Source organism: Oryzias latipes, chromosome 12 (assembly GCF_053564925.1).
Source record: "Oryzias latipes strain Hd-rR chromosome 12, Olatipes_Hd-rR_3.1".
Classification (NCBI taxonomy): Eukaryota; Metazoa; Chordata; class Actinopteri; order Beloniformes; family Adrianichthyidae; genus Oryzias; species Oryzias latipes.
Genome location: NC_136248.1, coordinates 30392872 through 30670731, shown reverse-complemented (window position 1 = coordinate 30670731; position 277860 = coordinate 30392872). Strand labels below are relative to the sequence as shown.

Genomic DNA, 277860 nt, shown 5'->3' with positions numbered 1-277860 from the left:
AAAAATAACACAAATTTAATGTATTTCCCTATTTTGTTCAGTCACTGGACTTTCTTTTACTTTAATTCCTAGATCCAAAACACAATTTTTCATTTTCATTCTCCTCACTGGAGCCAACAGCTGTTGTTTTTTTGTCGTTATTACCTTTTTTTAGGAGGTTTTAGGAGTCATGTAACACATTTTACTTCAGAGCCAGTAAAGTCCGTAAAATAATGTAGCCTGGCTGTAAATGTACTAAAAGTTGATACCTGGATTATCTGCTTTGTTGGAAATGTCTGGAGCAGACTGAATGATAATGATAATCTGGATTAAACTCAGACGTACGGTTGGATTTTGCTGTAATGGGCTGCGTGGTGTGGTGTGCAGGTGAACCTGGCGTACGCCTACGAGACGAAGCACACTCTGTGCATGGTCCTGACCATGATGAGCGGCGGAGACCTGAAGTTTCACATCTACAACATGAAGCAAAAACTGGACAAACACAGAGTGTGCTTCTACGCCGCAGAGGTTTGCTGCGGTCTCACTCACCTCCACGAAAAGTCAATCGCCTACAGGTGAGCGACCCGTCTGAGAGTCTCACCTGCTGCTCTGGGTCCTGCTTCAAATGCAGCTTTTTCATCTTACAGGGATCTGAAACCAGAGAACATTCTCCTGGATGACAAAGGTATGCGGAGCAACATTTTACACTTGCTTGTTTTTTGCAGGTGGGGGCCTTAGGGTTTAAAGCCAATTTGAAAGCTGTTGGGGGAAAAACCTGACCGGCTATTTTTAGCTCTGAAACCAGTTGAAGCAGAGCTGCCAGACAAGCATCTGTGTTCCGTCATCAACAAAGAGGAAGCAGAAGAATCTTGATGCAATTCCATCGTTTAGGGAAACAAAACGCCTCTAAGAAAGCAGGGGGGGGGGGTGTTGCCCGCCGTGTTTTTGCTGGAGTCAAATTACAAGGAACTGGTCTGAAGAATGCAGAATCGCAGCAGAAGCAGAAAGAGAAAGTGTGTGAGAAGCAAAGAGAAACCTCTCATTAAACCTGTTGCCGCATTTGTCTTTTGCCCCCAAGGACACATCCGCATCTCTGATCTGGGCTTGGCCGTGAAGCTATCTGAGGGAAGGCTGGTGCGGGGGACGGTGGGCACAGTGGGCTACATGGGTAAGTGGGCGGAACCGCTTTCAAAGACCTGCACAGCAGCAGGAACCCACATAATGAACCTCCCTCCCTCTGGGAAGCAGTTGTCACTTTAGGGTTAAAACATTTAGGGTGACAGACACAGGTGGTCTCCAGCGGTTGTCCACTGTCCTGCTTGTTCTTCAACGTTCCATACTCTGCCCCCTGCTGATCACCTCAGGGATGACGGACATGTTTGGGAAAAAGAAAATCCGCTTTAAACAGAAGCTTTTGAGGAATGTCCAGAAGCTGATTTAAAGGTCGTTTGGTGGTTTTTCCAGACTTAGCCTTTGGGCCTCGTTTAGATTTCAGTTATAACCTACAATGGATTAACATCTTTACTCTAAATCAGCCTGGATATCAGAGAAACACAAAGCAGTTCTAGAGGATTCTTTTAAATCTCAAACAATTTGCTTTACCTTTCAGTGTAACTGAACAGTTTCCAAAGAATAAATCAAACATAAACTTATTGACATAAAATTTCCTTAAATTTACCAAAAACAAAGGTAATTTTTTTATGTACCCAACAAATAAATTGAGAAAGAAAAAATGTTGTTTAGTTTCACTTGCTGAAAAAACATTCTAGCTTAGATTCCTCCAATCCTGCTTTAGTTTGACGTCCAAATAATTCTCTTATGAATTCAGTTGATCAAATAAGTTGCCAGACTTACCTGTTCTGCTGTAGTCCATCACATCTCCCACATCTAAGCATTTGTCTCTGGTGGTTATCCAAAGTTTTGGTGACAGGTCAAAGTGAGAAGAAATTGTTTAGGGTTCAAATCCAGCTTTGGTTACAGGCAACACTCAAAATTTTAAGTCCCACTCCGATCATCTTTTGATCTATTTTTAAAGCGTCTGCAAGTTTGATTTATGATTATGCTATTTTTGTACCCAAAATGTAAAAAACTTTCATCTCCTATGACGTAGTTTCTGCAGAGCAGCAGGAGTTCATTTGGAAAGCTTTATGCAACTTAAAGAAAATATGTATATAAGTATGTGGTTCTTGTGAAAACGGCCAAATACAATAAATAATGCTAAAAATGCAAGACTGGCTCTTAATTTAATGGGAAAAAAACATTTTTATGCACAAATTACACTTTAGAGAAGAGATATGAACTTTTCCCCTGTCTTTTAAAAAGGACTGTAATAGTTTTGTTGCAGAGTAATTATTCTAAAGAGGAAAAACAAATGTCAAAGTAGGAATGTTTCACATGTCGACAATGTGATTTTATTTTTGGAGAAGCATGAGGAAGCAATTGTAAGTCAAAAAAAAAAAACTTCTTCGGAATTCAGAACAAAACTATGAAAGCAAACATGAATATACAGACAGAAGACACAAACGTATAAAGCTGCTTATAGCTTTGGATAGTCTGGCAGACTTCCCAGTACGGCTCGTAACAACTACACTCTGCTTCGGTTTGCTCTGGAACCAGACGAACCAAACCACAGACAAGTGTGTCACAGTGGATGATGGTTTGGAGGGTGACCAGCATGAAAAAGAAAATCCCCTAACCTTCTAACAATAAGCACCTTCATCTTCACTTCACTGTTTTTATTTCCAAAATGTTTTCTAGCCTTTCCATCAGTCAGTTGATCAATTTGCGGTGTGATCATTTTTTATGTAGCTGAGCTGGACCAGAGTTCACTTAGGGTGTATTCAGACAGCTGTTCAAACTGTATTTAACTCGTACTTTAACTGTACTTCCAGCTCCTGAGGTGATCAGCGGTGATAAATACGGTTTGTGCGTGGACTGGTGGGGCCTCGGCTGCCTGATTTACGAGATGACTGCAGCAAAGCCTCCTTTCAAAGGTCGAAAAGAGAACGTGATGAGGCAAGAGCTGGAGATGAGGATCACGAAAGAACAGGAGACGTACGATGAGAGGTTCAGCGACGAGGTGAAGAACATCTGCACTGCGGTGAGTCCACGAAAACCACATTTTAAAAACACATGAAGGAGTGCTTCACGTGTCTGAGATGCTGTTGTGTCTGCTGTAGCTGTTGAAGAAAAACCCCAAAGAAAGGCTGGGCTGCTCGGGTTCCGGAGGGAGGGACGTCAAGGCTCACCCGTTTTTTCAGGAGATCAACTTCCGGATGCTGGAGGCAGGATTGATCGAGGCGCCCTTTAAACCGGATGTAAGTACCTTCATATTCCAGACGAGTCACACTGAACGCCACAACCAGTTTACACACACAAACACAGCAACTTTTGACCTTTGACTCTGACAGAAGTAAAGACAAAAACCCAACTGGAGGACCATAACTCAGTGTTTGGTATAATAACTGTACACACCGTCATGTACTTTCCTCACAAATCTGGGTGAACACAGAAATCAGTTAGACAGAACCCTGACTGACTGTTAAAGGTGTTCACCATTGACTAGTATGTGAGAACTGGGCAGAGTCGGCGTGACGTCATCCATGGAAAACGGAGAACTTCCAGCTCCAACAAAATTAAATCAACTCAGTCGCTGTTTTTTTTTTTTTTGCATTGGTTGACGATGTCAGTAAGCAGTAACTGGTCAACATTTCTATGGCAACCACTCCCGCCAATCAGGAGTCAGCTGATATTTACTCTGATCTACAGCCAATGCTAGCAACAAGCCACAGTTTAGACGTTTAGACGACTGGATCAGAGAATCTCTTTAACCTCCAGCTTCGGTAGGAATGTTTTGGTCTGCAGTGAACAGATCTATATACAGTTAATCCCTCACAGACTCACAATTTCCTGCAGCTTAAAGGCCTGTTCACACCGGGACGAATTTCGCCGGCGATTTTCGCCGACGTTTAACGCCTCGTGACTAAACAAAGGGCACCAACGAGAGTGTGCACACCGACGCGAAAAAACGCCACGCGTTAAAGCGTCAAAAAAAAAAAAAACGCCTCGGGTTCGTTTTTTTTTTTCGACGCGTCGCGTCGAAATCTACTCGACCAATGAGAATGGCGCTTTTGCTCACGTGTCTGGAGCTTCTGAAGTTACAGTAAAACACAACTTGGGGGCGCTCAAACACAAAACTGCCTTGCTGAGCACACATACCAGCGAAGAAGATAGACGCCAAGTAGCGTCTACACAGCCGCGAAGCAATAATGACGGACATTCTAAAATATCCCCGAACCAAGTACCAGTTGGAGCTACTGGTGCTTGAAATATTCATGTTTTCTTTGTTTGATTCTGACAAGCGTGTAAATACTTGCTCTCTTCTTCTGAGTGAAAAGCGACTTTAAGAAGCGTAAAGTTGCGCAGCGCCACCTTGTGTACAGGAGTATTTCTGTTTTACATTAAGCGCCATCTAATGTCAGGGAATAAAATTGCATGTTCACTCCACTCATCGTCAGCGAAAATCGCCTGGGTGTGAACACAAAAAACGTGGCGAAAAACGCTGGCGAATAACGCCTGGCGAATATTCGTCCCGGTGTGTACGGGCCTTAAACCAATGAAGAAGTTGGTCCTGGTTCTAATGAAACTCTTCCACACTAATCAGGTTTATCAATACAAAAGTCGACAGCAGAAAGCAGAGAGCATCCAAACTTGGTAGACTCTGGAGGAAAGTGAACTCGTTTGACAAATCCTCTATTGGAAGGACGGACAGACGGGAAGAAGAAGTTTGAACTTTCGTATCGAAAACAAGACATTAGCGCCTCTTACCTGAGGAAGATGTTATCGCCTCGTACCAAGAGAAGTAAATCCAGCCATTTATCTGACAGAGAAATTAGTGGCTCTTGCCAGAGAGCATCTTATCCGGGGATGTCACGCATTACCACCTCTCACCTTGTTGGGACATTTTTACTTCTTATCCAGGGAAGATGCGAGGACTTTTATGAGGAAATGCTGAATAAAGGTATGTGAAAACAGTGGTTGACTGAGCGCTTTTGGTTTGTTTGTGCCCCTGCAGCCCAGGCATGTGTACTGCAGCGACGTGCAGGACATCGATGAGTTTTCTACGGTGAGAGGGGGTGTTCACACAGAGAAGGACGACCAGTTTTACCAGAAATTCAACACGGGAAGCGTTTCCTTGTCCTGGCAAAATGAGGTAATGTCATGTCTAACCAGACCAGCAGTGGTCCAACTGGGTCAGGAATGAGGATTTAAGTGATATTTTTCTCTCACACAGATGATAGAGAGCGGATGTTTCAAAGAGCTGAATGTTTTTGGGCCGGGAGGAAAGCGTACCCCAGACCTTGTGTGGTCGGACACCGCAAACAAAGAGCCCAGTTCCAGACGGGGTCAACGGGGTCAACAGGGTCTGTTTCGCAAACTTTTCCACAAACGGGTGAGTTTGGTGCAGAGTCTCTCTCTGGAGGTTTACGGTTGTGATCAGTCCTGAACTTGTGCTGTCCTCCAACAGCATCCCTCAGACTCGGATGTGGAGAGCAGACAGAAGCTACAGCCCAGAGAAGACGCAGCGAACCCAGAGTTCATCAGCGCGACGCTCTGAAGGAAAAAAGCTTGTAGCAACGCTGCAAGAGAACAGTCGTTTTTTTGGCAGGTTGGTTTGGATTTGCACTGCCCCATCCTCCAAACACTCCAGCGCCTGTTCCTCTAATGCCTTAAAGGAGAGTACTGGTATTTTATATAGCTTCTGAAAGCTTTTTTCTATCCTACATGTTAGCGTTTGAGTTGTTTTTAAATCCTATTGTGTCCGTTTGAAGATCTGTGATGATACAAAATGAATAAACTGATTTTTTTCTGGTCATCTTTTTGTTTCAAAAATGATCAAATTTGAGATTTTTTTTTAAATATTTAATACAAGAAAGTTAATTTATTGATTAAAACTTCAGTTATTGATGGAAATGGTTGTTTTACTCAATATTCAGACAAAAAAAGAGATCAATTTAAAGCTAAACGCTACAACAGAACTAATGTACAAAAGCTGAACTGGCTTCTTCACTCCTGACAGTTTGCTAGTTGCGTTTAGCCACTAACTTATCGTGTCAGCTAGCCCTGCACAATAAATTGCACATTTATCGCGATATCAAGCTGTGCAATGTGCATATCGCAAAAGTCAGTAAAAATTGCGATAAATGGTTTTGCCTTAAAATTGCTAAAAACATTTTTTTAGCAGCTTTAGGGAATCAGGGAATCAAATAAATCCCTTTTTTGAATTCGACCGATCGGATGGACGCCGGCACGTTGCTGACCAATCGGATGGAGCCGTTTCATGTTAGATGTTCACCTCCTATGTAGACGAGGGTCCTTTGGAGTATCATTTTTAAACTGTTGCTGTGAAATGGAAATGATGTTTTTGGTCGCAAGTCATTTCGTCATCGCAATATTGATCCCTAATATCGCATATTGTGAGTTTTCCTCGTATCGTGCAGCCTTAATGTTAGCTATATTTAAGCTAACATTAAGTTGTGCTCTGTGAGAGGTAATCAAATATTTTTAAGGTTTGGCATTATTGTACTTCAAATTAAATTTTTTTATACAGTCTTCAGATAATTCCTAGTTTAGTAAATCACTTGTCATCCATCCATCTATCTATTCATCCATATCTGAAGCCGCTGGATAACTTTTGGGGTCACAATGATGCTGGAGCCTATCCCAGCATCATTGTGTGACAGTGTTGCAGGGCCACACAGTCACACAATCGCAACTAAGAATCTTCAATTAACCGATGAAGCGTATTTTTGGACACGAGGAGAATATAGAAACTCCACACAGGATTTGAACCTTCTCGCTGTGATATGAGAGTGTTAACCACTATACCACTGTGCTCCCAAATCAGTTATTTAATCACTGTAATGTCACAGCCTCAAATGAATTACACTTAAAAAAAAACACAATTTCTCCAAGTATTTTTCTAAATTATTATTTTTCCCATCAAAGTCAAAGCAAAAGTTTCCATGTTGCAGTTTTTTTTATTTAATCCAAAGTATAAAACAGTGAAGAACTGGCACACCATGACAACCAAATGAAATTAGAAAAACAGAGAAAGCTACGACAGGCTTTCACCTGCAGAACAGCCACCTAAAGTGATGTTTGTACAACGTCCAGTAAGTTCTCTCTAAATGTTAATATTTACCTCCCGTGAGGACGGACGGTTACAGCCGTCCGCCTGGAGCTTAAACTCAGGTAGATCTGACCTTCTGAGGCTGAATTAATGCCACAGGAAGCTGAAAGGAAGCCGCCTTCACCTGCACTGTCCTGCTGTCTGAAGATCTGCTCTGACTGACTTTATCCCTCCCAGGGCGGGCTGCGGCGCCCGTCCACGTCCGTCTCCACATGGTACAGCATATCTGCCAGCGTGTGCTCGATCACCGCCCCCCAGCCCATGTCGCTGATCTGGCAAGAAAAAACACAACAACAAGGCATTGAAGGGAGGGAGAGAGAGGAGCTGCAGCTGAGAGGTCAGGAGGTCCAGGATCTCACCGGCTGGTACTGGACGTCCTTTGGGGCAAACTTGAAATGTGGACCAAAGTTGACAGAGACCTACGGAAAAAGCAGCGCTAGATAAAAGACGCGAACGAAAACTGAGAGGCTGGAGGTCGGCGTGAGGTCAGACCGTGCAGCTCTTGTAGAGGGAGATCGCCGGGTAGTAGATCCCTTCAAAGAGGTTTTCGAAGGCAACGCCTTGGCTCACTCCATTCTTGTAGAAAATCATCTGAAACGCAGACAGGGACGTGAACAGAAGCAGGTTTTCTATCTGGACCGACGTCGAGGAGCAGCTCTCACTCTGCTGGGGCTCGTGGCTTTGAGCGCTTTCTCTGCTTTGTCCACGTAGTCCTTCTCCTCGAAGTACAAGTAGCTCTTGAACTTGATGAGCGCCTGAAAAACCAGACACACTTTTTAGTCAAAGGACGTGGAAAACAAAGCTGATGTGGTTCTGGTTGTGGAGAAAACGGCAGCTACCTTGTCTTTGTAGGTGTCGGGCAGAGACCTGGCCGTCTCCGTGCCGTCCGGCAGCTCGATGAAGAAGCCGAGCGTGTCGCCCTGGCCGTATCCCGAGGAGTAGTGCTTCCCGATGGACTGATGAAACCGGGTGCCCTTTTTACTGCGCCACGAGTAGCTGAACTTGTCGTAACCCAGAGGTGCCTGGAGATTCCCTGCAAAGAAAACACAAAGCCACGCCCATTTAGTGGGCTTCACTTCCTGCTATTTTACAGGATAACCTTCTAAATAAAAAAAGGCTTTATGTTACATAATAAAATGATAAAAACTAAATTAGCTGATCAAATATTTTTAAACTTGACAAAAAGCTGAAGAATGCATTGCTAGCAGGTAAGATTAGCATGTTTTCAATTACATAAGACTGCTAAAAAGAGACTGAACACTGCTACAAATGCTAATATAAATGCTAAATACAAACTTAGCAAGTTAAATATTGTGCTGAAGGATGCTATACAAGTGTATATGTATTGCATTTAGTTAAAAAAAAAACATGTAATCTTCGGCTTTCCGAAGGAGTATTAGGGCCAACAATAAATATATTTATTACAAAATAAACTATTATATTGTGAGATTTAAGTCAAAGTGAACCTCACGTGCAGCCGCAGACCGACTTTTTGTACACTCAGGTTGGTCACGCTGATACAAACAAATTACAAATGTTTGGAAGCTCCTTTGTGTGATTTATGGTTTACATATATTTTGTTCATTGATGGGGGGTCTGCAGGATCTCTGCAGCCCGTTGATGAAGACATCGGTATCTCTGCAGCTGTCCACTTCCATCCTTTCTTCCTCCACCAAAGACAAAATCTCCTCTAAGTCCGTGTGACGCTTTTGTCTGAAGAGGCCCAGTTTTCAGCATTTGCAGTGTTCTTATGCTAATAATAAAGGTAATAATAAAGTGATTAAGTCACCAAAAGGATCAGACTTTCTTCCTTTTTGAAATCTATACAGCGTCTTTGAGCATGACACCGATAAACAGACAACTTTGGTATTTTTCTCAGGGATTTTTGAAGTCATAAACTTAGTCTATGAAAAGATGCGACTTTATTCTTGGAATTTTACAGTAACGACTTCTATCTTGTAAAATGTAAGACTTTAAAGTCGGGATTTTTTAAAAAAAAATTGTGACTGGCACAATTGGACGTTTTAATTTTTTTAAGTACAAATTTTTTTTTTAATTTTGTTTTTTGCTCATATTTTAGGACTACAGCTGAGGCTTTCTACAGGATTATTTGCTAATTTATAAAATTAGCCAAAAAAAGAAGCTGAGCACTATTACAAATGCTAACTTAACACGCCAAATCAGTGAAAAACTGCTAAAGTACGACTTTTAATCAATGTTTCGAGATACGAACCGAGAGGTTGAGACCAGCCGAGTCGGGCGGCCGTCTCTGCAGGCATCTCGTCTACCGTCACTTCAAAGAACCAGGCGCCTTTCCGGACTCCATGTGAGGCCCGGACCATGGAGTAGCCCTTCTCCCCGGTAACAGTCAGCCGGTCATCTGAAATCTTCAGCTGCGGTGCTGCAGAGCATAAAAACAAAACACAAGATCGTGACTCCTGAAAACAAGCCTGGAGATGGTCAAACTGCCTCTCTGTGCACCTCTGTCGTGTAAGGCCAGCAGCACCTTCTCATACAAACAGGACCTGTACAGATCCCCGGGTATGGGTTTGCCGGCCCAGCAGTCCAGCTCCAGTTTCTCCGGGTCCGGAGCGTGAGGGTCCGGTTCCGCCAGAATGTAACGGTAACCGTCTTTGTTGAAAGGATGCTCGAGTGGGTAACCGTGAGGAGGCAGCCGCTGGGCGGAGAACAGAGGGTCACTGCAACAGAGGATGGAGAAACGCTCCTTCACTGCTCAAGGGGTTTCCTGGAAGAAGACGGCACCACAAAAACCCTGACCGTCCCAGTCAGAGGTCTGCATGCCCTCATATCGTTTCTGTTCATTCTGTAACTGAAGCTTCTGAGCGTTTGAATGATTTTTGAAGGAAACGGGGAGAAAAACACACAAGATCTGAGGAGTTTAAAGCATTCATACCAAAATCACAACCCTTTCCTGCAGAAACACGTGAATTTTTCTATTCAGAATCCTCAACAGCTTTTATTGTGAAGGCTGAAGTAGTGAAGACCTTTGATCAGATCTGTCAGTTACAACTAGAAGGGTGAAAACAACCAAAGAAAGCCTTTAAGTCAAGAATCAAAGTTAAAACCTCACAACGGGGTTTGCAAAACTTTTGCATAAGCCTTAGTTTAACACAAACGATTAATATAAATATTAACCTCCATAGTTTAGGAAGGGATATTTTGCTCTAGCATGGAAAGTCTTCAACACTTTCCTGAAAAGCTGCTGTGTTTGCAGCCGGTCAGAGGATCTGATGTTTGTCCAGGAAAAAACCTTTCCCGGGGACTTAAGGGTGGATTTCTGCGGCGTACCTGCGCGTCCTCTTCGCCGCCCCTGCAGCCGCGCCCTCCTGCTGCTGCTGCTGTTTGCGCTTGGCTCCTCTGCCTTTTCCCGGACCGGGGGCCAGAGCACCTTCAGGAGAACACCACAAAGTGAACGGCGTGAAAACACACAAAGACGCACAAGTGGGCCGTCAGCGGCGGAGACGACATGCAGGCGACGCCGCCAGGCTGCTGCTGCAGCTTAAAGTGCCCAAACAGAATCCATCAGTTCAGTTTGTCAGAGATTAAATATTGATTTGGTTTCCATCAAATATGTTTGAAAATATGGATTTAAACTAAACTGAGGTGATACATTCATTGGAATCTGTTTATGTTGCTTTGAAGGAAACTAATGAATTAACAAAAATATTTCTAAAGTGAAGATAATTCAGTTTGCTTAATCCGTTTTAGAGCCTTTTAAGCTAATAAATACTAATTTATCTAAAGACCCACTCCGATGAAAATGGTGTTCTTGTGGCATAAAGTGGGAAAATTAAGCTTAAAATTGCATTTATGAGTATTTTTTTTCCAATTGTTTTGGATTAGGAGCAGATGAAAAGATCGTATTTGTGATGTAGAACATACGCTGGGCGGGGCAACAAGCTCCCGGCTCCGCCCCATCCTCATGCATTCGTTTACAGACATATTTGTCTGAGCTGGACTGTGGATCTAAACTGTACAGCGTGATGGCTCCAATATAGCTCGCCATTCTCGTGGCACCGCTAACGTTATGTTGGGGTTGTGAGGGGCTGTAAGCTAGCTGGAGTGCAAACATAGAGCTCTCAGTTATGGGTGACGGGAACGGAAAGCCCCCAACTCAGAGGTGAATATCTAATAACCTTCCTCTGCTGCTCTGCAGAAACTTTGTCCTAAAAAAAATGGCACAAGTTAGATTTTGGCTAAAAAAGCATAATCCTGATTAAAAGAACCCAGTGAAAATAGGTCAAAAGATGATCGGAGTGGGACTTTAATGCCTAAAAATAGGTTTAAAAAGTAATAAAATTAAGCTGCTTGATTTTCAATCATTTACCCAAAATGTTAACGATTGAAAATTAACTAAAGAACTTTTGAAAAGTGGATTTTTTGGTTTTGGGAAGAACTGTTTATAAAAAAAAACTCAAGTATTTTCTTAAATGAACTTATATCAAATCTTGGATTCATTGAAAGATTTAAACCAAAAACCAGAGAATCCAACAAAACACAGAAAGCAGTAAAGATCTAAATGTTGTTCATCGCTGTAAAGACACACAAAGAAGCAGCTTTCAGGTTAACACAAGCAGACAAAAGACACAAAAAAGCAGAAACAATCTAGAAAAATCTATTTTGATTGGTTTCTGATCCAGGAGAGTCAGCGTTTAAGTGCCTGGAGCAAGATTTGAGAAAACTTCAAAATTCTAATTTTGTTTTAATCACGAAATTGATTTTTTAATTTCAAGTATTTTACTGTCATTGTTTTAATTAAAGTCACACAAAAACACCCTAATTTTGGCCCAAAACCATAAAATAGTGAACATTTCTGGGGGAGGGGGCAGATGAGGCAACAGTGGATCAAAAACAGCGCTCTAATCCGTCAGCTGTCGTGGAGGACAGAGCGCCGTTCAGCAGCTTTTTGAAGCCCGTTAGCAGCAAGCCAGACACGTGGGAGGAGCTTGGGGCGGGGCAGCGGTAAACAGATGCAGCGGGGAGGGGCTACAAGGATGCAGAGACAAGGAGGCTGCATGTGGATGAAGTTGCCCCCAAGTTGCTCTTTGAGGACCATTTAGGTTCAATATAAAAAGTGGGGGGGGCATGATTGGAGACTCAAGGCCAACTTCTGTCCGGGTGGGAGGAAAGGGGGGTAACAAGACACAGAGACAGTGATCAGCTGCAGATGAAGAAACGTCACATATTCACCTGAGAAAGAAGATCCACCTGGAAAAAACGCACACACGGTCACTTCAGCGGCAAATCCATCAGTTTGAGGCGATTCTGCAGGACTATGGGTACAACCTCACTTTCAAAACAAGCCCCCTGCTGGTTACCTGCTGAACTGACGCAGTTCCATTTGCTTTTATTTTGAAAACAGCCTTCAAAACAGGAAGCCAGGACAGTAATAATCTAAGTCACGTTAATGCCATTTCCTACTGAAGGAAACCTGAAGACTTCCACAGCTATGCCGATGATGCACAGCTCTACGTGACCATGTCTCCTGATGACTTAAGGCCGTGTCCATCAGCCGCTAAGAACATTTTGTTCACATTGCACGGATGCAAATTGGTTATACGTGAAAAAGGTGAGAAAAGTTGTGGCCTTTATGTGACATTTTCACAAACGAACCCCGTGAAAACCACAAAAGTACGAAAGAACCACACAAAGATCACATAAAAAAAGCATTAAAGCCAAGTCTGGCCCAAAATTTGTGCATCAATTACATCATTTTAAGGAGATCTGTGCGCCGTAAAAGTTACACATCAGTGGTACGTGCATGAACGGTCGTGGAAAGCCAAAAATGTGCGTTTGCATCTGACAAAAATAACGCACAACTGTGTAAGATTTAGATAAAAAGTGTGTATAAACTATGAAAAGAAGCCACACTCAAACTTGAAAACTCTGGCATAAATGTAGGTAGGTTTTCTTTTATGTAGATCTGAACTTCAAAAGTCACATCTCAAACACAACTAAGGATCTTTTTTTCCCCATTTAAAAACAGGTTGCCAGTCAGACCGTTCCTCTCCAGAATCAGCACAGAGACTTTAATCCGTGCTTGGATCACGTACAGACTTGACTAATGGATCACTCTTGTCTTAACGTCTCTGCACTGGCTGCCCGTCAGCTTCAGGATTGATTTGAAGATTCTCCTTCTAGTTTTTAAATGCCGTTAATGGACCGGGACCTTCCCGTTTATCAGATATCCTCAGTCCTTAAGAACCTTCCAGAACCCTCAGATCCTCGGGTTTTGCTCTCTTAACCCTAGAGCACCATCGCTCGGGTGATTTTCACCCGAGCAAAACTATTTACGTGAATTTCAATCCGTCGCGTGTTGAGTCTGTGCCTTGACCAGGAAAGTCTCACGAGTCCCAGGAACGGGTGGACCAAAGACCAAATTTTGTAGTGTCATTTTATTATTTTTTAGGAATTTTTGTTCTCAAATTCTTAATTTTTCTGTCATTTTTGAGCGTGTTTTTTAGGAACTTCCTATGTTCTTCTATTTTATTTTGTTACACATATCACAGTTGAAACTCAAAGACAACCACTCTAATTTATAATGTGTTGTCATGTTTTAAACTATTTTTTTATAACAAGTACTTTTTGTCGAGTATATCATAGCGGATTAAAAAACATGACCCATCAAAAGTGAAGGTGTAACTTTTTATAGCAAAAGTGTTGTGGGCACCACGACTCATAGCTAGGCCTCGTTTTTTTTGGTCCTTGTTTGTGAAATATGTTACCTGAGGATCTGAGAGTTTCAGCCTCAGTGGAGATTCTTAAATGTAAATTAAAATTTTATATATTTATTTGTTTGGCTTTTCAGTATTTTCAGTACATTTTTAATCGCTCTCAAACTTTTAGCCACGGCGTTTTGTTCCATTGATGTTTGTTTTTTAATTGTCGTTGTTGTTTTATTGTTGTGTTATTTACTGTTGTGTCTATTCCAGGCGTCTCCAATGTAGGCCCCAAAGACCAAATGCGGCCCACGTCCAAATGGCCAACGGCCCGCAGGCTCCATTAATTGAATCAATCATACGCGGCCCCCAGATCTTTTTAAAAACTGGGTGTAAATAGGGTTGTAAGCCGTTGTAAAGCCGTGGTAAAATCGCCTTGTGACCCTTCTTTGAAACACATTTCCAAAATATCAACAGTAAATAAAAAAAGGAAATGTTGACAGTGAGGGTCACTGTTTCCAGGACGAGTGGAAATCGGTACATGATTTCTGTGAAATACAAAACCACTGTGTCTACCAAATATGCCAAGAGAGCGAGGCTGTTTCCAAGGAGATCAACATCCAAAAGGCACAACCAGGTGGGCTACGTTAACCACGACAAGCTACACGGAAATGAGAATGAACGGAGCAAAAATCAAACAAATCCACAGTAGTTTGGGTAAAAACATATTTTGCTGCATTTGTGTTCCGTGTGAAGAAAGTATGCCACTGAAATGAAATGTTGTCTAGTAATTAAAATAGATCAAAGAATGTCGTCACCTCACCAAATCTGAGCCTCTTTGCAAAAGGTTCAGACATCCCTGGTCTGTTGAGTTTTATGACTCTTTGGTGTTTTAACTTCTGTCTTTGTCAAGAACTTTATGTTGAAAGGAAATAAAATAAAACAGACTTTCTTTTTTCTTTATCTTTTTTAGGGAAGTTAAAAAATTCAATAAATGCCACAAATAATAATAACAATGGGTTCTTTTGGCAAAATCCATCAGCAAAGACTTGTGATGAGCGGATTTTTCTGAAGCTCATCATTTTGAGTCGAGTTCTAAAAAACTTGCACCTAATCAGCTTCATTGATCCGTTTCATTCTGTTTCTTAACCTCTTGGTAAAATGAGTTCATCACGGTCCAAAAACTAACAGCTTTAGCCTTTTGCAGGACGTCACCATGGTAACTGTGGAGTTTATAGTGAGCAGTTCAACACGGCTAAAAACTTTTAATTGCTGGTTTTTCCTCTCCATAAATTCCACTTTTGTAATTGTTAATCTGCTTCTGTTGATGATGGATGATGACTGTTAGTAAAGAATGAGGCTAAAGAGCCAAAGCAGGAGGGGAGGAGACCCCCCCAGAAGCATCCACCTTGATCCCAGCTCCATTCGTGCTGATAGAGTTTTGGGCTTAAATGTTTGCAGGTTTGGATCCTCACCGTTCAGGCCTCCGGCTGTGGGGGTCCCGGTGCTTTGTTTCTGCGTGTCGTACGACGGTCCGATGGTCCCCAGATCCTGCAGGAAACACAGGAACATTAGGTCTCCACCCAAACAGCTCTGTGTGAAACTGAAATGCTCGTTGGAGAAAATAAAAGAGGTCTTATTGTGGGAAAGTGTGCTGAGCAGGAAATACCTGATCCAACAGACCAAACTTGGGGAACTCCTCCTCCAGGTCTTTACTGCCGGGGTCGGGATGCTCCTTCACCAGGAAAACGTCTCTTTCTTTGCTCTGAGAACCCCCAAAAACAGCAAAAAAGCAGCAGCAGCGACGACCTTCAGTTACTTTGATCCTTCTTCAGAAACGCAAACAGAAGCCGAACGTCTGGCAGGAGGAAACGTTTCTTTACCATCGTCTTCACGATGTTGTTGGGCCACGTGAGCTTCCCCGGTCGCTGCCGAGTCGTCATGCACTCCCAGAACTTATCGATGAAGGGAATGATGTCCTGAAGAACGGAGAGAGGATCCACGAGGACCCGGTCTGACTGACACGTTCAACCCTCAAACAAAGTCATTCCTCTTTAAATGCCCTTGAAAGTTCATTGAAAATTAAAAGAATCAAGAAAATTGTGATGTTTCCACCTTAAATATTAAGTTTTTATTATAATTTTATTTATATAAAAGTGAAATTTGTCTAGAGCAAAACAGAAAATATGTTTTAGAAGGAAACTAAAATTAAGTCATGCTTTCTTGATCCCAACTTGTTTGTCTAAATATTGTTTTAAAATCTCATGAAAAAAAACGTAGTTTGGCTAAAGTTTTGTTTAAAAACAGATAAATTCAGTCTAAAAATCCATTAAAACTGAAGAAACAATACAAAAGTATTACAAAATGAGACAATTACAAAATTTCTGGCTGAAAACAACAAGAAGAAATAAAAATGGGATCAAACGTAACAAAAATTACAGAAGAACACAGAAATTATGAAAAAAGGTAAAGATGAAAATTGCATAAATAAACACTACAAATAATAATCATAAAGTTTCGTTTCTGAGCTTCCAGCCGACACCAACTAACGCCGGAAATGTATGAACTCTGAACTTTTGGCTTCACTTCTGTTTCCAGCTTAAATGGAAAAAACTGCAGCGCTGCAAACAGAGAACGTTTGTTCTGTCAGACGCATCAACGATGGCGTCTTCCGTCAGAGGAACCCACCTTGTCTTTGGAGAACATGGTCTTTGGGTGCTCGTCCTGCGTTCTGGACCTCCAGGTGAGGTTTGCCAGAGCCGTGAGACACATTTCCTTCAGGTCTGTCGGAGAAAACAGGTCGGTTTACGAAGGAACTTAGAGGGAGGGGGGCCTGAAGGGAACCTGAGGAATACCCACTTGCTTGTTTCCTGAGGAAGTAGGTGTTGCCGCTGTGATGGCACACGTTGCAGTGGAACACGTAGTTGGTCATGAAGGGGAGACAGGTTCTGAGGAGGAAGAGGAGGAGTTGGTGAAGCCGTCAGTGACGCACAGCTGCTGGAGGCCTAAAAACGTACGCCGTGTCGATGCTGAAGGTGTCGGCGGTGAACCACTTCATGCACAGAGCACACTGCAGCTCCACGTCCCCCAACTGCCGCCCGCTCTCCTCATCCCCCGAACCGATGAGAGCGTCGGCGGCCTCTGAGCCTTCGCCCGCCGTCTCCTGAAACGACACAAATCACCCGTCAGAATCACAACCTCAAGGCCCCAAGAGCTGCCCGCTCCAGTGGATGAAACATCCCAACTTCAGGTCAAAGCTCTCACACTCAAGCTCATCATCTTTCAGAGAGATGAACAAACTGAAAAAGAACAAAGTTTTAATCTTCTTCTACAGACAACTTTTCCGTTCATTAGCTGAAAGTGACACAATTAACGGCACTCAAAGTCACACCTCCACTGACAACAGCTCTCTGTGGATCGACTGCAACAGGAGAGGAAAGACTGAACCAGAAGAAATGTCCTTCTTTCCTCAGGTCTGTTCAATCTTACAGTGGTTTTAGGAAACATATAATGAAATATCAGACTTAAACACACGGTGAATTAACAAAAATAAACCAAACCAGATCCTTCAGAAAAAAGGAAAATGAGAATGTACCGTTCCCTCCTTGCCATTTGAAGACTCTGTGTCCATGCTGACTGGTGGTTCTCCAAAGGAAGCATCCCTGAAGAGACAGAGCTTCACTCATATTTCATAAATAAAAAGCATCTTGTGTGAATGATATAGTGGGCTATCATGCCTCTTATTTGTCATATTCTCAATTAAATAAAGTGCAAACCTATTTTAGGCCTCATTGGCAATAAATGCAGTAAACCGGTTATAAATAACTAACATACAAAGTAATGTAGATCCAGCAGTGCAAGTTTAACTTAAGTTAACTATGAAAACGTGTGTGACTGTGTGTGTCTCTCTGTGTGTATGGTCACGTCGTTTCATCCTTTTAAAATGATTGACTTATGACACCGATAAAACATTGAAAATAAACTGATAAACCCGTTTACAGATCCAAAATAAAAGCTTTATTTAAATAAACTCAATTTTAACGTTTTGTGGGTCTGAGGCATGATGATGCTAACGCTAGTTAGCTAGCCTTTTAGCTTACGGCTTCAATGAAAAAACCTGCCGACCTGATGTTTAGTTTGTTCCATCCACGTTGAAATTGTGTAATTTTAATGTACAATAACTTCAAAACGGCATCGCGTAAAGAGGACTTACCCTTCTCCTACCTCCGGCTCCGGTGGACCAGCGCTCCCCGCCTCCACTTCAGACGCCATGACAGTGGGAATCAATGAAAACAAAACTGAAGTCTCGCGAGACTACTGCTCCGTGACTCAACAGTGACACCTCTGGTGCATTTTTGTCTGAAACACAAGTGAACCTGTGAGAAGGTTTTTTTTTTTAACTTCTTTAAAGAATCCTGTAGTTTCAGTTACTTTCTAGGTAATAATACAATTTTTAAAATTTTTAGAGACTTTGAATTAGAATTAGGTTAAACACTGAAATCCATCTATTGGTTCTGTGATCTGGTATCCCTTTATTTGACCAATTCAGCACCCTTTAATGAACAGAGATTGTACTACAAGAATACTTAGTTTATATACTAAAAGTGATGCAGTATGTTTGAAGTTAACTTTTTATATGCTATCCATATATTGTAAACTCAAAATGTTCCAATGTAATCTGAAAAAGTAGTCGGTTAGTATATTTCGTACACCGCTCATAAGTATATTAGCACTACTTATACTTATACTCGAGTATATTTAACAAAATAAACTTCAAGTGAACCACTTTTGGTTAAAGGAAATGCATTGTAAAACTTAATTGTGAAAAAGACCAATTACAATTGAAAAAGCATGGTAAAAATGATATTAATTGAGAATTGCCAGCTTTGTTATTAAGACACATCGACTCCATTGAGTGTTTTAAAATACGAGATAAAATGTTTTAATTCAGAAGAGCCTTTGACTTTTCATGCATGGGACAATTTTTATAATTTCTTGTTTGTTTTATTCTATTATTTTCCTTTTGTGAAACACTTTTTCTGTGAAAAGTGCTGTAAAATTTAAACATTTCATTTTTAATGTTTATTTATATTTAATAACAAGATTTAGTTTTGTTTTTATCTGCTAGATGGGTAAAAAGAACTGTAGCATTTAGGTCCCATTAAATTAGGTAATTGAAATTTGTCACCATAAACGGGTTAAATTTTTCTAACCTGCATCTGCCACATTTTTTAAATACCAATAATTTTTTCATTTGGAATCTTTTGATATTTCTTTGACATCTTCAACTGTGAAATAAAAAGCTGTGAAATGTTTTAATGATGGAATAAGACAAAGAATCCTAATGCATCGAACCTGTAATAACCTTAAATAAAGACGATTAAAAGGCGTTTGCACCAAGACACACTTCTTTAAGCTCATATGCGTTGTTTGTCCCTGACTTTTACATCCGCTGCCTGATTTTCAGATGTGCAAACGCCCGTTTCCTTTCCTCCTTTAGATTACAGTTGTCAGACGTAAGAAGCAGCAAAACAGAGTCTTTGTGAGGACGGCAGACCACCCCATGTTCACAGAGTTATTAAAACGTTTGCGGCGGCGTTCCAGACCTACTAAAAACACAGCCAACACAAAGGCAAGTGTGCCGTTGGACGTGGCACAAAGCAGAGTGAGGATGCTGAAAGCACCCCTGGGTGCTGCTGTAAAGACATTGTTAGGCAGATCAGAGGCTTCTCCTCCTCCTTCCTCCTCCAGCAGAGACACATCTGTGAAGTCAGGAATGTCAGCAGAGAATCCGTTTGAGTCAGTCTGTATTGTTTAGATGAAATTTCATCTAAAGTAAATGCACTAAAGTTAGTTTAGCTTTGGAAAATACTGCAGGATTAAAGCCACGGCACCATAAAACACTTCCTCAGGCATCAGAGGCTGCTGTGAAAGTCAGAGGTGTTACACAAAGTTTATCTTAATGGACAAAAATATCTGGAAAGTCTCAGTTTGTGTTTCACGACGGTGGTGATGTACGCTAACACTATAATTGTTCTTTGAAACAAATTTTTGCTTCATCGTCTGGACAAAAACAAACACGTGAGAGGTGAAGATGTGTCAAACTCAAGGCCCGCGGGTCAAATGTGGCCCGCCATGTCATTTTATGTGACCCGCGAGAGCATAAAAGCTTTTAATTTCTATCTAGGGGGACTTGAAATATAGGATTGGGCAACTATACATTAGTTCTTAAACACTGTCCATATAACCTAACCTGACAGATTAAAATGTAAAAGGAATTATTTTTCATTACATTTAGTTACATGTTTAAGTTATATCTGGCCCTTTGAGTACAACCACTATACTGATGTGGCCCTCAGTGAAAATGAGTTTGACACCCCTGACTTAAAGGAACTAAACCATACAAAATCCACTTTTGGACCTTTTAAGTGTATTATAATGTCAATTCCTCACAAAAAACAACCCCAAAGCGGCATCTTAATCCATTCACGCATCTCTGAATGTTCCTCTAAAAACCTGCTCTCTGAGCACCAGCCCCTCCCAAATCACGAAAACTAGTGGGTTCTCACACTGTGACGTCACAAAGTGAGGAACCGCCCCTTCCAGGAAGAGTCTGCCTTGTCAGCCCCGCCCCCAAGCTAACTCACACACACACTTTCTCCGTGGAGCTAGCAGTGATCGGCTAAAACACTTCAATTTCACATGAACAATATGCACATCCGTCCGTGTAAAAGTTTGGATGTTGTTTGTTTTCGTGGGCGAAACACAGACACGCTGCCAAGGCCGGCTCTAGGATGACGTCATGAAATGGGCGACACCCACAAGGAGCGAAAGGCGGAGCCTCAGAGACCGAGTCCTCTCACTTGCTGGTAGGAAAATGACAAATATTTCATCAAAAAAAGTGTTCTTTAGTGTGCCAAAGGCAACTGTTGGAAGAACGTATCTAAGTTATCTCATATTTGCTTTTATGCACTACCTATCTACAGTATATAGGTAATATAATCATGCATGCAGAAGCGTCTGTGTCCAAGTTTGTTTCACAGGAAGGTGGAGGTGAAACTCATGGGAGGAGACCGACTATCTTAGCGTCTTCCCAGCATCAGCGTGAAGGCTGTGTGTTATCTGTGTCAAGACCGGAATCGAGGGCTTCTCTGTGTCAGTTATCCGTGAGAAATGACTTTGCAGGTCCAAAGATGATGTGGGAAGACTGTGAATAGACAGACGTGTTGCAATGAATGTTTTCTGATAGCGCTGCAGCTGTGTTTTATCTGTTTCCCCTCCTTAGAGCTCAGCGCATATGTAAATTAGGGAATACCAACAAACTTAATAAAAGAGGAGGTGACAGAATATGCACCAGAGTGGAGAGAGATTGTTGCTGGGTATTATCTCTGTTCGTTTTCCTCGTAAAAAGGTACCTTTGGTCTGTTGTCTTTTTTTCCTTATGTTGTCATTCTGATGTTGCAGGTTGTTTTAACCCAACAGTAACACATGATCATTTTTGTTGATATAGTTTTACTCTGAAATGTTTAAGAAAAGACCAGGACTGACCAACCTTGGTCCTCGAGAGCTTCAACCCTGCATGATTTCCAGCTCTCAATGGACTGCTTGATGCTGACCTAAAGCAGGTGTGTTCAATCAGTCAAGGATGTGGATTTACTTGAGTCAGCTAATCAGCAGAAAGACGGTCAAGGAGAACTAGGAAACAGGCGGGGTTGAGGCTCTTAAAGACCAGGGTTGGCCAGCCCTAGGCGGACATCTTCGCACATTGACGAATGCAAGAAACACTTACGAATGACGTCAATCACGCATGTATCACAAAAGACGGAAATGTCGTATGTGGAAAATGGGCAAAACACAAGTAGTGGCCGTGTGACACGGCCTTAAGATCCTGGGAATTCAGGTTCATGCTGTGGAAGGTTTTTAGCCCTAATGTGCAGAGTTTACATCCTTTACTCCCTTTTGGTCCTCTGGATAGTCCATGGAGCATCGGCACAAAGTGCATAAGTGAACCCCGTCAGGTAAACCGGACGGGGGGTTGTTCACCTAAAATGAAGGTGAATTTGATGAGCGATCCCCACCAAAAAGTATATCTGCTTTAAACATTCCCCTCATACAAGTCAATCAAGTCCTGCTTCATTCACAGCATACAATTCAATTAGTTATCCTTCCGACTACCACATTAACCCTTGTGCTATCCTAGACACTTTAACGTTGGGAGTTGGGTCATCTAGACCCACTGGACAGTGCTCTGAGCCTTTTTTCTTCAATGATTTGTGATCTTCACTGGTGTCTATGGATTACATGAAATCTTTCCACCTGTAATCCACCTTTGTCATGGTAGGGAGAACACGTCAATGTAAGGGGGGGGGGGTCATCTAAGACAGCAAAAGGGTTAAAAGTCTGTGTTTTTTTTAAATCCACCCAAAACTACAATGTCCAGAGCCCCACCCCTTCACATTTGGTGTCATTGAAAAAGCCACAGATGAGGACATCTGTAAATACCAATAGAAACATACAGTAGTTGGAAGATAATCAGGTTTAGAAATGTCCTCTACAGAGGACACATTTGCATTAAACACTTTATGGCATTGTCTGCTGAGATTCTCCTTCATCAAAAGGTTCCATCAAAGGTAACAATCAGTCAACTGGACTTTGTCTTTTAGTTCAGGAGACACTTCACCTCTTCTACAACAGTCTTTTCTCAACTCATCAAAGCTCTAACTTCTCCAGGATAAAAATGTATTGACACCTTTCAGGAGGAACGGTTCAGGAGTTCGTGCCTGAGCAAATACATCAAACCATGACTGCATCCGTCCCTCACTGTCCAAGTGCCGGCCGGCATTCTGATCGGTTAATCATTTCTTCCGCCTCTAAGCTCTTTTTCTGCACCAGCTTCCAACTGAGTCCATCCATGTAGCTCCTTGTTGTGGCAGACAAAGCCCAGGGTCACGCCGGGTCAGGCCGGCTGAAGACATCTGCTAATTGTCCTGATGGGACGGCCTCTCTCGTCCCTTCAATGCCAGCTTCTCTGTGGGTTTTTGTAGCTGGGAGAACAGCGGCAGCTGCCACATTCGGGAAACTTTACATCCCCCCGACTCTTAACCCCCCCAGGACTCTTCATTACCCTGAGAGGAGTGGTTACTGCGGTTATTAGGAAACCATCAGCAGTAATGTGTCTTTAAAGTGTAGTTAATGAAAAACCTAAAGGCAGAGGCTCCAAATGGTTTGGTATTTTTTATAGAAGAACGTTAGAGAAACAAATCATTGAAACCAGCAGCTGAATCTTGTTTGGCTTCATTTTTACATAAATTAAACCTTACATTTTACATAATTTTGATGCTTTACTGTTTATTTTGCCAAAAAAAAGTCATGATTTGTTATGTCTATTTTCTGATGTAGTGACTGATCTGTATGTGGTACATTCATATATAAAATAGAGTTATGTCTATTTTACATAATTATCAAGTAATTCATCATTGTCATGTCATTTGCTGTTACTTCGTAATGACCAGAAACTGTGTTGGTAAGGCATTGATATCTGATAAAAAGTTATGAACTGGATAATGATAAATCATGTGATAAAATGGTTAAGGTAGAATAGGGGTGGGATTATAGAATTTCGCTTCCTTCCACTCCCTTTCAAGCAATCTTTGTTTTAATATCTAATTATCCTAAGTTTGATAAGTTGTTGTATGAATGAAAAACTGCTGATTGTTTTGTTTTATGCATTATTTTTGCCATGATTGCTTGAAAAAAAACATTTACAAAAGTTGATTTTAAAGTGAAACACAGAAAGGTTTTCAAAAAAAGGAAAATGTGTCATTATTTAATAAAATGACAGTGTAAAAAAAACAACAAGTTTGAGTTATTTCACTATTTACTTAATTATTTCATAGTTTGATGTGGCAGAACTTTATGAATTGATTTCATCTGTCAAATTCACCCATCAAAGTCAAGCGGGCGGGGCCTGTGGCACCTGATTGGTTACCCACCGAACGGTTGATTTCCTAGAATTAGCTGGTTTTGAATTAGCCCCGCCCACTGACTTTGACAGGTGAGTTTGACGGATAATAACAAAATGCTGCAACAAAAAACATGAAATAATTAAATGTGTTGCTTACATTAAATTAATTGCTATTCTAATTCATTATTGGCACATTTATATTTTAGTGATTTTTGGCACATTCATTTACTTAATTAATGTTGTATTGATTCATTTTGATTTGTCTTCTTTGTTGGCGCAGAGTAAGCCTTCCATCATTTCCCATCATCCCTTTGTTTGCACTCTCTTCCGCTACCTTACAGCCCCTCACACCCCCAACTTAACATCATAGGTGCAACAATATCAGATCCATCCAGACGTACAGTTCAGATCCAGACTCCAGCCCAGACGAGGAAAACAAAGACGTCCATGGATGTATTTGTCTGCAGGTAAATGCATTAGAATGGGGGCGGAACAGGGAGAAAGTGGCCCCGCCCAGCGTATTTTCTACTTAATAAAACAATCTTTTTTATCTGCTCCTGATTCACAACATGTTAAATAAAGAAATTCTCAGAAATGCAATTTTGAGATTAATTGTCTTTCCTCCATCACCAGAACAATGAAAAAAGGACAAAAACACAATTTTCATCAGAGTGGGTCTTTAAAAGCTCTCTGAATGTTGTTGTTTTTAGCTCCTTTGCTGTCCAGATGTTTTGCAGCAGAGAAGCTAAAGTTCTGAACCTCCAGACCTGCTTCTACTTTCTATTTCCAGGAAATTTGGTTGGTGTTGGATCACAGCAGTGATCAGATGCGCTCCTGTGATCATCAGATGGTCATAAACTCGTCTGGGGGGCTTCATTGACCCCTCCCTGAGAGGCATTTAACGGCCCAAATGCGTCTTTGGAAACATGGAAGGAGAAGAAAAGGCTCCCACTTTCCCTTTGAGAACTCCATCAATTAGCATCACAAGCCGCGTTCACGTGTCCTACCGGCGTAAAATCGCGCATTTGCAAAGAATGACATGCGCGACAACAAAAGACTACACGGCGGGGAAAAAGGAGGCCGCATTTCCACCAGATGCCCGGCGGGACCCGATGACGCGCTGCCCCCTCTTTGGCTGAGGCGAGACGGGTACTTTGTGCAGCGCCCTTGCGGGGGGCCCACGTGTCCTCACCTTTGAGGGGGGGGGGGTGCTATTGTTCCCACGGGGCGAATTGCAGCAGATTTAAATAACATTTAAATTTTATGAGGGGGGGCTTGCTGCCTATAAACGCGGACAGCGCCTGCGCGCACCGACAGCTGACATGCAACCAGGTGAAGCCAAGGAGCCGCGCGCGCGCAGAACCGCGTTTTCCGTGGAGGACATCCTGGATCCAGACAAGTTCAGAGGGAGCCCGAGCTGTGGTGGAGCGGCTGCAGGTAAGGCGCCGAGTCTGCGCAGAACGGAGCTTTTCTAAAGCCCGGCGAGACCTTTATTTTCACGTGGGTTATCTCTCCTGCAGGAGCTCATGCTCATCATGCCCGGGTCGACCCTGGACAGGTGCAGCCTCCCCCGGCAGGTGCAGGTGAGGGGAGGCTGCTGCCAGGGCCCCCCCTGAAGCCTCAGAGCCAGGCGGAGAGAAGCCGGCGGATGCGCACCGCCTTCACGCTGGAGCAGCTGCAGATCCTGGAGCACAGCTTCCAGAGGAGCCACTACCTGTCTGTGCTGGAGCGGCACACTATCGCCTCGGCGCTCCACCTGTCCGAGACCCAGGTGAAGATCTGGTTCCAGAACCGTCGCACCAAGTGGAAGAAGGAGAGTCTGCAGAGGAAGGAGACGGCGGGGCTCTGCGCGCCCCAGTCATGCGCGCCGCTGTACTGCCAGATGCGTTCTCCAGTCCAGCTGTTTGCGCCGCTGACGCCTTACCGCTATTACGCATGAAGGCGCGCGGATGAACTGGCGCGCGGAAAGGACCTGGGTGAGCAGCAGAGACGAAAACCAGTGTGACTTTCAGGAGAAATGCGGCTGCTGAAAGAAGATGGAACTCAGGATGTTATAATTTATTTTTATAAGGTATAAATAAAGTTGTGTTATTGAACTTTTGTGATGGTAAAAATGAGGCAGAAAAATCAAACCTGAAAATGTTTTGTTGTATAAATTCCTATATTTTGTGACCGTTTTGAGTCCAGAACTGCTGTTTTCTTCTCTTTTGTTGATCTTTTCTTTCTTGTTCTCTGTTTTCCTTTTGGTTTTTATGACTCACAGTAAGAGCAGAAGTTTGAACAACACAAAACAAAAAAAAAAACAAAAAAAAAACAGCTCAGTGCCTGACTTGCAGATATGCCAAAAGGCTATGTACAGAATTCCATGGAAGGAGGCTGGTTTACAAGCATTTTACTACACAAACATGCATGAGGATTGTTCAAAGGCCATTTGAAAAATGCAGCCAATATTTAGGATAGAATAAAACTTTCTTGATCCCACAAGGAGGAAATTGTAGCTCTATTAAAAACAACAGCTAGATAATTAATTAAACTAGAAATTCACTTGAACATATGTAAAGAGCCCTATAAATACATTTCCAATAAAAGCCAAACAGAGCATTTGAGGCAGAAATGTGTTTTTTATTTTTTCCAATAGCATCCTCATTTAAGACCAAAGCCTGAAACCTATTGTGACTTCCTGGAGTTCAGCTGAATTTGGTATAGCTGCAGAACTTTTGTGAACACGAATATGAATAGTAATTTAATCAATCACACAATGCAGAAATTGACAAGAACATAATAACACTAAACACAAACAAAATGACAATAATTAAATTAACACAACTTACCTGCTGCAGTTTGTGGTTCTTCCTTGAACTCCATATTCCCTGGAGGGAAGCAGATGTTGCTCCATAAGCATATTTATAACTCCTTATAATAAAAAAAATGAAAAACCTGCAGCTGCTCAAACTGCACACACACACACACACACACGCGCACACACACACCATCACTTTCAGAGATGCTGCTTTAAACTGCTTGCAAAACACACTGGAATGATAATGATAGCAACAACAAGAATCCATTTTATTTGTTTGACGCCTTTCCTGGAACCCAAGATCCCCGGACAAAAAATAGACACTCAAAGTTAGAAACAGCCGCAAAAACTTACAGTTATAAAACGGTTTCAACAGAGGGGAGTGAGTTCAGGTTCAAAGAGAGAATGTAGGATGGGGAAGGAGAGGTCTTAGCTTCCTATCGGTCAGGTAGTAAACGAACGTTTTGGATGTCAGGGGGAAGGAGCGGCCCATGGTGCTCCACTATACGGTTGTGTTGTGACCCTTCTGGGCCACCGTACTCCACACAATACTTGATCTTTGCAAAGATTTCAAGCCTTTTTTTAGACATCTAAGATATTTTAACAGGTTTGACTCCCCTTTGCTCTACACTTGTTGAAATGAGTCCAAATCCAAACTCCACACAGAAAGAACCCAGCCAGGATTCGAAGCAGAGGCTTCTCGCTGAGAGTGCTAACCACTAAAGCACAGCCCTCAGTCTATTTTAGTCCAGACCTTCTTCAGCTTCAGTTGTTGAAGTTTTTAACGCAACGACGTCTTTCTTGAAGAAGCACAAACAAAACCTCTACGGCCGCGTTTCTGTTGGTAAAATAAACTGCATCCACTGCAGTCTGCTGGGGAAATCCTTTGAGAACGAGAACTCGGCAGCATTTCACAGTCAAAATATAGACTTTATTAACATCTTGATCGATCTACTACGTGAAGGCGTTACCGTTTTGTAGCGGTAAGTGACCCTACTGCTGCCACGCCCCCTTGTGGCCTTCCTGCTTCATTGCATCAGAGCATCTCTGGTGCCAAAGCAGAACAAAGAGGCTGACGGTTTTCCTTCAACCATCTTCCAGCATCAGTTTGGGCTCAGCGACAGAAGAATGAGGCATTCTTTTGGTTCCATTTCAGGCTTAATGCATCTCACTTCCTGAGGAAATGGATTTAGGAGATGATTCAGGCGGGAAACAGATGAATGCTGTGAGGGAACCGTCCAAACCGAACTTCTTCCTTCACAGGCCTCTCATAAGAAACAGGTTTTTCAGAGAACTTTTCGGCTTCCATGATGGATGATCTTGTTTTTGTTCACTGATGCTTAAGAGGTTTGCTGGATCAAAGTGTGAACGCATCTGCTTTAAACCCGGATTGGAAACAGATGGAGGGAAAAGGAGCAGAAAGAGAGGAGGTCCGTTCCCGAACAGCCGGGCCGGAAATGAGAGAAAATGTTCTTTGACTCCATTGATCAGGTCTGGGTTTGACACCCGTTGGAGTCTGTCGTCTGAGGCTGTAAAACACCCGAGTCAGAGCTATTTTAGTGAAACCTCACACAGATGTTCCCACAGATGTGATGGTGGTCATCATGTGGAGAGCTGCTGCTCTGACGGAAATCAGACCTTCAAACCAATTCCAGAAAACACAGAGGATCTGCTAGAAATCATCATGAGATGTAGATTTAACACAAACTTCACATACGAATGGAAAAAACTTTGATTATACTTCACTTTGAACGTCCCTGATAAAGTCTGGAAAACATCTGATCCCTGATTTTGTAGGAGAACTTCGCAGGCCAAGACAGAGAAGATGGAGCAGGTAGAGCAGACTGGGATGCTACGGATACACTGGATGTGACGCACGTTCAAGAACGCACATTTAGCCCGTGATGTTCACACCGGAGCAGCAGGGAGGGGCTTCTGTTCTTTTTCAGCTGTTCAGGGTTGGTGAGAAATGTCAAAGCGTTGGAAATCTGGTGATTCTCGCTTCAGGCTTTTTCTTTCACAGCTCGATTCTGATATATTAAAGACGCGGTGTCATAGAATTGTGGCCGGACACAAACCACATATATTAATATATATGATATAAATGATCAATTTACAAACGGTTGGCACTTCCGTGAATTAAAAGGGGCGCCATCCGTACATCACCACCAAATCTGAGTCCCTGATTGGTCAAAGTTCAACTAGTTTAACTTAGATCGCGTGTTCAATAGCCAGTTGTAAAAATGCAATGCGTAAACTCAAAAGATTTGAACACGGAACGCGCTATTTCGTGTGTTTACATAGACTTTTCATCATTTTCCAGGGTGGTGTGAATATAGCTTTAGTCTCAGTTCGTTTAAAAATATAAAGGATATAGACAATTGTGACTTATAGGGTCTGGTCATGCAAATCAACTTTTTGAGCTTTTAAGTGTCTTATAATGTTCTTTCCTCACAAAAAACAACCCAGTGGTATTTGGATCCATTCATTTCTGAGTATTCCTCTAAAATCCTGCTCTCTGAGCACCAGCCCCTCCCAACAAAAGCGAGTGGATTCTCACATTGTGACATCACAAAGTGGGGAACTGCCCCTCCCAGGAAGAGTCCGTGCTGCCAGCTCCGCCCCCAGGCTAACAGACATACCCACTTTCTCCGTGGAACTAGCTTTGTTCTTGGGCGAAACGTAGACACTCTGCCGTGGCAGGCTCTAGGATGACGTCATGAAATGGGCGGCACCACCAAGAGAGAAAGGCGGAGCCTCAGAGATCGAGTTGTCTTACGACCGAGTAGGAAAATGGGATACGAAAATAACTCATATTTCATTTAAAAATGTTTCTTTAGTGTAAAAGTTATTAATTATCAAATATATGGATATAGTTTACTCCGAAAGGCTTCAGAAAAGCAGGATATAGGACCTTTAACCATAACTACAAAAGTGGACTAAAAAAAAGATAATTTCTGAGGTTCAGACAGTTTAGAGATTATCGTGTCTGGATTAAAGTTATTTCCAATTTACATTATAAACATATGTGTTTTTTCTTCCAAAGTGATGCCAAACTAAATGACTTCATGTATGAAATGGTACATAATGGCACACGTGGTGAAGGGGTTTGTTTGTCTCTTAACTGCAGAGAATTCAGATAATCAGCAGAAATCAGATTTTTCCAAATTCTTTTGCCACAACTGGCTGCAGATGTTTGTAGAAATGATGCATAATAGAGAGATCCTCATTTCATGTTCTATAGCACATATATGTTGAAAAGGGTTAGCAGCAAACACTCCAGCGCATTGCAGTTATGAGGATTCTCCTCCTGAAAGCTTCACATCATTTCTGAGGAACTTACATGCTCAGTTTTGAAGTTTTATCTGAAACTGTAAAACTGTAAATCAACTCGGCTGGCTGCTTTAAAAAATGATGCTTACACCTTAAGTCCTTTGATTCTGCAAGGAAAACTTCTGACCCCAGGTTCAAGTTCTTCTGCGTTTATCTTCAAAGAATGAAAATAAAAAGGTCTCCCAAACTTTGCTTCTCTCCTCCTCCTTCCCAGGAATGTCACGAGATAGACGCTCCTCCCCTCTGCAGGGAGACGGGTGAGGGGAGAAAAGGGGGTAAAGGGCCATGAGGGAGAGATGTGGCTGCAGAATCGGTAGGAGGAACCGGGGAGGTTTTGTTCTGCAGCTGCACTTCCAGTCAGATGCCTTTCCTCCTCTGCAGGGCCGCCAGCCAGATCTCCACATTTTCTGCGACTGAGTCGACTAATCAAAGAGGAGGAAGCTCTCCAGACCTCCACCAGTCCGTCCCTCTCATGCCCACCTCTTGGCATCTGCAAGTCAGACACTGAGCTGTTTTCTCAGCTGGGGAGACATATTCTGCTGGAGCTCATCCTGTGTTTTGGTGGAGAGATGAGGGCCGAGGTGCTGCTCGTCTTTGTCGGGGCGACCCTCTGCTGCACCCCGGTCTGCACTCAGCAAGTAGACCCTGAGGAGAAGGAGCTCTCCAGGGACCTGGCTTGGGTCAGGAAGGCCGGGGGGCCGCTTGAAGAGGGCCAAGGAAGGGGCAAGGGGGACGCTGAGCTGTCAGACGAGCCGGCTGGAGCGGTGGAAGACGGGAAGACAAAACCAAAGAAGAAAAAAACTCCAGAGGAAATCGAGGCAGGTATGTGCAGATTCCCAACTCTGGAGAGAAAAAACGCCTTTCAGTGGGAGCTGAACCAGCAGCCAAAAACATAGTTAAGGTCCACAACAGAAGAAAGGTCAGTTTCATCCACATTTCTTTCATACGTACCTTCTTTCAAAAGAAGCGGAGCAGAGTTTTGCTTCAGTAAATCCTCAAAAAAGCTGCAAAGATTCAGTGAAAACTTTCAAATCTTTATTTACAACTAAAATGCTTTCCATGCTTGACTTTAGAACGCCAACATCTGCAGAAAGCAGTGACCCGGTTGAACTGAGTCAGAACCAAAGATGGATGCAGCTTCTTCACGGACTCAGATGTTCCTCAGCTGCTTCTGTCTTTGAAACATTTCTGTAAAATGCTCAGTTTTATGTATTTATTTGCATTTTCTTCAGATTTCTGTTTCCTGTTCGCTGCAGTGCTTTTGCACCTCACTGGAGAATATTCAGCCGCCCCACGATTAAACCCGCCTCGCTGACAGAAACTGAGAATCTGTCATGAGAAGGAGGGAACATCTGGGAAAAGTCTGAGCAACAGCAGAAAACTTTCCACAACCATGTTCCCCATAAATGAGCTTCCAGCCTCCCTGATGCTCTCAGGTTCAAACTTTCCGCTGCACGAAGCAAAACTGCTGATTCCAGTTACACGACGGCCCACAATTAACAAAAACCAGAAAGGTTTTTTTTTCCCTTTAAGCTTTGCGGAGCAAAAATTAATCATCGGCTCTGAGCTGCTGATCATTTCAGGACTTGAAGTTAAAACTTCTGTAACCCAGAACAACGTGTCTCCAGATGTCAAGGAGGATTCAGGATTAAAAACATCAACAAATCAGATGCAGCTGTATATAATCACCAGCCATACTTTAAGAGAAAACCAGATAACTACTAAAGAAATGAAGTCATGGAGAGGACTAATAGAGAGTGAATAAGCTGCAAATCTCTAGAGAAAGTCGTGTTCAAGGACTGAGCTGAAAATCAGAAATTAAGCAGCTTCTTTAAAAAGAAAAAAGGGTCAGGTAGCAGCGCTGGACTTAAAATGAACAACATACAGAATGGAAACAGACAAAGCTGCTTGGATGAGCGGCAAAATGTTTTAAAGAAGAGGATTTTAGGTCCAGTTGCGACGACGCGACTTCTGGGCAAGATCAGCTGGATGAGAGAACCTTCACCGACACACAAAACAAGCACCAATGTTCTGAGACAACGTGTCAAAGAGCTGAAATTCAGGGAAAATGCAGCTTTTATATCGCATACGTCATGTTTAAGGACTGAGCTAAAAGGCTCAGTGAAAAAGCTGCTCATTTAAAAAAAAAGTTAGGCAGCTGAGCTGGGCTGAAAAGAACAATAAAAACAGAAAATATTCTGGGAAATATGTGCAAGAGCTGAAATACAGTTAAAAAAAATGAGTTCATAGACTACAGAGTAAAAAACAGCCAACGTCTAAAGTTGTGTTCAAGGACTGAACGGAAAAAGTAAAATAGTGTATTTTCCAAAAATATCAGGCAAGCGCGCTGGGAAAAAACAAACAGAATACACAACAATTAAAACAGCAATTTTCCCAAAAAACATTTAGAAAAGAGCTGAAATTCAGTTAAAAAATTCTGTTTTCAAACAAAAGAAAACAAGTTTGAAAAAGTTAAAGAAAGTTGAGTTCAAGAACTGGGCTACAAGAAAAAGCAGCAGAAGAAAGTGGCGTTTAAGGAATAGGCAGAAAATTAGTGAAAAAGAAGCTTATTTTGAAAAACATTACAGTTATCTGGGCTTAAAATGAACAAAATACAGAACAAAAAAACTTTTTTTAAGAAATAGTTGTCAAACAGCTGAAATTCAGTAAAATTTTGGATTTTCTTAAATCATAAAAAGTCATGTTTAGGGACTGAGCTGAAAATCGGTGAAAAAGCTGCTCATTTTCAAATAATCAAGTAGCTAGGCAGGAATAAAAATGAATGAAATAGAAAACAGCAAAAACAGAAAATGTTTTAAGAAATTTGAGCAAAAAATCTGTTAAAAAGTAGCAGTTTTGAAATGATGGAAAGTTGAGTTCATGGACTGAACTAAAAAAGCAGCACAGCAGCTAAAATAGGGGCTCAAATTCAAGGAAAATGCCGTTTTCGTGTGATAAAAAGGGAGTTTTTGGACTGGACTGAAAGACGGTGAAAAGCAGCAAAAGTCAGTAAGTTCAGTACAAAGACTGGACCTGAAGGTTGAAACAAAAATGTAGGGGAAAAAACAAAACAAGTTAGCGTGATTAAAACAAAAGTCCCTTAAAATATAAGAAACTATTTGACACAATAAAAAAATTACGTCTTTTTAGAATAACAGGAATATTTTTTTCTGATCAAACATATGATTGTAGCCACAAACACCACTCCCTCCGGTTCTCCAGCAGCTCCTTTGGCTCCCGCATCCATCTCTAAACCCTTCTTCTGACTTTCATAACACCTCCTGGATCTCCTCCCTGTTGCACCCCTTTGCGCTCCTCTCGTCTCCATGGGGAGCAGCTTTCAGCTGTTCTGGAACTCGCGATCAGATCTTCTCCTGATCCGTTCATCTCCCCTGAGTCTCATCTGTTCCAACAGATTTCTGTTTTTTGATGTTTTTGCTGTTTTTAGAGACAGAAAGATGACCTGAGACATAAACCATTCATTATTTTTATAATTATTATAAAAAATGTGTTTTGAAATGGATATTAATGAGATTATAAAACATAAAAGACAGAAATTATTTAAAGAAAAGAAGCATCTACTACTGTGTAATACAGAAACTGTGGGCGACTGACTGAAACCCAGCAGTTCTGTGCGTTCAGGATGAGGAATGGCTGGACTGTGAATGAATGTAGGAGAAGTGGAGGACGACCTTCAGTGTTGGTGTTTGATGGGGGGTTTTCTCGTGAAGCTACAGCCTCTGAAACATCCCAAGAACGTGGGATGAACCTCAATTTAAGCTTTCAGCTTCATGTGAAGTTTGTCATCAGACGCCTGAGGGGGCAGCAGGGAAAAATACAGAGTCCCAGATCGCCTCCATAAATGTGGTATCCATCAGACCTGATGGGGGGGTTAAGTTGTGTTGTTGTTGTTGTTGATCCATATTGAATTTAGACAATCTGGAGATATTTAGGGCACAAAATAAGTAATAGATAACATATGTACTATGGGAAAATGTAAAAAAAATTAAATTAAAATACATTGTGGTTCTTTAAATGGTTCATTTTTAGCCTCAACTAATTAAAAATAATAATAATTTATAATATATATATATATATATATATATATATATATATATATACATATATATATATACATATATATACATATATATAATTCTGGGGCCTATCCCAACTTGACCACACTAGCCTCAACGGCTAGTTTAAATGAAACCAGAAAACTTTTAGACACATTTGTACAGAAAACCTGATCATGTATGGTTGCTTAGCAAAAAGTTATGTTTTGTTTTCACCAAGGTAAGAAAAATGCAAAACTTAACCCAACGTTTGAGTTCTTCATTTTTGGATTCAAACTAACCAGGAAAGAATTAGGAAGAAAACATGTTTTTTATTCATGTTATTTTAACAAGCGTTTTTCAAACCCAGAAGTAAGACGACACGATCACTGAGGCTCCGCCTTTTGCTCCTTGTGGGTGCCGCCCATTTTGTGACGTCTTCCCAGAGTCGGCCACAGCAGCGTGTCTGCGTCTCTCCCACGAAAATAAAAAACATCCAAACTTTTGCAAAGATTGATGTGCATATTTTAGTTTAGCCAATCACCACAACCTCCACGGAGAAAGTGGGCGTGTGTTAGCCTGGGGGGCGGGGCTGGCAGCGCACACTCTTCCTGGAAGGGGCGGTTCCTCACTTTGTGATGTCACAATGTCATAACTTCCTAGTTTTCACAGGTTGGGAGGGGCTGGTGCTCAGAGAGCAGGTATTTAGAGGAAGACTCAGAAATACGTGAATGGATCAAGATACCACTTTGGGGTTGTTGATAGTGACGAATGAACATTCTAATACACTTAAAAGCTCAAAAGGTTGATTTTGACGCCACTATGGAATGGGGTGACAGCTGGGCAGCCACAGGGCAGTGGCAGCCAGATCTCCAGCCGTCTATATCAAATGCCACTGCCCCCCAGCCGCCCAGTAGCCTGGGGGTACATAAAAAGTGGGCCATTCTGTGGGTCACTGGTCTCTCACTGTGTGACCTTGAAATGTGCCTGGGTGGCCACTGATCAACTTCTAGAAAAAAATCATCCAGTTGTTGAAAAATTTGACATTTTTCTTAAAACCTCCGGCGTGTAAAAATGTGACTGCTGCCTACCGATAACAAAATGTTGCCAAATGACCACCTGCTGGATTTACTTGTATTAAGGTGGCTGTGTGGTGGCATTTTGGGGATATGTGATCGTAGCATTACATTAAGAAACCGCTGGTTGGAATCCTTTCTGTGGGTTTATCCGGCTTCCCAAACTCCAACAATGTGAATCAACTAGAGTGCCTCCCAAGACTGCGAACCCAATCCCTGCCTGGGATGGGATTGGCTACAGCAACCCTGAAATAGATTTGAAATATAGATCCTGGTCTCATTCTTTTTGTTCACGAGTTTGCAGCAAGAATCCTCTAAAATATCAATATCATGGTATAATAAAGCAACATTTACATGTTAATCAGCCCTTATTTAAGTATAAAATAGAACAATATTTGACACGTTCTGGAATACGTTTGGTTTTAAAAGTAGAATTTCCTGTTTTTGTGGCTCAGACAGCTGAGGAATTTCACCATTTCGGAGTCTTTTCATTTGCTTTGGAACAAATGAAGACACATGTGTTTCAGATTGATGACTGCTTTAAAAACATCGGCATGGCTATAAAGAAAACTGTGGAAAAACATTCTATAGTTAAACGTCATGTAGAGCCACAATAAAAATGTTTCAAGAAGCTACAAATCTGCTGCTCTTTATGTCTTCATGCACTCCGCATTCTGCTCCTAATTAACCAAATATTTCTGTCTGTCTGCAGCCAGAGCGAAGAAGGCTGCAGAGAAAGAGGCCAAAGCCAAAAAGCAGAAAGGTCCTAAACCCACCAAAAAGCCCAAACTGCCAAAACCAACCAAGAAACCAAAACCAACCAAGAAACCAAAACCCACCAGGAGGCCGAAAACGACGACCACAGCACCTCTAGACGAGGAGGAGAGACTGCTGATCGAGCTGGGCCTGAAAACACGTGAGAATGTTTTAGATTTACCGTACAAGAACACAGGAGGAGAATTTCAGGATCATGTCGGGTTAAATAAGTTGAAAACTTTGCTTGACATTCACAGCGATTGAACCTTCAACTCCTGAGGAGCCTACTGAGCCTGGTCAAGGTAAGACTCTGGATGCCCCCCACCACCACATGGTACATTCCATGTTTTTGTTGAGACACTCAAACTTCCTCTGGAGTATTTCTAAGATGATGTTTGAGGTTCGCATAAAAGGACAAGAGTTCCCGACATCCGTCTTCAGATAAATCCAATCCATTATTATTATTATTTTTCTGACTTTTAACAGACATTCCAGTGATTCGTTAGGTTCCACTCAAGCGTTCTCTTTTTCCTGAGCAAGAGAAAAATGAAGGTCTTGATGAGTTTCTCTTCACAGATGAGCCAACAGTTCGACAGACAGACCAGAAAGAAATCGCAACCACGGAGGTCATCATGTACATACCAGGTAACCTCAGTGAACGGAGTTCTTCTGACCATCAAGCCTATTCATTTGGTACAAAAACGAAGGAAAATATAGGCGATCGGTTTGAAGCAGAAGATGAAATTACCAGTAGAGTTTCTTGAACTGGAGTCCTCTTGCATCGCTCTTCAGATGGTTTTGCTTTGATCTTAGCCCAACTCTTAGACCTTGGTCGATAGTTGAACCTCAGATTTAGGAACAACAGTCCGGTTGGAACAGTGGACCAGCTCTACACTCTCTTTAGGGTGCTGGAGGGTTCGTAGAAGTTCGCTTATCCAGTCCACATCTGTTTGGTGGATTTGGAGGAAGCCTTCGATCCTGTGCCGTCCAGTGGAGGCCGCTCTGGGAGTATGGGGTACGGGAAGCTTAGCTAAGGGTTGTTCAGTCTCTGTTTGACCAGAGTAAACCGGAGCTTGGTTTGCGTAGCCAGCAGTAAGTTGGACCTGTTCCCGGTGCATATTGGACAGGACTGCCCTTTATGACAGATTCTGTTCATAGTCTTTATGGACAGAATTTCTAGACACAGCCAGAGACCACAGGGGGTTTGGGGGACAACAGGATTTTTTCTCTGATCTTTGCAGATGATGTTGTCCTGTTGGCTTCATCTAGCCAGGACTTCCGCCATGCATTGGGGTGATTCCCGGCCGAGTGTGAAGCGGCTGGGATGAGTGTCAGGAAGTCTGAGGCCATGTTTCTTGACCTGAGAAAGGTACTTTACCATCTCTGGGTGGGTGGACTGCTCCTGTCCCAGGTAGAGGAGTTGAAATATCTTGGGGTCTTGTTCAGGAGTGAGGAAAGATTGGAGCATGAGATCAACAGGCGGATTGGAGCGGCATCCGTAGTGATGTGGTCGCTGTACCGGTTTGTTGTGGTGAAGAGAGAGCTGGGACAGAAAGTAAAGCTCTCGGGTGGCCTGGGAACACCTTGGGGTCCCCCCAGAGGATCTGGAGAAAGTGGCCAAGTAGAGGGAAGTCTGGGGATCTATGCTTAGACTACTGTCCCTGTTACCCACTCCCAGATGAGTGGAAGAGGATGGATGGATGGATGGATGCTTAATTCTAACAAACAGTTTGATGTTTTTATTTTTACCCTTTGATATAACACAAAACTGTTGACATGATTTGAGTTTAGACTCAATAAAGAAGTATGACAACATTTTCTTATCTTATCTTCCACTTCAGAGGAAACTACCTCCGTTCCATTCAACGGCTCCTGGTATGAAGAGTACGACTACACCGACTGTGCGTCTGCGTTCGGCAACAATGATAATGGTTTACCATCACCAGGAACGAGTCGGTCTAATCTGTCTCTCATTCTCTCACCACAGTGGCAGTGAAAAAACAAGAAGAGGAAGAAAGAGAGCGAAAGGAAAAGGAAGAAAAAGGTTCTTGCTTCACTTTGTTCCTGTAACCCTTGTGCTTTCCAATGGGGTCAAGAAGAGCATTGACGTGTTCTCCCTACCATGAGAAAGGTGGAAAGATTTCATGACACCAGTGAGGTTCACAAATCATTGAAGAAAAAAGGTTCAACACATTGTCTTGTGGGGTCTAGATGATCCAACTCCCAATGTTAGTGTCTAGGATAGCACAAGGGTTAATGACCGTTTAGATGCGAAGGTTTCTGGTAGATAACCCGCCATTTTTGCGCCACCTTCTCCGTCAATCCGATTCAGCGGTTGATTCAGCGGTCACTTCCATGCTAACTAACCACTGCTGACTCTAACACAAGAACTGCACCAAAACTCTAAACCAAAAGAAGCAGATTGGACCAAGAAGAAATGAAAGTCCGGTTAGATCATTTCCATTTTATACTGTTTAAGAATCCCTTTTAAACGTGGACACGTCCAGAACGATTCTTATGTCTTTCACCCAGACACTTTCAGGGGATTTCCTTTGGCCAAACAGAAAAGTCTGGATGGGGTTTTAAGATTCTAAAGACTGAAACACAACAGATAAGAATACTAAGAGTTCACCTAATTATTTTCTATTTTTTCCCTGAAAGCCAAGCAGCTGAGGAAGAAGTGGGAGGAAGAGGAAGAGGAGAGACTGAGGCAGACTTCAGCGCCAGCAAAACCAAAAGGTTTGAAAGCTCGTCAGATATGACTCCACGAATCAGTGAAGTCTCTGGTGTTTCCTCCATCTGTTTCATCCTTGTTCCTGAGGATTTGTGTCTGTTTTTCCCGTCAGACTGTCCTCCTCTTGGCTTGGAGTCTCATCGAGTGGAAGACGACCAGCTGCTGGCGTCTTCCCAGTCTCACCATGGCTTCTCTGCTCAGAGAGGACGCCTCAACATGCAGGTTCTCCCCAGTACAGAACTATCTTTTCCACCACCACAAAGACTTTTGACATTTTCCAGATGAATCCAAAGCTAAACTTACCGTGGCCTCAGACACCTTAACCCTTTGTTGTGCATCACATGTGGCAACTATGAGCTGCAGCAGACTCACCACAAGGGATTATTTCTCAAAGCTAGTGAGAAACCACAGATAAAGCATGGAAGTTTTGATTTTCTTCAAAAGCATGAGGTCCTGAATATAGTGCCCACTGTTGGGGGTGTGGAGGGGTTCTATAAGAAACACCAGCTGTTTATTTCTCTATAGAAGTCTACGGAACAAGTGGATACTTCCTGTTTGGAATGCTAGGGGGGAGTGGTCACTCAGTCCACTTCTCAGATACAGTCAATGTAAAGGAGCGAGTTTAATTTCAAATTCTTTATACGCATAAACACATAGCTTCACATTTAGCTTGAATATTTCACAAGAATCCTAGAGGTATACAACTGCATCATCGTCATAAAGTTTGTCTTTTATCTGAAGCCAAAAGGAATTTTCTCCTGTAGGTCACATGGTTCCAAATGAATAATGTAGTGGATGTAGTGCAGAAACAAGATTCATCACAGACACTCATGCTAAAAAGGAGTAAACGTGGGAGGAGGAAGCAGAGACTGATTTCTGGGTTCTGTGTACAGAGCACCAACGATGAAGATGACATTTATGGAGGTGCGTGGTGCGCAGAGACGGAGGAGAAGGAGCACTGGTTTGAAGTGGACGCCCGCAGAGAGGTGGAGTTCAGTGGAATCATCACACAGGGGAGGAATTCAGAGAAGCAGTGAGTATGAGGCGTTAAAATGAACACGACAAACTGCTACAGTTTAGTGTTTAAATGACGAGAAAACAGTTTTTACAAAAGCTAATGTGTTGACATGTGAAACAAAACAAAAAAACACAAATGAGTCTTAATTAGTATCAAATGTTTCTGAAAACAAAAACTAATCCTTATCAGACTAAGCGAATAACAGAAATCCGTCTATTTTGGTTTAAGGATTAAAAAGTGCTGCACCTGCTTGGCGTTGTTCTACAGCCACTACTGTGCCTACTGTACAGATGAGAATTGGTCATAAGTGAATATACATGGAAAAAGTGAGAAATGTTGTGAACTTCACGTGAAATTTTCACAGATATATCACAAATGAAGCACATTAAAACCACGCAAAGAACACGTAAACCAACGTAAAACAGAACCGTGCGTGAATATTGTGTAGTTTATATGCAATTTATCAGTGATTCGTGCATTAATTACGTAATTTTAACGTGGCACGTCCGAGATATAAAAGTTATACATCGGTGGTTCATGAGTGAAAAGTCCGTTAGACACTGGTGGAACAACACAAATTCGCTTATGCATCTTGCAACAATTACGTAAGATTTGCACTATAATTGTGCATAAAATATATAAAATTCGCGTAAACTGTTCAATTGTGAACAGCTCAAAACCAAATTCACATAAAGACATGTTGGCTGAAATCCTCAATGGACATCTGCGCGCATCGACGAATGACAAACGCAAGAAACACTTGTGAATTACAGAAATCACACATGGATCACGAAAGACCGAAACTTCATACATCAAAATGTATGAAGTGGCTGTGTGACGCGGCCTTGAGAGAAGACAGCTGGTGTCAAGGAGGGAACCCCATCATGATCCTGGAATCTACCATCCTGCCATTTTTCCAGCTCTCTGCTGCAGATTACCTGGATCAGGTATGATCAGGTAATCAGAATAAGCGCCTTAGTCAGGCGATCAGCACAAAGCAGTTTAGAGAGATCTGGAAAACAGCAGGGTGGTAGATCTCCAGGAACAGGATTGGGCAGTCCTGTGTGTAGCGCTGATGTTCCAGTTGAAGCCTCCAGAGGGGCCGATAGGCTCAGGACACGTGCGTTCAAGAACGTCCTAAACCCTCATTCAAGAATGCGGTGGAATCGACATTTATGTTGTTCACGCTGGACTTTTTCTTTTTCTTTCACAGCTCGATTCTGCTATAGGAAAGAGTCAGAATTGTGGTCGGGCACAAACCCCACTGATTAATATCTTCTTCATGATCATTTTACAAACGGTTCAGTGAATCAAAGGGGACACCATCCCTTCCTCACTACCAAACCTGAGTCTCTGACTGACCAAAGTTCAACTGGTTCAACCGTTAATGTGCGTTCAATGTGCAGAGCATCACGCAAACACGAAGAGTTTGAAACGCAGAGGCCCTGAAACGCACATTTACACCCGTTTACATAGACTTTTTACGTGAATGCAGCTAAATAAATAGGCCACAGTCCGTTTCATTGTTTGCATGTTTGTTTATTTTTTCAAAATAAAGAAGAATACCACCTTCCTTTCTTGGTTTCCTTTTGAACATTTCACTTTTATTTTCTGAAATTACTTCTTTTATTTATATTTTTGTTTTGGAATTTTGTCTCAATGTTTTAATTTTCTTTAGTATTTAATTGCTTTTTTATTGCTGTTGTAATCTTTAATATGTTGTTGCGTGGACTGATTTGCACTTCAGGGCCGCCGTAGGTTTAAGTTTGTTTTTTTTTCCAATTGTGATTGAATTTTTGATAAATCTATTCCATTCTTCTTCTTCTCCTTTTCCCTTCGGGGTCGCCCCAGCAAATCAGTTTCCTCCCTTAAATCCTTTCGTTCATGAGCCTGAAGTGGCGTTTGTTCGTGGATAACAATCACTTGTCGTTTCAGAGAGGATTTCGTGTCGTCCTTTTTCGTGGCCTTCAGTAACGACAGCCGTGATTGGACGGTGCTGCATGATGGCTACGCTGAGTGGGTGAGCAGAACACCAAGTCAATGTGACGCTCAAACATGGTAGCAACCAATCACAGTCGCTTGTCCCCTCCTGCAGCTGTTCTACGGCAATGTGGACAAGGACACGCCTGTGATGAACCAGTTGGCTGCTCCGGTGGTTGCTCGTTACATCCGCATCCTGCCTCAGAGCTGGAACGGCTCGCTGTGTCTGAGAGCGGAGATCCTGGCCTGCCAGCTCCCCAGTCAGTCAACAGAACCCCTCCTGTCCGAATTTGAGCTGCATCCGCATATTTACAGGCCTCGAACTCTGACCCCGCAAAAATCTCTGTTCTGTCTGAGCAAGCAAACACTGAAAAAAGTCCACATGTGGAAAGGGATGGCCTTTAGACCGCTCACACTCAACTAAAAAGCCCGTGTTGACCCGTTTGGGTTCTGCAGGATTTAGGCTGTCCAGGTCCGTGGAGGGTTACAGAGAGGGGCAGCCACATCTTAAGGGGTGCGCAGGGGTCTCTTTCCGCTCCCTTGAGGCTCATACACCCACCTCAATGGAACGTACCATTGTTGTGCCAGTGGTAGACGTATTGTGAAGTATTGGAAGGGCTAATGGAAGTTCCAGGCACCCTCTGACCTACAGGTGTTGCTGTCGTACGGTTGTGATAAAGGCTTTAATCATTTCAGTCTGATTCCAGTCAGGATTCTAACAAGGCCGCTCCAAAGTCTTCATTTAGTTTTTTCTTAAACTTTTAACACCAGAGACGATCTTAATAACACACGCTCTGTGAAATACCTTGAATCTTTGACTGTTTATGCCGTGAAGCAGCAGATTCACAGATGCTTTTCACATCGGCTTTGCACCGACGTGCAGTACATCACTCAAGTGTTGCATGTCGGTTCAAAGCTGCTTTTCTCCGCTTTAGAATCCGCTGGAATAACGTTAATTGCGTAAATGGTTGAAGAGTTACGGTAGTCGAAAGGAAAAGAAAAAAAAAGTTAACCCTTCAGAGGTGGACCAGCTGGTGTGATTTGGATCAGAACCAGAACCTGCTTCCGTTTCAGCTTAAAATCAAAGGGTAGATTCACCAAAATAAGGCCTCCATGTCTTGAAAGAGCAAAACAGCCTCAGACCATCACACTCCCACCACCATGTTCAACTGTTGGTGTGACCTTTTCCTGAAACGCCGCCTTCCAGTTCAGGTTTAGCAGGACGAACATCTTCCAAAAGGAACCACTATGACCTCCCTGATCTACAGAAGAGTTTCCCCAAAGTCCTGAGGGTCACCAAGAGGTTTTCTGTCAAAAAAATGATTCTTTGTAGCTCCAAAATGTTTTGGTCTTGAACTTCTGAACCTGCTCCATCTTCATTCAGAAGACAGGTGAGAAGATGGAGCAGAACAATAAAGTTTTTCTGCTGTCCTTCCAGGCAGCTTCCACAGTGAGAATGAGGTCAACTCCTCTGATGATCTGGACTTCAGACACCACAACTACAAGGAGATGAGGCAGGCGAGTTTGTTCAGGAGAGTTATTGGTTTATGAGGTCAGGATTAGACAAACGGAACAAAATAACCGTTCATTTGACATCTCCTCTGCTAAAGATGATGAAAACTGTGAACGAAGAGTGTCCCAACATCACCCGGATCTACAACATCGGCAAGAGCTCGAACGGCCTGAAGATGTACGCCATGGAGATCTCCGACAACCCCGGCGAACACGAGACGGGTGAGGGTTTCTTCTGCGGGGAATTTTAAGAATGTAAAAAAAAAAAATGCTTACAACCCGCGAATCAAATTTATCACCTCCAGGTGAACCGGAGTTCCGCTACACAGCCGGTCTCCACGGTAACGAGGCGCTGGGTCGGGAGCTTCTCCTGCTGCTGATGCAGTTCTTGTGCAGAGAGTACAAGGACGAAAATCCCAGAGTGCGCCGCCTGGTGGACGGAGTCAGGATTCACTTGGTGCCGTCGTTGAACCCAGACGCTTATGAGCTCGCCTACGAGATGGTAAACCGGCGCCCTCTGACCTCAGAGCAAAGACGGAAATTTGATAAATGTACTTAAAATAATGTGACATTTTTACTAAATCGGGAGGCTACAGTCAGGCTTCTTTCACCTCTTGGCGGTGTGCGCCTCCTCACGCGGTCCTCCCTGATGTCCCACAGGGTTCTGAGATGGGAAACTGGGCTTTGGGCCACTGGACGGAAGAAGGTTACGACATCTTTGAGAACTTCCCGGACCTGAACAGCATCTTATGGGGCGCCGAGGACAGGGACTGGGTTCCCCGGATCGTTCCAAATCATCACATCCCCATCCCAGAAAACTTCTTCAACGGTTCCGTGAGTCGGTTTGTCGACAGCGCCCGAAACCTCGACTTTCACGCAGTTTTCACCTCATGTCCGGTTTTTCCAGCTTGCAGTGGAGACCAAAGCCATCATTTCCTGGATGGAGAGGAACCCGTTTGTGCTGGGGGCTAACCTGCAGGGGGGGGAGAAGCTGGTGGTGTACCCCTTCGACATGCAGCGGCCCCCACAGTCTGTAAGAGAAGACCCAGTATGAACGCGGTAGTTAGCTTTGAGACGCTTATTCTGAGCCACATTGATGTTCAAGCTCACAGACAACCGGCGCTGGAGGGTGAACTCGGAGATGAACGAGGAGTCGTGGGCCCGCATCCAGCGGCAGAACATGGGGGCCCTGAGGGAGACGCCGGACGACGCCATGTTCCGCTGGCTGGCGATGTCGTACGCCCACAGTCACCTGACCATGACGGAGACCTACAGAGGATCGTGTCACGGTGATGACGTCACTGGTGGGCAGGGCATCAGCAACAGGGCGGGCTGGAAGCCGGTGGTGGGCAGTAAGTGGGCAGAGAGTCACTAACTTTTGGACTAGCGATCATGAAAGATTTTGGACAGTAAACTAGCAAGAGAGAGCGTTTACCAACGTCTACGATGTCATGTAGTTTAACGGATGTAAAAACGGCACCGCTTCCCTCACAGACGGGTCAGATGGGGGCATGACCCTTCCTCATTTAGTGTATTTGCCCAAATACAGATCCATTCAGACCAGCATCTCTTTTTCAAGGTCCATCTGTCAAAGAGGTCAGTACAAAAACAGAACCGGAGCTAAAAATACTATAAAAGACGGATGCAGAGATTTAACTGGAACAACCAGGTGTCCATTAAGTAACCACGCCCCTATTTTAGAATTTTTTTAACTAATATTTTAAACAATGAACTTTCATCTATCTATTGTGGATATTAAACCTCCAACAGAAGTGAAGGACCTATCAGAAGGCAGATTTGCATCGAAGTGAATCGGAAAAAGCTCAAACCAGACATAAACATTTGGAGTCATAAGCCAGAAGATGTTCTTAACTGTGTTTGTGCAGCAGCTTTAAATCCTGAAGGTCTCAGTGGCAGACGGACGGTGTGTGTTGACGAAATGCTGCTCTAGTTATTCAGTCTAGAAAGTCTTATTACGAATAAGGGGGTTTGCTTCTTTTGATATCATGGAAAGCGGGTCTAAAGTCAACATGTCACATCTAAATCCATCTTTTAAACCTGTTCCGGTTTCATCTGGACACAGTTTTGTCTCCTGGATGATCAGTTTAACGGACAACAGTCCGCGTTCCTCTGGTCTTTGACGATGATGTCAACCCGCTTCTTCCTCAGGCATGAACGACTTCAGTTACCTGCACACCAACTGCTTTGAGCTCTCCATCTTCCTGGGATGCGACAAGTTTCCCCACGAGAGCGAGCTGCCTCTGGAGTGGGAGAACAACCGCGAGGCTCTGCTGTCCTTCATCGAGCAGGTGAGCGCCGGACAGATTTGAATACGAGGGGGGGGCTTCCAGGTTTTCTGCTCTGTAACTGTTTTTTTTTTTTATGTTCTGACCCTTAAGGGTCAAACTCTCCATTTGTTTACTGAATAACTGAAATAACTTGATAATTTGACATCTTTTCATCTTCTGTGAAACATCATAATAGCTGCGTTTCCGTTGGCTATTGTGCAAAATGGATTTGTGATAAATTCTTCCAACGGAAACACGACCAAAAAAAAAAAAAAACTTGCATGTATCAAAAAAAAAATTGCTCTTGGAGGTCTTTGAGGCGTATCCAAACTGTCATGTTTCCCATAACTGCAATGAAAACAATTTTTTTCGAAATAAATGAGTCATGTGACCAACAACCAGATGGCGATGCGCTTCTTGGTAGGAAATGGCGGCCTTGGGCGTTGCACGGCGGGCGCCACCAGAGCTCCCCCAGCATCACACAGCTCATCAAAAGTTGATGTGGAATTATTGGATCCACAGCTCCTCTGAAAACCTACATTTCCCAAAATGCCTTTTTCCGTAGCCCCTCCCATCCACGTGTAAGGAGCTCGCCGCTCCACAGCCTGAAGAAGACGCCGCCGTCTCCTTTGAGAGATGATGATGAGCACTAGAGTGACAGAAATTTGAATGTATCTGCTGTCAATCAGTTGTTCCCATCCGTTTGCCGTGTTTCTGAATGACTAATCGTGTGAGTTGGTTTGCGTTTAATCTCATAATTAGGATTTAATGGAAACAGTGTTAAAATTGTGTTTTTTTCTGACATTTCTAGAATTTAGATTAAGTTTTGAGCATAATGGAATCACAGCTAATTTGGGACCTGCTGGTTGTTGCTGATGCTGCTCACCTGGATCAGGTTGTGGACTCAGCTCACCTGATCATGTGATCCAGGTGTTCTGCCGCCCTTAGGGATGGCTGGACCACAACCAGGACGGTGGAACCCGAGGGCCGGAGTTTGGCTGCTTGTTTCTGGCAGTTGATTTACAAATGTTTTGGCGGAGAGAAAGTCACCAAAGTTTTTAAGCCTCCATTTGATCATAAACGAGGCGGCACAGTTACTGTCCGTCAACAAAAGGACTTACGAACCGAACGAACTAAAAAAAAAAAAAAAAATCAGGCTTTCTGTTCATGAACGACGTAGTAGAAGTTCTCCTCACTTAATGACCAGAAGAGAACCGTCCAGTTTTCGTCTTTTTTCATGCTTTTAGTTTGAGCTCCATTGAGGTAACAGTGCCCCCCTGTGACTAGGTGTTGTAACTGCGTGATTTTTCTGGATTCATGAAAAAGCAAAACCATCGCCTGTATCAAAGAACTGGACTGAGTGAGAAAATGAGTAACCTCTGGCTCCAACCAAATGAAGTCGATTCAGTCGCCATTTTCCCACGATACGGACACCGACGCGCTGGAGCCAATCAGGAGTGAGCTTGTTGGAAGGCCACACCCATCACTTCAAAGTGGGCTACCTGATATTTGTCAAACATTTTGAACGTTGGGGGCCAGCAGGCTCCACCCACTTTTATTAGGAGATCTGATTGGTCCGTTTATAACTTGAACTACAGAAAAAGAAAATCATGAAAAAAAAATTATTAAGATATAAAAAAAAAAGAGCAAGAATTGTTATTCTGACCAATAGAGGGAATAACAGCTGTTTGTTTCTCTTTAGAAGTCTACGGTATTTTGCCAGTACTTCCTGTTTGGAACGCCAAGGGGGCGGAGTCACTCAGTCCAGGTCTCATATATAGTAATTGGGGGTGGGGGGGTGTTTCTAGGTGATCCATTAATAGAAAGAGAGCAGAGGTATTCTAGTGGAAACCCTAAACTGTTCCAATCCCAACTGTGCAGAAACATCAGCACTGTGGGATTGTGGGAAACCTCAGACAGAAGTCTCTGCCGTTTCTCCTGAAGTCTTTGCTCTGACAGGTGAATCGGGGGATTAAAGGTGTGGTGAAAGACGTGGAGGGAAACCCGCTGCCCAACGCCACCATCTCTGTGGAGGGAATCCAGCACGACGTCAGAACCGGTAAGAAGAGAAGAACCGTTGGTTGTTTTTCACACCGACCCCGCCTGACCCCTGTGCCACCGCAGCTGCAGGCGGGGACTACTGGCGCCTCCTGAACCCCGGAGAGTACAAGGTGACGGCGAAAGCCGACAACTACACCCCCCAGACCAGGCTGTGCCTGGTGGGGTACGAGCCCGGAGCCACGCCCTGCAGCTTCACCTTAGCCAAGTCCAACTGGAGCCGCATCAAACAGATCATGGCGCTGCGCGGCAACAGGCCCATCCGGCTGGTGAAACGCCCACCCAGGACTACGCCGCCCCCCAGCACCACCGCTGCCACCGAAACGCAGGCCACCTCCCACAACGCAGACCGACTGAGGCGCCTGCGACTCATGCGTCTGCGCAGACTGCGTCAGCAGCAGAGGTCACGCGTGTTCAGAACCACAACAGCAACAACAACCACCACCACCACCACAACTGCGGCGCCAAAAACCAAGACGACCACCTCCTGGTACGACTCATTCAACGACAACTGGCTGACGGAGAACCCGCTGGACATCATCAGCTTCGACTCTCAGCCCACGCAGGACTATCCGTTTGAACTGACCATCGACTGAACCGCAGAGGCGTCTCCGAAACCAACAAACATGGAGAGGCACAAACACAGATTCCTGTAAAACGCCTCCTCTCAGAAGACGGAACCGTTATGTTTGGGGCATTTAAAGGAAGTATTTTATGAAAAAAACAGTCTCTGCAGAGCAGAAACTTCAGCAGGAAATGAGAACTTCCACAACATTTTCTGCTTCCCGTCACCTTTTTTAGATTAAGTGTAATAGCAGGCTTCGGTTCAACTGATTTATTCTGTTATGCAGCGCTTTAAATAAAGTTATTTTTGAAGGAAAATGTTTTTTACGTTAAAGGGCCTTTATCATGTAAAATTAACCCTGAGCGTTTCAATGAACTATAATAATCATTCCTCACAAATAAAAAAAACTCTGACATCACAAAGTGGGGAACCGCCCCTTCCAGGAAGTGTGCCAGCCCCGCCCCCAGCCTAACAGACACACCCACTTTGTTTGTGGAGCTAGTGGTGATTGGCTAAAATCTTTAATTTTCTATGAACAAAATGCACATCCATCTGGTTGGATGTTTCTCGTGGGAGAAAGACACGCCGCCGAGGACGACTTTAGGTTGAGTTCAAAAAATGGGCGGCACCCAAAAGACGCAAAAGGCGGAGCCTCAGAGATCGAGTCGTCTGGATTCTGAACTGCAAAAATCATACACTTAATTAAAAAAAAATGGTTCTTTGGTGGGCCGACGGTAATAAATCATAAATATGGATATAGTTTACTCTGAAAGGCTGAGAATAGACTGATATAAACCCTTTAAAGAAAGTGATTAGAGAAAGAAACAGAGTTAAAATGCTGATTTTAGATAAACTTAATAAAGCTTATTTTAAATTAAAATTTAAAGTGTTTTACGCCGCTTTATTTTTATTTATACCATGGTCCGGTTGAATACTCGATTCTGATTGGCTGCTGGGTATGCGTTAAAACCTGATAACCGCACGGTGAAAAAAGAAGTTCCGGTCGGCTAGCTTAAATGATTTGTATCACTGCGCCGGCTTCTGTAAAACAACCTTTTGCTTCATCATCTGGGCAAAAACAAGCGGTAAGCGATTAACTTTCCCTCTGAATTGATGCTTTATTCAACCCATCGGGACGATCAGCATATATATATCGCCGAATCTTAACTGCAGCGGTGGTGCTGCGCGACGCGGACTATATGTTACGTGATGCGGCGCATCGCGCCGCATCACGTAACATATAGTACGCTGTTTATGAGAAAAGTGATACAAATCGAAAAAAAAAAACAAGAATTAAGGACTAAAACCTGGTTAATATGTATTGCTTTTGTAAGTGACCATGGTATAAGCGGGTTAATGGCCTTCGAAGTGTGCGGTTACTACTTTTTAACGCACTTCGCGGAAGCAACCGTCCTCCGCTCAGGCTTCCACGGCGTGCGTTAAAAAGTAGTAACCGCACACTTCGTCGGCCATTAACCCTTACATAACCTTTATTTGTCCAGGCAAGATGATTAAGAAGAAAATTATTAAATAACATTATTTTCTACTGTCATGGCACAGAGCTTCTTAATCTACAATAATTTTCTTATTTAATGTTTTTTAATCAACATTTAGGCTAAATTGAAGTAAAGGTTTATTTCCAAAGAACAGTCAGCAGTAAAATCGCTATTTTTCTGTTTCTATGAATAAAACTCACCCGGTTTGCAGTTCCGGTTTAGAAAAGACCAAACATGAAAATTCTAGTTTTCAAAACAATTTGAAATATACTTTTTATTCATTTTCAATCTAGTTTTTCATTCCCTTTGAGCTGATTTGACCCCATAAAACAGGGAATTCAGACGAAAACTGCTTTGTCATCATCAGATTTCTGAAACAACAAATATAAACAAAAAAACACAACAAACAGTTTCAACGTCTGAATGTTTGGATGAGTTTTCCACCATCAGATCCAAACAGAAAGACGTTTTTGTGAGCTAAATCGGCCGTCGGGTTTTCAGGAACTGATTGAACCTGCAGGAGGATGAAGACTTTCTGTCCACGGAAGGGCGGCTGAAGAAAAGCAGACAAAAGGCTCTCTGTTTGATTTTCCTCAGTTTGGGAGCACATCTCCAACCCTGTGGCGCCCCCTGTTGACCACAGCTCCTCAGTCCACAGGAAGCAGCAGAGCTTTTTAAGAACCCCTTCAGACGACTCCGACACGAAAGAGTCTTCAATGACCACCTGTCTCTGTTGGCCGTCAATATGCAGGAAGAGTCTGTCAGTCGTCACGGTAACGGCTCTTGCTCCAGCCTCGCGCGAACTACGACTTCCCGGCTTTGGCGGCTTTGTTTCTGCCTCTGGTGTAGCGGAAGCTCTTCAGCGGATTCCTGCTCGGGTCGTTCTTCTGGCAGAGACAAAAAGCAGAGAAACTCGGGACATGAGGAGGAAGAGGAGGATGGCAGAAAAACACTCGGAATGAAACACAAAGGCAGCTTTTTTCAGAAGATGTGGGCCTAAAATTGTATGAACTGAGTTAGCGCGGCGAGCTTGCAAAGTGGCGCTTCCCTATGGCGTGTACTTCTTTTTTCTAAACCAGAATATTGTGTGAAATTAATACAGGAGTCGTTTGGCTCAATCTGAACTAAATGACAAAATAAACATATTAGGAATGTGGGCGTGGTTAACAAAAAACGTCCGTTGCTAGGGAAATCCAAAAATTTACTTTTACCGATTCTTCCAAAAATGACATCGACCTGTTTGTCACTCCCCATCGACCATAAAATTAAATGGTTGCTATGGAGATAAACCATCAGAAAAGCCGCCATTTTGAAAAAAGGGTTAATTTCAAATATATTTGTGAAATGCAGTTGCGACCAGGGTGTTAGGGGCAGAAGGGTAGAGTGAGGGCGGCAGGGGCAGGTAGCGCCATACTACCCTGCTCACGGCTTTAAGTGTTTTTTTTAAATAATTTTTTCATTCCGATAAATGTTATTAGACGCTTTCATGTTCAGCAGAGTCCCTAAAACAGTCTTAGCTCCGCCCACCTGAACATCTGAAGCCTCAGACTCACCTTGAAGCTGCTCCTCGCCACTCCTTCCGCCGGGGGTTTGACCCTCCACCGTTTCCTCCTGCCCGACAGCGGGTTGACCACGCCTCTCAGCGTCTGGGGAACTGGAAAGGAGCGCATGATGTTTAAGAGGCGGAAGCCGATCTCCCACTGCGGGAAGCCGTTTCTACAACGACGGGCCTCTTTCTTATAGCAGAGTTTACTGGGAACGTCGCTTTGAGGAAACAAACTTGTACAAAACGGACGGATAGTTCATCTGAAAGATCTGTGGAAGGTTCAGAACGGCTGAAGAACTGATGAAGATGAGGGCGTCTTACTCAGATAGTCGGGGATGTTCTTCATGTGCGGCTTCACCACGGCGGGGTGGAGGTCTTTGTCGTGTCTCAGCAGCTGCAGATCTCTCGGGTTGTCGTCGAAGTACGTCTGTGAAACAGAAGCTTCTGATCAGCTCCTCCTGCATCCTCATCCTCATCCTCATCAGAGTGTCAGACCTTCAGCTTCTCCGAGTTGAGCAGCTCCTGCTTGATCTCCTTCAGCCTGGCCTCCCTCACCGCCTGCTTGGTCACGGCGCGCATGGCGTCCTGCAAACACGGCCGCGTCAGCGCTGGCGGGGAAAAGGGCTGCGAAGCTGCTCGTGTGGCAGAAAGGAGGCGGAGCTCACCCTGCAGCGGTACCGGAAGCCCTCGATCTCCTCCATCCTGAACTGATACGGCTTCAGGACCGACTCTGCGTTATCTGAGAGAACCGGGAGACGTTTGTGGTTCAGAGAAAGACTCGTTTTCACATTCTCTGTGTCCAAACTCAAACTTTCAGATCTGAAGACGTTTGGGTTATGAAGTTTAACCAACAAAAAAAACCTCAAAACCGTTCAGAAGATCAAGCAAACCTTCACTGATAAACTACAGCTGTCCTTCCAGATGTCATTATAAAACTCTAAACACCAGAGAGCGTCCAGACTGACAGACGCTGAGCCACAGCAGCTCACCTGTGCTCAGAGCCTCCTCCACCTCTACTAGCAGGGGGAGCTCTGTGTGTGAAATGAAGGACAGCGCTGTGCCCTGGTTGTCCGCCCTCGCCGTTCTGCAAAAGCCGGGAAAAAAAGCCGTCATGAAAGAAAGAACATGGACAGGGAGATCAAAGAGCCCACTCCGGCGGCAGGTACCTGCCGACTCGATGGATGTACGACTCCACCGTCGTGGGGAAGTCAAAGTTAATGACATTGGCAACGTTCTGGAAGTCCACGCCTCTGGAGACTCCAAACTCCTTATCTTTTGCTCTTAAAAGGAAAAAAAAGGTCATGATTCAAAAGCTCCACAAACCCAGGAGACAATCCTCATCGGAGATCAGAGACTTCCTGGTGTGTTTGACTCCAACAAAAAACAAAAAACCTTAGAGATCCTGCAGTTCCAACAGCAGAGGGGCTTTGAACCAACAGCCTTAAGACGTTTATGAAGCAGTAATCCTGATGGAAAAACTGACAGATTGAACAGACGCAGCTCACTCAAACCACCAGCAGGGGGCAGTCACAGAACACCAGGACGACAGAACCTAATGCTTGAGTTCTTTTATTATTGGGAACTAGTTAAAAGACAAACTATTTTACTAAACTGTAAAGAAGAAAAAACGAACTTTAAAATGTATAAAACACATGGAATCACGGTGGGTTCAGTTGAACACAAAATAGCTTTATATGCAGATGATGTGATTGTGTTTCTCTCTCAATTAAGAAAATCAATACCTTCTTTAATGGAAATAATCAGAAAATATGGTGATGTCTCTGGATACAGGGTTAACCAAACAAAATCCTCTATTTTATTACTTAATGAAGAAGAAAGAAAAAATCCAACTTCTGAAATTATCCAATTTAATGTAGTTGACAATTTCAAATATCTGGGAATTAACATCAGACCAAGACTAGAACAGGTAGTAGAATCAAATTATGATCCTATAATGGAAAAGATAAACAGCTCCATAGAGAAATGGATGACACTACCAATTTCAATAATGGGAAGAATAAATATATTAAAGATGAGTGTACTCCCAAAACTGATTTATCTTTTTCAAAACATACCCCTGCCACCACCTCTAGACTTATTTTCAAAACTAAAGAAACTTTTCGCCAGGTTTATATGGAACAACAAAAAACCAAGACTCCGTCTGACGTTACTATATCTTCCCTTTGACAGAGGAGGACTAAAAAGTCCAAACATTGAATGGTACCACTGGGCTGCACAGATTAGATCTATAATGTTTCATTTTACAGTCAAAAATACACCTCATTGGGTTGAAATGGAATCCCATGATCTAAAGCTGCCCCTCCCATTATTTCTTAACTCAAACACCTCAAAAAAGCTGCGCAAAGAGACAAAGAACCCAATTCTTAAACACATGATACACATATGGTTCAGAGTCTTAAATTACATGAACCAAACTCAACCATTATCACAATACAGCCCAATTTGGGGGAACAAGTTCTTCACCCCAGGTAGAGCGGATGCCACCTTTAAAATATGGGCAGCAAAGGGTCTTTCCGCCATCCGGGACTTATATTCTCCAGATTCTGATATCATGATGTCATTTGAAGAATTAAAAAATAAATATGAGTCAAGCAAAAAACATTTTTATAAATTTCTCCAGGTCAGAAACTTTGTTAGGAAAGCACAGAAGACCCTCAACAAACCACCAAGCTCAATTTTAGAAAAGTTCATGGTGAGAGACAGTTCCAAAAAAGGTGCCATTTCTGAGTTTTATAATCTGTTTTTGTCTAATTCAAATGAAAGTTCACAATACAAAGTAAATGCTTGGAAAGAAGATCTCCAGAAACAAATTACAACTGAGGAATGGGAGGCTGCTTGTGCTGCAGCTCAAAAGGTGTCAATTAACTCGAGACTAAAATTAACACAATACAAATGGTTAATGCGTACATATGTAACACCAGCGGATTTAAATAAATATAACAGAAATATACCAGATGTTTGCTCCAAATGTATGGAAATGAAAGGAACATTCTTCCACTGTACTTGGGAATGCAAATGTATACAAACTTTTTGGGAAGGGGTGAAAGTCACAATAGAGAAAATTACTTTAAAACAGATCCCACTGGAGCCAAAGCTTTTCTTATTAGGTATATTTCCTAAAATACATCACTACAACAAAGATGAGAGGGCATTTATAAATCTCAGCTTGATTCATGCTAAAATGTGTATTGCTAAACGCTGGAAAAACACTCACAGTCCAAGCATAAACCAATGGTTCCAACAAATGCTGTCAGGGGTCCCTTTAGAAAGAATTACATATATTTTGAAAGACAAAGTAGAAGAATTTGAAAATATATGGCAACCTTTCATACACTTTGTAAAGAATATGGATCCTCTGGAATAGAATGTTGATTGTTAATTTGGATGGTACGCAGACCTCTGTTTTTTTATTTTTATTTATTATTTTTTCTTCTCTTAATTTTAAGTGTGTTAAGGTTATATTCTTCATTTTGTCAATATCCAAGGAGAGGCACTCTTGTTATTGGGGGGGGTTAAAAAAAGACTGTGAATAAGAGAAAGCATTACCTAAAAACTGTTGATAAAGTTGTAATTTTTGTAATGGCTGACTCAAGTGAAATTTGTAATTGTAAATTGTGTTTATGTATTTTTTTTATGACTTTGAAAATTCAATAAAAAGAATGTGGCAAAAAAAAAAATGTATAAAACACCTTAAATTTAGAAAAAACATCAAACTAAAAAAGCAGAGTTAATCATGAGTTAAATTCTAATTAAACTTGAGTTAATCCCAAATTAAGTGCGAGTTGACCTCAGGGTGAATCCACTTTGATTTCCAGTTATACCTGAGTTAAACCCAACTTGATCCTAAATCAATCCTGATTTGATCTTAAATTAACTTGAGTTCATTTTAAATTCATGTTGACTTAACAGAGTTAATTCTGAGTTAATCCAGAGTTGATCCTGAATTAATGTTGAAGTAATTCCGATTTAAACCCATTTAATCCTGAATTAATCTGCAGCTAAACCAAAAATAATCCAGTGTTGAATCAAAATAAAACCTGAGTTCATCCATTAATTGCTCTTGAAGTCATTAATCCCAAAGTTAATCTTAAATTAAATTTTGGTTAATCTCAATTCAAACCTGAGTTAATCCTGCAATAGTCCAGATAAAACCCAGTTCAAACCTGAGTTAATCCGTCCTCAGAAATGAAGTCAGACTCACTTCCCTCCTTTGTCTGCGTTCTTCTTCTCCTTTCCTTTGGTCTGTGAGGAACCGGCCGGAGGGCTCAGACTCTGCTCGTCCGTGGCGATGATGATGTCATAGAAGCCCTGGTTGAACTGGGTGATGATGTGACACCTGCGGCAGAGCGGAGAGATGCTTACTCAACGCTCCCTTCCCACCGTGCGAATGGCGGCGGCGCCGCTCTCCTCACCTGGACTGGACGGGCAGCTCAGAATTGAGGACGCAGGCGGGGATGCTGAACTGCTCCAGGAAGAGCTTGAGGCGGTAGCTGCGGTCCACGGCGCCCACGAACAGCAGCGTCTTCCCGCGGACCAGCTGCAGCTTCAGCAGCGTGTAGACGAGCAGGAACTTGTCCTCCTCCTCGCATTTGATGGTGTACTGCTGCAGCTGGCTGCTGTCGGGCAGCTGAGAGCCCTGCAGCTTCAGGACCACCTGAGGGGACACGGGTCCAGGTCAGAACAGAACCGGGGAGGTCCGGTCACGACTGAATCCCAGAAAACGCGTTTCAGAGTAGATGCAGGTGCAGCGCCCCCTTGTGCTTCTGCTCAGACATTTTCTCCTCCGTTCATCAAACCAAAGGTGGATGATTGACACCTCAGTGGAAAAAGTGGGCGGTTCTTTCCTGACCTCCAGCTGCCTGCTATGTTTTTGTCGGAGTGATCATCATTGTACACACAGGATCTGCAGTCTTCTGACCGCCATCAGAAAAAAAGAAAACGTTTTTTTAAAGCGAGACCTCTTTTCCAGACATTTCCTCTGAATGCTCAGCCTTGACATTTGAAGGAGTTGACCGTTCCGATTCGACTACAAGCATTTAGGAAGCTGTTCAGAAAAAGCTCCAGAGAAGAACCTCTGAACGTTATCTGAGAACAACGTTATCTCCTGGACCAGCAGCTTCCAACGGACCAGGAAGTTCAACAGGGCAGCTTACGGGGTTGTGCAGCAGCAGTTCCTTCAGAGCCTGGACGTCCTCCGTGAAGGTGGCCGACATCAGGAAGGACTGGTAGATCTTTGGCAGGTGGCTGGAGAGCAAAAAATTCACGAATTGAAGGTCAAATACGGAGAAATCCTCTCCTGACCAAACAGGAAAAACTATCTGTTCTCTGAAGAACGGAACAATAAAGTTCAGTTCAAACATATTAGTATGAGAGCATTCAGCAGACCATAATAATCACTGACTGGCTGCCATGACAACGTGACCTCAAAGAAACAGCTGGAGCAACAATGACCTCCTCTTTAAAGCTCACACATCTCAGAACCGGTTTTGTTCTTCACACAGGTCAGAACCGGTTCCGTCACGGTGGGTTTGTCCTTCATCTTCTCAGCAAAAGCCTCAGCAGAACGTGACAAACACCAGAACTTCTCACCACAACAAGCTCTTGAGGTCGGCCTCGAAGCCGAACGAGAAGATCAGGTCAGCCTCGTCCACAACCAGGACCTCCAGGGAGGCCTGCAGGTCCAGGTTGTGCGCGTTGATGTGGGCGAGCACGCGGGCCGGCGTCCCCACCACCACGTCGGGCTTCTCCATCAGGATGGGCCTGTCCACAGACAAGATCAGCTGGATTTGGTCTAAGCTGTTCTGCAGAACCGGGTCCGCCTCCCACCCTTGACGGGCAGAAACCGACCTCTGAGAGGAGACGTCCGCCTTGCTGGAGATGTCGGCCACGCGGACGTCTCTGGAGCAGAAGGATGTCAGCTGCCTCATCATGGTCTGAACCTGCTGGCCCAGTTCTTTGGTTGGAACCAGGACCAGCACCCGGACCGCCTGCTCCCGCACGCTCTGAGGGAAGAGGAACGAAAGCGACGGGGTGAGGAAACGCCCGAGGTTTTCCTTCCATCAAACGGCTTGGCGCCACTCTTTGGAAAAAGTGACATTTGCCGATTTTCAGATTCACAGGAACTTAAATTTAATGACCCCGTACCCACATACAAATTGAAAATCTTCCTAGAAATTTTGATCCATCACCTCCGACCTCATTGGGAAGCTACTCTGGGGAAAAAACTGTTGGCATTTCGAACAAAGTTAGCGCGGCGAGCTAGCAAAGGTAGCATTTCACCGCTGCTGGCACAGGGAAATGCTAACTTTAACTGGAATATTGTTAAAATAAAAAGCTGAACAAAACAATATGAACATATTAGGAATGTGGGCGTGGCTAACAAAACCTCCGTCGCCAAGGGAAATCAAAAAATTTACTTTTCCAGATTCTTATAAAAATTATATCAACCAGTTCAGGGCTCCAGACTAACTTTTTTCACTAGGAGCACAGTGGCCCCTAACTGAAAAATTTAGGGGCGCAACCAGAAAATTTAGGGGCGCATACCGTAAATCAACATTATAACCAAATCTACTAATTTCCACTGTATTACTAATAAATACTTTAATAATAGATGCAGAAATTACAATGTGCTGTTTCAAATGCAGTGTCACATTTTAATCTGCACTTTTGAAGATGCAGCAACAAGGTAAACTGACAGCACCATCGCTGTCATGACAGTACAAATAAGTAAAGAAAACGGATGGAAATTTATCTTTGTGACACCAAATAGGTGCAGCCAAGATGCACAATAAGCGTGTTTGAGATCACCCAGGTGGACTCAACGCTGCGCAGATCACCTGGTGTGTGACATATATTTTTGTTTTTGCTCCAACATCAACTGTCAATCATCGCAAAAATATCGCGAGAAAGGGGTGGGAGCAAGGGGCAAACCTACCCGGACACAGCTGGAAACTAGAGACTACAAAACAATGCATTATGGGACATGTGTCCTGATGGTTTTTGTAGTGGAGTGATTAATTAAAATAATTTAAAATACCAATTCATTAAAAAAGGCTACATACATTACAAAACATTAAAATAATCATAAAATATGTAATAACACAGATCATACTAAGGGGGAGAAGAATATTAAAACTAAATTGAATGTTAAGGACAATTCCAATTTCCTGTCCTCCTTCAGTCTTGCTGCAGATTCGCCTTCATCTCACAGCCCCCCCCCCCCCCCCCCGTCTCCCCAACGATCCAGGCGAGGTGCTGGTTCATCTCAAACACGTCTATCGTTGCATTTTCCCCACGTATTTTCAGTGTGTCTAAAACTAATGTTTTTGCGTGTTTAAAGTTCAAGCCCCGTTAGCTGTCACGCATGTACGCGTGGGACATTTATTCTCAGCTGACCCGACTCCCGCGGGAGCGGTGTGCTGCCGTAACGGCCGTGCATAAACCGTTTGATGCGCCGCCATAACCAAAACCTAAACCTTCCTCCGGGTCTGTGAGACCCAGAGAAAAGTTCAGGACGGACTGCATGTATGTAGAAAATCACGAGCGAATAAATACGTTCAAAAGGAAAGTAAGGAACTTCTTAATGTGGTCCGGGGAGGGAGGGGGCTGTCAGGTGTCCTGCTTGCAAAACCCTGTCATTGTCACGCCCCCAAGAGTCATATACCCCACTGTGATTGGTTGGTCAGCTCCGCGCACGACAATGAAAAAGTGTCATTCATACAAACTGGCGGGCTGCAGTAACATTAAACCTTCATATTAAGGCGGGGACCGCAAAATATCATCTTGGGGGCCGCAAATAGCCTGCGGCCGCGAGTTTGAGACCCCTGCTGTACACTCTGGCACTGGTACACTAGCTGCAGGTCGGAAGAACGAATCAATAGTTTGCTTACCCATAGTTCAGACGCACATATCAGGTTGTGATATTTGTCTCAGTTTCCTTCCCACAGATGTTTACGCGCGCTCGATTATCTCTAGGCCCCTCCCCCTCCACGCATTTTAGCCACTTACAGTGGCTTTCCCTATTCTTCTCACACGCAGTGGCCGCCTCACACACAGGCATCACTCGAGAGTATACGTGCTCGCGTTTCATGAGTATGTGCGCGAGTGTGTGTGTCTGCCTGCGTCCGTGTGGCTTGCGTCTCATTGATTATTTCATTGATCATTGACGTGCCCCTTCCACGTTTAATGTATAAAAAAATACGGAGGGTGGGGGAGGCAAATTTACTGGTCGCACATGTGCGACTGGATGTAAAATTCAGTCGCACACTCTCAAATTTTGGTCGCAAAATGCAACCAATTGCTCGCAGTCTGGAGCCCTGAAGTTTATCGCTTCCAGACGACCAAAACGTAAAATGGTTGCTATAGAAATAAACCAAAAGAAAAGCCCCCCAAGGCGAGGAAAGAGGGGGTAATGGGGGCGTAGCGCCTGCAAGCCACAGGATGTCACGAACGGCTTTAATTTATACAACATACATTTCACTCTTTCATATGTTTTCTTGACATTTTCCTTATAATTTTTAAATTTTCCTGTTAACCGTTTGTGGGAAAGTGTTTTAAATATTTTGTGGTTTTCATGTTTTTTGCATTCATGATGTTTTTGTGGACGATGTAGCGAACAGCCGGTGACGGGGACGAGTCGGCAGGTGTTTCCGATTCTGCACCCCATTCTCATTTTCACCTGTTTGGAGGTCAGGATGTGCTGGATGATGGGAACGGCGTAGGCGGCGGTTTTCCCAGATCCGGTCCGAGCTCGAGCCAGAAGGTCCTTCCCCTCCAGAGCCAGAGGAATGGCTTTCTCCTGGATCAGGGTGGGCTGAGACCAGCCCAGGTCTGCAACCGCCTGTGGAGCAGCAGAGGGAGTCATGAGGACAGAAAACCTTCTGATGAAACAAGTCGTCTTTAAAAGTCAAAGTCTGGCGACGAGCAGAAAACTTCAGCTTTCTGACTATTTGATCGTCTCTTTGTCCAAATGAATCGGCGTTTCACTAAAACACAGTTTTTTCAGGAATTTTTCTAATGTACAGTTTGATTTAAAGGTGTTTGTGCAAAAATACGGATCATTTCTTGATATTGAACCAATAAAATAAAATAGAAAACTTTTTACATCTGAGTTAAAATACTTTAATTTTGTTTAAAACTTAAACCTAAAAACATCAAATAACAATATGACAATATTTATGTTAGGACATTACTTAAAGTTAACTGAACATGCATCAGGTTCACCAACACTGACGTCTTCCTGGAGACTAAATTTTTTATTTCAGTATTGTGAAACAATAAAAGATTGTTAAAGATTAAAACATATAACAACTCTGTAAAAATCGTGACTTCAAAGCCTGAATGAACCAACGCTAAAACATTTTTCACAAAAAAAAAAACCTCATATTTTGACCAAAAAGAATATTATAACCCAAATTTATGTCCCAACAAATATGGATTTTATAAAAAATAATCTCCTTAAAACTATTTGAAATTCATGTAAATGTATATCTTAACATAAGGCACACGTGAAATTACAGATCACACAGTAAACATGGAGAACAATCAATAATTTAAAAAAAGAAACCACACGAAGAAATAGAAATATGTAGGAAAATAGTTTTTTTAAAAAGAAATAAATTACAATATACACTAACGCAAAAAATTGCCTTTAATAACGCTGATTGCATATCATTTTGGACTCTTTATTAGGATGTTATCACAACAACAATGTTTCCTTTTACTAGTGAAACAGTCACTGAAGCAGCAAGATAGGATATAAACTACAAACATGGAGGAGCAGCAGCAGAACTCCAGAAAAACTAGTTCCAGTTCCCCAATATCTACTGAATGAGTAAACAAAAGTAAATTAAATCAACCGAGTAACTATTCAAGCATCCAACAAACAGAAACAGTCTAAACAAGTCACACAAGGAACGCAGAAAATACACAAACAGCTTCAGTTTAGTGGAATCTAGGGAGCCGGAAGTTGTCAGACAGAGTAACCGGAAGTAGCTAAATCAGCTGTTTGGTGAAGAGACAACTCTGTTGCGGATCCCATAAACGCATGTTTCTTACAAAAGTGGTCCCTTAAAAAGGATTTGAATTTAATCTATATAAAGGTTTTACCGAATAACAATTCTCAATAAAATAAAATCTAATCGAACACGAGTTCCAAACTTTTTCTGCATTTTCTTTTGAACATTGGAGCGACTTAAAGTCACCGAGTGCCGCTAGTGATGCTTAAAACTAAACTAAAAATATTACTTGCGGAATAAAACGTATTTATAATTATTAATTTCACGAGTTTCTTCGTCATTTTGCCAAACAAACACGAGCCGAGGGGAGCTAGCAGCAGCAGCAGCACAGTCCTCGCCTCCTCGGGTTCTGTGGTTTCAAAACGATTCTACGGAGTTTTTCCGGAACCTGCTGGTTCGAGTTTCCGCTGGGTTCCAACAGAACCTGTTCCGAGTTCTCTGGAGGCACTCTTACCTTCAGCAGACGGTCGTCTAAACCCATTTCATGAAACTGCAGCCGCTCGCACGCCATCTCTGCTGCGTTCACGTGCGAGTCGCAAAATTATGACGTCATGACACCTTCAAACACCATCGGAAATGTTGGCATCGAGCGGAAAACTTGACATCTTTAAACAAGTCAAGTCAAAGCTTGACTTGTTTAAAGATACTTTACTTCAGTTTATTCTGTTTTTCAAGCACAAATTTACAAATTGTCTGGAGGTTTAAAGAAAGAAGAAACAATAGGTCAAGAAAATAAAAACCAACGTACAATGGCAATCATGTCATCATTACACATAATAAGTGTACAAACATATTCTCACTGTAGGTCCTCTCCTATGCTTTCATGTAAAATCTTAACTGTTCTCTCGTTTCACTGTTCTTCGGCTCTTTCAGAAGTTCAAGCTTTTTATACATTGTGTATTTATATTAATTCAGCTAATTTGCTATTTAAACAAAGTAAAATTGGCTCTTATTAAAGTCCTAAAAAAAGCATGTTCGCGTCTTAAATGTCCTCAACTGCTGAATTTAAAAAAATAATCTGCAAATAAATTTAGAAGATTCTGTGGATGTCTCGCTGAGAGATAAAACACCGGCAGAAAAGTTTCAATTATTCTTCATATTCATTTAACTGTTTCATTTATTGGATTATTATTTTGTCCCCAATAATTTTCAGGATTTACAGAGAAGTGATGTGTTCCTTTAATGTCCAGCAGAGGGCGCCAAACACCACGCAAAGGCCACAGCTGTACACAAACCGCTGCTGCTTTACGCGCGCGCGCACCCCAGAAACTGCCCTCGCGCTTTTCCGCCACAGACACGTCCGTTCACGCGTAGCTTTACAAGTGGAGACTTGCGCGCGGAGTCACGCGCGACTCGTGGAGGTCTTGTTGTGAAGATGGAGATGCTGCGCCTGGAGGAGGAGGGAAAGGCGTCCGGGGGCGTGTGAGCGGCAGCAGCAGCCGCATCCTCCTCATCCTCATCCTTCTTCCTCCCAGGGAATCAACATGGCCGTGCAGCGGTTCCCGCACTGACACAATCATCCAGGTGAATATTTGAGAACGCCCCCAGCACTCGGAACTTTCCCCCCAGACAGAAGCCACAGGTCCGATTCTGTCCGCGGGCCCAAAAGAAATGTCCCTGCTGAGGTTCTGACCCAAACCTCGGGCTCTGAGCTGTTGGTTGCTTCTTATCCAGAACAAATGGCGTTCATGTCCCGGTTCTCCCGGTCCCGGAGCAGCTCCAGGTCTCCGAGCCGGAAAGAATCCGAACCGTCTCCGAACCTGAGCGTGTCCGAGCTGGAGAGGCTGCTGTGCACGGGCAAGACGGCCTGCAACCACGCGGACGAAGTGTGGCCGCGGCTCTACATCGGAGACCAGTGAGTTTGGACCGGACAACCCCCCTCCCCCAAGGATCATGGAAACGGAACTTTCCAGAAATCCTGTCAGAATGGATCTAGATGGTTTGAACCCAGGCTGGTGGCCATGGAGATCCATCCTGCTGTGGTTTCAGATCAGACTCACAGGAGCACATTCCAATTGTTTTACTGTAAAACATGCTTTTTTACAGGGTATCCTGGTCCAGAACGGGTCAGAATCTCCGGGATTTATTTGTTTATCCTTTAGCCTAGTAAAAAAAAGTGGGATTTCTGCTACTGTGTGGAATCGTTTTATTAATCACACGTTAAAATTAAGATTATTTGTTTATTTTAAAAGTTAATTTTTGAAAGTTTCAAAAACTGTAAAACGTTGGGTGGATTTAGGGTGGATTCAGACCGGACACGCTAAAGTGAACCATAATTCGTTTCTCCTGATGATCCAGAACAAATTTTCAGTCTGAATACACCCAAGCGGACCCTGGTCCTGGACCAGGAACCGCTCTCTGACCCGTCTTTGGAGGTGGTCTCGGTTCGTTTCTAATCTGACTGAGCTTCGGTTCGTTCTGAGATTCCTCAGACTGAATACAATCTGTCCTCAGAGGGAAACAACTGGACCAAAAGGGCCACCGTAGGCGACGTAAACAGAGTAGGAATGTAGGAGAGGAGCCGCGGATAAATGTAAATCTACGGTTGTCGTGTTATCAGACAGAAAAATTGTCCAACTGTTTATGTGTCAGAACGTTTATTTTAACACAGCTGAAAAAACACATTTTAGGCTTTTCTGTGTCTCACAGCAAGCACTGCTGTGACATCATCTTAAAAGCTTCCTTGTAGTTTCCCCAACCTGATATAAGACCACAACGATGAGACACAGTGAATCCCTGAAATGTGATCTGATAAATTCAGTATCATCAAAACAAATTTTAACGTGATCCACATCCCTTCTCACTGTTTTCCCGACAATCTATACGTCATAAACATTATCAGCGTTCCTTCATGCCCGCCGGCTCCTCATCACTGCAGTTGCTAGCATCCTGAGTTAAAGCACACGCCACGTCTCCTGTCAATAATCGCCTTGCAGCCTGAAGCGCCGCACCAAATTAACAAGTAAAAGGTTTTGTTCCCCACATTCGGTAAAATATAAAACGGTAAAGTATAAAGTTTTAATAAGTTAAATGTACCGATAAGGAATGTAAAGCACGTCCGTCGTTCTCTTGTTGTTTTGACTCGCCCCCGTAGTTCCTGGCCAATGACTGACAAGATCTTTAGTCACATGGTTTTGTTTACAAGCTTTGGTCCGGATCAGAATGGCCCGCTTGATGCCAGTCTGAACACAGACCAAACGCAAGGTTCAGAACTCTGCGTTCAAGACCTAGTATTCCAGTCTCTGGTAGTGTTTCTCTTTATGCTGATGACATTATCCTGTTCACCACAAACATAATCCCAGAACCCGACTTTGAGCCCAAAATTTAAAAAATCTTTGACTAAGGGCAAGCTCATTCACTGATGATCCATTTAAAACACTGATCTGACTAGACACTGATGATCTGGTTAAGCGCAGATGATCTGGTTAAACTCTGATGATCTGGTTAAATACTGATGATCTGTTTAATATTTGATAATCTAGGTAAACGTGGAAGATCCAGTTAAATACTGATAATTCCATGAAACGATAACAATCTGGTTACATTTTTATGATCCGGTTAAACGCAGATGATCTGATTAAACACTGGTGATCTGGTTAAACTTCAATAATCCGGTTAAATGCTGGTGATCCTGTTAAAGGATAATAATCCGATCACATTTTTATGATTCAGATAAATGCTGATGATCTGGTTAAAGTTTAAAACATTTAGTCTAAATATTCATTTATTTATTTTTAATAAACAACCAAATATTTCCTCAAAACAATTAAAGTTTTTAGTTCTAGTGAGGAGGAGAAGTTTTTGTTTTGGCTCTCAGAGCTAAACCAGTTTTTTCCTGAAGGATCCGCTGATGTGATGCGTTCACTGACAGTTTGCAGAAACATCTCCGTTCGTCGTCCGGCGGTTCCTCACGCCCTCCCTCCTCCTCTCCGCAGAAACATCGCGTCAGACCGCCGTGAGCTGGCCAGACTCGGCATCACGCACATCCTGAACTGTGCGCAGAGCAAGTGGAGGGGCGGAGCCGAGTATTACGCGGGGATGAACATCACCTATCACGGCATCGAGGCGCACGACTCGCCCACCTTCGACATGAGCGTCAACTTCTATCCGGCTGCTGAGTTCATCCACAAAGCTATGTGCAGTGGAGGTCTGTGTCCACGAAAACCCGGAACAGAACCGGAGTCAAAGGGTCCGACACGCTCCGGGAACCGGTTCACGGGCGAAAGGAATTTGCTCTCTGTTGACTCTGCTTTTTAAGTAGAGGTTTCAACTTGAGTAACGCCGGCGCTTTGCTTTATTCTCAGGGAAGGTCTTGGTCCACTGCACCGTGGGGGTGAGCCGCTCCGCCACCCTGGTTCTGGCCTACCTGATGATCCGACAGAACCTGACGCTGGTGGAGGCCATCAAGACGGTGAAGGACCACCGAGGCGTCATCCCCAACCGAGGGTTCCTGCGGCAGCTCAGCGGCCTGGACGGCATCCTGAGGGAGAGCAGGAGGACGTCGCTGTAGAGCTGAAACCCAGCAGACACTGCGGTACGGAGGGGGGCGGAGCTCCTCCCAAGGACAGGACAATGATCGTCCAAAACAAGGTGGAGCTCCGCCCAAAAGCCTTAGCCTCTGCGAACAACTCGCATGATCAGGGAAAGCGGAGGCAAAACTGCAGAACCGAACCGCAGACGTCACATTTAAGCGCCGGTGCTTCCTCCAAACAGTATGAATGTAGTTTTACGGGATTCTTTTACCTAAATATTCCAGATTATGGGATGGAACTTTAACCTCTAGACTCAACCCGTCTCTGGATCTGGACTTTTCTGCTCTGGAGCACAGGTTTTTTATCCTCCCGACACCGAAACATTCCTCTGAGCTGGTTCTGGTTCTGTTGGACCAAACTCTTCAGCTTCCCGTCTTTTAGCGTAGAAGCGATTTTGAACGCTGCCGACCTGCCAACAGAGACGGAAGCTTCTGGTTTTTCACAAACTGATGTCAGACTTTACAGAAAGTTTCAGCAGCAAAAAAACAAAACAAAACAAGCATTAGTCTCTGAGCATCAGGGGGGCGGAGTCAGTGTCAGGGAGAAAACGCCAAAGGGAGCAAAACACAACTGGAAACGAAATCCTCGACAAGTCGTGCTGCATTCACTGTACCTCTGAAATCAGACATTTTGGCTTCTGAAATTTAAATCTGCAGTTAAAAATAGCAGATGTTGTTTCTCACCAAAGGTGTCCGTGTGGGCGGGGTCTTATTTCCATCGTCTTGCGTGGTTTTGAGGATAATTTCTGTGACCAATTTGGAAAAAAAACAGAAACACAAAGTTTTCAATCGCCTCGAATCGTCTGAATTGTGAAAATGTAAAAAAGAATTTTAGCAGATTTTGCATCAGCAGAGGAAGTTCTCCAAAATTTCTCTTAGATTCATAAAATTCAGATTTACCGTGATTCCGACAGAAAAATCTGTGCTTTTTCTGTCATTCACATTTTCTGACCTCCAGACCGTCAGTGAACGCACCGCTGCATCAAAACAGTGTTATGCCATCAGCTTCAAACAGGAAGCTCAGAGGGAGGGAGGGGCCACAATCTTTAACATCCAGCATTATTTGAACCCGTCTTTACATTGAGATCCTCTCTGAAATGTAAACAGAACTTCTTTCAAGTCCAGACGTGGCTTCTCCTGTTGCCTCAGTGTTATCCTGCATTACTCAGGCCCCGCCCCCAAACCCAAGTTAGGTCAGGATGTTTGTGGAAACATCTGGGCCGAACATTTATCAGTGTCTGAGGGAGGGTGTCTCTGGGGGGAACCTCGTTTCGCTGCGTTTTTTCTTTCTTTTCTTTTTGTGGAACCGGGAAGATCCAGATGCAAACAGAACTGCGTCAGAGGCCCCCCCCGCCCCGGAGGAGCGTTTGTGGCGGTCACAGCAGCGACTGATTGCTGCGTTTCTCCTCAGTCTGGACCAAACCCAAGAGCTCAAAGCAAAAAGAAAAAAACATTCCTGAACACAAGATGGATGAACTGGGAAGATCCTACTGTGGAAGAAGTGTCATTATATGGGCTTTTCAGCTCCGCTGGTTTAGGGTCCAGACCTTAAGGTCCCCAGGAATAATTTGGAGGTTCTTCTGTTTTTTAGTCAGGTTATGACACATTAGAGCAAGAAAGCCAATGTGAAGGTGTTCCTGTCGCAGCCAGGCTAAAGCAAACGCGTTGAGAAAGGGGCGTGGCCTAAACTGCACTCACCGTTCCTTCCAGCTAAAATCAAAGCTAGTCCCACAAAATGCTAGTGAGTCAGCAGGATCTTAATAGTTCATTAAGAATTTTTAACCCTTTTGTACGCATTCATTTCTGAAACCACTGCCAACTCGACAGAGAAGGTAATCCTTTACTCTGAGAGCTCCTCCCATTAAAGTAACCAGACGAAAACAAAAGAAACAAATTCTACAAAGATATTTGTGTTTTTTACTTTAGGACAGGTGCCATGTCATCATGAAGAACATGTTTTTTTTTGGAAACGGACGGATCGGACCGCTCCGCCAGGACGTGAGGCAGTGTTTTATCACTAGGCCTAATGGCTGCTTGTTACCCGCCTTCAGTGAAGGTTGAGCCCGATGTTAAGACAGCTGTGTTGACTGAACAGTTAAGGAACAGAGACTGCAGCTCCTCGTTTTAGGGCGTGGTCACCCAAAAAGACCCCGATCAATGCGAAAAAACGTCAGTCAAGAGGACGGACCGGGTCCAGCTAGTCTTTACAGTTTTACGCCGTCATCTTCTTTGGTGGTTCCAGTGACGGGTACTCTGGTTCCTAAAGGGATCCAGTTATGGCGGTTCGGCTCTTCTAAACTACCAAGCTCCTTCTCCGTCTTTGGTTCCACTGGCCTTAACAGTGTGATGAACCGCACCAAGGTTCACCTGCAGGTGAGCCTTCACACCTACTCAGATCAACCAACTGGACCAAACAGCCACACGTGTAGCCCACTGGTGATTTTTTCCATGACGCCGTACCGGGCTGTCGTCTGCTGGTGAGAACAAACGTTTCAGGTTTGGAGTTCGTTTCTTCACAGATCGATGAACCCTGTTGACGTGCTCCTAGAGCGGCGGATCTGTCGGGTGTTCAGCGCCTCCGGTGGTTCTCTCAAACGTTGCCGTGACTGTTAGCCGTCCTGTAGCACGAGAGACCGCACGTGCCATTGCAACAGCTCTCAACTGCCGGGTTGACGAAAGGCTTTGTTTACATCAGAGTCACACAAAGGCCGCAAAGAAACACAACAAACGATGAACTTCCTGAAGATTCCTCCGTGTCATTTTTGAAACATTTGTTCTGTTTTGACTCTCCTGATGTGGAGAAGCTGAGGGGCGGAGTTCTTGCTTTAGACGGTGTACCGGTGGACTTTAAGGTTCCCATGAAACGGATAGAAGACATTTCCTGTAGAGCCTGAATGTGGTTGATTATTGATGACAAATCTTTGACCAATTTGATTCTGATTCAGAATTTGATCCCCTTGGTTGAATCTTGATTTATTTTTCTAAATTATACGAAAAACTGAGCTTCTGATGATTAAAACTATTTTAAAAAAAGAACAAATCTGCCTTAGAGGTAAAAGATTTGTAGTTTAGGTCCATTGAAGACTCTTTGACCAACTCTGGACGTTTTTCCCGCCATCCCATAAATATTCGCTGCTGATGATCACCTGGAACAGGTGTTTAGCCAATTAAAACACAGAAAAGTCTGATTCAGGAAAGGAGCAGCTTGAACAGAGAGAAAAGCCCAAAACCAGACAGGATGGTGGATCTTACAGACCAGGATTGAGGAACTGCGATCTCTCTGAAGGCCGTGTCACACAACCACTATATACATTTAGCAAATATTGCACGGATGAAAATTGGTCGTATGTGGAAAAACAGAGAAAAGTTGCATTGCATTGTATCACAAATAAATCACGCAAAGAACACGTAAATCGACGTAGAACATGAACTGCGTGTGAATGTTGTGCTGTTTATATGCAGTTCATTAGTGATTGATGTGTCAAATACGTGATTTTAATGTGACAGGTGCGCCATATACACGATGTTAAAGTTATACATCGATGGTTCATCTGTGAATTCACGTAAAAACCCGTCGGCCGAAACCCTCGATGGACATCTGAGCACATCGACGAACACAAGAAACGCTTGTGAATTAATCACGAAAAAACAAAATTTCATACGTGGAAAATGCGCATAATGTATGTCGTGGCTGTTTGACACGGCCTTAGAGTGTATTCGGTCATCTCAGGCTGTCAGGTAGACTTTCTGCGTCACATGACGCCGTTCTCACCTGTTAACGGAGACGTTATTTCACGGTAGATCCTGAAGGAGACCTAGACCTCCATTTGGTTTCATGGGAACCCTAACTGTTTTTCTGCGGACTGATTTTGCTGCAGAGACCTTCGTGTTGACCTGCGTGACCTTTACGTCGACCTTTGCTCTGCTCGTCAAAGCTGTTTGATTTAGATTGAAAAGTCTGCACAGAAGTAAATGTTTACATTCAGAGGGAAGTCCGTGAATCCTTCTGGGCTGGTGGCGAAGCAGAGTTGAGACAAAGATTTAAAAAAATCATCTCCTCTCTCCGCTGTAAAAAAAGAAAAACCAAGATGTGGAGAAACGGCGCCACCACCTGTTGGTTGGCGGCATTGACGATGGGCGTGGCAGCTAATGTTTCCGTCCTTCACAGGGACCTTTTTTCTTGATGTGTGTAGATTAACCTCTTTGTCATGTGGTTGTGTTTGCGTCGTGACCTTCTGGTGTGCTTCCTCGCCTTTCCAGCGGTTCAGTCGGTGCGGAACGTCGTTGCCTTATAACCGAAAAGACCTGGTTTGGTTCCACATCCAGACGGAGACATGCAGTCCGTTTCAGGAACCAGAACAGCGGAAGACGTGGACGTACAAACACTTTCCTCAGTCCTCAGACAAACAACAGTTTTCAGAAGCGTCTTCTGTACTTTAACATGTGACTTTGTTCAATTGTGTGTTCCCTGTGGCTTTGTTGTGACGTGTTTTCTTGTTGGTCTCCTGTATTTTCGTTCTAACTGTAATCTTTCCACAGGTAACTTGACTTCTTGTGAGATTCTTATTGTGTCGCTCTCCTCGGAGATGTTGATGGCTCGACCGGCCCTTTGAGTCACGTTTTTACTCTTCACCAAACATTGAGACTCATTGTTTGTTTTGATAATTTGTGTACTTGGTTGCAAATAAAAATGATAGAAAAACTGTCTGACTCTGTGGTGAATTTTTGTTTTACTTGGAAATGGAAAGATGAATGTGAAGAAAAGAAGAATTTTTGCATTCAAAATAAGCGACTGTTTATAAATATTTTACATTTTTTGTAATCATCTGATAAACTTTTTAATTTATACCAAAACACCTGAGATTATTAGATATCAGCCAACTGATCATGTTTGTGTGCAGTTTCTTGATAGGGCACCAGAGGGCGACACGGCTGGTTTCCAAATGTCAAAACAATATTGATGTTACTTGTGCCTTTACTCTTTTTTTAATTTTTTAATCAAATCTCTTTTCTTCTTCGTCTTTTTATTTATTTATTTACTATTCTTTGATAATCAAATCTTTATAAATACAATGAACCACAGGAGTAGCCTATTTTACTCTCACTAAACGATCATTTCTGAAATCAGACTGCAGTCTCAAGTCCTGATGGTGTTTTTTACTCTTTTTATCCAAGTTACTTCCGCAGCCGACATATCTAAAATCTGTCAGGAACCAAAATGCAGGAGATTGAAATAATTAATAAATAAACTTCAACATGACAAAACGAAACGGGGACAAACGGACTGCTTAAAGTGAACCACAGTTCGTTTCCCGCGATAATCCGGGACCAATGTTTAGTCTGAATGCACCCAAACTGACCCAGAGATCATCTTTGGAGGTGGTCTCGACTGAGCTTTGGTTCACTCTGAGATTCCTCAGTCTGGATACAATCCGTTACTGGAGCGGAGAAACGAAACCAAAACGGCCACCGTCGCCGGGGATTACGGGACGTAAACAGAGTGTAAACTCATTGAAACGATGAATGCAGGCTCAATAAGACAACTTTCAACGAGATCCACGTTGCTTCTCACTGTTCTCCCGACAGATCTATATGTCATAAACACGTATCAGCGAACCTTCTTAGCCCTCGTCTCCATGGTAACCGCCTCGCAGCATGCCTGCGCCGTACCAAAGTAAAAAGTGTTCAACCTGACGTTTTTTAAAATTCATGAGCCAAATAGAAACTATCCTGACAAGGATTGCAAAATGCAGGACTTCTCTTATTTCTGTCTCTAGTTGATTTGCTTCGTGCTTCCTGGCCAATGAATGAAGATATCTTTAGTCACATGGTTTTGTTTACAAGTCGTTATTAGAAACAATAATCTGTAGATACTTTGTTGGAGGTCTGCTAAAGTGTTGCAGGTTTTCTTTTTTAAGACTTTGTTTTGTAATTAAAACGTAACTCGTAGCAAAAAGTAGTACACTTGAAGATTATTTAATGAAGTATACTAGATTCCAAGTATAAGTATTGCAGGTATACTATACTTATACTTGTAATGTAGGATGTATATCAACTAAATACATTTTTGGTTTACAATATATGGATAGTAAATGAAAGTACACTGCCTCCCTTTTAGTACAGACTAAGTATACTTATAGTACGCTTAAATAAAAACTTTTAGCTACGGAAACCTGGAAAAAGGGGAGCCAGACGTTCTGTATTTACCAAATATTTACCAGATTTTATGAAAGCTTAAGCCCTGCTATCAAAATATATTTAAATGGAAGTCAGTTTTAAGGAATTTTGGTTCTTACCAAACCTTTCAACCATCAGGAGATTTTAGTCTCCTCTGAAGTTTTTATCTTTTTTTACCAGTTGTGGTTAGTTTACTTGGTAACTTTGATTTTCCCGCTCATTAAAGCCACGTTGCCGTTTTCAGATGTTAAAATAAAAAACTAAAATAAAGGGCAGCCCAATCAAACGTGTTCGTCTGTCTACTGTTTGGATGCAGAACGATGTGGACAGAAGGGAAGCTTCTGCACAAAGACACTCAAAGAAACGCAAACGAAAGACCCATTTTACAGACCTTTATGTCATACCAGCAATACAAACAGACTCTGTACAGGAGAAGGGTCAGAACCGAGCGCAGATTTCCATTTGCAACGAACATTTTTAACAAATATAACTTCTACAGGAAAGAATACCAGGTAAAAAATATCATAGAAACACAAACCTAAGCACTTTAGGTCTAAATGTTTATCTGATTGCACTAAACACGACATTTGACGGCTAAGTTCAGATCAGCGGCGGCTCTATTTCAGCTCCCCACAGTCGGCGATGATGACCTTGGCTTTGGGGGTGCCGCTCTTCGAACCGTGTTTCTCCATGGCCTTGACGACGTCGATGCCCTCCAGGACGCTTCCAAACACCACGTGCTTCCCGTTCAGCCTGCCGAGCAGCACACTAGCTTAACCAACGGCACTTGAACGCACCCCTGAACACACCCGAACACACCCCTCACCAGTCGGTCGAGGCCGTGCAGATGAAGAACTGCGATCCGTTGGTGTTGGGGCCGGCGTTGGCCATGGACAGAGTCCCCATTCCCTTGTGCTTCAGCTGGAAGTTCTCATCGGGAAACGTTTCCCCGTAGATGGACTTGCCGCCGGTGCCGTCGTGGTTGGTGAAGTCTCCGCCCTGAAAGCAACCAAAGAAGTCCAGTCCACGCAGCCACTGGAACAAAGACTGGTTTGTCTTGGCTTCGGTGTACCTGGCACATGAATTTGGGGATGATGCGATGAAAAGAAGAGCCTTTGAAGCCAAAACCTTTCTCTCCGGTGCACAAAGCTCGGAAGTTTTCTGTAAAAAAAAAAAAGAAAGAGGGTAAAGCAGTTTTGCGGTGATATGCAACTAGCACAACAGTAACATTTTTATGCAATCAGCGTGTATCAGCCGATTCTAGCGTAAGAATCCACTTTAACTAACGTAAAGTGTGACATATCGTGCACATTTCTCCACGTCAGAATCCGTCAAGTTAACTGCATAAATGGTCCGCGAGTCAAAGTCGTTCAAAGAGCGTGTGTTATCTAGGCGTCATCGGCGACGTGTCCAGTGTTAAAGGGTTAAACGCTTGGCTTCGGGTGTCGAAGAGGAAACTTTTTTTCAAAAGTTTTCGAAACCACTATCCCCAGAAAACGTGACTCTAATGCTGGTCCTCAGTGCTCGCCGTCCAGCATGTTTGCCTCCTGCTTAAGTTATGTACACACCGGACTTTTGACGCCCGTTCTTGAATGGGAACACCCTGTGGTGTTCACACTGGACAAGCAGGGAGGGGCTTCTTCTTTTTCCACTGTTTACTAAAGCATATCCAGCACCTTCAGTTGGAAGAGGCTTGGAGCGAAATGTCGCAATTTGGGCATAAAAATGCAAACGGTTGGGCTCATTGCTAGCGTCCTTGCAATGGTGGATATGAGTGAACCATCACGTCAGGATAGTGGTCTTGGTTTATCTTTATTTAAAAAACGAGCGCAGACGTCATCAGGCTTGTCGTCGTGTCCGGGTTCACCAGAAAAACCAAATCCTACATCACTACCAAATCCCAGTCTCTGATTGGTCGACCTGGTTTAACTGGCGACGAGCGTTCAGGGGCCACAGGTTTTGTACATAGAGCTAGTCGTAAAAACCTGCATTGCTTTGCGTGAATACGTTTTGAAGCCGGAAGCAAAAAAACACGTATTTACTTTGACTTTTCATTGAAGTGGTCGCTTGAAGGCGCGTTGCCGAGGGCGATGTGAACGCAGCTTTAGTGCTAAAAAGCAGATTTAGGAGAGCGTTATCTGACCACCGTCCAGACAAATGCTGGCTATGCAAGCTGCTGACGTTGAATGCATTTTGGCCAAACAACAGCGCCCTCTGCTGGGTAGGAATGAAATGGTTTTAGAAAACATACTCACTGGGTTTTCTAAACTGACACATGACGCATTAGAATTTTTTTTTAATTCATTCAGTATTAAATATTACAAAATGAAACATTTGTGCTTTATTCTACCAGATACACGACATATTTTATTTTAAACACCATAAAACTCTTAAATCAAAGAGCTACACTCAACAGAAGGAATCCTTGTTTTATAATCACTTTTTTTAAAGGTAGTTACTAATTTTTTTATCATTTATTTTGCACTTTGTGTCATTTTTTCCTTATTTTGTTCTATGCTGGAGAACTGCTTTAACTGAATCCTAATTCACTACTTAAGTTGTTCTACCAATCCATCTTTTATCAAATTCCAGCAGGCATGTTTTTGGGGACCTTAATGCTTAATCAAAAATGAAAAAGAAAATGTTCTTTAAATATTTATATTTCATTTTTAAAAGGGTTTCTGTTTATGGTTGATTTGTTTCTTTATTTTCGCTGTTTTTTTCTCAGGTGGTGGACTGTGTGTCACGGCCTCTCGACCCTGGGGTCAAACCATCGTCGCGATGCTCTTTGCGTCCCAGGGACCGTCCTCTCTCCTCCATGAACACCCATCAGCCCTTTTTTCTGGCCTCGCTGAGAAACTAGGTCACATTTCTGACAATGTGTAAGTGGGACAGACGCTCGACTCTCTAATGCATCATGACGGTTCCCTTTTGGAGATGCTGATGGACGTCTCAGGTCGACTGGAGCTCACCCACCTGCAGTCTTTGGGACGGCATCGGCTCGCAGCTGCAGGAGAAACAAACCAGAGTCAGAGCAAGAAGGATCTGTCGGAGCTGGATCCTTCATGAGTGGATTTAGCAACCTTTTAGGCGTTATGTTGAATGTCTGTGTAAACAATAACATGTCTAATAAAATCATGGTTAATATCATGTACTTTCACAACAAAAAGTGTATATAATTAAAGCACAAACCCTTAATTTCTCAAATATAAATGAATAATTTTACATGTAAAAATGCAAGAAATATCTCAAGTGTTTTTTAGAATGAACAGCAGAAAACTTAAAGATGTCGCATTTATGTGAAGGAGAGCTGCTACTTGTAAATAATGGATGCACGGATCGTTTCCGGCTGCAGAAATGTCAGCAGATCAGAGGATGCTGGGCGTTCCCAGCAGCCTTTAGCGCCGAAACGCGGCCCCGTCGTCGCGAAGCTGACACCAGGTGGAACGGCTGCCTCACCTCCATCACGATCCTGCCCGCGTTCGCGCCGTCGATGCTGATGTCAAAGAAAACCTTCGGGTTTGCCATCTTTCGTGCGAAGTTTGTGTGAAGCTTCGCTGTTCGGTAAAATGTCCGTGAACGCCTCACCGCACTCCGCCCGCTTGCTGTGGGGTTTTATACTTTCCTCCTCAAACGTCACAGTCTCTGTCAGACGAACGCCGCCAGAATGGACCAATCACGACGCAGAGAGGCGGGGCCTCTGACAGAGCTTCCTCCGCTGTCTTCATAACGATGGCGGACTTTTGGAGGTTTTTCCCACAATCTGACAATTTAGGAGGCGGGGAAAAATTGAAATAATTTAAGTATGACGTAAAGCGTTCAACTGGACAATTAGTGAAGCACGTTTGCATTTTAAGTGCCTTATGATAGGTGAGACCTCTGCTTTAAATATTAAACTTAGGTTTTGTGACATTTATGTATGGAATTTTTCTTTACACTTCCTGGAAACATAATGAAAGTTTTTAAACTGCTGCAGATTAAAAAAACACATTTTTTTTGCTATCATTATCGTTATTTATATTTATTTATTAATTTCATTTATTTCTTTATTTTAAGACTTTGCTAAATGTGTGTATTTTGTGTATGACTGGATTGATAAAAATAAAAATCTTTCAAAAACAAGTTAAAAACTCATCACCATTAAAAACAAAATCTTTTTCTAAATAAAGTGACTTTTAATTTCAATTCAGGAGAGCGACAAAGTAACTGTGTGTACAATGATGATCATGATTAAAAAATAAATAGAAAAAAATGGCAATTACAATGTGTTACAAAATATGTGGAATAGTTTACATATTTAAAAAAACACCTCTTCAAAACAAATTTTGCAGTTGAATAGTCCGTTATTTTCAAATATGTGTTGCTCAGATTTGTCAAGACAGCTGTTTAGATGGCGTGCAGCAGCGCCGTCACAGAGCCAACCCCCCACCCCACCACACCCCTCGCCGTCATACATGCATCATGTACATACACATGACTGTGACACTTTTGTTTTTTTTACAACTGCGGTATAGTTTCCAACATACAGAATGTTTACAACAATTATCCAACCACAGACAATAAAGTTAATAAATGATCGTTTGATTCGATAAACACACGTTCTCTAATGAAAACAGCTGAGTATACAGTACGTCAACCCGCGGCAGGATGGGCTCTACGTGTCAGACCGCTCAGAAACATACAATGACTTTCCGGTGGCAGAAAACGCCGTGACACACAGTTCATTTACAGAAAAAGTTCAACACCCCCCCCCCCCCCCCCCCCCCCCCCCCCGCGGCAAACCAACAGTGTTTGTGTGTGGGGCGTTCACAGTGCTGCGGGACACAACGAAAACCTCAGCTCTGCCTCAAAGAACCGTTTCGATGTGGGAGAATCCTCTACGCTCTGGTGTTTGTGGGAAGCTTCGTGACGTTTTCTGTCATTTGTTATAGAAAAGACAAAAACAACAAACGAAAAAACAAAAAAAAAACTGCTTGGACACAAATTTTTGCGATCTAATACCCGATTGGACAGATGTAAATTTTAAAGTAGTTCTTGTATCTCTGCTCAAACTATCAGGCTATAAAGTGTGATACCACACCCTAGTGGCCAAGGGTGGTATAGCAATTCAAGAGACGTCCTTGCTAGCGTAACTCTTCTACTGTTTACGAAATTGGAGTAATTTCAACGGATTTCAACGCTGCTTTTCTGAGAGTCAGAATCAGCTGGTTTCCATTAATTGCATAAGTGTTGATTGCGTAAACGGTCAAAGAGTTACGGTAGTTCAAAGAACGTCAACACAGGAGCCAAAGCTTTTTCAAGCTAAAGGTTTTGTTCAGAGAAAACTATAAACTGATCATAAAATGTTGATTTTCTTAAGGCTGTGTCACAGAGCAGCTACATACATTTTGTGCGTTTTCCACGTATGAAATGTCCGTCTTTTGTGATACACGTGTGACTAACGTAATCCATAAGTGTTTCCCGCTTTCGTCATCTGTCGATGTGGGCAGATGTCCGTCGAGGGTTTCATCCGACGGGAATTCGGCTTTGAGATGTTCAAAACTTTTTGGTCGGTTGAGAACTAAGCAGTTTACGTGTATTTTACATAGTTTATCTACAATTATTACGTTAATGTTACGCAATTGGGCGAGGTGTTTGTGAGATGGTTTTCCACGACCGTATGTCTATCAGACTTTTCACACATGTACCACCCATGTACAACTTTTATATCAGCTCACATATCACAAATTAGGTTATCGACGCACGAATCATTAATGAATTTCATATAACAGCGCAAAAATCATGCACGCTTCTTTGCGGGGTTTACTCGTTCTTCATTGGTCTAACGTGGTTCATTTGTGATACATCTGTGAAATTTTTACGTAAAGACCACAACTTTTCACACTTTTTCCACATATGACCAATTTTCATCCATGCAATATGCGCAAAATTTACCTAGTGGTCGTGTGACTCGGCCTTAACATGTTAACACTTGAGATTTGGGGTAAATTCGCACATCTGGTCCCGTGACTTTAGCTTCATACCAAGTCTCTATTAAAGGGGATCGTCTAAAATGAAATATCCAGTTAGAAAACCAGATTAATTTATTCAAAAAAGAGAATAATAGTGTCTGAATTTACCTCAAACAGACAAACATTGTTGGGTTTGGAATTTTTATATTGTTTTTTTTTTATATTGAAATTGCAGAGAAAAACAGATTCATTAGGATGATTTAAAAAAACAACTTGAAACCTTGTACCAAAGTTGACAAATTAAGAATGCTACTTTTGTTTTATGGAGGGTCAATTTTTCTTGTGTTTCTTATTTTCTGGAAGACCCTCAACATCCTACTCAAAGCTTGTTTTAGACACCAAACACCTCAAGGTAAACTGCTGCTTTGGCATTGGCCACGCCTCCTTCAGGCACCAACCAGCTCACATTGACAACAGCTGGAAAAGTCCCATTTTGATTCAAAATGGTGGCTTACTGGAGCCAACGAGTCCATAGCAACCATAGATTCTTTTTCACCTTTTCGGTCGATAAAAACATTGATCATTTTTTAAAATCTCCATGTCAAAGTAATTTTTCCAATTTTCCTTAGTAACCAGCGTTTTTGCACATTCCCTTCACAAACATGAAGCAAACCCCAGAAATACCAAATGTTGTGGTTCCACAAATGACCACTTGAGGCTGGTTTCAGTAGAGAGTCCAGAGGCATGACCTTGCACTAAAAGTTAACATACAGTCTGGTGTCAAAGATGCTGCTGTTGTTTATTGCTTCATTTGCTAATCAACACAGCTGTGTTTGTGTGTGAAAATTTTTTTTTTCTACCTTAAAAAAACTACCACCTTAACAACGGTGCAGTGCGAAAGTCACTGATGTGTTTTCTAACGAGCTGCATTTCTAGATTAGACTGAAGAAACAGGTGTGAAGTTGTGTAATTCAGTGGTCCCCAACCCCCAGAGCACAGACCGGTACCGGTCCGTTGGGCAGCTGGTACCGGGCTGCAGAGATAAAAACCAAAAACACCACCTTTCCGTTTTATTTCTAATCTGACTCTGAAAGACGTTTAATTTTGGGAAAACTACTGGATTCTCTTCACCACTTCCAACTCATTCCTGACGCAGGTCAAGTCGCTCGGTCACGTGTGGAAGATTCATCCCATACTTTCTTAAAGCGACTGCTCCGACTGATAAACGGAAACCTTCAAGCTAGCCATGTTAACAAAAACAAACGTAACGGAAAGATTCTTTTGGCAGAAAAGAGGAAACAGAAGAAGAGCCTTCCACTTCAAAATAAAAGAAATCTGCACTTAACAGACAAAAACCAGGCGTCTTTCCTTCAAATGTGGATTAATAGTGACAGTTTTTCAGGGAAACTGGAAGCTTAAAGGAAGAAAAGATTTTAGGCCAACTTCATCCTTGTACTGGCTGGTCGGTGCAAATATTGTCTGACATGAAGCCGGTCTGTGGCCTGAAAAGGGTTGGACACCACTGCTGTAATCCTCTGGAATGAGTTTAAATACATTTGAAAACAGTTCCAAAAAAATAAAAATCTCATCTGACATGTTGGTATTTTACATCAAGATCTGGGATATCATCGCAGCAGATCTTTTAACCTCGTTTTGTGCAGTTTCTATGGTGACAGTTTGGGGGTGGAGTCACTGAGCTTTGTAGGACGTTATAAATGTGAGTTTCTTATGTTTTCATGTTTAGATGGGAGCGTTGTTAAACCTGTAGGTGAAGCTTAAAAACTGAAAGGCGGCACCTGTGACCAAACTGAAGACGTCTGGAGAGCAGACGGCAGACACGTTCAGCTGTTTTTGCGTGTCTTTTAATCAAAATGTCACCAGAGTTTAGTGTTTTTGTGCTAGAAGGTTGGTTTGGTACGTTTGGACTCAGCGTGACTGTACAATGACTCTCCAGCAGGGGGCGCCCTGCCTCTCGCAGCAGAAATGGTTCAAAAAGCTTCGAGTTCCTCCTGGTCAAACCTTCTGAGTCGACGTGTCGCAGGCGGCGTGGGCGGAGTCCAGCTTAGAGAACGGAATGACACACGACAACACTGCCACTCACGCACACACAGAGCAGGGCGTTCACCCGGCGACGGCGGATGGGAGGCCGGAAGCTTCAGTTGGTCTCGAACAGCGCCAGCAGGTCGTCACTGCTGTTGTTGGGGAGGTCGGGGGGGCCCAGGTACGACAGCAGCTCGTCCGGGTTGGTGAGTTCGGGGAGGAGCTTCAGAAGCAAAACGGAGCAGCAGTTAAAGCCGGACGTCCAGCATCTTTGTGTAGGTCAGCTTCAGGCAGGGGCGGAGCTAAAGGTTTGGGGGCCCTGTGCAAAATCTTAAAGTAGGCCCCTCCCATCAGCTATTTTCCAAGCAGACATCAACAGATTAAAAAAAAATAAAGTGAACACAATTTAAAGTTGGATGTCAGAATCTTTAAAAAAAAAAACCTTTAAAAGCTCTAAATTGAAAAATAAACAAACTGAGCTAATTCAAGTGTTTGGATGACAAAAACATTAAAAAATGTGCTCATGTAATACTTAATACTCAATTTATGGAGGAGAATTTTACATAAATGTGCAAAAAAAGAACCTGAACTTTTTCTGTTTAACCCTTGTGCTATCTCAGATGACCCCACCATTACATTGACGTGTTATTCCTACCATGACAAAGGTGGATAAAGGTGGAAAGATTTCATGTAATCCATGGAAACCAGTGAAGATCACAAATCATTGAAGAAAAAAGGTTCAGCGCACTGTTTAGTGGGTCTAGATGACCCAACTCCCAATGTTAAAGTGCCTAGGATAGCACAAGGGTTAAGATGCCTTCGTAGGTCATTGATTGCATTAAAACAAACTTCTAGAGAGACATGCTGTCATTGTTAAACACTTATTAAAAGAGTTATAAATCCCAGTATGAATCTTTGATTATCTCAAACTGGTGCCGTAGTCTGCTGCGTTTACGACGATAAAATGTCAACATCTGTTCATGATATGCAGATTTCTGGTAGACTATATATCTGTAATAAGCTTAAAATATATAAACTGATCATAATAATGACAATAAAATAAGAATCTGACTCCAATCAAGTCCGAAACTACGTGATCGGACCCGATTTCTCACAAAAAAACCCAACAAGCACATAAAAATCTGGGATTCAGTTAAAGTCCTAATGTCAGTCCAGTCAGTCTGAAGCCTGTCGTACGGTGGCCCTGAAGTCCAAACCACATCAACAAATCACGCGACCCAAAAACATTTTACAGATCACAACGACAATTAAAAAAGCAAAACAAATAATAAAAAAACAGCATTACATTTTAGAGAACAAAAAAATTACAGAAACCAAAAAGGAAAAACAAAAAAATCAGAAAGCAAAAGTAATTTCCAGAAAGAAAGAAAAAATGTTAGAAAAACAAACACGATGAGAAACAAGTGATTGGATGATGATGATGATGATGATGATAACATTTGGTAGAAATTATGTAAAACATCATCATCCAATAAGCGATGTCCATAGTACCTACCTTTTCTGGTTTCCAAATTAAAGAAAATTACTATATTTTGAAAAGCAAAAGTAATTTTTAGAAAACAAAATGAAATGTTAAAAAAGAAAGGACAATAAGAAACCACAAGAGGTGGGCATTATGGGACATCGCTGATTGGACGATGACGTAAGCGATACAGGATATCGTCATCCAATCAGCGATGTCAAGGCCCGTACACACCGGGACGAATATTCGCCAGGCGTTACTCGCCAGCGTTTTTCGCCACGTTTTTTGTGTTCACACCCAGGCGATTTTCGCTGACGATGAGCCGAGCGAACATGCAATTTCATTCCCTGACATTAGATGGCGCTTAATGTAAACAGAAATACTCCTGTACACAAGGTGGCGCTGCGCAACTTTACGCTTCTTAAAGTCGCTTTTCACTCAGAAGAAGAGAGCAAGTATTTACACGCTTGTCAGAATCATACAAAGAAAACATGAATATTTCAAGCTTCGGGGATATTTTAGAATGTCCGTCATTATTTCTTTGCGGCTGTGTAGATGCAACTTGGCGTCTATCTTCTTCGCTGGTATGTGTGCTCAGAAAGGCAGTTTTGTGTTTGAGCGCCCCCAAGTTGTGTTTTACTGTAACTTCAGAGGCTCCAGACACGTGTGCAAAAGCGGTCGAATAGATTGGTCGAATAGATTTCGACGCGACGCGTCAAAAAAAAAAAAAACGAACCCGAGGAGTTTTTTTTTTTTTTGACGCTTTGACGCGTGGCATTTTTTCGCGTCGGTGTGCACACTCACATTGGTGCCCTTTGTTTAGTCACGAGGCGTTAAACGTCGGCGAAAATCGCGCGCGATATTCGTCCCGGTGTGTACGGGCCTTCAGTGTCACCTTCAGTGCCCCCCCCCCGATCACCAGTGAAAACCATCTCCAGGGTTTTAACCACACTACACCTCCCAGTAACCCCTGCACACACTTCCTGGTTGCCGCACACCTGACTCTCATTCCTTCAATCAACCACAGCAGACTTAAGCTCTGCACTGAGCCTCACTCAGTGCGAAGTATTGATTCTGCCTTCATTACTGAGGGTTGTATTTGGATCTTATCTTCCGTCTCCTCACTGTTTGCCTGCCCCGACCCTCGCCTGGATCCTGACTACCCCTGTCTCTCCTCTGATGACCTCACCCTTGTTATTGACCCTGATTTAGCTTTGTGGACTTTTAGCTGAGCTAATAAACCTGCTGCATTTGGATCCAGCCGTCTGTCTGCCTGTTCTTGTGACAGTCCCATAATGCCTACCTTTTCCGGTTTCTTATTTTCTGTCGTTTTTTACCATTTTACACGAATTCCTGGAAATTCCTTTTCCTTTCTTTTTGTTTTTTACGTTTTGGTTTCTGGAATTTCCCACACCTTGGTGTGACCTTTTCAGGTCAAATACATGAAAAATTGTAAGATATTTTTTTTCTTTACATCTGGACACATGAAACCTAGTGTGTCTTTAACAAAACAATATTTTGCTTTGATCTGATTGAAAAAAATATCATCCAGGAGAAACACATGAATGTTTTCATCTTCTGAGCTGGATCACGTGACCTTCAGTCTTTGATCACATGACCAACTGGGTTCCACTCACGTCTAAAGCGTGTTCCGCCCCTTCCCCCCCCGGAGCGCCCAGACCGAAGGAGCCCTCGCCCTGCAGCCGTGGATTCTGGGTGTTGGCGGTCCGCTGGGGCAGCGGGCTGCCGGCGTCGCCGTGGCCCTGGTTGCCATGGACACCCGTGGGGTGCTGCAGCAGAACGGCCTCCATCCGTCCAGAGTGAGGCGTCTGGGCACAAAGAGGCAAACGTTCAGGACAAAGAAATCCACGACGCTCTTCGTGGAACTGAGACTTCTCCTCCTCAGAAATCCTGAGTCCAGAGTCGTGTTTGAAGACGAGCCTCACCTGGTCAGGCTGGTATGGGAGCGGAGGTGGGGGTCCGGAAGAGCTGTACTCTCCGAGAGTCGGCGTTCCAGGAGTGTTAGGGAAGTCTGTGAATCCAGACTGGCTGGAAAACCCCTGACTCCCTACAGGGAAAAAATAAAATTATAGCGTTGGATTTTATTCACATTTTTTACAGTTTTACAATTTTTTATTTAGTTTTTGAATCCAATTCTATAATTTTTTAGCAGTGATGCATATTTTTTAAATTTTTGTACCTTTTTGGCTAATTTTATTATTCATTTGTCTTTTGCATTCCCCAATGCACTTTTACATAAAATGCTGAAGTCAAATTTGCATAGGGTTATTCCATCTATAGATCAGGGGCCTCAAAAGTAGGCGGCACCCTGGCGGAAACTTCTTTTGATGACGAACACACGTTTCATTTGGCGCCAAAATATTGATGTTTATTAGCTCTGGTTTTAGTGAATTCATTTTTTTCCCGTGCTCCTCCTCTACGGTCTGTGCACGAGGTAAACAAGCGCACGCCATACAAGAACACGCCCCTTCCACGGAGACAGCCGCGTTGTGATGCTAGGATCCCAACCTGCTATGCTAACGAACAGTTCCGTGGATCACCAGTTCGCGACCACGTATAAATATCAGGCAGACCGGACTTTAAGACGACAGATCAATACAACAAAATTATAAAAATAGGTATTTTCTAATTAGTTTTAATTTTGTTGTGACTTCCTCTGTTTGCATTCAACATATTATCATTTTAGAAAGTAAAACACCCGAAGTTTTCCTGTTTAAAATAGTGCAATAATTTGGCGGGTAAAAAAATGTTTGTTGGCTCAGCCATTTTGGTTTTGGTGTACGCCAACAGGCCTTTATAAGCGCAACAAGGATTGGTAAAAAAAACAGCTGATCAGGTAAAAGGTCATTTTGATATTCAGTCAAAGGAAATCATTGTTGTCCACAGTGATAGAAAAGTAAATGACTAAATCTTCCTTCTCTAATGCTTTCCAGGCGCCTGGAAAAAGTATATAAAGAGCCCTAATTTAAAAAAATTAGACCTTAGTATTTAGTTTGTAAGAAGATTTTTTGTAATTTTATCAAAAGAATCCATAAAAAATAATTTAAAAATAATACAATAAAAATTAATTTACAAATAAACAGAATTTAAAAACTTTGCATCTGAAAAAAATCTGCCTAAATGTCAACATGTAAAATTTCCGTAAATAAAGTTATATGGTTATTTTAAAGGGGGCGGGGCTTTGTCTGGGGGGGGTCACCTGGCCGGCTGTAGTCGGGGGTGTTTCTGCCCCCTGCTGTCAGACCGTGGTACGGCGATGCCGCCGGCCCGAGTGCCGCAATCATCTCCATTACGTTGGGCAGCACCATGTGGCTCGGACTGACGGTGCGGCAGCGTTTCAGGACCGGACCGTCGGGCTCCTCCTTTATGTGCAGGTCCGGTTTGACCGGAACCGGCCTCCAGCCGCACACGGGATCGATGGTGATCTCCTCGTAGTCGGAGCTGAGGAGGGAAGCAGAAGCTGTCAGGTCCACCTGAGCTCAGCAGTTGGTCTGTGTGGCGTTCAGGGGCGGAGACTCACTTCTGGATGTAGACCAGAATCCCCAGCATGTACTGGTCCACCTCCAGCCCCTCCAGCAGCGCCGTTTTACTACAAAACACAGGAGCGAGCAGCTGGTTCACTTCCACTCTGACAGGGCGAGGCAGAGCAAGCGTCGCCACACTTACTTGCACACAGGACACCTCCAAGTCCCCCTCTCGCAGTTCAGCTGCAGGTACGACTCCAGGTCGAAGCACTGGAAAGGCAAAAGAGGGTCCAGACGTGAGGACGGGCCGGCCCGATGCAGGCGCGCCCGCCTCCGAGCAGCAGCGCAGCTCACCTGTATGTGTCTGCAGTCGTGGCCCCGCGCCGGCAGCTGGATCCGCCTGAAGGTGATCGGACACTTTAGGGACACTTTGATGGCCGTCTGCTCCACGCCGTCCTCCCCGTTCAGGCCCGGCGTCCCGGGAATGGTGCCGCTGCTGAAGTTCCTCTTGACTGAAGCAAAAAGGGGAAGACAGTTCAGAGGCAAGCTCCTCCCACACAGGGGGGTTATCAGACGCATCCATTTTGAATCGTTTTGTGAATTTTACATAACCGAGAATCGAAAAAAATGAATGTGATTTAGCGTAAAAGCAGTAAGCCGAACTTAAACGCGCAGCACGTTTCTTTACTCGTACATTTCCGAAGAGCACGCAAACATGGCTGACCCTACAGACCGCGTGATCCGATTGGCTCAGACTTCGCCTAAAGCTCCTGTTTGGAAGCATTTTGGCTTTTTTCATGCTGACGGTCAAAAGGCTTTGGTCGAAAGTCAATGCCGTGTGTAAGCTGCATCACATCAAAATTCAGCTTTTTTTTTTTTAGCGGTGGCTGAGTGACGCTTCACGAAGCACGGAGATTTTCATGACAGTTGTACTGAAAAAGACTCGGAGCTTTAGGAATTCAATGATGGCGACATCTGGTGGACTTGGGATTACTTGTAGTCCCGCCCACAATTCAGAAGTCAACTTCTAATGAACTCCTGCCGCTCTGCAGAAACTATGTCCTAGAAAACAACACAGATTTATAGGTTTTGCCTGAATAAATAGGTCAGAAGATGATCGGAGTGGGACTTTAAAATATGTAGAATTATTTTTAAAAAATAAATTACTTCGCGGATTCACCTGTCGCTGGTTATATTTTTTAACCCCAACGATAAACGAGGGATCACTGTAAAAAAAACTTAATTTATGCCAGCATGACCTCCATAAACATCAGTTTGTTTTAAGGTGAAAACAAACACCAACTGGTTTTAAAGCATTCTAAATGAAGAAAACGTCATCCACTCGTCAAGAGTGTAAACCTGAGAATCGTTTGGTGGAAAGGACGAAGGAGAGACGGGAAACCAGGAGAAGCTGAAGAGGGTGGAAGGGCATTTCAGGAGGAAGGATTCATTAAAAAAGATGAAAACTTTAACTGGTGCAAGAATCCAAACAGCGTCTGAGTAGTGTGACATGTCAGAACCGTTGGACTTCCTGCTCTGCCCGCCTTTTCCCCCCTGCGCGGGACTCACTCTTGGTGATGCAGTGCTCGGCCGGCAGCAGCCTCTTCTTCATCAGGCCCTGCAGGACGGACCTGACGGACGGTCGGTGCACCAGCTGCAGCACAAACAGGTGAGACTGGAAAAGAGAGGGAGGGGGGTGTTCAGGTGTGAGCGGCACAGAACCTCTGCAGTCGGGGAAGGGGGCGGGGACTCACGCAGCAGCAGGCCGTCACCGTGATCTGCACCGTGTTGCGCCCCGGCTGGCACACCTGCTTCAGGTACAAGGGCTTGTGGGAGGTTTTGTTGTCGCCTCTTTCGATGGACAGAGGCGTGGCGTTGACACTGACCTGCAGAGAGGAGAGCGTCCCGATGAAAGCTTCCTGTGCTTGCGGCGCCATGTTTACGATGAGTCATTGACCCCCGAACCCTCAAACAGAACAGAACAATTCTTCGTCAGAACCCATCAGTACCTGCACCGAGGCCGGCCAGTTAGTGTTCATCTGTCTGTCCTCGTGGTGGTAACACTTGAACTGCAGCTCCAGGTCCGGCCTGTGGGGGGAGACGGCGCACAGCTTTAGGGGGTCTGGGTAGGGTTATCCTGGTTTGTTTCTGGTCCTCTTTGCTTGACCCGAGCATCACAGGTCTCTCTGCACTTCCACACAGCTCACCCGTCAAATCGGACTCTTACAGAAACCCAGAAGGTAAAACCCTACAGCCGTTGGAGGATTAAGATCCTGGCTTCAGTCGAACAAAACTGACGTTTGTCGACCCGAAGGGTCTGACAAAAATCCTAAACAAAGCCAAACCCAAACCCACGGAGGACCGTTTGAGGTCCTCTTCCTCACCTCATCATCAGGGTTTTGTAGACGGGGTCCCGGAGCTGGAAGGCGTGGTTACTGACGGCCAGGTTGTGCTCCAGTCTGAACGGCTCCAGCACAACGCCGTCTCGGACCGGGAATGTCAGCCGCAGGTCGTCGCTGGGATTACCTTTGGAGGAAAACGCGTCGAGTTGAGTCATGGAATTTGGACTTCAGATCTTCTATCTTGAAGCGTCCCGATGCCACGACTCAACTTCAGGACGTCCTGCAGACGGTTCGTCATCTCCAGGCTCCCTGAAACTTTATCTCATTTGTTTTGGATAAGACTTTTTGTTTGCTTAGTTACTGGCTATCTGCTGCAATGGCGGGTCGCGGCCACATTCCTAAAACTTCCCAGCGTGTCATAAGGCGCCTCACCTGTAGGGGGCGGCTGGGCGCTGATGTTGGGTTTGGAGTCAGGTGGTAGGTATGGCGGTTTAGTGTCCTGGCCTGGAGAGAGGTAGGGGGGTATGGAGCTCCCGGGCGTCATGGGAGGGGTGGGGTTGCCTCCCATTGGCGAGCTGGGGTACCCGGGCATCACGCCACCTCGAGCCGGCTGGGGGACAGAGTGGAATATGTTCATGTTTAGAGCAGCCTTGACAGAACCGGGCTTGATTCAGTCCTGGTTCTGATTTTTCTCGTGTCTGATGTTTAATACAAACAAAATGATTTTTTTTTAAAAAGGTTTCTGTAACAACAAAGCGGTTTTACGGCAATGAAAGCATTAAAACAAAAAGGATTAACTTTGTCAACTAAAACTGTGACGTCTCAAAGAACGGCATTTATTACCCCGTTCACCGCTGCTTGGGTGAAGGCGTTGTAGCCCCCCACTCCCCCCGGCGGCAGACCGCCCTGACCGTTGAAAGGCTCCGACTGTAAACCGAAAAAAACAACACCACAATTGGTCAAGGATGTCACAACAACAACAGGAAAAGGCAACAAATAAAAATGATGATAAATGTGAAACGAACTAACAACTGTTCTAAGACCTTTTCCAGGTCGTATCAAAACTGTTCTACGGCTGTCGAGAGGCTTTTTTTCACGCTGTTTTAATGCTACGTGAAGACCGAGCACATGCTGAACGTGGGTTTTTGTACCCGCTTGTAGCGGATGGTGTTTTGCACCTGATACTGGCGCATGTTCTGACAGGTGGAGGAGCGTTGGTGTGAAATGCCAAAGCGCTGAAAATCTGGCAAATCTTTCTTCAGCTTTTTTCGTCACAGCTCCTTTCCATACCTCACTACCAAATCCGAGTCCCTGATCAGTCAAAGTTCAACGTGTTTAACTTAAAATGTGCGCTCAGTCGCCACACTTTTTGTACGTAGTGCCTAAAACTCAAATCCTGCCCTAAAATGAGCAGATTTTGAACTAAGAAGCCAGAAAAGCGCATCTACATGCATTGACAGACTTTTTGGTCGCTCAAACGCGTTTTTCTGAGCCCGGTGTGAATATAGCTTAAGGCTTTTTAAGCTGATCAACAAGGTGTTTTAAGGCTGTCCTGAGGCTGGTTCCACACTGTTTTAAGGTAGCTTTTAGCTTGTTTTCATGCGGGTCGGTCCACTTTAGAGTGCAGCCTAACGCTGAGAGAACCAGAAGTCATTTAAGGTTCTTTTGGAATCGAAATTCTGAGTATTGACTGTATCTGAGAACTGGACCGAGTGACTCCTCCCCCCCCATGAGGTTTCAAACAGGAAGTGGCTCCGAGAAGCCAAAATCCCATTGACTTCTATAGAGAAATAAACAGCTCTTCCTCAGTCATTCTATTGGTCAGAAGAACCATTCTGGATCTGATATGATTTTTTATTAACATCTTCTTGATAATCCTCCTTATTTTCATGATATTTTTGCTGCAGTGCGAGTTATTTAAGTTATAAACTGACCAATCAGAGGCCTCAATAATAGTAGGTGGCCTCGCGGCGAACGTTCGAAGCATCTGATTGACAGATTACTAAGGAGGTCTGGTTCCAACGTGGCCACAGAAATGTCGTGGAAAAATGACGGCTGAATTGACTTCATTTGGTTGGAACCAGAAGTTAGACATTTTCTATAGGCGACGTCCTACTCGCTCAGTCCAGGTCACAGATACAGTCAATGGTTTGGAGTCAACATGACATCATCAGAGCCTCAATCTTCATCCAGAAATCCACTAAAGTCAAAGAGTAGCTGACAGTTTTTAAGTGATAATGACTCATTAATTAATGTGTGAACTTATGGAGAAGTGGTTCTTTTTTTCTTTGTTTATGTGTTAATAGTTTTACTTCTTGCTGTTCTGTTTGTAATATTAAAGTATTTTATTTTTTGGGTCTCGTTTGGACCGTCTTTGTGCTTTGATTGGAACGAATTAAAGTGACGCAGTGTGAGAGCAACCTTGTAATACTGGGGGGGAGGGTTGGGCTGGCCGGCGCTGGGGGGGAACTGCCCCGGATTGTGCGACCCAGAGGAGTACTGCCCCATGTGGGGCATCCGGCTGGAGGGGTAGGAGGGTGAGGGGGCGCATCGCTGCTGTGGAGCGGTGGGGTACTGCAGAGGCTGGCCGGGATACCCGGACATCCCCCCAGAACCGTACTGCGGACCCGGAAAACCCTGAAAAGAGGCTGCAGGTTAACCCAGAGTCCCGGCGTTCGCCGGTCAAAACTGCCGACTGACCTCCGACGGGAAGGGCCGCTTCAGGCCCTGCTGCCCCCCCGTGTAGCCCCCGTACAGAGGCATCCTCTGAGTCTGAGCGGGGTGAGACTGGTACAAGCCCCCAGAGGGGGGCGGCTGTCCATGTCGCGAGGGGACCATCCCGCCAGGGTTCATCCCTGGGGGGCCACGGGGGCCCGAATGAGACAGGAACTGGGTGCTGTAAGAGGAAGCTCCGCCCATCTGTGGAGGGAATGGAGAAACCAGAAAAGATGAAGCTAAAGATAAAAGTTATTTTGAACCGAAACCGGAAAAAACGTCACGGCTTTCACAGCGCCACCTGATGGACTCACCAGGAACTCAACAACTAAATACTTTTTACTTTAATAATAAAACATAAAATTCCAAATATACAGCATCACCCCCCCCCCCACCCCCAATTAACCGAATATTACTGTCGCACATCTCTGAAGGAAGAAAATTCATAAATACTCAAACTGTAACAACTTTTAAAAAACACAGATTCCAGTAACAAAACCAAAATACTTTAGTTATTTATAAGACCACAGTTACATACACGCCCGGCGACCTAAAGGCAAGTTTTTCAGTAAATCCCGGAGGCAGAAGTCGCATTTTTACACGCTGTGCGGCGACCAAGGAGGTTTTAAGAACTGGTTATAATTTGACAGCAACCGAACAAATTTTGATATCTATCAGTAGATGGGGCATATTTGGCAGTCCAGTGACAGACGGGTGACAGTCTGGTAACTGAGCAATAGCAGGGGCTCCAAGGTCCCAAAAATCGTCTGAGGGTTGGCCGATTTCAGACTTGGCGTCCCGCTGCCACCGTCCGGTTTGTTTGAAATCAAACGGTAGCAGCGCGGTAACTCGTAGAGGGCTGTGGACATGGGCCGGGGGCCCCGCGATGACCCCCGGGATGACCAGACGACAATCTGGCCACCGTGGGTCCAAATGGGGTGACGGCATTGATGCTGCACAAAACTCATCCTGCCATCGACAGCACCGCGGCGACCATATCTTTTTGTGACGCTGGTACCTCTGACACCTGCAGATTGACAAACTGGTGGTGAGAAGAATATGAAGAAGACAGAACTTTGCGCTTTCTGCACCGCCAATAGAAGAAGAGCAACCCACACAAGAACAGCGAAGTAGAAGAAGACGAATCTGAGTCAAAAACAAAATGGCCTGATTGTTATATAACCCTGGGCTGCTGGCGGCGGTGGGCACTCAATATGGACAGCCGCCGTCCAGAGACAATTACACATCGTCCAAACCAGAGCTGCCACCACCCTGTGGCCTCCCATTCCGTTATGGCGCTATCCCCGGCTACTGTCATGACCAAGCCAACGATTTTTTTTTAAATCAGGCGGTGGCATGAAACCTTGAAGATTCTGCCGCTGCCTCTCCATCGGTGGTCGCATTAGTGACCCTAGCACAACTTTGTGATCCAAAAAACCCAAAAGCAAAACCAGAACGGCTTCACAGACAGAAGGGACCCGTTTTAAGACTGTACAGTCATATATAGTGGCAATATATGTAAATGTTTCGGATACTTCATAACTAAAACCTGATATTTGACTGAAGCCTCCTGAGGAAACATCCTGAAAAAGCTGCTAAACTTTGACCTCAGGTTTGACCTCTGCTTCAACCATCTCCAAAGTAACAAGGACCTTCAACGCATCACGGCGCCCCAAACCGACTTAAACCTCGGAGACAAGCGGCAAACTTATGTTTGGAAATGTTTTTTCAGCAGCAGAGATTCCAATTTGTTGAAACGGATTCTCCAATAACAGGACAGGAAGCGTTTTGGCTGCGATTCTTACCTGGCCGTAGCTCAGCTCCTGGTTCTGCTTTTCCTGAATCGCTGCCACGGTCGCCGTAGCTGTGGCGGTCGCTGTGGCGGCGGCGGCCGCAACAGCGGCGGCTGCGGCCTGGGTGAAATCCGAGGCCGGCCGGACGCCCAGACCGGCACCTCCGCCGTTTCCGGAGTAACTGTGGGGAGATGGACGACAAGGCCGCGGTGAACCGAGAGAACCGGCGTGAGTCGGTCGTCGTGTCAAATGAGAACATGAGAACATGCTGACATGCTATTAGACTTAGAGACTTTAAAAGTAGTTCCAGAAACACCTGAGATGTCACCGGCGACAGCTGAGTGTCACACTCTTTGACAAACCGTAACTCCTGGACCGTTCACGCGATCAGCTGATTGAAAAGCAGCTGTTCGTTTCGGCTTTGCGGTAATATGCAACAAGTCCTAAAAGTCCCACTCTGACCTTCTTTTGACCTCTTTTTTAAAGTGCACCCATCATCATCATTGCTATTTAACATCATCTGGATTTAACAATTAAAAATATTTATATATTTTTTTAGAAACTCCTGTGATTCTCTAGAATTCAACAACGATCAGGTTTGATTTGTTTTTATCTTTTTTCTTCGGCTTAAACTAATTCAACAAAGTTACGCCAGAAAACAATTGGTTTTTTTTTAACTCCTTTCATAAATAAATTAGTGATTTGATGATTAATTTGCACTTTATGGAAACATTTTTTTCAACTTTTAACATTGTAAAATCCTGCAGCTTAAAAGACGATCAATATTCTACAGGAAAGCAGTTTGGTATCGAAGCTGTCAGGAGCTTTCATTTGGATTGTTAGGTTTAGATGGAGATTTATGATTAAAAAGAACCAAAGATTTAGATAAATCCCATATAAAAAATATTAAAAAGTGATTGTTGCGTTTTATGCACATTACTCCAGAGACTTTCACTGCAAACTTTGTCTTTTATTGGATATGTTTTACTTTTTTCTTGATTTATATCGCATTTTCCAGAGGAGAAGTCGCAGGTTTTGTTTTTCCACTAGTGTGACTTATACTCATAAACTTATATTTGTTTTTTTTTGTCTTTTTATGCATTTTTTTTGGGTCCTGCAACCTACACTTTGGTGCAACTTATACTATGGAAAATACAATAATTTGATTTTTAAGGCCAAACTTGTATGTTTTTTCCACGGTTGTCATGCACTACAGCTGCTGGAAAAAGCGTAAAGACAAATAACACGAGGAATAAACATTACTGCAGCGCAGATCATTTCGGTTATCGGACTGATCTGAACCAAAGGATATGTAAGGAGAGGAAAATATTACTTTAGCCAAAAACATTTACATAAACAACATAGAAACAGAAAATGCAACTGCGATCTAAATAAGCATCAATCCAGTTCTTTAGAGCCAGCGCGTATTTTGTCCCTGCTAGGCTTCCATACAGTTTAAAATCCATTTAAAATGAAAGTGATGTACCTTCCTCCATACGCTGAACCAGGGTTGTACGCCGCGCCGGGACGTCCATACATGACCGGCTGGCCGTAGCCTTTAGACACGGCGTCTCCGTACGACTGCTGCCCCATGAACTGGGAGCCCATGCTGCCGCCGGGCATCATGTGACCACCGGAGCTCTCGCCAGGGCCCATGGGTGCACCAAACACCTAAACACACAGAGAGGCGATCTGTTTGCCGTGCGGTCCTTCAACAAATCCAGGGTGAGGTTAGACTGGTTGTTGAAGTTCACACCAACAGAAACCAGGTTTAAAAAAAACTAAACGTTTTAAAGCTAAAAATTGTGCGGTCCAGGTCAGAAAAGGTCATCATCTTGAAGAGCAACACAACAATGGTAGCTGTCCAAGTGCTGCCCGGTCATCCCGAAGGTCACTGCTGGTCATGTCATGTTCCAGCTCCTCTACCTTTGAAAACCTTAAGGCCATGTCAGACTGTCATTACGTAAAATTAGCGGACAGTTTTGGTCATACGTAAATATACATAAAAAACTGAAACGTTGTGATCTTTAAGTGAAATTTCTACAGATGTATTCCAAAAGAACCACGTTAAAACCAATGAAGTACAAATAGACCATGCAAAAAACATGTAAATCAACGTAGAACATGAACTATGTGTGATTGTTGTGCTGTTTATATGCAATTCATTAGTGATTCGTGCGTCAATTACGTAATTTTTACGTAATACGCGATATAAAAGTTATACATCAGTTGTTCATGCGTGAAAACTCTGTTAGACACACATGGAACGGTTGTGGAAAGATACAAATTTGCGTTTGCATCTCCCAAAAATCACGCACAATTGTGTAAGATTTATATAAAAAATAAACTACGTAAAATACGCGTAAACTGCATAATTGTCAACCGACCAAAAATTTTGAAAAACTTAAAAAAACGAATTCATGTGAAGACCAAAAGGCAGAAACCTTCGACGTAAATCTGAGCACATCGACAAATCACAAAAGCAAAAAAAACACATATGAATTACGTATATCACGCATTTATCATGAAAGACTAGAATTCCTTACATGAAAAATGCGCAAAATGTTCGTCGTGGCTGTGTGACCCAGCCTTTAGTCGCAACCTTGGGTTGGTGCGGGCTGTGTGCAGCTGAAAATTGGTCAGACGTGTACGGGGCATACAGGTGACCCGCAGGAAATATCAAGGTCGTATAGCGCTCCGCTCAGTGAAGAGAGAAAAGCGTAGAGAGAAAAGTTCACGTACATTGTTTTCTACGTTCGTGCTGTGTTCAGGTGAACGTTAAATGAGGAAATTAAGACAATCAGAATCTAGTTTGTGTGGACATGTTCTACTGTAAATACCTCAACTTAGCCTGGTTGTCATGGAAACAATTTGCAATTATGACTAATAAACTCCACATCCTAAATAACTGGACCGTGTTTTCTTTTACTTTCATAGAGGGGAACCTGATAAGAACAAAGTCCGTCGTTACCTGGCTCTGCGTGGGATTGGTCACGCCCCACACTGTGGTTACTACAGAGAGAGATCCTGCGTGCTGATTGGTTCCTGGTTGCCAGGAGACTGGCTCATTTATGAAGGATCCGTCAGCTCTGCAAAGGGACACGATGGGATGGTTGATGTGAGGAGGAGAGCATCCTGATATCAAAAACCTCTAAATGTCACAATATCAGAGTGAAAGCGTCTCATCGCTTTCTCGCCAAAACAGAGTCCTCCGCCTTGTTGGAGCTCAGTTACCGCGGCGCAACACACAGACGGATGAGAAAAGGTCACGAATGAATCACTTGTTTTGGTGAGCTAACAATTCGTCTGAGCCTGGTTTATTTATCTGACAGCTTCCTCCAAAACCAGAGGAAAAAACCACACCAAACCACACCCTCTATAGCCCCTCCCACCTTACTAACAGAACAGATGAACTTTTGGTATTTCAATCTTATCAACCATCTAATGATTACCGTTTCAGTTCAATCATATGTATTTCAGTAGACTGAGTTTTGGTTTTAGCTTTTTCTGTGCACGACGGATGTTCCGGTGATTAAATCCAACGTCTCTATTTTAACTTGAACTGAAGAAATTAATTTTTTTTAAGTACGCTTATCCAGAGTGATGTTTTAAGCATGTATGTCAGCATTTTAGTCTTTCTTCTTAAAAAATGTTCTAACAAAGTAACCTGCTATTTCTAACAACATTGTTATTAATCATTAGTACACGGACAACATCTGAAATTATTTAACAGCAAAAAACAGATTTAAACAATGACTGTGTGACAGGTTGTAATGACTCGACTTGGCCAGCAGATGTCACTGTTTCCTGTTTGTTTGAAGCCTCAAAATTTGATTGTGTTTCAGTAGAGCTACAAACCAGTTACTTTTTCTTCTTCTCGAGTTTTTGTTTTTTGTGAAACGTCGTCACTCAAAGTCTGATTTTATTCTTTCGTTGTTCTTCGCGAGTATTTTCTTCTCCTGTGGTGCTAAATATGACTTTACGATGTCTGATTTGGCACATTTGTATTCAGTGCATCTCTTTCGACGCGTGGCAAATTCGATGCTTGCCGAAAAAAACTGTGTTCATCGCTTACATGGTAGGCCTGGGCAAAAAAAAAAATCGATTGAATGAATTAATTCATTCAATCGTGCAAATAGAAACAGGCCTCACTTATTTTCTTTATGTGAAAAGCGTTTTTTCGGATTGTCATCTGTTTTTAAAAGAAATTCTGCTGAAGATTTTCTGAGCATTTTACAGGAAATTTAAGAACTAGTTTGAAGAGAGAAGTTCTTTTTCTGTACAAAAAACAGAAAGAGTTCTTAAAAACTCATTTAAAAACAAATAGAAAGCTGAGTCAGAAAAATGAAGAATTCCTCCGTCTTTAAGTTCCCAAAGGGGTCAATGGGGCCGGCGTTTTTGGGTGCAGCCTCCCGGCTCACCTGAGGATCTGCAGGTGTGCGAGTGTGCGTGGGTACCTGTGTGGAGTGGGAGGCAGGGAGGGTTTCATGGAGTTGAAGGGGTTCATCTGCTGAACGGGGGGACCATGAAAGAGCCCCCGCTGTCCTGGAGCTGCGGCCCTGACAGACAGAAAGACAAGAAGACGAAGCGCTCACTTGCTGCACAGCAACCATTTGTCATCACTACAGGCTGCACAAAGACAAGCCGCCTCCCACTTTCTGCTGCTCGTGCGCGTGTGTGAGGACTGCGCACATCAAAACGGCCTATCGCTGACTGCTGCAGCCCCAATACCTCTGGAGGGGGGGGCGCTAAATATAGCCTGCTGGTTTCAAAAAGAATTTAAGAGAACATAGATGTGAAGAGGCGCGCTCTTCTGCCGGCGTACGATCCCTGATCATAGGCTCCTCCACCGCCGAGCAGGACTCCTCCCTCGGATATCTCTGCTCCCAGAAGGTCACGGCGCTCCTTCATCTTTCCAGGACCTGACTCTGCTGCAGGCCTCGTGACACAAAAGATTTGAATCCGTCACCATTTCAACCGATGAAAGCTCAGAAGACGGAGAACGCTACAGAACAACACAAACCCACGTTCTGGTTCAATGATCCAACTCTGTTCCCCTCAGGGGAAGACCCATTCAATAAACAAGCTTTGCATCTTTGGTGCTGTATATGAGAACTGGACTGAGTGTTCCAAACAGGAAGTGGCTCCAAGAAGCCAAACTCCCATAGACTTCTATAGAGCCGTTACTCAGCCATTCTATTGGTCAGAATACCAATTCTTACTTTGATACCTTTTTTAACATCTTGAGAATATTCATTTTATTTCTTGAATTGATAGTTTTTCTGTAGTTGAAGTTATTCAAGTTATAAACTGACCAATCAGATGCCTCAATAAAAGTAGGTGGAGCCTGCTGCCCTCCATGTCCAACGCTTAAAACGTTGGACAAGCTCACTCCTGGTTGGCCATAATGGTTGCCATAGAAAGGACGACTCATACTGACTCCGACCAAACACTGCTTACGGACTACGCCTGACTCCAACGTGGGTCATTTCGTCGAAAGTGGAAGTAAATAATTTCTATGGATGATTTGCAATCACTCGGTTCAGTTTTCTTGGCTCCTGTGGTGCAGCGGTGGGGCGGTCAACCTCTGATCGGAATATTGCACGTTTTATTCCCATCTTGTGTCGAAGTGTCTTTGGGCAAGACACTGAACCCCACCTTGCGTCTGGTGGGAGGCAGGCGCCAGAGTTCGCCAGCGGAGCCGCCATCAGTGTGTGACTGTAAAGCACTTTGGCCCTTTGAGGAAGGTAGAAAAGCGCTTTACAAGTATATATTTACCATTTTACCATTTAATGTTACCGTTTTCAATAGGTTTAGACTAGCCACACCCACACCTTAAACATAACACACAAAGATTATATAACCTTGTTGTGTTTTAAGTTTTTTCAGTTTGAGAAAATTCCGTAAATCTGATAGTTTTGTTGTTTATGCTCTGAAATGACCAAAAGACAAATCCTTTGGATTAGGCTCCAAAAAGTTTGAAATCGTCTTTGTCCTGATGTCCCTCTGTGATGGAAGGTGGCGCCATGCCGGTAGCCAGAAAGCACCATCAGCAATCACACCTGTTTGTATTTGATTGATCCACTAGGGAGCAATGAGCCACAATCTGTGCGAACCAAAGTTCAAACCAAAGACAACGTTTGGCGTTAAGTCTCAAATGGAGAAAGAACTTTAGGGGCCGTCATTATGAACAAAAAACGGAATCGGCCCCACAACATCCCAGCTGAGCTACGAAACGCACAAAGACGTCTGAACGACGTACAGACCATAAACACCAGCTTCAACTCAGATCAGATCAAATCAAATCAATTCAAACTTTATTTCTGACAAAAGTAGCTCAAAGAGCTTCACACAAAAACAATTTCCAATTTTTAAAACCAGTTTTATTTAATAAATGTAAAGAACCAGACAAAAAGATATATAAATAAATAATTATAAACAGATTTGAATCGTTAAGAATAAATCAAATAAAAAGATGAAAGGATGGTTTAGAAAGGCCTCTTTAACTTCAGAGAACAGGACGGTCGTTTCTCAACACAAGTCCATTTTAACCGCAAACAGTTGGTCCTTCAAGGCTGATTAATAGGAATACTTTTAACTTCGGATGAGGACGGTGGAGACTGAAACGTCTGAATGTTGGACAATAAATGCTGAAGGTACCAGAGAGAAGAAAGAGAGGTCCATGTCTGCAGAGAAAGAAGACTACAGTGAGAGAGGAGAGGAGGAGCTACAGGCGCCAGCGGATGTCAGGGTCGTTCAACTATTGCAGGAAGTGGTTTTGTTTGTGTTTTTGGGATAAATGTTCTCTTCTGTAAACACGTGGATTCACTGGTACCGTCCAGTCAAGCACCAGGTCAAGTTCTTCACGAATTCCCGCTAGGAGAACCAAAGTCGATGGAACGTTCCACCCCATTTCCAAGTGTGACCCGGCGATGAAGAAGAAAGATCACAGATCTTCAAAAGCACATCTCCATAAACACTCCAGGAGCAGACAGAGCAATGAGGCTGTTCTTGATCTGCTTCCTCTCTCCTCCTCGCTGCTCTCCTCCCACCTCCTCCTAATGATTCTCTTTATTTGGCGGTTACCAGCTGACGTGCTAATTTTCCCTGACATCCCCGAGTGTCAAGCGTCCTCTCCCCCTGTTTCCTCCTCTGCGGCGTTTCCCTTTCACACTTTGCAGATTTGGGTCAAACATCTTGCATAAAAGGAGCCAAAGGGAGGGGTGTCCCTCAGATCACATGACCACCTGACGGCCGTGAATCCCCCTCAATCAAACAGACATCCGGACGGAAACGGCGCACAAGGCGGGGACGGAACGCGGAGATCACAGCGACGACCTGCAGAGCGGTTACCGACACGCTGTTCTCGCCGTCATCTCACCTCGTTTGGCCTCAGCTGCTTGACATTTCCTTTACCCACAACTCCCCTGTCCTCCACTCCTCAGTCTGTTCCTGTCCTCCAACCTCCCTGCTGTCACGGACCATCAGATCAGCGGCGAACGGCCCGTCTCTTTGGATCAGCGGCGTGTGCAGAGGTTGACGAATGAGAGGGTCTTTAAACCGACATCACTGAGGCCTTAATGAGCCCTTTACCATCGATCAGTCTGGTCTATAAACCTGAACAGTTCAAAGACAAGTGCCAAACTCAACATGGATCAATTCCAGGACGTTAAATAAAGGAGCTGAAAGACCAACATCCATTATTTTCTAAGGTTACTCCATCCTTCAGCCTAACAACCATCAGAAACACACTTTCAAATCAGTCGCTTCTGCTGCCAAGTCAGTCAGATTTCACTTTAGAGCAATATCTGACTCTTCTTTTTTTTTAAAGCCCACATGATTAGCCCCACGCCACCATGCCAAATCCAGGCCTTAAGGGCCAGTGTCCATGTTTTCCAACCAACCTGCCATTGAAGCTCCTTATTGGCCAAACACACCTGATCCAGGTAATCAGCAGCAGGTAAGGCGGGATTTCTGGAAAACCAGCAGGAGGCCGGCCCTCAAGGCCTGGAATTGGGCACCCCTGGATTAAGAAGAGTATTTTAGTCAATCCCAGAGCAGTGGTTTAAAGTTCCACTCCGATCATTTTCGGATCTATTTTCAAATCGTTCCCAGTGGTCTTATTATTATCAAAATTTCAGAAATCTTGTTCGTTTTCAAGGACATAGTTTCTGCAGATCGGCAGGAGGTCATTACAAGTTCACCTCTGAGTTGTGGGTGGGACTGCCGATGCACAGCAACCCCGCCTCCCTTTCCCCTCCACATACCTGAGGGCAATGTGTTTACACGCTCCACTGCTTACAGCCCCTCACACCCCCAACCCAACACTGCAGCGGTGCAAAAGAAACGTCCAGCTGGACGGTTCTGATCCAACAAAGACGTTCGTCGATCGGTCTGTCTGCAGGTGGAGGCATGGGAATGGAGCGGAGCAAGAAGGTCGTGGCCCCGCCCAGCGTATTTTCTACGATCGCAGTTTTTCTGCTGCTGCTTCACAATGATTTAAATAAGGAAATACTAACAAATGCACTTTTAAGTTTAATTTGGACCGGTACCTGTTTGCAGCCCAGAGGTTGAGGACCACTGCTTTTTTTAAATGAAAACATTAAACTTTCAAAAATTACCCAGGTTGTAAAAAAAGAAAAAAAAATTACTAATATGCAGCGATGAGTCTGTAAATGACACCACGGCCCTCAGCTGATTCCAGCTCCTGCCCGAACAAACAATGTGATCTGTGTGAACCGACAAAGTTCCAATGAAGGCCTCGGGTCAACAAAGACTGTCCCAAAGGCTGCAGCACTATCAACACCATCCTGTGCAATCCTGTCTCCTTCAGTGTCCATCAGTCAGACGCCTCCATCCCCAAAACATGAACAAACGAGACATGGAGACCTTCAAGATCTGGAAGGAACCAAGACGACGATGTCTGAAGAAATAAACTAAACCAATCTCACCACATGAAGCCCAGAGCCCACCCCCAATGCACCCGCACCCCTTCAGGCCCAGGTTGAGTTGCTCGGTTTGGAGAGTTTATAGACATTTTGTCTGTCAAGCTCTAGAAAGGGAACCTTGTAGAAGAAGCTGTGATCGTGAAAACAAACCGCCTTGTGAAGCAAAATGAACTGAACCCAAACTCTCCCGGCATTAAATGAAGTCAGGGCGTTAACGAAACTGGATTAGAATAGATTTTTTCTTAATTCCGACACTTTTTCAGGATTAGCAAATAGGACATTTATCATTGTATTATTGTTTACCATTTATTCCAATTGAAAAACACCGTTAGTCCAACGGTTAACAAGCATAATGGCTTAAGCGTTTGCCACACGGTGATCCGCTCCGAAGGTGTTCTTTGATCAGGAGCTTATTCAGAGTCTCAGAAGGATCTGAGGGACGCGTCAAAGGCAGGAGAGCAGCAGCAGGCTGGGAGGCACATGAGATGTTTCCTCCCTGATCCAGAGCTCCTCTGACAACAACAAAGACGGCCTCTGCTGTGAAAAGCTCCCCTTCCATGTTACCAGACGGGATACGCCGTACACCGCCTGCTCCGAAGCTGTCAGCATTGCCGCGCTGAGACGTAAACAAAACAGAGCATACATGCAGAAAGTTGTTTGGACAGTTTTTGGCTGAAACTTGTGAGAATTCTGAAACCAGAAAAGATCAGATTTCTGCATCATAATTCACATGCAACGCTTCATTGGCGCCAGCAGTGCCCAAAACAGCTTCACATGTATGTTTCATTGAAAACAGTGAGCAGCTGGCGTCGATGCAGAGCCGAGCTCTGCGGCTCTTCATGAACATAACTACATCCTCTCCTGTCAACACACGTCCAAAAGGCCAGAGCCCGGCTGCACAACAACGTGTTGTTGTGCCCAACAAACATCCAGGAAGTCAGGGCCACAGGGACCAAAAACAGGCCGCCTCACCTCAGAAACCCGCCGCAGCACAACAAGCGGCTGTGCCTCATTAAATGACTGCTGAGAAGCAGCCCACGTCTCACTGAGAGGCTTTCTTCGCAACAAAAAACGTCTGTGGCCGAGGAAAAGTCAGCGACAGATATTAACGTTCCGTCATTTATGCAGAGGCCTGAAGGGGGCGACACTACATCAGCAACACCCCACTGCACGAGGCAGCCAAAGATGCTGCAAGTTTCACTCACTCAGACAGGTTTTTGTTGTTGTTTTTTTACAGTACACTGTGTCCTGATTGGCTATAGACCACTGTCACTCAATGTCCTCTGTGCAGAATGCCTTTAGTTGACTAAATCCGCATAAAACCGTATTTTTCGGAGAACAAGTCGCAGTTTTTTTGCATAGTTTGGCTGGGGGTGCGACTCATACTCAGGTGTGAATGACGTGATTTTTAAAAAAACATAAATAGGCTCACATGTTCACTACATTCCCACTAACAACCACCAGAGGGCGCACCAGGAGTGCATATCACTATTAGCTACTGATAGCAACAGAAGAAGAAGCACCGCTCAGTCGGAATTGTTCCAAAGTGAAAAGAAAACGATTAAATTATATTTGGTGATTTGAAGAGATGCAAAGAGTTTAGTTGACTCGTTAGCGTGTTCTTTATCCAAATAATTGTTCATATGTTCGCTAAAGTACGTTTCTTGAAGCTAAATAAATAATCAATGTGTTACGGTAGTGAAGCATGCAGATATTCATTCTATTATTATCTATTATACTTTTTTTTCTAATGAATTTTTCTTTTGCGTTTGCGACTTATACTCCAGACCGACTTATAGTCCATAAAAATGAATTAAATCTTCGACTGCGAGCGGATCTTTTGTTTTCATTCTATGATCCTGGACCCATTTTTCTACAAATGTTTAAAACTTCAGAGTTTAAACGAGAACGACGCGTGTGAAAATGTCCACGTGTGTTAGCTTTTATTTGTAAATGTAAACATGTGTAGGACGAATCATTTCCTTTGAAGTGCTTCCCATTTGAAATGAATCTGTTCATTTGGTGTTGTAAAGCAAAGGGCAGCAGTTAAATGATTATTCTGTGTCAGGAATGACAATGGATCCGTGTAGAGACGGTTTTTCCCAGACCGGATCCTGGCTGAGCCGCCTCCCCTCCACCCTGACCCCCCAGCCGGATGAAGCAGGTGGAGAACATCAGGGACGGGTCCATTGTTAGGATGCCTTCCTCCTGCAAGTTCCCCTCAGTTCAACCCAATTTCCATGTGTTTGCATCTCAAAGGGAGCCATGCAAAGATGTGAGCGTGCACGCCAGGACGCGCACGCAGTGTGGAAGCCCTCTGGAGCAGGATGTGGACCAGAAACAGGCAGTTTGTGGGCAGTCTGTTGCACAACTGTTGCCACAACACAATGCGTCTTCACGCAGCAGCAGAGAGGTTACATAAACGCACGGATGATGTCCGGCTCACAGTTTCCCTCCAAAAGTCTCCCCCCGCAGCAGAGCATCCACAGCTCACCTGCTTCAGACCCGCATCTTTACTGACGCGCGTCAAACGCGGGGCTTTCTCCGGACCCTCCGGCATGAACCGCATCCACACGTGTCTGCAGGCGCGTGAGCAGCCAGCAACACGCGCGAATGCGAGTGAAAACAAAAACAATGCCGCAGATCAGAACAAAGCATTTTTTCAGCGGCGTGCCGTGCGTGCCGTGGAGGGGTCCAGGCTCCGCGTGCATGCGTGCGTGCGGGAATGCGTTTCCCGGCGTTTACTAATGACAAAAGCAGATGTTTTCTTTCACATCACACCGGCCGGGCTGAGGGTGAGGCTGCCGCCGCGTACGGCGGTCAGAAATGCGGGGACGCAGGGCCGGAGGTGCAGCCGGGGAGCCCCGCGGTGGCGGCGGGAACTTTCAGCGCCGCGTCGCGGTGTGCGGTGGCGGCGGAGCGGCTTAGACGCGCCGCCAGCGGCCGCCGCCAGCAGCTAACCGGAGCAAGCTACCGGACTCGCGGGGTTAAGTTGGTGTAACGGCCGCTGGCGCCGCCGGTAGTTAGCTGCTTTTGTCTGCGCCCGGCGGATTAAAGCTGTCGACCCGCCGACTCTTAGCTAATTAGCCGGTGTCTTACCTGGAGCGCGCGGAAGCTGCCACACGATGAAGCCGATTTATAGGAGACAGTTATGTTAGCTTGGCTAATCGAGCGTTAGCTGGTGCTGCGTTTGAGGAACCTCCAAAACTCGGTATATTTTTAACCATCGGATTTTAGAGTACAAACAAAACACATTTCGCAACATCATGGTTACAAAGGGAAAACCTCAACTTTCAGTTCTGCCCCTTTTAGCCTTAACGTACGACGGAGTGTTAGGGCCAACAAACTTAAAATAAAACATTTAGAACAATGTAATAGTAAAATTCAAGAAAAATTGTATGAAAATACAGTTGGACACTTATGAGAAACAAGTTTTAAGTTCACAAGGATAAAGTTTTAAAAGTTTAAAGGAAAGCGTCAAATTAAAAAAGTAACTTTAAGACAAAAGTTAAGATAAGAAAAAAGTGTACATTTTTACAAGTCATATGATTATGATTACAACGTTGTGATTTTACGACAAAGTTGTAAAAGTATGAGAAAAGAGTCTAAAATGTACTAAAATAAATAAATGGCAATAATGTCATTAAATTAAATGCTAATAAAGTGGTAACTTGAGGTCAATAGTCATATAATTAGCCAAAAATAATAATAATTTTACGACTAAAAATTCATAAAGTTATGGGGAAAAAGTTGATGCGTAATTCTACAACAATACTCGTAAAAGTATAATAAAAAACTCGTCATTGTAAAACAATGAATTCGTAAAAGTATGAGAAAGTCACAAATTTGCAAGAATATATGAGAATTAATGACAATAAAGTCCTAGGATTGTGAGAAAAAAAGTCATAATTTTATGAAAATAGTCATAAAAGTATTAGCAAGATGTTATAAATATACTAGTATAAAGTAATGAGATAAATAATAAGAAAAAAGTCATAATTATACAAGTATGAGAAAATAGTCCAAAATATACAAGAATTAAGTTGTATAATAATAAAAAACAAAGTCATAATTTTATGACAAAGTTGTAAAATATGAAAAGAAAAAGTCAAATTTTACAAAGAAAAAAATCATGCTGTTTCAAAAGTATTGTTTTTTTGTGAAAATATTGTTTTGCCTTTAGAAAGTGGATAAATGCTTGAGGGGGACGTCCATCTGATTTTTTCGGCATCATCTGTTGAAACTATTAAAAAGTCAAATGTAATGTTTTTATTGTCTAAACGACACAACTTCCTTGTAAAATAGAACTTTTTGAACCATAAATATACAAGTTTAATCTCATAAGTTGTTGAATATTTTTATTGCTGTATGACTATCACAATTTTTACTTTATTTTTGTAAAACTTTGACTTTTTCCTCATAGGTTTTTAAATTCATTCAGTTTTTTTCTTTCTTCAAAGGTGGCCTTAACCCTATTTCTCCAATTAAAATATCCAGTCAAAAAACTAATGTATAACGTGTCTTTTATCTTCAGTTTTTCGATATGTTTTCTATAGTTCATGGGCTGCAAGTTTGTCGATATCAAAAAAAATATTTTAAAATAAAATCCAAACATCCAAGGTTTGATTTCCTTTTTTCCGAGTGACAGTGAACGCAGCACCTCCGCCTGGTGTCGCAGTCAGGTTAACAAGACAAGAGGTTGATCAATGCCTTCCCGGGCTGCTGACATTTCTGTATCTTTTCAAACCGAAGTTGACAGTAGATGAAATAGACATAAAAATGACGTCACTGTGCATTAATGTCATTCATAAGGGTGGCTGCCCCCCCCCCCCCCCCCCCCAGGGAGGGAGCTCCTGCATTCTGGCAGCTGAATGACTGCAGATCTGAGAAGCCTCGTTTTAGAGGGAAATAAAAAAAAAGGGGGGGGGGGGGGGGTGATCTTCCAGGATGACGTCACCTGCAGAATGATGATGTTTGTTCCATGCAACCTGCAGCGTGGCGTTTGACGCCGCGCTTGCAGGCACCTCTGGAAGCTGCAGAGGGCCGCGTGTGGCGGCACGGCTTGCCGGAGCGCCATCCCGGTTAGTGTTGTCTGTGGTGGGGTTTGCCTGAGGGCAGTGCAGCATGGAGACTGAAAAAGTCCAACCTGCCTGTGTTTCTCAGACCCCTGTTACCCTGGAAACCGGTTCCTGAGACTCCCCCCCCCCCCCCCCTTCGTTTCTGTGTGTGTCACCCCCTCCACCACCACCTCTACACTCCTCACTCTGCAGCTGCCTTCCTCCCCCACGACCTGCCGCATTGTACAAGAATACACAATCTGCTGCAGTCATTTCACAATGTCGCAGGATGGAGGCTGCGTGACCCTCTGTGACTCCACGGCCCGCCGCTGCCGCCGCCGCCGCCGCGCTGCAGCAGGAACAAAGGCAGATTCTGCTCCATCTGTGGAAACACAGCATGCTCAGGGTTTCTGCACAGATGAGATCAACACCATGTGCTGGACTGTTTGGTAACTCTCGGCGTTGTGAGCAACTTTGGCTCCAGCCGTGCAGCCTCCTCACTTTCAGGCCTTTTTAAGTCATCCTGCAGTGTTGTGTGTGCATTCCTTTGCAGTGACTTCTCTTTGGCAGCAGGCAGAACATTCCAGGGAAGGGGCTGACCTAGAATAACACTCACACAGACTCTGGATGAGCGAGTTCCTCCGCCCTTTCCCCGCCTGTTGGTGTGGAAAAGCAGAAAACGCGGCAGCGTGGATGCACGACTGTGGAACACGCCGGCGCGTCGATCTGATGCCACCAGATCTGTCCAGCATATTTTTAGGACGTTCCTTTTGTTGTCTGCATGTGAAGAAGACAGTGATGAGAAAAGAGGTTGTGGGTGTGACGCCATCATCCATCAGTGTAAATTGAATTAGAAACAAAAATAGCCAACGTGTCCTCACAAATGCTTGGGATTCTCTCCTGACAGAAGGGAAGCTGCAGCTGCAGCATGACAGATCCGACACGCGAGTCGGTTTGATAAATGTTTGAGAAACATTAGATCTAAACTGCATGTGAGCTCCAAGCTCTTCTCCTGAGAGCACGGCAATGGGAATGTTGGTGTGAAAACCTGCTGACCGGTTTCCACACCTTCAGTCCATCAGGAGCATCGGCGGGACTTGAATCCAGCTGCTCCCTTTGAGAGTTGAGTGATTTTCACGACCGGTAGGTGAAAAATGGTCAAACCTGAACGGTCACAACGGTGACAAAACATCGAGGTGGTAGACGGCTCAGTGAACCCGTAGAGAGAAACTACGGGCATGCTTCAGGCGACAGGTCGTAGTGAATAATTATACAACACGTAAGGGGGAAGTAGGCGTGTCATACGGACAAGGATCTCCTTGGTGGTGTTCGCGTGACACGTGCGCACTCGTTGATGCCACCCGACTGTTGGAAATGTGGAAATGAACCAATCGGAGTGTGGCGTGATGACAGTGTGCCTATATCGTGCAGAATCAACTTTTTGAGCTTTCAAGTGTATTATAATGTTCATTTCTCACTATAAACAACCCCATTTTACCCCAAATTCATTTTTATAACCAAGCTTTTGGTCACACATTAGATTTTGATGTTATTTTACATTTTAAGGTTTATTATGTTTTTAGTCACTTATTAAATTCGTTTTTGACAGTTTTCTTATTGTGTGTGGCTTTAATGTACAGTGCTTTGTTCACATTTTTTTTAACTGTGTCACAGCGCTTTTATAAATAAAGACAGCGATGATGATGATGATGATGATGATGATGATTGATGTGAATCAGCTGACTGACACAGAGAAAAGAGGCTTTCATATCGCCTTTGCATCATGTATGCAGCATATTACTCACGTAAAGTGTTGCAGCCGCGGCAACAGAATCAGCTGATTTACGCTGATTACTCTACGGTGCTAAAGAGTTCAAATGCAGCCGCTCCTCTCTACGACCCCCCCACGGGTCGGACAACCCAAACAGCTGCAGGACGCGTTCGTGTCAATGTACAGGTGCATGTGACTGAGTCTCCAGGACACGATTACAGCGGTGTGTTTGTCAGGTGGGAGTTATCCATTGAGTTGAGTTTTCGTCTGATGAGAGTATCCTGATCTATCTAAGGTTCCTTCTCAGTATCTTGAATTTAAAGAATGTTTTAACAAAGTTGAAGTCACCTCTCTACCACCCCACAGACCTTTTGACTGTCACATCGATCTGTTTCCAGGAACCATCCCCCCACAGGGTCGTCTGTATTCCTTGTCTGGTCCAGAACGTGAAGCCACGCGGACCTACATTGAGGATTCTCTGAAAGCAGGTCTAATGTGTTAATATCTTTATCACCTGCAGGAGCCAGGTTCTTTTTTGTCAATGACTACCGACTATCGACTAAATTGGATTACTGTTCTTCTCCTCGTTAATTGTGCTTTTGAATGGTTACAAGGGACCAAATACGTCACCAAACTTACCATCTCATTCGTGTCAAAGAATGGGGTCAAATGGAGAACCGCACTCAACACACACATTGGCCATTATGGATACCTTGTCATGCCCTTTGGATTAACCATGAATCTATGAAGGACCATGTCCGTGGCAGCCTGAGCCCACTACCCCTCCCCTTTCCTTCTCACACACGCGTGTGACAGGAGACAGGAGCAGCTGCAGGGACGGCAGTTCACAGGTTTCTGTTACAAACTCTGTGATAGAACAGATAATAGGAACCAATAGTGACGCACATTTTTTTCCGAGAACTGAGCCGCTGTCACCACCGCGCCCCGTTAAATTTGCGCCCCGGGCAATTGCCCGTATTACCTGTGCCTAAAACCACTACTACTGCGCGGCCCCCCTGGCATCGCGGGAGCAAGATAGTCAGCTTGACAGAGCTGTTGTGGTCTGCTTCTTCTGCAGAAAAGTGCCTCTTGAAGGAGCATCTCAGTGGGAGGGTCTCTCTGGACAAGAAAACGTACAACGTACCTGACCTCTGGGGATCCACAGCAGTTCCTCTGACGGACGTCCTCTGCTATCTCCAGTCTTCTGCAGAAGGTACAGCCATGAACTCCCCCACGAGGCTCTCCCAGATGGCAGTGACCCCCTCAGGGATGAAGCTGCAGACCATGAAGCTGCTAGCTGTGCTCCTGAAGGAGTCTCCAATGGAGACACACCTGAAGAAATACAAAGTTCTAAATATGAGTTGACATTAGTTAGTAGTTGGCCGTCATTCAGACGCAGTTCCTGCAGTCGATGGTGAAGCCCAACGTACTGGGAGCGTCTCTGAAGGATCTCATGATACTGTGGCGTGCTCGCCGGCGCATTTCGTAGGCTCTCCAGAGGGAACTACAATATGTAATGTATCAATGATACCGTTTAGTACAGTAGCTCCTCCCACACATGAATTCATGTCAGGGGAATCAGACCTCTGGATGCACCAGAAGGAGCAAATTCACGGCGTAGCCAAAAAAAGGCGGCAGAGGGGAATGTGCCGCACAAATCAAGTTTGGTGTAAACGCAGCACAAGTCCTTCAGTCATGCCTTCCTTTTCTGCTCCTACTGAAGAACGCGCCCTCATCCACTCCTTCCTCCACCAACCCTAGTCCTAGCTCCAGTCTGTAGGTCAACAGCACCGGCAGCGGTCCTTGTTAAGCGGACCACGACCCTATCAGTTTGAAAGTTCCATTCATGATTGATTTGGTTTGGTTTTTATGTCCGATGCAAATCCGACAACCCTCTGCATTTATCCGGACATGGGACCAGCACATGCAAGCGCTGAGTTGTGTTAGTATATATGTACATATGTTTGAGTTCTAGCTCCTGCACAACTGCTGACAACTTACTTTTATGTATCCCACAGTGGGGAAATTTGTTATTTGCGTATTCTCAAACCTGATTCCATTCTTTTTGGATCTGGGGAAGCCGGAGAGACCCCGTGCTAACTGGATCGATCCTCTTACAGTGAAGCCACTGCGCTAATCAAAAGAGCATTAGTTCATCAAAGTTAATCTAATTAGTGCAGGAAAAATTGCTGTGACTTCCATTCAATAAGAACCTTCAGTGTGCTTCCATGGCATTTTTAGATTAAAAAAGATTAGGTTGAAGGTTCCACTTCAATGGAAGAGGATCCAGTTTAAAGTCCCAATGGATAAAAAATACTTTTACTAATAATGCTTATGGTAATAATAATAAAAAAAAACATTTTTAACTCACAAAAAGGTATTTTTTAATATTATGATAAAAATATCATATTAATACTGCACGGTGGAACAGTGGTTAGCGGTCTTGCCTCACAGCAAGAAGGCCCTTGGTTCAAGTCCCAGCTGGGGGACCTGAAACAGAACACCAATGGGGAGCTTTCTGCGTGGAGTTAGCATGTTCTCCCCGCGCATGCGTGGGTTTACTCCGGGGTCTCCGGCTTCCTACCACTGTCCAAAAACATGCTTCATAGGTCAATTGGCAACTCTAAATTGTCCATAGGTGTGAGTGTGAGTGTGAATGGATGTGTGATTGTGGCCCTGCGACAGACTGGCGACCTGTCCAGGGTGTCCCCTGCCTTCGCCCACGGGTGGCTGGGATAGGCTCCAGCAGCCCTGTGACCCCGAAAGGGACAAAAAAGAAGATGAATGAATGAATGAATGAATGAATGAATGAATGAATGAATGAATGAATGAATACAAATATTTTAGAAATTCATCCTCTTTGGAATTAAGAACAAACTTAACCCAAACCCTAATGCACACATGTTAATGTAGCTTTGCTCTTTGCTAAGCTAACCCTAAAAACAAAGAACAGAAAAAATCTAAAGTCTGTTGAAAGGTTGTCTTTAATAAAAACCCTTAAAGATTTATAAATGTCCCTAGTTTCTTGTTTCCTACTAAAAATCTAAAAATGTCGCTAATTTGTTTCCTACTAAAAATTTAAAACTGTCCCTAATTTGTTTCCTACTAAAACTCTAATAATGTCCCTAATCCTTACTCCTCATCATCCTCACCACATTCTTCCTCATTTTTCACCTGATCTGTCTCAGTCAGTGAAGAGCCAGAATCTTTCATTTCAGTGATGGAGCCTGTTCCTGCTCGGGAATTCACGGACTCTTCATCATCTGAAGTCACCTGGAGCTGCCTCATTTGGTCTCTTGTCTGATTTTGTATTTGCAGGTTTTTCATCTCACAGTCAGGAACTGCATTTTGCTGTTTGAAATGTCCAATTTGATCTTGTAAAACTGCAACTCTCTCTTGAAGCTCCATGGTCTCCCCCTGTGCAGTATCCCTTTCCACGTGTGCAGCCCGAATTCTTCTCTGCACATCCTCAAAGCCATTGACTTCTTCTTGGAGTTGGGTAACTGTCAAGGCGAGATCCATGTTCCTTCTGACAATCGTCTCTGTTTGGGCTCTTATGCCCTGACGTGCAGATTCCAGATCTTTCATGTGATTGATGGACTCTATCAGATCCTCCTTGGTTTTCTGGAGCTCTTGGTTCTTCTGCTGAAGAAGATATGCTTCAGTCTTTTGCTTGTTGTACTCTTCAATCCGTTCCTGAGCTTCAGTTTCTTGAACTTTCAGGTCTGAGATTTCAGTTTCCAAAGCCGCCTGCTGGTTCTGCAAGCAGCCAATTTCCTCCCGTTTATTGGAATACTTCACCCTCATTTGGTCTCTTTTGTGGCGTTGGATTTGCAGCTTTCGATGTTCCTGGTTCAGATCCTCAGTTTGCCGCTGGAACTGTTGGATCTGGAAGCGCAAGTCTTTGATTTTTCCTTGAAGAGTGACAGTTTCCTTCTCCATCCTCTCACTTTCCTCTCTGGCGACAGTGACTCTGTCCTCCAAACCACAATTCTGACTGACTTCGTTTTCCAGTCTTGTGATTTCCGTTGAGAGGTCAGAGTTGGTTTGGACCGCCATCTTGGTTTTTGCTTGGAGTTTCTGACATGCAGATTCCAGCCTTTCCACATCCTGAACAGAGCGTCGGACTCCTTCCCGTCTTCTCTGCAGATGTTTGGTTTCTTTTGTGAGTTCCTTCAGCTCCTGGGTGAGTCTGCGATGCAGGACGTTGAGCTCTTTGGCGTCAGCCGGCTGCTCTCTCAGCCGGGACAGCTCTGTCTGCAGCTCTTTCTTGAGGTCCTCCAAACGGTATCGTTCTTCCACCATAGTGGCAAACGATTCTCTAATTTGGTCTCGCTCCCGGATTTCTGTCTGCAGCTTCTGAAGCTCCGTTTTCAGAGCCGTGGTCTCCTCTTCCAGAGCGTGGACATGGTTGAACTCCAGTTTGTAGTCCATTTCCAGGACTGCTTGGTGGGCGACCTTTCTCTGCAGCTTCTGCAGCTCGGCTTTCAGAACCGCAGATTTCTTTTCCATGGCTTTCCTCTCCTGTTTCACTCTTTTGTGGTCTAATAGCAGCTCTTTGCGGAGCTGAAGTTTGGACTTCAGAGTGGTCATTTTCTCTTTGGTTTCACGGATGTTTTCAGAGAAGTCCGCAACTTTCTGTCTCTCTGCGTCACATCTCTGCTGGATTTTCATCTGCTGTTGAACTTGTGTGTTCAATGTCTGCAGAGATTTGAGCAGTTCACGGTTTTTCTGAGAAGCAGCTTTCCTCTCCCTCTCCAGGTTCTTGCGGGTTCTCTCCAAATCCTTCATGTTGGACAGATTTTTGCCAATGTCTTCAATTTGACTGGACAACATGGAGTTCTGGGTGAAGATGTTCTCCGCACTTTGCCTACTTTCTTTCAGAGACCTGTTCAAACGTTCTTCTAGAATTTCCGTGAACTGTTTTCTCGCTGCTTCAAGTCTTTTGCGCTCACCTTCCAGTATATACTTTCCAAGCCCCTTGATTCCACCTTTCACTCCGTGAGTTCAGGCAGGGATATAAATAGATGTTGGTGATGACGTCAAATAATGTCATCCGACTTTGAATAAGCCAATAACCTGCAAAACAATCGTAGTCATGACGCAATACTCCCCCATCTGTCTGAATGATGACGACGAGTTACGTGCTGCGTCACAAACGGTATGATTTTATGGATTTATGACCCGCTTTACGTTCGCGCATGCGTTCTGACGGCTCCTCCACAGCCGCAGTTCGACCGGCGGGCGTCGCTTCTGCGCAGAAGCGGAAACTGCGCAAACGAGAGGAATCTTTCACCCAAAGTATTGAGTTTCTGGACGCTATTGACCAAATATCTATACTAAAGTGGTATTGATTGATTGGTTGTAAAATGCCCGCGTGGTGCCGTCATGAAGCAGAAATCTTCAAATGAACCGCCGAAGGCCTGCAGACATTTTCCCGGTTCTAAAGTTGCGGACACTGAAGTCGCACCGGAGACAGACGGACGGGGTTCATGCTGAACAAGAAGAAGAAAAAAAAAAGCTTTCAATAATTATGAGAAGAAGAATAAAAGTTTCCGAACATTTTCTGATTCTGCTGTAGAAAGAATTATTGAAAATGATCAAAAATGATCAAATTATCTGTAAAAAGGAGAAGATTTTACACACTGCATTTGAACGATAGGAGCCGGTGGACAGTGGGTTGAGTTGGTCAAAGGCAGCCTGTGCATCAGGAGTCCAGTTTGATGGTGAAAGGACTTTGGTTGGAGGTAGAACTGTCATGGTTTGGCCTGTCTCTGGGCCTCTGTCTCCCTCTGCTGGTCATGTTTGGTTAGTTCAGCCTTCACATTTTGGAGGCCCTGACCACCTCCTGAACCAGTTCCTGGATTTCATTGTCTTCTCCAAATCAGTAAACGGCGTTTCTTTCATCAGGCAGCTTCCTCCTCCTTGCACCATGACAACTACCACACAACTGAAGTTCTAAATAACAATGTACAAAACCCAGGAATCTTAGAAGCTGCTGGCGGGTTTCTGGTTAAGGTCGCTCTGCGTGAACCTTTTCTGGGTCAGTCGTCTGCATTTCAGCTCAGGGCAGCTTTGCATTGAGCTGAACAGGCAACAGGCGATCCTAAACAGGCAGCGTGAAAGTCTTAAAGGAAGAGCGGTTTCAATTTGAAGCGAATTAGTTTGCATTGTGGGTCAATGTACTTGTACTTTTGTTGTCTAATTTTACTTTATTTTAAATTTGTGTCCTTTTTATTTCTACCCTGACATGAGAGATGCCAAAGAAAAATTCCGATGTACTGCATGTGCAAACGACAATAAAAACACCAACACTCCCAGACGTACTGCTGAGCGCCGCCTACAGCGCCACACAACGTTCTGTTTGTCCACAGTGGACCCTGACCCGCTGTCTGTGGTTCTCTGTCCTGCAGTTTGTCTCTGCTGTTGGTCTTCAGCTCACAGTTAGTGTCCATAGAACTTCACAGAATCCCAAACGAAAACCGTGAAGAGAGACCAAATCAGACGATCAATCTGTTACGGAAACCGTGCAGCGATTTTCAGAAAACTAGACTGAACTGAAAAATAAAAAGCTTTAAATTTTTCTGTTATGATTTAATTAAACTGAGCAAAATAGTGTTTTCCATTTTTAGTTGATATGTTTTTTTAATTTGTATTAGCTTATAATCAAATGATTCAGAAACATATATTTCTTGTGTAATGACATAGAAAATAGACTAATGTGAAGGCTCTGGAGGCTGAAATACAATTCAGTTCAAATGTATTTATAAAGCCCAATATTACAACAATAGTCAGCTGAACGGGCTTCAAACTGGTACTTTTGTAAACATGCATCATACATAAAAAAAAACATAATTTTCTTTTCCTTTCAGCTTTTCCCTCACAGCCAATCAGCTTCCTCCATCTAACCCTGTCCTCTGCATCCTCTCCTCCAACAGCAGCTACCTTCATGTCATCCAGAATCCTCCTCCTCCTCGGTCTTCCTCTGGCAGCTCTAGACTCGGCATCCTTCCACCGTCTCTCCTCTGGACATGTCTGAACCATCTCAGTCTGACTTTTATCTCCAAAACCTCCAACATGGGCCGTCCCTCTGATGTCCTCATGCCTGATCCATCCTGGTCCCTCCCGAAGAGAACCTCAGCATCTTCATCTCTGCTACCTGCAGCTCCGCCTCCTGTCTTTTCCTCAGAACCGCTGTCTCTCGGCTGAACAACATGGCTGCTCTTTCCTTTCATTTGAGCGGAAACTTACTTTTCTCCACCCATTCCAACCTGCATGCACTCGCTTCTTCTCCACATTCTCCATTCCTCTGGACTGTTGACCCTATAGATCCTTCAAATCCTCCACCTTCTTCCTCTCTCCTCCCTATGACCTCATTCACACACATGTACTTCATTCCTCTCCTCTCCCGGACAAACCTCCACCTCTCTAGCTTCTCCTCCACCTTTTCCCCGCTCTCGCTACAAATCACAGTATGGTCTGTAAACATCATCATCCACGGCGACTCCTGTTTAACCTCATCTGTCAGCCTGTCCATCACCATTGCAAACATGTCCATGTACTGCTCCAACATACTACAGAGAACACATTCAAAACATACAACTGAAACGTTTGGCAGGAAGTCTTTTAACCTGAACGAATGGGGAAAAAGGAAAGTGTTAAGTTTATGTTTTATTAAGAGTTGAGAAGTAAACGGTACATAGGAAACAGTGACATCTGACTCTGTGAACTGGTTCAAACCACAGATGGTGTCTGAAGCTGGAACATAAAACATTACACTAATAGTTAGACTCATCACGTACAAAGTACACACCCGTCCAATCTGTACAAAGAGTTGTCTTCACGCTGGAATGCAAATCTCCAGACACGTCAGTCTGAACAACAGGCAGGAAGGTGAAGTGTGGCCAATAAAAAGTTCTCTTTCTGCTCCACTGTAAACCCAGAGTAAAGGTTCTGGTCCGTATTCACAAAGCATTGGATCAACACTTTTAAATCACAGAAAAAGATTCAACACCATCCAAAGTTGTGCTTTGTAAATGTAAAAACAAACAAACACGGAATTTTATAGAACAGTTTGACATTTTAGGAATTTCTCTTATTCACCTCAATGTAACGGTTCCTTTGTGCTCTCAGAGTAAAAAAAAAAAAAAAACAGTCATAACTCTTTGCTGCTTTTTCCAGCAGATGTCCTTTTATTTATCAGGGTCTGGATGAATACTGGATTCTGATTGGCTAATAATGGACACCTAAAGAAGAAGTTCCGGTCACAACAGAGACTTGGAACATTGTTAATAAATAATATTGCCATTAATTAATGAAAGAAATGTATATATATATCTATATTTTTTATTGATCCTCATTTATTAATCAGAGTTCATGGTGGATATTTCTTTGATCAAATCAATCACTTGCGAGGACTTTGTTTATTTGAAAACAACCTTTATCTGCATCATCTGGACAAAAACACGCGGTAAGACGTGAACTTTCCCTCAGTTTAGCATTTGAACGACTTTCTACATGGAGCTGCTGTTACCATGACAACGCATCACACTGCATATTCCATAGTCTGCTTCTTGTGAAAAACAATTAAAATGTTGTAAAAATAACAGGATTAAAGTACTATCATATCATTTAGTATTTATTTATCTTTTTTAAGCGTCTCCATCATCAGGAATTAATGGACTTTGTTGAAACGATCCTTTTTTTTTTTTTAAATCTTTGTCCACGTTTGTGTCATCACGTATTTGCTGGACTCTTATCAGAAAATAGCATGACATGAGGTAAGGGGAGGAGTCAATTGGCTGACTCCACCCTCTATAAAAAAACCAAGCTCCTTTGCATTCCAGACATGGTGGAACGGGGCAGTTTTGCAGCTTCTCTATTTTGACCAAAACATTTCCGACATCTATCAAAACAATTCCATTCAAATGCCAACAGCTGATTATATGTAAGGAAATCACATGTATTTTGTTCTCCTAGTATCCGACACCACATCCAAACTTATATTTAAATTCTTTAGCAGCTCCTGACGTCAGACTTCTATCCGAACCGTATTTAACTAAGATAGCTTCGTCAAAGACAAACTTTATCAATGACTTCGTCCATGACATGAATCAATAAACAGTTTTTTAGTATTAAAAATTCAAAGAATTCAGGAGCTGGGTGGGAAAGTTTTGGTGTTTAGCTCTGAGAGTGACATTTAAAAGTGGTTTGGACTGTTTTTTTCCAGGCTTGGAACACCAGTTTATAGGTCAAGAGTTGCATGAAACACGTCTAACGTGAACTTCTTCTATACAGTTCAGATATTCTGAATTAAATTGTCTAAAAAAAATAAAAAAGGTGAAAAGTCATCCATTTATTTATTGACAACGGTTGTTTCGGCCTAAAGCGACGTGCACACCGCGTTCAAGAGCAACCTAAACGGCATTTCTGAACACGCTTCCGCACTGGACTGTGTCCACCCGATAGATTCTTGGAAGAGTCTTGGTGCGAAATATCAAAGTGGTGCAAATCTGGTGAATCTTTTTCATTCACAGCTCTATTCTGATTAATGAAAGACTCTGTGTCGAATAATTCCATCTAGGCACAAACTGCAATTATTCATTTCTCCTCCATAATCAATTTTGGCGCTTTCGTGTTTTGAAAAGGACACTGTCCAGTCGTCCCTAAAAAATACAAGTCCCTGATTGGTCAAAGTTAAACCGGTTTAACTTTTAACAAGCGTTCGTTGATGCAGAGAAAAGCGCATTTTCATGTTAGCTTTGCACTGACGTGTGACATGTTACTAAAGTGTTGCTTATCAGCTCCAGGCAGCTTCTCTCCGCTTCAGAATCCATTGGAATTACGTTAAAGAGTTATGGCGGTCTAAAGAACGTAGACACTGAAGCTAAAGGTCTGATTTAAAATAGCTAAGTCCTGAATAGGCAACTAGTTTAAAATTTTACACGTGTTCAATGGCCGTGCGTTTTGGAGGTAAAGCTAGAAAACTGTCGTAGAAACTTGCATAGCAACGCGTGAATGCGAAAGTTTTGAACGTGAAGCCAAAAAAACGTGATAAAGACCACGTCACCCAGCCAGTACAGACATTTTCAACACATGACACGGATGAATATTGGTCATACATGAATAGGCGTGGAAAAAGTGCAGAAATGTGTGTCAAATGTACACAGATATATCAGGAATGAACCTCGTTAAAACCACATAAGAAGTACGAATAAACCACGCAAGGAACACGTAAGTCAACGTAAAAGCCAAATCTGGGCCAAATTTGACTGAAATGACCGAATCAATTACGGAATTTTTACGCAATATAAAAGTTCGGTGGGACAAGCGTGAAAAGTCCGTTAGACAAACATGAAACGGCCGTGGAAAGACACAAATTTGTCAATGCATCTTACAAAAATCACACACAATTACATTAGATTTGCGTAATAATTGCGTTCAAACTACGTTAAAAAACATAAACAGCGTAATTCTCAACCGACCAAAAATCTTGAACAGCTCAAAACCGAACCGACGGACATCTGAGCACATCGACGAATGACCAACGCAAGAAACGCGTATGAATGACGTAAACCACGCATGGATCACGAAAGAAAAAATGTACAAAAGTGTCTGCAGTGGCCGTTTGACACGGGAAGGAGCCGCTTGGATGTACGTTGCCGATTGTGAACGTAGCTTAGGCTCCATTTCTGCACAAGTACGATCAGTAAAGCTTCCGGATCATCTACGGTCATAAAGGGAGGACGAATGGAACAGAATCAGCGGCACAACCTGCTGTCTGGATCACATCAACAAACTGAACGTGAATGAGAAGACCTTGAAAGTGTCAAACGGTGCAACAGTGGGTCCGTGCAGACGGTTCTGCTCCGTCTTCCTTCAGAGAACCCGTTTGGATTCAGACGTTTCTTCCAAACTCCAAATTCTAGTAGAAAGTGCAAAACCACGTCGGCTGAGGTTCCTACATTGTTACTGGGCTCAGCTGTGCTCTGCATTTGGGTTCAGCTCCAGCTCGTGATGATTGGCTTGTAAATAAAACAACAAAGTTTATCGTTAAACTCTAAGCAGTATCAATCGACACCAAAGGGAAAAAAGCTCAAAGACGCTCGGAAAGAGTCACCGGTAAAAACCCGTCAACTGGATTTTAGAACTGAAATTTGTAAAAACTATTCATAACAGACTTGTGATGCATAGTGTCATTAAAAAAGGTTCAAATAAGGTTTAAAGAAACATCTGAAGCTTTTCTGAGGTCTTCAAAAACAGCTTAAAGAATTTCAAAAATAGATTCTAGTTTTAAAAATGTTTTTTTCTAACTTATTATATGAAATCAACAAAATAATTTGTTTATTTCAAAAATAATCTTTTACCATACAGAAAGTGTGGATTTACTTTACAACTTTTTGTTCCTTCAAACTATTTAACTTTTATTTGAGCTTTTTTTCTTTTCAAGATACTAAAAACCTTTTGGTTAAGTTTTCCAGACACAAACAAGTCCATGTTTTTAAAGATTGATCAACATGTAGCCTAAAATATTAGAACTTTGTGCTCACAACGTCCAAAGGAGCCGTCATCCAAAAGATGACTTCAAAAACGTAAACTTTTGTAAAAACTTACTGTAAAGGTTTGTCATTTTTCCATGCAGGAACAATTACAGCATCCTACATGTGAACTTAAACTTAAAAAATAAAAACATCTTCCAACGTGAAGCATTAGTTTTAGGTTTTTCTTGGCAGTGTTGTGCAGAGAAGTGGTCTCCGGCCTTTTGCCGGCCAGCTTTCATGTCAGACATGACTGTCATGGACCGATCTGTTCAAGGCTAACGCCACTTTTTATTTTTTTAGCTTCTATTTTTCCTTAACTTTTGAGGGTAAAGTTTATCTTCATCCTCAAAAGATATGTGCAGCTGCGTTAAACTTTATTTGTAAACTAGATATCCTGCAGGAACCATTAAAATGTGATCCAGATTTTCCATAAACCCATAACTGTTAGTAGAAAATAAAAAATCCGACGGCAAATTCAGCCTCGTCTGACAGATAGAAAGAAACAGCCAAATAAAATGGTCACTAAAAGTGATATTTTCCAAATATAATAGTCAACGTAACTGTATTAGCTGGTTACTGAATATTCTGCATTATTATAATAGTGACAACTGTCACAATAAAACCATATCTGGAGGAAAGACTCCTGGTTTCTGTCTGTTAAATGCAGCTTTCTTTTATTTTGAAGTCTTCTGTTTCCTCTTTTCTGCCAAAAGAAACTTTCCAAATTTGCTTGTTTTTGTTAACTTGGAGGTTTTATCAGTCAGAGCAGCCGATTTAGGAAAGTATCAGACGTGGATTTTAGTCACATAAAGCCACATGTGGTGGAGAGAAGCCAGTAGTTTTTCAAAATAATACCTCCTTTTTTTGTACCGGTCCACAGCCTTGGGGGTTGGGGGGGGGGGACTAAAAATGACTTAGAATTTTAAAAAATAAAATGACAACTACACACATGATTTTGAAACTAATAGATATTTATGTATAAATATATACAGTATATAAATTTAGGAAGTTGTAAATATTCTGAAAGTTAATTTGGTGGGCGGAGCCAAACTAGGCTATCACTGCTTTTGCATGTTGACTCTTAAGTGACACAATACTGACTTCTAGTGGAATGCTTTCTTCAGGAGGGATGTTATGAAAAACAGCTTCAGATAACTAACCGCTTTTCATTTATACATTTACGAGGGATTTTCATGACCGTTGAGCTATTTTTAGACCTCAGTAGAATCAGTCAGAGAAGAATTGTGAAAAAGTAAACAGTGTTGAGGTGAAGATCCTCACTTTCCCTTCAGTTTTAGTTGTGCTCACTCGGGTTGCATCACTTTGTCGCCAACAACAATAAAAGCGTAAAAAGCAGCAGCTGTGACTTTTGCTCGGCATAGAAACAAAGTTGTCATAAACATCAATATTGCACATGAGCAGCATATTTGGATGAGCTTTCTGCATTTTCATCTGCTTCAGACCCGGACAGCGGCTACTGGCGTTGTGCATAAATATCGTAGAAAAATACATTTTGGACGAATCTGGGTATTAGGGGGATTGTGGGAAATGCCTCAAAAGGTCTGGTCATCGTTGCAGGACTCGGTGGCGTGTCCGAAGGCCTCGCAGATGTCGCAGTAGGGCCTCTCGTTGGCCGGGTTGCCGCGGTATGTGGAGTGGGGGACGGAGTCGGGGCTCTGCGCCTGGGTGGGGCAGTCCTCCGTGTCGTGGAGGTCGAAGCAGTCGCAGATGTCGCAGAAAAGCCGCGGGGTCGCCTTCTTTTCGCGCTTCGGCACGCCTTCGCTGAGCCTGCGACACGAGGAGATCCCGACAGTCACCTGATGCTCTCCATCCGATCTTTAGTGAGTCATTTTAGACAAAACATGACCGCCCTGGGGAAGACTGCAGCCACAGTGTGAAGACTAACCAGGCTTACATTCTTATTTTCTGCTCCCTCATACAAATAAATTATTTAAAAAAAATCCAAATAATGTGATTTTCTGGATTCTGTCTCTCTATGGTAAACATCCCAGATCAGATTTTTTAGTGGCTGTTTCTGTGACCGAAAAATGTTTTTACTCCCCTCCAATAAATAAATAGATCCATCATTAAATAGATCTTTCTTTCTGGGGGTGTATTGTTTTTTAGACATGAGGATTAGAAATGGTCACCCGTCGTTTCCGTCGTTTCCGTTGAACTCGGCCAGGGCGAGCTTCTTCAGCTTGATCTTCAGCTCCTCGTTTTTCCGCTGCAGGTCCACGATGACGCTGTTCAGGAAGTTGATCTGACAGAGACAATCGCACGGGATCAACGCCGAGTTACACGCTCATGACGCAAGAATGCGGACCAGAGTGCGGGCGGACTCACCTGTCCTTCGGCGAACTCCTTCTCCTCCCTCAGCTGCTGCAGCGCTGCATCACCTGCACAAGCACATCAGCAACATGAAATCCAGCTGGACCAGATCCTCCAGGCTGAGAAGAGACGCGTCCTCACCCGAGGCGGAAGCTTCCCACTCCTCTCCCTCGGAGCCCTGAGTTCCCATCAGCCTTTGCTCTAAACTGTGAACGCGGCCCTGCAGCTGAGCTTTGTCCTTCTCCAGCGTCTCCACGGCAGACTGCAGCGTCTTGGTCATGGCGTTCTCTCCTCGCAGCACCTCGATCTGCACAGACGGGGAACACAGATGACGGGTTTCAAACCTGCGGCGGACAGCATGAAGGGCAGGACACTGGGAAACTCCAGGGAAGCGGACACCTCAGTCCGGAGAATTTCCAGCTCTCTGTCTTTCTCCGAGATCAAGCCGGCAGTGGACGTCTGGAAGTCTCTTTCCGCGTCGCGGCTGGAGATGGATCCTCTGCAGAGAAAGGCGCATCGGGTCAAAATAAAACTTTTTTTAACAGAAAAACTCATATCTTTAGGTAAGTTTTTATAAATAAAGAAGATGTTCAAAGTGTTCCTCAGTATTTGGAAAACCCCGTTCAAGACTGTATGAAAGATTTGGGTTCAGTTGATCATTTTTGATGTTAAAAGGCTCAATAACTCAGAAATCCACCGTCTGCTCCAGAAAAATCAAGTACCAATATTTGCAACGTCTTGAGATTTATGATGTAAAATACACAATAATTATCGCTCTAAAATGCAGAATAATGTAACTAAACAAACTGCTGCTGTGTCATCTGTGTCACTGAAAATAAAACCTGACCATCAACATCCAGTCGTTAGACGGATCCCGTCAGGTAAACAAGGTCATCTCTCAGAATCCCAGCCGCCTCCTCCTCCACATCTGTTCCTCCTGCTCTAGTTGTAGCTGCACCAGCTCTTCATCTCCCGGTGGAAGCCACCTGCCGGCCCTCAAACCTCATCTCTGACCTACAACCTTCATCCTGCTTCTGTCGTGACTTTAACAGATGTTTTCTGACACAGAAAGCTGCCGATTTGTCTTTAGCTGAGAAGAGCTTTAAATGAAACAGCAAAAAATAAAATAAATAATTTCTGCTTTTAATGATTTGACTTTCCTGTCATAGAAAAAAAACAGATCTGATCAAACAAATTGTATTTTTTCTGTTCTGATGTTCTTTGTTCTTATTTAAGTTTACTTTACCTCATGGGGTTTTTCCTCAGACACAGGAAACCTGAGCTGGTCGGTTAATACTCCAACACGAGCAAAATGTGACTCTGTTCATCACAAAGTTTAGGTCAGATGCCTTTACAAGTTACCATATACCATATGATTATGGGTTGTAAAAAGCAGAACAACACAGTACTGTAATGTGGTTTGACTACGCTACCCAGAATGCCTGGAGGGGGCAAGAAGCCGGCAATTGGTCGGATGAGTTAATGGGAAGTTTTTTTTTTAGTAAACTGTGTTGTTCTCATTGACATAGGCTGCTTTTGCATAGGTAGGGGTGTGGACTTCCAACAAGCTCCCTCCTGACTGGTGAAAGTGGTTGCCATAGAAACAATGACTCAGACTCATTTGGACTAATCCTGGACTTACTTTGCCATAAGATTCAAGATTCAAGATCAACTTTATTAATCCCTGAAGGGAAATTTGGTTTGAACTTATTGTAAAAATAAAGATGACTACTTCACAGACAGGTTTATCGTTAGAACGCAAATCCTGCAATAAACAGGGGAACGCTGTCATACAGTACGCAGATGACACGCTGCTTTCTATGAACCTGTTCAGAAGGTCTACTGTTCAAACGTGAATCCAGAAAATGTTCTGCTTGTCTGACATGGACTTCAACCTGAAACTGAGTCCTTCCGCTTCTTTCTTTGTGCAAAGGCTTGAAGGTTCGATGAAGACTTAAAGCTCTTAAAAACATGAAAATGTCAGCTTCTGCTGTTTAAACCAAATCATGAACTAACCCAAACATATGTGATAATGATGAAAATGGGAGAAAAATATCCAATCTTCTTAAGTTTGCAGAGCAATTACAGCACAGCAAGGCTGAAGAAATGAAAATGATGAGAAGTTTTTTCTTTTAGCCATTTCAAACATCTGTTGAAGGAGTTAACAGCTAAAAGTGACATGAAACTATCTAATCATCCCATGAAGCAGAAACAAAAACGCAAAGAGAAGATATTTTTCCTACCTGGTCTTCATGTCTGGCTGCTGACAGTTCTGCTCCTCATTGTGCTGCAGAGCAAACACAAAAATAGAAACCTTAAAATAGAAGCTGAAGCTGCATGAGCTCCAACAGAGTCTCAGCAGGAGGTCAGCGCTCTGCACCAAATCCTCCTCATCAGCGGGACACAGATCTGTAACGGAGACGCTTTACGGGACATGGAGCTCAGGGTGGGGGGTACCTCGTGGTGGTGCTTGTGGGAGGCCAGCTTCAGCTCTTCACTGGAGGGAAACACAGAGGAGAGGGGATGCAGTTAAAGTGCTGAGATGAGAGTTTAGACCTGAACTGGTTTATAGTCTGTTCAAAGTAAATACGGGTTAATGAAAAACCTACACTATTCTGAAGCACAAAGACACAAACCAAATAAATAAATCATAGGTGGCATTACATCTGTTCAAGCCTTTAGTGGTATTTCCAAACCGAAGACGCTCATGGCTGAATCAGCAGATTTCAGACGTTTTCATGATTTTCAAGGATTAAATTGAAATAAGATGGAAAAGGTTAAAAAAACGAAAACACCGTCCAGGGATAGCCCAACCTTTAGTGGCTGGGATAGGCTCCAGCAACCCCAAAAAGGCTCAAAGTGGGTTCGGAAAACAGGTGGATGGAGGTTTATAGAATCATTTTAGCGGGAAAAAAACGGTATCTGCATAAAGGAGCTTTTTTTAACTTAGGAAAAATCCTAAAAATTACAAGATTTTTGAAATAGGAAACAGTATCAAGTCAGGGCCCATAGACCAGTTTTACTCTTGTTTCTTTCCAAAAACAGTATTTATTATTAAAAAAAAACTTTTTTTATCCTTAGTTTCTGTGCAACAGCAATCAATGAACTCATATTTGCAGAAGAAAATCAGCTGAGTGATTCGAAGTTTCATTGTTTTTCAGCAACATTTGTTCATAAAAGCCAGGTTTAAAACAAAAAGGTCAAATCAAGAAAGAACTTTTACAATATTTCACAAATCAAATTCTTTTCAAAAACTCTGTTATTTACAAAAAAAATATCACTTTAAGGGTAACAATCATTCCTCCCCACAGCCATCAGACTGTCCAACACCGTGTTAAAGTGACACTTCACGGTCCCAGCGGTGTTTTTTCTTTCTTTCACTTATTTATTAATATACTTTTGTTGCAGTTGTTGTTGTTTTTCATTTGTTTTTGTTCCTGAACGGTTGTTTGTTTTGGTGTGTACTTTATTACTTACTTATTTTTTGTATTTAAAAAAAAAAAAAAAAAATTGTACATGTTTTTTTATAGTTGATCACATGTTTTTGCACTTTCGCAGCATAATATTAATATGTATTCATTTATTTAATACGAATGTCCTTTTTAATAATTATTTTAATATTTGATAATAATTTTAATAATAGTTATAAATAATAATTTTATTAATTCTGATAATATCTTTTAATAATTTGATATGAATGTCCTTTTTGATGTTATAGTACATATATTATTTCTGAATGTCATTGTTGCTGCCGCAGATAAATGAAATTTCCCCATTGTGGGATTAATAAAGTCATCTATCTATCTATCTATGCATCCATCCATCCATCCATCCACAAAAACTGTTAAAATCGTTGTTTTATGTACTAACACTTTTGGTCTAAATTAACTTTCTCTGAAAAAACAAACAGACTTGGTTGTCCTTGAAGGCATCATACTCCTTCAGCTGGAGATGAAGATGAAGATCAGCTGCTTGTTTTATAACACCAGCCAATAAAAAAAGACGAAAACGACTCAATGTGAAGGGAATGTTTGTGAGGACGACTGAAAAAACAGTTGTGTTTGTGTTACCAGACGACTGGTGTTTGACATCAGCGGAGCTGAGGCACAAAGACCCGCTGATTCACACAAAATCACACACAAACACAAGTCCCCATTGACACAAACAGACAAACAAAAGCGTGCATGGACACACAAACGTGAGCAAAGATGAGCAAAGACTCACACGCACACATAGACAAAAGCACCTGGATACTAACACAAACAAACAAAAACACATGTGTAGGGGGACTTACACAAACAAACACGTGCATGGTCTCACACACACAAACACACCCAGATGTGCAAGCAAGGAGTACACACGTGTACAAGGATACACTTAGACAGATACTCAGACTAACAAACACACACACAGACAAAAAAAATGTGTGGATGGACTCACACACACACACACAGGTGTAGGACACACATACATGTGTGCAAAGACCCATACACACACATAGACAAAAGCACCTGGACACCGATACAAACAAACAAAAAAAAAATGTGTACGGAGACTCACACACACACAGACAAACACCAACAAGGTCACACACACGCGCACAAGGACAGACGACAAACACACACTCACCTGCAGACTAACAAGTGCAAGTGCAAGGGACTGACACACACACACGCACCAAGACACACAAAGACCAACCAGGAAGTGCACAAGAACACACACACACACAGAGATAAACGCACATGGACTCACACGCACAGGGACACACACAGATACACAGACTCACATACACATGGACTCACAAACTTGTGCGTTAGAATGCCCACACACACATGTACCCAGTGATGTCACAGACAGCGTTGGAACCAGGCGGCTCCAGGAGCAGAGAGGCGGTTACGTAAGAACAGCAGAGGGAGGAAGGACGGCAGCTGGAAGAGCACAGGATGGAAGGGGGGGGGGGGGTGCAGAAAGAGACGTGGATGAAGGTTTTCTGCTCTTCATTTTATCCAGACGCTTTATGGCTCTGTGAATCAGGAGCTCATCTGAGCTTTTATTTATTTATCATTTGTTGATTGCCTTCAGCCGTCTTCATCCATGTGCAGCTCTGATGGGTGGGGAGGGGGCGTGACACACACTGACACGCACGCACACACAGACACACAACCACACACACACACAGAGGATCTAAAAATAAACCTGACGTCAGCACTGAGATGTTCATAAACGTGACAGAAACAGATTCATGTTTTCCTCCCGGGCCGCTTCCAGAACATCTGTGAATCTGAACAGTACAGAGACGGCTCTTTTAAAGATCGTTAATGATCTAAGATTAAACTACGACTCACAGAAACTTTCTGTTCTGGTGCTGCTGGATCTTAGTGCCGCTTTTGATACAGTAGATCACCAGATTTTATTAGACAGACTTAGTAGTCTAGTGGGCCTCTCTGGAAATGTTCTTAAGTGGTTTTACTCTTACCTGACAGATCGACACTTTTATGTAAGTATGGATACGTGCTCTTCAGGAATCCACGAAATAAGTTGTGGGGTTCCCCAAGGGTCGATTTTAGGGCCAATACTTTTTAATTTGTATATGTTGCCTCTTGGGGAGGTCATCAGGAGACACGGCGTTGACTTTCACAGCTATGCTGATGATACACAGCTTTACATCGCCGTGTCTCCTGATGACCTTGAACCTGTCAACACTCTTTTAAACTGCATTTTAGATATAAAGTTGTGGATGGCAGAAAATTTCTTACAGCTCAACCAGGACAAAACTGAAGTATTAATCATCGGTCCTGAAGACAAGAGAGAGATGATTTTACCACATTTTCATAATTTTAAACCTTCTCAATGTGTGAGAAACCTGGGCGTACTTTTTGACTCTGAGCTAAATTTTATCCCACACATTAAAAATGTCGTTAAGACAGGATTTTACCATCTTAAGAACATTGCCAGAGTCCGCCCGTTCCTCTCTCTTGCCAGCACAGAGGTGCTAATGCATGCTTTTATTTTTAGTCGTTTAGATTACTGTAATGCCCTGCTCTCTGGTTTACCCAAAAAGTCTCTTTCAAACTTACAACTTCTACAGAACTCAGCGGCACGAGTTCTGACGAGAACCAGAGGGCGAGAACACATTACACCGGTTTTAAAATCGCTGCATTGGCTCCCTGTGCGTTTCAGGATTGATTTTAAGATTCTTTTAATGGTTTATAAATGTTTTTATGGTCTTGGGCCTGATTATTTAAATGATATTCTTTTAAAATATGAGCCCTCGCGGACCTTGAGGTCCTCCGGTGCTGGCCTCTTAGTTGTTCCCAAGGTGAGGACCAAAACTTATGGTGAGGCTTCGTTCTGCCATCACGGTCCTCGCCTGTGGAACGGCCTTCCGGAGAACCTCAGGGCCGCAGAGACTGTAGAGGTTTTTAAGAAGAGGCTCAAGACCCACCTTTTTAATTTAGCTTTTAGTTGATTTTAACTGCTAATTTATTCTATTAGTTTTAGTATAGGCTATTTTATGTATTTATTTTAATTTTACGCATCCTATTTTCAATTTTATGTTTTTTTTTTTTTTTTTATGTTTTTAATTTTAGCATCTTATGATTTTAGCCCCAGTGTTTCTTGAGGGGATCTTTTCCTCCAGGGATTGCCGACTTGGTCAGCGGTTGTTGCTGCAGTTGTTGCCCTTGCTGGGGCGGCTGGGGTCTAATTTTACAGCTTTATGGCTGTGAGGGGGACCCCGGTGTTGTCCCGGTCTGGGTGGGCACTGTGGCGATGTTCCGGTGGCCGGGCTGGCTCCTGGTATGAAAGGATTCCCAGATACTGTTTCCTCACAGCAGAGCCAAGCCATACTTGTTTGTTTGTTTATTTATTTATTTATTTATTTATTTATTTATTTATTTATTTATTTATTTATTTATTCTTTTACAGTTACATAGTCATATTTCATTGTACGTGGGAGCCATGGGTCATGTGGTTTAATGGAGGGGAGTGGTAAGGGTGAAGGGTGGGTTGGGGTTTTTATTGTAATGTTGTGTGTTTACTGTTTTTAGTGTTAAAGCGCTTCGAGCTGCACAAAGTGCATGAGAAGCGCTATTTTATAAATAAAGTTTGATTTGATTTGATTTGATTTGATTTGAACCAGAACCAAAATCTAACTGAAAATCTAAAATTCTTTGATAAACCAAAACAAAGGACTTTGCAGAAGCGCAGCAGAGATTAGTAATGTTTTGGAAAAGAAGAGTGAGCACACGATACATAAACGACTTTCTCCTTTGATTGCTTTTAAACGCAGCACAAGGGGGCGGGATCGAGTGCTTTTGGTGTGCTGGTCCCAAGTCCGGCTAAATACGGAGGGTTGTGGGTGGAAGGGTGTCGGCGCCCCCTGGAGGCAGCAGCCAAAAGTAAAAGATTTTATCATAGCAGCAGGTTTAAAAGCAAATTCAGGTTAAAAAGAGGTTACAGTCCTGGCCCCCCCCCCCCCCCTTCAAAAGTAAACGTAAAACTGAAAAAGTGAATTATTTGCATAATTTGCTTATAAAATAGTTAAAATGATGATTATGTTGATGTATGTTGAATGATGAACGGCTTCCTGGAGAGTTTTTGTTTGGCAAACACTCGTTTTCACACAGAGAAGTTGATTTAAAAATGTTCATGAGGAGACATTTCATTCGTGAATATCAAAAATCCGACTGTCAAGTTAAATAAGAAACATTTTTGTAAAACTGTAAAAGTCCCTAAAAATCTTTTAAGTGCTGTTATCTGACTCACATAAAATGAATTTTAAAGGTCATTTTTATGAAAAATCTTCAGAGGCTGTCAAAGAAAAGTCTTGATTTTAAAAACAAACGTCACTTTTGAAGTATCTTTTCTAAAAATGGAGATTGGTTGTTCGTCTCCTCTTACAGAAAAACTATGAGTTTGGGTAAAACTGTCTGAACTAAAACGTTTTAAACACCCACTCGCATGGAAATGAGATTCTTTGGTGTTTTTAGAATCTTCTTGAGGCGTTTTTCTGTTGATGGAGAAAATGTAGAAAAAAATATTTGTATTTGAGACGTAGAAAACACGCTGGGCGGGGCCAAAGCTCACTGCTCCGCCTCCATTCTGATGCTGAATCTTTACAGACAAACAGATCCATGAACGTCTTTGTTTTCCTCGTCTGAGCTGGAATCTGGATCAGAACTGTACGACTGGATAGCAACGATATTGCTGCCATTTTTGTTGCACCAGTAATGTGGGTGTGAGGGGCTGTAAGCTAGCATGTAAACAGAGAACTCTCAGTCATTCTGAGAGGAAAGGGGTTACTCTTGGCTAACGCTCCTGCCAACAACTCAGAGGTGAATTTCTAATGAACTCCTGCCGCTCTGCAGAAATGACGTCCTAGAAAACCACACAGGATTATAGATTTGTAAAGCTGAACGCTACATTGTTTGTCCTAATAAAGCACTTTAGTGTCAGACAAAGCCTTCATTCAACACGCTTCACAATTAAAACGGGTTCTGGATATTTTTCCATTCCTCATCCCTGATAGTTATGGCTTTTATTGTCTTAAGAATGTAGAGGCAGAATCATCTCTGTGGAGAGTTTAACAGCACGTTTAACATTTCCCTCAGACCCGCAAAGTCGTTTTTATGCGTCTGTAGAGGGAAATGAAACGGGTTTCTTCACATTTGCACATTTTTGTGCACAATTTAGGCTGAAAAACCAGCTTTTACGGGTTCAGGGGAAGTTTCACAGCATCAGAGTGACGAACTGGCAGGCTGAGGAGGGAAGGGGGTGTCTCTGCAAGGAACAAACAAAACTAAAAAAGCACTCACATCTCCCTGCAGAGGACCTTGATCCGGTGGTTTTCCGATCTGCCCCGCTCCTTGGACACTCTGAGCTCCTCCTGATATTTGGAGTTCTGCTGGTTCAGAGCCTCCAGCTGCAAAGGAGACGCGCAATTCCCAGTTAGAATATAATAATAACCCGGTTATTTCTCCAGGGATGCAGCTCCTCAGATTTGTCTCATTCTGTTATGGAAGCTCTGAAATTAGAGCAGCTGTCATCATAAGCTCTGTCTTGAAGCACCGTTTCACTCCTTTAATCCGTTAAAATTCCACAAATGTTTTCTGAAAGTGAGGCTTCACGCATACCAAAGAAAAAACCAGAAGCTCCTAAATATCCATGGGAAAAGTCAGTTGTTGGTCAGTTGTTTCTTTGAAATTTGGAATTTCAATCGATAAAACATCCCAGACACATAAACTGCACATCAGACAGACAGAAGGTTCATTGTCTGACAGTATTGATTTAAGTGAAATATATACAAAATAACTGAAATGATCTCAGTTTTATTTTTAAATCTAAAGATTTTAGATTTAAAACTGTACAAAGACAATTCAAAGACATTTACATAAAACATTTAAAGGAACATTTCAATGTAATATTAAAAGTGCGATCATTAAAATAAATTAAAAAATGGTTTTGGATTCTACGTTCTACATTGGTGAACACATGACGGTGAACACATGACGTTAGCATATGACTGGAGACAAATGGATTTTTTCTGTTGCTTTGATCTCCATAGCAACCATTTTGTTTTTTGGTCGCCTGAGGATAACCAACAGATCTCTGTCTTTTTTAGAAGACTTGGTAAAAGTAAACTTTTGGATTTCCTTGGCAACGTAGTTTTTTAGTTAACCATGTCCACATTCCTAATTTGTCCATACTGTATGTTATATTGATACAATTTTTTTTTTTTTTTATATTCTGGGAAAAAGATATGCAAGTAAAAGGGAAAAGCCACTTTTGCGGGCTCGCCACACTAACGTCGATCAAAATCTACTAACTTTCAAAACAACATTTTTTCCCAAGTAGCTTCCCAGTGATGCTCGAGGAGTTAAGTCCCGCTAGATTAGAATCCCTAGGATGGGGAATTCAAGATGGTGGCCTCTTGCTGAGGTCAAAGGTCAACTAGACTTGGGTTGTGGTTGTAGACTTAACTTAGCAGCGTGTGTGTGAAGACTGCACGAAAAAAAGTTTGTTTGATTTTTACCCTTAAAGGGGCAAAATGTCAAAAATTGCCAATTTTCACACTTTGCCACAAAAAGGCTGTCAAATTGTAGGTCCTGTGACCATCCCATAATAATTTCAAATTTCAATATTTCTGACACGTGTTTTGGTTTCGTTAGTGAATTTAAGAGATTCTGTCCCCGTTCCTTTCTTTGATGGTTTTCTCCCGCTGTGATGTCATCTTTTATTTACTGTATTTATTTTCTATTTTAGAGTGGGTGGGGTGGTTGACCAGACCAAAAAGGCAATTTTTGGTAAGTTTTTGCTGAAAGGCGCAGGAAAAAAAGAAGAAATGCCAAACCAATCAGGTCCTCCGGTTCAGGACGGCAAACATGTTAGTTTGATGAGAGTCAAGCTCCACGCTTTGAGCAAAAACACTCCTGAAGTAAGTTGGCTGGAAAAGCAATTTCATCTTGCAAAAACTTTTTATTCAAAATGCAAAGTACTAACAAAAAGAAGCTCAAAAAGAAGCTCAGATCAAGCATTAAAGTCCAAGTTTCCCCCTGTGGGTAAAAGTTCTGCCATTCCTCTGCTGCTGAATCTGTTTAAAACAAAGAACAAAAAAACGTCTGCTTTTCATCTTCAGCCAACAGAAATCCCTTCGGCGTCACGGCTGTGTTTGCTCACGTCACGACCGCTGGACGCCTCCAGCTGGAGGTCCGCTTTTGTCTATCTACGCCTCCAGAAGGTCAGATTACCCCCGGGGTCACACGAGCACTGACAGAGCTGATGAAGAGGAGCAGCAGATCAGCTCACAGTCCTACCTGACAGGGAGGCTAGTGGATGCTGCTGGAGGAGCGCTGCTGCAGAGCAGCTACATCCATCGCTGCTGCTGCTGACGGCGGCGGGCGTGCGGTCGCTGCGCCTCAGACTTTAGCTGTGCATCAGCAAACCATCAGGGGAAAATAGAGAGGCGGTCACCCGAGCAGCATCCTGCCTCCCTCACATCCCCGTTATGTAAGCCTGAGTTAACTCCGCCCCCCTGCTTCAGCGCTCTGCAGCTCACCAGCCTGACAAACAAACTGCACGTTCACGCTCCCCGGAAAGCTTTGGCCCCCCCAGTCCCTCAGAATCTCAGCCTTGTATGACTCAGCCACTGCTTTCTTTAATAAATAATTACCTTTGAAAAAAAAAAAAAATACAGCCAACAAACACTTGAAATCTCTTCCCGCTGGGAAATGTCAAAAACCAGTAAATAGAGAACTTAATATTAAACTTTAGCATGATGATCAAACTTGATCATATCAGGCATTACAGGGCCTATTTCCGGCTAAATTAACCTTTTTTTTTTAGCTTTTAAGTGTATTATCAAGTTAACTCGTCACAAAAAACAACCCCAAAGTGACATTTTGATGTGTTCATGTATTTTTGAGTATTCCTCTAAAAACCTGCTCTCTGAACACCAGCCCCTCACTATCTGAGAAAACGAGTGGGTTTCCACTTTGTGATGTCACAAAGTGAGGAAACGCCCCTTCCAGGAAGAGTCTTAACTGCCAGCTCCGCCCCCAAGCTAAAAAACGTTCCTTTTGGATGTTTGGACGTTATTTGTTTTTGTGGGCAAAACGAGGCCGACTTTAGGATGATGTCATGAAAGGGGCGGCACCCACAAGGAGTGAAAGGCGGAGCCTCAGAGGTCCAGTCGTCTTAGTTCTGGGAAGAAAAACAAACTGCGAAAAATAACTCAAATTTCATTTAATTATGGTTTTTTAATGTGCCAAAGGTAATAAATTATAAAGTAAACTTTCAAAGTAAAATGAAAGATCGCCTATATTAAACTTCATTAAAAGAAAAATTCATTTTCGCAGGCGTTCATGGATCTATTTGTCTGCAGGTGGATGCATCAGAATGGAGTGGAGTAGGGAGCTTGTGGCCCCGCCCAGCGTATTTTCTACACCACCAAACACGATCTTTTCCAACCTAATTTGTTCGTCTGAACCTGGTTCACAACAATTTGAAATAAGATAATACCCAGAAAAGCAACTCCTGCCGCTCTGCAGAAACTATGTCCAAGAAAACGACACCGATTACTTGATTTTGGCCAAAGAAGGGATCATTATAATTAAAAGACCACTGGGAACGCTTTGAAAAGGTCAAGAGATGAATAACATGAGATTTTCACTTCTAATATATTTATCATTCATTTGCAGAAAAGCACATCTCCATGGCAACCATTTCATGTTAGGGTGACAAACAGCTGTATTTTTAGAAAAACAGGGCAAAAGTAAATATTTGTGTTTCCTTGGCAGCTGTGGTTTCTTTTATTTTTATGACGGTCATATCATACGATTTCTCATTTCGTTCAGCAGCAGCCAACGACACGGGTTGAATTTGCAGAACATCTTGGTAAAAAATACGCGAGCAACAGGGGAACGCCATTTCTGCGAGCTCGCCAACCTAACTGCTCTTAAAATCAACAAATATTAAGTCCAACTATTTTTTCTAAGTAGCTTGACAATTACATTCAAGGAGTTGGAGACGATGGATCCAAATCTGTGAGAGATTTCTTCCCTGAAACTTCGGTTGCGGTTATGAAGCTGGCGGCATGTGTGTAAAATTTAATAAGTATCGCACCGTGGCCATCCCATAATATTTTCAAAGCTTCATTTAGATGGGTTTTGGTTCCGTTGGTGGACTTAAAACATTTTCCTTGAGCTCCATAAGAGATTTCCTGTTTTTTTTTACAGTGTCTCCTGCTGTGATGTCATCATTGTTTTGTTTTTGTTTGTTTGTTTGTTTGGTTTTTTTTGGGGGGGTCGATCACCATGTCCAAAATTTATTTTGCCCGCGTTCTGGGTGCTTACGAATTCTTTGCGTGCTTTTGAGCTTGGGGGTTAGAAAGATGAAGGAGAATTGCAGGAAAAGTATATTTTAAAATATGTCCGTAAAAATAATAGATCAAAGTTTTCAATGAGGTTTGACAAGCGACATTGTTTCCAGCCTTGCATCTTCATCCACTTCCTCATCACAGAGCGCGTCTCGCTCTGACATGTGCAAGATTACATCACAGCCTCGGGGAGGGGGCAGATGTGAAAGCACCCCCCCGAATAATCTCTCGACGGCGTGTTCGTTTTCCTCCCAACACTCAGAGGTTCTGCTCCTTCAATGTTTCATGTAATGACACAGAGTGTTTGAACATGTGCAGGTTTTTCCTGTAGGGGGGGTTCACTTCATCTGCCAGGATCACGCCTGCATGAAGGCTCTGCACTTCGAATGAGGGGTTCTTTGATGTGGAAACTGGAGACATAAAGCCAGACGTTTGTTACGTTTTTTATCATAAAAGCACTTGGAGAAAAAAGGATGTAACATTAAAAATGACTAAAAGTGTCACAAACGAATGTCTCAAAGTCTCCAATATTTTCATTTTTATTGGATGGATGGATGGATGGATGGATGGATGGATGGATGGATGGATGGATGGACAGAGGGATGGATGGATGGATGGATGGATGGATGGATGGATGGATGGATGGATGGATGGATGGATGGATGGATGGATGGATGGACAGAGGGATGGATGGATGGATGGATGGATGGATGGATGGACGGACGGACGGACGGACGGACGGATGGATGGATGGATGTTTAGATGGATGGATGGATGGATGGATGGATGGATGGACGGACGGATGGATGGAAAGATGGATGGATGGATGGACAGATGGATGGATGGATGGATGGATGGATAAATAGATCGTGATTTAACCAAAGTTAACGAAAGTTAAATCACGTGAAAGTGGCAGCAACCTGAAAATTAGCTTTTGGACTAGCGGCCTGATACTAACTAACTGGGTTCATCTGCCTCATGTATTCACTATGTGCCTGCTGAGACAATCAGTGTTGCTGCTGTACCGGCTCTGTGAAGTGGATGGGTCCAGGGCGGCGGTCTAATGGTAGAGCCCTGAAAGTGGGAGGTGGCAGTCAGGTGACAACAACAGACTCTAGAAACTTCACCCTGCTTGACACTCAGTAAGAGAGGTTGGACATGGGGTTAAAACCCAATGACTGTATCCAAGAACTGGACTGAGCGACTGTGACGTTTACTTCCAGCTCCAACCAAGTGAAGTCAATTCAGACATTGTCTGTAAGCACTGAGTGGTCCGAGCCGGTCAGCGTTTCCATGGCAACCACTGTTACCAATCAGGAGGGAGGTTGTTGAAAGGTCACTTGAATGCGAGATACTTGAACTCTGTCAATCAAATGTTTTGAAGGTTGGACTTTAGGGCCAGCAGCCTGTGGGGGGGGGGGGGGGGACTGTAATCTGTTTCCTTAAAGGACAAAGACTTATGCATATAGCATGAAAAAAATTCTTAAATCTAAGCCTCGTTTAGACCTGCTCAATTTCTCATCAAGTAGAAGAAGGTTTTTATCAGATTAAGAAACAAGCAATGATGATAATTGCTATCACTGTTCCTAAGAATGAGAACAATAGAACTCATTCAATTTCCACTACAATGTCTAGATGAGTGTCAGCTATGTCTGATAACTTGGCCAATTAGCTGGACCGGGATCTTGCAAAGTGCAGAGGGTTTACGTCCAGTGTGATGAGTCTGTGGACGGCAACAGTACAGCATAGCCTTTGGTTTCCACAAGAGAAGAACTCCTGACACATCTGCCCTAACAGACAACTACAAAAGGAGTTGAAATGTATAACACGGTGAAGGAGTTTTTGTGCAGAAAAAGGTACCATTAGAAAAGCCAGTAGCAGTGACTGCAGACAGGTTTCATCACTCACTGTAAGCTGTAAAGCTGACCCAGACTTTCCAAAATGTCTGCATTACTGCTGCGTCATTCACCAGTAGGCCTTATGTGCAGAAGTGATTGGCTCTGGACACATAATGACTCCTATTGTGAAAATCATAAAAAAAACCTCAGCTGCAAAGCAAAACAGAACAGGATTTTTAAGGTGCTATTGGTGGAGATATCTGCTGAATATGGTGAATATGAATATGGTGAATCTGAACTTGTATTCTTGACTGACATTACTGGAAAACTAAACCACTTGATCTGCGAGCTGCAAGACATTGGCAAAACTATATTTTTTTATTGACCAGCCTGCCTGAGCCAGTGTTTTTCTTGTGGGGATCTTTTCTGCCAGGGCTTGCCGGCTTGGTCAGTGGATGTTGCTGCAGTTGTCTCCCTTGCTGGGACAGCTGGAGTTAAACATAGCAGCCTCACGGCTGTGAAGTGGACCCCGTTGCTGTCCCAGTCTGGATGGGCACTGTGGTGATGTTCCAATGTTCAGGCTGGCTCCTGGTATGAAGAGATTCCCAATTACCATTTCCTAACCGCAGAGCCAAGGATGTGTTTACATGTTTAGGTCAAAAATGTGATGAACAGCTTCATGTTGTCTATTGATGTAAGTTTAAACCTAAACATGTTTCCTTGTTACTAATCCAGTTGATGTCGTTCTCCACATGTGTCTAGGTGATAGAAAAGCATTTTTTTATATTTAGAGCTCTAAGCAAACAAACAGTTGTCTATATAAAAGAGCTTTTACAATTGTGCACTTTTAGAAGGTCTCTGAATACATGTGACCAATGTATAATGGATTTTCACAGACTTTGTTTAAAACTGAAGGTGACAGAGACTTTGGAGAAGTGGCTACATTGCTCTGGACTTCTTTGTTTCATCCACAGAAGAGTAAAATATGTGATTGATTTTGAAAAGCTGCTGAAAAATGTATCTTTTTAAAATTGCAATTTCTAATTTGGGTTTTACATTTTGTGTTCCATTTTTTGTGATTGTATTAGAAAGATTTGTTATTTATTTGGTGTTTAAAGGTGGTACATAATGTATATACACAATCTTCTTAGAGACATTTGCTATATGTTGTGTTTGTTGTCCTTGTAGTTTAATTTCTTTGGATGTATTGAAAGGAAATGAAAAGAAGTTGCAGCATTGATTAAAAAAGCATAAAAGAGACATTTACTGTCTGATGTTACATCTGTAGGAGTGTACTGAGACTGGGTTTTGTTTTGGAGCACATTCATATATTTTGTTTGTAAAAAAAAAAAAAAGATAAAATATAAAGTTAATTGTATTTTGGATGAATAAAAAAGCAATGATTAGTGCTAAGGATGTATAAAAGACAAACAAAACAAAGGAAATTGCTGTATTTTAGTGTTGAACTAGGCTTTCTAACTGTTTTACTTTCTGTCTGCCACTCGTGGCTAATTTACATGTGAGCACACAGCCGGGGGGGGGGCTAACTCCACTCCTGCAGCAGGGGAGACTGATGAAAAGCTTGAGGATGTAAGATTGAATAAATAAAATCCTAGAGTTGACCAGTTCATTTTATAAATGTAAATATTTTTTATTTTGGTGGTGATAAACTAAACAGATGTTATGATAAAAATATTTGCTTGAGTCAAAATGTCCAAAAATTTGCTTTCAGCACAATAGGGTGATTAAGGTGGTTAAATGTTTCTCGTACGTATAGTGCTGCTTTTCAAACGTGGAGCTTTGTAAGACGCATCTAATTCTGAAATCTCAGCTTCCTGAGACAAACGGCTGATTTCCTATGAAGCTTGATTATATGATCATGCTTCATGATCATTTATGAACATATATAGCTCGTCCAAAATTGTCATATCCATGGGTTCAGAATGGAAGTTTCATCAAATCTATTTAATTTCAGTGAGATCAGACAAAGAATGTGAACGTGAGAGCAACATTTGTGCACGGCGAGATACCCAACTTCGCCGCTCTGTCACGACCACACCCCCGCGTTGAAAGATTTGTTTTTCATCAGAGTAAACTTCAATGGTTTTTCAACAGGTGGACGTCATTTTGAGGTGTGTTTGCTCATCCTACTTGGAGCAGTGATGCTCCAAGTAAAACATGTCATTTCCTGTTGCCAACAGGTGGCGCTACACCTGTTTCGGATTTTTCCACTGCAGATGTGTTCAAAGTCAGACTACAATCATGCACAACAAATTTGGATCAGATTAGATTATTTATGGCTGAGTAATGGCCATTTTTCTTTTCATGGCGTGATTTCGAAACGACCTCAAATTTTGACGCGCCGCCACGGTCACAAACAACCGTAAAAACTTAAAAGCTTCGCAATTTAAGATCGGACATGTGTTTAGTTTACAAAACCAAAGTTTGGAGTCATTGTTCAAAAATCTCTAGGAGGAGTTCGTTCTAGAACGAGGCCTGCAAAGGACCAAAATAGAGCAAAACTGACATATTGACATCAATATAGCAGACTTCCTGTGCGACTGACAGCTTGGTCCCAAGAGACTTTTTTGTAGGTTTCCATCTGATGAACATGTCCTGTAAATATCAAGCTTGTATGTTAAAGAACATGGCGGGGCTCTCAAAAACAAACATGGTAGGTGGCGCTATTGAGCCGTTTTTTGTTCACCCATGCAAGTGCTGTGTATCTAAGTTGGAGATATGTAAGAGGCCTCTCATTCTGAAATCTCAGCCTCGTGATACAAACGGCTGATTTTTTATGAATTTTTAATTATCTGACTGCAACGCAATCAACCACTTCCTGTTTGGTGGTGGCTTGCGCAGGCACCGTCAGGTGTACACCCATGAAACTTTAGACGATGAGAGAAGACCCTTATGAGTATCTCCTGTTGTAATTTTATGAATGTCGGACAAAGCACAGAGAAAAGATAGGTCAGAATGTGACATAAAATGTATTTGTCAATATCTAGGTGGCGCTATGGAGCTCGTCCAAGATTGTCATATCCATGGGTTCAGAATGGAAGCCTCATCACCTCTATTGAATTTCAGTGAGATTGGACAAGGAATGTGCACGTGAGAGCAACTTTTGTGTGCATGGCGAGACGCCCAACTTCGCCGCTCTGTCACGACCACACCCCCGCATTGAAAGTTATGGCTTTTTATCAGAGTAAACATCAATGGCTTTTCAACAGGTGGACATCATTTTGAGGTGTGTCGGCTCATCCTACTTGGAGCAGTGATGCTCCAAGTAAAACATGTCATTTCCTTTTACCAGCAGGTGGCGCTACACCTATTCCAGATTCTTCCACTGCAGATGTGTTCAAAGTCAGACTACAATCATGCATATCAACTTTGGATAATATTGGATTTTGCATGGCTGAGTAATGGCCATTTTTCTTTTCATGGCGTGTTTTCAAAATGACCTCCATTTTCGACGCGCCGCCACGGTCACAAACAACCTTAAAAACGTAAAAGCTTCGCAATTTAACATCGGACATGTGTTTAGTTTACAAAACCAAAGTTTGGAGTCATTATTCACAAATCTCTAGGAGGAGTTCGCTCTAGAGTGAGGCCTGCAAATGTCCAAAATGAAGCAAAAATGACATATTGACCTCAATATATCAGACTTCCTGTGCGAGTGACAGGTGGGTCCTTTCAGACTTTTTTGTAGGTCTCCATCTGAAGAACATGCCCTGTAAAAATCAAGCTTGTACGTTAAAGCGTATGCGGGGCGTCGGGACAAAAGTCACTGTAGGTGGCGCTATCAAGCCGTTTTTCTGCGCCCATGCCAATCTCCTATAAAATACGAAATTTTTCGCGACTCCTGATGTGTGTGCCAAATTTGGTGAGTTTTGGGGTATGTTAAAGGCCTCAAAAAGGCGACTCTTCCGGTAGAATAATAATAATAATAATAATAATAATAAACATTCGAATTACAATAGGGTCCTTGCACTCCGTGCTCGGGCCCTAAAAAAAGAGGTTATCAAGAATATTTTAAAAAGGCTTCAGATCAAGAATGGTTATTCGGACCAATAGAACAGCTGAGTAACAGCTGTTTATTTCTCTATAAAAGTCAGAGGGATTTTGGCCTCTTGGAGCCACCAGGTACTTCCTGTCTGTAATGCAGGGGGCAGGAGTCACTCTGTCCAGTTCTCATATACAGTCAAATGTAAAACCACACAGTTACTTTAACTTCCATATTTCCCAGTGTGAGGTCTGCTGATCTCACTGGTTCTAAAGGTCCACCAGAATCCTCCAGTGTCAATCAAAACAAGCAGGTCTTCAGTCATAAAATGTAGATTTGAATATAGGTTATCTGCGGAGACTGTAACGAGCATTGCATTGCTTTAACTATCTGTTGAAAATGAAGTGATCTGTGGCATCGGTGTACAACACAATCACAATTGGGTTGAATGTTATTCAGCAGCTGAATAGTGAAGATAAACGCACAGGAATACAGCTAGAGGGCAGCAGAGAGCCACAGAATGACCGACCCTAGCATATTTCTGTGGGAGGAGACTTCAGGCTGGAGGGGGCGGAGTTTCACGTGCGGCTAAAGGCGCTGACTTAGTGACTGACCGCAGTGATACTCAGGAAACCATGAGGGCTGCAGATTCTGAGCTTGAACAAATCCACAGAGCACAGCCAGGTGCGCGCTGATGCTAACCGCTCCGTTAAAGATGCACGGGCTTTCTCTTCAACTCAGAAAAAAGCAGTTTTTCTATCATGAGGGAAACAATGAGTGAGCGACTGCAACAGGAATATCTTAGTGCATGAAAACACCCGAGAACCCAGTGAGAAAACACAGCAAGCGTTTTTGTTTAAAAATGCAGAAATTTGGATTTAATGTTTGAGAGTTTCAGTTCTGGGTGCCGTCAGTTAAAACCTGAAGTTGCTTACCTCCATCTCCAGAATCTTCTTCTCGTCAGTCAGCTGCGCGAGTGACTGAATGCTCCTCTCGGACTTTTCCTGAGCCTAGAAAACAAAATCAGGAATTGTTAGTTTTTCCTGGTTTGTTGAGCCTGTGATTCAAAAATTTAGTGCATCGTGAAGCCGGTGTGGAATTTAGAGGTCACTGAGCAAAGTCATTTATAAGAATAAAAAAAAAGAAGCTGACCATTGTTTCAAACTTTACAGTTTTTTTTTGCCTTTGTTTTTATGAAATCTGGGTTTTCTTGTATAACATTTTTCTGTGCTGTTGATGCATCGTTATCAGCCAAATGCATCATTTCAGTGTGTTTGTTTGTGCTGCTCTATTTGTGTTTAAAATGAAAACAAGCTGAAAATCAGAATTTGTGGGAATTTTCAAAAAATCTAAGTCTAATGGCTGAAACATGACCAGGTTCTAAATTTGAAAGAAATTTTGAATTTGAAAAAAAAAAAAAAAAAAAGAATCCGATCAGGACAAAAACAAACTCATGTACAATTGTTTCCTTACATTTTAGCCAAATCAGTCAAGTGCAGGATAGTCCAGCTACACCTAGATTATTCCAACAAGGTGTGGAAGGTGGAGGGGGCCACTTACTCAATTGGTTCCACCTGTACACCCCCGCTGCTCACCTGCAGAGGGCTTATAAAGGTGGCTTTCCTCTGGCAGGGTGAAAATCAGCGTCAACATGTTGCTTCAAGGTTGGACCGGCTGAGTGCAGCGAGTGTGGCTGATCAGCGCAGCGATAATTCTGCAGAGCGCGGCGAGTATCCTGCCGAGCGCTAAGTATCCTGCAGAGCACGGTGAGTATCCTGCCGAGCGCGGCGAGTATCCTGCCGAGCGCGGCGAGTATCCTGCAGAGCGCGGCGAGTATCCTGCAGAGCGCGGCGAGTTTCCTGCAGAGCGCGGCGAATATCCTGCAGAGCGCGGCAAGTATCCTGCAGAGCGCGGCAAGTATCCTGCAGAGCGCGGCGAGTATCCTGCGAGTATCAGCAAGTATTCCGCAGAGCGCTGCGAGTATCAGCGAGTATCCTGCAGAGCGCGGTGAGTATCCTGCAGAGCGCGGCAAGTATCCTGCGAGTATTCTGCAGAGCGCGGCGAGTATCCTGCAGAGCGCGGCGAGTATCCTGCAGAGCGCAGCGAGTATCAGCGAGTATCAGCAAGTATTCCGCAGAGCGCTGCGAGTATCAGCGAGTATCCTGCAGAGCGCGGTGAGTATCCTGCAGAGCGCGGCAAGTATCCTGCGAGTATTCTGCAGAGCGCGGCGAGTATCCTGCAGAGCGCGGCGAGTATTCCGCAGAGTGCGGCGAGTATTTTGCAGAGCGCGGCGAGTATCCTGCGAGTATCAGCGAGTATTCCGCAGAGCGCGGCGAGTATCAGCGAGTATCCTGCCTAGCGCGGTGAGTATCCTGCAGAGCGCGGCGAGTATCCTGCAGAGCGCGGCGAGTTTCCTGCAGAGCGCGGCGAATATCCTGCAGAGCGCGGCAAGTATCCTGCAGAGCGCGGCAAGTATCCTGCGAGTATTCTGCAGAGCGCGGCGAGTATCCTGCAGAGCGCGGCGAGTATTCCGCAGAGTGCGGCGAGTATTTTGCAGAGCGCGGCGAGTATCCTGCGAGTATCAGCGAGTATTCCGCAGAGCGCTGCGAGTATCAGCGAGTATCCTGCCGAGCGCGGTGAGTATCCTGCAGAGCGCGGCGAGTATCCTGCGAGTAATCTGCAGAGCGCGGCGAGTATCCTGCAGAGCGCGGCGAGTATCCTGCAGAGCGCGGCGAGTATTCCGCAGAGCGCGGCGAGTAGTCCGCAGAGCGCGGCGAGTATTCAGCAGAGCGCGGCGAGTATTTTGCAGAGCGCGGCGAGTATTACGCAGAGTGCTGCGAGTATCAGCGAGTATCCTGCCGAGCGCGGTGAGTATCCTGCAGAGCGCGGCGAGTATCCTGCGAGTAATCTGCAGAGCGCAGCGAGTATCCTGCAGAGTGCGGCGAGTATCCTGCAGAGCGCGGCGAGTATCCTGCAGAGCGCGGCGAGTATCCTGCGAGTATTCCGCAGAGCGCTGCGAGTATCAGCGAGTATCCTGCCGAGCGCGGTGAGTATCCTGCGAGTAATCTGCAGAGCTCGGCGAGTATCCTGCAGAGCGCGGCGAGTATTCCGCAGAGCGCGGCGAGTATTCCGCAGAGTGCGGCGAGTATTCCGCAGAGCGCGGCGAGTATTCCGCAGAGCGCTGCGAGTATCAGTGAGTATTCTGCAGAGCGCGGCGAGTATCCTGCAGAGCGCGGCGAGTATCCTGCAGAGCGCGGCGAGTATCCTGCCGAGCGCGGTGAGTATCCTGCGAGTAATCTGCAGAGCGCGGCGAGTATCCTGCAGAGCGCGGCGAGTATTCCGCAGAGCGCGGCGAGTATTCCGCAGAGCGCGGCGAGTATTCCGCAGAGCGCGGCAAGTATTCCGCAGAGCGCTGCGAGTATCAGTGAGTATTCTGCAGAGCGCGGCGAGTATCCTGCAGAGAGCGGCGAGTATCCTGCAGAGCGCGGCGAGTATCCTGCAGAGCGCGGCGAGTATTCCGCACACAGTCTGAACGACACAGACCCGATCTTTTCAAATGTGACCCAGGCCACTTGGGTATGTGGTCCTGAATCTGATACGTATCCGATCTTTACAAATGCGACCTCCGTCTGACCAGCCAGGCCACATGAATCCGACCCGTACGTCATTGATACGCTTCCCTAAATCTCTACCTCGCTGCACGCGCTCTCTCCTCTCTCTTACACACACACACGCGCGCGCGCGGCCCCAGCACATACACATCCCCATTCCACAACAGTGGGTACAGACGATCCTGGCTCCAATGCCTTCTTAAAATGAGTAGATTGTAATTGTGCTGGCTCCTTTGTGAAAATAAATGTAATAATGCAAAAAGAGCTCCGCTGTTGACAACACTGTTGTTGACATCCATTGTTAACGTTAGCTACTTCCACAAACAACGAGTTACGTTGTTCACCGTTGAGTACTCTTCTGCTCATGCGGGTCACTTCTGGGTCATTTCACGGTCACAAAGGAGATCACAAAAGTTCACGTTTAATTGGAAATGTGAACGGCCTTGTAAAAAAATCTGATTTTTTTCAAAAAATCGGAATTGAGCATTAAGCCCTGCAGTGTGAACGTAGCCTTTGTTTTCTGTCTATAGCCTTCACTTTGGTGCTTTTTTTAGAGTCCTACTCTTTTCCTTGATCCAATATGAACCTGTTATGTTTATAAAAATACTGATGTATGATATTAAGCAGTTTTTAGATGACTTTTGGGCTGGAAAACCATGACTCTATCTGCCAACCCTGAATGTGAGTTTGAGGTGAGAGAAAGGCGTCCTGCAGACAGAGTTGACATCAGACGCATCAAACTAATATTTTTTTAAGTATATTTTAAAACCAGAAGGGCTTCACTTCCACGTTGGGTTTTCAGCAGTCGGCCTCAGGACAGGTGTGTGGAGTTACCTGTGTCAGCTGCGCTCTCAGATCCGTCTCTCTGCTCCGACTCTCCTCTTTCTGGGTTTCCCGCTCCTTCTTTGATCGCTCCAAACTCTGCTCCAACTCTGCCGTTAAAAACAGAGCAGAGGCGGTTGATCGTCAGTCAAAGGCAGCAGAAGCATCTGCCGAGCGTTTACCTTCAGCCGCCTTCGCCGTCCGCCTGCTCTCCTCCTCGGAGACCTGGAGCTTCTGACTCTGAAACAGAAAAAACGCCGGCGAGTTCACGCTCATGCTGCAGCATTCCTTCATCTTGAGCTAATAAAGGAACAATGACAGAATCCAGCAGACATGTAAACGTTGTGGATGAAATCACGCCAATGTACCGGAGCAAAACACCTGATGGAGAAAACAAAGTCCATCGAGGAAAAGTCTTCGTTTCTCTAAAAAAAACAACAACACATTCTGCGTTTTCCTTTAGATTTTCTTTTGGATATCTTTTAACAGACAGTTTATTGCCTTAATCTTTATTTTGAAAGTTCGACTTTTACTTCCTGTCTGTGTTGCCCTGGGATTTGTTTCTCCTCGTTACTTCTAGTCTGCCTTTCTTTAAATATTTAAATAGTTCAGTTCCGCTGAAGGTTTAGGAAACTAACAAATTTTCCCCCAAACTATTTTAGGATTGATATACCCAAATATGAGGGTTTATAGCTAACATCAAGATTTGAAAGTGTCTTTGAAGGGCAAGAATTTGTACTAGTTCTGTTGTTTTTTTTTTACTGCATTGAATTTTATATTTTGAATTTGATTTGAGAAGAACACTTATCTCAGTTTGCCTCTGGAAACAGAAAACTAATTTGGACAAAACAGAACTAAACAAACTAATGAATTCCTCCTGCTTTCAATTTGCATTATGGCTGTGCAGAATGAAAACCGACTGTCGCTGCTTCAGGTTATCTGGGTTTTTTACAGGTTTGAGTCGGTTCTCCTCACCAGACTGGACAGCAGATCCTCCAGAGAGCTCTTCTCTTTCTGCACAGACTGAAGCTCTTTCTGTTTGCTCTCCAGGTCCACACTCAGCTCACTGATCTGTCGTGGAGGACAGTAATACAGCCGAGTATGAAGATCAGAACAAGTCCAAACCAGCCACACATCTGTGGAGCAGCGGCGAGCTGAAACCGCGCTAACGCCGGCACTTTCAGCTCCAGCAGGTGAACGGAGACCGACCTTTTTCTCCTGCGCCTGGACCTGCGAGGTCAGGCTGCCGATCTGCTTCTGCGACAGAGACGCGGCGTCCTCCTTCTGCTGGGACGCCCGCAGACGGAGCTGCAGGTCGGCCACCTCCCGCTCCAGCTCCATGATCCTGGAGCGCTCCGACACGGTCGCCACCTACGGCGGAGACGCAGGAGGGGGCATGAAGGAGGTTCACGGGGTTATACTCGCACACTGCAGTCAAATTCCTTTTATTTATTCCACCAGAAAAGAGCCTTTATGTTTTGCTGTCACCTTAACCTCTTTCAATGTCTTTCAACTTTTTTCTTATGCTATAAAATACAAATAAAGTTATTTTTGACCAGAAAAAGCTCATAAAAATCTTGTAGTTGCAAATATTTCACGTTTCTTTTGCTGTCGAATATGAGGCCCTCCAAGACTTTTATTTTGAAAATCCCATGAGAATTTACATCTTTCCTCACTCTTCTCTTTAGTTGCTTTAGACATGATTGAATAAAATAGTTTATATTTTAAATTCTTAGCGATAATTTAACAAGCAGATCCTTTTGTTTTTTAAACCTTTTTTTTTTTTTACTGTTTTCATCAACGGAAACAAAAACAAAGACTTTTTTTTCCCCCTTAATTATAATTAAGCAGGAATTGTTTACTTGAGAGTTTCTGTGCGTGAGAGGAACAGGACATTTGTCCACAGCGCTTTCGTCTACAGGTCCTTCAGCAAATACATTTAATAAGCCTTTTGGGGGAAAGCGGGTCCTGCTGTCCTGCTTCTGTGGGAGCGGGGACATTACCCTAGCGTCCTCTAAATCCCTCTGGAGTTTCTCAGCTTTGGTCTTTTCATAGAGCAGACTCTGCTCAAGCTCCTTTATGTGGGCATGCTCCAGCCGGGTCTGCGTCTGTTAGTAAGAGAAAGCAGGAGGAGGAGAAGGAGGAGAACACACCAATGCAACACTCGCATGCCGGCTTTGACGGGAGAAGGAGGACAGAAAAAGCAGCAGCTCCCTGCTGGACGTTAGATTTCTCTACAGAAATAAAGCCTTCTTCTGCCGGGTGAGGATAAGGCACAAGCAGAGAAAAATGAAGAACAGGAACAGCTTTTAGAAACAGGCAGGATGAAAAATGTGGGAATGAAATATAATTAGAGCTTAAAGAAAAGCTCAAAATGAAGAAAAAGTTCTGTTTCAGAAAAAATAATCAACTTTTACATTAAAAAAAGGATGGAAAGTATAGATTTAGGATGTTTGATCATTCAATGAAAATAAAGTGATGCTTCAGGTTACCTCCAGGTCTCCTTTGGTGATGCACGCCTCCTCCACACGAAACTGCAGGTCCTCCACCTTCCTGTCAGACGTCGCAGTAGAGACCATCGTCATTCAGAGGCGGCAGCAGCTGCAACAGCTGCAGCAGGCCTCTAGAAAGCTAGAAAGGCCCACTCCGATAAAAAAAAAGAGGTGTTTTTGGTGTTTTTTTGGTGTTTTGTGACATTTCCAAGTTTTTCTTTACTCAAATCACTGTGAATCAGGAGCAGACGACACAGTCTCCCTGCTCCAGGCTCTCAGTAATGGGAAGGGGAAAGGGGGCGGGGTTGCTCTGTGCCAACATTCCCGCCCACAACTCAACTTCTAATGAACTCCTGCCTTTCTGTAGACATAATGTCCTAAAAAAAAAACTCAAGTTTTTCTGATTTTGGCTAAAAACGTCATAATCCTCCTTGAAGGACCACTGGCTTTGAAAATAGACCAGAAGATGATCGAAGTGGGACTTTAATGTGGGGCCAAGGAGGACATGGGACCACCCACCTCTTCTCCTCCTCCAGCTGGTTGAGCAGCTCCACTTTGTCTCGATCTGCTGCCTCCACCAGCGAGCGCAGCTGGTCCAGCTTGGCCTCCATCTCCACGGCGTACTAAATCCACAGGAAGAAGATGTCGGCTCCTTTTCATGTTGAGTCTGAGCTCAGATCAATGACTTTCACAGTTTCTTTCTGCCCACAGGTGACGTTTCCCTTCAGAGCTTCTGTGAGGTTTCCACCCTTATTTAGCCCATGTCATCTTTCCCTCCTCCAGTTTGAGTCGCCGTCTTTTCTTAAGAGGAACTGGACATAGCTGCAGTTACAGTTTTTTCTGGTCTGTATGGAACTCAGTGAGGGCCAAAATTAGAAGGTTTTTTTTTTTTTTCCAGACCAATTTATGTAAAAATGTTGTTTTTTCCTGAGATAATGACACAACTGACCCTAATTTGTCTCATTTTTCCTAATCTTTCCCTGTTATGTGTGTTTGTTATAGCTAACGTGCCAAAATCACACAAACTCATGATGTCACAGACTATAAAATGGCGTCAGAACCAGAAAGTGAAATCCCACAGAAACGGTCTTAACTCAGCGCAGATGTAGTGCGAGTTAAAAATCTGCAGCAAGGATGAAGAGATTCGACAAAACCTCTGGGCTTTACAAAGACACGTTTTCATATGGGGTCAAATCAGGATAAGCTTAAAGTGAAGGAAAAAATATATAAATGAGAAAAATACCGTTTTAAGCTCGGAAGTACATTTAGCAGAAAAATTGAAAATAAAGTCATTTTGAAAAATTATATTTCTTCAATTTGAAAAAAAAACTTGAAATCAGAACAACTAGCCTACCAAATTAAATAAAATAACGGTTATTCTGCTGTTTTAAATTTTCAATTTTTGTTTTTTCATTTCTCCCATACTTTCCTTTCACTCCTCAATTTTCAGTTTAAATTTATTTTTAAAGTTACACGGGGGTGTGGCTATGATCCCATTGGCTTCTGGGACTTGAGTGACATCGGGTGACAGCTTATGCTGATGTCATTTCCATTACGGTAGCTATAATGCTCTCATATTCACTGCATTTGCTGAAATGACCTTTCTGACTGAAAATAGAACTTCAGCAATATTTGAAAAACTATTACTACTAACAAAGAAAAAAAATATTTTTAAGACTAGTTATTTTAAATCAACTCTGGCAGTTTTTTTTCCTTTCTTTTTTTTGTGTATATCTATATTGTCAGTTTCTAATATATATATATTATTTACTTAAGTTTGTATTTTCAACAGCAGTTAGAAATAATTGTGCCTAATACATATTTTGTAGTTGTGTTATGTTCTTACACTTTACTTTTATAATGTTATATTTTTTTGATGTATTTTTCAGGCGTTCAATTAAAAACTAATTTAAAAAAAAGTAATGCTCTTCCAAATTTTGTACAGCAGATGAGGGATGTCACAGGCCACAGACGCTGTTCTGGAACAGAAGTGATATAACTTCTGTCACAAGAAATCGTTCCAAAAAACAACAACATATTTTTGGGGGTAAAAGTTTTAGGTTTATAGTTTTTCCAATTCTTTTGTATTTCTTCAATTGTACTTTTTTCGTTCAAATTAAAATTAATTTACAGCTATTTCTTATTTACCCTATTTTTCTAATTTACTTTTTTTTTCAAGTTCAAATTTATTTTTCTAATTTACAGCTTAGTTTTAAATTCACATATTTTTTTTCTTCAAAATTTACTTTTTTTTTAACAAATCAACTTTTTTTTCTCGAATTAACAACTTTTTTTTCTCAAATTAACAACTTTTTTTTCTCAAATTAACAAATTTTTTTCTCACATTAACAACTTTTTTTCAACTTGACTTTTTTCTTTTCAAATTTACAGCTTGTTTTTCAAAAATTATATATATTTTTTTCAAATTAACAACTTTTTTCTCAAATTTACAGTTCTTTTAAAAATATTTCTTTCAAGTTGACAATGTTTCTATATAGTTCAGACCTATGTTGAAAATCTTTTTTGTCTTTTCAAATGTACAAAATCAAATTTTCAGATGAACTTTCTGTTTTTTCCTCACTTTAATCTGAACCTGATCTGACCTCCGTATTTTCAGCTGATGAGATTTCAGGATTTTCTTTCAGACTCCACCTGTTCCCGGCCTTTCCTCAGCAGAACCAGCTCCTGCTGCACCTCCCCGGCGTGGCTGGTGGCCTTGGCGACCTCACACCTCTCCAGGTCCCTCTCCACCAGCAGCTGCTCGATGTGCTGCTGCTTCTCCTTCAGCGCTTCCTGCAGCGCCGTGGTGCCGGAGATCTTACGGGCGTACCGGGCCGACGTCTCTGTGAGCTGGAGAGCGGCACAAGCGGCGTTGGCTGATGTCACCACACTCTGACGCCCTCAGCACACACCCTTAGGCAAATCGAGCTACGCCGCAAAATTACTTTTAACTATTTTTTTAAAAGGTAAAAATTAAAAAAAATTAAAATGTGTGTTTCTTTTATTTAAAGTCAAACTCCAAAGGCTGCAGTGCTTCTGCTCTGAGTCTGGGCCTCACCAGTCCCGCCCGGCTGGGTTTGCCGCTGATGGAGGAGGTGGCGGAGCTGAGCGAGCTGATGGAGGAGGCGCTGGGACTCCTCCTGAGCATGGATCTCCTCCCTGACCTCATGGCCTTTGTGGGGGTGGTGCAGGGGAACCCGATCCGCGTCACCTTATGGACCGGTGCGAACAGGCCGAACCGGGGCAAACACTGGAAGTACCTGGAAGGAAAGAGTTTAACCAAATATTAGTGCATCCTTTTTTTTAGCTGAATTTGTTTTTTGTTTTGTTTTTTCAAAGAAAAGTCTTGATTTCCGTTGACTTTTTTTTCCTGTGTTTTTAAAATTGTACCTTTGTATTTGTAATTGTGCCTATTCTTTTGTTTTAATTTGGCATCTCTTGAGCATTTTGTGTGATTGTTGTGACACAAAAAAGTTGTGAATAAATTCAATAATCATTTTAAACTGAAGGCTGCAAGACGAAACAACATTTTGAGGCTAAAGTAGATTTTTTTATTCAGTTACTGAAGAGCAATCAGTCGCATAAGAAAAGCACAGCTTTGACTAAATTCCTTTTCAAACTCTATTTTTCATGTTTGTGAAAGACCAACGGTCAAACTTAAACAATCACACAATAGCAGCACAATTTGTAAGTTTTACTGTACTTTTTTCAAAATAAAATGTTTTCTTTATTTTCAGAAAGAAACACGTTTTTCAGTCTAGTGTGGGTTTTATTTAAACGTGTCTGCTGGTCGCCAAGCTTTGAATTGAGTTTCTTTTAATTTTTTTTTTTACTAATACTTAATTAGAAGTTCCATTTTTTCTTCTTACCTTCCTTTTATTCTGGAATTAAATTTTAACATTCAATACACATGAATGCTCTAATTTCCATAAGTGGCCAAATTATGTACAAATATAGTTTTTTCTACACTAATTGGGTAAAAAAACTGTCTTGACTGCATGTACTGTGTGAACCAAATGGAAAAATGGGTTAAAAATCTGCAACAAGGATGAAGAGATTCAACCAAACTTCCTGATTCACGTTTTCATATGGAGTCAAATCACAATAAGTGAATGAAATATATTTAAATTTGAAATATTCTATTTTAAACTCAAAAGTGCACGTTGTACACTTGACAAAAATATTGAAAATATATTTATTTTTTCATTACAAAATATTACCAAATTAAAAATAAACTTATTGGTAACAGCTTCAGATTCAGTTTTTGCATTAACAAAATGAAAAAAACTGAATTAAATCTAAGTGACCAACAGACAAATCGATAGGGCCTATTTTATGTAAAATTGACTTTTAGAGCTTTTCAGAGTATTATAATGTTCATTCTCTACAAAAAAACAACCCCAAATCGGTATTTTGATCTGTTCACGTATTTCTGAGTATTCCTCTAATAACCGGCTCTCTCCCAATCCATAAAAACAAGCGGGATCTCACATTGTGACATCACAATGTGAGGAACCGCCCCTTCCAGGAAGAGTCTGCGCTGTCAGCTCCGCCCCCAAGCAAACACACACACTCCCACTTTCTCCATGGAGCTAGCGGTGATCGGCTACACGCTTTCGTAAGGCTCCACAATATTCTCATCCATCTTTGCTAAAGTTCAGATGTGGTTTGTTTTCGTGGGAGAAACGCTGACCTGCTGCCGAGGCCGCCTCTAGGATGATGTCATGAAATGGGCGGCACCCACAAGGAAAGAAAGGCGGAGCCTCAGAGATCGAGTCGTCTTACTTCCGGGTTGGAAAAGAACTCATATTTAATAAAAAAACATGTTCTTTAGTGTTTCAAGGGTAGTATATTCTCATATATATGGATATAGTTTGCTCTGAAAGGCTAAAGCATAGCAGGATACAGACCCTTCAACTATTTCACCTGATGAACCTGAACACTACATTTCTTTAAACACACATGGTATATTCCCAAACAGTAAATTTACACAAAAAGTACATTCACACAGGTCCACAGACTTTTAGTCATTTTACAAGGAGAACAAACCAGCTTACCCCCACTTTTATATAGAATATGTGAAATGATCTTTAGCTGTGATTTTTATTTGAACTTGAGACACTTTATCGGTCATAAAGTTCAAGAGTTAAAGCCCCATCATCTGGGAAATTTTACACACCTAGGTGTGTCGGGAACCATGTGGTGGTTTAATGCTGAGTGTCCAGCAGGGAAGCATCGGGTCCCATTTTTAGAGTCTTTGGTATAGCCTGGATTTGAACTCACAACCTTCCAGGTCACAGGACGGACACTCTACCTCAAGGCCACTGAGCATGTCAGTATCCCTGTCACAATGGAGTGTAGATAAGAAAACCTTAATGTCGCAGCCTTTGGGTTGGTTGGCTGGAAAAATTGGAGCTTTTTGGCCGAAGTTGTGGTGATTCATTGGACAAAGTTGCCGTGTCGGCAAAAATGTGTGGGAATTGAAATGATCACAATGCGGCAAAATTCTGGAGGGACTTAAAGATCTGTGATTTCCTGTTTTTGAAAATTACAGGATTTGTTTCACTTTAAATGCAGGAAATGTCCCTCATGAAGAAAAGGCGAGGTAACCTTAAAATTGTAAACTTTTGGTTGTGAGATTCAGTTATAGCAAAATCCTCCACAGTGATGTCGAGTGAATCTGAAGGGGATGGCCCCCATCTGACCCGCGGGTCATGCGTGACCTCACCTGGCCCCGGCTACGGCGCCGTCATTCTTGCCCAGAGGTTCGTCCAGCTCCACTCCACACCAGTCTCCTTTGGCGAAGTCCGTCTCCCCCAGGAAGCGCACCACTCCCGCCTTGCTGCCGCTGACCTGCAGCACAAAGATCCAGAGCAACAACTAAACCAAACGTTCTCGCGTCAAGGCTTCCCACCTTCGACGGCTGGTGCTTACCAGCACGCGGTCTCCCAGCCGCAGCTCCCGCCTGCTCTTTTTGAGGGAGTCTGGGTCTGACAGGTTGGACGCAGACTCGCTGGAGGCCGCCATCCGGGTGAGGGCGCTCATCTTTATGCCGGTGCCCTGAGCTGAACAAACACAGAAACGTCTTCTTGGTGACGAGAAAAGAAAATGAAAAGGATTTTCAAAAATGTGGCAGACGGTCTTCAGGAGGCAAATCATCACTTTTTAGGGTAAGACTTTGCCTCAAACCTTACAGCCGTGTCAGGCAGCCACAAACGTATATTTGTGAAAATTGGTCATACGTGAATCTAAGTGGAAAAAGTGAGAAAGGTTAATCCGTTTTCTGACGTTACCCGCCGAGCTGGAGCCGGCTGGCGCCGACTCGTTGGTAGCCCCGCCCCCTTGAGCTGGACTGGCCTGCCTCCTGCTCTCCTCTTTCTCCGGCAGAGCTGTTCTCGACAGCTTTGAGGGTCTGGTGAAGATGCCCCGCCCATCCTCACACTGGAAGTACCTGACGCCGGCCACCGACCCGTCATTCTTGCCGATCGGCTCGTCCAGCACGATGCCTGCCCACTGGCCGGGCGCAAACTGTGTGCCTCCGACAAAGTGCACGTAGCCGGGCTTGTTGCCGTTGACCCAGACCCTGTCTCCGGTCTGGAAGTCTGTGCTCGCATCTTGAGATGGGGAGGTCACGGTGGTGGGGGGTTTCTCAGGAGGAGGAGCCTTTGGAGCGTCTGAAATTAGAACCGTCTTAAACTTCACTGACGGGTTAAAAAAAACAACAGCGGAAGAGTTCTGCCTTTTTAAGAAAGCCTTTGGAATTTCAGCAGGAACATCGTCTCAGGAAAACACGTTATAACCCCCCAAAAAACAACAACAACAACGTTTTAACTTCCAGGTTGAAACGCAGTTGAAAACAAAAGTAACAGGAGCCAAGTCAGATCACCAGGTAAACATTAAAATAGAGGGGTCATTCACTCTAATGCAAAGTAAGTTAAATACTTACAGTCTGGTGTCTCCGTTTTAGCTTTTGAGACTCGGGTTTTGTCCGAATTCCTTCACGACTTTCTACTTAGTGCCCTTTATAGGGCGACCCCCAGATTAAAGTGCTGCCCACATCTACAATTCCAAAATCCGGTGCCCTGGAAATTGCCCAGAAGTCTCTGCGTAAAACCAGTGTGCATAGAACGCTCGCCAGATTGGCTAATATAGACCACAATGCATTGCGTTTGAAACATTTTTGTCTCCGGCAGCCCCGTGACCCCGAAAGGGACGAACCAGGTTTAGCAGATGAATGAATGAATGATGATTTTTCATGGGAGGAAAAAGTATTTTATTGTATTTTTATAATCCCTCCAGGTTTTCATCATCAGGACACGTGGATTCATAAATAGTCCTCGTAAAATGTTCATATTTACAAATTTTACTTCAGGATATCTGTGATGTCATACTCGCTATACATAAAGTTTTAAAAAGTAGCGAGCATGGTGTCCAAACTGCTTCAAAAATCCAGGGCAATCGATAAAACTCTTTTGTTTCTTGTAGTTCAGACACAGTTTACTATCATCCCATTTGTAAAATATGGCATTAAAAAGGGGTGTGGCCTTCCATTGTCAGGTCGAAATGCATCCCATAATTACATCATGACAATGTATGAAAAAACCATAATGAGAAGTTCTTACTGGATGACGGCGATGTTCTTTGTGGCACCCCAGACGGTCGGACTATTTTACTGGGAGGTTTCAGCCCGCTGGCTTTACTGGGGGCTCCCTGTTTGTCCATGGGTGGGGGGTCCGAGGCCTTCCCCACCGCACAGTCCCAATGTGATGACGCTAGAAACCAGAGGAGCATTTAAGAACCAAACAGCACATCTGAGAGGGCTGAAGTGTAAAAAAACTCAACACTCATTTCATATTTTACACCAAATTTACAAGTAAGAGTTTTAGAAATGACTGATGCCATCCATCCATCCATCCATCTAAACATCCATCCATCCATCTTCAAATCCACCGTGAGACTGAACACTTCAATTGATAAATGTAAATGATGCTTTCAGAAACGTAGGTGTTTTCAGAACAGCACCATCTATTCTCCTTTCTTATAAAACTTAGTGACCCCCCGTGGTTTAACCCACAGAGTGATGGAAATGTGTTGAAAACTCATCCAAACAGCCAGGTTAGCCTTCACCAATCCAAGCCCCGCCCAGGCCAGCCGGGGCGGCCCGATCAAAACAACAAGCACACCTGGAGCTGTCAAACCGACGCTCCAGTCCCCGGCACCATCACGGATCGCTGTGACGCTCATAAACATGGAAATATGTGTTTTGCGTCCATAAACGCATCGTCGAGTGACGAGCCGAGGCGGGAGCGTTTTGTTTGTGTCTGGGTTCAAGAACAGGATAACTCACTGACACCCGAACGCCCCACCATCACCCACCCAGAAAATAAACCCCTCGGAGCGTCAGCTCGGCGGGATTAAACCCACAACCGAAAACCCCTTTTAGTGGCGCAGAAAAAAACTACAGTCCCCGATGGACTTCACAGCTAGCTAGCTTTAGCAAGTCAACACAGGCGGGGGTGACAAAAGACAACAACCGGACCCCGAGGTGATGTTAACGCCCACCGAGGCAGACGCTCACCGGGACCGCTTACTAGGTTTCCCCGCGTGGACCGGGAGTCAGCGGGGGTCGACGTGGGAGGGCGCGGAGTGCCTCATACCGCTACACGGGTTTCCAGACTCCAGTTTCCCTGCCCAGCCCGACCGATGCAGCCTGACGTCACCATGGGAACTGACGCTGCCTTCAGGGACACCAACACCGGCTTGTACATGACACGATCGGTCCACAGGGAAAGAAAAGTTTGTTTGTTTTTAAGCAAACTTTATTAACAGAACTTGATATCCATACTTAGCATCAGAGAAGCACAGAATGAACAGGAATGCCAAAAGAGAGAGAAAAATACACAAATTAGATTTAATTATGATTACAGAGCACATTTGAATACATCACAGCATCATAATGTTATTTCTGTTATTTCTGTATTTTGAAAAACATTTGTAATGTTTTCCTTTTTACAGTTTACATGTTTCGCAGACCGCATGTTTTTTACACTTTTGCAGCTGTATTTATTTAATATTTAATATTTATATTTATGAAAAATTATCTCATTTTTGATAATTTTTCATAATAATTTTAGTAATATTTTTAATTATTTTATATAAATGTCATTTGTGATGTCCTTTATTGATGTTATATTATTTAGATTATTTCTGAATGTCGTTTGCTGCCACAGATAAATGAAATTTCCCCATTGTGGGATTAATAAAGTCATCCATCTATTTATGTATCACCAGATATTATTCATTCCTTTTACATTTTTAACTTCGAGTAAATTGACCTAATTACTTTCAATTTCATTTAAAGAAAAATCAAAAACAATTTGCTTATAAGAAAAAGAAACACGAACAATCTGTTTTTTTATTTTGTTTTTTATTTTATTTTATTTTTTAGGGTTTAAATACATCTGCCCAAATTTACATTTGACAAAAATAAAGGTAATGGTTTCTGGATGATTATTGCAAAAAGAACAGCTGGTGTTGATATCCTTTTGAAATCTATGGGAGAAGAAGATGATCCCGCTCAATATTTTTTTAATAAAAAAAGCAAAGAAAAGTTTGCTGGTGGAAAGAAAAGAAAACAATTTCTTGTTTTAAGAAAAACAAACTGTTCACTAAAGGGAATCAAAAGAGTTTTAATGTTTAGAATTTTCCAACACTTTTTTAAACTTTCTAATCTGTAGTAAAAAAATTTTTTTAAATGTATCACATCAATCCAATTAAAAAAAGTAAAAAGCAACTCAAAAAATAGGATCAATAGAGCTAAAAAAAAATGTAGATTTACTAAAAATTTGCAAATTTTCAGAACGGAATTTTATGTTTTGTTTACTAAAGACGTCTTTTTATATCCCAAAAAATTCTGAAGACAAAAATCTCGTTTTTGTTTCATTCATGGTGACAACATGGCATGAATGAGCGTAAATGCAATTTCATTATTTTGCAGACACATTTCCATCCATCCATTTTTCCTGCCCTTTGAGGTCTTGGGGCTGCTGGAGCCTATACCAGCTGCTGTTGGGCAAAGGTGCGGTAAGTTCTGGACACATTATTAGTAAACCAAATATATATACAAGCTAATATTCATTAATGAGCGATGCATACCAGGAAGTAAATATAGGTTGAAACTTTGTACAAAATCATTGAGTAAAGCTGCGAGCGGCGTTGTTTGCCCCACAGCAATACCCACCTGTGCCATTGCCACCCCATTTTATTTCCCCACCCTGTGCGGGGGAAAAATTCATTAAAAAATGGTGGCTTTGGCTGGTTTTATCTCTGTAATGGCAGCATATACTGCCACACGCACAACAAAACAGCGCTAATCAGGCAGTGACGGTCCTTGCAGTCCAGGACTGCTGCAAGATACAATTAAAGGACGAAATTCAGGATGAAACCCTGAACAGATCAGTTAAATTAATATTTACTGTGGAGAAAAAGCATTTTAAAAAAAGAGTAACAGTGAAGTTTTCTTTAGATGTCATTTTCTTTGTGAATCTGAGAAGGATTTCATCAAAGAAACTCCCAGATCCGTGTCACGTTTGCTTTATTTCCGGCTGTTTATGCAGCACTGGTGATCTACTGAGACTACAGAGACTAATTTAGCAGCAGAGGAACAAACTGCGTCCCAACAGGAGAGTAAAAAGCAGCGGTTCAGTGAGTCGGCCTCTTTTTGGGTTCATAAAAGTCTTCACCAAAAAAATAACTGGTCTGCAATATGTTTTTGATTTAAATGCTTGGTATGAAAAAGTAAAAATTCTGAAATCATAAAGTTTCCCTAATCATATGTCTTAAATAAAAATGTGTCAGCATCAATACCACTGTGTTTGATAAACCATTTTTTAAATCTTTTGGTTTTTACTAATTCAGTGTATTTATTTCTCCTGGTGACTCGGCTTTTCATCATTTTTACGTCATGAACAGTTTCATAAATTAACTGTTTCCTTCTAAAAATCACTTCTTTTCCTGCGTCTCAAACTCACATCGGCCTCATTTTTTCGATTTTTAGATCCTCCTGCCTTCAACAGTGGAAATGTTCTCGAGAGCTTCCGGCCTGTCGGAGCGTCGCAGCACCTTGTTCAGAACCTTCCGGAAGGTTCCGCTGAAAACCGGACTGGAGAAGTAGTACACGATGGGGTTGAGGACGCTGTTGAAGTAGGTGAAGCACACAGACGTGTAGAACGCCAGGTTGGCCTCCTCGAAGTGCCGGCACTGGTCGTACCACAGCTTGAGGACCCACACGGCGACGCGAGACACGGTGCTGGGGAAAAAGCAGGTGATGAAGATGAGGGCGACGGCCAGGACGAACTGCACGGCCCGCTTGACCTTCCCCTGCCTGTCCAGGGTCTTGTTGTTCAGCTGCAGGGTGATCCTGGCGGTGCAGAAGGCCACGATGGCGGAGGGCAGGAAAAACTGGAGGACATAGAAGGCGTTGTGCCAGGTGGAGAGCGGCGTGTAGCCCATGCAGATGTTGAAGCTCTCGCACTGCGTCCGGTTGCCGCTGTGGAAGAAGTGCTGGTCTGCCAGGAGGTAACCCGTCGCGAGGAAAATCAAGAACCAGAGGCCCAGCGACACCCACAGAGCATACCCCAGACCCAGACGGTTGACCCGGTTCAGAGGGTGGACGATCTTCAAGTAGCGGTCGGCGGCGACGGCTGTGAGGAAGAAGATCCCAGCCGCGCGGTTGGCCGCCAGCAGGAAGAGGAGGATGCGGCACGCGGCGTCGCCGTAGATCCAGTTCTTCCCTCGCAGGTAGTAGTCCGCCCTGAAGGGCAAGCAGAAGAGGACGATGGAGTCTGCGACGGCCAGGTGAGTCAGGTAGACGGTGTTGGGCTTCCACTCGTCCATGTGGAAGACGAACATCCACAGCGCCACGAAGTTCCCCAGCAGCCCCAGCACGAACTCCAGGATCAGGACGGGAGGCAGGACCCGGTCCAGGACGGGGGCCTCGAAGGCGCAGCAGACGTCAGGGCGCGACTGGTTCATGCCGGGAGCGGCTGCCTCGAAACGGGTCGGTAAAGAGGCGGTGTAGCCGCCGCACCGCAACAAACCCGTGTTTGCTCTTCATGCAAACAAAAGCATCTGCTGCTCCTCATCTGTGGGGAAGGGCTGTTGACCCAAAGGAGCGGAAACAGCCGTAAACCTTATCCGACGTGGCGAGCACCTTCATTAAAACTCTATTACACAGGGAAATGGCTGCACTCCCGGGAGGGCAGGAAAAACAAGCGGCCAGAAGAAGAGGAACCCTCGTCTGAGGGGAAGGAACACCGGAGAGAAGTCATGAGGCGAAAGACGGAAATTTATTAGCCTACAGTTTTGCTTGAGTGAAGAACATTTGTGAAGGACTCTGGTCAAACCACACCTTTGGCAAACAAGAGAAAGCAGCTAGGAACTAAAAAAAAAAAAAAAATGCCAAGTGAGAGTCCAAGTCCGCAGCTTTGTATGTACAGTAAATAAAATAGGTATAAAATGACTGAACGTGTACGTTTGGCCGGGCCGCTGCTGTCGACAGGTCACATCCGCTGCTGTAAAAGTGCATATTTGGTCTTCACTTCTTCACTTCACCCAGATCATCGATGCTGTCGTCGTCCACCTGAAACCGAGAGAAAAAATAAATCAGATGTCTGAGCTTCTGCCGGCCCGGCAGGGGCTCGATACGTCCACGTTTCAAGAAAGACTCTGGGTTTTGTCTGTAAAAAGCAGATTTATTTTTCTTGGAAGTTGAAGACTCTCCTCCTTTTTCTCAATAATAATAATAATAATAATAATAATGCATTTTATTTGAATCGCCTTTCTTGCCACTCAAGGAAACTGTACATTACAGAAAATACAATAAATACATAAAATCAAGACAATAAAATCAGCCAACGGATGGATGGGCAATCATAGCAGAAAGGCAGATTTAAAGAGGTGAGTTTGGAGTCTGGGTTTACAGACGGGCAGTGAGTCAACGATACGGAGGTCCAGGGGGGAGAGAGCTCCATAGTAGGGGGGGCCGAGCGGCTGAAGGCTCCGCTCCCCATGGTGGCCAGACGGATGGGGGGGGGTACAGAGAGCTGCAGGGACGAGGACGACTGTAGAGAGCGGGAGGAAGTGTAGATATGGAGAAGATCAGATAAATAAGATGGAGCCAGGTTATGGACAGCTTTGAAGTCAAAAGAAGAAGTTTAAATTATATTGTGAGTTTGATTAGGAGCCAGTGGAGTTGCTGAAGGGGGGGGGGGGGTACGGTGGATGAGAGCGACTGAATTTTGGACCAGTTGGAGTAAACCAAGGAGAAGAGCATTACAGTAATCAAGGCGTGAAGTGACCAGACTATGAACGAAAAAGGAAGTTGAGTGGATAGTGAGGGGGGGGGGGGGGGGCAAAGACGATTTAGTCAGTGGAAAATAGGCGGACCGAGTAATTCTGTTAATGTAGCGTGTAAAGGAGACTGAACTATTAAGAATGACAGCCAGACTCTTTACCTGAGGGGAGGGGGAACTAAAGCAGAGTCAGTGGAGAGCGTGTAATGTGGAACTTTTGAAACGGTGGATTTAGAGGCAACAAGTAATAGTTCTGTTTTATCACTATTAAGTTTAACAAAGTATTGAGTGAACTAGTTTTTAATTTCAAGTAAGCAGGAGGTTAAGGGGAGGAGGGTGGGATAGAGAGGAATTGGGTTTGCTGGAGAGGTAGAGCTGGGTGTCATCCGCATAGAATGAAAGTTGATATTGAATTTACAGGAGATGTTACCAAGTGGAAGGAGGCAAGTGATAAATAAGAGAGAACCGAGAACAGAGCCTTGGGGAACACCGGAAGAGAGAGATGAGGAATTTTAGCTGAATGAACTGAGTGGCTCCCTTTGGGTTTTTATTAACGTAGTTAGCTTTGGATTTAGCCATCAGAGATGTTTTACCACAGGTGACTGAGGGGAATGGACTTGGAACTGGACTGGAGTCAAGTAATAGATGGGTGTGTGGGACAGAATCCAGAAGTTTTTCAAAATAAAAGTTCCTTTAGAATGAAAAATTAAATAAAAAACCAAAGGTACCTCTTTTTGTCTGCAGCCCCACACCAAGTGACTCATGGACCGCTGCTCATGCAGGCGGAAAATGACTCAACTTCAAGACTCCACACGCGGAATTTGTTGTAAAAAAAAGTATAAAACGTTGGACTGACAGCTTGATTTACGACAGCGGTCTCACCTCAGGCCACTTCTCCTGGATGACGTCGATGATATCGTCTGTAAAATCTCCCTGAATGATGATTTCATCCTCCGCTGTGACTGAGGCACCACAGGAGAACTTCTGCGCGAAGAACCGCTGAGCCTCCTTAAGATCGATGTCTGCAAACCCGGAAAGTTCAGCATTGAGCTCGGAGCTGCAAAAAAACAAAATCAAAACGAAAAAAAAAAAAACTGCAAAACTCACCGAACGTCGCCAGGCCGCAAACCCGCGTCACGTATTTCTTCTTGGCTCTGGGGATTTTTGCTATTGTGACTTTCTGAGGCACCGCCTTCTTTTTCTGTTTGATCTGGCCCCTCCCACCTAAGAGGTGAAAGAAGAGTCAGAGTCACCTGAACATTTGAAGATGGACACACACGAAAGTGTATCCAAAAGGATTTATTTTTTAGAACTGGAGGAGCAGATTCTTACGGAGCCCCTAAAGGGACATTGAGAACGGGGGAAAGAAAACAATTGAAGTAAAATAAATAAATAAATAAAAAAACTAACTGGTGCTCACCAGTGAGTAATGGGGGCACACAAGATACCAGTTAGTAATTACCAGGCTGTTTTTTTTAAACTTAAACTTTTTTCTCCCTTCAATGTCCCTTTAGGGGCTCCATAGTTTCTTCATATTTGGCGACGTGCCTCTTTTTTGCTTCTTCTTCTCCTCTTCTTCACCAGCAGGGGGAGCTTCTCCAGTGCCGGACTCCTGCTTGGGGGCTTTTGCTGCTGGACCAGTGGAGCACAAGAGGAAGAGGACGACATTAAAACCCACGGTGACCCTATTCCGATAGGAGCCAGATTTACTGTTAACAGACTTTCTCCAGGTGTGGCAGGACTGATCCTGACATCCCAGATGGAGTACAACTTCACATTTTGTTTTATTTTGTGATAAAACACAGTTTATGGATACCACAGGGATCCCCTCAACCGTTTTAAACGTATCTGTGGCTCAGAGATTCGGAATTTGCAACTAGTAAAGAAAAAGTGAAGGACTTGGTCTTTAATGTACAAATTGTAATAGCCATTTAAAAACAAGAAATTAATTACAATTTAAAGCTACGAAAAGGTGCGTCAGTCAATAAAATCAAGAGATGACAATGACAAAGGAGTGTTAAACTGATCATCAATGCCTAAGTGGCGTTAATTACCCCACCCCATCCCCTTTTGACCAGTCCTCACTCGACTTCCCCCCCTCTGACAAGGTAATTTATTTTTAAAAACAACACTTTTTTTCAAAATGGTGGCTTTTCTGTTAGTTTTATCTCCATAGCAACCATTTATTTTCTGGTTGTCTGGTTTGGCAAACAGGTTTATGTCATTTTTTTTAGAGGAATCTGTTAAAAGAATTTTTTGGATTTCTTTGGCATCCGAGTTTTTTTTTTTTTTTTTGTTTGCTTGTTTTCTTTAATCACGCTCAAATTTCTGATGTGTTTATATGGTAAGTTATGCTGTTTTGTTCAGCTTATTCCAGGAATTCAAAGAGAAAGTATTCCGGTAAAAAATACGAGAGAAAAACTGGAACGCCACTTTTGGCGTTTAAAAATCCACAACTTTTAAATCAAACATTTTTTCCCCAAGTAGCTTCCCAATGATGCTTCAGGAGTCAGGAGGCGATGAATTGGAATTACCCAAGAGGAGTTTAAATTGATAGGCGGGTCTAAAGGTGATTTCTCTTTTTACATTCAAGATGGTGGCCTTTTCCTGAGGTCAGAGGTCAACGCAACTTTGGTCGTGGTGCTTTCAGCTGAGTTTCAGGCTTGCTGTCCAGACCAACACCTGGATCAAGTGGGTTCCAGAGTGGTATGGAACGGAAGCAGGAGAGCGGCCACTCTAGCAGTAGAAACTCTGCCGTTTGCAGATGACACGATCGTCTTTTCCTCATCAGCCCTCAACCTCCAGCTCAGTGTGGGAAGGGTGAGAACCAGCACCTCCGAGTCTGAGGCCTCTTCCCTGTTAGGATGGAGTCGGGACACGTCTGCTCTGACGGACGGATGCATCCGCATCGCTGGAGTATGAAGACAGCCTGAGGACAGCCATGAGCTGTGGAACAAAGCTGCATCTGTCCTCCACACTGAGGACAGGAAAACTACTCCATCAGCTTCTAACGAAAGCACAATGGCGTTTTGACCAGAAGAGTCCTCCAGAAGGGGAAGAGGAGGAGAGCGGAGGTCCAGGTTTCCTTACAGCCTCCACAACTCAGACCCGAATAAGCAGTAAACGGACGAAGTTCCACTTTGTCATTATATCAACATTATGGGAGAAATGGAGATCTTGGGAGAAACTTACCAACAGTCATCCTGGCAAAAACGTCGGGAAAATTCTTCTCTAGCCACTGCCTGCACTTGGCCGGCTCGGGCATGTACTCGCAGTACTGTGCAGAAGAACACAGATGGTTTGACGCCACGTCTGTCAGGGAAAAACACGAGCGCCGCATAAACGGAAACTCACCTCTGTTGGTAAGGAACAAACTGCAGGAAGAAAGGGGAAGCGGGATCAAAACCTCCAAGTAAACTCTGAGAAAAGCTGCGATAAATAAAAGCTCTTTGGACCGTACCTCCACAGTAAAGAACTTTCAGGGGGTACTTTGAATCCGGGTCAGCTGTTCCATGTTCTGACCCAGGTTCCATTTCAGTAGTAGCCATGACTAATTATCTGCAGAGAAAACAAATGCTAAAATTAGTCTGGAAAGCTATTGACTCAAAGAAAAATACTTTGTAAGTCTTCAAATCCTGACTTTGTGTGTTCAAATGTCAGTTCACCTTCAAAGAATCTCAATCAATAACCCAAATTAAAAGGAAAACAGTGTTCATACGCTTTTAAGATGAGTTGAAGACCCACTTTTAGGAAAATTCGGTTTTTAAAAAGTTCTTGTGGAATTTCTCTGATGACGACGGACTTAAAGAAAATAATTTCATTTCTGACTATTTAATAATGAAATTATGAATCAGATGAAAAAAAAGACGTTTTTATATTTTGTTTACGGATCACAAGCTCTGCTCCATTCTGATGAATCCACCTGCAGACAAATAGATCCGTGAACGTCTTTGTTTTCCTCGTCTAAAATGGAAACTGGATCTAATGTACGGCTGGATAGCTCTGATGTTGGTCGCCATTTTTGTTGCACCAGTAATGCTAGCTTGGGTTTGTGAGGGGCTGTAAGCTAGCGGGAGAGTGTCAACAATGGGATGATGGGATATCAGTGGAGGCTTCCTTCTAGGACCAACAGTCCCCGCCCACAACTCAAAGGGGAATTTCTAATGAACTCCTGCCGCTCTGCGAAATTTTTTTCAATTCAATTTTATTTGCATAGCCCAAATTCACAACAACAGTCGTCTCAATGGGCTTCGTGCCGGTAATTGTAAAGTGAACATACAATCAAAAGGATCATAAAAGCATAGAATTCAATTGGAGAATACTAAACTAGTACTAATACTAGATGAAAATATAGTTGGAGTAGGATTTTAAGGCAAAGAGATTCCCAACCAAGTATTGAAGATGGACATATTATTTGGAAAATACTTTATTTCGATTTGATTAGAATCTTGATTTTTGCTTAACTGGAAGTAAGTGGTGATTTCTCCAGAGTATGCTAAATTTCTGAAATCCTGTTTTTGAGGGTTTTATGAGCTGGAACCATAAATGAGGTAAAAATAAACACTTAGAGGGCCCTGACGCTATATTCTATGAAAGTAGATTTTTTTTTTGGTAATAGAATAATGAAGATAAATATACTTTGCCACGATATTCTCATTTTGTGGTGAGAAGGGACAGTATGTCTCACTACAGCTAACATTTATTATACAGGTGCTTAAAGTTTGATTATTTAACCTTTAAGAATATTGTTAGATATGAAGTCAGAATGTACTAACCTGTACATTCTGGAAGGATTATTTTCAAAATCATCTAACAGGAAAACAATATTCTTTCCTGTAATTATGGAGAAACCTCTTCACAATTAATGCTATTGCTAGCAGCCTCTTAGGACTCCTACCTTTGGAATTAAAGATTAAACACGGGGAATCCAAACAATTCAAAAACCATCTGCCACGTGAAATGGGTCTTTTTCCTTTACTGGGAGTTTTGTAATTTAACTTAAGGCCGAAGTAGACCAACCTTATGCAAAAAAAAGCTAGCCTGAGCGCGCAAAAACGTCGTCGTGATGGTGTTTTTGTCTGTGTTTTCAAAGAAATCTGACAAGAAAAGAAGTAAAACGAACACAAACTCATCTTGTGTACTTTTCCTGACTCAACTGCGTCGACTACAACGCAAACCCTAGTGAAATGAGAGCCCTTAGAGACCGCTTCCAGAGGCTCCCATTCACCACTTGATTACCCAGCTGTCACCGTTAGCCTAGCTTAGCGCGACGATCTTACCCAGAAGTCTGCGCGCATAAAACACATTTTACACTGAAAAGAAACACCCATCAACCTACCTCACACAGTTTTATCTAGATTTCCCGTATTTTCCCGAATAGGCCTCGTTGCATTATTAACTGTAGTTTGATTATTTAGTACAACATTCTCAATGTAAAAGGTTTGGCTCGCGTACTGTCAGCACGCCTCGCGGAGCTTCGTGGTTGAGTTATTACAGCGCTGGAAGTGCTGCAGCGCCACCTGGTGCTTCGGAGGTTAACTCATTTGCCTATAAACTAAAAAAATGCTAACTTGCAGGTGTCATTATTTATTAATGTTTTGTTACAAACTTTTTATTTCAGAAAATTAAAACAGATTGACAGATTTTATGTCATTTTTTGTTTATTGTTGGAGAACCTCACCTTGCTCAGAGTTGAAAATGATCTTTTGCAGATAACAGTGAACAGAAATGTTAATTATGGGTATTGTCCCTGTTCAAATCATTGTTTATAAAAAATCCAGTGCTGCTCAGCAGGTGAGGCCGGGTCAAATCCGGTCGGTGTAATTTTGAAGTATTTTTGTAGTAATGGTTTTAAGAAACACGGGGTTACCATTGGTGTAAAGATCACTTTTCTATTTTCATCATTCATTTTTTTACTTCATTTTGGAAGAAGTGTTCTCTTATTTCGAAAATAAATGTTTTGTTTCCGCTGATGACGTCAAACGTTCTTTTTTTTTTTAAATCTCCATGAAATTGTCTTTTCTTCTTTTCCCTTTTTTTCGTGACTCTTTTAGAAAATCAAGTGAAGATGAGCAGCTGGAGCCGGTGAAGGACAAATAACTTCATTCTTTGCTGTGGGAAGTTTTTTAACATAGTTGGACTATTTAGAAAAGTATTTTAAATAGTTGAAACAAGAGCGGGAAGGAAGGCTGGATGTGAGGTCGCACGCGGACGCTGAATTCGGTGAAAAAGAGGGAAAACGGACGGAAGTGATGGCTGACAGAGGAAAACCTTCAGAAGGAAAGGCAGTCCGCTCCCTCTGGTCAAAGGGTAAAACAGTTTCTATCGGGTTAGTTATGAATGTTGACTGTATATCACAGAGGTCTGCAATCTCTAACACTAAGAGACATTTGGTCCAGTTTTTAACCCAGTTCAACCTCAGTGTTTGGAAAAATACACTTCATTTATGTCTTTGTGGCATTAAAGCCCTCATTTATAACGTGTAGCTTTGAAACATTCACAACAACTTATTTATCACGGTCATTTGTTTTTCCTCTAACTTTAACTTGACAGCAGTAACGTTCAAGTTCCTTTCAAATTAAAGCACATCCGGTGTCAAATGTCCTGGTGCAAAAATATGAGAAGATCAAACATGGTGACTTTGGGGTTTCTTCATCCTTTTTTCCTTATATTGGCAAAATTAAACTGGACAACCTCTGTGTAGAACCCCTTTTAAAAAGATCTAAACATGTAAATGTAATTATACAGTTTAGAACAGCAACTACACACTGTTGTGCAGCAGATGATAACAATTTGAGCTTTTAGCTCATTCTAAGAATAAATCAGTTGATTAAACACTTTACTATCATTCCTGAACCACAAACCCATCACTTATTTCAAATTGTTTGCAGTTTTCATCAAAATCAAAAGGCCACGATGCAGGAATAATAGAGTTACTAGTGGCTCCAGAGCCTCAGGTTGCAGACCTGTGGTATATGAGAACTGGACTGAGTGACCCCGCCCCTCGCGTTCCAAACAGGAAGTAGCCGCTGGCTCCAAGAAGCCCAAATCCCCTAGACTTCTATAGAGAATTAATCAACTGTTACCGTTCTCAGTCATTCTATTGGTCAGACTGAACATTCTTGTTTTTTCACTTTTAAGTGGACTCCCAACAAGCTCACGCCTGATTGGCGAGAGTGGTTGCCATAGGAACGTTGACTCAGACCCACTCAAACCAATCACTGCTTTACTGATAATTTCCGGCTCCGACACGGTGGCGCCACTATTGTAAAATCGCTGCTGAAATGGACGCAGGTTGCTGAAGGTGGAAGTAACAATTTTCTATGGATGACATCACATTTAGTCACTCAGGGGTCAGAGCCAGCATTTCTATGGCAACCAGTCAGAAGTGAGCTTGTTGGAGGGCACACCCCTACCACTCTTAAGCAGCTACACATAATCTGTCAATCAAATGTTTTGGCCGTGGGGGGCCAGCAGGCTCCGCCTACTTTTAGTTCTCAATAGAAGTCTAAAAGATTTTGGCTTCTGGGAGCCAGCTGGAACTTGTTATTTGGAACGGCAAAGGGGAGGGGCCACTCAGTTCACTTCCTAAGATAAACAGTCCAAGGTTTTGAAGAACAGCTCTGATGGGGGAGGAGCTTCAGAAACTGACCATCCAGTCATGACTGTTTCAGACGTCGCCGCTCAGCTTTGGCACAGCACTCCTGTCAAACAGGTCAGTGACTCTCTCCTCAAACTGGAAGAGGTCTGAAGTTTCAAACATTTCTCCAGGGGCCTTAAAAACATTTGAATTCAATATCTTAATTTGCACAAACATACTTTTTCAGAGGAGCGTTGGGTCCGGTCAGCCGTCAGGGCCGATGGACAGAAGTACAAACCCTGGGTTCAGAGGCTCTTCTTTGGATCCACCGGACTCTCACAGTCTTTATAGTTTGCAAGAAACAAAGGTAAGATCAGACCTGACTGCATATCAGTCAAACATTTCAGGCTGATTCAGATCTGCTGACTTTATCTGACCTGGTTTGCTAAGAATTTGAGTTGAGATGACTAAAAGACAAAACCAATTCCTTGATTTTACTCTGAAACTGTCCTGTTTCTTTTGGGTCCCAAAGCTCCCCGTGAACGATCTGAGCGGCTCCACCATCCAGAGGCAGAGGAGGGAGATCCAGCTGCTGATGGAGGAGCTGAAGGACAGAGAGGTGGAGCTGAACGCCATGGCAACCTCCCATCACAAACAGCATCAGGTCTGGGAACAAGACCGGCAGACGGTGCGGATGTTAGAGCAGAGGTGTGCACGACTACATGGTGAGGGTTCCAATTCCACCCCAACGTCATCGTGTTTGTACTGTCTTTTAGGCCGTAGTGCCAACCGTCGTTAGGGGTGGATACGGGTTGTCTGGGGGTGGATAAACGGTCACGCAGGTGTCCCGCACATAATATATCAAGGTCGTAGTGCTCTTGATGAACCCATAGAGAGAAAAAGGTTCTTGCACATTTTGTTCTAAGGACATGCAGCAGGCAACAGGTTGTAGTGAGCACTTATACAGCACATAAGGGTGAGACACAGGCATGTTGTATGTGTTTTGTAACTTATGGGCACTTGCATATCATGTGCACACCTTGTGCAAGCGCATTTTCCCCTTGGTCAGTAAAGAGCCAGTATTCGCACCTTACTTAACAACTAGAGTGTGGCGTAAGTACACTGCACAAAAGCATCATAAGTGTGTGCAACTTCCATTAACCTTACAAATACACCTCAATACCTCACACACGACGATGGTACGTTCCATTTTTGTGACGTCGCCTTGAGGTGTACGAGCCAAGGGGACGGCAAGACCTGCGCTCCTCTTGAAGCTTCCCACCGGTGTTGGGAGTGTACGTTCAACCCAATAAAAAGTCTATCTAAACACGTGCAAATGTGCGTTTTGAGCTTCACCTGCGGTTCCGGTGTTGTTAAAAACAAGTTTCTACGACTGTTTTTGGCCTCTGCGCACAAAACGTGAAGCCATTGCCAGTCAAACCAGGTTGAACTTTGATTTGGTGGTGACGTCTGGATGGCGTCCTTTTTAATTCAGGGAAGGTCATCATTCGTCTTGTAAACCCGTTTTGTCCCTTTCTGGGTCACGGGGCTAACAGAGCCTATCCCGGTCACTCGTGGGTAACCAGGTCGCCAGTCTGTCGCAGGGCAACAAATCACACACCCATGCATGAATCTATGTAGCATGCACGGGGAGAACATGCAAACTCCACTGAGAATCCTCTCCTCCCTTGTTGAAGTTCTTTTTGCTCTTCCGTGTTGGCACAGAGGAGGTGCAGAAACGGAACGAGCTGATCGGAGCCGTGACCACGCGCATGCTGGCCGTGGAAAGCCGAGAAGAGGAGGCCCAGAAGGAGCTGAGCGCGGCCAGGCAGCAGCTCTGTGGTCTCCAGCAGGAGCAGAGGGTCATCAGAGACAGATGTCGGGACTGTGAGGTAGCGGCTCCAATCGACCCTCTGAGGTTTTTCTCTCCAACGCATCGGCCGTAGACATTTCTTTTGTCAGATGGGTTGATGTCAACAGCATCAGCAACAGTTCTTCTGCTCATATTCCAGGAGAAGAACCAGAGTCTCAGCTCCACCGTCACGGCGCTGTCCACCCAGGTGGGCTCCCTGCAGGCCAGAGAGGAGGAGCTGAGCTCCATGCTCAGACTGAAGGTGACCGGATGAGACCTTCGGTTGGGATCCGTCTGAAGCTCCCATGTGCGTCTGAGTGGTGTTTTTATCCGCCAGGAGAAAGATGCGACGGAGGCCGCGGCCCAGATCCTGAGCCTCTCTGGACGCCTTCGAGACGTGGAGGCGCTCCTGACAGAGAGCCGCTCGCAGGAGAGCAGACTCCTGAGAGACATGGACGACCACAAACGGCGTTCCAAAGAAGCCAAACACGAAGCCTCATGGCTCAAAGGTACCCGACTCCCGTCTCCGTGGTGTAACAGATAGTGGAGCCGGTTTGGTTGATATTTCAGACAAATTGGGCATTTTTTTGGCACAAGAACCAAATTTGGCATGAATGTACGGACACAACCAGAATGCTCACACAGGGCGCCGGATAATAAGGAGGATTTCCTATTGTTGGAGATTATGGCGGGATATTTATGCCAACACGTTGCAAACAAAACATTCTAAGTAGCAAATGATAGTATTAAATATTTGCTTTCAAATACTTTATCTGTGCTTTAAATTTGTTTTTCTTCTCAAAATTTTTTTTGCTTAAGATATTAGGAAAAATATTTTTGCGTTGTTTTCCTATTTTTGGTCTCGTAAGTTTCAGTTTAGCGTGACAAAGCTGCCATCAAACAGCTGCTGATTGGTCCGGATTCTAACCAATCAGGGGTCTCTGTCTGGCGTTGTGCTCAGAGGCAGACATGGACTTTGTATCGGTTCAGTTCGAACGGGAATCTGCCGTTTTCAACCATTCAGGGGCGTTTCTTTCAGAGTAAAACCCAGAATACATACAAAAAGTACATTTTTGAAAGCAAGAATAAAAATTGAAAGCAAACATAAAAGTATTTGAAAGCCAAAATTTAATATTTTCATTTGCAACGTAGAAAGTTTTGTTTGCAACGTGGTGGCATAAATATTACTCCATAGGAGATTTCAAGGATTTCCAAACTGCAGTAAGGGTCACTTACTCTTCAGTTTCTAGCTGAGGTGCACCAACTACAGTAAAACACACGGGGCATTATTATTTTTCCCCCACTACTACATGTGCTGCTTTGAAATGATCCTACATGGTACTAGGGGGGCTTTTATTTTGAAAGGAACTCATATCAACCTCTTTCAAAAGGTATAAACGTAAAAAAAAGTGTAATTTCTCTATATGTTTATAATTTATTGACACCAAAAACAATACTTTATTTGTATTTATCATAATAGAAAGAATAACATAAATACTAATCAGTTTGATCTTTCTAAAGACTTAAGACCTGAGCTAAACAAACCCTTTATATTCTTAGATTTGAAGTCTGGATTGAGATCAGAGTGATGGTTAGAGTGTTTCTTGCACATGTGAACAGATCAGGTGCAGCAGCAGGCGGTGCAGAGCAGCACGCAGAGAGAGGAGATCATCCGACTGAAGCAGGAGCTGCAGCTTCTTCACAGAGACGTGGCTCTCAGCGGTAAACAAACCCAGTCCTGACTCCTGTGATGCGTCTGTCGTCTAAAGTCAGCTGCAGGTCTGACTCCGGGTTTGCACACAAAGTTTATGGGGACTTTGCTTCTACTGTGTGGTAGAACAATAGTTATGATATTAATGGAACATCTAAACTGGGCATTAACCAATAAATCCTTATCAAATGAATAATAAATACACTACATGGTCGAAAAAAGTAACATGGTGGACATTTTATGCTAAAGCAAACCATTACTTTTTTTTTTTTTTTTTTTTTTTTTTAACTTGTCCTGTCCAACAGCTAGGCAGACACATGAGAGCTGAGGGCCTCTTGGGTTGGACATATTTTACTTTAACAAGAGGGGTTATTAATCTTCAGACAAACCAAAGGTATGTCTGAATAAACCCCTTTTGTAATTGAGGCCAAACTTTATTAATTTCAAACATGTCTGAAAATCTTTGGTGTTGGACCGGACGGAAAAGGAAAGAGGGGAAGAAGAAAGAGGGACGTTAGAGAGAGGGGGGGTAGGGGGTGATAATAGGAGGGGAAGGGGGATAAGACCATGAAGCAGCATAAAGCAACAAGTTTACTGGTTGTTAATCATTATGGTAAGGTTCAAATGTAAAAAAAAAAAAAAAAAAAAAAAGGGCGGAGCCTGTCCACACACACACTCAAATGTTATAAACACACCTGTTAGTTGCAAAAATGTCCACCTGTCGACATGTACACAAAACAGATAGTGTTCACACGCATACTTATGCCTTAAAACCAACTAGTGTGAAATATTTCAGTCATTCAGTCTGTTGAGCCAACACCTGTGCTCAGGTGAGTGTTTATGTTCTTCTAAAATGGATGGTGGAACGTGAAAAGAAGGAGGGAGAGTGCCCAGCCATCCCCACCCCAAGACCCCCACCGCACCAGCAGCGGCAGCCGGATTCCCCCCAACACCACACGGGAACCGGCAGGGAACAACCGCCGCCCGGGCGACCAAGCCCGCCACCCAGGCCAGGGCCAGCAGGGCCGCCGCAAGGCCCCCAGAGCCAGAGAGCAGGGAGGCATGGAGGGAAAGAGGGCGCCGCCCCAGCCCAACCAGGAGAGCAGCCCCCCCGCCGCGCCGGGAGAACCCAACGCAGGGCCCCACCGGAGAAGGACGCCCACAGCCCCAGACGAGCACCCCACCACCACCCAGGAGTTCCGGGCATCCCCCCGCCCCAACCCCAGGTACGGGCCAGGACCCCCCAAGGGAGACCCACTCCGCACTCCAGGCAGCCATCCGCCCGGCCCACGGTTGGTCCAGGGAGGAGCGAGGCAGGGGCCCGCCGCCCCCGCCCAGGAGGGGGGAACCCCGGGGAAAAAAGAGGGCCCACAAGGGGTGTTGTAAATATGGCCCGACCAGGCTCGGCCACAGTTGGAAATTTGGCGGGGCCCAGCACTCAGGAGCAAGGACCAGAACCCACCCCCCCAGGGACACGAACACCCCCGGCTCAGATGTAATGTGAACCCCCCCACCGCGCGGAGAGAGCACCGCCGGGCCCAGGAAGCCAGCACCCGGGGACACAGCCGCCGTTGCAAAGGGGCCCGTACCCCCCACCAGGGAAGAGGCAGGGGACAGATGGTCCTAGGTCCCACCTTCCTTGCAAAATGTGTGTGCGTGTATGTGTGTTTGAGAGAGTGTGTGTGTGCATGTGTGTGTGTTTATGTTGGGATGTATATATTGAGGGGGGAGGGGTGTGTGTACTAAGGGGGGTGCGATTAAAATTGGCGGGTAGGGTGCTAGGAGGACATCCGCTGCTTGCTGGCAGTGATGTCCAAGCACCCCCCCTACCAAGGGCCCTACATGTCTAAGGTGCAAATAAAACCGAAAGAGGGGGGGCCCACTCCATACGGCAACCACAGGAGGGGGGTCACTGCCTACTAAACCCCCCCCCCCAAGGCTCATCGCAGGCTAAGCCCCCCACCCCCTCACCCTATTATGAGGTTATATGAGGAAGGGGGTAAGTTGGGGACAGATGATAGACTGTCCCCCGGTGGTCAAACAGCCGTCCCCCGCCCCCCCCCCCCCCCCCAGCAAGGGGGCCAGGCCCACCCAGCCCCGGGGCCCCACCCCCGGAGGCGCAGACACCCCAGGCCCAGCACCACCACCCCCACACAGAGAGAGGGGAGCCAGAAAGCGCCGGCCCCCCCCGGAGCAAGCCCAGGCCCCCACCCCCAAACGCCGGCCCTAGAAGAGCTCTGGTCAGGCCTCGACGGGACCGAGGCAGCCAACCGGCCGGGGAAACCGCCGATGGCCTCAGCGGAGACCCCGACCCGTCAACCCCCCCTGCCCCGTACCAATAGTAGCCCCCCCCCTCCCCCAGAATGCCCCCCCACAGGACAGGGCCGACAAGACCCCCATCCCACCCCACCCCCAGACCCCGCAGCCGAAGCGGATGACACCCAGAGCGACCGGGGGCCCCAAGAGGGTTGTCCCGTCCCGCCCCAGAGCCAGGGAAGGGCCGATCCCAGCCCCAGGTGTAGACGGGAAGCCCATCCAGCGCCGGTGGGCCCCCCCCCCGAGCAGCGCCCCCCGCCAACCCCCCCCAGCACAGGCAAAGGGACCACCCCCCCAAGCCAAGCCAGACCACCACCCCACCCCCCCCACCACGCACCCCCACACCCAAGCCCAGAGGACCACGCAGCGCCCCAGGCCGCCCCACCCAGGCGCCGGACCCGACCCCCCGACCAACGGAGCCCCCACCACCCCCGGCCAGGCACCGGAGGCCCCGACCCCCACCCCGGCCCACGGCAGAAGGGCAAGGAGCAGCGACGACCATGCCCCCCCCACCCCCTAAGTCACGGAGTTAGCTATGGGAGACCAGAGAGACCGAATTCTTTCAAAGTTACTTGAACTTTGGGCTGACATTTTTTCCAAGCTGATATGATCAAGCAGCAGATTTCTGTGTTGACTTATATTTATATTTTTTTTGCTTTTCCAATTTATTAAAATAGTTTTTTTAGCAATGCAAAGAGTTATGAAAATGATAGAGCCTAATCCTCCTTCTACATCGATGGCACTCATGTCACCAAGCACACAAAGTGACGGTGAAGCTGTGATTGAAACCTTAAGCCAGACTGATAGATCGGCACATACCTGCTGCCAGAGAGCCTGGACAGGCGTGCAGAACCATAGTGCATGCATGTAATTGTCGGGTAGATTACTGTCACAGTGCTGACAAATGTCTGAGTTACTGAGACCCATCTTGAACATCCTCTGTCCAGTGTAGTAAATTCTGTGAAGAGTTTTGAAATGGATTAGCTGCAGATTTGGATTTTTTGTCATTTTAAAGGTGTTTAGACAAAGTTCTGACCAAAAACTTTCATCTGTGCTGATGCTCAAATCCGCATCCCATTTTGTTGTCGGAAGTGAAATATTGTTATCTAAATTACATAAAAGTTTGTATATTTTGGAGAGAGTTTTATTCATTGATAAATTGATCAGAGTGGTAACTACATCTGGTAGCTTTAAATCGTTGTCTCTGTATTTAAACTTTTTAGTAATAATTGATTTAAGTTGCTGATATTCCAAGAAGTTATATATTCCATGTTTGTCTTGAAGTTCCTGGGGAGTTATGAATCTTCTATCAATAATTATGTGCTCTAGTTGTTTTATGCCCCCTGCTTGCCAAGCTGGGAAGTGGATAATTTTTTTGTTTATGAGGATGTCTGGGTTGTTCCAGATGGGTGTCATTTTGCACGGTTGAATTGATGATTTTGATATTTTGAGAAATTCCCACCAGGCTGTTAAAGTGGCATTTATATTAATACTTTTGAAACAATCCTGTTTTTTAACTATTTGACTAATAAATGGAAGATCTGACAGGTTGATCTTTCCACATAACGCCTGTTCCAAGTCTAACCATGAGTTGGTTTCTGGATTATTTTTTAACCATTTTAAGATGTATTGTAATCTATTTGCAAGAAAGTAATTGTGGAAGTTAGGTAATTCTAATCCTCCACAGCTTTTTGCAGATTTTAAAGTTTTTAGACTAATTCTTGCAGGTTTATTGTTCCATAGAAAGCTTGATATGGATGAGTCTAATGTTTTGAACCATTTTAATGGCGGTTGTGTGGGAATCATTGAGAAGAGATAATTAACTTTGGGTAAGATTTTCATTTTAACCGTGGCTACCTTGCCCATAAGGGACAAAGGCAGGTTGGTCCAGCGTGTTAGGTCGTCCTGTATGTTTTTCAGTAATGGGGTGTAGTTTAGCAGCACCAGTTCTGATATTTTGGGGGAAAAATAAATACCTAGATATTTTATATTGCCTGATTTAACTGGTATTGTGAGTCCTTGCTCCGCATTACTGTTCAGTGGTAATAAAACAGATTTATTCCAATTAATGGAATAGTCTGATATAGAAGAGAATTCATTAATGATTGTTGCCGTTTCATTTACAGAATGTATATTACTTAAAAACAGTAATATGTCATCTGCATAGAGACTAATTTTATGATGGCTGTGTTTGGTTTTAATTCCTTTAATACTCTCATTCTGTCTTATTGCTGCAGCTAGAGGCTCGATAAATATTGCAAAAAGAGAGGGGGAGAGTGGGCAACCCTGTCTAGTTCCTCTTCCAAGAAAAAACCTGTTGGAAGTCTGTTTATTAGTTCTAACTGATGCATTGGGGTTGTGATATAATATTTTGATCCAATTGATGAATGATTCTCCAAACCCAAACTTATGGAGGGCAGCAATGAGGAACTTCCAATTTACTCTATCAAAGGCTTTTTCAGCATCCAGTGATAGTATAGTCATTTCCTGGTTTTTGATGGTGGCAAAGTCTATTATGTTAACGAGTCTGCGGACATTGTCATCCGAGTGTCTGCCTTTGATGAATCCAGTTTGATCAAAGTCAATTATGTGAGGAGTGACTTTTTCTATTCTCTGTGCTAGTGCTTTGCAGATAATTTTTACATCTGCATTAATTAAAGAAATAGGGCGATAGCTTGAAGGACTCGTGGGGTCTTTGTCTGGTTTTAGAAGAAGGATAATGTTGGCAGAGTTCATGTTAGGTGGTAGAGATTGGCTTTCATTGATAAATTTTACCGTTTTATAAAACGTTGGTGCCAGTTGTTCCCAGAATTCCTTATAAAACTCTGCAGGAAAGCCGTCGGGTCCTGGTGCTTTGCTGTTAGGCATAAGTAACAGAGCTTCATGAAGCTCAGACAACGAGAGCGGAGAGTCTAAATTTGTGATTTGATCTTCGTTTAACCTGGGCAGGTTTATATTGTTGAGAAATGAGTTGATGCTTTGTTCTGATGGATTGATCTGTGGAGTGTATAAGTTTTGATAAAAGTCTTTAAACGCATTATTAATTTTTACCGGGTCATGGGTGACATTCCCTGTTTGGTCCATAATCGAAGTGATTGTTGATTTTTCTTTATTAATTTTAAGCTGATTAGCTAGAAATTTGCCAGATTTATTTGAGTTTTCATATCTTTCCAGTCGAAGCCTTTGTATCTGGAATTGTGTTTGTTTATTGATGATGTCATTTAACTGCAGCTTTAAATTTTTCAGGTCCCCCAGTATGTGTTCCTGTGCAGAAGCAGCATAAGCAGTCTCCAGAGTTTTTATTTTATTTCCTAATTCTAATAAATCTGCTTTCTCCTTGCGTTTTTTATGCGTTGAATAAGAGATGATTTTCCCTCTCATGACTGCTTTTGCTGCTTCCCAAAGAATACTTGGTGATATTTCAGAAGTATCGTTGAATTCTAAGAAGGTTGCCCACTCTTTTTTAAAGAATTCAATAAATTCCTGGTCTTTTAACAGAGACGTATTAAACCTCCAGGTTGAACCCGAGGGTCTGGGTACTTCCCTTGAAATAGTAACAGAAACTGGTGCATGGTCACTGATAATAATTGGATGAATGTTGGAACTTTTAATTTCTTTCAAAAGGGAGTTACTGACTAATAAATAATCTAAACGAGATTGTGAATGGTGAACTGGAGAAAAAAAGGTGAACCCCTTAGTGCTTGGATGACATGAGCGCCAAGCGTCGCAGAGACCCAGATCATTCATGTACTGCTTTAGAATACTTGCAGACTGCCATGTACGCTGGTTTGCTGCTGTGCTGAGTCTGTCAAGTTCAGGGTCCAAAACAAGGTTGACGTCTCCTCCTATAATGATTGTGGAGTCAGAGTGAACTGAGAGTGAGGTGAAGAATCTGTGAAAGAAGGAAGAGTCGTCAACATTAGGACCATAGATGCTGGCGATGCAAAAGTCTTTATTCTGAATGGATATATTAATGATTACAAATCTGCCTTCTGGGTCAGTAACTGTATCCTTATGAGTAAATGTAACATTTTTATTAATCAAAACTGCAACCCCTCTTTGTTTGGAGTTGAAACTGGCAGAATACATAGCTGGATACTGGGAACAGCACAGGAGATGACCAGCTGATAAAGATAAATGGGTCTCCTGCAGCAGAGCTATATCTGCTTTAAGATCATTCAGGTGATTTAACACTTTCAATCTCTTTGGCCCAGAACCAAGTCCACGCACATTCCAGCTAACGATGTTAAGACTGTTCATAGCTGTTCTAACCGGGAGAGTGCAAGGCTAAATAGTGCGTGTGCCCGTCCGTGTGCGCGTGCCCGCTGTGCGTACCTGCTACACTGACAAGCGCTATGCGTTGTGGGTGAACGTGTCTTGGCTATGAGCTGCATGTTATGTGCGTCCTGTGTGAGCCTAAGTGAGGTTTTTGCAGTTTATCAACGTGTGTGTGCGGGATCGCGTGAGCATGCTCTTATGTGCGCTAGTATGCGCGCGCGCCCGTTCCGTGCATAAATAAATACTCACCGTGGTTGCGTTGACTTTACCTGATTCACATATGAGGAGATGGGAAGGGGGGGGGGACAAGAGAAAAGAGAGAGGGAAAGAGAAAAAACAAAAACAACGAAACAACAACAGAAACATGAATGTGAGAGAAAGAAAAAACACTTTTCCTGAGAGGTGTGGATTATTGATGATCCGATTATTTCCTAGTTAAATAAGTTTGCGGGTTTCTTCTGGGCAGCGCAGATGTCAGTGCGCCTCTGAAAGCCTTCAGCACAGCCAGGGTGTTACCTCTGGGTCCCGGAACAGCTTGCCATTCACAAAAAGTTTATCAACGGCAACCACCGCGCGTGCTCCAGCAGACAGGTGCTTCCTCCTCAGCGGGAAGAGGATTTTCCGCCGGCGGAGGATCTCGCCTGGAAACTGATCATTCACGCTGTATTGTGTGTCTTTCAGCTCTCGCCCTCTGCTTTTTACCAGCACCTTTTGTTTATAATGTTCAAATTTAGCAACAATAGGACGGGGACGCTGATTGTCCGGCCTCTTTCCTCCGAGCCGGTGAACCCTGTGGAAGGAGATCTTCTGGACTTCTTCCTTGGGGAGTTTCAGGTGGACCTCTATAAAGGACTTAACAATGTTCTCCGGGACTTCCCCTGCCTCTTCTGGAATCCCTGCGAACACTAGATTGTCCCTCATGCTCCTCGCCTGAAGATCCAGGAGGGTTTCCTTGATGGATCGGTTTTCCTCAGAGAGACGGGCGGTGTCGTGGCCCAAGATCTTCACGGTCTCTCTGAGGGCCTGGTTCTCCGCTGCGAGCTCCTGCACCTGCTGTTGGCTGAACTCCAGAGACTCTCGCAGACCTTGGAATTCCTTATGGAGGATCTCCAGCAGATTTAAACGGCAATCAAGGCTGGAGAGCCTTTTATCAATTGAATCCAGGATATCACTCATGTTGCTGCCTGGGGAGGAGGCAGCCCCCGGGGAGTCTTCGGGACGGTTGCGTTTGGTGGACGGAGTGGCGGTGTTGGATTTCTTCATGAGGCAGGTATTGAAACACTCGTCGATGTAATTCTCCAGATCCTCCAGGTCCTCCAGGTCATCCAGGCTGGCAAATGCTTGACAAACTTTTTCAGATTTTTATTTTTTAAACTTTCTGGATTATTTAAATATGGCGGTGTAATTAAATAAATCAAAAATGTTTGTTCACAACTTACGCGCCGCCAAGTAAACTCACCACACTCCTCTCGTCGGCTCTCGCGATACTACAGCATCACGTGCTCCCTCCCAAACCATTACTACTAGTGTGGGGAACAACCAGCTAATACAAAGTGACCACCAATGTGCACACATTAACCCTTATTTTATAAAAAACTAAACTATCTTTTTTCCAACTGTAAAAAAGGCAACAGGGTCAGAACGTTATGCTTTATCCCATCAGGAAACGGCTCTAAAACAGAGAAAATCAGAAAAAAACCGTACAGACTGTGTGTCTTAATGAGGCGTTTCCTTCCCAAAACATTGATCCATTCAGAGAAAAGACAGAACTGTTTTTAGAGGGACTTTTGTCAGATTATCAAGGTGGACAGGTGGATATGGGACTCACGGAACAGGTCCTTCTCTGCCTAAATCTGAAGGGAACTGTTGTGCCTGTTTTCACCAGGAGAGGGCGACAGCTGGAAAGATGAGCTGCTGGATCTGTGCCGGTCCAAACAGGAGCGCATCATGGCAGAACTCCACTGCCTCAGGCAGGTAACCCATTAACAGAAGACGCACGAAAACACACTATCAGAAACAATCAGCTTCCTAATTCACTTTAAAACAAAGGAGATGTCCCGCATCAGGCCACAGGGCGGCTTCCTCATTCCTCATTCCCGTGTCTGAGGGGAAATTCTGGTTCAGCAGCATTTTTCCTGCCTGCAGGTCTTCTGCTGCTCCAGTCTGTGTCACGGACAGAGGCGGTTAAAAGTTAGCTCAACTCATTTTGGATGGCTTAGATATTGTTTTGATTTTACTCTAAACTTTCTGAAAAAGAAAGTCAACGTTGTTCAAAAGTTTCAGTTAAAATCATCCATTATTATCCCGTCATGACACATTCATGAAGAAAACATCTGATTTGTTCCTAAAAAAAAACACCTTTGACAGGTTTGAGCACCACAGTCAGGAAATGTTCCCAAAAGATTCTCCTTGCACAAACCAAAAGCAGCCTACGGAGCCCCCAAAGGGACATTCAAGAAGAAAAATTAAAGTAATTAAAAAAAAGGTGTGTTGCTAACTGGTGCCCACCTGTAGCAGGTGGGAACCAGTTCCTTCTGCGCACCTGTTAGTAACTGGTGCCCACCTGTAGCAGGTGGGCACCAGTTCCTACCTGCTACATGTGTACCAGTTACTAACAGGTGCGCAGTAGGAACTGGTTCCCACCAGTTAGTAACTGGTTCCCACCTGCTGGTTCCCACCAGTTACTAACTGGTGCGGACCAGTTCCTACTGCGCACCTGTTAGTAACTGGTGCACACCTGTAGCAGGTGGGAACCAGTTACTAACTGGTGCACACCAGTTAGTAACAGGTGCGTGGGAACCAGTTCCGACCTGCTACATGTGAACCAGTTCCTACTGCATACCTGTTAGTTACTGGTGCACACCTGTAGCAGGTGGGAACCAGTTCCCACCTGCTACATGTGAACCAGTTCCTACTGCATACCTGTTAGTAACTGGTGCACACCTGTAGCAGGTGGGAACCAGTTACTAACTGGTGCGAACCAGTTCCTACTACGCACCTGTTAGTAACTGGTGCACACCTGTAGCAGGTGGGAACCAGTTACTAACTGGTGCGAACCAGTTCCTACTACGCACCTGTTAGTAACTGGTGCACACCTGTAGCAGGTGGGAACCAGTTACTAACTGGTGCGAACCAGTTCCTACTACGCACCTGTTAGTAACTGGTGCACACCTGTAGCAGGTGGGAACCAGTTACTAACTGGTGCGAACCAGTTCCTACTACGCACCTGTTAGTAACTGGTGCACACCTGTTAGTTGTCTGTTTTTTTTGTTGAAATTTTTTTTTTTTTAATTGTCCTGTCCAACAGCTGGGCAGACAGATGAGAGCTGAAGGCCTCTTGTGTTGGACATATTTTACTTTAACTCTATTTGAATTTTTTTTCTCCTTCAATATTTTTTAGGGGCTCCGTAACAACATTTTTTTTTGTTTGCATTGTCCAGGTGTGTGAAAATCAGAGGCAGGAGCTGCAGCTTCTACATCTGAACCAGGGAAGAGCTCCCGAAGCTCTGAGGCAGAAGACCAGTGAGAGGTGAAGCAAAACGGCAGACGGCGTGAGGTTTCACGCTACACAGTAACCCGCAGATGAAGCAAATTCTCTTTTAGGTTGAAATAACCTCAACTAGCATCCAGATGAGAAGACGATTAAGACGCAACTATGTCTGAAGAGTTTTTAGAATAAAATGCATCCAAAGTCAAAACATTCAAATGATTTCTGCTATAAATTTTGGCTTTTGTTTTTTTTAAGTCCACAGCTAAAATCAGAGGAAGCTTTAAATCCTTTGTGTTTTTTTCTGCATCCACCTTATTTAGCTAATAATGCATTTGATCTGCAGGAACGGCTTATTGATTTCCTTTTCATAAAATCCTGTGATCGTTCTTGATTTGCTGCTTTTTTGTGTCAAATGCTTGAGGTAATTTTAGCATCTATAGCGGTTCAGCTTTTTAAAAAAAAAACTGCTTTTAACGAGTTCTTGTGGCATTTCCTGATGATGACGGGCAAATACTATATTTGACGTCATACGTTTATTTTAATTAGTTTAGAACAGACGTTTTTTTAACAGTACGGTAAATTTAACTTTTTATTTATATTTTCAATGCTTTTCTCGATACTCTTTTAGTTTGTTTAGCTGATAAAACCTGTAACGGAGCTACGTTTAGCAGCTTATTGTCATTTATTGTTGGCATTCTGCAGCATTTATAATGTTTTTTAATTGATGTAGCACTTTAATCAACAGTTTCATGATTTAATTTGAGCATTTAAGTACTCTTCAGCGATGTTTTATGTCTTTATTTTTAGCTTCCATTAACAAATTTTGTTTTTAGTTTCCATTTGAAAGTTTTAACTTTGTTCTTTTAGCTCTCTGAACCTTTTTAGCCAAGATAACTTTAGGTTTTTGTGAGCTTTGTTTTCAGCATCTCTTAAATGAAATTAAACTGAAACGGGCACACTTTGACTCGGAAAGTAGAAAAAAAGCCTTTTTATAGATAACCTTTGCCATTCTATGGAGAAAAATCCACAAACAAGGAAAGAAATACGTTTATTGTCTTTACATAAAAACTTACAATTAAAAATTAAAGTAAATCAGTCATTAATGGGTCCTTTAACATTCCATTCTTTCACCTCAAACACAGATTTTGTGAAGAAACTTAAGACATTTCATCGGTTATTTTTACAAATGAGCTCTTCTAAAAATTTTAAAACGAGTAAAAGTTTGAAAGCATGACAATATAATTGACAGAAGTAACATGTTTTTGTGTCCCAGCCTCGGGGAGCCGACGTGTAAATGTGTAAACCATCAGTCGCCTTCATCGCTGGGAGGGAAAACGCCTCCACCTGTGCAGGATCCTCCTTACCTGACACAGGTGAGACACAAAATCCCCGTCACAACTCACTCTAAACGTTTGATAGGAGTTTTAGAAAAACTGAAACATTTAAGTCATTTGTGATCTGATAAAAGGGTCAGAACCATAAACCTAAAGATTTGTATCATTGTCTTTTACTGTGCATGTAGATGTGCTTTTATTGTGGAAAAACCCAAATCCTTCATTAAAGATGATCACTCTGTTGTGTCGTTGACACTTTGAGACGCTGCATGTGGTGAAAGTAGGCTGACACGGAGAGCTAATTTGTTAAAAAGCTTAAAAAATAGAAATCAGAAGATCCTGTTTGGTTTAAATTGAATTATTATTACTTGTATTTTTGTGTATTTATTGTATTTTTGTGTATTTGTTTATATACATTGACTAATATGTGAAAAGTATAGTGATAGGTTTAAATAAACTTTTCAAACATGTATTTTTTTGTGTTCAGTCTGACTTTATTTATTTTGTGTTTTATTTTATTGGACTATGTTTTATTGTTCTACACGTTTGAAATAAATCTCAAAATTGAAGACAGGGTAGACGACAAAGTAAGAATTTAATTTGTTTCGCTGTATAAATACTTTTACTCTTACATCTAATTCAGACGTTTTTTTAACATTAAATCGTTTTTTCTGAGTTTACTCAACTTTTAGCAAAGTAATTATTTTATTTGTGGACCTGTCTCCTTTTTGGAAGATTTAAAAACTCAAAACAGAAAAAGTGAAGAAAAAAATAGGTGGAAAAAGCTGCTTTCTGGAAATTCACTCATTTTCACATCTTTTATGCACATTTTGCTGATTTTCCATGTATGAAATTTCAATGTACGTCATACGTGTTTCTTGCCTGTCGACGTGCTCAGAAGTCCGTTGAGGATTTCAGGCGACGGGTCCTTATGTTCATTCATTTTTGAGCTGTTACGTAGTTTACACGCAATTGTTTCGTAAATCGTCCACAATTGTGCGTGATTTTTTGCAAAATGAATACGTGGATTTGTGTCTTTCCACGACCGTTCCACGCTCGTCTAACGTCTTTTCACGCATGAACCACCGATGTATAACTTTTATAGTGTGTGCACGGCTCAGAGATCATGTTCCAATTATGTAATTAATGCATGAATCACTAATGAATTGCATATAAACAGCACAATAATCGCGCACGAGTCATGTTCTACGTTTGTTTACGTGTTCTTTGCGTGGTTTCTTCTGGTTTTAGCGTGGTTCTTTTGTTATACATCTGTGAACATTTCACGTAAAGACAACACATTTTCCACGTATATTCATGTATGACCAATTTATATTTGTCCAATATGTGCAAAACATACAAAACGACTGTGACACGACCTTTAAATTGAAGTTTTATTTGTGCGTCCCGTCAGGGAGGAGGTCATCTGTCCGGATCTTCTCTGCAGCGGCTGATGGACGAACTCCTGGTTTCTTCGGAGAAAACCGACTCCGCTGGTGATGGCGGAACCGTTCAACCACGTCACCCGGAAGGGTTTCCGTGGCGTCAGCAGCAGCCAAACGCCTCCCGGGTCCAGGTAGAGCGGTTTCATGAGGACTTTCTGTTTTCACAGGGTGTGGCATGGAGGCTGGAAGGTGCTGTGGTTTGGGGTGTCAAAAGATGCAACTGGTTTTTGTTTTCACCCCAACAGGCGAGTCCAACTCCACCCGAAGCCTGCCCTTGTCCCAGTTCGGCGCCGTGGACGGCGTGAACACGGGAACGCCGGACCTTTCCGTGGTGTTTTCCCGAAGTGACATTCAGGGACCCTGTACTGCGGGAAAAAACCTAAACAGATGTAGCTTAATGAAGACATTTTACAAAAAAAGAAATGTTGTTGTAACGTTATAAAGTTTTTATTGATATTTTCTGCATATACATCATTATTTTATTCTGATACCGACTAACATGGACAAAGAGGCCATTTTTAAACCTCTTTGAAAGCTTTATTTTACATTGAAGGTGGCATAAACCAGTCTTACAGGACGGAGGAGTGGCGTGTCGTCTTTCCAGTTTCACTGCCTCCAGATTTACCTGCTGACTCTGAGGAAGTATCTGCTGTTCTCAGAGCTTCTCTCATCTTCTAACCTGGATGTTGTCTCGTTCCTCTTTGGTGTATTTTGAGGGAATTTGAGGCCTGTGAATTTTTTTAACCCAGGCAGTGATAACTTTAACAGTAAATTGTCAACATTGGCCTCTTTTCGGCCCCAAAGAAGCTTTATTTATCTGGATCTGGATTTATTTGTGCTGTTGAAGGAGTGACGCTCTGAACGATTTGAGCTTCAAGATTAGGATCTTTGTTCTTTATTTTTTGGATTTTTTAATCTGACTTCAGGTTAACAATATGAGCAAAGCAAAAACCAAAGAAAAAAATGAAAATAAGACTGAAAAAGCTTTGGCTGCAGAAAAAGAACAGTTTGGTAAACAACAGGTAAGAATTTCTTTAGTCTTTCCTTTCTCAACAACTTTGGTTTTCCTTTCTTACAACGCAGTTTTAACTGTTTTTTTTTCTTTTTACTTCGTCTTAGCCTAAAACCTAAAGTCTTACGGCTTGATTTAAAAAAAAACATGAAATGTTTCAGGTTCTCACATTTTCAGGCTGATTATGTAATATATTTTTTTATCGCATTGGATATTTAAGCCAGTTTGCTGTACTAAAGTATTTAATTAGATTAGATGAGTATAAAGGAACTTTCTTCAGCAAAAAAGTTAGACAAATTCCTCATTTTAACATTACTCAGCGCTAAATTCAGAAAGACTGAACTTGGAGCATCTGTCTCTATAGTTACTGATTACATGATTTGCTTTGAGTTCTTTTGGAAAACATGTTTTTTTTGTTTGTTTTTTAATTGTTTCATTTATTTTTCAGCTCCAAAGCCTCAGTAAAATCGTGGCCACAACTGAAACACCACCTAAGGAGAAGTATGTACGCAGTATCCTTTGAGGCTTTTTGTCACAAAACAAAACGATAACGTACAGTTTTTGGCTAAACCTAAACAAAACTTGTGTCCTTCCCTACACACTACTTGGTGCACTATATCAGGCGTTCACCTTTTTTTTTTTTGGGGTGTCCACAAATCTACAATAAAAAAAAAATTCAGTGGAAATTTCCCAGAATTCTCTGCAATAATCCAGTGAGCATCTATGCTCACTGGATTGGTGAATATAGACAACAATGTGTTGCGTTTGAAATTTTTGTCATTTGAAAAAATGTATTTAAAAAAAGAAATGAGTAAGTTTTCATGTTTAGAACACAACGGATTTATTCATATTTCATATTTAAAAATGGGTGACGCAATGTTTGACAGCTTTATAAATATATATTTTTTTTTAATTGTGTGTCTGAATAGCATTAAAATGAAAGGCCCTGAATTGTAATGCTGTATAGTCTTTAAGGGGTTAGGGTTAGTGAGGGAATTCAGACACAGCCAATATGGTTTTAAACAGATTTGGACTTAATTGACTTGGAAAAATGTTTAAAAAAATCCAAAAATCTTGATAGTGTCATGGTTTAAAGATTATCCAATATTATTGATGTTACAGTCAAAGGTAAATGTACAGCATACATTTATACTAGGCTGTTATTTAAGCCACATAAAAGGATTTTTTTTACCCCCGAGATTATAGCATTTTATTATTATTAAGTAAAATCGTACCTTAAAGTGGCTCCATATGTTACTAATATAATATTTCTGTCATATCAAGTGCCACTTGCCAATTATTGTCATTCTTTTTTCATTTATTGTGACATTTTTGTCTTTATTAGTTATATAGAGAGACAGTATTTCAGACAAAAACAGACTTTTTAATCTATTCTAGATTTAGCTTTTTGTTGTAGGCAGATAAAAAAGCACCTCATTTGCACCACAGGTTTATAGCTTGTAGTTAGGTTTGTTGGGTAAACTGAGCTCTTTGTCATTGATACTGATTATAAATATCAAAGTAAAACTACAAAAATCAGACGTTAACGTTGTCAGAACATACAATAATCACTAGGGAGGTCTCTCTTAGCCTCGGTTGGTATTTGTCATAAGTGTTGAGTGTCCTTAACAGTTTCAAAGGCATTATTTTGGGAACCTACAAAGAAACCGGAGCCACCACCTTCTGGTCCTACGCTGTGAACCTGCCTGTGTCGAGCAACTCGATGGTCAGCTGGAAGTTCTGCTACCTGCTGCACAAAGTCCTCAGGGACGGGCACCGAAATGTCAGTTCAGGATCTGCACCTCCTCGTTGGTTGTCCTGGATCTGCTGGTGATGATGAGATGTAACCGTCATTGTTTCTGGTTGATCCACAGAGTGTGGTAGATTCCCACAGACACAGCCGCACAGTCAGAGACATGGGGGTCTTATGGGTAAGTCTGGTCCCGTTGGAAAACAGATCTGAACGGTCCAAATCTTCATTGGTTTGTGTGTTTGCCTCAGCTGCATTGAACAAAAGTGAGCTGAAAGTCACATTTTTATTAGAATAGTCTGAGAAACCATACTGATGAATATGTTGGGGGATAATATTTGAGGCTTGGCAGAACCAACAATCGAATGCAAATGGACACCTGGAAGGGCATTGTCCTACAGGGGGAAAAAAAGCGTTGTCATGGTAACAGAACCTGCCTCTAACTCCGGTGTATGGGGACTAGCCAGCAGAGGAAGGTGGTTTATATGCCGAACGATGTGTTGAGGCCGTGTCACACAGCCACGACGGACATTTTTCGCATATTGCACGAATGAAAATTGGTCGAAAAACACCAATCAGAATTGAGGATTCACCCGGACCATGGTTTAAGGTTTTATAAAGAACATTAGGATAACAACGGCATGAGTTTTCAATGGTTGCCATGACAGCCTTATGGGTGGGATGCAGTCATTATGTGTCAACCTTGAGAAATGATAAATATGAAGAAAAATGTGAAAACTTTTACAGTCCACGTAATTTTAATTTTCTGTTCACAAATAGACATAAACTCTTATTTAAATATGTTTTTTTTGTCTTTTTTTATGATCTAATTTAGACATTTTTACACAGAACGATCGTGTGGATATAATTCAGGTTGTTATTGGTTTTTTTTTTCAGGGAAACCTGCATGATCGATACGGCCACATCGTTGCCCTGTACGCCAAATACCTTCACCTGAAAATGGAATTTCACGCAAAGGTGAAAACATCCGTTCTATTGGATGTTCTGGTGCTGTGTTTTACCTAATGTCCTTATCTTTAGCCATTCCTTTGTATTTTTGAGCTTTTGTTTGTTAGAGGCAGCTGTAAAACAAAGTATATTTAAAACATTTACAGCATTGTTATGGATTAAATTGTTTTTGATGTACTTTATGTGATGGTTTGGATGAGTTTAAAGTCTAACACTTCAGTGAGGAGTTTTGTTGTAAGCACTGAATAAAATGAATGTAAAGTTGCATTAAATTGGGTAAATTTTGATCAATTTAATACATTTCTTTGTGTCCAGCACAAGGTGATTCCAGGTAATATGGAGGCTACAGACGACACTTTGGAAAAGGAAGCAGGGACTGACATGACTAAAGTGTGAGTCTCCTTAATCAAATCTGAACCGAGTGCTTCTAAGAGGAAAAAAGGATGACATGTGTGTTTGTTTGTTGGTATTGCAGGTTAGATATGACCCAGGAGCTTCTGGATTCCCTGGATGCTGGACTAAAGATGGCTGAGACAGGTCAGATCTGAAACCTGCTCGTGTCCGTGCACACTCGGGTTCACCGGGCAGCAGAGCTGTGTTAGCTTCTAACCCGCTTGGCAACAGTTAGCACAACCGGCAGGCAACATGGCCTTGAGGCCAAAGGGATTTTACCGTCACCCCGTAGAAATGTAAACCGTTTAAAGCAGGGGTCGGGAACCCATGGCCCGCGGCCATGTCTGGCTCTTTTGATGGCCACATCTGGCTCGCAGACAAATCTTTAATTGTTAAAAAAAAAAAAAAGTTTAATTAGACCAGTCCTTCTCGGGCGCGATGCGATGCCAGTTTGTAGCAGCCTGAAACCTGTGAATTGCCGTCCCGGCAGATGGACGCTCCCACCTTTGAGAATGAAAAGGGGGGAGGGGTAGTGGGCACAGGCAGCAAGGTGAAACGGCGCTCTGATGAGAACACGCTGCCCGTCACATACCACACACTGCAGCGTGTGAGCATGGCTGTACTGACGTCTGCATGTGAGCAGTCTGTCTCACATCTAAAGAACATTCAGACCTATGATCACGTTTAACGGATGGAAGTCTCAACGGCTGCATGAACCTGAAACTCACCACGTATCAACCAGACTAGACCATCAGCAAAACTACCACGCAGCACCAGGAGTCACATTAATGGATCATTTAATAGCAACAGCATAATGCAGCGTCCGTTTCCCACACTGAGGCGTGTGGAAATTAGCCTCTTTTAAGGTTCTTTATTCTGGTTACTGCAGGCCGTAACCAACGCCGTACAACTTATTCAGCAACTCTCCCACCAAAAGACACCCCCCCCCCCTTCTTTTTATTCCCTCGCACCAGCCCTCCTATTTCCTTATTCGGCCCATAGCTGAACCCCATTGGTCCAAACTCCCCAGCGACAGGCTGAGTGACAGAACTGAGGGCCAACCAGCATCTCTGCTTGATGCGTTCAATGAACTCCGGAACTTAGAACGTAACCCAATCCAACTCAGTCAGCTACAATAGAATGTTATTAAAACTGAATCCACAGACTTATTGTACTTTAAAAGTGTTGAAATGCACATAAAACGCACGCGTTCACTTGTATTTGGACAACATATTAAACATATTGTGTGGCTCTCACGAAATTACATTTAAAAATATGTGGCGTTTATGTCTCTCTCGGCCAAAAAGGTTCCCGACCCCTGGTTTAAAGCTAAATTTATGATTCTGAGGCAATGAAACCAGCAGCCAATCAGAGTTGGGCTCTTACGCTGGGTTTCCCCCAATATTTTCATTGGAACTTTTGCTTTACTGCTTTCTAGAAATATGTAAATAAACTGTACAGTTTGGATCCAGATACCAGCTCAGATGAGGAAAACAAAGAGCTGCATGGATGTTGCAGCCTGTAGCACCTACGTCGCTGCTACAGGCGTTTTCTCTGCTTCTGATTCACAACGATTTGATAAAAGAAATCCTCATAAATGCAGTTTAAATCTTTATATATATATTCTTCATCATGTGAAAAATGCTACATGTTGGAAACACATTTTTCATTGGAGTGGGTTTTTAAAAAGTATCAATAATAAAATAGTTATTAGGAACCTAATTATGATAAAAGTAAAAATAAAAATAAATAAAAAAGGGAGGTACATAAGTTTGTCTATACATTTTTTAATCCCTATTTGACAAACATATTAAATGAATTCAGTGTGTGTCCTGTATATATAACTGCAAATATTAGGGGTGTGTGTTGGCAAGAGTCTGGCGATACGATACATATCCCGATATCCCGATTTTCGTCGCTAATGTTAGGTTGGGGTATGAGGGGCTGTAAGCTAGACGGGGAGAGTATAAAAGAACAGGATGGTTGTCATTCTTACAAGTAAAATGAAATTCAAAAAGTGCTTTCTTGTCTGTGCATCACTAAAACAAACTTCAAAACATATCACCTTGAAAACAAATATACATAAAAAGTGCATTAATCTGTGGCTAATAACAGGAAAATAAAACTAATTTGTTGCCAGATAAAAGTGCATTTGTCATTAAAAGTGCATATTAATGAATGCACGCTTACAACTCAGAGGTAAATTTCTGATGAACTCCTGCCGCTCTGCAGAAGTTATGTCCTAGAAAACAACACCGGTTTTTAGATTTTGGCAAAGAAAAAAAAAAATTTGATTACAGATCAGAAGATGATCGGCGTAGCCAAGGAAATCCAAAATTTTACTTTAGCCAATTTTCCTTAAAATGACTTAGACCTGTCCGTCAGCCTCAGGTGACCAAAACATTAAGTGGTTGCTATGGAGATGAACCCATAGAATAGCTGCCATTTTTGAAAAAAAAAAAAATTATTTTTTTTTTTGGGGATAAATTGCCACATGCATCCTGGACCATGGAGGCAGGGGGGTGGGTAGCCTTCACGGCCTATACCATGCTGCTTTAATTACATTTGTTTGCTACGTTCATTAATATGTCCCTAAATAAATGTTCGTTAAAGGACAGTTTATGGAACATGAATAGATGTTTTGATTGAGGACAAACATGTCCACGTCTTGAAATGACTTGTCCTCAAACGGGTGCCGTTTTCGTCTCTACGTTTGCAGTCCTGCGTCAGCTGGACGCCAACGGAGCCAAATCCACCACCCCGGCCGGACAGTGCAGACTGACTCCCCTCATCCCCCTCATCCTGGACAGCAGCTTCCTTTATCACTTCTCCGTCCGGTTGATGTTCAAGCTTCACAGTCGTGAGTGGAAACCCTTGCTTTGTTTGATCCCTCCGTGGCAGGTCCAGCTTTAAACCTCCTCCTCATTTCTGGTCCAGGTGTATCTTCAGATGTTCTTCTCGGACACAGAGAGAGGTTTCGAGACCTCTTCATGAGGTAGGTCTTCACTATTGGGCCAAAAGTCGTCTCTTTTTCCTCCTGTTTGGTTTACAGCTGTGTTTGCTCTGCAGCCTCACGCAGTTTTACAAAAGAGCCAGGGAGATGGAGTTCTTCAAAAGTGTGATCCAGATTCCTGATCTTCCAGATGTAGGGATCATGAACTTCCATGCGCATTTGTCCAGGGAGTTTCTTTCGATTACATTTTGTCTTTTACTTTCTCTCGCGTCGCAGGAACCTCCAAACTTCCTGCGAGCTGCAGCTTTGGCGGAGTATAAAAAGCCAGTGGTTGTGATGCCGGGTGAGGACTACCAGGAGGAGGAGGTGGAGACTCATCCTGAGTTCAGGGAGACGCCCCAAATGCCTCAGGTACGCCTGAATATGCCCGAAATGAAAGGATTTACTCCGCAGCCATGCTAACAGTTTGGTCTTTGTGGGAACAGTACTATTTGCTCAGCCAGATGGGAGCTCCTGAAGTTCCACCTGAACCCATAGAAACGGAGACTGATGGGTGGAGGAGGGAGATGGAGCCACTGAAACCAGAGATCCAGATCATCAAGAATGAGGTGAGATGGTTTGATGTCTGAGCTGTAAATATAGACTTATTCAAGGGGATTTTTTCATGAATGCTGTCAGATTTATGTGTTATTTAAACTATAGATTTATAAAAAACAAAAGTTTCGTATTAGAACGTCATAAACCAGGTCATTAGAAGTTCCTACAACAAAACAATAAAACTTTTTCTGTAAAGTATTAATGGCTGTGTTAGACAGAAAAGATCTTCCTAGTCAACATAAGGGAATGCTTTCCCACTCATCCACCAGATATATCAGCCAATCAGGCTAATCTTCCTTCTTTTTCCTCCTCTTCCTCAGGCTCAGAAGTCCGTAATCGAACTAACGACTCAGTTGAGCCACCTGGAAGCCGAGCTGGATGTGCAGCGTACCCACAACCAGGTGGCGCTGATCGAAAACGAACACCTGAGGATGGAGGTGGAGGCTCTCCGAGCGGCTAATGTCGTCGGGGTGGGAGCGCAGATCGGCTACAAGGAGGCAGACGGTAAGTTTTGGTTTCTGAAGCAGAGACGGACGTCTGAACGTCTCAAAGTGAGATGTTTTTCCTGCTTCTGTTTGTCTGCAGGCAGAGCTCAAGCTGCAGAGCTTCGCTTCTCCCAGCTGAAGGACAGACACGCAGAGCTCGTCACCAGCCACGCTGACTTAATGAAGAAGGTCTGTTTGGTTTTTTGCTCACCTTCAGTCTCTAAACTCCAGTGAAAGACCGTCTCTGCTTCCTGACATCTCTGTGAAGAACGCTGAGGCGGTGAGGATGCTGTCCAGTTCAAAGCAGGAGCAGGACGATCTGCTCCGCACCAAGATGAATCTGGAGAAGGAGCTGGAAAACCTCCGATGGGACAGACAGAACAAGGTGAAGCTCTTCATTCCAACGCCAGCCTCGTCCGTGACGCGGCTGAGCGCTCAACGATGGTGCTTCTACTCCATCAGGTGCAGCAGCAGCAGCAGGAGGTGGAGCGCCTCAGTAAGGAGCTGCAGGACCAGAGGGCGGAGGTGGCGCTCCTTCGCAGTTCTCTGGAGAGCAAAGAAACGGTGAGGAGGAGCCCTCAGCTCTATTTATCTAACCCTAACCCTCCAAACAGTTTTGTCTTCTGATTGGCTCTACCTGCGGCTGGTTTGGGCGGGACGATGCCGGAGAGGCAGATGCCGATATACGTCCAAATAATAAATATCGGCGCAGATAATTAGCCTTGCTGATAATCAAGGACTGAGAGGGTTACAGACGAGTTGAAGGTGGAGGTGGGACGGCATCGAGGATCAGCTGATTGCTGTGGTGATCAGGAATCTCTGTGGATCATGACTTTTGCAGATGACACTGTGGTTTTTAGTGAGAGCAGGGAGCAGGTGGAAGACCATCTAGAGAGGTGGAGGTTTGATTTAGAGAAAGAAGGAATGAAGTTCAGCTGTAAGACAGAGCATCTGGGTGTAAATGAGAGGAACTCTAGTGGAGTGATGAGGTTACAGGGAGCAGAGGCGGGTCAACAGTCCAAAACGACAGGCTGCGGGGATAGCTAAAGGATCCCAAATGAAGACATGATCCTCCAAAACTCATTTCACCTTTTTGTGATGTTCCTTGAACCTCTTCAGGAGGGATCTCGTGTGAGCGGCACCTTGGCGGCACTGCAGGCCGAGCGGGACACGCTGCTGCGATCTGCCGCTGAGAGGGACGCAGAACTTTCCTCGCTGAGGCAGCAGGCGCAGCAGCAGCAGAGCTTCCTGGACCTGGAGAAGGACCGGATGAGCCGGGAGCTGGAGGCGCTGAGAGCTCAGCTGCAGCAGCAGGTACCCGCCGACAGGAGGGCCTCACCTCCACCACATCCGGTCAAGTATTTATCTGACTGGAATGGGATTTTCCTCTTAGCTCGCCATCAACGCTGAGCAGAAGCAGGAGATCGACCGGCTGAGAAGAGAGCTGGACTCCACAAGAGCAGAACTGACCCGAGCGAACAGCGCGCTGCAAAGCAGAGAAATGGTGGGAGATTTCCCCTCGTTTTGTGGGGTTTGTTCGGTGGGACGATGGAGCGTCTAACCAACGGGCCTGTTTTCCTCAGAGCGGCACTCAGCTCAGCAGCAGTCTTGCTGGGCTGCAGGCGGAGAAGGAGGCGCTGCTGCGGTCGGTTCGGGAGCAGGAGGCCGAGCTGAACTCCCTCCGGCAGCAGTCCCACTTTCAGCACAGCTCCCTGGAGCAGGAGAGGCAGAGGAGCAGCATGGAGCTGGGAAGCCTGCAGGCTCAGCTGCAGCAGCAGGTGCCCGCCACCGTGCGCCCCCGAGGTCGAGGCGACGCATCTGACGGCTCCGTTAACCGCCGTCTGTCTCCACAGGCCCACCGGGAAACAGAGCTGGCCCAGAAGCTGCAGAACGAGCAGTTCGCTCTGCTGCAGTGTGCGGTGGTGGAGGCCGAGGGCATCATCCTGGACGCCGTGGCCAAACTGGACGACCCCATCCACATACGCTGCGTCAGCTCTCCCGGTAAAGACGCCCCGCACACACATTCACGATCCCATGAAACCGAGTCTTGACCCGCACGGGCCTCTAGGTTGTCGGGTCTGTGGAGGGTCGTAGAGAGGAGCAGCTGCATCTTTAGGGGAGCGCAGGTGCATCTTGCTGTTCCCTTGAGGCTCATATGGCCACCTCAAAACGAAGACGGAACGTACCATTGATGTGGGTGTGTTACGTGTATCATGTGTACCACTTACCCTTACATGCATACGTCTTCGCTACGACCTGTTGCCTGCAGAGAAAAATGAACATTTTTACTCTACGGGTTCACTGAGCAACAGAATGATCATATATTTGGAATTAATATATGTATTGATTTAGCCTCTTTGATTGGTGGTTGAAGATCATTCCATAACCTGATACCCCGTATGGAAGTGCATCTTTCTTCAATTTTAGTTTAAATTAATGATATTTTGTTGTTCTACCATAAACTATTTTTGTTTATGTTTCTTCGTCGTTTCCTCCGTAAACAAAAACAAAAATCATCTTCTGATGAATTTATTTAATTGTGGAGTAAAATGGAATTTGACTGAAAAGTGATCGTTCCGCCGTTTTCTCTCAGATTACCTGGTGAATCGAGCTGAAGTCACTCTGGGATCCATCGACAAACTGCAGCAGAGTCACCTGGTTTACCTGGGGAACAGGAACGGTAGGTCAGAGGTCGTCGGCGTCCCCCGTCTCTGTCTTCGCTGTCCTCATGCTGTTCGTCCTCTGCAGACGCCAGCGGCTTGCTGAGAGCGGTCACGCAGTTTTCCCACCTGGCGGCCGACACCATCGTAAACGGAGCGGCGACCTCCCACTCCGCCCCTGTGGATCACGCCGACAGTAAGACAGTCAGAGTTGCGGCGCCCTGAAGCTGGCGGGCGGAGAGCACACCGGTCACTGTTTGTGTCCCGCAGGTCTGAGCGACGGCTGCCGGGACTGCGCCCATCAGTGCCTGCAGTTCCTGAAGGACCTGAAGTTCCAGGCCACGTTACCACAAGCCAACGCGGCTGCCATTCGCTACAGCGTGCAGCGCATCCTCGCCATGGGTCAGGTGAGACGTGTGACCACCATTACAGACAGAGTCAGACCTCAACCCCGCCTCCCAAAATGACAATGAATGCTATAATAACCTTCAAGGATTACATTTAATATAAAATTGATGACAGTAAACAATTATTCCACTAAAGTTTTTATTATAAAAATATTATATTTGGGTTTTTTCTCAGGTCTTTTCAGTCGTGTTCTGGCAGGATTTTGCTTTTCGGAGCAGCTGGACTTTATAAAAGTTGGTCTAGAATATCTCCTTCACTCTGTTAAAAACAGCAAAATAAAGATCGCAACCATGTCTGTTCATGTTATCTCCATAAGTGCTGGGCTTTGGCCATCCTTAATCCTATGAAACACTGTAACCGTTTCACACCGTTCACACAATTTCCGTCCTTCCAACTGATTCCGACGGTGGGAAAAGCGGCTTTGTGCCGAAGCGCAACACGTCAGATTCCCCAAAGGTCCGTAACCTGTCGAAGAGTTACTTCAGTTCTAAGAGCAGGTGTTATTTTGCCGTCGCGGGCGACCGCTTCGGTGTGAAATGGTTAACAAGAGAAGCCCCCTGGTTGCCATGGCGATGGATTCTCAAGTTCCCCTGTCGCACGGTTCTTGTTCAGGATCTGCGGCCGAAAGGACAAGACGTGCTGAGAGAAGAGCTGGGCACCATGGTGGACAAAGAGATGGTGGCCACGTCCACGGCCATTGAAGAGGCCGTGCTGCGTATGGACGTAAGGGAAAACGCGTCATCATCTCAATAGAAATGTAGCTTTCTGTCGGTCAGAAATACAGTTCTTTAAAGCTGCTTTTAGTATATTGGATTTCCTTCAAGCTACAAATCGTCACCTTCCTTTTCCAGGAGATTCTGACGCAGGCGAAGAAAGACACGACGGGCCTGAAGCTGGAGGTCAACCAGAGGTACGGTGGATCCAGACGTTTTCCTCTCTGTTCATGACCAATGTTTGATTCTCGTCTGTTTTACAGCATTTTGGGATCCTGTTCTGACCTGATGAAGGTAAGAATTCTGTCAAACCAGTCGTGATGTGTGTGGATTCTGGTTTAGTGGACGCCAAAGAAAAAGTCTGGTGGGTTTTTTCTCTCACCAGGCAGTTCATATCCTGGTGACGGCCGCAACCGACCTGCAGAAAGACATCGTGGAAGGAGGCAGGGTAAGTCTGTGATCCCAGATCTGACCCAAACACAACTGACCCAAACACAACTGACCCAAACACAACTGACCCAAACACAACTGACCCAAACATCAAACCCAAACACAACGCACCCAATGAACCCAAATACAACAAACACAAACACAGCTCACCCAAACACAGCTCACCCAAACACAACTACACAAACCCAACAAACCCAAACCCAAAGAACCCAAACACAACAAACACAAACACAATGAACCCAAAGCTGCTCTTAAAATGTCCTTAACCAGCGTAACAACAGAGACGATGATGAAGAGTTTGGTTTCTCCTCGTTTGTCCTGCAGGGGGCAGCATCCACAACTGAGTTTTACGCCAAGAACTCTCGCTGGACTGAGGGCCTGATCTCTGCCTCCAAAGCCGTGGGCTGGGGCGCCACTCAGCTGCTGTGAGCATCCGAAAGCCGCCAGTTTAGAAGACACTTCACCACGAAGCGCGTCACAACTTTTCCATCTTCTCTTTGCAGAGACTCGGCTGACCGGGTTGTGTGTGAAAAGGGAACGTACGAGGAACTCATCGCATGTTCTCACGAGATTGCTGGGAGCACCGCCCAGCTGGTTGCAGCCTCCAAGGTACAAAACCGCCTTTTTCTGATCAGTGCCACCATTACATGTATATTGGGTCAGAACCACGTCACCTGGATAGTTCTCACTGGCTGCTGGTGTTTCAGGTGAAGGCCGACCGCAGCAACAAGAAGCTGAACACGCTGCAGCAGGCGTCGCGGCACGTGAACGACATGGCCGCCGTGGTCGTGACCTCCACCAAACACGGCCAGAAGCAGATCTCTGATCACGGTGAGACGCGTTCCAGAACTTTGAAGTTCACCTGTTTGAACCTTTTTGATCATCCCTCACCTGTAAACATTGGCGTTTGGTGCTTTGTAGGGATAATGGACTTCTCAGGAATGTCTCTGATCAAGCTGAAGAGGGAGGAGATGGAAGCTCAGGTAAGAAAACCCAAAAAGAAAGTGAGCCCTCTTCCAGATGAAAGGATGATCTCATCTTCATCAGGTTTATTCACTTCAACAACAACACAGCATCTCCTTATGGGGAATTAGAACATTTTAACCTTTTAAAAAAACACTTATTTGGAAATATGAAGTCAATTATTGTTGTTTGAAAGGAAAATAAGTGAAATTTCAGGGTTTTTTGTGTTTTTGTTGAAAGTTTGTCTTTTCTAAAGGTGTAGAGACTGGGCGGATCACCTCTGAATCGTACAAAATTGAGCTCTAACGACATTAAAACAACTATTCATAAAAATTTCACCGCTGCCACAAACTCACAAAACTCACCAAAGCTGGCAAACACCAAACACCCGGTGTGAGGCCCAGCTGAGGCCCACCCCGGGTAGAGGCCGTCCCTTTTATTACTGGCTAGAGTACGGGTGAAATCTAAACTCCTCCTGGGGATTCAGTCTATTACCTCTTAACTCCTCAAGTTAGAAATAACGTTTGTAGATTTCGAACGGCATTAGCGTAGCGAGCTCCCAAAAGCGCGAGCAACAGGAAAGCTCGCGCATTTTTTACTGGAATATTGTGAAAGGTTGATATATGAATCCCTGGCTCAAGCTGAACAAAACCATATATCATGCGATATGAACATATGAGAAATGTGGGCGTGGCTCACAAAAAATCTCTGTTGCTAAGGAAATCCAAAAACTTACTTTTGCTGATTCTTCTAAAAATGACATCGACCTGTTCGTCACCTCCAGGCGACCAAAAAATAAAATGGTTTCTATGGAGATTAAACCAATTGAAAAGCCGCCATTTTGAATTTTTTTTTTGTTTTTTTCATGAATGTGTCATGTGGCATCAGGGTGTTACGTGCAGAGCGAGAGAGTAAGGGGCTATTCACGGCTTTAATTATTACTACTGTTATAAATTCTTATTATTAATACATTAAAGTTTTACTTTACTATTTTCCCCTTTTATTCAATGTACATGTCATGGAAATATGAGGAAGGTAAATTGTTTAAGCATAGACTCCCTGAAGAAGTTCTCTGGATCTCATAGGTGAAGGTCCTGCAGCTGGAAAACCAGCTGGAACAGGAGCGCGTCCGCCTGGGGGAACTGAGGAAGAGGCACTACGATCTCGGGGCGTCTGGGCCCACCTCCAACCTAAAGGAGGAAGAGGACAGCTTCCCGCCGCCGCCGCCGCCCACTCTACTGGACTCCACTCCACTACCGCCATCCTTCAGTCAGTCCCAGCCCTATTTAAACCCCCAGGTGACACAGGCCTATATGCAGCCTCAGGTGTACACCCCCTCACAAACCTACACCCCCTCACAATCTTACACCCCCTCCCAATCTTACACCCCCTCCCAATCTTACACCCCCTCACAAACCTACACCCCCTCACAATCTTACACCCCCTCACAAACCTACACCCCCTCACAGCCCTACATCCCGCCTCAACCCTACATCCCAAACCCAGCCCAGAGTTACCCCCCTCCCTCGTCGCTCACATCCAGCCTGGCTCAGGCCAAACCTGCTCCTCAGCAGAACGCCACAGATTCCCCCAAGCACGCCTTCAAGAGACCCAGCATCTTCACCAAGTCTGGGAACCTGCTGAAGAACGCGGTGAGTCGGTTCTCCTTCTCGGATCCTCTTCTCTGTGCTGCTCAGGATGTTCAACGCTGAACTTTTTCATTTCAGTTCAAACGAGGAGAAACTGGAGGCGGAGAGTCCTGAAGACCGAAGGAGTCGATGATTCTAGTATTCACCTGAAAAAATGACAGGCTAACTCTTTAAATGACAAATTACTAATTAATTGCAATTTTTAAGTCAAACGTAGAAATAAATTAATGTTTATTATTTTTGTAATCTGACTGATGGTTTTGTTGTCTGAGCAATTTATTAAAAGCCCAAATTGATCCTAAATGTAAAGTTTTCTTCGTGTTTATTCCGTCTCTGTGCGAGCTCGGCTCTTCAAATATTTCAGGCATGCGCAGTAGAAACTGCAGTCTCACCACCGTGGAAACGAGAAGGGGGGTAAAGTTGGTACGAGGCAACAAACCGGAAATGGACAGTTTCGCCTTCAACATTAAAGGCAAAATTATCAAAAAAAAGAAACATTTTGACTTTGTATTGCAATAAATAATAAAACACAAGACGAAAACTTTTGTATTTCCACACTAGCAAACACTGTTAAAGTACTACTTTTATATTGAATTAAGATTTATGGTTCAGAGTGAATTTTGATCCATTATTCACAGACTGGATTGAGTACTAACACATTTTGTAAATATTAAAGCTAGGCTTATTAAATAGGTTTTTTTTTTATCTTCTGTGAGGACACTTCAAATCAAACTCAAAAGATAAAAACTAAATCATCACCAGGACATTGGATGTTGGAATTGTTTTTACTGGTGAAACTGTTGTCCATTCAATGGTCATCATTTAGGTAGCCTGCTTTTATTTTGAATGAACAACCAGTGTTAATTATTTCATTAAAGACAGAACTTTTGGCCAATTTTGTTAATGTAGAACACATAAAAAGAGAATTTACCTTTAAACAAGAAAGGCATGATATATGAGAGTTCAGGAACAGTTGCAGAAAAAAAAACGTTTTCAAGGATTAAATCATATTAAATGTAAAGAATTTTGACAGAAAATGTTTTATTTATAACAGTTTACAAAATCTTTAAATCGGTCATTTATAGTTCCTGTTTTTTTTGGTAAAAACCTATGAAAACATGGAAATTCGAATAACTTTTACACATATTTTAGTACTGCAAAGTAAATGTGGTATCAGTGCATGCAGAAAGTAATATATTCTGTTGTAAAATATAAGTTTTGCTGAAGTCCCACTCCGATCATCTTTTTTTTAAAATGTTCCCGGTTGTCTTTTAATTTTGATTGTGCTGTTTTTAGACAAAATCTAAAAACTTGTGACACGCAATATTGGAGAAATCCTCAGACGAAGAAAATGAAGACATACATGGATCTAGTGATCTACAAGTGTAAAGGAGTATCTTCTACGTCACAAACACAACCTCTTGCAAACCCCCATTTTCATGCCTGCTCCTGATTCATAACAATGCGAAAAACTATATTTAGAAAATGCTATTTCAAGATAAATTTTCTTTATTTATGTCCACCGACATCAGGGGAAAAAATGCGCCGGAGTGGGGTTTTAAACGTTAAAGATAGCATTAGCGTTTATACATTTATTTTTCCCAGAAGGGTTTTATTGTGAAAAGGCCGTCGCCGGAAGTCTCCAGCATGGTGACCGCTGCTGGAAGAGCCTGTGGTGGGACAGCGATGGGTCACCGCCGATTTATACCTGAAATAAGAAATCGAAGTGAAGCCTGCTCTGCGGCGCGAATGGCGGGCGCGCGCTCAGTTTAGTGTTTTCCGCCGCGTGCCGGGTCAATCTGGACCCAGTTTGTGACTCTTCGGCCGCAGAGATTAACTTAGCGGCTCGGCTGGTTTCGAGTCGGGAGGAAGTTTTCTGTGGCGACGGGAGCGCCGGGGAGGGCCACAACATCCCGACATGATGGAGGACGCCGGCTCGGCCCTGGAGAAGAACGTGGCTGACCTGACGGTGATGGACGTGTACGACATGGCCGCGGTGGTGGGTCAGGAGTTCGAGCGGATCATAGACCAGTACGGCTGCGAGGCTCTGTCCCGCCTGATGCCCAAAGTGGTTCGGGTTCTGGAGATCCTGGAGGTGATGGTGAGCCGCAGAATGAGTCCGGAGACCGAGGAGCTGCGGCTGGAGCTGGACCGGCTGCGGATGGAGCGGCTGGAGCGGCTGGAGAAGGAGAAGCGGCACCGACAGGTCAGGACGCACCTGAACGCAACGCGCGCGCACGCGCACGAGTCCACCTCCACTCCAGCCGGAGATGTTAAAGGAAGCACACTATGGAGTTAATGATGCAGTCTGTGAAGTTTTTATGCAGAACTTTAAGTCGATGAAAACAAGCTTCACTGATTTTGACGTCACAAGCTGACGTCATTGTGGAAAATCCAACCTCCAGATCTCTAACCCCGACCACATCCAAAACATTAAAAAATTCTGCTGTTTAAATTTTATTAGAGCTCAAATTTTTGCATTATGTGGGGCGTGTTTTTGTTTGATTGGCATGTGGGTGGAGCCAATAAAGCTATATCCTTTGCCACGCCCCGCCTACACGATGCTGTGTCCGAATGGCGCTCCATGTTGGGCGTTCCTCATTTTGTGTGCTGTCCGAATCCACAATTCCAAATCCAGTGCCCTAAAATTTCCCAGAATCCTCTGCGAAAAACCAGTCTGTGGCGATGCTCACTAACTAGATCGGCGAATATAGACCACAATGCATTGCATTGGAGCAATTTTTGCGCGAAATTTTTTTTTGTAAATAAATCATTCACATTTTCATCATCAGAAGACGTGGATTCATAAATAGTCGTCGTAAAATGCTCGTATTTGTTAGGTTGTTATTTCAGGCAACCAAATTGCCGTTTAAAAACAAAATCAGCGAGTGTGGCGTTTGAATCGCTTTTAAAATCCAGAGCACAAGAGAGTTTTTTGGTTACTAGTAGGCGAGGGAATTCATACGTAGTCCGGTTCATGTTTGCAGTGTGTTAAAGCTTGGCTTTTCAATGTCTCTATGGCAACGACTCTGGCCAATGAGGAGTGAGCTTGTTGGAAGGCCACACCCCTAACACTCGAAACCAGGCTACACAAAAACTGTCAATTAAATGTTTCGAATGTTGGAAGCCAGCAGGCTCCTCCTACTTTAATTGAGGCATCTGATTGGTCAGTTTTGAACTTGAACTACAAAAAAAAGAAAAAAAAAGAGGATTATCCAGAAGATGTTTACAAAATAGAATGACTGAGTAACAGCTGTTTGTATCTCTATAGAATCTGTGAGATTTTGGGTTTCTGGAGCCACTTCCTGTTTGGAATGCCAGGGGGCGGGGCCACAAACGAACAAAGCCTCAGGAAATATTCATTCGTTCATTCATTCTTTTACAGTAATTTACAAAGATTGTTGACATTAAAAAAACAAACAACATAAATTTTGAGAGGATTTCTTCCAACTCTCTATTTAATTAGTAAAACTAGATATAAACGTCTGTAGAGTTCCAAACAGAAGTTGCACCTTTATTGTTTATTTTAAGGAAAATGTTTAAAATGAAATATTATTACAAATTGACTTTTAAATTGAAGTCAGAAAAACTGCAGCCTTATTTATGTGGAATGTGTCTTAAGATCCGTCTTGAATTTTAATGGGATTAAATATTTTTTGTTTCTGTGAAAAAAACAAAACCGTCACAAACTCGACAGAGTTTCTGATCTAAATCAGAAACTACCAGCAGACCATGATGGGATTTTAAAAAGCCAAAGATGAATAAAAAAAATAATAATAATAATTAAAATAAGGCAGTTGTTTTACAAACATAAACCCCCATTCTTGATGTCTGGAGCGAACATCTGTTTTTGTGAAGATTCACAGACTTTTATTTTGAAGGAAACGTATCATTTCCTGTTTTCCCTAAAAAGAATGAATGAAAACTTTTCACCCTTTTTTATTAAGTGGATCACAGCAGAATCAGTCAGATTTTCACGGCTCCAAATCCGATCTTGGTTGTTTGTGGATGTGGCGGGCGGGTCGGCGGGCCGACGCCCACAGCTATAAACAGCTTCAGAGGTCAGCCTCTCGTGACCGGGTCACTCGTGACCGCCGTGAGAGGAAACTCTGAGCTGCCGGGGAATTTCTCACCAACGATGTCAGCAGGAAGGGGAGGAACGTCCCACGGGTCCTGAGAGGCGGAGCAGAAGTTCCTTTAACGCCGAGTCATGGCGTGGACGGCTTCTGCAGGTTAAACATCAATGAAGGATCAAAAAGACACGTTTGCTTTGAAAAAAAAACATACTTCCTGTTTAAAATAAAAAGATTTTTCTTCCATAGAGTGTTATATTCAGTTAAAGTGGGGCTTTTTAAAACATTTTCCTATGTCTGAGGCTTTCATGGGAGCAGCTTCAGGTCAGTGTCGAACCCTCAACCCCGTGTGGAACGTTTTTATAGAAACTGTGGAAAACGTCGTAAAAGGTTGGCGTTGGTGACTCTTTCAGGTCCAGCGGTCTCTTCCCTCCATACATGTCTGTAAATGTTTCCTGATTTCCTGACTTTAATGATTCCACACTTTACTGTCAGCATCAAAGCTTTGAACTCTGACCTGAAAACACTGTAAATGAGACCTGGGCTGAGTGACCCCGCCCCCCCATGGCGTTCCAAACAGGAAGTGGCTCCAATAATCCAAAACCCCATCGACTTCTGTAGAGAACTGAACCGCTGTTACTGCATCAGAAGAACCATGTCTGCTCACTTTATTGATCTTGATAATCCCCTGTTTGTTCTTCATATTCTTGCTGTAGTTCGTTATAAACGGACCAATCGGACGTCTCAATTCAAAGTAGGTGGAGCCTGCTGCCCACCCAATATTTGAAACATTTCAGCTGTTTTCTCGTGGCTCGCCTTCAAGTTGTGGGGGTGTGGCCTTCCAACAAGCCCCCTTCTGATTGGTGGGAGTGGTTGCCATAGAAACGAACTTGGACCAATCACTAAGGAGGCTCCGAATCCCCTCACTACTCACTACTTGGTGCTCTATACTGGAGGGCATCCAAGCTTGGCAATTGTAGACCACAATGCATTGTGTTTGAATATGTCAGTAGAAAAATTGTATTTACATTTTTTTTTTTTTTACAAATTCTGCAAGTTCTCATCATCAGAAACAGCAGCTCCATAAATAATTGTCATAAAATAAAAGGCCATAAATCCTGCTATTACAAGCCTTTCAGCGTAAACTTTATCCATCATTTATGGTCATTTAGTACATTTGGCACACTATAGAACTATTTCTGAAAATTAAATATTAGTCGTTTCCACAGCTCATTTTCCTACCAGGAAGTAAGACGACTTTCGCTCCTTGTGGGTGCCGCCCATTTCATCATGTCATCCTAGTGTCGGCCTCGTTTCGTCTGCGTTTCGTCCACAAAAACAAACAACATCCGAACTTTTACAAAGACGGATGTGCGAATTGTTAATATAAAAAGGAAAGCATTTTGGCCGATCACCGCTAGCTCCACGGAGAAAGTGGGCGTGTGTGTTTTAGCCTGAGGGCGGGGCTGGCAGTGCAGACTCTTCCTGGAAGGGGCGGGTCCTCACTCTGTGACATCACAATGTCATTTCGGTGGATTGGGAGGGGCTGGTGCTCAGAGAGCAGGTTTTTAGAGGACTACTCAGAGATGAATGGATCCAAAAAACACTTTGAGGTTGTTTTTTGTGAGGAATGAACATTATAAAACACTTAAAAGCTCAACTTTGATTTGTGCTCTTATTAACGGTCGTTTTTGATGTTTTTCTTCATCAGCGTTTCTGGAAATGTTCGGTTTCTTTTGACCGTCAGGAGAAAGTTCAGACGGAAGAAACCTATTCCGACTTTTTCACCTTTTTTCTTCATCTTTTCTCTGAGCTCCACGAACATCTTTGAACATCTGGTTCCTCTGTTGATGGAGGAAGAACCTAAATAACAAGAATAAATATAAATGTGCTGAAGCTTAAATAACAGAGGGTTGCAGTGAACCTTTGAATCTTCAATAAAAGGACGTTTTTTCCGTTTTTGTCAGAAGTACTCACATGAAGGCCGTCGTGCAGGTGGAGCTGATGGATGCTTTGTGACTGCAGGAGCTGGAGCGGGTGGAGGACGTGTGGCGAGGAGAAGCTCAGGATCTGCTCTCCCAGATCGCTCAGCTGCAGGAGGAGAACAAAGCCCTCCTCTCCAACATGTCCATCAATGACACCATGAACGAGGAGGACCTGCAGAGGCACGAGGGTGAGAACGCGCGCTCCGACGCTCCAGTCAGGAATAAAAAGCTCCTAAAAACATAAATGTTTGACGACACTACACAGGATTTTCCAGAAATCTCCTCAACGTTTCTGCAGGAGTGTGTTCAGAAACGTCGCTACATGTGAAGAGAATGTGGTTGAAATCTGACAAAGAGCTTCTCTGTGCTGCAGCGGCTCACAGAGGAGCCACAGATCCGCCGCAGACAGAGCCGCCTCAGTCCCTCAGGCCACCTGCAGGACGCAGACGCGTCTGCGTTGTTTCTCCATCTCACTCCTCCGCCTGCGCTTCCCCAGGTATGACGGAGAGGGAGAAGCAGGTGATGGTGAAGCTGAAGGAGGTGGTGGACAAGCAGAGGGACGAGATCCGAGCCAAAGACCGCGAGCTGACGCTGAAGAACGAGGACGTGGAGGCCGTAAGCACAGGAAACCGGCGGAACCGCCGCTCCAGCTTAGAAAATAAAAGCCTCTTTTTCGTCACATCATGGTGGAACATCTTATCTTAATTTGAGATATTTCACTTCAGCTTAATTGTTTGTACTTTTCCAGAAAAATCACATTGATCCTTTTCTTTCGGCTCGACTCCAACAAGGATAGTTCAGGGTGATGCCCCGCCCACATGGAGGCCTGGTCCCTTCTGATTGGTCTAATGACACCAAGACGCTGTAGTCTTTTTATCGAGTTACGTTTTACAACAGAAGTAGGTTTTTACAGCAGAGCTGCTCTTGTTAAAACAGTTTCTGGCTGAAGAGGAAGCTCTGTGGAAAGTTTTTTTTGACAGAATTAAAAAAAAGTGTTTAAAATGTCGCTAAACTTTTAAATATCATGAAAAACAGATTTTTGTGACCCAGAAAAACCCAAAACATACTTTTGAGTGTCTGGATAATTCAGACAAGTGGCGATATTCTCTAAACAAGAGTGACGAACGACTTTCAGCAACCAATTTTGCTGTGTACTGAGCTGCCCCCCTGTGGCCGTTTTCATGTATTACAGTTTGAGATTTTATGAAAAAGTGGTTACTCTGATGTGATCTTTAAGTTTAAAGCAGCATTTTTTATTATTAGTAATAACTGTAAATGATTCAAAACATCAAATTCTTGTTTTATTTATTATAAAAGACATAAAATAAATAAATCTGTGCTTTTCTGCTCCGTGAGGATCGTTTCTGAAGCAGATTTTCCCCTCTGTCTCTGCAGCTGCAGCAGCAGCAGTCCCGCCTCATGAAAATCAACCACGACCTGCGGCACAAGACCTCGGTGGTGGAGGCTCAAGGGAAGGCGCTCATCGGCCAGAAGGTAGAGCTGGAGGCCGCCGCTCAGGCCCAGGCGCAGGAAGTGTGCGCTCTGCGGCAGGAAGTGGCGCGATTACGGGAGCGACTTCAGGGAGGGCCGCCCGCAGGGGACTCTGGGAACGCTCCACCACAGCCGCCGTCCCCTGCCGAGGTAAAACGGCTGTTGGAGAGAAGAGCCCAAAGGTTTTGAGTGTAGAAAACAGAGCAGAGGCCACTTAAACCAAATGTTTTTGGATCATCGTTTCATTTTCTAACACGTTAATTTTATAATTAATTATACTATTGATGACATAAAACGTATTTAAAGGACGTCACGTGACAAGATGATGCTCTCTCAATCTAAAACCTCAGATTTTTGTACAAAAATAGGTTCTAGCGGTGCCCTCTAGTGGTGACGTTCAACACGACACATTTTTTAATTTGCTGTTCAGTTCTGAAATGTTTCTGTGCTCTAAACATTTTTAAAATTAATTTCTTTGAATGTTCTTATTTCATTCCAGGGTTTTCGGCTTTTTAAAAAACAAACAAAGTTTTCTGTTATTAAAACCCGGATTTATGTGCTTGAAAGTCTTTAAATTAACTGATTTTCATCGGTTGAGCATTAGGCTCAGATTTTCCTCACAATCTGATTTTGCCTAAACAAAACCAGGATTTTCTTTTTTCAAATATTTCAATATTTCGTTTCAACTTCCGTGTTGCAGATCAATGAATTTAAGTTCAGATTCGGCCGTTTTTTTATTTATTATTTATTTATGTTTCCAGAACTCAGTTTGAAACGTTCCTCTGAATTGAGCCTTTCAAAATAAAAGCTTCGGAAGGAAGTGACATCGTGGGTGAAGCTGAAATGAAGTGTTTTCACTCCACCAGTGTGGTCAAGCTGCTCAGGGTGGGTCGCGATGGCCCGACCCGTCTAAATGGACGCCCGCTGGGTCTGACCCGACCCCGCAGGTCCGGTCAGGCTCCCTCAGTTCTGAGGTTCATGAGGATGAGGAGGCAGAGGACGAAGCAGTGTTTTTCTGGGTAATGCCGAAGTTCAAGCCTGACTTTGCCTGTGTGATGCTGTGACAAGCCGGCAGAGGCGGTTTTGCATGACGTTTGCAGGACTAACCGAATCTGCAGCAGGTTGTTCTCCTCGACTGCAGCTGCAGACGTCCGTCTGCACCTAACAGCTCTGGAGTTTGTGCTTCACAATCATGAATCATGAAACTCAAAGCAACTCAGATGGAAACTGAAACTGAAATACTGCGTGAAACTGGTTTAAGTGTGAAAGGCAGAACCAACCTGAGCTCATTAGTTCCTCATTTCAGCCATAGTTGAAAGCCAGGATGAAGGCGAGGATTCTTTGATTTTACTGAGAGAGAGAAAAAGGAAAGGAATTTGACAATTTTGGCTGATGATTCACTCCCTGTCAGCCCAATCCTGTTTCACAGCCATTTCAGGGTTTTGTGATAACATTTTAATTTAAAATTCTGACAATAAACTTGACAGATTAGAGAGGAAAGCAAAAAAGTTTATGGACTAAAGCTGAAAAGTTTTTTTTAAATGATTGACTAAATCCTAAAAATAACAATTGTGACATTTAACATTTAAATACTGGAATAAACAGACAGCAAACATCAATTTCTTATGGAATCTGCTGCGTTTTGGTGAAGTTTAGTTCCCGATTATCTATCTTTTGTTTGGGTGAAATGTCCGTTCTGCAACCAGCCACCAGGGGGCGCTCATCCCATGTCTGCTTTATTTTAAAGGGAAAATTATTCTGCAACCAAACTTCTGCTCCATTGGATTTTTTTAAAGCTTTTTATAGCATATTTTATTTGTAAGTAATAATAAAAAAATACAGTCAAACTGCATGTGATACACTCACATCTAAAGATATTTAAATATATTAATTTTATAGACATTTCCCCTGTCAGAACTCCTGCCCTTAACCCCTAACTACTAAAAAAATATATAGTGCGGGTCAATAAAGTGCCCTGAATTTTAAAAGCAATTCAGACACCATGCTCACTACTTTTTTCTTTCTTTCTTTTAAACGGCGGATATGACGTCATTGAGGTTGATGGTTTATTTAAAAAATGACATAAAACATTTTTGGCTAAAATTGATCAGATGCAATGCATTGTGGTCTATATTCGCCGATCTAGTGAGCATCGATGCACACTGGTTTTTTGCAGAGACTTCTGGGAAATTTCCAGGTCACCTGATTTTGGAATTGTAGGTTATATCGGAATTCCCACCCTAACCCCTATATAGTGCGTTCGGCAGAAATAAAGCTGAATTATTCCCAGGTTTCACACAATCTAGCCACAGGGGTTGCAAGCCAGTAACTTCTGTGTTGCGTCAGGAAGGGCATCCGGCGTAAAAAATTGCCAAAATAACCATGCGAATCATCCACAACACTTTAGACATACCGGATCGGTCGAGGCCCGGGTTAACAACGACCGCCACCGATGCTGTTAACCTACAGGGTGTCGGTGGAAATTTGACTACTGTTGGTGGAAGAAAGAGGGGAGGCAGAAGGGTCCGTGGCCAGAGAGAGAAGGGAAAAGGCAGGAACATAGGTTTGAGAATAGGGACTCTTAACGTTGGCACAATGACAGGGAAAGGCAGAGAGCTGGCAGACATGATGGAGAGAAGGAAGGTAGATGTACTGTGTGTGCAGGAGACAAGGTGGAAGGGCAGCAAGGCACGTAGTATTGGAGGAGGATACAAACTGTTCTATCATGGTGTTGATAGGAAGAGAAACGGGGTAGGAGTGATTCTGAAGGGGGAGTTTGTAAACAGTGTTCTAGAGGTGAAAAGAGTCTCAGACAGGATGATGAGCCTAAAGTTAGAAATTGAAGGGGTGATGGTGAATGTAGTCAGTGGGTATGCGCCACAGGTTGGCTGTGAGTTAGAAGTGAAGGAGAGATTCTGGAGTGAGTTGGATGAGGTCATAGAGAGTTTTCCCAGAGGAGAGAGAGTTGTTATTGGAGCAGACTTTAATGGGCATGTTGGTGAGGGCAACAGAGGTGATGAGGAGGTGATGGGCAGGTTTGGTGTGAAGGAAAGGAATCTGGAGGGACAGATGGTGGTGGACTTTGCGAAGAGGATGGAAATGGCTGTAGTCAACACTTACTTCCAGAAGAGAGAGGAACATAGAGTGACATACAGAAGTGGAGGTAGGAGTACTCAGGTGGACTACATCCTATGTAGACGAGGTCATTTGAGAGAGGTTAATGACTGCAAAGTGGTAGTAGGAGAGAGTGTAGCCAGACAGCACCGCATGGTGGTGTGTAAGATGACTCTGGAGGTCAGGAAGAAGAAGAGAGGGAAAACAGAAAAGAAGACCAAGTGGTGGAAGCTACAGAATGAAGAAACTTGTGAGGAATTTAGGCAGAAGTTGAGGCAGGTCCTGGGTGGTCAGGATGAGCTTCCAGAGGACTGGGAAACTACAGCAGAGATTATCAGGGAAACAGGTAGGAAGGTGCTAGGTGTGTCATCTGGAAAGAGGAAAGACGGTAAAGAGACTTGGTGGTGGAATGAGGAAGTACAGGAATGCGTCCAGAGGAAGAGGTTGGCTAAAAGGAAGTGGGATGTAGAAAGGACTGAGGAAGGTAGACAGGAGTACAAGGAAGCGCAGCGTAAAGTGAAGAGAGAGGTGGCAAAGGCCAAACAGAAGGCTTATGATGAGCTATATGACAGGTTAGACACAAAGGAAGGAGAGAAGGACTTGTACAGGCTAGCCAGACAAAGAGACAGACATGGGGAGGACGTGCAACAGATAAGGGTGATTAAGGACAGAGATGGAAAGGTGCTAACAACCCAGGAGAGTGTACAGAAAAGATGGAAGGAGTATTTTGAGGAACTGATGAACGTGGAAAATGACAGGGAAAGAAGGGAGGAAGATGTGGTTGTTGTGGAGCAGGAAGTAGCAGAGATTGGAAAGGATGAGGTTAGGAAGGCTCTGAAAAGGATGAAGAGCGGAAAGGCCGTTGGTCCTGATGACGTACCTGTGGAGGTATGGAAGTGCTTAGGAGAGACAGCAGTGGAATTTCTAACGAGGTTGTTCAATAGGATTTTAGAGAGTGAGAAGATGCCTGAGGAATGGAGGAGAAGCGTTCTGGTTCCGATCTTTAAGAACAAGGGTGACACGCATAACTGCAGCAACTATAGAGGAATAAAGTTGATGAGCCACACAATGAAGCTGTGGGAAAGAGTAGTGGAAGCCAGGCTTAGGAAGAAGGTGGAGATTTGTGAGCAGCAGTATGGTTTCATGCCCCGTAAGAGCACCACTGATGCCATTTTTGCTTTGAGAATGTTGATGGAAAAGTACAGAGAAGGTCAGAAGGAGCTGCATTGTGTGTTCGTAGATTTAGAGAAGGCGTATGACAGGGTGCCGAGGGAGGAGCTGTGGTACTGTATGAGGTCGTCTGGAGTGGCAGAGAAGTATGTCAGAGTAGTTCAGGACATGTATGAGAGAAGTATGACGGTGGTGAGATGTGCTGTAGGTCAGACAGAGGAGTTCAAGGTGGAAGTGGGACTACACCAAGGATCAGCTTTGAGTCCTTTTTTGTTTGCTATGCTGATGGACAGGCTGACAGACGAGGTAAGACAGGAATCTCCCTGGACAATGATGTTTGCGGATGACATTGTAATTTGCAGTGAGAGTAGAGAGCAGGTGGAGGAACAGCTAGAGAGGTGGAGGTTTGCTCTGGAAAGAAGAGGTATGAAGGTCAGTCGTAGTAAGACAGAATACATGTGTCTGAACGAGAGGGATCAAGGTAGAAGCGTTAGGTTACAGGGGACTGAGGTGAAGAAGGTGCAGGAGTTTAAGTACTTGGGGTCAACAGTTCAGTGTGATGGGGATTGTGGAAAAGAGGTGAAGAGGCGAGTGCAGGCAGGTTGGAGCGGTTGGAGGAAAGTGTCAGGAGTGTTGTGTGACAGAAGAGTGCCAGCAAGACTCAAAGGAAAGGTGTACAAGACAGTGGTGAGACCAGCTCTGCTCTATGGGTTAGAGACGGTAGCAGTGAGACAGAGACAAGAGGCTGAGATGGAGGTAGCGGAGATGAAGATGTTGAGGTTCTCCTTAGGAGTGACCAGGTTAGACAGGATAAGGAACGAGTACATCAGAGGGACGGCTCATGTTGCCTGTGTTAGCGACAAAGTCAGAGAAGCCAGACTGAGATGGTTTGGACATGTTCAGAGGAGGGATAGTGGATATATTGGTAGAAGGATGTTGGAGATGGAGCTGCCTGGCCGGAAGGTAAGAGGACGGCCAAAGAGGAGATACATGGATGTCTTAACAGAGGACATGAAGTTGGCTAACGTTAGGGTAGAAGATGTTCATGATAGAGTGAGGTGGAAAAGGATGATTCGCTGTGGCGACCCCTGATGGGAAAAGCCGAAAGAGAAAGAAGATTCCCAGGTTTCACACATTCATAAACTAAGATTTATAGCATTTATTGTAGCTGGTGGCTCTTTTACTTTATATATAAATGTAATATGTGTTTGCTAAAAGCTGATTATTTCTCTGCAGAAACTTTTATTGTCTCACTTCCTGTGTTCGCCGCTTTGTTTCCCAGAAATGAAGGATTTCCGTTGGAAGGAACATTTTTTTCTCCAGAGAAATGTGTGTTTGTGGGGTTTTTCCACTAACAAGCATCGTTGTGTTTTGAGTTAAAAAATGACTAAAAAAGTTCCAAATAAAAGAAGGGAGTCTGTATTGGAACAAAACAGCCATGCCTGACCTGTAGTTTGGACATGTGCCACCAGGAGGCGATGTGCGGTGAAGACATGCCTGCTGTGTTCCAATATTTCACCCAGGTATCCTCCACCTTCTCCCCCTCCACCCTTCCTCACCGCCTCCTCCTGTTTGTTGATTGCTGGCGCTGTTCTCCCTGCAGGAGGCGCTGTGCGAGGAGGACTCTGGAGGCCTGGACCTGAGGGACCCCAACAGACCCCGCTTCACCCTGCAGGAGCTGAGGGACGTCCTCCACGAGAGGAACGAGCTGAAGGCCAAAGTTTTCCTGCTGCAGGAGGAGCTGACGTACTACAAAAGGTGAAGATCGGCATGTTTTTTTCCTCATTTAACGGCGACTGGATGTCAAAGGTCCGCCTCTTTCCCTTCTCCGAGCTCTCCTCTGCAAAAACCACAACCTTTCTTTTGTTCAGAAACTCTTTTTAACAATTAAAAAAAATGTTGTTATGGATCTAAAGAGCACAGTCAGCATTGATTTGAAAAAGATTCCAGATTTTTCTAAATATGTCATATTTGTCCTCCGTTTATCATTTTTGTCTACTTCCGTAATGAAGCTCTTTTGAAAACCAAATTCTTTGGAGCCGAGTCAGGTCAGAGTCTTTACACACAGGATTAAGTCTCCTTTCACTGAAATGTGAAACCATCTAGTTCTACTAAATCAATAAACCCATTTACGGCCAGTTCACGAAGGTTTTTCCACTTTTTTGTCAAATATATTTTTTTGTCTAAACCCCATTGTTTCGTTTTAAATCTGGTCAAATGGAGGCGTGGTCTAAGTGAACAGGTGAGCATTCATCCACAAATGGACCTTTTGGTTTGTTTGGGTTCTTTTAGAACCACTTTTTTAGCTCTGTGGTCAAAACTTGACCTTTCCAAAAATGGGCAAACAGGTGCAATACACTCACCTGGAATATGGTTCCACGACCATCTGTCAATCAATCATTCTAACCTAATCTCAATGATGTTATTAATGCTCATATTCATGAAATGTACATTTTTGTCAGGCGTTAAATGGAACCTCCTCAGAAGATAACACTGAGTCCGTTTGTCTGACTAAGACGCCATCTACAGGTTACATGTGGAACTAACCTGCATTCAGTTCCCTGTGTTAATAACAGTCAGCTTTGCCGCCTTCCTACTCATTTTTCAAGAGGTTCAGTGATGTCATATCCTGTTAAGATGGTGGAAATCAAAAATGTAAAGGATTGGCTTCAAACCCCTTCATCACACGGTTCCTGTTGTTTTCCAGGTGATAGTCTGAGCCAAGTTTCTTTTTGTCTTTGCAGTGATGAAGCAGAGGAGGAGATCGTGACTCCCTCTCCGTCTCCCTCCCCTGAACTGAGGAATCGCTCGCGCTCCTCTCCACCACAGGAGTCAGGGATCAAACGCCTGTAAGTCCTGGCTGCACGTCTGCGCACGCTCCTGCTCAGAGCTGGCTTCTGGTGACGGTTTGCTTTTAGTCAGCGCACGCTTCATACATAAAAAAACAAGCTAACACGTTAGCTACAAACAAAAATAACAAGCTAACGTGTTGATTGCACACAAAAAAACACAAGCTAACACAATAGCGTTAACAAAAAACAAGTTAACACGTTAGCTAAAGACAAAAATAACTACAAAAAAACAAGCTAACACGTTAACTACAAACAAAATATCAAGCTAACATATTGGCTGCAAACATAGAAAAAAACAAGCGAGCGCATTAGCTGCAAAAGAAACAAAAAATAACCAAGCTAACATGTTAGCTGCAAAAAAAACAAGCTAACACGTTAGCTACTAAAAAACAAAACAAGCAAACACATTAGCTGCAAACAAGAAAAAAGAAAAAAAAACAAGCTTACACGTAAGCTACAAACAAATATAACAAGCTAACGTGTTGGCTGCAAAAAAAACAAGCTAACATGTGCGCTGCAAACAAATAAAAACAAGCTAACACGATGGCCGCAAACAAGAAAAGACAAAAAAAACAAGCTCACATGCTGGAGAGCTAAAAGCGCTCATGCTAATCCGACAGAAACATCCTGGCCGTCCTCTGCAGTGAGCGTGTTTTGAGCTTGAGGTTAGGGGTCAAAGGTTGATTTTAAGCTGTGAATTGTTCGCTGTGACAAAAGGACAAAACTTTCCCTGAAAAAGAACATTTACAGCAAAGTAACCTTTAAGGCGTGTCCACAGGATTTCTTTGATCAGATTTTTCGTGGCTAAACCGAAGTCTGTGTGGTTTCTAAGCGTTTGTTTCTAAAATGCTGCTGTAAAAGTTTGTAAGAAGAACGTCTGCCCGCCTTTCTTCTCTGCAGGTTTAGCTTCTTCTCACGCGATAAGCGGCGCAGCTCGCAGCAGAGCGGCCAGCTTCACTCCAGCTTCAGCTTGTGGAAGGACGACGTGTACACGGAGCAGGCGCAGGAGGCTCTGCAGCACCTGTGACCACCGCCGCCGCGGCTCAAGCTCCGCCCCCTCCAGGGAACAGATGGTGTTCTGACGATGTTCTGGAGAGAAAAGGTTTTTCACGTGAAATGTTGAAGGACAGAGAAGGATTTGACCCGGACTAAAACCGTTTAAAGGGTCTTTAAAAAAATCCTTCCACTTGTGTGGAAGCTACACATTTGTGGGATGAAATGATGTAAAAATGTCGGTCAGACGACGCGTCCATCATCCGCATTGTTCAGAGTGTGCAGCTTCATGCAGAAAAAAAGGCAAACATGATATTTTTGTGAAGAAACCCTCAGAGATTGACTTATTTATAAAATCTAAAAGAGTATTTCTGCGGGGGGAAAAAATATTTTTTTTTTTTACTTTTTTATGATTTAGTTTTAGTTTCGAGAAGAAAAAAAATCTGTATTCTTCAGTTTTTTCTCAATTTTGTTAGGGCCACCATAAAAGAAAACAACAATACATTCATGAAAATAAAGTCAGAAAAAAATAATCAAATTAAGGGAAAACTCTTTATTTTTTATTGTAAAAAAAAAAAGTCGAAATTTAAAGAGAATAAAGTTGTAAAAAAATCCTAAAACTTGGGTTTTCAATGTAAGGCACCTTGTTTGACTGCAGTCATTTTAAGGCGCTATATAGATAAATACAATTTTTTAAAAAAAGAGTAAAAGTTAGAAAATGTAAAAACATTACTGAGAATAAAAGCGTAAAATTATGATTAAAAAAAGGCAAAATTCTTCAAGAATAAAGTTTAAATATAATGAGATTAAAATAATAAATAAATTGTCATAAATTTAAAAAAAAGGTAAAAATATAAAATCTTATGAGAATATAGTTGTAACATTTTGAGAAAACAAAACTTAAAATTACGAGAGAGAAATCAAAATCTTACAAATTTAAAATATATCATTTTTTTATTTTTAAATCATAGTTTTACAAGAAAAAAAGGTGAAAGTTCTTTTTGTAAAATAAATTAAAATTTAAACTGTGAATTTACAAAATAGTAAATCAGATTTCTCGAGATTTTTGAGCAGTTTGATGATTTCTCTGAATTGTTTGCTACACAAACTAAACAAGACATTTAGTTGGAAAAGTCCGACTTTTTCCTTATAAATGACCTTAAAGGTTTCCTTAAAATGACATGATTTGAATAATAATTTTACAACTTTATTCTCTCATATTTGTTTGTTCATTTTTCTTTTGTCATGGCGGCATTCATACTCTGTCGTAAATTTGAACTGATTTGACATTTTTATAATCCATCCACTTCATTTAAATTGTATTTTTAATTGTTTTTATTTTATATCCATAAGTTTCTGTTGATGATGATCGGAAGTTGCTGCAAAGTATTTTAATGACGAGGAAACAGGTTTGTTTTTGTGTGCTGCTTTGAAGTAGAAATGCTGGATTTGTGCATTTTTGAAAGTTGCTTATCTGAAGATCTTCAAACATTTGAAAGTATTTTCTTCTTTTGAAGGGAAATGAAGAAAAACATGATGGTGGAGCAGAAGGAAAGTTTCAAAATAAAAGCACACTCGCAAAACTTCTAAACTTATTTTGAGCACAAATCGTCTCAAAAATGGATGCAGTGTTGAAGTTTTATCACTCCAAGAAAAATATTTGAGCTGATTTTCTGGATTTCTTTCAGTATTTTGTGTTTGCTAAATAGTAAAGTTGAATCAAACTGAGTTTTAACTTCCTGTCGGATGTTTGTGCCCCAAAAAGATGAGTCCCAAATGTTCCTTCATGAAAGTTCCTCACAAAGTCAAGTCACATTTTCTTCTTAAGGCCGTGCCAAACAGCCATGACGTACATTTTTGTACATATTGTACGGATTAAAATGTGGTCGTACGTGAATCTACGTGGAAAACGCTGAAATTTGGAAATTTTCACAGATGTGTCATGAATGAACCACGTTAAAACCACAGAAAAATGAAAAAAAAATCACAAAGAGCACGTAAATTCACGTAGAACCTGAACGATGTGATTATTGTGCTGTTTAAATGAAATTCATTCATTAGTAATTTGTGTGTCAATTACGTATTTTGAATGTGATATGTGTGCCGTATATGCGATATAAAAGTTATACATCTGTGGTTCATGCGTGAAAAGTCTGTTAGACAAACGTGGAACGGTCGTGGATAGTCCAATTTTGGTATGCATCTCCCAAAAATCACGCACAATCGTGTACGATTTACGTAATAATTGCGTTTATACCATGGTTTAGGTGAATACTCTATTCTGATTGGCTGCTGGGTGTGCATTAAATCCTGATAATGCATACCTAAAAAAGTAGTTCCGGTCACATAGCTTAAATCTTCTGTATCACTGCGCTGGCTTCTTTAAAACAAACTTTAGCTTCATCGTCTGGACAAGAACAAGCGGTAAGAGATGAACTTTCTCTCTGAACTGATGCTTTATTTAGCAAATCATGATCATCAGCGTATTGGATTGGATTTGATTACTTTAGTTCAAGCATTGTAGTCAAAGCAACAAAGAATGTACACATATTTATCAAGCTCATTAAATAAATTATAAAATGCATTGGTTAAAAAAAAAAACAGAAAATAAAACCTCTGTTAGCTTAGCTAACAAAAGTTAGCTAAGCTCACCTCTGTAGCTTAGCTAACCTTTGTCGACTGGGCTTACTTTTGTTTAGCTGATCTGTCTCAGCTTCCCATAAACCTTTTAATGAATTTCAACCTCTCTTTTTATATTTAAGATTTCTTGAAATTGGCATAATAATACATATATATATATATATATATATATATATATATATATATATATATATATATATATATATATATATCCATTTCCTTTCCCGCTGCAGGTTAGGTCGGTGCGGGGTTAGCAGTGACAACATAACAAATAGTCAGGTTTTTATTTAAAAAAAACATCTAAACCGGAAAGATACAAGAATAAAGGACTAAAAACTGGTTGAATGTTTGTTTCTCTTCTAAGTGACCATGGTATAAGGGGGTTAATGGTGGTATGCGTTCATTTTTTATAGTGCACATTTTGTCGGCCATTAGCCGTTACACAGATGACATAAAATTTGCATAAACTGCGTAATTCTCAACCGTTTCAAATTTCGAACAGCTCAAGACCGAATTCACGTGAAGATCCGTCGGACGAAACCCTCGATGGATGTCTGCCCACATCGCCCAACGCAAAAAACACTTATGAATGACGTATTTCGTATTGGATCACGAAAAAACAAAATTTCATACATGGAAACTAGGCATAATGTACATGGTGACTGTTTGACGCGGCCTTTACTGAAGGAACCCACTGAGAACAGAAGGAACCTTAAAGAAAACTGAAGAAAAAATTTGGAAACTGGAAAATCGGAATTCTGACTAAAACAGAAATGAGGGGAGAATGTCCACAAACATCAACAAAAAAAACTAAGATAAGGATCCAGTTTGATTTTTAGGATGACAAGGAGTAACGGAGTTCTAATGTTAACTGGAGTGTTGATTTTCTCCAATTTCTTATTGTATTTTATGACTAATTTATTCATCAAATTGTAATGCAGACTGATAATTCTGTTTTTTTAAACCACATTCTGAGCAGCTTTTGTTTATCTTCTGCAGCAGATTCCTCATATTATGAAATATTAAGAAAGGAACCCTTCGTTCTTTTCATTTTTTGTTTTGTTTTTTAACCAAAAATCTGTTTCGTTTTACGTTTTTAAGCAGAAATCTTTCGAAACCTTTGACCTTTGGAGGGAAAACGCTGAACTTTTGCTTCATCTAAGGCTTCACATGTAAAAATGACTCCCGCTGCAATTAAAGATTTCAGTGCTGATCCAGAATTTTTCTGTGATGTCAAATATTTTCATGAGTAGTTGCAGTTTGTGTACTCTCAGTACTCTCAGTACTTAAAGAACTCTACATTAAGTATCCTACTGGAAGTATTCTGTTAAAGATACTCTGCTGAAAATATGTGGATTATTAAATATTTGGCTGACAGTATCCTGCTGAAAATTTCTTTCCTATGCTGAATGTAGTCCACTCGTAGTACTCTGCTAAAAGTATCATGCTAATACTATTCTTCTGATACTCACACATTCACACAGAGATTTTCTGATTCTTTATGAAGAATTTTAAACTTCACTTTAATAGTTTCAACTCTTCTGGTGTCAAACGTTTTTCCTTTCTTCGTTTCATTTTCTAGCACTTGTGTTATCCTATCCTAGGCACGTTAACGTTGGGAGTTGGGTCATCTAGACCCACTAGACAGTGCTCTGAACCTTTTTTCTTCAATGATTTGTGATCTTCACTGGTGTCCATGGATTACATGAAATCTTTCCACCTTTATCAACCTTTGTCATGGTAGGGAGAACAGGTCAATGTAAGGGTGGGGTCATCTGGACCCCATAGGATAGCACAAGGGTTAGTCTATCCAGGATCAACAGGACGATGTATTTAAAAAAAAAATGCTAATCCTTTATCCTTTTAAGCACAAGGCTCTGCCCATCCAGTATCTTTTTAGTCTTAAATATCCCCCACAAAGTAGAGTAACCTCTACGCGTTTGCACTTCACTCTTTGTTTTATGAGAATAAAGAAAATAGCAGAGGGTTAAATGTTTAATTGAAGACACAAAAATACAAAAGTGGCAGTGCGTAATCCTTTAATGCAAACTGTACCGTTACTGAATAATACTACTGCAAAAGTAAAAACAAACCAGGTTCTCAGCTTTGTTGTTTGCATAATCCATTTTTATTTTTCAATGCTTGAAACCAAGTATTAAAATGTTCGTGATGCTTTTACAGTCACTATTGATAATTTCTTAAAATGACCAACAGGCCAATTTCATCCTCTGATGTTTATTGCATTAGTTTCACTTAAAAAATAACAACAAACCAAATGTAACAGTTCACTAAAGTTCAGGTTAAGACATTTTAGGCGAGTAACAATGCTACCAAGAGAGGGCAACTTATTTCCTTGCATACATTGAAGTGGGCGTTTGAAAGAAGATGATTTTCCTGTTGAAATTTTCTATCAAAGCTGCAAAAAAAAAAAAAATCCAAAAAAAAGACAGCTCAAATAAAATATTTTATATTTCTAATGTAATTTTTTTTATTCTTTTGATCCAAATGATTGTATGGAAATGTCGATTCTGCCTTTTAATGGTTAAAATGAGTTACAGCTAAAAGGGTTTAGCTTGACGTGCAGAATAGAGGCACGGGGTTAGCCATGTACCGACCAAACCTTCAAATACATACAGGCAACAACTTTTAGTTATTAAAACTGTCATGAAGTTGTGACGAATACCTTATTATATTTGTTTTATTCAGAAAGAGGTCAATTATAAATCTTATAATAAATTACACTGATAAGGAAGATAGCTAAGCTAATCTCTCTTAGCTGAGCTAACATTTGTTAGCTTAGCTAACGAAAATTAGCTGATCTGAGTTAATACATTTTAACCCTTCTTTTTATATTTAAAATTACTTTAAATCGGTATCATCAATATTTATCATCAGTATAACTTTTGTTTTCATACAAAAAGGAAGTAGAAATAGACATTTCCCAAAACTGTTCTGTTTGTAGCCTCAAGTAAACTTATTTCCCGTCAATGTAGTTATTTTTTTAAATTGCTGAATAAAATTGCTGATTTATTTTTTTGTTTGACCTGGTGACAAACAAATTCCTATAAATATTCTACAAAGTTTCCCTGGTTTTATAGTTTTTATTTGCCTCTAAATGCAAATACATTTTTGTAAGATCAGCATTGATTTGTGTTTTCTTTGGCATTTTGTTTACAGCGGAGTTAAACAGGCATTTCTATTAGTATTTCAGATAAGATAAACCTGTTACGGTAGTTAAGTTATCACACGCTGCTTTTTAGACTTAGCACTTCAAATAAATGTAACGCATTGGGGCCAAATGCAACATGTTGTTAAACAGGTATTTATACATATTTTTAACATGCAGAATTTCAACCATGTAAAGACTTCTGACTGATTATTATTCATAAAACTGGATAACAAAAAAACTGAAATGTTTGTTGTAAAAACACATACAGGAGAAATAAATTAATTTGTTCTTTACAGTCCAATTGTATTTGGGGGATTTGAAGTTTAAAATTTATTTTATTGGAGTTTTCGCTCACTACCTGTTCTATCTCAACAAAGGCTTAACCATATTAGTTAAATGGTTAAATGGTTTGGTCGGCAGAACATCTCGCATAATCTGGTTTCGGACATAAATTTAACCCAAAAATAAATAAAGATTTTGGTTAAAAATAAACATCAGAAATAACATATTCAGAGCATTAAACACAGCTTATCTTTGAAAGAATAGCTTTAAGCTCTGCTGAGATCATGGAGATGTGGAAACTGAAAACACAGTTTTTGAGTAAAAAAAGCTGGAAATTCTGCAAAGTTCAGCAAAATCTATTGGAGAATTCAAATGTATGCTTTATTAAAAAATATATCCTAAAACAAAAAATATATATTCAGACAATTCATTTCTTTTTGCATCTTCAACACAAGTTTTCTGCACGTCAACAATTCATCCAGTGAGAAAACATTTGATTTTTTTTTTTTTGTAGTTGTGGTGACCTTCAAAAACTGAACTTTGTGGCAGATTTCCCTAAAAAGCCTTTGCCATTTGCATCTCGCCGTTCTTGCAGAGTCAGAAAGAGCTCTGGGGCCGAAGATTAAAGTATTGCTACGTATCTAACCGCTCGTTTAAAAAAATCTATATAAAAATGCGGAGCTCCAACCCCCACCTGTATGCTGTGGAGGCGTTGTTCTGTAGCGGTACAAAATGTACAAAATAAAGCAGCTGCAAAACAAACAACAACGTCCCAGAAACGTATAAATAAAAGTCTCTCAACGGCGCAGACGCGCAGCGTTCGAAATGTGACCGGTACCTCATGAAATCGACCCGCCGAGGGTCCGAAAAAAAGGAACACGTTCAGTTTCTAAGGCATTTTTTTTGTACACTAGCTAGTAAGAAACACAGGTGTGAGCGGACTCTTCCCTGGGCGTCAGTATTTGAGCCACGGGTGGGCGGCGATGGACGCTTTGCTGCGGTCGCCGTAATCGTACAGCAGCTCCTCCCCCTTGTCGATGTCCCGCGAGGCCACGAGAATGAGGTGCGGGGTGCCGTTGATGTCGTGGAGTTTGGTTTGGCAGTTCCCGTTTTTGCTGTGGTTGATCAGGCGACCCATCCGGCCCGTCTCTCTGGTGGCGTCCACGCTGCAAGGAAACACATTGAAATACAGTTTGTTTTCATTCAGGACAATAAAAGCATAAAAGTACAAATCTGCTCAGAATTCTGTTTTCAAGTTCTTTAAAGACCCACTTGGATGAAAAATAGTGTTTCTAATATGTTCTTGTGGGATTTTTCTGATGATGGAGGACGCATCTTAAGAAACCTCAGCGCAAAATTGCATTTCTGAGTATTTCTTTATTCAAATCACTGGGAATCAGCAGCAGATGAAAAAACGCTGTCTCAAAGCAACCATATTTGTGACGTAGAAAATATGCTGGGCGGGGCCTCAAGCTCCATTCCAACGCATCGTCTGGTTCAAAACGGTACGGCTGGATAGCTCCGGTATCGCTAATGTTATGCTGGGGGTGTGAGGGGCTGTAAGCTTAGCGGGAGAGCGTGTAAACTGAGAGCTCGAGGTTATGGTTATGGGGGGTGGGGTTGCTCTGTGCCAACACCCACAACTTCGGGTGAATTTCCGATGAACTCTTGCCGCTCTGCAGAAACGATGTCTCAAAAAACGACACAGATGTTTGGATTTTGGCTAAAAACGGCATCATCGTCGTATTGAAAAGACCAGTGGGAGCGCTTTGGAAACAGGTCAGAGGATGAGCGGAGTGGGACGGTATGCTCTCTGAGGCCAAACATCATTTAAAGAGGCTCCTCCTACCGCCGCGGTTCAGACCTGTGAAGGTTTTTCAGCGGGAACCTTTGCCGTACCAGTATGTTTTGCAGAGGTACTGGAAGTAGTACATGTAGCAGCCGGTGGCGGGGTTTTCGGCGTATTCGGCCTCCCTCTTCTTTGCATCGGTGATATGCAGCAGGTCACCGTGGTACTCCACCACGTAGTCGCCTTTCTGGAAGCACTGCGTGGCGAACACGGCCCTCCCCTTTCCTTCCATGTACTGCACCTGCACAGAAACACTCACCTGAGTCGCTGGACTCCGTGTGATGTCACAGGATCTGAAACGCTGTAACCTAACTGGACTACTGTCATTTTAAAGGCTTTCAAAATAGAACTTCCCCTTCTGTCTTTAGCAGGGCTTTTAATGTGAAGGACGTGGTTAGATGTGGTCAATAGTGGTGAAATGATGAAAAAGTTACAAAAAAGAAAAAAAGGACTAACCAAAAATCTCTTATGGGGCTCCAAAAAAACACTAACAAAACCAAAATACAGATGTTTGGGATATCCAATGGGAGTTTTGACATTATTATGGGATGGCCACAGGACCTACGGCTTGTTATTTTGAAGCAATATGTGAGATTTCATGATTTTTTTTACATTTTCTTACAATACGGGCAATGAAAACTCACACATGCCACCAGCTAGAATCTGTAGTCAAAGAGGTCAAAGTTGACCTTTGACCTCAGAGATGCCATCTTGAATTTTCTACAAAAATCCTCTTTCATAACTTTTACCGATTTGAACTCCTCCTAGAGATGTTGATTTTTTTGCATTATTGGGAAGCGACTTGGACAAAAAAAAATCGTGGTTTTAAAGTCTGTAGAATTCAAACGCCGTTGGCCTGGCGAGCTTGCAGAAGTGGGGTTCCCCTTTTGCTCACACACTTTTTTTTACCAAGATATTGTGGAAATTTAATACATGAATCCGTTGCTAAAGCCGGACGAAACAACAGAACATAATATATACATATATTAGGAATGTGGGCGTGATTAACAAAAAACCTCCATTGCTAGGGAAATTCAAAAATGTACGTTAGCCAATTCTTCTAAAAATTACATTGATAGATTCTGCACCCCCAGACGAACACAAATTTAAATGGTTACTATGGAGATAAAATCAAAAGAAAAGCTGCCATTTTGAAAAAACGTTTTTTTTCATGAATTAGTCATGTAGCTCTGACCAGGGTGGCAGAGAGGCAGAAGGTGAGAGGCACGTAATAAAAGTAAGACTAAAAGTAGTCTTTTCTATTTGCATCAGTAGAAAGTGTAAAAAATCGTTGTTAATATGAGAGTTTCTATTTAAAAAAAAAACACATTTGATCATAGAATAATCTCTGAATCTTTACCTCCATTCCTTCCTCAATTCCTTTAATGATGAGTTCATCAATGAGCTTCTTCCGTTCACACTGCAGAGAAAAGCCAGTTGTCATCTCACAAATTCCTTCATTTAAACACATTTGGACATCTACTTCCAGAATGAAGCTCATTTAAAAACAAAACAGCTGCATTTCACCATGTTACCACTAGGTGGCTTAAAACACAACTAACAATTTTTAAAAATATTCATCTCCGTGGTAAGATTTTATACAAATGGAAAATAAGGTTTGTTTTACTTTCCATAACATTTTTCAAAGTTTATGGTTAACTTTTTTAACAGACATTTAGAAATTAAAACACAATTTGGTTTTGTAGCCTTGTAGAGTTGAATTAAATGAGAAACATACTGCAAAAAACAACAATTGTTATTAAAACATATTTTCTGGAAAAAAAAATTCCTAAAAAAGACTTTAGCTAAAGATTGACTTTACTTTAAAGTTAAACAAAATATAAATAAATAAAAAAAACGTATAAACCTTTTGTCCTTTACCTTAAATATTAACCCTTTGATGCCCAGTGATGCAACTAATAATTAAATTACTTTGGCTCCAAAATTACAAAAAGAAAAAAAAATAATTGTAGTTAATTAGTTGAAAATGTATATATTTATACGTGAAAATAATCCACATTTTTTCTTAATTTAAGTAAAATTAAACAAGACCAACTAAAAACAAACTTGTCTGTTAAAAGCTCAGTCAAACTGGTTTTCTCTCTTCGTTTACTGTTACTTTTTGTTGGTTTTAAAGAATATAGTTTTTAATGATTTTAAAAACAGAAATATTTATCTTTAAAAATGGGGATTTACAAGTAAACGACAAAAATAAAATACAACCTGTAGTTGAAGGCCTCCTAAAGGCCAAACGTCTCACCTTTAGCTCCGTTTTGCTTTTCCTCGAGCTCCGTCTGATTGGATAATAGTCGGTCACCTTTCGGTTTTGGGAGTTTTTTCCTTCCATCCTGCTGTTAAAAACAGAAGAAAAAAAACATCAAAATGGCGCCGGCAACAATCTTTTACATCAATGCAAAGTATGACGGGCATTATTTCACCTTCTTCCTCTTAAAAACAAACCTAACATTTAAAAAAAATGCTGGAACCAGGAAGTAGGTGGGTGGGGCCACAGAGAAAAGGCGGAGCTTTTTAATTACCCATGATTAAATTAGCTTTAGCTTTGATCAAAGGGTTAAGCAGAAACAAAAACCTCCACAATCTCAGCATCCATTCAGAGTGAAAACATTTAGCAAACAATCAATTCAGAACAAAAGGAAGAACTCCTGAAAGTGACGGGATCAACGTTTGATTTGAGGTTCGGGCAGAAATCTCCATCAGAACCGGCAGAATCCTGCTTTCAGCTGCTTAGAGACCAAACATTTCAGCCTCACTAATGAGGATGAAGCAAAAGCAGCACAAACGGGAGGAAAAGTGATCCGTCAGTGGGGATGGGATAAAGAAAAGGGATCAGTTCTGACCTGAAGCGCTCAACTCATCATGATTTTCACAAGTCAATGATCAAATCTGGAAAAATTCAACCAAAGTGAAGATTTATTTTCTGCGCAGAAGTCATTCTACCGACGGGTTTGCTTTGAATTAAAGGTAACTTGACAAAAAATTATACAAGAATACGATTATCTGTTTTTTTAGAGCGAATCACAATTAGATTTTTTATTTTAGAATATTTATAAATTACAAATATATTGATTAACGTTTTTATAACTTTGTCATTTTTTTTAGTTTTTCTGAAAATTTGTAAGACGCCACTTTTGTTTTAACCCAAGAGCAATTTACTTCTAGGCTTTTTATGTAAATATGACTTCTTGTTCATTTTGAGTATTGGCAATTAGCAATGGCTAAAAAAAAAGAATAATAAATACAATGAAATAAATAAATAAAACATACATTTTTCTTAAATCTAATCCAAAAAATGTCATTTTTTCTTTAATAATTTTTCTATTTTTTGGCCACTGTTAAGTGCTGCTACTCTACATGAACAAACTAAAGAAGAAAAAAAAAGTCAAATTCACTTTAGGACCAATAAAAGATCAATAAAAGATGAATAAAAGAAGGAGTCGGAGGCGCCTACGTTCGCCGCGAGCATTTCCTCGCCTTGCCGACGCCCCCTCTCCTGTGCTGGGCTCGGAGCGCCTCGCCGTTGTTGCTGTGGAGCGGAGCCGGAGACAAGCTTTTGGAGAGGAGTCGGGGGGCCTCGGGGGGAGGCCAGAGGGACGCCTGAGTGCGGTGGAGCTGCGGGGGAGGCGGCTGCTCATCTTGCCAGCATGGGGAGCACTGGCTGTAGCTGCTGTGGGTGTCGGGAAGCTCCGCCTTCGAGTGTTGTGGCGTGGCGCCGTTGGCGTCCGCTGTTCTGCCTATGAGGAGGGGGGTCAAACATGTCAGGTTGTTTCCAAATTCCCTAACTATTTGGTTTTTATTTTAAAAAAGATCTACTTCAATGCATTTATCATAAATCATCCATCATCAGAACAGAGAGGATTCATCAATAATCTTCATAAAATGTTCGTATTTATTGATTTTTGACTCCTGCAAATGGGTGGCGTCATATTTGTGGTTCAAATCGCACCACATTGTCTTTTCAGGAGGTTTCAGAGAAATGGCGTGAGGCTAAAGCGGCGACCCCTACCCTCAGCCGGCCTGGGGGCGTCGCTCTGCTGGGAGCAGATGGGGGAGCGCCGGCCCTCCTGCGTCAGCCGGATGCCAGCAGGTTTGTCGTTCTGAACCGCTGACGCCGACTTGGAGCATCTTAGGAAGGAGGTGGTGGTGCAGACGACTTCCTGTGGAAGCAGAGAGGAAGTTGTTGTTGTTTTTCCCATCAAAATAAAAGAAAATCAGATCCTTTATGGAGGAACTGTTTAAGAAAAACCCTCTTGGGTGGAAACCATTGAAGGAGCAGCGACTTTATGAGAACTGGACGTCACCTACAGGAAAGGGTGGACTATTTTCCACACTTTAAGGTGCCTAAATCCTTAAAATCATTGAAAAACAGCACTGCATTTTATAATCCGGAGCACCTTATATATTCACTTTTACCTTTCTATATTATTGTAACCACTGATGGTGATGAAGGAATCTTATTTTATTTTAACCAGATAATCTTCATTAATTTGGGATTTAACAAAAAAATCTAATCTGGAACAGAATATCTGCAGAGTGGAGCCAGAGAAGCTCAAATGACCGAATTGATCCGTCACAGCGTGCCGATTCAGCCTTTTCTGGTCGTGAAACGCGGCAATTTATTGCTTTTAATTGCAGCCGTTTCAGCTTTGTGCGCGTAAATAATATTAAAACACATTTCAATCAGTTGGTTGACGCAAACTTTATCATCTGGGATCTAAAATGTGGATTAAATAGTTGAAATTTCAAAATAAAAGTATTTTCTGGCTGATTCCTGAGTCGGTGTACTCCTACTTTTGGCAGCAACATCTAAAAAATATGATTTAAAAAGAAGGCAATTCTAAACCCGCTTGTCAATTTTGATTGATCTATAGCTCGGTATTCATGTTTTTCAAAATAATTATATGTATTTTCATGGTTTAATAGTTTTTAAAGATCTCGTTACTATACATTTTGATGCACTGATTTTCAGTTGAATCCGGTTATGAAAAGTTTGAACCTGGCAGTGAAATAAGGAATAAATGACTGAAATGTATGAAAAGTAATAATAACACATTCATTATAAAATTGTTAAAGATATCTGCATTATTATTGTTATTGGTTATTTACTATAAGGTGGAGTCTGGGCGACGGGGCCACGCCCACTTGTCCGCTCCGGTCATCAGTCCCTTTAATCCCGAGCGCGAGCGCAGTCAGTCAGGCCTTCACGCGCCCCTCATGTCAAACACAGCGTGAAGAGAGCCTCGCGGACGCAGTAAAACTACACGCCCGCCCTAAAGAACCGAAATACCCGGTTCTGGACTCTGGTTAGGGCCAAACGCAGCAGTTTAGTCCGCTCGGAGACACATGTAGCGGTCATTGCTAGCGTTAGCACTCAAAACAAAAAAAGCTAGCTTCGGTAGAAACGGTTCAGTCCAAACTAAAACAGGAGAATTGCTGATATTTGTCATTATTTAACCCATATGTGTTTAATAAAACATTAACCCGACTCCCACCGTGAATTGTGTGTGTCTTACCCCCTTCAGCTCGCTTTGATACGCCTCCGTTTAGTGATGCGCTGAAAAAGCAAACTTACCCCGTTCATGTCCGACTTGTTTTCGTGGCTCGCCTCGAGTCGTTCGGAGGAAAAAAACAAATAAATAAACACATAAATAACAACAACGGCCTGTGAGACTTCAGCTTCGGCCAGTTCCTAAACCCAGTGGCCTCCCGACAAGACGCCAACCTCGGGCGCGGAGTGGCCGCTGTGCTGGAACACAAACAGCTCAGCCGATGCAGCCTCCACGGCCCCACTCCGCCATTCGCCTCCCCGGGCGTTAATGAATGAGAAGAGGTGGCGCAGCGGCGCCCCCTGCGGGACCATAGCGGAACTCCCCCTTCAAAGGTTTGTTTACGCCGACAACAAAAGTTTTTGAATGTGGTTCAAAAAGGTTTGTTTGTTAACGTTTCTTTTGATTAAATTGTTGATTTTAAAATTTTAACCTGTAAATATTGTTTTACATTAGAATCAAGCCTTACTACGGTTGCTTAAACTAAAATCCTTCTCTATAATTAAAGTAAACCTGTCACCAAACAAAAAAGCTTAAAAATCAACATTTGGTTTAAATTTGGGAAAAATAATGATAGATAAGAAATAATGAGTCCATTTAACACCAACCGTGCTCCTTCAGAAAAAAAAACTGTTGTTTGGTTTTTATTGTTTTAATGATTTTTTAAGTATTTATTGGCAAGTACAGAAAACATGTTATTGTCATCATATTACCTTTACAATGTAGTTTTTATTGAAAAACTACACAGGAATTATTTAAATTTACAAACACTCACAGAAACATGCACATAAACATGTGTATATTATGTTCACAACACAAGTAAATCTACTTTTTTTATGTATATTTACCTATTTAACAAAATCTATAGGGTTATTCAGATAAACGTGTGCATTTATTTAAAATTGGTGAAATAGAAAACAATTAGATGTGGGGAAAAAATGATTTTTTATATTACATTTAACTTGAAATTATTATGTTATTAAATAAATTAATTTATTTTCATCATGCAAATGTCAAACGTGAAAATAAAACAAACATTCTAGACAGCAGAGCTTAAGAAACAATGGCAACAATTATTAGTGATAAAATTAATGTTCATAATCAATAATTAGGACATAATTTTTTTTATTAAAAGAATGGAAAAACTATGGTATATAAATATTTGATATTGTAGCGTAAATACAGGGAGGTAAAAGGAATAGGACCACGAAAAAAAGAAAAGAAAAATGTTTATACGTCACTTCCTCTCAGGAGCTGGTCAGGGTCACGTGACGTGGTATTAGCTCGCTGACTCTGCTATGTTTCTCGTTTCAGGAAATGTTTTAGAAATGCTCAGATTCTCGCATTTATCGGTTTTTCGTCGTCGACGAACGCGCCGCCGGTCTTCGAAAGCGAAAATCCAGCGACGCCGCTCGAGAAGCTCGACTGCGAAGTCGGCCTCGTTTGGCCTGCACGTCACGTGACCCGCACGCGGCGGAGCGTTTGATAAAAAGATGGCGTGAGCCGAGAGGACGACGAACCCCCCGCACTATACCGAGCGCGAGCCGCACACTGCGAGCCGCCGCGGCCCTTCAACCGCCAGGTGAGCCGCATTTAGCCGAGGATCCGACTGCTGGGAGGTAATCTCTGGACTTTTGTGTCCTAAAACTCCACTCGATTCCCGAAGGCATCTTTTTAATGGAAGTGGTGAGCTGTAAGTTTCTGTTTTGAGGTTGTTGTCCTAGTTGCTAAAACTAGTACTAGCTCCACGTACGGCGGCGGACGCCGATTAAAAAATGCTAAAAGCGAACACTTTGCTAGCCCTCAAACCTCCGCCTACACCGCCGCGTTCCCGCGGATTTGGTGTTTTCGGAGACGTTTTAAGCGAAAGGGCGAATTTCTCTGCGAACTCTGCGCCGCTGCTGAATGTTTTTGCTAACGTCATTTATCAGAAACACGTTATCAGGTTCGGCTTAACGAGCTGAACTCGCTGTGATGTCACCTCACTGTCCTTCCGCGGGGAAACGGCCGACATGCTAAAAACTGGTTCTGGTTGTTGCATTAATGCAGATTTATGACTTGTATTGGGTTTTTTGGGGGCTGGGGGGGTGGGGTATAAGGGTTAGCATATGGAAGCTGTCATAACATGATTAGCCATATTAGCTATGGAGAATCCAACACGAGGGGCATGGGAACGATGATCGGGTCACCTTTTTGCAGCTTTGTTGGTTCTGTCAATGACGCCAATCCCAATGCTAAACTCTGTGCAGGGCCATTATTCTGCTCCGACCAGGCCAGTCAGTTTAGTTAGTATGACAGCCTCGGACTTTAACGGACGTTTTGGTGAAAAACGTGTCTGGTACCGGACTGGTGCCGCGGGTCCAGCTGAAGGAAAACCGGAAGTTGAGTCCCCCTCCTAACACGTGTTTTGTTTGGGTCACTTTGAACGCAGCAGACCGCTGTGGTTGAACGGTTAGCCCGACTCCAGACGCTGCTGCCGGCTTAACGTTTGCTTGAAGGACTTAAACTTTTTTCAAGCGTTTTTCTTTACGGTTTTTTAAATAAACCACGTGCATTACAAGTTTACTGTTCATATTTGGGGACATGTAAATACTGACGTTGATGGTAAGAAACTGTATTTTTATATTTAAAGTTAAAACAAAGTTTTTTTTTATGCTTTTGGTGGATTTTTGTTAAAAATCCTTAAAGTGAATGGATAAAAGGAATGTTCCTCTTTTATAGAAAAAGGAATTAAATAGAAAACTGACTTAAATTAGAAAGGTCCTATTTAAAAAAAACATCAGTTAAGCTTCATACTTTACTTAACTGTCGGAGATGCCTAAACCTTTAATACTTTTTATATTTAATGTTGCTTTTTTATTGGCTGTGGCTGTAACTTTGCTAGTTTTTGATTTTTCTTGGCGTTTTATTTATTTTTGGGTAGATTTTAAGTGTTTGCTCTGATTACTAAGTTTCCATTATTTTTTGTTGTGTGTATGAAAATGATTATTCTAATTTTTAGATAAAATAAAATAAAAAAAATGAAACTCTCTTTGAAAAACAGCGAAAAGTTTAAACATTTTCTGGTTTGATGTTTTTTTTTAATTAGATTTTATTTTACATTCTATAAAATCATTTCAAAAAGCTTTTTATTGGAGATGTTTTTGAATTTCACCAACAAATATGTTTAAGTTGTTTTCATCTAGTTATAGAGGTTTTTTAATTGGTTATTTTAATAAATTGGATATTTTAAGGTAATTTTGTGAACTATTTATTGGGCCACTTGGACCGGAGGAAGAGTTCCGGTTAAGGATAATGCATGCGGGCCCAACATCATTGTGCATTTTCATCCATATGTTTCTTTCTTGGACACAAGGTGGTGTGTTTGGTGTATTAATTTTATAATTCTTTTTCTTAATATTTTGATGAGACTGTACTAGAACTCTTCGAAGTTTATCGTTTTTCTGGAAGATGCTCCGTTCTGACATCCATTCAGCTCTTCATCCTCCTCCTCCTCCTCAGAACTGTGACGGTTATTAAAATCAGGCCGACTTTAGCAGGACAGGAGTCCTGCATCAGAGCGAGTGGGAAGCAGGAAAACACTTTTAGGGTTCTTCAGCTTCACATTTGTATGTGTAATGGTTGGATGGAGGGACCGGTTGAGCGTGTGAAGCTCCCCGTTCAGAGTAGAGGACTGGGAAGGTTGAAAAAGTGTCCTCACTTGCAGATGGATCCTGGACAGGATTTACTTCTTGCTGCTCTGAGTGAGAGTGGGATCTGCCCAAATGATCTCGGCTTGTTAGACGTGGATCCTCAGGATGGGACGCAGCCTTCCACCGCCCAGCAAGTAAGCTCCCTCTGACCGTCCTTTTCTGCTTTGTGTCGGAGTCGGGGGTCTGATTTGTGCTCTGCTGCAGTCGATCTCTATCAGTGCGCTGGATGTCGGTGCTGGAGGAGAGTCGGGGGAGGCCGCTCGCCACGAGCCTCCCGCCACCCTCCCCATCGTTACAGTCAGGGTGAGAGCTCAGATCGTTAGGACAGGACGCTGTGATTTTAGCAATGAAACATAATCTATGTTGAATTCCTCAGAAACCTCAGCCATCAACCACCACGTTTGTCTTAAACCAGCTGAACCAGCTGCCGTCGTTGGGAAGCGCCACGACCAAACCGTCTGTGGTCAACCCCATCAAACACACCATAACTGTCACTAAGGTGGTCCATGTGGCCAATTCAGTGCTGCGAGGTTCTCCCACCCTCTCGTCCTCCAGCGTTCCTCCATCCGTGTCCGCCGTAGTGCCTTCTAGCAAAGACCAGGTTTGTTTGAGGGGTTTGATGCTCTGTGTCTCCGTAAAGACGAACCAGTCACCTCCCGCCCGTTTCCTCCAGATTCAGCTAAAAGACCTCCTCCGAACGGGAAACGTGAAGACCACGGTCCTGAAAGGCAACAGCCTGATGGAGCTCATGAAGCTCAAACCTCCACCCGACATCGCTCCACCTGTGGCGACAGCAGCAGCAGTCGCCAGTCCAGGTATCTGTTACTGCCGGATCCTTCGTCTCTGCTTCAGAGAATCACCTTTTCACAAGCCGGCGTCTCCTGCTGGACAGGAACTTTCATCATTTCTGTTTGTTGTACAACAATATATGAAATATTAAGTATTACTTTAAATGGATACCAGATATTTTTGCCCAAAATTGTGCAGCACGTAGTTTTCCTTTGTGATCTTTTCTTTAGCCTCTGTGCCTTTCATTTATTCACGTTTAAGGATTATTGAATATTTAGTGTCTGTGTGAAAATCTTTATTCTCTAAATGTATCCTCACAAATGATTAGAAATGATCAATCTTCAGGGTTTGGTCTTAAACCGCCTGCGATCTTCTGTTGGTGTTTCAGGGGAAACGAACAACGGAATCAAGAAAGAGGTTTTGGTCAAAGATGCTCCCAGGATCTGGATCAAAGATGAAGCTAAACTTCCCAACTTCATCCACTCTGTGGTAAGTTTCCGTCTCTAACGACCCGCTGACGGCGTGGGCGCTGCGTTTGACGCCGGCCGTTTGGGTCTCTGCTGCAGAAAGCTCCTGGGATGAGAGAAGAGGAAGAACCCGAGGAGGAAGAGGAAGATGAACTCGGCCATGCAGAGACGTATGCAGAGTACATGCCCATGAAATGTAAGCGTTGGAGCTCACATCAGACATGTGCCGCTGTAGAACTTTAGTTGTTGAGTGTTTGTGGTCCCACAATGCACCAGAGACTCCTAACTGATTAGCTTTGTGGTGAAACGCTGGCGTCTGTTTGCAGTGAAGATCGGCCTGCGGCACCCGGATCCGGTGGTGGAGACCAGCTCTCTGTCCAGCGTGAACCCGCCGGACGTTTGGTACAGGCTGTCCATCCCGGAGGAGGTCATCGATCGGGGCTGGTTGTCGGCGCTGCAGCTGGAGGCCATCACGTATGCAGCTCAGGTGAGCAGAGGGCCCTTTTTCCCATCATGCTCTCTGTCAGACCTCAGGGACTCTAAAAGTCCGATCTTTAACCGATTTCCTGAATGAATCGGGTCTTTGAAACAATCCTTTTCTGATCGAGATGCGATTGTTTTGTATTTTCTCCCCCCTGAAATGATGGGATTCATGGATGAATTCTGATTTTCCCTTTTCCATATTTAAGCACTCAAGCTAGCTAAGTTAACAAAAACAAACATTTGGAAAACTGCTATTTATTTTAACAGAAAAAAGAGCTTTTGACTTCAAAATAAAAGAAAGCTGAATAGAGAAAATCTAGAGTGCAAATAAGTAGTTTAAAGCAGCTGCAGATGTTTTACAGAGGATGAAAGGAAACTGGAATTTCAATCAGGCTGGGCCGTGAAAATAGTTTCTGACATTAAGGGGCTCGGCGGCCATGAAATGGGTGGAAGTCGACGGATTTAGGTTTTAGTTGACATTTGAAATTCTTGTGTTTTACAGCAACATGAAACATTCCTTCCCAGCGGCGACCGGGCCGCCTATCTGATTGGAGACGGCGCCGGCGTGGGGAAAGGCAGGACGATTGCCGGGATCATTTATGAGAACTACCTTCTGGGCAGGAAGAGATCTCTGTGGTAAAGGAACCTTCCGGCTCTGGGTCTTCCTGTAAAACGTTGTTCGTCTTCTCATCTGTCGGTCGCCTTCTCCCGCTCAGGTTCAGCGTCTCAAACGATTTAAAGTACGACGCTGAACGAGACCTGAGGGACATCGGGGCCAAAAACATCCAGGTCCACTCTCTGAACAAGGTCAGACCTTCGGCGGTGAATCAGCCAAACTTCCCTTTCTTAGTTTTATTTGCTCAAAGCTTTTCCACGCCGTTTCAGTTCAAATACGGCAAAATCTCCTCCAAACACAACGGGAGTGTAAAGAAGGGCGTGATCTTCGCCACGTACTCGTCTCTGATTGGAGAGAGCCAGTCGGGCGGGAAGTACAAGACGCGCTTCCAGCAGCTCCTCCACTGGTGCGGGGAGGACTTCGACGGAGTCGTATCCTTTCACCCGCTTGTTCGTTCGCCCTGACGCAGTCAGCCGTACGTTCCCTGACCCGCCGCCCGCAGATCGTGTACGACGAGTGTCACAAAGCCAAAAACGTCTGCCCCATCGGGTCCTCCAAGCCGACCAAAACCGGCCTGGCGGTTCTGGAGCTGCAGAACAAGCTCCCCAAAGCTCGGGTCGTGTACGCCAGTGCAACGGGTCAGTGGGGTTTGTCCCAGACGCTTCCCTCTCCAAACGGGTTTGTAAAAACTCCTTCTTCCGTTCAGGCGCCTCCGAGCCGCGGAACATGGCGTACATGAACCGGCTGGGCATATGGGGCCACAAGACGCCCTTCAGGGAGTTCAGCAACTTCATCCAGGCCGTGGAGCGCAGGTGAGCTCCTGTTTTCATCCCTCTGTGCTCCCAGACGCCTCCCCTCCTGGTTTTAAACCCCCCCCTTCCACTACAGAGGCGTCGGCGCCATGGAGATCGTAGCGATGGACATGAAGCTCAGAGGAATGTACATCGCCAGGCAGCTGAGTTTCACCGGCGTGACCTTCAAGATCGAGGAGGTTCCTCTGAGTCAGCGCTACATCGACATGTACAACAAGTCCGTGCGGCTGGTGAGAGCAGACCCCCCCCCGCCCCCCCCTCCGTTTGAAAGCTTCCTGTCCGGAAACGACTCACAGCCGTGTCTTTGGTGCAGTGGGTGCACGCGCGGGAGAGGTTCCAGCAGGCCGCCAGCCTCATGGATGCGGAGCAGCGGATGAAGAAGTCCATGTGGGGGCAGTTCTGGTCCGCCCACCAGAGGTTCTTCAAATACCTCTGCATCGCATCCAAAGTCCGCCGCGTCGTCCAGCTCACCCGGGAGGAGGTCCACAACGGAAAGGTGAGCCCAGACCGCCGCCTTTAGCTCTTCGAGTCTCCACTGTGATGAGAAGTTAAAGCAAATCGCTTAAATACCATCAAGGTTTGAAATCTTTGCGAAGATCAAATGGATTAATTTGAGACTTCTGCTATAAAAGTGTCGGAGTGAAAAGTTTGATTCCTTGAGGCTGACGCTCTGTTTGCCGTGCAGTGTGTGGTGATCGGCCTCCAGTCCACCGGAGAGGCCAGAACGCTGGAGGCGTTGGAGGAGGGGGGAGGAGAGCTCAACGACTTTGTGTCGACGGCGAAGTACGGATCTGTCCGAGTCCAGCTGTGGCGCAGCGGAAACACCGTGGTGGTAACTGTCAGGTGTCTCCCCGCAGGGGCGTATTGCAGTCCCTTGTCGAGAAGCACTTTCCCGCTCCGGACAGACAGAAGCTCTACAGCCTGCTGGGAATCGACCTCTCAGCGAAGAAGACGCCCTCCCCCAGCGACGCCACGGTGGAGCCGGAAAAGAAGGGACAGAAGAGAAAAGGTGGGTGAAGTCCGGACTCAACTCTGTTCTCGGTTCTGTCGGTTAACGCTGTTGTTCCTCAGGTTCAGAGGTGAAAAAGCAGCAGCAGAAGAAGAAGCCCCGCCTCCACGGCGGCCTGTCCGGTACCAGCTCAGAGGAGAGCGAGTCGGAAGAGTCCGGCAAAGACAGCGACGACAGCTTCAAGTCTGTCAGCTCTGCCGACGAAGACGACGACTTCAACCCGTTCAGAGACGAGTCTGACGACGAGGAGGAGGACGGTGAGCTCTGCCAGAGGAAGAGCGGGAGGGGAAGGTTTCCTGAGAAACTCATGGCGTCTTCCTCCCCGCAGACCCCTGGCTCATCCGGAAGGAGCCCAAGAAAGGGAAAAAGAAGAAGGAAAAGAAGAAGAGGAGGAAGAGCATCGACCCAGACTCCATTCAAAGTGCCTTGTTGGCCTCCGGCCTGGGCTCCACCAGACCCGCTTTCACGGCACCCGTCAACCCCCCCAGCGCGCCCGCCACAGGTGAGCGAGCCTGCACACGACTGGGCGGTCGAGGCTCCCGCGTCGGAATTAACGGCCGCCCTGTTTCCCGCTCAGTCAAAGCGGAGAGTCCGGACAGCTGTCTGACGAGTCAGGACGCGGTGGAGCACGCCCAGAAGATGAAGAGGGAGCTCCTGGAGGAGCTGGAGGAGGTGGCCGAGGAGCTGCCCCCCAACACTCTGGACGAGCTCATCGACGAGCTGGGGGGCCCGGAAAATGTGGCAGAGGTAAAACAATTTTTCTGGCCATCGGTCTCCGGGGGTTTTGTTGCAAAGCTCAAACCGCTTCCTTGGCTGCAGATGACCGGCAGGAAGGGACGCGTGGTCAGCAACGGCGACGGCAGCATCACCTACGAGTCCCGCTCCGAGCTGGACGTCCCGGTGGAGATCCTCAACCTCACCGAGAAGCAAAGGTTCATGGATGGAGAGAAGGTGAACGCACACTGGCGCACACACAGGAAAACGGCGTTCCCTCCTTTATTGCTGCAGTTTTAGCTCAAATTTAAAGAAAAATTTTGTTTTTTCTTTTTTTTAAAAGGAGCTCCTTAGAAATTCATTTTTGGGTTGTGGGTGGGACTGTTGGCGTGGAAGTTAGCCTTGGATCATTTCCCAGCAGGCCTTTGTTTACACTCGTTAGCAACAAGCAGTCACAAGCCCAAGCTAACATTAGGGTTGCAAATAAAAAAAAAAAGGGAAGTATGTCTGAGCTACCTAGCCGTCATAGGTCCGAGCTTTTTCCTCTGCTCCTGATCCAACGGGACTAGAATAAAGAAATAATCAGAAACAGTTTTAATCTGAAATTCTTATGAACATGACCGCCGTCATTGGAAAAATGTTTTAAATGTTTTGAATCTTTTTCGGCAAACAAAGAGTTTATTTATGCAAACTTTTCCCAGAAAATCAATCCCAGTGCTCAACCTTACAGATCAAAACTACAACCTTACAGGATGAAACAATATGACTTTTTCAAAACCAGGTTTAGCGGAAGTCCACGCTTTTCCTCCTTGTGATGTTCGCCATCCTCTCCCTCAGAACATAGCCATCATCTCAGAAGCCGCCAGCTCGGGAATCTCCCTGCAGGCCGATCGGCGCGTGAAGAACCAGCGGCGGAGAGTCCACATGACGCTGGAGCTGCCGTGGAGCGCCGACAGAGCCATCCAGCAGTTCGGTGCGTGTCGGAAACGGCCTCTCAAACGTGACGGCGGGCTCTTTGCAAACAGTTTTGCTCTGGTTCTGCAGGAAGAACCCACCGGTCCAACCAGGTCACGGCTCCAGAGTACGTCTTCCTCATCTCAGAGCTGGCGGGAGAGCAGAGGTTTGCGTCCATCGTCGCCAAAAGACTGGAGAGCCTGGTGGGTGGCACCGATTCTGGCGAGCGCTCTTTTAAAAACGTGGTGGCCCTTTACTGACGCTGTTCTGTGCATCAGGGGGCGCTTACGCACGGAGACCGGCGAGCAACGGAAACGCGAGATCTCAGCCGCTTCAACTTTGACAACAAGGTACGAACGCCGGCATTTGTTTGAGCGCCGCCGCTTTCTCTGTGACTGACTCCGCCTCCTCCTGCAGTATGGCAGAAACGCTCTGGAAATCGTGATGAAGTCCATCGTGAAGCTGGACGCCGCCTTGGTGCCGCCGCCCGCCGACTTCAAAGGGGATTTCTTCAAAGGTGGGGCTGTTCTTGTTTTTTCTGCGTCCCGTTTGCTGCTCCGTGTCTGAACCTGATGTGTGGCGCAGAAATCCAGAGCGGTCTGATCGGCGTGGGGCTCATCAGCGTGGAGGACAGGTCCGGCGCGCTCTCCCTCGACAAAGGTGACCCCGCGGGGAATGACGTCACATCCTGTCTGTCTGGTTGGACGGGAGCCTCGTGGGTTAATCACACGTTGTGTTTGCAGACTACAACAACATCGGGAAGTTCCTGAACCGCATCCTGGGCATGGAGGTCCACCAGCAGAACGCTCTGTTCCAGTACTTCTCCGACACGCTGGCGGCCGTCATCCAGGAGGCCAAGAAGAACGGTCGATACGACATGGGCATTCTGGGTAAGAAAGCTGGCGTCGCCTTAGAATCGTCAGCTCTTTTGCTCCGCCCACTCACTATCACCTCTGGTGTCCGGTATCAGACCTCGGCTCTGGCGACGAGAAGGTGAAGAAGATCGACTGCAGGAAGTTCCTGACCCCAGGTTACACCGCGTCGGGACACGTGGAGCTGCACACGGTGGGTGAACGCCGCCCCACGCTCCCGCCGCCGCAAACCCAGAATAACCACCCATAACTGTGTGTCACAGGTCAGCGTGGAGCGAGGAATGTCCTGGGAGGAAGCCACACACGCGTGGGCGGAGCAGAACGGCTCGGACGACGGCTTCTACGTGCAGGTAACCCCCCCCCCCACACACACACACCTTTCAGGAGGCGGAGCATTTGCAACATTCGCCAGTTTGGGTTTGTGAACCGGATTACCAATCTTTGAGTCTGTAGGCGGTGATGACGCTCAAACATGGCCACTCCCACAGCCTGCAGTGATGCGGCCGCATCACTGCAGGCTGTGGGAGTGGCCATGTTTGAGCTGCAGCTTTTGTCTGACTCACCTGTAGAGTCCGGTTCTACAGAGTCCCTTTTCAGAATCTGAACCTGAACCTGTGGCTCTTTAATTCACCAAAAAGATCCGGACTTTGGCTAAAGTTCCCAATATAGCGACTACATGGTTACAGGGTTCATTTTGCACATCTGCTTTATCGTTTTCCGTAGAAACGTTGCCCTTTCTCACCTTAAACGTCTCCAGACTTTAGAGTCGTAATGATTTCCGTCTGAGCGTTTGAGGAGACCGGATGATCTTTTACCGAACTCATGTCAGTCACGTGATCAGAAAACCGGTTCCTGGTGGTTTGGGTGTCTGATCTGAGCGCCTCACACATCCTGGATGTTGAAGAGCATTAAAACGAGCTTTTTTAAAGTCCTTTCAGTGAAACGGCTTCTGGTGTTTTCAGTCAACTGGCGCCTATTTATGTTTTTCACCACAAAAGAGGCGTCAGCAGTTAACCTCCGTGTTTCCGTCTGAGGAAAATGAAATAAAAATCAGCTTCAAATGAACTATTTTTCCTCTTCTTCTAGATGTTCTTTTTGCTAAAAGTCCTCCGGGTTCATTTTTTTTTTAAGCGTTTAAAGCATCTGTTTACATCCGATGAACTCGTCTGTGGAACTGAACGCTCCTCCTCTCCCTCAGATGAGGAACAACAAGAAGACGGCGATCCTGGTGAAGGAGGTGAACCCTAAGAAGAGGCTGTTCCTGGTGTACCGGCCCAACACGGGCCGGCAGCTCAAGCTGGAGACCTACGTGGACATCAAGAAGAAGTTCAAAAAGGTGTGGAGGATGAGATCTTCAGCTTCTTTAGGACTTTCCTGCTTTCGTCTGTTCTGGTTCTCGGCAGAACTTCTGCAGCTGATTTTTCCTCCGGCTTCAGGTTTAGCCTCTGCGTTCACAGCAGCAGCGTTTCAGTGTCTTCTGTTTCCCCACCAGGTTCTGTCGGAAGACGCCAAGCAGCACTGGACCGATCAGTACACGCTGTCGGCGAAAATCTGCTCCCACGCCTACTGGTGGGTCCCCCTTAAATGATTCTGCCGGAGAAAACGGGTCACTTCAGGCGGCGCTGACGGTTCTGTTTCGCCCCTGCTGCAGGCGCGGCAACTGCAAGAAGGCGTCGGTGGGTCTGCAGTGCGAGGTGGGCCTCCGGTGCCGGTCCTACTACGTCCTGTGCGGCTCCGTGCTCAGCGTGTGGAACGAGCTGGAGGAGGTGCTCACGCCGGTGGGAGGGACCAACGTGAAGGTGCAGATCGTGCGCCTCAGAACAGACGACGGCCAGAGGATTGTGGGTAAGTTAAAGGCGCGATGGACCCCTGAAGGTTCTTCAAGCATTCGCTGGTGTGACCTGCAGCCCCCCCTGGGGTCCCGTGGGACCCCCCCTCAGCTGGCTGCAGCTCCTGGTTTCTGTGCCTTTCAGAGGAAATTCTTCTGTTTTGATCCCACTTTAAAGAAATGTGCGTCTTGTAGAGGAACCCGAAGGTGTTAGTTTGTCTGTTAAACCTCCACCGCATGGTGCAGCAGGTTAAAAGCATTACCCATGATGCTTTGCACTGAACAGCTACATCTTTTGACTGAATCGGCTGTTAAATCAGGAAACATGTGGAGCCTGGAGGACAAACTGCATCAGCAGGAAGAACAATTAATTTAATCTTTAGTTTTTATTACTCTTTAAATTGCATCTTTTTTTTTCAGAATGTTTTTTGAAAATCGTACATTTTTAAGGCCCTTTGCAGCAGTTTGGCGTTTGACTCCAGGAATCCGGCAGAACCTGTAGGTGTGTGCTTTTATTTTGAAAATTGCTGATTTTCTTTGAATTGGTGGTTTGAGCTCCTCCCTCTCCCTGAAAGGCTTCCTCACCGCCCCGTCGGTGCAGGAGAGTCTTCACCGGGTCTGCGGGGGGCGTCGCACCTCCACCGTGTCTGCTGATGCCAAAAACCCAAAAGTAGACACCTGAGGCGCCCGGCGAACCTCTGATGGCGTCTTCTTCTCTCGCAGGTCTGATCATTCCAGCGAACTGCGTCTCGCCGCTCATCAACAAGCTGTCCACGTCGGACCAGAGCCAGCAGCTGGCGGTGCAGGAGCAGCAGAAGAGGCAGCAGCTTCACCCGCAGAGTCTCAGCCACGCCCTCAACACGTAGTCCGCCACTTTCGCCCACAGCTCCGCCCCTCCGGCGCGGCAAAGTCTCTGCAGGCCTCGGCTCTGCTGCCTCTCACAACCCCCTCCCTCCCCCCGCCGTCCTGGAGGGTCAGGGGCACCGTGCAGAGAGTTCTGTTCCTGACCTCCAGATGCCCCCGTTCTCCTGTTGGAGGTTCCGACGGCGTTCTGACATTCAGAGCGCCACGGATTTGTGGTTCCAGTTTCTGTTCAGTCCAGACCGGGGCGGGGACTAATCCAGAACTACTGCGAGTAAACGCTCCGTTACAATCCATGGCGAGATGTGAACCCGCCTACCTGACAGGAAGTTACTTCTCCCCGCTGCAGTAAAGGTCCCTGGAACTGACCTGCTTCTCCATAAACGCCCAAACATAACCGCCATCTGGTTCCTCCCGCAGAACGTCTCCGTTTTCAGTCCGGGCTTTAGTTTGTGTTTGGGGAGGACAGCGGCGGTCCGTGGAACGTGCCTTGGTCTCCGTCTGTTCAGGGTTTTCGTAGTTCTGTCAGGATCCCTGAGGCGGCGCCGCGGCAGACATTTAAGGGCATTTTGTGTTAAAGCCGTCATTCAATGAAGACTTAAAGATGGAAGCGTGTTCTAGTGACGGAGATTCTCTCCAAAAATGTATATTTGACTTTGTTTCTGTATATTTTTGGTCCGTTTCTGTTCCTTCTCGAGAGTTTCCTCCGCTTTCAGGACGCCGCACTCCGTGACCCTTCACCCCCCCACCCCCAGGCTTTTATTTTGTCATCGTTTGGCCGATCCGAGGTTCCGAGCAATCGCCTAGAGGTGTGCAGAACTCGGGTCGTTGCTTTAGTTTGGACCTGCTCGGGGTTCCGTCAGTACAAAGACCCAGAATCCCTCCCTGTGGCGTGCATGTTCAGCTGGCGTCCTCACACGGCTTCAGCGCTAACGTGTGGCGCCCATCGTGTCATCAGATTTGCACTGGAATGGCGAGCCTGAAGGGGGTGTGTGTGTGTGTGTGGGGGGGTCTATTCGGCGCCTTATTAAAATGCAACCTCAACCTGTGGATGAGCAACCTCTGCTTTACTGACGTCTGGATTATTTGTACATTTTGAAGTCGTCTGTTGGAACTTGAATGTGCACCTTGGTGGACAGCGGCACGGATGGCGGAGCGTTGAGGGTCTCGCTGTGTTCAACGGGAACAGCGCCGCTGCTCGCCATGCACTACTGACGGGACGTGTATATGAACGAGTGCAATGCTCAATAAAGCTCCATTTACGTCTAGCTTTGGTGCTTCAGTGAAGCTGCTGTTTGTCAAGAAAAAGTCGATGTTTAGACGACTTCAGTTAAATTTCTGTGAGCAAAACTGGAAGAAATCTAAAAGAAAAATGTTTGATTTTTTTTTTGATTTTCTGTCACTGTTTTTATTTTAGCAATGAGATTTTGTAAAAACTCATTATTTTGTGCTCTAATTTAATTGATTTATCTAAAATTATTACATAAAATACACTAAAAGGCTGGGAAGTAAAAGTAGATTTAAACAATGTGATGTTGGATATAAAGCGGTATTTAAATTTGAAATTATTTTTGACATCTGACACAAACTTTCAGTAAATTTAAGGCTTATTTTTATCCTAAATGAAGATATTTGACCTAAATTAGGTTAAACTTAAGTTACAGAATAAACTTAAGACAAACACAATGTTAATCACTAAAAATAAAATATTTTTTAAAGATTTCTTTAAAAATAAAATATTTTTTAAAGATTTCTTTTTTATTTGAGCAATGAATAAGAATTAACCTGAGGAAATGTACTTATTTTAAAGTATTTTTGTTTACTTTTACATTGTAAAAAAAAAAAAAATTGACCAAAATTTGGTTACTAAAATATGTAAAAGAAAAAAATAAAATGCAAAATATCAAAAACTCTAATTTTATATAGGTTTTAATGTAATTTTTAAATAAATTAGAAATTAAATATTTTTCCAAGCTTTTATTCATTTGTGCAATAAATTTAAATATTTCAAGTAAACTTTCAAAACATTTTAAAATCTTACTTTTATTCACTTTAACATCATACGAAACATAAAATTTGTCTTAAATAGTGATATTTAAAAAAACATGAAAAGGATGATGGGAAATGTTTAATTTTTTTTAATATTTCCCAGCAAGTTAACATTGGATTATTTAACAGATGATTAAAATAAAAGTCAAAAACTACATTTTTTTTTTTCTTCTGGAAACATTTCTGAATGGCGAAGATGTGGGGGACCCAGCCGGTACCGGGGGGCCACCATGTGGGCAGCGGGGCCTGATGGGATATAAAGACTGGTGTGGGTTCTGGGGGGGAGGGGGTTCTGGTTCCCCAGACCAAAGCAGGTACCAGTCCCCCTTATTTCCCTGCAAGCAATTCCAAACCCGCGCGTGCACCAAACGCGTGGTGGATTTATTTAAGTTCATTCATCAAAACTTCCAAAAAAAAAAAGTGTAAAACAAAAACTAAGAAGGTTTGAGTTTAAAACCTTCAAGTGGTTTTAATCTTGAAACCTTAAAAAAAAAAAAAATATTTTTTTTTTTTTTTGGAGCAAACTTTGGGTTAAATGTCACATAAGCGCGCGCGCGACGCCGCGCGCGTGCGCTAGATGTGTAAAAAGATGTTTAAAAAGTGGTTTTGTGCCGCGCGGATGGCAGCGGCTCTGGAAACCCAGTGGGTGTCAATATAAAGTGACGGCCATATTTGCCGGTGCCGCTGTTGTAAACAAAAAGTGAGAGACAGACGCTTCACTGAATTTCGGGTCATTTTTATTTCTTTAATTTACAATGTCTTTGGGAATGTCTTACAAACCCAACGTCCATCAGCACATTCCGGGAACTTCAGGGAACCAGGGTAAGAGCAAAACGGCGGTCAAAAGCCAACTACCCGCCCGCTACATCGAGCGTTAAATTCGGGGTCTCGGAGAATACCTGGAGAAAGACTGTGTCTGTAGTTTTTGTCCAGTTATATATATAGGGTCAGATCCTGGGAGCTAGGCTAATTCATATCCGCCATTATTACTAATGTAAAAGGGCGCCATCCGCGGGTCGAGTCGGCGCGGAAACACGGCGGGGATGAGAAACGAGCGCGCGGCGCTTCCGAAAACGGGGTTCCCCGCCGTCCGGGGTCGCGGTCCCGCCCGGCGGGTGCCGTTACACGGTGACAAAAATGTATCGGTTATGTCTTCTTGAGCCAGCCTTGTTCCGTTTCCTCCATGATGCTCCTCGGTCGGAGCTGCTCGATTGATCCGCCTCGGAGGAGTTTCTGCCTCTTCGAGGACACCTGCCGGTCGGGGCCGATACTGCAGGCGCAGGAGGCAGGCTGGAGTTCATGGAGCCAAAAAACAACAAAGAAAACCTTTAATTTAGTGATACATCGTGGAAAATACTGAATTGTTTTCATTATTTTTTTCATTTAACAATTTCACACCTATTAATTAGTATTCAGATTTTTTAATGACTAATTCACTCTTATTTAGCAACAACTTAATTTTATTTCCTGATTTTAGAGTCAGAATGATGCACTTTTCATACTATTGTATTGATATATACAGTAATGCATGAACCAGTGACAATATCTGTAATTATTCATTCGTCTTTTGTCTTCACATTCTAAATCCATAAACATTATCAAACATTACATGATCAGTGTGTCCTGCAGCAGTCTGGGACACACTTTTGTGGTTTGAAATCTGGCGATTTCCTTATTTTCCCTCAAAATGGGAAAATAAACTTTTAGCTCAAGCGATCCTCACCAGGTTTCCCTGCTAGCTTCAGTCTACAACCAAAGTTTCGTTGACCTTTGAAGGGGCTTAAATAAAAATAAAAAATCGCCGTCTACAAATTTAAAGTCCTCCTGGGGATTTTGATCTATCGTTACTCATCATTTTGAACCTACATGGGGGGAAAAATGTTGGTTTTTAAAGTTTAAAGATTTGGAACGGTGTTGGCGGGGCGAGCTCGCAAAACTGGCGTTCCCCTGTTGGTCGCGCATTTCTTACCAGAATATTGTGGAAATTGAATACATTAATTCCTTGCGTCAAGCTGAATGAAACAATATGATATACAATAAAACCACATTAGGAATGGGGGCGTGGTTAATGATAAACCTCCGTTGCCAAGGAAATCCAAAAGTTTACTTTTGCCAATTTTTCTACAAATTACATCGACGGATTCGCCACCCCCAGGGGACCAAAAAAGGAAATGGTTGCTATGGAGATAAAACCAGCATGAAAGCCGCCATTTTTAAAATAGTTTGTCTTCATTAATGAGTTGAGCTTCATTTTAAAGACGGATGGTGTGGAGGTCATGTGGTCAAGTCTTTTGCATTTATCAGAGCCTAAAAGTTAAAAATAATCATAAAAATTCATCTGTGATCATTTTTTGGATGTCCGTACTTTCTAAAATGACTAGCGGATGTTTTTTTTTTCTCTCATTTTACCAAGTAAACCAAAGTTTCTGTTTCTACAAAGGTAATATTTCTCTAAAATCCTCATCCATCGTCAGCAAATGCAGGGACGGCTTTCAGCCTCGCTGTTCCGTAAACGGCTTTTTGGGGTTTTGACGCACACGTGTGAGGAAACCAAACTACAGATGTGTGTTTATGATTCTGCTGCGTTTAGGACTAAAATAATTCAAATCAAACAAAATATTTGATAGAAAGCTCTGAATCGGTTGTTTTTGTGTCACCAATGTCAGACAAACGGGCTCCATGTTTGGTATATTTTAGCAGTGAAAGAACAGAAGTACAGTCTTCTTGTATCATCTTTCATGATGCGGATGTTTTGCCTGCAGTTGGGAACCTTCAGTCGGCCTCGGCGGCTAACCTGGCCACGTTGCAGTCCTACAGACCCCTGCTGAGCGACTACGGACCTCCATCTCTGGGATTCTCACAGGTGAGCTCCGCCTTTAGACGCCGCAGAAACATCTTCTTCTTCCCAACCCTCGTCAGAGGTGTGGCGAGTCTTTCAGGGTTTCTGTTGGCGCTCGTGGAAACGCGGTGGCGGCGGCTCTACCGCTGACTGTACCTGAGACCTGGGCTGAGTGTGACCACATCCATCGACAATGGTTCAATTCTCCATTTTTTATTTTTTTGTAGTGAGTCCTTGTTTCTGTGGCAACCACCCTCACCAATCAGGGGTGGAGCTTATCCGAAGGCCACACCCCTACCACCTGAAAACCTGTCAATCGTTTTGGACATAGGGGCCGCCAGGCTCCACCTACTTTAGTTGAGGCCTCAATAATAAAAAGCAGATGTTAAAGCGCAGAAAACACCTGTTTCCGCACGTGTTTCACGCTGGTTTCCGTTAAGCTAACGTCCTTGTCTGATGAAGAACGGTTCTGCGTCTGGATCTTTGACAAACCGCTGGTTTCCACTTGTTTTCTCCTGGCCAATATTCAAACGGTACCATTAAAGTTTGAAAGTTGGTAAATAAAAACACCAGAGAACTCTGAGATGGTTGTTTGGGGCTCCCAGGAAATGCGTGCATCTTATTTTGAAAGTCCCGATAAAACGGGTCGTTCAGCTGTTATTCACAACTGCCCTCACGGGCGGATAAGGGCAACGAAGGTCTCACCTGTACGGTGACCCGCCCCAAATATCAAAGGCCAAAGATCAAAGCTGCAGCTTTTATTTTGTTATCAGAAGAGAACTTCCTTTGTTGTTGTTTTTTCTAAACTCCAGGGCTCCACCGGCAGTCAAGTGCCTCAGAACAAATATGCAGAGCTGCTCGCCATCATCGAAGAACTCGGGAAGGAAATCAGGCCCACGTATGCTGGAAGCAAGAGCGCCATGGAGAGGCTGAAACGAGGTATGTCCCGCTTTGAACGCTTTCCTTTGGGTTTCAGCCGAATAAACCCCATCCCTCTGGGCAGGAATAATCCACGCCAGAGGACTGGTGCGGGAATGCTTGGCGGAGACGGAGAGGAACGCCAGGTCCTAGCCGCAGACGCGCCTTCCCCCTCCGAGAAGAACCACACGTCACCCAAAAGCAAACGGAAAAATCAACCTGCATGGCATTTTTCTCGGTTGGGAGGAAGTCGATGAAGAAAAGGCGGAGAGGCAAACTCCTAGAGATAAAGGGCGACGATAAGAGAAACGAGCAGCAACAACCTGAACGCCTCCCAACGGCTGTCAATCATGTCTGAGTTGTTTGTGAAACAAAAGAAAAGGTCGACATTCAACTTCACTGATCTTAGTTTTCCATTTCCCTTCAAAATCCTTCTTTTTGCATGCAAACGGGCCCATCGGTTAACTGTAGACTATGCATGACATGTACAAAACTAGATCAGGTTTTCTTATTTGATTTTATTTTTTAGTGTTTTTATTTTCCTCTTTTCATGGCGTTCGGTCTGTTTTGACCTTTTGCAACTCACGGCGGAGGGAAGGATGTGCCAAATGCATTTCTTTCATCCATCTTTCAGTTGGTTTTAAGTGGAGACACAGAAAATGGAAAATGCTGTTACTTGCATCTTTGTATGTATTTATTACCCTGTGTAATAAATTGTATTTTCAATACAGTTGTCATGGTGATTCTTTGTTTGTTTTCTTTTGGCTCAAAGGGGCAGAAAATAATAAAAAAAATATAAATGTATAAACATTTAAAGCAAATAGACAAAATAAATATTTACAAACTTCAGTTATGGGGAGGGCTGCGTATTTTACTCAGCTTTTTCACTAAATTAGATGGTTTTTTTCATGCCTGTGTAAATTATAATCTAGGATTATTAAATGTAAAAAAGACTCAGATGCTTCCTTGAAGGGTATATTTTATGTAGATGAAAAAAAAAACTTTAAGTAAAATCAACAGAAATAAAAATTTCAATATCATCACCAGGGGCCTCATTTATAAACGTCGCGTACGCACAAAAGAAGGCGTACGCCACTCTCTACGCAATAGTTGAGATTTATAAAAAGCAAACTTGACGGGAAAATGTGCGGTCCTTCACGCAAGCTCTGACCCAGGCGTACGCACAAAAACGGGTGAAATGAGAAACGGCGACACCGTCGGCAGATGGAAGAAACACGTGAAAGTGAAAATGACAATACTGCCTCTCATAAATAACATGAAGACTTCACAAAGCAAGTCTTACAGTTATCAGCCTACACCAACACCCGTTTGATCGATCAGCAGTGAAACAAACAAAAAAATCAAACGAAAATTACAACAGAAATTCAAATGAACACTTATTTGCAGAAAGAAAAGTGAAATATGTTCTGCAATATTGGCATGTTGTGCAATTCATCCTCATAAATAATATAGTTAACAGAACGAAATAATGTACAAAACTGATATTCCCGTCAATGTGTCCGTCTGGCGGAGCAGATATAGGTGCAGACAGACAGATGGGTAGATAGAGAGAGATGCATTAATTGTCCACTGGGGAAAGTTGTTTTCATAGTAAAACATTTCTTCATAAGCTACAGAATTATGGTATTCATGCATATGCCTTTAGTTTGTATTATTTTTGATAAAACAATGTATGGCGTATGTCTCAACCATTCAGAAAGCAACAAGAAATTACATTTGCGCTGATCAATTTCCCATTTCCACGTCGATTATTACCGACATCTGTAGCTTGTCAGATGTAACTAAATGGAGGGAAATAAAATGCCCCATCACATTGCGTAATGACGCACAATGGCTGATCTTGCGCTCTTAGAAGATGTGGCAAATGGAAGAATTCAGAGTGAACGCATCTTTAGACAGCAAGAAGACTTGTTGGCAAACGAGGACGAGTGGCTTATGATCCGGTTCCGACTTCCTCTGCGGGCTTTTGGGGGGGTGTCACCCGGTGCATCTGGCGCGTCGGCATCCCCCTGCGCCTCAGTCACCACTCCACTTAAAAGGGATTCCCCAATTATTGCTGCCAGTCTCTCATCAGGAGTGGCAGCTCCGGTGCCCCCCCCCCCACACCCGTGGCAGACACGGGTGTGTGTGTGTGTGTGTGGGTGAGTGGGGGTTGCAGCGCCAGACGTTTTTTTGCCTCGACTTTGATGTCCGACCATTTCTGGTCCGTCTCTGGGGGCACCGGAGCGCCAGATGCACCGGGTGACACGCGTGGTTCCTCTGAGTGCTCTTCTGTAACGCCGGGCCCAAAAGCCCGCAGAGGTCCAACAGGACGGCTCGAGGAAGTCGGAACCGGCTCATGAGTCACTCATCCTCGTTTGCCAGCAAGTCTTCTTGTTGTCTAAAGATGCGTTCACTCCGAATTCTTCCATTTGCCACATCTTCTAAGAGCGCAAGATCAGCCATTGTGCGTCATTACGCATTGTGATGGGGCATTTTATTTCCCTCCATTTAGTTACATCTGACAAGCTACAGATGTCGGTAATAATCCACGTGGAAATGGGAAATTGTTCAGCGCAAATGTAATTTCTTGTTGCTTTCTGAATGGTTGAGACATACGTACGACGGAGTTTTAGGGCCACGGTGAGGAAAAAAAATTCCGGCCAACATCATGACGAGATTAAAGTTGTCATGTCGACTTTAATCTCGTCATGACGAAAAAAACTCGACACAAAGTTTCGAGAAAAAACTCGTCGTGTCGAGATAAAAGTCGAAATAAAGTTTCGAGATTAAAGTCGAAATGTTGTGCGAGAGCAGTGAAGCTGAGTCTTTCAGGAGTATTCAGTGTTATGGCTAATGTTAGTGAGCTAGTGGCTTTGTATTTAAGAGTTTACGACAGAGTTTTATGGCCACCAAAAAAAAGTAATTTTATTAGGAGATAAAAACTCGTAAATTTATAGGAAGAAAGTCATAGATTAACAAGGAGAAAACCCAGAAGTTGTCTGTTTATCGGAGCCTAGCTTGAAGATGAAATATGTGGAGCCTTTTGTGAAGCTTTATTTCAGGATTATAGGTTTAAAACAAAGATATTCTGAGCCTTTTGGCGACTCAAAATGAAATTATTTTCCGTGTAGCAGTCTTTCCGGGGTTCGGTGTCAGTAAAGCGGAGTTTCATCTGTAAAATAAGGAGCTCAGAGACACGTTTGGGTGTAGAGGATCGCTGCAGCCTTTATTCTCCTTTTCATTCACATAACCTGAAGTTCATCAGTCACATTACGTCATGAATCTGTCATCCGATCACCAATGCGGAAGTAAACAGTGTCACATACGCCCACTGCTGCAGATGAAGCGACCCGTTTGATCATTAAAAAACAAAGATGAATGAAAATAGTCTGTTATATTAGCATTACAACGTTGAAAATGGCAAAAAGTGCTTCTCCTCCTCAGACGGAAGCATCACACAAACATAGAGATCTGGTCTCTGGTGGAGGAAGAAAGGATTCAAGCAAACAGCTGCAGAGATCCTGCAAACCAACCATCAATAAATAAAACTTTAATAACTTGTGAATCAATCAAATGAGCCTCCAGACATTTGGAACATTATCAATTAACATTCAGCTCACATGTTCAACAAAGTTTAGTCGGTCTGCTCTGCTGCTGCACGGCGTTCACCTGCTGCTCTGCGTGCTGCTCACTTCCACAATAATCTCGTAAATTTACGAGTTTTTTTCTATCGCGCGCAACATTGCGACTTTAATCTCGAAACTTTATTTCGACTTTTATCTCGACAAGACGAGTTTTTTTCTCGAAACTTTGTGTCGAGTTTTTTCTCATCGTGACGAGATTAAAGTCGACATGATGACTTTAATCTCGTCATGTTGGCCAGAATTTTTTTTCTTCACCGTGGCCCTAAAACTCCGTCGTAGTACATTCGCCAATACATTGTTTTATCAAAAATAAAACAAACTAAAGGCATATGCATGAATACCATAATTCCATAGCTTATGAAGAAATGTTTTACTAGGAAAACAACTTTCCCCAGTGGACAATTAGTGCGTCTGTCCGTCCGTCCGCACGCCCGCACCTATATCTGCTCCGCCAGACGGACACATTAACGAGAATATCAGTTTTGTACATTATTTCGTTCTGTTAACTATATTATTTATGAGGATGAATTGCACAACATGCCAATATTGCAGAACATATTTCACTTTTCTTTCTGCAAATAAGTGTTCATTTGAATTTCTGTTGTAATTTTCGTTTGATTTTTTTGTTTGTTTCACTGCTGATCGATCAAACGGGTGTTGGTGTAGGCTGATAACTGTAAGACTTGCTTTGTGAAGTCTTCATGTTATTTATGAGAGGCAGTATTGTCATTTATATTTTAACGTGTTTCTTCAATCTGCCGACGGTGTCGCCGTTTCTCATTTCAGCCGTTTTTGTATGTACGCTTGGGTCAGAGCTTGCGTGAAGGACAGCACATTTTCCCGTCAAGTTTGCTTTTTATAAATCTCAACTATTGCGTAGAGAGTGGCGTACGCCTTCTTTTGTGCGTACGCAACGTTTATAAATGAGGCCCCTGGACTGACATAATTTGAGTGTCATCTGCATAGATTACTTTCTAATTTACTTTTTAATTAACTGGTGTGTAATTTGTAAATATTTATTTTCCTTTTTGTCTATTGTCAACTTGAAAATACATATTTTTAAAACAGTTTTCTATAAAAGTTATTTCTACAAATGTATGCGATTGCAGTTTTATTTTTATTACATTTTCTATTTGTGTAAAAGCATCAATTTAACAAAACAAATTCTTGAAATGTTTATATATAAAATTTGACAACATTAAACATTAAAGCCATTCAGTCCATTTAAAATGTCAAATTTGTTATCGAAAGGTAATTGGACCCAGTACTAAACCTTGAGGGACTCCTTAAATGATCTCAGAAAATCTCAGTTTAAGTTTTCAGATAATCACTTTAGATCTGTACGGAGCCCGTGTCCTGACATTAAGATACAAAAATATAGATACAGATACTATTATATTATATAGATATAGATACTATTGTGCTTTTTAAAATAAATAAATCTGTTCTCTAAACATCCTCCGTGTCTTCAATGCAATGTAATGAGACACACACAGACAGAAATGTGAAGGTATCTGCTGTAAATCTATGACGTAAATTAATAACAGGATATGATCGGCTAGTCAGTTAGCATGTATCCTTATATCCTTCGAATGTAGAGCAACTGACTGCTAAAGTTAATAAAAGACAAGTCCTGAATATTATTATTCCTATTCGACCCTAAACTACAATATCAGCTGTCTGACAACAGACCAGCCAGTTGCCCAAATGCCGGCATACATCAAAGAGCTCTGCGGCGGCGCTAGTAGTAGCCTAGCAGGAGCTATCGTATGACAAACTAAGCAGCCCAGTTATCATAAATCTTTTGATATTTTTCTTATATTCATTGAGACAGTAATAAAGTGATCATTTTTGTTTTTCATGTTCCTTTTTTGAACGAATATGGGTCACAGAGACACGGAAGTTACCGCTGAAAGCGGCTTTTGCCGGCGTACAGAGAGCACATCAGCGTGAATGACTTATGACGTGAGTAATTATTGCGTTCGAACGGATTAATTATTGCGTTCGAACGACATAATTATTGTGTTCGCACGAGTTAATCATTTCGAGGGAACGGAATAGTATTTTGAGGGAACGCAAAAGTATCTTGTGGGAACGGAATAGTATTTCGTGCGAACGAGATAATAATCTGTGGGAACAAGATATATTTTAATATCTTAATGTCAGGACACGGGCTCCGTAGCTCTGCCTGTTGTGTTGATGTAATCTGTTACAGTAACTCAATGTGAATAAGAGTGAATGAGAATAATTTTTTTTCAAGTAACTAATAATAAAGATAAATTAATGAAGTCCCATTCAGATGTATGAGTTTCTTTGATGCAAAGTGATTTGAACAATGACTAAATGAACTTTCTTTGGTTTTATATTATAAAGTCAATAAAAACATTTTTTCTCATTATTCCTTGAATACTAATATTTTGCTGCCATTGAAGTTCCATAAATGAAAACTATAACAGTAAAAAAAAATTGTAAAGTAATAACTAAATAAAGACACGTAAAGAAGAAGCTCCTTTACAGACATGCGCTGTTCACCGTTAGCTCTGGTCCCAACAGATGTACACGCCCCCTTTTGTTCAGACAACCAATAGGAGCAAAGAGTGAAAGTCTGGCCCAATCACCGCCCTGCATTTCAGACACCGCTTTGACCAATCGCTGTGCGTGTTGTGAGCGTTACAGCACCCAGCAAACACTGCAGTGCAGCGGCCAACCAGCAACCAGCTAGCCAGCCCGACAACCCGCACGGAAATATGGATGAAGTAACCCGGGTGAACGGGTAGGTTAGACCCAGGTGAACCTTTACCGTCCCCGTCACCTTCGTCTCGGTGGTACGGCGGACGAGCACGCGGCTGTGGCTGTGCGCGTTCTCGTACCGCTGCTCCCGCTTCGCCTCCGCTCATTATAACTTAGCCGAACTGTGTTAGCTTAGCTGGCTAACCTGGCTGGTTAGTTGTTTCCCTCCTGCGGATAACGGACGGTAACGGACGCGAAGTTTACGGGGAGTTTCCGCCGCCCGTTAACGGGGGATGTTTTCACCAAAGCGGCGAACGCAGCTCGACGATTTTCCCGCCTTTATAATAAATAATCTGGATTATCGGCGATGTTGACTAAAGATAAATCAACTCAACAGCACCTTTCTGTCACTCAAACATGAAACAGGGAAGTGAAAGTGACGTTTTGACCAAATCTATGAATGTAAATCTCAAACGGCTCACGTTTTCAGTGAATGTTCTGTACATTTATAATCTGACACCCTTGCCTAACGAGAGATCTGTAAAAATCGGACTGAAAATAGTTTAAATTGAGCACACAAAACTAAAATAACCTGATATAATAATTGGATAAAACCTGATTTAAAAAAACAGATTTGATGCGTTTATGTCCAGCTCAGAAATCTGGGCTCCAGGTGCATGAAGCTTAATCTGCAGACATGCTCTGGGAAAACGGTAAAAACCTGAATAAGATGTTTTTTTGTGTGTGAAAACCTTTAAAAATAGAACCAGTATTCGTTTTGGTGAAATAAGTAGCGATGTCTCTTTTTTTCAAAACATTTTTTTTATTTTTAAAACCATCTATAAACACTCTTATTTAGGACAATTGCTCACATAACGGGAAATAATATGAATTAAAAGAACCGTGTATTGTTAAAAAAAAAAGTGTTAGATCGTGAAAGTAGGAACGTTTATGTTAAGATATAATAATTCATCTGTTAATCGATCCAAACAGATTGTTAACTGAATTATGTCAATATTAAATCAGATCCAAATGAAATATCAATTATTGGACTAAACCATTTGGCAGATTTTCCTATACAGCAAAAATGGATCAGTCTATAATTCCAGTCCAATGTTTGGAAAGTCATGTGACCGTACAGTGTGCTAGAATGAGAATTATTTGACATTAATTCTTTACTTGTTTGTTTGGACACATATTTCATTCACACTTGATTTTATGGAGGAAACCTGGACAACGGTTGAGAATTCTGGGATTCACACGGGTTGAAGTTTTGGCTAAAGAGGACGTCCTGGATCTATGTTGGGTCGCATCGGATCGTTGTTAAAACGAGTCTAACACCCCTATTTTATATGCACAAATTCTTAGACTTTCTACCCTATTTTAAGCGCCGTAACAGTCTAACTATCCTTATTGAACAATTTAAATATGAAAATAGTTTAACATTTTTAAGATAAAGGTGTCAAAATGATATAAATATTATAGTAAAGTGTCATTAGACATGTTCCCACAGAGCCTCTACGATGAAAATGTTTTTAATGAGGCATTTTTCTGATGATGGAGGACATGTATAGAGAAAATTAGGATTTGAAATAACATTTCTGAGTAACTCTTTGCTCAAATCGTGAATCAGGAATGTTGTTTGAAAAAAGATGGCAGTAAATACGCTGGGCGGGTCGCCAGCTCCATTCAGAGCCTAAAACAAGTCGTTTCGTTTCACTGCAAAGCTACTAGTTAGTTAGTTTGGTCTTCTATCAAGTGTAAATAGAAATTAGACAATTATAATTGGTAATATTTTGTGTTTTTACATTTCCGATTCAAGCAAGACATTTTAATGAACGCATTTATTTTAAAAAATCACATCAGACAGTTTGGGTTTTAAATAGACCGAAGCCTGAAAACCAGATTTCCGGCTTGCATGTAAACGCATCAGACCTGATGGCGACACCTCCGCCCGCTAACCGGAGCGTTCTGTGTTCCAGCTGTCAGACCGACCCCCTCCTTACGGGCCCGTAAGCATGTCCACGGATGACAGCATCTCTGAGGACGTGTCCAGCTCGGGCGCTCTGAGCCATGGCCGTGTCAGCGCCGACGGCGGGAAGGAGAGCGAGGCGTCTCTGGCGTCCTCCGAGGGGACGTCGGCCTCGGGGCCGGCCGTGCCGGAGGAGCGGCGCAGGACCTCCCAGACCAAAGGAGGCGCTGTGGAGAGCAGAAGCGTGGCCCTCACACCAGCATGCACCAAGATCAGGTATGAGGCCGATCCGATGACCTGCTGCATCAAAGGTCAATAGAGGCGAACAACTGGGAGGTTATTTGATTCAAAGCGGTTGGATTTGTGGGACAAACGTCTGGTCTTGTCGTCTGCAGGCGTCTTTGTCTGAGCACAGATGAAGCCTTTGAGCAAACCAAGAGCCTCCCGTTCATCAACCCCAGCTCTCTGGAGACCCTCAGGGCTCTGGTGCAGGAGATCCAGAGCAGCGGGGAGACGGACCCCGAGGTCTGGAAGGATTGTGAGGTGAGACCACCCGAGCGCCCGCCGCCACGCCGCGCCTCCTGTTTCCGGCCTCGCATCCCAGTTGGTGCAGAGCACAGCTGACAGCTCTGTGCTCGCTCTCACGTGCACATGTGCCGAGCACAGCAAACACCAAAACAAGGAGCTGATCTGTGCAGACTAACGATGTGATGCGTGTGGAGCAGACAGCTCTGACACAGAGGTGCATGATGGGAAAGTGACGGCAGCCTCCTCTGACTGTTAAATACCTTTTGGGACAGGAAATGCCGTGCCTCTTTCCCGTCGGCGGCGCTGTAACATCAGCTGCTTCCCGCCACATCCCGTCTCTTTTTTCGGTGACTCTGCGATTTTCTTTGATTGGGGGGCGGGGCTTCATCATCACCAGGACGGTGACGGCTGTTAGCGGCGAGCAGTTTTTGGTGTCTGAAAGAGAAATCGACGTTGAACTGTTAAAAAAAAAGCCCAAAAGATTCTGACATTTGAGCTCTAAAAGCAGCTCAGTGACGGAGCGTCTTCTGAGGTTGTGGGTTCAAATCCAGAGCCCGGCTCCCTCTCGGGGGGGGGGGTGAGGTGGAAGAACACCTGTCACAGGTGTGTGACGGTTCATGTAAGCTGATGGTCTCCATGGTAACTATGGTTGTCAGGGCTTGTTTGTACAGATTCGGATCAAATAAAACTTTTATTTATAAAGCCATTTCCTTACACATGTCGTGGCTTTACACACTAAAAACATTTTTCACACGCTGCACGTGTGTTCCGAACTGCTGTCACTGATCCGTACGGGTCGCGGCTGAGCCCCGGCGCCTTGTTCCCCTAGAATAAAGCAGTTCTTAACAGGTATTCACAGCATTTGGACCGCTTGACCCGTCCGTTTGTGTTTCTGCTCCAGAGCCGCTGGTTGCATCTGTTCCAGCTGGTTGAAAAGCAATACCAAGAGCAGATCCTGGCCCAGCAGGAGCAGTACCAGTGCCAAATTCAGGTCTGGGTCTCCTCGCACGCCTCCTGGTTCAGCGCCGTCCTGCACACTCACTCGTGTGTCCTGATTTTCAGCTGATTCAGGATGAAATCAAGGCTCTGCTGCAGCTCCAGAACCGGCAGACCGGCATCCTGGCACACGCCGACTTCTCTGCGCCCCCCCCTGCCAAAAGCCCCGCAGACACAAAGGACGCCTACGTGTTCCCCCTCGTGCACAGCGACCCCGTAGGCCCCGCTCAAAGCCACAGGCTGGCGGCCCCAGTCCAAAGCCCCTTCAGCTCTCCTTCACCGCCACTGCCCAAGGCAGAGAGCAACAACCAGGGGGAGGAGCCGACCACCACCGTGCTCAGCAGCGGCTACGGCACCCTGACCGCCTGGGAAGCCAGCCTGGGGTCTCCAAAAGGAGGGCTGGAGGGGACAGAGTACCTCCGGTGGAGTTCGGACATTCAGGAACGCTCAGAGACGCCGGCGACCACATTCCAGCTGCAGTTCTCCGGTGGAAAGGCCGATGGCGTGAATGATCCTGCAGAGAACCAGCAGAAAACAACCGAGTACGTCCGTTCTCCTGTGGCAGACCTGCTGGACTCTGTCAGACCGCAGATCTGGATTGATGGGAGTCTTCCTGCTCTGTTCTTCTGCAGAGACGGTCAGCAGTTCACCTCCTGGGCTCAGAGACAGAAACTCCGGCCCAGGAAGAGCAAGTCAGAACAAGCCTCACCCGAAACCCCAGAGGACCCCGGTCCGGCCCACAGCGTCAGCAAACCCAGCACCCAGACCTGTCAGGAGGTCCGGGACCAGGTACAGGAACCGGTTCTGGTTGTTTGGATGACGGTTTTCTGCTGTGAAAGTCCTGATTCCAATCTCTCTCTGGTTTCAGCTTCCAGCCGTCAGGCCGCCGTCCAGCTCCCTCCCCCTGATGAGGAGCGACAGCCTGATGTCAGAGACCTCAGGTAAAACCCCCCCAGAGGAAGCACAGTGACCTGCAGTGTTTGGATCAAGCAGGTGTGGGGGGGGAGGGAGGTGTGAGGGGGTAACAAAGAGGTGTGAGGGGGTAAGAAGGAGGTGTGAGGGGGTAAGAAGGAGGTGTGAGGGGGTAACAGTAGTACATTAGTACATATGGAATACTAGTATTTACAAAATACTAATTTATGTGCACAAAATGCTAATTTAAGGCAGCAGTTTATGATTTTTTTAATGTCCAGGGCTTCATATTTTATTTTCAGACTCATATAGTTGAGTTTAAAGATAAAACAGGACGACGCTTTCTGTCTTTGTGCTTTGCAGATCTCTTGATCTGAAAGCTTTTTGTGACTTTTAGGTTTCACTTACTGGCGCCTGAACGAGTGTGAGCTCTACCGCCCCCTACCGGACAGCTTTGACAGCGGCGCTTACGTCCTCCTGCAGGAGGCGTCCAAGAGCCTGGTGAGTAAAACGCCATCAGGGTGGCTGTGATGCCGAATCCCAGAACGGGCGCCAACCCTTCTTTGTCCCACAGAACCCCCCCCAGGAGCCCCGGCTCTCCCTCAGAGAGATTTACCACAACAAACGCCGAGACTGGAGACGGTCCGACGGGGAAGGCTCCGGCACGTCTCGCTCCCTGTCGCCACAGGTGTGTCACATGACCCAAGATGATGTCATGGTTCTGCTCTCAGAGCTAAACGTCAAGTGTCAACAATTCCCTCACTAATGCCTAAAAGAGTAAGACTCTGTTCACGACGTTTGTCTTTAAATGTGATGCTAGCCATTCGCTAAAGAAAAATCTAATAAATATGAACATTTAATGAAGACTATTTAAGTATCCACTGATGATGAAGGCATAGATGATTAATAAAAAAACAAAGAATTGAAATACATTTTTCACTGACTAACGGTTCAGATGTAATGCGTTGTGGTCTATATTTGCTGATCTACTGAGCATCGATCCACACTTCTCTAACTTCTAGTCAAGCTTTATAAAAAATAAACCCATTTTAAGGCACAGGGAAACATTTCTCTGCTGGTCTTGAAGTTGAGTCATCTGGAAATAAATCTTCTGTTGGGGAAACGTTGCACCGATCATCCAAACGGCTTCATCAGCCTGAAATAAAAAAAAAATTCCCCTGTTCAGGATTTCCCCCGAAAAATTATCCAGAAAAAGATCAGTGAAGGTTCTCCTTTATTCAGGTAAAGCCTCAGGCCAAACTGTCTGCGGGTCAAAAATGGACAAATCATAATGTTACCAATCACAAAACTCAGATTGTGTCGTGGTTTAGAGGCCATTGGATCATTTTCAGATCAGTTAAAAGAAAAAGGAAAAATAACAAGATAATGTGTAACAGGGCTGCACGATGTGAGGAAAACTCGCAGTATGCGATTTTAGTGATCAATATTGTGATGACGATATAACTTGCGATAAATGAACAAATAGAAAAACAACCAAAAACTTAATTTCCATGTCACTGCAACCAACATCTAACCAACAAGCTCCACCTGGTTAGTCAACAACGTGAAGGGCTCCATCTGATTGGTCAAATGCATAAATGGATTTATTTGATTGGTTAAATACTTCAAGCTCCCATAAGATGGTTGTAGCACATTTAAAGTAACCATTTATTGCAATTTTTGCCGACTTTCGCAATATGCATATTGCACAGCTTGTCACCGCGATAACGATAAATCTGCGATTTATTGTATTTTTTAAAATACTTCAAATCATAAATACATACACAAATATCACTTCAAAACATGTACTTATATCTTTGAACTCAAGGTACTTGTAGAGAAAACCCAAGTGCATTATGGTTCACTGCATGTCTATGTATTTGAAAACTGTAAATACATTTGTTTATGGAATGCACAGCTGTGGTAGAGATGGGAATTCCGTCCCTTTGACCCCCGCTGCTGTAAAACAGTCGGAGCGGCGTGTTTCTCCTCGCTACAGAAGTACCAAATAAATCTGATCTTTAGCGGTGCAGCGATGGCGACGCGGTTCTGTCCGTTTGTCATCGTCCTCATAGCTGTTGTGGCTGATGGAACGCTGAGGTTCTGACTCGGTGCTGCAGGTTCCAACAGGAAACCCGCGGCAGTCCGACCACACCTCCGGCTTCACCTCGCCCTCCTTCTTCAGCAGCCCGTCCTTCGCTGCTCAGCCTCACCTGTACCCCAGAGTCGAGACCCCTGTGACCCCTGACAGCATGGCGGAGTATAACCCCGACCCCCCCGACTGCGCCTCCGAGGCCTCCCGACCCTCCCCCACAGACAGCCAGCAGCACACAGCCAGCCCCCCTGTAGGCGCTGAAGAGGATGGACGCCGCACCGGCGCCCTGAAGCCCGGTCCGACCCGAAGTTCTGCTCTGAGGCCGGCGGCGAGTCGGCACATGGAGCCGCCTTCACCTGGGGAGGATCCCATCGTCCTCTCTCTGTGAGTCTGACCAACGTCTGACCGCTTTCTGAGCCGCCGCTTCGTCTTCACGGCTGTCCTCTGTCCTCAGACTCCGGCAGAACCTGAGAGAAAAACACTCGCGACACGTGGCGGACCTGAAGGCGTACTACGAGTCGGAGATCCAAAGCCTGCGAGAGAAGCTTCAACTCCGAGACCTGCCCCAGGATCTGGAGAAGAGCAACCAGGCGCTGACGGATAGGTCCGTATGAGCGCGCAGATGGACGGCAGGCTGCAGGCCTCACCGGCGTAACGCCGTCTGTTTACCTGCAGGTGCAAACACCTGGAGGAGGCTCTGGTCAACGCCACGCGGCACATTCAAGACTTGGAGGAGACCAACCTATCGCTGGAGAAGAAACTGGTATTCTGGAGTTTCTCCAGTCTTTAATTACACGCTAACGACAAATTACTAACACTTAATTAGCCAATGATGAAAAACCAAATCAGTCCAGGTGAATACTCGAATCTGATTGGCTGCAGACTGTGGATTAAAAAGAGATGATCCACAGTGATAATGGGCATCGTAAGGCCGGCTCACACATTTGGAAAAAGTGAGAAAAGTTGTGGTCTTTAGGTAAAATATTCACAGATTAATCTCAAATGAACTACGTTAAAACCACAAAAGTACAAAAGAACCACACAAAGAACACGTAAATCAGCGTAGAACACGAACCATGCGTGAATTCATGAGTGATTCATTCATCAATTACGTAATCTGTTCGTGACGTGCGCCGTATACGCCATCTAAAAGTTATACATCATGCGTGAAAAGTCTGTTAGACACTAATTTGTTTATGCAACTTGCAAAAATCACCCAAAGTTGCGTAAAAAAAACTGCACGATTCTCAACCGACCAAATTCACGTAAAGACCCGTCGGCCGAAACCAGAGCACCAGACGAATGACGGGCGCAACAATCGCTTATGAATGACGTAAATCACGCATGGATCACGAAAGAGCGACGTCTCATATGTGGAAAATGAGCAACATGTATGTAGTGGCTGTTTGACTCGTCAGAGAATAAGACTCGAGGAGGAATTGAACTATTTAGGCTTTGTTTCCGTGAAATAAACTCTCACTTCATCATCTGGACAAAAACAAGAGGTTGGAGGTGAACTGGAATGACGATCAGCATTTCGCTTTCCTTTCGCCGTCGCCGCCGTTCAAACGTTACCACGATGGAGCTTGGTCTGCTTTTTGTGAAAAAGGGATTGAATACACATTTGTTCTGTAAATGACCATGGTATGCGCGGAATAACGTCTGACGGGAAGGTCGTTCCCTTGAAGTGCGCTAGTGTCCGCTAACGGACACCTGGCTGGTCGTCCTCCCGTACGGAGGGCGTCTCACCTGTGCATCGTAAGGCAAACGTGAGCTCGAACCTGAGGAAAGTTGGCGTTCAACGTAAAGCCAGGCGGCAGGCAGGCATCAGTGCAGCAAAGTCCAACTCTGCTGGGATATTTTTAACGACAACATTGTTAGTGATGTTCGTAAAGCAGCAGAGATGGGAGGGTTTCTCCACTATTTGTTACACAAATCCTAAAACTACCAGAAGTTTATTTTTATTTAATTCACCGTCTGCTTTAAACTTTACCTAAGTAATATTTTGTGGAAGTGATATTACTCTTGCTTGAGTGCTATGTTCAGATTCAGACGTCTTCTCGTCTGTGGAAGTTGAACCGGCGTCTTCATCTGTGTTGTCTGCCGTTAGGCAGACTGGGCGGAGCGATACGCCGTCGCCGCCGCCACCGTGAAGTCGCTGCAGCAGCGCCTAGAAGAAGGCAAGCGCTCGGGCAGAGAGAAAGACGCCCTGACGAGCCGCCTGAAGACGCGTGTGCAGCAGCTGGAGGAGGCGGCGCAGGCGGCGCGCCGGGACGCCGACGAGAAGCAGGCGAGGAGGGAGAGGGAGTACAAGATGCTGCAGGACGTGAGTCTGTGGGGGACGAACCTGCTCGTCTCTGTGTTCTGAAGTCTGATAGGCTGTCACTAACTATTAGCTTAGAATAGAACAGAACAGAATAGAGCTTTATTTAAGGTCCGTGCAACACCCCTACTTTAAACAACCCTTGGTAAAAATAACGACTATAAATTATACATAGAAATACATTAAAAAGTGCATTTTCCAGGAACTAAAAACAGGAAATTCAAACATATTTGCTGCTGAATAAAAGTGCATTTGTCTTTTAAAGAAGAGGTGACCTCAACAAAGGAAAAAAGCGGTGTTAGCATGTCGCCCACATTTCCGCTCTCACGAACACAGGCTGGACTCTCGACAGTTTTTCAGCAGACTCCTGGCCAGCATAAAGGTGTTGCAGTAAATTCAGCTTCTTGTTGAGCTTTATTTAGCAAGCCATTCTTTACATAGAGAGACAATTTAATGTTTTTTTTAAACCGTAGAAACTGGAATCTCCACAGCCATAACAAAAATAAAGTGCATCCACTGCTGTCTGGTATAAGAATTCTCAAGAATGAGGAAGCTCTGTCGGTTAGCTCTGATCTTGTGACGTTTTTTTTTTTTTTTTCCTCAGCTGCTCTCAGAATACGACTGTTTAACCAAGGAGCACGAGTCTGTGAAGGTAACCGAAGGCGTTCAACGTTTGGCTGCAGGATTGGAGGAGAACAACCCGTCATGCAGTTTGATTATCTGTGTTTCTGCAGAATAACTTGGTGTCTGCAGAGAGGAAGCTGGTGGATTCCAGCGACCACATCTCTGAGCTGAAGAGGTGAGAGGATCCTGATGGATCCGTTTAAAGGTTGTGGCGGCCTCTCCCCACTTTCGGTCTTTAAGTTTAAAATCCTAAAATAATATTCATCTTTTCCTCATTTGATGTCTAATACTGTTCTTATTGGTAGGAAATCCAGTTTATAATTTTGTGTTTCTTCTGGTGATACAAGAAGAAGAAAATTGACTTATTTAAGTCACAAGCTCAAAAAATGTATTGATAAGTTAATATCCACATTATAAATTAGTCCTATTTTCCATTAAATTCGTTTTTTTTTTTTAGGAAACTAAACCAAACCAAAACTAACGACACAAAAACATTTTTTTCCTCGTCTGTAGATTAAAAAAAACAAACTGTGGCACAAATCTATTCTAAAGAGGATTTGTTTTTCTTCATTTCTCTATCTTTGGAAGAACGTGTCTATTTAATTTGAACAAATCCATATTATTTATGTCATTATGAAAAGTGCTTTTTGCATAAAATACTTCAGTTTGACATGTTTGTGTTAAACGCTGCATCCATCAGAAACACAGAAACCGTGACATGACCTGAATGTGTCTTCATGCGGTTTAGTTTCATCTTTCCAGATGATTCCGTTTGGAGGAAACTTTTCTTTTGTTTTGGATTCAGACGTCCGGCGTTTTGCTGAAACAAATATACGTTTTTTTAATGTTTCTGATCGGTTTTCCGTGCAGACAGATGTCAACCTTCTCAGCTCCTCAGAGAGGCTCCTGGAAAGGAGAAGTGAACGTTTGTTTCATCCTCAGAGTCGTCTCCAAGCTGGAGGCTCAGGTGAAGCAGCTGGAGCACGAGAACCAGGCCCGGGTCCGCCACGCTCACGCACAGCCATCGGGGGCGGGGTGAGACCCTCAAACCTTTTATTAGAAACCAGAAACATCTGGGTTTCCCCCGCTGAAACCATGAAGCTTGGTTCTGACTCTCTGCAGCCTTTTCCACCACCCGGACCTGCTGCTGTCGCCCAGTAAAAGCACGGCGGGGTGGGACGTCCCTCGCAGGAAGTCCGACCAGCTGAACGGCGCTCGGAAACCACAGCTTCCCCAGAACAAGCAGCCGGGTCTGCAGAGGAGGTCGGCCTCCTCGGGGAGTTCCACAGACGCCTCCTCGGCTGACGGGAGCTGGAGGTGGGTTGGAGGTTTACATTTGGTCAGAGTGAAGGAGGAGAAGGTTCACGGAGCTCCTCGCCTGCAGGGGCGCGTCTCCGCCTGAGTGCGAGCAGAGTCTTCCTCGGAGCGCAGCGCCGGAGTGGAGCGGAGCTCGCAGAGATGGGTCCAGCCCGCTGACGCCCATGATGAAGGCCCTGATAGAGCTGGAGGAGACCAAAGCCACCCAGAGCCGGGCGCCCTGTAAGGCATTCCCTTCATCCTGAATCTTTATTCAGTCCTTTTTCATAAAGAAGGGGCGGAGTCCTGTTCATGCATGTACCGTATTTTCACGACCATAAGGCACACTTAAGTCTATGGTGCGGTGCGCCTGATGTGTGGGAGAGGGACGTGGGAGAGGGCCCCCCCCGAATAGCACAAAAGTGCAGGTATGTGCATTATGCAGAACACCATCGTTTTGGCGAAAATGCAAAGAGCCACGCCTAAACTGCAAGCTATCAGCTACGCGGAGGAACATGGGAATGGAGCAGCTTCCAGAGAATTCAAGATGAATGAATCCACGGTTCACAAGTGGAGGAAGCTGGAAAACAAACTTCAACAAGTCGAGAAGACGCAGCAGAGTTTTCCGCGGAAACGAGGCGAGTTGGAAGACTGGCTGAAGCGATGGATTATTGATCAGGGAACAGCGTCTCTACAGTCACCATGCCACAGAGGCATGGTTCAGAGGAAGCTTTTGCTTTGGTTTCATGAAACGCCGTCATCTTTCCATCCGGGCGAGGACTACAGTGGCGCAGCGACTTCCATCGGATTGCAACGAATAGCTGTCCATCTTCCACTCCTTTTACTGGGAGGCGGTGCTGGGCGAGTTACGCCACAATTTGTGAATGGATTGTAGATGCTTGGGCCAACATGTCTCCTTTCTTGAAAGCCGGCATCCTTCGTGAGGAGTTGCACGGCAACGAGACGGACTCTGACGATGACGGAAGGGAAGCTGGCGTGTTTGATAGAAAATAAGCCCGGCTGTTCATTTCAGATACAGAAGATGAGAACTTTGATGGATTTTTGGATGCTGATTGATGACTGAAAACATTCATCACAACCAACTCAGATTTGCTCCCGCTGCCTTTTTTAAACGCACACTAGCATGCATGTTTTACTGGCATGTGTTAGCGTGCCCGCACCCTAAAACCCGGTGTGCCGTTTGTATGTGTTAAATGCAGAAAAATCACTCATAACTGACACTGCGCCCCATAACCCAGTGCGCCCTATGGTCGTGAAAATACGGTATCTGATTTCTTCCTGGGATAAAGGGATAAACCTTCCAGCATCATTCCAGGAATTCAGGCTGGATTAAAGATGGAAGATCCTTGTCAGAAGCATTAATGGTTCCTGCTTGGAGGATATCCTCTGGCTGAGCGTGACTCGGACTCGTGTCCCCGCAGGGGTCGGCCGTCACAGGACCACGGTCGGGTTCGTGGAGCGGAAGCACAAAGAGCTGCTCCCGGAGCGAGCCGAGCTGCTCCAGGAAATCCTGCCTCCGGCCGAGCGGGGAGGACCCAGAGGCGCCGCTCTGCTGAGAGCGCGGGGGCGTCTTTCTCCAGACAGCCACAGATCCTCCTCATTGCCCCCTCCAGCACAGAGAAACGGGGCCCCCTCCACACCCAGTAAGGAAGTCATTCCCTCCCCCTTTATTTAAGCGTGACCCAACGGACGAGAACACGTTCTCTGACAGTAATCCGTCTTTCCTTCTTAACAGCAAAGAGGGAGACGTTACTGAAGCCTCTGTCTGCAAAGTCCAGCCCTAAACGCTGCCCCTCCGAGAACTATTCCACTGCGTTCGGTCACCCGATGCCAAGAGAGGAGCACCTGCAGCAAAGGTGAGACGCAGGAGAGCTCCGAACGTAACCCCCGTCACTGATGTGGGACATTAGTGGATGAAGAACCACTGTGCCACAGCTCACTGGTATCAGCTCTGTGTTCACCCAAACGGGAGCAGGTTTAACACGGAGTGGTCAGCACTGTGAAGGATCATAAAAGACTTTTTTTTTATTTGTGTTTATTGGATTCAAGATGCAGATGGGTCAATATCACCATAAGGTACCTTTGAGACTTCCCAATATCCCACCTATAAATATGGGATTTTCCATTTAACTTCACATTTATTGTGTTAGGTGGATGCTGTGCTGTTAGAAATGCACGTTGGTCAAGCTCCCACACTTTTTATAAATGAACTGACAATGTACCCACAAACAGCAAAACATGGACAATTTCAGAGTAGATTAAATACATTGGAATTAGATCATGGATGTATATTTTCAGAAAGCCTCTTAGTCCCTTTGTCCAAACTGTGTATTAGCTAATAAGAAAAGTATTTAGATAGTAATGAAATTAGGGCAAACAATTTTGTTACTGTACAAACTCATTAAAATCAAATCTAAGAACAAAGATATCTGGTGAAAATTTCAACCAAAACCACTCGGCCCCTATGTAATAATAAAGGAATCACACAGATAGATTTGCTAACTTGTGAAAATAAATTGTTTATTTTCTTTGAATAGGAAAATAACAGGGTGGACACATTTTAAAAGGTTGTTAAATTACCTCATTTTACAATTAATGAAAGAAAATTACCACCAGAAGTCCCTTTGCCATGTAGGGGCAAATGATCAGGTGAACAGACCGGTTTTGATCCAGTCTTCCTTTACGTAGCAAAACACCAAAGATTAGCCATTAATGTGGCGTTATTGAGATAACCATCAATGTGCACAGTGAAAGTCAAACATTCCACTGTAAAATGAGAAGAAAAATGCTGTTTTAAGGGGAGAATGATTGGTTTGAAAAAAAAAAACAACTAGAACAATATCACTGAGACACATCTCCAAGCAGTCTTTTATGGCAGCTATTGCAGGTCTTGGATTTAAAATCCGTCTCTGGGACATAGAGCAGCTCAACACATGTCTCCTTCAGCTTTTCACACAAGCTCTGGGCATCTGGAATGTTTCCTCCATGCGCTACAATCCGGTCTGCTGACCTCTTGAGGGTTCCATCCACACCATCTGCTGCACCCTCGCCATGACTAGCCTCAAAGAAATTCCATGTTTTTTGTCTGAACCCATACTTGTAGGGTTCTGTTGAGAGGTAGAAGAAATTTCCTTTTTGTGGATGCTGTGTTGCAGGCCTATCGCTGAAAAAATGAAGTACGCTCACTAGTGGGTGACGTTCTCTTAGTATCTTCAGGACTGAATCAAGGTGGGCCCAGATGGCGACAGGGTCATGTCTTCTGGAGGTGGATATGAAGCAGAAGACGTGTGGTGCTTGTTCACCAGGGATGCAGAGCACTCCAGTGTGCAGACAGGCCTCCAAAATGCACAGATTGTATTTCTCCACTGTACTTGCATGAGTCATTGCATGAGAGTAGTGGAAGCCAGGCTTAGGAAGAAGGTGGAGATTTGTGAGCAGCAGTATGGTTTCATGCCCCGTAAGAGCACCACTGATGCCATTTTTGCTTTGAGAATGTTGATGGAAAAGTACAGAGAAGGTCAGAAGGAGCTGCATTGTGTGTTCGTAGATTTAGAGAAGGCGTATGACAGGGTGCCGAGGGAGGAGCTGTGGTACTGTATGAGGTCGTCTGGAGTGGCAGAAAAGTATGTCAGAGTAGTTCAGGACATGTATGAGAGAAGTATGACGGTGGTGAGATGTGCTGTAGGTCAGACAGAGGAGTTCAAGGTGGAGGTGGGACTACACCAAGGATCAGCTTTGAGTCCTTTTTTGTTTGCTATGCTGATGGACAGGCTGACAGACGAGGTAAGACAGGAATCTCCCTGGACAATGATGTTTGCGGATGACATTGTAATTTGCAGTGAGAGTAGAGAGCAGGTGGAGGAACAGCTAGAGAGGTGGAGGTTTGCTCTGGAAAGAAGAGGCATGAAGGTCAGTCGCAGTAAGACAGAATACATGTGTCTGAACGAGAGGGATCAAGGTAGAAGCGTTAGGTTACAGGGGGCTGAGGTGAAGAAGGTGCAGGAGTTTAAGTACTTGGGGTCAACAGTTCAGTGTGATGGGGAGTGTGGAAAAGAGGTGAAGAGGCGAGTGCAGGCAGGTTGGAGCGGTTGGAGGAAAGTGTCAGGAGTGTTGTGTGACAGAAAAGTGCCAGCAAGACTCAAAGGAAAGGTGTACAAGACAGTGGTGAGACCAGCTCTGCTCTATGGGTTAGAGACGGTAGCAGTGAGACAGAGACAAGAGGCTGAGATGGAGGTAGCGGAGATGAAGATGTTGAGGTTCTCCTTAGGAGTGACCAGGTTAGACAGGATAAGGAACGAGTACATCAGAGGGACGGCTCATGTTGCCTGTGTTAGCGACAAAGTCAGAGAAGCCAGACTGAGATGGTTTGGACATGTTCAGAGGAGGGATAGTGGATATATTGGTAGAAGGATGTTGGAGATGGAGCTGCCTGGCAGGAGGGCAAGAGGACGGCCAAAGAGGAGATATATGGATGTCTTAACAGAGGACATGAAGTTGGCTAACGTTAGGGTAGAAGATGTCCATGATAGAGTGAGGTGGAAAAGGATGATTCGCTGTGGCGACCCCTGATGGGAAAAGCCGAAAGAGAAAGACTTGCATGAGTCATTTTCTCTAAAATCTATATGCAAGAGGGAGTCATTGTGCTTCAAGCTGCTCCTGAGCTTCCTGTGGGCATCACACTGCCACTAATGTTGAAAACACGGTGCCTAACATGGAGTAGCCTCTCCTGGAAATCTTTGGTGAACTCCTACTCTCCCCTTTTCACTGTGATACTACCCAAAAGGGTCTGATGTGGCAAAAGGAGGCGTCTGAAATGTGGCCAATGTGCTCAGAGATAAATCTCATTTGCAATTTCTTCAATGTATCGGGAAGCAACCTTTATTAATCCCACAAGGGAAAATTTAAGTTATAAAATGTCAGTAGGAGCTGTTGTAATGTGTAACATTATTGGTTGTTGCCATAAGCTATCAGAATGTCCTTCCTGTCAAAGAAGGCTTAATGACAGGTTGGACATTTTTGGTTAATGTTAGCATTTATTGAGCACATTGTGGATCTTCACTTAGCAACATGATTCAGTTAGCAGGTAGACTGTGTATTGTTTAACTTATATATTTCAAATTTAGGAAAGGCTTTTATATTAAATTATATATGACAGGGTGGACATGTTAAGCTTGACAACATCTGACTACACACCTAATATGAATAAAATTACTAAACAAAAGTGTAAATATTTACTCTGCAACTAGCCACTGTTTCAGTCTCCAGTGAAGGAACACAAAATGCTGGTTGTGGGGTCACTTAAAACATTTGCAGGTTTTTTAAAGAGACAGTTATCCCAAAATGAGGGTGGACAGAAATGTCAGGGACCTGCGCAAAATGTTCAATAGCATTATGGAAATGACATTTGCGTGATCAAAATTACTTATGTGCTGTGACGCGAAATGTGTACCAATTTCTTTTTTAAATTTAGCATAATTTAAGCATTTATTACACACTCTGAAGTTAGCAGAACAGCGTGTGGGACATACCAAAATCACAAACATCCAAAGAAAAAAACTGCATAATCTAAAGAAATCACAATTTAAGAACCAGATTATTTGACTGATTTGTGTGCAAGTTTTGGGTCACTTATGGTAAGAAGTCAGAGTTAAGTTATTCTGCTCCATTTAGTTTATGAATGAGTAATACTCATGGGGACACCAAAGGCACTTTATAGTGATAAAGTCTCTCAGTTCAATGCTGCGTGATACGAGGAAAAGTCGCGATTTGTGATCAATATTGTGATGATGATGTAACTTGCAATACATGAACAAATAGCAAAACAACCAAAAACATCACTTCACTGCAACAGTTTAAACATTCTACTCCAAATGAGGAGGTGAGCATCTTTGATTTGCTAAAAACTACAAGCTGCCATATGGTTGTTTTTAGCACATTTAAGGTAACCATTTATCACAATCTCCGCCGTCTTTTGCGATATGCGTGTTGCTAAAGGTCGTGTTTAGCGGCGCAGCGTCTCGTGGGTTCCGGTGTCAGACCGCGTAAAAACTACAAAGAATAAATAAATGAAGCTTAAAGACGCAGGTCTGTCTGGCCATTTTTCCCTACATCTCCCATGATGCATTGGGTTTACGTGACAACTGCTGTGAAGCACAACAAACGCAAACGTGGGACAGTCTGCTCTAAGTTCCTCTTGATGAAATCAGAGGTAAATTCTCCGTCATGGTTTGTGTCGTAGCACTAACGTTCATTTTGTATGATTAAACCCTTTAAAGTGACATTTTTTCATTTAGACAAAACAAAATACATTTCATAGTGTTTATTTAAAATATAAACATAAACATGTTGGTCTTTTCTTCATAAAGGTATCAAGCTTGCTGTGATTATATAGTTGTTCAAAAATAGTAGTTACTTTTCCACAAACATAAAAAAATACAGATTAAAAATAATCACCATTTAGAAAGAATATATAATTGTTTTTTTTAAAGTTAGATCAAATTTGATTTTAAAAAAACTGGAGGGAAAAAAAGAGTTTCAACTGATTTAGTAGAAAATGATATTTGAAAACTATTACTACAACTTTTAGGAAAAACAGCTGAAACTCAACTATTTGAAAAATGCTGGAGAGACTGAACATCAATACTGATGACAGTTTGAGAAACTCTGGATTATCTGAGCGTGGCTTCAGATCATATCTCTGGATTTCAGACACATTTAAATCATTTACATGATTGAAATAACCCCACGGTTTCTTTTTCTGACTTTCAGATGTAAAATCCTGTGATTTCCTCAGAAATTGTTGTTCTTTAATCGCGTTTTACCTTATTGTCTGTAATCTAGGTTAATAATATGTTTACATTCTAGACCTCCAGTTGGTAAATGTTCTTTTATTTACACCCGTCTGTCTGGGGATGTTTTTTCAAATGTCTGCAGGTCGGACGGAGAGACGCACGGAAGGCGCCACTCGTTCCACAGCGGCAGCCCCAGGAAGAGGCTGCAGTTCCCGCTGGCAGACAAAGACGGTAACGCTCGTTTCTCATTCTGAGCCTCCAGAACATGTGTGACTGCTGCAGGGACGAAGGCATCCCGAGATGAGGCCGGGCAAAGCAGAGCAGAGCGTCTGCTTCCTCCTTAAGTGACCTCAGGCTGTCTTCCTGTTTATCAGAGGAACTAGCAGTGGCTGATCTTAACCTTAACTGCACAATAAATTGCAAATCTCGCAATATCAAGCTGTCGAGATGTCCTCCTATGTAGACGAGGGTTAATTCTTATTTAAATGAAGCTGCTGCAGTTTAATTTGTTTTGCTGTTTGTTCATCACTTTGGACCTGCTGAAGGTTCTGCAGATCCGCCTGATGTTCAGAGTTACAGCAGCCTAATGCTGAGGTAACCAATCATTCTGAGACAGGAAGTTCCTGAGTTCAGAAATGACAGAAACTTGTGTTTCGTCTGAGTTCAGGGGGAAAAGTTGGAAGTCCTCCGAGTCTTCAGACCTTTAGCGTGTCCTGGAAGGTTTAAGGAGGTTTCTGTGTCCTCCTGGTCCTCAGAGCCTCAGGAGCCAGCCTTCTGCTCCAGCATGAAGCCCTCAGAAGGTGACTCCCAGCCGGGCTGGGAGCAGCAGCGAGGTTGCGTCGGGCCGGACCCGCAGGACCCCTGCGAGGACTCGGTTCTGCTGAACCCGGGAAGACCCGAGTCTCTGGCTGAGGCGGAGAGGCTCTTTGACGAGCTCACGCAAGAAAAGCTGCAGGTGAGTTGGAGGTCTGTGGCCCCCAAACGCGGTCGACCGTAGAGCGGGCCGCCCCATCAGGGCTGTTTTCTGAACCAGTGGCCCCTCTGTGTGTTTCTGCGGTTCAGATTGAAGCAGCTTTGAGCCGGATCCCCGGAGCCGGAGGAAGAGTCAGCCTGCAGACTCGCTTGGATGAGGTGAGTTGACCTCCAGTCGGTCGCTTTTTATAAAACTCCAATGTCTGCACAAAACCTTTTTTCTCCCCCCTACAGGTGTGTTCACCTGTAGAGGGCAGCGTGCGTGCGTACGTGCGTGTGCTTGTGAAGCAACACATGCAAGACGGTTTTTCAAAATCTCATGTTGTGGCTCAGCATTGGTAACTTTGACATAAGGTCACATGTGACCATCAAGCTCCACGCGTGACTTTGTATCTATTGAACATGTGTGTGTATCTTACTTGAAGTTTGTGTTACACAGCATACAGATGCACACCTTAAACCAGGGGTTGGGAACCTTTTTGGCTGAGAGAGCCATAAACACCAAATATTTTTAAATGTCATTTCGTGAGAGCCATACAATAATGTAGCGTCCCTTTCCCACACTGAGGCCCGGAGACTTAACCTCTTTAAGGTTCTTTATTCTGGTTACTGCAGGCCGTAACCAACGCCGTACAACTTGTTCAGCAACTCCTGAATCTCTCCCACCGAGAGCGTCTCCCAACGTTTTATTCCCCTGCACCAGCCCTCCTATTTCAGGGCTCCAGACTAACTTTTTTCACTAGGAGCACAGTGGCCCCTAACTGAAAATTTTAGGGGCACAACCAGAAAATTTAGGGGCGCATACCGTAAATCAACATTATAACCAAATCTACTAATTTCCACTGTATTACTAATAAATACTTTAATAATAGACGCAGAAATTACAATGTGCTGTTTCAAATTCAGTGTCACATATTATTCTTCACTTTTGAAGATGCAACAACAGGTAAACTGACAAAAGCATTGCTGTCATGACAGTACAAATAAGTAAAGAAAACGGATGGAAATTTATCTTTGTGACACCAAATAGGTGCAGCCAAGATGCACAATAAGCATGTCTTTGAGATCACAAAAATATCGCGAGAAAGGGGTGGGAGCAAGGGGCAAACCTACCCGGACACAGCTGGAAACTGAACTGACTGAAAGCTGCCCTACAGACTACAAAACAATGCATTATGGGACATGTGTCCTGATGGTTTTTGTAGTGGAGTGATTAATTAAAATAATTTAAAATACCAATTCATTAAAAAAGGCTGCATACATTACAAAACATTAAAATAATCATAAAATATATAATAACACAGATCACACTAAGGGGGAGAAGAATATTAAAACTAAATTGAATGTTAAGGACAATTCCAATTTCCTGTTCTCTTTCAGTCTTGCTGCAGATTCGCTTTCATCTCACAGCCCCCCCGCCTGGTCTCCCCAATGATCCACGCGAGCCGCCGGTTCATCTCAAACACGTCTATCGTTGCATTTTCCCCACGTATATTCAGTGTGTCTAAAACTAATGTTGTTTTTGCTCGAGCGTGTTTAATGTTCAAGCCCCGTTAGCTGTCACGCATGTACGCGTGGGACATTTATTCTCCTCAGCTGACCCGACTCCCGCGGGAGCGGTGTGCTGCCGTAACGGCCGTGCATAACCGTTTGATGCGCCGCCGTAACTGTAACCAAAACCTAAACCTTCCTCCGGGTCTGTGAGACCCAGAGAAAAGTTCAGGACGGACTGCATGTCTTTAGAAAATCACGAGCGAATAAATACGTTCTAAAGGAAAGTAAGGAACTCCTTAATGTGGTCCGGGGAGGGGGCTGTCAGGTGTCCTGCTTTCAAACCCTGTCATTGTCACGCCCCCAAGAGTCATATACCCCACTGTGATTGGTTGCTTTGTCAGCTCCGCGCACGACAATGAAAAAGTGTCATTCATTAAAACTGGCGGGCTGCAGTAACATTAAACCTTCATATTAAGGCGGGGACCGCAAAATATCATCTTGGGGGCCGCAAATAGCCCGCGGGCCGCGAGTTTGAGACCCCTGCTGTACACTCTGGCACTGGTACACTAGCCGCAGGTCGGAAGAACGAATCAATAGTTCGCTTACCCATAGTTCAGACGCACATATCAGGTTGTGATATTTGTCTCCGTTTCCTTCCCACAGATGTTTACGCGCGCTCGATTATCTCTAGGCCCCTCCCCCTCCACGCATTTTAGCCACTTACAGTGGCTTTCCCTATTCTTCTCACACGCAGTGGCCGCCTCACAGACAGGTATCACGCGAGAGTGTACGTGCTCGCGTTTCATGAGTATGTGCGCGAGTGTGTGTGTCTGCCTGCGTCCGTGTGGACTCGCGTCTCATTGATTATTTCATTGATCATTGACGTGCCCCTTCCACGTTTAATGTATAAAAAATACGAAGGGTGGGGGAGGCAAATTTACTGGTCGCGCATGTGCGACTGGATGTAAAATTCAGTCGCACACTCTCAAATTTTGGTCGCAAAATGCGACCAATTGCTCGCAGTCTGGAGCCCTGTATTTCCTTATTCGGCCTATAGCTGAACCCCATTGGTCCAAACTCCCCAACGACAGGCTGAGTGACAGAACTGAGAGCCAATCAGCATCTCTGCTTGTTGCGTTCAATGAACACCGGAACTTAGAACGCGACCCAACAGCCACTCAGTCCAACTCAGTCCACTACAGCAGCGGTCCCCAACCTTTACTGCGCCACGGACCGGTTAGAAGTCTAGCAGAATTCTCACAAACCGGCATATTATGTGTCGGACAAACACTGTAGCAACGCTATGATAGAGGCAGAGACACGTGATAAGACGTACTCTACGCAAAACATTGTACATCGCACAGGTGTCATCATCCTCTCCCCTTCCCACACTCATGGTGCTAAAAAGAAGTAAACACAACAGGAAGAAATAACTAAGGCTGAAACAACAGAACTACCAGATGAAAGGACCTGTAGGCAAAAAGAAACACCCGTGCTCAACCCTATTTTGACCAAAGCAGGCAAAGGGGATTGATTTAATTCCCTGTGATGCTAGCTCTGACAGGAACCCCTGCAGCCTGTGGAACTCCCACAGCAGACCAAACGTTTACGTGACCGACACTACAGTACAACAAAGTAATATGACTGTCATGAAAACTGGTATTTTATAAACATAACAATAAACACGAATTATGACATGAGCAACGTCCTCTCTGCCCGCAACACTCCCTGCTCGCTATGATGACGTTTAAACATGCCTTCAAAATAAGAGCCTGAAAAATGCGACTCACCACGGTGCTGAATGGTGCATGGGAATCTCCCGTTGGTATAAATCCGTATTTTAAGTAGGACTCCTGATACTGTCTATTAAATGTAGCTTTCTTTTTTTGGGAGTCGAAGGCTCCTCTTCTGTCTCCTGGCTGGGCCTTTTCCCCTTGGCAAAGAAACTCTCCAAAGACGTTTGTTTGACACATGAGGTGTATATTTGTATAAACCCCTTTTGTATTTCAGGCTAAACTTTGGTTAAATAACATTTGCATACATGTCTTTTTGAACTCATTTCATTTAAAGCGTTCTCTATAAATCCAATTGACTTAAATCTATCATTAAAATGGACTTTTATTTTGAAAGCTGTAATGGTGTGTATGGTTTCTGAACTCCTGATGTCGTTTTTCTGCTCAGGCGGCTTTAGAGAATCGTCTGGAGCGTCTGAACCGCGATCTGGGCTCCATCCGAATGTTCCTGAAGAGATTCCACATCCTCCGCTCTTCTGCCAACATTTAGGAATGTCTGGTTTCCTGGTGACACCGATTGTACGCCATCGTCTTCTGTCTGTACATCAAACCTACACCGACGTCCTTTATACGCAGTACTCTGGGATAGTTTTCTAAAACATTGCGATATTTGGAGTATATTTTTGGTAAAACAGATTTGTACAGTCATTTACTTTTATAGCCAGGAAAATATAGAAATGATAAAGTTTTATCACATTAAGGGGTACGTTCCTTTTTAAAGAGTTTATTATTTAAAATGTGAATTCACTGTAAACATTTGTTCCAAACCACCACTGCCATTTTTCTGTTTTTGACCATTTTATTCAACGTGATTTGAATGAATTCATGTAGTTTTTTTTTTTTTGTTTCAAAGTTTTTTTTATTTGTTTGTAATATTTTGGGCCAAACCTACTGGACTTGAAGGACATATTTGTTTACTTTATTCTCGTTTACGTTCCATTTCTAAGCCTTTTTTCCTTAAGTTTGTAAATTGACTTCAGCATGGACACATTTCAGACCACTTCTCCCTCAGCGACTTTTGTTTCAGTTAAATTTTTTTATTACGCTGTCTCCTCTTCATCTTTTTCTTACAGATTGAACTTTTCACTGGACCTGTAATGTTATTGCACAATAAAGACATTTTTTTAAAAACTAAAATCTGAAAGAAGAGTGTCTTTTTTGATAGAATTCTGTAAAATGTTCACATTAATATCTCCTTTTAAATCCTTTATTGGTGGTAAATATTCAGACAGGTGCAGTCCATGATGACACATTTTAAAAGTTTGAAACTTTTCCAACTATGGGGGTCTCTCGGTCTCAAAAAAGCACATTATTGCCCATTGTTCCACTTGTCACATCGCAGGTATTTGATGGACCAGTTCACCTGGTTTGGAGGGTGCAGGTAATCTCTCTAATAATTTAGAACTTCCTCTAGTAATGGCTAATATCAATATGCCCTGAGGTCAATGTGTAAATGATTTGTTTTGCAACCACACACAAAATATAATTTTAAAAAAGTATTGTTTTGCAGTTTTAAGTTTTCATTTTGGTATTTTTAATTACATAATTCAGACTGTGTTTGTTTGAACAGGATCTAATGAGGATTTCTAGAGCCAAATATATAAATATAAATTAACTGTTGTTTCTTGGCATAAATAAATAATAAACATGAGGAGAAAATAGCCTGTTTTTAAAATATGTCATCGTTTATAACTTTTGACAGCGGTTCATGTGACTTCCTTTCGAAATGAGACATGTGTCACTGAGTGTAATGGCAGTGATCACAAAAAACAGTTAATTTAAACATTTGTGGCGCTTGTCAATCTAACTAAAATTACATCAGAGCTAATTCAGTGACCATTACTGCATTTTTTAACCATAACGAAAACTTTCCTTTTTTCCAGTTTGTTCAAAAATAAAAAATTGGCCTTATAATCTGCTGCGGCTTAATTCTGATTGCGGTTATTGACCTACAATTGATTTTCTGTGGTACACGGTGCTCAAAAATCTGTCATGTTCTACTTGTGATACCTTAACATTTTTCAACTTTACTATCTAATCCCCTTTTGCTTGACAGGTACTTTTTAAAATGTAAAACTTTTTATTTTTCTACAAGATAGAGGAGTAAAAGAGTCACGTGTGGTCCTGGAGCTGGAGATTGAAGGCCCCTGTTTTATTCCAAAGAAAACAAATTCCCTAAAGTGGTGCTGTATTTTTAAAATTTGAAGGTTTGTCATAAAAAAGGTAAACAATTTTTAAAAGCAAAATATTTATTCAAATTCCCAATGAACTAAAATACATAAAAAGTTAAATAATCGTGAGAAGACATTTTTTTAGTTAAAAGGATTTTAACAAAAGAACTTTAAATTA

General features: G+C 43.4%; 19 protein-coding genes and 3 long non-coding RNA genes across 57 annotated transcripts in view; 11 read left to right on the top strand and 11 right to left on the bottom strand.

The window, feature by feature from the left end:
* The window catches only part of grk5 (G protein-coupled receptor kinase 5), a 13662-nt gene extending 7808 nt beyond the window's left edge, over positions 1-5854 (top strand). The window contains exons 9-16 of the mRNA XM_004074619.5: positions 367-554; positions 627-664; positions 1058-1147; positions 2871-3079; positions 3159-3296; positions 5054-5191; positions 5273-5431; positions 5507-5854. Coding sequence (XP_004074667.1) covers positions 367-554; positions 627-664; positions 1058-1147; positions 2871-3079; positions 3159-3296; positions 5054-5191; positions 5273-5431; positions 5507-5596 — 1050 coding nt within the window. The 3' untranslated portion in view covers positions 5597-5854. The remainder of the gene's footprint in view (positions 1-366; positions 555-626; positions 665-1057; positions 1148-2870; positions 3080-3158; positions 3297-5053; positions 5192-5272; positions 5432-5506) is intronic.
* Positions 5855-6999: 1145 nt separating this feature from the next.
* ash2l (ash2 like, histone lysine methyltransferase complex subunit) lies at positions 7000-18208 on the bottom strand. 2 transcript variants are annotated; one of them, XM_004074478.5, is made up of 17 exons: positions 18065-18208; positions 17447-17513; positions 16869-17014; positions 16711-16799; positions 16540-16634; positions 15735-15830; positions 15521-15616; positions 15327-15402; positions 12383-12400; positions 10481-10580; positions 9653-9870; positions 9405-9572; positions 8011-8204; positions 7834-7926; positions 7664-7762; positions 7531-7590; positions 7000-7443 (listed from the first exon to the last, which is right to left on the bottom strand). In XM_004074478.5, the coding sequence occupies exons 1-17, from the start codon at positions 18121-18123 to the stop codon at positions 7336-7338; spliced, it is 1782 nt and encodes a 593-aa protein (XP_004074526.1). In that variant the 5' UTR covers positions 18124-18208; the 3' UTR covers positions 7000-7335. The 2 variants fall into 2 exon arrangements, with proteins under 2 accessions (XP_004074526.1, XP_011479722.1); XM_011481420.4 differs by lacking the exon at positions 12383-12400.
* Positions 18209-25110: 6902 nt separating this feature from the next.
* On the top strand, positions 25111-25898 carry pnx (posterior neuron-specific homeobox). Its single transcript, XM_004074620.5, has 2 exons — positions 25111-25252; positions 25336-25898. The coding sequence occupies exons 1-2, from the start codon at positions 25138-25140 to the stop codon at positions 25752-25754; spliced, it is 534 nt and encodes a 177-aa protein (XP_004074668.1). The 5' UTR covers positions 25111-25137; the 3' UTR covers positions 25755-25898.
* Positions 25899-30246: 4348 nt separating this feature from the next.
* aebp1a (AE binding protein 1a) lies at positions 30247-48307 on the top strand. Its single transcript, XM_011481421.4, has 20 exons — positions 30247-30770; positions 35792-35995; positions 36093-36137; positions 36412-36480; positions 37677-37736; positions 37823-37879; positions 38497-38574; positions 38682-38791; positions 39463-39602; positions 41523-41607; positions 41683-41827; positions 43006-43085; positions 43178-43301; positions 43385-43581; positions 43740-43913; positions 43987-44112; positions 44185-44431; positions 45249-45388; positions 47327-47426; positions 47492-48307. The coding sequence occupies exons 1-20, from the start codon at positions 30518-30520 to the stop codon at positions 48019-48021; spliced, it is 2964 nt and encodes a 987-aa protein (XP_011479723.1). The 5' UTR covers positions 30247-30517; the 3' UTR covers positions 48022-48307.
* A 1426-nt stretch (positions 48308-49733) lies between these two features.
* ddx56 (DEAD (Asp-Glu-Ala-Asp) box helicase 56) lies at positions 49734-61678 on the bottom strand. Its single transcript, XM_004074479.5, has 14 exons — positions 61524-61678; positions 59731-59892; positions 56901-57055; positions 56643-56813; positions 56207-56297; positions 55466-55707; positions 55255-55389; positions 52199-52312; positions 52022-52116; positions 51698-51771; positions 51528-51617; positions 51354-51459; positions 51040-51140; positions 49734-50373 (listed from the first exon to the last, which is right to left on the bottom strand). Exons 1-14 carry the CDS (start codon positions 61578-61580, stop codon positions 50290-50292), a joined length of 1677 nt encoding a protein of 558 aa, XP_004074527.1. The 5' UTR covers positions 61581-61678; the 3' UTR covers positions 49734-50289.
* A 618-nt stretch (positions 61679-62296) lies between these two features.
* dusp26 (dual specificity phosphatase 26) lies at positions 62297-70303 on the top strand. Of its 2 annotated transcripts, XM_004074622.5 has the most exons (4): positions 62297-62593; positions 62744-62924; positions 65005-65216; positions 65374-70303. In XM_004074622.5, the coding sequence occupies exons 2-4, from the start codon at positions 62749-62751 to the stop codon at positions 65577-65579; spliced, it is 594 nt and encodes a 197-aa protein (XP_004074670.1). In that variant the 5' UTR covers positions 62297-62593; positions 62744-62748; the 3' UTR covers positions 65580-70303. The 2 variants fall into 2 exon arrangements, with proteins under 2 accessions (XP_004074670.1, XP_078812195.1); XM_078956069.1 differs by having other exon boundaries at positions 62297-62924.
* Positions 70304-72154: 1851 nt separating this feature from the next.
* On the bottom strand, positions 72155-75540 carry ppiab (peptidylprolyl isomerase Ab (cyclophilin A)). Its single transcript, XM_011481423.4, has 5 exons — positions 75237-75540; positions 74754-74784; positions 72850-72938; positions 72604-72776; positions 72155-72530 (listed from the first exon to the last, which is right to left on the bottom strand). Exons 1-5 carry the CDS (start codon positions 75303-75305, stop codon positions 72395-72397), a joined length of 498 nt encoding a protein of 165 aa, XP_011479725.1. The 5' UTR covers positions 75306-75540; the 3' UTR covers positions 72155-72394.
* A 391-nt stretch (positions 75541-75931) lies between these two features.
* zmiz2 (zinc finger, MIZ-type containing 2) lies at positions 75932-108627 on the bottom strand. 5 transcript variants are annotated; one of them, XM_078956057.1, is made up of 21 exons: positions 103634-103717; positions 99491-99609; positions 96044-96145; positions 94558-94675; positions 93073-93257; positions 91599-91767; positions 89779-89997; positions 89500-89715; positions 87922-88005; positions 87511-87688; positions 87121-87262; positions 86746-86824; positions 86491-86622; positions 86306-86411; positions 85091-85248; positions 84939-85006; positions 84793-84861; positions 84472-84713; positions 83198-83319; positions 82889-83080; positions 75932-79991 (listed from the first exon to the last, which is right to left on the bottom strand). In XM_078956057.1, exons 3-21 carry the CDS (start codon positions 96091-96093, stop codon positions 79884-79886), a joined length of 2637 nt encoding a protein of 878 aa, XP_078812183.1. In that variant the 5' UTR covers positions 96094-96145; positions 99491-99609; positions 103634-103717; the 3' UTR covers positions 75932-79883. The 5 variants fall into 5 exon arrangements, with proteins under 5 accessions (XP_078812183.1, XP_078812184.1, XP_020563100.1 ...); XM_078956058.1 differs by having other exon boundaries at positions 99524-99609; XM_020707441.3 differs by lacking the exons at positions 99491-99609; positions 103634-103717 and adding an exon at positions 108507-108627.
* Positions 105830-115348, top strand: LOC144996507 (uncharacterized). Its single transcript, XR_013659441.1, has 3 exons — positions 105830-107850; positions 108441-108575; positions 114301-115348. It is a non-coding gene; the product is annotated as an uncharacterized LOC144996507 (long non-coding RNA).
* Positions 108557-112343, bottom strand: LOC110016135 (uncharacterized). Of its 2 annotated transcripts, none has more exons than XM_078956061.1 (2): positions 110537-112336; positions 108557-108694 (listed from the first exon to the last, which is right to left on the bottom strand). In XM_078956061.1, the coding sequence occupies exons 1-2, from the start codon at positions 112196-112198 to the stop codon at positions 108656-108658; spliced, it is 1701 nt and encodes a 566-aa protein (XP_078812187.1). In that variant the 5' UTR covers positions 112199-112336; the 3' UTR covers positions 108557-108655. The 2 variants fall into 2 exon arrangements, with proteins under 2 accessions (XP_078812187.1, XP_078812186.1); XM_078956060.1 differs by lacking the exon at positions 108557-108694 and adding an exon at positions 109829-110113 and having other exon boundaries at positions 110537-112343.
* Positions 115021-155633, bottom strand: clip1b (CAP-GLY domain containing linker protein 1b). Of its 6 annotated transcripts, none has more exons than XM_023960446.2 (23): positions 155531-155633; positions 154496-154645; positions 153167-153547; positions 152808-152938; positions 152602-152726; positions 149932-150133; positions 149526-149723; positions 147393-147496; positions 146874-146934; positions 146385-146489; positions 145591-145752; positions 145357-145452; positions 144564-144621; positions 144394-144491; positions 140884-140958; positions 130050-130156; positions 123691-123730; positions 123477-123520; positions 121633-121732; positions 121375-121540; positions 121249-121301; positions 121053-121165; positions 115021-120690 (listed from the first exon to the last, which is right to left on the bottom strand). In XM_023960446.2, the coding sequence occupies exons 2-23, from the start codon at positions 154593-154595 to the stop codon at positions 120456-120458; spliced, it is 2754 nt and encodes a 917-aa protein (XP_023816214.1). In that variant the 5' UTR covers positions 154596-154645; positions 155531-155633; the 3' UTR covers positions 115021-120455. The 6 variants fall into 6 exon arrangements, with proteins under 6 accessions (XP_023816214.1, XP_023816211.1, XP_023816212.1 ...); XM_023960443.2 differs by having other exon boundaries at positions 155465-155615; XM_023960444.2 differs by having other exon boundaries at positions 155452-155603.
* Positions 155634-157800: 2167 nt separating this feature from the next.
* LOC101164419 (hydroxycarboxylic acid receptor 3-like) lies at positions 157801-159057 on the bottom strand. The gene has a single exon (XM_004074627.4). It carries the CDS (start codon positions 158904-158906, stop codon positions 157926-157928), a length of 981 nt encoding a protein of 326 aa, XP_004074675.1. The 5' UTR covers positions 158907-159057; the 3' UTR covers positions 157801-157925.
* A 141-nt stretch (positions 159058-159198) lies between these two features.
* Positions 159199-165746, bottom strand: denr (density-regulated protein). Of its 5 annotated transcripts, none has more exons than XM_004074481.5 (8): positions 165564-165746; positions 163686-163783; positions 163580-163599; positions 163418-163502; positions 161774-161857; positions 161333-161449; positions 161108-161247; positions 159199-159513 (listed from the first exon to the last, which is right to left on the bottom strand). In XM_004074481.5, exons 2-8 carry the CDS (start codon positions 163771-163773, stop codon positions 159469-159471), a joined length of 579 nt encoding a protein of 192 aa, XP_004074529.1. In that variant the 5' UTR covers positions 163774-163783; positions 165564-165746; the 3' UTR covers positions 159199-159468. The 5 variants fall into 5 exon arrangements, with proteins under 5 accessions (XP_004074529.1, XP_020563104.1, XP_078812192.1 ...); XM_020707445.3 differs by having other exon boundaries at positions 161774-161854; XM_078956066.1 differs by having other exon boundaries at positions 161774-161865; positions 163420-163502.
* A 452-nt stretch (positions 165747-166198) lies between these two features.
* Positions 166199-184807, top strand: ccdc62 (coiled-coil domain containing 62). The gene is made up of 13 exons (XM_004074480.5): positions 166199-166534; positions 167899-167939; positions 168052-168171; positions 168337-168529; positions 169530-169696; positions 169817-169918; positions 169994-170165; positions 171277-171378; positions 179847-179935; positions 181402-181490; positions 182725-182824; positions 184200-184361; positions 184476-184807. The coding sequence occupies exons 1-13, from the start codon at positions 166477-166479 to the stop codon at positions 184533-184535; spliced, it is 1455 nt and encodes a 484-aa protein (XP_004074528.1). The 5' UTR covers positions 166199-166476; the 3' UTR covers positions 184536-184807.
* A 76-nt stretch (positions 184808-184883) lies between these two features.
* On the top strand, positions 184884-199535 carry hip1ra (huntingtin interacting protein 1 related a). The gene is made up of 33 exons (XM_011481429.3): positions 184884-185252; positions 185691-185754; positions 186883-187025; positions 187117-187173; positions 187890-187970; positions 188277-188353; positions 188437-188498; positions 191074-191214; positions 191292-191349; positions 191424-191499; positions 191584-191718; positions 191793-191915; positions 192225-192408; positions 192490-192578; positions 192658-192774; positions 192852-192953; positions 193509-193703; positions 193783-193893; positions 193973-194167; positions 194243-194390; positions 194983-195069; positions 195138-195245; positions 195320-195456; positions 196070-196180; positions 196309-196367; positions 196434-196464; positions 196556-196618; positions 196945-197045; positions 197124-197229; positions 197328-197451; positions 197542-197603; positions 198669-199235; positions 199311-199535. Exons 1-33 carry the CDS (start codon positions 185166-185168, stop codon positions 199344-199346), a joined length of 3837 nt encoding a protein of 1278 aa, XP_011479731.1. The 5' UTR covers positions 184884-185165; the 3' UTR covers positions 199347-199535.
* On the bottom strand, positions 192387-195127 carry LOC144996508 (uncharacterized). Its single transcript, XR_013659442.1, has 4 exons — positions 194988-195127; positions 194618-194652; positions 192601-192935; positions 192387-192524 (listed from the first exon to the last, which is right to left on the bottom strand). It is a non-coding gene; the product is annotated as an uncharacterized LOC144996508 (long non-coding RNA).
* Positions 199536-200869: 1334 nt separating the features above from the next.
* On the top strand, positions 200870-218770 carry rilpl1 (Rab interacting lysosomal protein-like 1). 10 transcript variants are annotated; one of them, XM_023960818.2, is made up of 9 exons: positions 200871-201438; positions 205331-205478; positions 205787-205905; positions 206686-206931; positions 207648-207800; positions 212538-212588; positions 212669-212823; positions 213810-213914; positions 214818-218770. In XM_023960818.2, exons 1-9 carry the CDS (start codon positions 201151-201153, stop codon positions 214942-214944), a joined length of 1392 nt encoding a protein of 463 aa, XP_023816586.1. In that variant the 5' UTR covers positions 200871-201150; the 3' UTR covers positions 214945-218770. The 10 variants fall into 10 exon arrangements, 8 of the variants coding, with proteins under 8 accessions (XP_023816589.1, XP_023816586.1, XP_078812188.1 ...); XM_078956062.1 differs by having other exon boundaries at positions 205664-205905; XR_013659440.1 differs by lacking the exons at positions 207648-207800; positions 212538-212588 and having other exon boundaries at positions 214818-215019; positions 216428-216503.
* On the bottom strand, positions 203328-205416 carry LOC110016025 (uncharacterized). The gene is made up of 3 exons (XR_002291283.2): positions 205283-205416; positions 205094-205168; positions 203328-203458 (listed from the first exon to the last, which is right to left on the bottom strand). It is a non-coding gene; the product is annotated as an uncharacterized LOC110016025 (long non-coding RNA).
* An 885-nt stretch (positions 218771-219655) lies between the features above and the next one.
* kmt5aa (lysine methyltransferase 5Aa) lies at positions 219656-228690 on the bottom strand. Of its 2 annotated transcripts, none has more exons than XM_004074483.5 (7): positions 228441-228690; positions 226875-227025; positions 226320-226602; positions 225111-225201; positions 224211-224270; positions 222901-223091; positions 219656-222167 (listed from the first exon to the last, which is right to left on the bottom strand). In XM_004074483.5, the coding sequence occupies exons 1-7, from the start codon at positions 228447-228449 to the stop codon at positions 221957-221959; spliced, it is 996 nt and encodes a 331-aa protein (XP_004074531.1). In that variant the 5' UTR covers positions 228450-228690; the 3' UTR covers positions 219656-221956. The 2 variants fall into 2 exon arrangements, with proteins under 2 accessions (XP_004074531.1, XP_020563113.1); XM_020707454.3 differs by having other exon boundaries at positions 225111-225198.
* On the top strand, positions 228627-242779 carry sbno1 (strawberry notch homolog 1 (Drosophila)). Of its 9 annotated transcripts, none has more exons than XM_078956052.1 (33): positions 228627-228749; positions 232121-232240; positions 232311-232409; positions 232483-232707; positions 232780-232921; positions 233284-233384; positions 233462-233558; positions 233689-233849; positions 234348-234481; positions 234562-234652; positions 234731-234892; positions 234964-235099; positions 235168-235273; positions 235350-235503; positions 235587-235769; positions 235959-236056; positions 236131-236282; positions 236345-236539; positions 236611-236784; positions 236860-237029; positions 237102-237233; positions 237834-237969; positions 238041-238153; positions 238229-238300; positions 238368-238467; positions 238536-238610; positions 238694-238840; positions 238921-239015; positions 239086-239172; positions 240021-240158; positions 240315-240391; positions 240474-240667; positions 241374-242779. In XM_078956052.1, the coding sequence occupies exons 2-33, from the start codon at positions 232121-232123 to the stop codon at positions 241514-241516; spliced, it is 4209 nt and encodes a 1402-aa protein (XP_078812178.1). In that variant the 5' UTR covers positions 228627-228749; the 3' UTR covers positions 241517-242779. The 9 variants fall into 9 exon arrangements, with proteins under 9 accessions (XP_078812178.1, XP_020563109.1, XP_078812179.1 ...); XM_020707450.3 differs by lacking the exon at positions 228627-228749 and adding an exon at positions 229659-229996; XM_078956053.1 differs by lacking the exon at positions 228627-228749 and adding an exon at positions 229670-229996 and having other exon boundaries at positions 232522-232707.
* A 1356-nt stretch (positions 242780-244135) lies between these two features.
* cdk2ap1 (cyclin dependent kinase 2 associated protein 1) lies at positions 244136-248043 on the top strand. Its single transcript, XM_004074485.5, has 4 exons — positions 244136-244382; positions 246323-246423; positions 247212-247338; positions 247403-248043. The coding sequence occupies exons 1-4, from the start codon at positions 244316-244318 to the stop codon at positions 247468-247470; spliced, it is 363 nt and encodes a 120-aa protein (XP_004074533.1). The 5' UTR covers positions 244136-244315; the 3' UTR covers positions 247471-248043.
* A 5496-nt stretch (positions 248044-253539) lies between these two features.
* On the top strand, positions 253540-276648 carry mphosph9 (M-phase phosphoprotein 9). Of its 2 annotated transcripts, none has more exons than XM_011481437.4 (24): positions 253540-253737; positions 255677-255942; positions 256062-256209; positions 257096-257185; positions 257257-257732; positions 257823-257979; positions 258059-258131; positions 258500-258603; positions 258677-258790; positions 260223-260581; positions 260652-260801; positions 260873-260960; positions 262308-262523; positions 263125-263172; positions 263255-263319; positions 264087-264179; positions 264267-264461; positions 264529-264683; positions 265883-266104; positions 266197-266317; positions 271395-271483; positions 272008-272207; positions 272315-272383; positions 275900-276648. In XM_011481437.4, exons 2-24 carry the CDS (start codon positions 255713-255715, stop codon positions 275999-276001), a joined length of 3564 nt encoding a protein of 1187 aa, XP_011479739.1. In that variant the 5' UTR covers positions 253540-253737; positions 255677-255712; the 3' UTR covers positions 276002-276648. The 2 variants fall into 2 exon arrangements, with proteins under 2 accessions (XP_011479739.1, XP_011479740.1); XM_011481438.4 differs by having other exon boundaries at positions 253619-253752.
* The last annotated feature ends 1212 nt before the right edge of the window (positions 276649-277860 follow it).

Bases quoted from the DNA above. Each gene is read 5' to 3' on its own strand.
- ash2l (XM_004074478.5), bottom strand. From the start codon at position 18,123: ATGGCGTCTGAAGTGGAGGCGGGGAGCGCTGGTCCACCGGAGCCGGAG. The intron at 16,635-16,710 runs GTGGGTATTCCT...TTTCTCCGACAG, and splicing joins CTTCCTCAGGAAACAAGCAA to ACCTGAAGGAAATGTGTCTC. The intron at 7,927-8,010 runs GTAGCTGCCGTT...CTGGTTTTTCAG, and splicing joins CCGACACCTACAAAGACAAG to GCGCTCATCAAGTTCAAGAG.
- pnx (XM_004074620.5), top strand. From the start codon at position 25,138: ATGCAACCAGGTGAAGCCAAGGAGCCGCGCGCGCGCAGAACCGCGTTT. The intron at 25,253-25,335 runs GTAAGGCGCCGA...TCTCTCCTGCAG, and splicing joins CTGTGGTGGAGCGGCTGCAG to GAGCTCATGCTCATCATGCC.
- aebp1a (XM_011481421.4), top strand. From the start codon at position 30,518: ATGAGGGCCGAGGTGCTGCTCGTCTTTGTCGGGGCGACCCTCTGCTGC. The intron at 39,603-41,522 runs GTGAGTATGAGG...TTGTCGTTTCAG, and splicing joins GGGAGGAATTCAGAGAAGCA to AGAGGATTTCGTGTCGTCCT. The intron at 43,582-43,739 runs GTAAACCGGCGC...GATGTCCCACAG, and splicing joins ATGAGCTCGCCTACGAGATG to GGTTCTGAGATGGGAAACTG.
- ddx56 (XM_004074479.5), bottom strand. From the start codon at position 61,580: ATGGCGTGCGAGCGGCTGCAGTTTCATGAAATGGGTTTAGACGACCGT. The intron at 59,893-61,523 runs GTAAGAGTGCCT...GCTGCTCCACAG, and splicing joins TAGACGACCGTCTGCTGAAG to GCGGTTGCAGACCTGGGCTG. The intron at 55,390-55,465 runs GTGAGGAGAGCG...GCTCTGCCGCAG, and splicing joins GAGCTGCCCGTCCAGTCCAG to GTGTCACATCATCACCCAGT.
- dusp26 (XM_004074622.5), top strand. From the start codon at position 62,749: ATGGCGTTCATGTCCCGGTTCTCCCGGTCCCGGAGCAGCTCCAGGTCT. The intron at 62,925-65,004 runs GTGAGTTTGGAC...TCCTCTCCGCAG, and splicing joins CGGCTCTACATCGGAGACCA to AAACATCGCGTCAGACCGCC. The intron at 65,217-65,373 runs GTCTGTGTCCAC...CTTTATTCTCAG, and splicing joins CAAAGCTATGTGCAGTGGAG to GGAAGGTCTTGGTCCACTGC.
- ppiab (XM_011481423.4), bottom strand. From the start codon at position 75,305: ATGGCAAACCCGAAGGTTTTCTTTGACATCAGCATCGACGGCGCGAAC. The intron at 72,777-72,849 runs GTACACCGAAGC...GGTTGCTTTCAG, and splicing joins TCCCCAAATTCATGTGCCAG to GGCGGAGACTTCACCAACCA. The intron at 72,531-72,603 runs GTGAGGGGTGTG...GCTGCTCGGCAG, and splicing joins TGCACGGCCTCGACCGACTG to GCTGAACGGGAAGCACGTGG.
- zmiz2 (XM_020707441.3), bottom strand. From the start codon at position 96,093: ATGAACCCCTTCAACTCCATGAAACCCTCCCTGCCTCCCACTCCACAC. The intron at 86,825-87,120 runs GTGAGGAAGAGG...CTCCCCCCACAG, and splicing joins TACAAAACCCTGATGATGAG to GCCGGACCTGGAGCTGCAGT. The intron at 85,007-85,090 runs GTGAGCTGCGCT...TTGCCTTTCCAG, and splicing joins ACGACTGCAGACACATACAG to TGCTTCGACCTGGAGTCGTA.
- LOC110016135 (XM_078956060.1), bottom strand. From the start codon at position 112,198: ATGTTGTCCAGTCAAATTGAAGACATTGGCAAAAATCTGTCCAACATG. The intron at 110,114-110,536 runs GTGAAAAATGAG...TCGGGGTCACAG, and splicing joins CACTGACTGAGACAGATCAG to GGCTGCTGGAGCCTATCCCA.
- clip1b (XM_023960446.2), bottom strand. From the start codon at position 154,595: ATGGACAAACAGGGAGCCCCCAGTAAAGCCAGCGGGCTGAAACCTCCC. The intron at 146,935-147,392 runs GTGGGTGGTCCC...GACGTCTGACAG, and splicing joins CAGCTGGAGGAGGAGAAGAG to GAAGGTGGAGGACCTGCAGT. The intron at 145,453-145,590 runs GTCGGTCTCCGT...CCTCCACGACAG, and splicing joins TCCAGGCGCAGGAGAAAAAG to ATCAGTGAGCTGAGTGTGGA.
- LOC101164419 (XM_004074627.4), bottom strand. From the start codon at position 158,906: ATGAACCAGTCGCGCCCTGACGTCTGCTGCGCCTTCGAGGCCCCCGTC.
- denr (XM_078956066.1), bottom strand. From the start codon at position 163,773: ATGGCTACTACTGAAATGGAACCTGGGTCAGAACATGGAACAGCTGAC. The intron at 163,600-163,685 runs GTACGGTCCAAA...TTCTTCCTGCAG, and splicing joins GAAAGTTCTTTACTGTGGAG to TTTGTTCCTTACCAACAGAG. The intron at 163,503-163,579 runs GTGAGTTTCCGT...TCTTCTGCACAG, and splicing joins TTTGTTCCTTACCAACAGAG to TACTGCGAGTACATGCCCGA.
- ccdc62 (XM_004074480.5), top strand. From the start codon at position 166,477: ATGGCTGACAGAGGAAAACCTTCAGAAGGAAAGGCAGTCCGCTCCCTC. The intron at 168,172-168,336 runs GTAAGATCAGAC...TGGGTCCCAAAG, and splicing joins ATAGTTTGCAAGAAACAAAG to CTCCCCGTGAACGATCTGAG. The intron at 168,530-169,529 runs GTGAGGGTTCCA...GTGTTGGCACAG, and splicing joins GAGGTGTGCACGACTACATG to AGGAGGTGCAGAAACGGAAC.
- hip1ra (XM_011481429.3), top strand. From the start codon at position 185,166: ATGAGCAAAGCAAAAACCAAAGAAAAAAATGAAAATAAGACTGAAAAA. The intron at 195,070-195,137 runs GTAGGTCAGAGG...CGTCCTCTGCAG, and splicing joins TTACCTGGGGAACAGGAACG to ACGCCAGCGGCTTGCTGAGA. The intron at 196,465-196,555 runs GTAAGAATTCTG...TTCTCTCACCAG, and splicing joins CCTGTTCTGACCTGATGAAG to GCAGTTCATATCCTGGTGAC.
- rilpl1 (XM_078956062.1), top strand. From the start codon at position 201,151: ATGATGGAGGACGCCGGCTCGGCCCTGGAGAAGAACGTGGCTGACCTG. The intron at 212,589-212,668 runs GTATCCTCCACC...TTCTCCCTGCAG, and splicing joins TGTTCCAATATTTCACCCAG to GAGGCGCTGTGCGAGGAGGA. The intron at 213,915-214,817 runs GTAAGTCCTGGC...TCTTCTCTGCAG, and splicing joins GAGTCAGGGATCAAACGCCT to GTTTAGCTTCTTCTCACGCG.
- kmt5aa (XM_004074483.5), bottom strand. The intron at 225,202-226,319 runs GTAGGCGCCTCC...TGTTTTTAACAG, and splicing joins AGGAAATGCTCGCGGCGAAC to CAGGATGGAAGGAAAAAACT. The intron at 223,092-224,210 runs GTAAAGATTCAG...GTTTCTGTGCAG, and splicing joins GAATTGAGGAAGGAATGGAG to GTGCAGTACATGGAAGGAAA.
- sbno1 (XM_020707448.2), top strand. The intron at 234,653-234,730 runs GTCAGACCTTCG...ACGCCGTTTCAG, and splicing joins AGGTCCACTCTCTGAACAAG to TTCAAATACGGCAAAATCTC. The intron at 240,392-240,473 runs GTGGGTCCCCCT...CCCCTGCTGCAG, and splicing joins ATCTGCTCCCACGCCTACTG to GCGCGGCAACTGCAAGAAGG.
- cdk2ap1 (XM_004074485.5), top strand. From the start codon at position 244,316: ATGTCTTTGGGAATGTCTTACAAACCCAACGTCCATCAGCACATTCCG. The intron at 244,383-246,322 runs GTAAGAGCAAAA...TTTTGCCTGCAG, and splicing joins GGGAACTTCAGGGAACCAGG to TTGGGAACCTTCAGTCGGCC. The intron at 246,424-247,211 runs GTGAGCTCCGCC...TCTAAACTCCAG, and splicing joins CATCTCTGGGATTCTCACAG to GGCTCCACCGGCAGTCAAGT.
- mphosph9 (XM_011481437.4), top strand. From the start codon at position 255,713: ATGTCCACGGATGACAGCATCTCTGAGGACGTGTCCAGCTCGGGCGCT. The intron at 257,980-258,058 runs GTACAGGAACCG...CTCTGGTTTCAG, and splicing joins GTCAGGAGGTCCGGGACCAG to CTTCCAGCCGTCAGGCCGCC. The intron at 260,802-260,872 runs GTCCGTATGAGC...GTTTACCTGCAG, and splicing joins AACCAGGCGCTGACGGATAG to GTGCAAACACCTGGAGGAGG.